Source organism: Oncorhynchus masou, chromosome 12 (assembly GCF_036934945.1).
Source record: "Oncorhynchus masou masou isolate Uvic2021 chromosome 12, UVic_Omas_1.1, whole genome shotgun sequence".
NCBI lineage: Eukaryota > Metazoa > Chordata > Actinopteri > Salmoniformes > Salmonidae > Oncorhynchus > Oncorhynchus masou.
In genome coordinates, this window is record NC_088223.1 from 45,527,441 (window position 1) to 45,815,798 (window position 288,358).

Here is a 288,358-nt window from a genome sequence, read left to right on the forward strand (position 1 = left end):
TGCCGGGCGAATTAGCTTGTTGGGAGATCGATGTTCACCCGCACCTGTATCCCATCAGTAATCTGCACACCTGTCCTGATCATCACCTCTCCCCTTCAAAAGGTCTGACCTGACATCCATTCCCTGCCGGATCGTTAGCCATGAACAGTATGTTGTGCCCACGAACCAGCCTCCAGTTTATAGAGTTTGTTTTGTTTTATTGTTTTGTACGTCTTGCTTGCCTTTAACTTACCGCCGTTTGTTTTGTCTACAGCCATTCACCCGGAACCCATACCCCATCCCTGTCTGCTCGTCGCCAGTGTGTTGTTATCCATTGGATCTGCCTATCCACTCCCATCAACCCACCTCCGCTGCCCGCTCCTCCACCCGGAACTATCTACCTCCACGTTCTCATTGATTAATAAATACTCACCATCTTTATACTCACCTTGTCCTGGTCTGCTTCTGGGTCCAATTCTGGTAAACCCTGACAGAACGATCCGGCCAGTGATGAACCCAGCGGACCTGGACTCCGTTTGCCATACAATTACCCAGCAGGAGAAGATGTTGGGACAACACAACACGGCGCTACACGAGATAGCGGGTTCAATCCGGAACTTACCGGATAGATTAACGAGTATCCAGGATCAGCTCAGGTTGCCGGCGGATCATCCACCACCTGTTTCACCCATATCACCTGCCGATTCGGGAGCGGGTTCCTTCCGTGAGCCCAAGGTTCCGACACCGGAGAAGTACGAGGGAGATCTGGGAGGATGCCGTTCATTTCTTTTACAGTGTGGGTTAGTTTTTGATCTGCAGCACTACTCTTACGCCACAGATAAGGCTAGGATAGCTTTTGTTATTGAGCTGCTGCGTGGTAGCGCTCTGGAATGGGATTCAGCTGTTTGGGAACGACGGGACACATGCATGACGTCATACCAGGGTTTCACGGCAGAGATGAGAAAGATTTTTGACCATCCAGTCCGAGGTAAGGATGCAGCTAAACGTTTGTTCTCTCTTCGCCAAGGAGCTTGCAGTGTGGCAGACTTTGTGATAGAATTCAGGACATTGGCTGTGGAGAGTGGTTGGAATGAGGCATCACTACAAGCGTTTTTTTTACCAGGGGTTGTCGGAGCAACTCAAGGACGAGCTGATCTCCTATCCAGAGCCAAGTGACCTAGATAGTTTGGTCACCTTAGCTTTTCGGGTAGATAATAGAGTCCGAGAGAGAAGGAGGGAGAAGCAGTGGGGTCCATCTAATCAATCTGAGACTCGGTTACCATTCGGGTCAGGAAGTGGACCAGAATGGGTTGATCATTTTCCCTCACACGGGACTAGTGGAGGAGTCCTGCCGCCAGATCCTGAACCTATGCAAGTGGGGCGGCACGGGTTAACTAAGGACGAGCGCCAACGTAGACGTGAGACCAACAGCTGCCTCTACTGTGGTAGCTCGGGACATTACATCTCCGTTTGTCCTCAGCGCCCGTTAAACTGCTCGGCCCGTTATGTTTGGGAGGTTTGTTAGCGAGCCAGTTTCAACCTCTCAAGAGCCCTGTCAGACCTCATTTTCCTGCTACCCTCATAAATAAGAATCAGAGTTTAGCGATTAACGCTTTCATCGATTCAGGTGCCGATGACAGCTTAATTGATGCTTAATTATTTAATTATTTCTTTTCTCATTTTGCCTTCCCCCCATGTTCCTCTGGTTCTTGGATACCCCTGGCTAAGAGAACACAATCCTTTGTTCGATTGGGTGACTGGTTAGGTAACTAGTTGGAGCATTGAGTGCCATGCTAACTGCCTCAGGACTGCCTGTTCTCATGCTGTCCCCAGTCGGGTCAGTGAGTCTGCTCCTCCTGATTTGTCCCTGGTTCCTGAAACATATCACGAGTTGGGTGAGGTGTTCAGTAAGCAGAAAGATCAGTCACTTCCTCCCCACCGACCTTATGATTGTACAATTAAGCTGTTCCCTGGAGCTGCCTTTCCCAAGGGACGGTTATACAGTATTTCTCGACCTGAGCGGGAAGCCCTGGAGACCTACATCAAGGAGTCTCTTGCTGCAGGTCTCATTCGTCCCTCATCATCACCCCAGGGAGCTGGATTTTTTTTTGTGAGTAAGAAGGATGGCTCTCTTCGACCGTGTATTGATTATTATCGGGGGTTGAATGATATTATGGTCAAGAACAAGTAACCCTTGCCCTTGATGAGCTCTGTTTTCGATTCTTTACAGGGTGCTACTGTGTTTACGAAGCTTGATCTACGCAATGCGTATCATCTGGTTTGGATCAAAGAGGGGGACGAGTGGTTGACTGGATTCAATACACCTATGGGACATTTCGAGTACCAGGTGATGCCGTTTGGACTTTCCAATGCTCCAGCAGTGTCCCAAAGTTTGGTGAATGACGTGCTGAGGGATATGATCGGTCTGTTTGTGTTCGTTTACCTGGATGACATCCTGATTTTCTCCAAGGAGCTTTCCAGCCACATCCAGCATGTTAAGCAGGTCCTGCAGCGGTTATTGGAGAACCGTTTGTTTGTGAAGGCAGAGAAGTGTGATTTTCACGTCTCAACTCCCGTCAGGCCAGGTGGGCTTTGTTTTTTGGACGCTTCAATTTTTCCCTGACGTTCCGACCTGGGTCGAAGAACGGCAAGGCGGACGCCTTGTCCCGGATGTTCTCCAAGACGGAAGAGAGTGGGGCCAAGACTGAGATGATTCTTCCCCAGAACCTTGTCGTGGGAGCCGTTACATGGAGGATTGAGGAGGATGTGATGGCGGCCCTTCGGACGCAGCCCGGCCTCGGTAACGGTCCACCCGGTCGGTTGTTCGTGCCTGAGTCGGTCCGTTCTGCTGTTCTTCAGTGGTCCCATGCCAGCAAGATAGCTTGTCACCCTGGCGTTGCTCGGACTATGGCGCTACTGCGCAGACGATTTTGGTGGCCTGCCATGGGAGAAGATACCCGGAGGTTTGTTGCCGCATGTCCTGTTTGTGCTCAGAACAAAAGTACCAATCGGCCCAGCTCTGGGCTTCTTCACCCCCTACCTATTCCTCGGCGACCTTGGTCGCATCTGGCCCTGGATTTTGTCACGGGATTGCCCCCTTCTTTTGGGAACATGGTCATTCTGACCATTGTGGACAGAGTCAGCAAGTTTGCTCATTTTGTCCCTCTCTCCAAGCTTCCATCTGCCACGGAGACGTCCGAGATCCTGGTTAGGGAGGTTTTCAGGGTCCACGGATTGCCCAGTGACATTGTTTCTGACCGTGGTCCTCAGTTTACCTCTGCTGTCTGGAGATCCTTCTGTTTGGCCATTGGAGCTACAGTCAGTCTCACTTCTGGATTTCACCCACAATCTAATGGTCAGGCGGAGAGAGCCAACCAGAAGATGGAGTCCACGCTGCGTTGTCTTGTCTCCTCTGATCCCACCTCTTGGTCATCTCAATTACCCTGGGTAGAGTATGCCCATAATACCCTTCCTTCATCTGCCACTGGGATGTCCCCCTTCCAATGCCTGTACGGATACCAACCTCCCTTGTTTCCTTCTCAGGAGAGGGATCTTTCGGTTCCTTCTGTCCAGGCCCACATTCGTCGTTGCCACCGGACCTGGCATCGGGCCAGGAAGGTCCTCCTTAGAGTTTCTGACCGGTATCAGATCCAGGCGAATCGTCGCCGTATTCCCGCTCCCAATTATACCATCGGAGATAAGGTTTGGTTGGCTACACGGGATCTTCCTCTACGGACTGAGTCGAGGAAACTGTCACCAAAGTTCATTGGTCCGTTTGTGGTGGAGAGAATCATTAACCCTGTTGTGGTCCGACTCAAATTGCCGGCAACGCTTCGAGTACACCCCACCTTTCATGTCTCCTGCCTCAAGCCGGTTCTCCTCAGTCCTTTTACTGAGGAGTGACTTCCGTCTGGCCACTGTACCATAAAGGCCTTATTGGTGGAGTGCTGTAGGGATGGTTCTCCCATTTACACAGAGAAACTCTGGAGCTCTGTCAGAGTGACCATTGGGTTCTTGGTCACCTCCTTGACCAAGGCCCTTCTCCCCCATTGTTCAGTTTGGCTGGGCGGCCAGCTCTAGGAAGAGAGTTAGGGGTTCAAAACTTCTGCCAGTTAAGAATGATGGAGGCCAATGTTTTCTTGGGGACCTTCAATGCTGAAAACATTTTTGTTACCCTTCCCCATATCTGTGCCTCAACACAATCCTGTCTCTGAGGTCTACGGACAATTCCTTTGACCTCATGGCTAGGTTTTTGCTCTGACATGCACTGTCAACTGTGGGACTGTATATAGACAAGTGTGTGCCTTTCCAAATCATGTCTAATCAATTGAATTTACCATAGATGGACTCCAATCAAGTTGTAGAAACATCTCAAAGATGATCAATGGAAACAGGGTGCACCTGATGTAACGGCTTTCTTCCGCTGAAGGAGAGGAGAACCAAAATGCAGCGGAGTTAGAGTGCAACATGTTTAACAAAGACCATACACGAGAACACTACAAGATACAAAACAACAAATGTGAAAACCGAAACAGTCCTATCTGGTGCAATGACACAAAGACAGAAGATACCCAAAATACCCAAAGAACATGGTTGCCTAAATATGGTTCCCAATCAGAGACAACGATAAACACCTGCCTCTAATTGAGAACCAATCTAGGCAACCATAGACTTCCATAAACACCGAGACTAGGAAACACCCCATAAACAAAACCCCTAGACCAGACAAAACACATAAATCCCCCATGTCACACCCTGACCTAACCAAAATAATAAAGAAAACAAAGATAACTAAGGCCAGGGTGTGACACCTGAACTCAATTTCAAGCCATATAGCAAAGGGTCTGAATACTTATGTAAATAAGGTATTTCTGTTTTAAGTTTTTTAGAAATGTTCAGAAATGTATAAAAACATGTTTTCGATTTGTCATTATGGGGTATTGTGTATAGATTGATTTGAATTTTTATTTATGTATTACTTTAGAATAAGGCTGTAATGTACCAACATGTGGAAAAAGTCAAGGGGTCTGAATACTTTCCGAATGCACTGTACGTGCCAGTTATGAATATTAATATGCCCATTTTCATGGAACAGTTTTATTTTAATAAAAACGTGTTAGTTTCACAAAATAATTGTCATTTGGTTAATCATACAAATCTGAAGTAAAATGACAAAAACAAAACATAAATTCACTTTATTCAGCATCCAACTTTCTTTTCTAATCACAAGTGGTTTAAACCATAGATCTGTATGTAATGAATAGACTCTAATGTCTCCACCCTCACAATGGTAGTCCTGTCCCAAAGGCAGGAGGAGGCGGCAAGATTAGATCTGCATATTATTCCCATAGAAACACATTGGGCTTATACTAGACAGATTTGGGCAAGAGCCTTATCGCTTCGGCTCTTCCTCTCCACAGAACTTAATCACCAGAGAAATCATCCAAGTGAGCAAAACAGCGCCCCTCTACATGTATCTCATGCTGTCTGGCCAGAAATAATATGACATGCCATACTTGTTCGGTCCAGACAATATCAGATACATGGTCTACACATACTGAGACAGATAGGCATTGTTTCGCTAGGATGCTTTAACTGAGATTGATGCATCTTTCTGTCAGCACGCGTCTCGGTCAAATCTTTCACGATTCTGACGAGTCCAAGGCGAAGGATATGTACTGCTCCCTCGGGAACAGCCCCAGAGACCCGTGACCTGCGTGAAGAGGAGGCGGAGACAGAGAGGCCGGAGAGCGGGCTGCCTGCTGAGAAGTCGGAGACGATCAAATAACCCACTTCCCTCAATTCTGTAAGGTAACATGTAATCTTTGGACAATAACATTGACAAGTTTTTGGGGAGATTAAACTACCAACGGGACATTAACTTCTTCGATATAGGGGGATGCTTGACTATGCATATAATTGACAGCTTTGGAAAGAAAACACTCTGACGTTTCCAAAACTGCAAAGATATTGTCTGTGAGTGCCACAGAACTAATGCTACAGGCGAAACCAAGATGAAATTTCATACAGGAAATGCCCACATTTTGAATGCACTGTGTTCCAATGTCTCCTTATATGGCTGTGAATGCGCCAGGAATGAGCCTACACTTTCTGTCATTTCACTGGAAGATTGACCATTAGAGACTACATTTACCAGGTGTCCGCTTGGTGTCCTCCGTCGAAATTATTGCGCAATCTCCAGCTGCGTCCACTTTTCCATTTGGTTCAGAGGAGAAAGGCAACTGTCACAAATGATTTATCATCGAATAGATATGTAAAAAACACCTTGAGGATTGATTCTAAACAATGTTTGCCATGTTTCTGTTGATATTAATTTTGAAAAAAGTTTGGCATTGTAATGACTGAATTTTCTGGGTTTTTTCTTAGCCAAACGTGATGAACAAATCGGAGCGATTTCTCCTACACAAATAATCTTTTTGGAAAAACTGAACATTTGCTATTTAACTGAGAGTCTCCTCATTAAAAACATCCGAAGGTCTTCAAAGGTAAATTATTTTATTCGAATGCTTTTCTTGTTTTTGTGAAAATGTTGCCTGCTGAATGCTAGGCTTAATGCTATGCTAGCTATCAATACTCTTACACAAATGCTTGTGTAGCTATGGTTAAAAAGCATATTTTGAAAATCTGAGATGACAGTGTTGTTAACAAAAGGCTAAGCTTGTGAGCCAATATATTGTGGCAAACCTCTTTAAGGTTAGGAGCGTTTGTCACAAACTAAGTGGTAAACTGTCACCAAATCACCCAAGAATGAGAGTTCTTTCGAACAGGACAGTACCTGTGTGTTTGTTTCTCCATCCTGGTCCACCCAGGCCGTAGGCGAGGTCAAGGATAGCAGGATTCGGTACACGAATCGGGTTCTCGGTAGGTCCAGGTCCAAACGCCAACAGGTAAGTCCAAAACAGTCTAACTCATACACGGTAAATCCAGCCAATCTCTATTGTCTCTTTCTCTATTGTTCATAGATCCTTCCAGTACTCTCTTCTTCCCTTCCTGGTTTTTCTTGACCCTTTATCTGTGGGTTGGCTCCACCTTCTGAGGGTTCCCCTTGCTTCTGGGACTTGTAGTTTTGGTGGTTGGCCATTTTGTGATCTGTAGTTCTGACAGGGGTGGCCATTTTAGTGATCGGGCAGAGCCCGTTTATTAGTTCTGCTCTCACATATCTGCCATTTATCACTCGACCCCCTTCTTTGCCACACATCTCGCCCCCTAGATCCGACCCCCTAGGTCGGGCTACCGCATCAAAATATGCGTGCATGCGGGATAACCCATCCACGTTTCCCATTTCCTTCCCTGCTCTGTGTTTCAAGTCAAAATGAAACGGTTGGAGACTCAAAAACCACCGCATCACATGAGCGTTCTTCTCTCTAGCCCTATGCATCCAGGTGAGTGGGGCATGGTCACTGATGAGGGTGAAGTGGCGCCCCAGCAGGTAGTATTTCAGGCTTTCTAGAGCCCACTTTACTACCAGCGCCTCTTTCTCAACGACTGAGTAGTTGGTTTCCCGTGGTTCCAGCTTCCTGCTTAAAAACAGGATGGGGTGTTCCACCCCTTCTACCTCTTGGGATAGCACTGCTCCCAAGCCGACCTCTGAGGCATCCGTCTGAACCATAAACTCTCTCTCAAAGTCTGGTACCACCAGCACTGGATTACAGCAGAGAGCCTCCTGTAATGTCCTAAATGCTTTGGTGGCCCTTTCTGTATGAAGTTTCATCTTGGTTTCGCCTGTAGCATTAGTTCTGTGGCACTCACAGACAATATCTTTGCAGTTTTGGAAACGTCAGAGTGTTTTCTTTCCAAAGCTGTCAATCATATGCATAGTCGAGCATCTTTTCGTGACAAAATATCTTGTTTAAAATGGGAACGTCTTTTTTAATCCAAAAATTAAAAGAGCGCCCCCTATATCGAAGAAGTTAATGCAACCGCTGTGTCAGATTTCAAAAAGGCTTTACGGAGAAAGCACACTTTGCGATTATGTTAGGTCTGCAGCTAGCCACAGAAACCCATACAGCCATTTTCCAGCCAAGGAGAGTGTCACAAAAGTCAGAAATAGCATTAAAATGAATCACTTACCTTTGATGATCTTCATCAGGTGGCACTCCCAGGTCTCCATGTCTGACAATAAATGTTTGTTTTGTTCGATAATGTCTCTCTTTATGACCAAAAACCTCAGTTTTCTTCCCGTGCTTTGGCCAGTAATCTGAATGCGGCGCGTGCACTAATAAATTTAGACGAAAAGATTTTAAAAAGTACAATAAAAGTTAATAGAAACATGCCAAACAATGTTTCAAATAAATCCTCTGGTTGTTTTTGTCATAAATAATAAATAATATTTCAACAAAAGCTTCGTCAATAGGAAAGGAGAAACAAGAAAGGTGCGTTCCTGATCAGACGCATGGCTGATGAATGGAAATTTCCACTGGCCACTGATTGAAAGTGCTGTATCTCCCTCATTTCTCAGAGTAAAAGCCTGAAACAATGCCTAAAGACTGGCCACATGTAGAGGAAGCCAGAGAGACCATGAACTGGGTCCTAAGTCATTGTATGGTGGATGGGCTTTCAATGGAAAAACAGCCTTTCAAAATAATAGTACTTTCCTGGTTGGATTTTCCTCGGGTTTTTGCCTGCCATATCAGTTCTGTTATACTCACAGGCATTATTTAAACAGTTTTTGGAAACTTTAGAGTGTTTTCTATCCAAATCTACTAATCTACAAATCTACTATATGTATATTCTGGGCCTGAGTAGCAGGCAGTTTAATTTTGGCACGCTTTTCATCCAAAATTCCAAAAGTTGCACCCTACCCTAGTGAAGTTAACAACTTTTCATGTTCAAAATTGTGCACTCTCCTCAATCAATAGCATGGTATTCTTTCACTGTAATAGCTACTGTAAATTGGACAGTGCAGTTAGATTAACAAGAATTTAAACTATTTAAACTATCAGACATGTCTATGTCCTGGGAAATTTTCTTGTAACTTACAACCTCATGCTAATTGCACGTTTGTACAACCGTCCCATGGACAGGACACCGATCCCAAAGACGTCAATGACAACATCAATACAATTCAAATGATCACTTAGTTTAGACTTTCGATGACTCCACCAAGGATTTGAACTCACATCCTCTGGATTTGGAGAACACTGATCTTACCTATGATACATCACTGCACTTTCAACAGAGCTGAGAGTCACTTTGAAGTGCAAAGTGTAGGAATATAGGTGAAATCAATCATTAACACAGACATAGCAGGAAGCTCTGAATGCCGCAAACCATGAGGTTGTGAGTTCAAATTCCAAGTGAGGACATGCTGAATAATAATGACTGTATAAACATACACAATGTAATCAAATATGTTAGCTGAAACACTGTATGTTAATCCTTTCATGTGTACGAACACACCGGTGTGATCATTCCACAGTGGTCACTGCAGCATATGCAACCAACAGTGCTTGAGCTCGCCACACTGATTTTTTGCACAAACATATTCTTTACCACGTTATGTCCTCAATGTGTTTTTGGTTGCAATGTTCAGGCATCCACAGAAGTAGCAACACAATTATCATCCAAATCAGAAAGGAAGGCTACATTAGTTCTAGCGCTAATGGAGTAAAGTGAGCTAACACAAGCGGTCATATTTAGCTAACTCTCGGGTGACAGAAAACAGAATATGAATTAGCTAATAGCAAATACTATTTATAATTCATCACATCACGGGTGAGCTCACCGGTGATCAAAATAATTGAGTAAAACACTTTCTAAACGTTGAAAGTAATCCGATAGTGGGTAGTTTGTGGGCACCGCCATGTTTGTTTTTCTGCATCAACCAAAGATAAGAAGAGGTGACAAGATGAGTTGGGTCTGTTTGCAGTGTGCATGTTGAAAGGGGGTGTGTCATCTTCCATTATTCACTTCCGGAAGCTTACTCGAAAGACTAGTGAAACATCCTTCATTCTTGTTTTGTTATAACATCTTTGGTCAGACAAATGTTTACTTGACACCCAGAAAGTGTTGTATGATGTCAACAAATATGGCTTCAAACATAGCTTGCAATTAACTTAGTACTGACTCATCATAATCAGTAAAACCTTCAAAAAAGTATTTTACACACATCATACAGTGCCTCCAGAAACTATTCAAACCCCTTGACTTATTCCACATTTTGTTGTGTTACAGCCAATTCAAAATGTATTCAATATTATGTTTCTTTCACCCATCTACACACAATACCCATAATGACAAAGTAAGAACATGTTTTTAGAAAAGTTTACAAATGCATTGAAAATAAAATTAGGAACTAGGAATCTAAAATTAGGAATCTAATTTACATGAGTATTTCCACCCCTGAGTCAATACATGTTAGAATCACCTTTGGCAGCGATTAGAGCTTTGAGTCTTTCTGTGTAAAAGTCTCGAAGGTTTGCACATCTGGATTGTACAATATTTGCACATTATTATTTTGTGTTGGATTTGCCCCAAACACAACACTTTCTATTCAGGACATAAAGTGAATTTCTTTGCCACATTTATAGCAGTTGTAGTCTGGTGCCTTATTGCAAACAGGATGTGTGTTTTGGCATGTTGTGGAATATTTCCTTCTTTTCACTCTGTCATTTAGGTTACTATTGTGGAGTAACTACAATGTTGCTGTTCCAACCTCAGTTTTCTTCTATCAAAGCCATTTGTCAGGATTTGGCCAGGGTTGTTCCGGGTTTGGTCACTAGATGCCCCCATTGTGCTTTTTGACCTTATGTTTTTTCCCTTGTTCCCCATTATTATTTGCACCTGTGCCTCGTTTTCCCCTGATTGTATTTAAACCCTTAGTTTCCCTCAGTTCTGTGCTCTGTGTTTGTATGTTAGCACCCAGCCCTAGTGTTCTGTGTATTCTTGTCGATTCCGGTGGATGCTCTTGTGGAATTCTGTTTTTGTTTTTGAGTATCTCTTGAGGCTTTTTTGTGCTATTCCTACCACCTTTTGGATTTGCCATTTTTGTATTGAAGGACTTCTCCTTTTTACTTTATTAAATACACTGTCTTAAGTACTGCTGTGTCTGCCTCATCTTCTGGGTTCTGCTGACTATTCGTGGCTCAGTTGGTTAAGTGACTGTTTCTCACTCCGGAGACCCAGGTTCGTAACCGGGTCCTGACAGAAACACAGAGCCAAAAATGAACCCAGAGGCAGCCAGTTTCCAGGACCTTTTTGGCATGCTGTCCCACCACCAGGAGACTGTCCAACGCCACGAAGCCGCCCTGGTTCAGCAAGAGGCCTTAATGGCTAGACATTCTCATCTTCTGTCGGAGATGCTGACTTCCATTAAGCAAATATCTGATCGTCTTACCCCGGCAACAGTTCCCGTCCCAGTACCTCAGATTCACGTACCCATGGCAGTTAACCCCCTGGCTGAACCTCGTCTTCCACCTCCCCAACGGTTCTCAGGTGATCCAAGTGCTTGTAAAGGGTTTCTCACCCAATGTTCTCTCTCCCTTGAGCTACAACCCTCGTCGTTTCCCACCGACCGGTCTAAGATCGCTTATATCATCACCCTGCTGTCGGAAAAAGCCCTGGCCTGGGCTACTGCTGTGTGGGATGCCCATAGTTCCTGCTGTGCCAGCTACTCTGCCTTTGCTGAGGAATTCAAACGAGTGTTTCAAGGCCCAAGCAGTGGTTCTGACTCAGCCAAACAGCTCCTGACTCTCCACCAAGGTTGGCGCAGCGTGACGGACTATGCCATCCAGTTCCGCACGGTGGCAGCAGCAAGTGGCTGGAACAACGAGGCGCTCACGGTGTGCTTTCTGAAAGGCCTTTCCGACACTATCCAAGATGAACTGGCCACTCGGGAACCACTGGACAATCTCGAGTCCCTGATCAAGTTGGTCTCACGCATTGACCAGCGTCTGAGAGAGAGAGAACTCAACCGTAGACCTCTAGCCCCTATCAGTCCCAGCTCCGAGTCCCCACCTTTATCCTCGCTCTGTCCATCGGAACCCATGCAGATTGGACGCATCTCCCAGGCTGAGAGAGACCGCCGGATGAGGGAGCGACGCTGTCTATATTGTTGCAAACCGGGCCATTTCCGTTCCACGTGTCCCGGGCTCCAGGGAAACGCTCTGTCCCGTACAGACCGGGGGGAACTGTAACGGGAAACATAACCTCCTCCCATCCGTCCAACTCCCGTCTGCTCATTCCAGTCACCCTCTCCTGGGACAACCACAAGCTTCACCTTCAAGCCTTGGTAGACTCTGGAGCCGCAGGTAACTTCATGGATGGTGTCTGGGCGAAGGAGAATGGCGTTCCCTCTGAACCTCTAAGTGAACCCATGAGGGTCACTACATTGGATGGAAGCCCTTTGGGATCTGGACTTGTCACTCATGTCACTACCTCCTTGCGACTTTCAGTTTCACAACACCAGGAATTGATGAACTTTCATTTGATCTCCTGTTCCGAGTTCCCTCTCGTCCTTGGATACCCCTGGCTTCACAGCCATAACCCTCACATCGACTGGTCTATGGGCACTATCAAGCAGTGGGGTCCTACGTGCCAAGCTACTTGTATTTTCCAGAATTCCCCGAGTTCTACTCCCGAGTCTTTAGAATCCATCGACCTGACCCGAGTTCCCGAGTGTTACCATGACCTCAAACTGGTGTTTAGCAAACAGAGGGCCACCATGCTACCACCCCATAGACCTTACGATTGCCCCATCGACCTGTTTCCGGGCACTTGCCCCCCCAGGGGTCGGATCTTTTCACTATCTCCACCCGAACGAGCTGCTATGGATACCTACATCAAGGACGCTCTGGAAGCAGGCCTCATGCGTCCATCCACCTCCCCGGCGGGAGCAGGGTTTTTCTTTGTGGCCAAGAAAGACGGTGGATTACGTCCTTGCATCGACTACCGGGGACTTAATGCCATAACCGTCCGTAACCGTTACCCGCTACCCCTTATGGCCACAGCCTTCGAGCTGCTCCAGGAAGCAGTTGTTTTCACTAAGCTTGACCTGCGGAATGCATACCATCTTGTGCGGATCAGACCTGGTGACGAGTGGAAGACCGCTTTCAACACGCCTACTGGTCACTATGAATACTTGGTGATGCCCTTCGGCCTGACCAACGCCCCAGCGGTGTTCCAAGCGCTCATAAACGATGTGCTTAGGGATATGCTTAACATATTTGTGTTCGTTTACTTGGATGACATCCTCATCTTTTCGAGCTCCCTTCAAGAACACACTAAGCATGTCAGACAAGTACTCAAACGCCTCCTAGACAGCCATCTGTACGTTAAGCCGGAAAAATGTGAATTCCATTCATCCCGAGTACAATTCCTGGGATTTGTAGTGGAACCCGGTGGAGTCCAAATGGACCCCAGGAAGGTAGGGGCGGTAGCGGATTGGCCCACCCCCAAATCCGTTAAGGAAGTTCAGCGTTTCCTGGGCTTCACAAACTTTTACCGCAAGTTCATCAAGAACTTCAGCTTGGTGGCAGCCCCTCTCTCAGCTTTAACCAAGGGTGGCAATGCAAGGTTTTTGTGGGGAAGAGAAGCTGAGACGGCCTTCCAAGGACTCAAGCAGCGCGTTCTCTCTGCTCCCATCCTGATACTACCGACTACGGATGAACCATTTGTGGTGGAGGTAGACGCATCAGAGGTTGGTGTTGGAGCTGTCCTGTCTCAGAGGGGTGAAGACAAGAAGCTTCATCCGTGCGCTTTCTTCTCACACCGGCTTACCCCGACTGAGAGGAACTACGATGTGGGGGATCGTGAACTCCTAGCGGTTAAGATGGCATTGAAGGAATGGAGACACTGGCTCGAGGGGGCTTCTCACCCGTTTCAAGTGCTTACGGACCACAAAAATCTGGAGTATATCCAGCAGGCGAAGCGGTTGAACTCTAGACAAGCTAGATGGTCTCTTTTCTTCAATCGATTCCAGTTTATCCTCACCTATCGGCCCGGGTCGAAGAATCTCAAACCGGATGCCCTGTCCCGAGTCTACGCTCCTGCCATTCGAGATGACACGGACATGCCTGTCCTTCCTGCTGTTGAGGATACCGTGAGACGTGCTCAAGCTAGCGAACCGGACCCGAAAGGAGGTCCTGCCAATCGGTTGTTTGTCCCCAAGGCAGTGAGGACTCAGGTCCTTCTGTGGGGGCACTCCTCTCGCCTCACCTGTCATCCGGGCGTAGGTCGCACCTTGGAGTTCATCCAGCGTAAGTTCTGGTGGCCTACCATAAGAGAAGACGTTGCCACTTTCGTCAATGCCTGTCCTGTGTGCTGCCAGGGCAAATCTTCTCACCTCCGCCCTCAAGGACTCCTTCACCCTTTACCTGTTCCCCACAGACCCTGGTCCCATATCTCATTGGACTTTATTACTGGACTTCCTCCATCCCATGGCAATACTACTATCCTAGTCATAATCGACAGGTTTTCAAAGGCGGCCAGGTTCGTCCCTCTGACTAAGTTACCTTCTGCCAAGGAAACGGCTGAGTTGGTAATTAATCATGTGTTCCGAGTCTTCGGCATTCCTCAAGATATGGTTTCTGACAGAGGTCCCCAGTTCGCCTCAAGGTTTTGGAAGGCCTTCTGCCAACTCATGGGGGCTTCTGCCAGTCTATCTTCAGGGTACCATCCGGAGTCCAACGGCCAAACAGAGAGGATGAATCAAGAGCTGGAAACCACCCTCCGATGTATGACTCGTGACAACCCGTCCACATGGTCATCCTTTATTGTTTGGGCCGAATACGCGCACAACACCTTGCGCTCCTCCACTGGTATGTCCCCGCACGAGTGTCAGTTTGGCTATGCTCCTCCATTGTTCCCGGACCAGGAGGCAGAAGTCAGAGTGCCTTCAGCCTTGAAGTTCGTCAGACGCTGTCGGCTTATGTGGAGGAAGACCCGTCTTAATCTTATGCGTTCCTCACAGAGGTACCAACAACAAGCCAACAGACGTCGCCGTCCCGGGCCTACCCTGCGCCCCGGCCAGAGAGTCTGGCTCTCCACAAGAGACTTACCTCTACGGGTGGAGTCTCGCAAGCTGTCCCAAAAATACATCGGTCCCTTCAAGGTTGCCAGGAGAGTTAACCCAGTTTCTTATCGCCTACACTTACCCAGATCCCTTAAGATTAATCCCACATTTCACATTTCATTGTTAAAACCTGTTGTTTTTCTCCCCTTGTCCCGGCAGACAGACCTCCCCTCCGCCTCGTGTCATTGGAGGCCAGCCGGCTTATACCGTCCATCGGATACTGGATTCCCGCCGGGTGCAGCGGTCCTGGCAGTATCTGGTGGACTGGGAAGGCTACGGTCCCAAGGAGCGCTCCTGGGTTCCTGCCAAAGACATCCTGGACCCTGACCTCATTCGTCAGTTCAGGGACCTCCACCCTGAGAGAGCTGGTAGGAACGTCAGGAGCCGTTCCTAGGGGGGGGATTCTGTCAGGATTTGGCCAGGGTTGTTCCGGGTTTTGGTCACTAGATGCCCCCATTGTGCTTTTTGACCTTATGTTTTTTCCCTTGTTCCCCATTATTATTTGCACCTGTGCCTCGTTTTCCCCTGATTGTATTTAAACCCTTAGTTTCCCTCAGTTCTGTGCTCTGTGTTTGTATGTTAGCACCCAGCCCTAGTGTTCTGTGTATTCTTGTCGATTCCGGTGGATGCTCTTGTGGAATTCTGTTTTTGTTTTTGAGTATCTCTTGAGGCTTTTTTGTGCTATTCCTACCACCTTTTGGATTTGCCATTTTTGTATTGAAGGACTTCTCCTTTTTACTTTATTAAATACACCGTCTTAAGTACTGCTGTGTCTGCCTCATCTTCTGGCTTCTGCTGACTATTCGTGGCTCAGTTGGTTAAGTGACTGTTTCTCACTCCGGAGACCCAGGTTCGTAACTGGGTCCTGACACCATTAAACTCATTAAATTAAACTCATTAAATTGTTTTAAACTCACCATTCACCTCATGCTAAAATCCCTGAGTTTCCTTCCTCTCCGACAATCTACCAATAGGTGCCCTTCTTTGCGAGGCATTGGAAAACCTCCCTGGTCTTTGTGGTTAAATCTGTGTTTGAAATTCACTGCTTGACTGAGGGACCTTGCAGATAATTGTATTTGTGGGGTACAGAGATGAGATAATCACTCGAAAACTATGTTAATTAAACACTAGAATTGCACACAGAGTCCATGCATCTTATTATGTAACTTTGTGAAGCCAATTTTTACTCCTGAACTTATTTAGGGTTAATATAACAACGGGGTGGAATACTTATTGACTCAAGACATTTCAGCTTTAAATGTTTTATTAATTTGTAAACATTTCTAAAAACATAATTCCACTTTGACATTATCGGGTATTGAGTGTAGACCAGTGACAAAATCAAAATGCAATCAGGTTTAAATTCAGGCTAACACAACAAAATGTGGAAAAAGTCAAAGGGTGTGAATACTTTCTGAAGGCACTGTGTTTGTCCATTACAATCTATGCAAGATTCAAAATACAGGATTTGTCACCGGTACTTGAAAACATGAATAAAACACTAAATTAATACATTATTACCACACAAACTATAATAAACTGCTCCCTCCCTGTCTTGAACACTATCCTGTACCAAACTCACCAGAAGTGGCAGTAATAAAGCCTCTCTTGAAAATGCCAAATCTGTAAAAACTGTTGGCCTATATTTTTATCTCCAAATCCTCTCAAAAATGGTAGAAAAAGCTGTTGCTCAGCAACTCACTGCCTTTCTGAAGACAAATAATGCATACGAAACACTTCAGTCTGGTTTTAGACCCCGTCATAGTACTGAGACTGCACTTGTGAAGGTGGTAAATTAACCTTTTAATGGGGTCAGACCAAGGTTCTGCATCTGTCCTTGTGCTCTTAGACCTTGGTGCCACTTTTGATACCATCGATCACCACATTCTTTTGGAGAGATTGGAAACGCTAATTGGTTTACACAAACAAGTTATTGCCTGGTTTAGATCTTATCTGTCGGAAAGATCTCAGTTTATCCTCTGACAAATCGATTGTAAGTTTCAGAGTTCCTCAAGGTACCGTTATAGGACAACTATTGTTTTCACTTCATACTCTACCTCTTGGTGAAGTCATATGGAAATTAAATGTAAACTTTCACTAATAGTCATTATAATCCAATATCAAGATATAGCAATAAAACAATATTACAATGAAGTAACATAATAACCCTGCTATAAAAATATTAAGTTGCATTGACAGTATGAGTACAATTGAATATAACACCATAAAGGTTATGAAATTGCTACCTCACATGTCAGTGGTTATAAAGGAATACACACAGAATACATTATGCTCCATAAATAGCTACATACACTGTGCTACATTAGAAACAACATATCACGATATAAAGAAACTATTATGATAGCGACTTCCCTGTGACAAACCATGAACTAGACGAAATCTCCAGGGGACCATGACACAACATCTCAAGAACGTCCTCAAAATGTCGGCGAGGACGGCCCCGGGACAAACCGGGAACTAGACAAAACCTCCAGGGAACCATGACACAATATCCTGACCACTTTAGGCCGACCATTTAGACACATTTTGGTTTACAAGGATAGCCCAGCTATCTCCAACCAATCAGAGTTTTTGAAAACACGCGTATGGACACTACAACCGCCAACTCAGGCCAGTGAATAATCATTTAATGAGTGAAGTCATAACCTTATTGGTGTAAACATTATTATGAATGCTCTGGAATGTCGTGTGTTTCATCTAACTGTAAATTGCAGTGGGTTTATTATTGGGAGGGAATAAAAACCCTGAAAGGAGAAGCATCCACCTTGTTCTTATCGGACATCTTGTAGTGTCAGAACCCAAGTCAAAGTCAGCATAAGTGTACTAGCAGGTGAAGGCATTCACAGCCGACCACTCAGACGAGTGAGGGCATACCAGCCAACCGTTTTTCACACGCATACACACACCCACGCTACCGCCCAGTCACGTATTCCAGCAACAGCCAAGAATCCAGTGGTTGAGGGATCAAGGTAAGTTTTCTGAGTAACCATGGCAACCCTGACCACCAACAGAATGCCAGGTGTCTGAGTTCCATGCTTCAGGCACAGTGGGGTTTCCCACCCATCAATGAAGGGGTTCCCATGCTGCCCCATACCCCTGTAAGCCTCCCCTGCTCTCCCTAGATCAGGGATTAGAGATAGAACAGGGTACGCAGCTCGGCCACATTTTCTCACCACTCTGGGCAGAGGACCATGCAGATGGAGAAATGTCTGCATCTTGAGAAAAAATGTAGTCTGAAGTCTGACCATACGCCATGGTTTATCTGGGGTAAAAGCATTGTCGGGTAGAAGATTGTGCCTTCTCAAGATACTTCCATGAACTTAAACACCTTGTCCTGTGTATATACCAGACTTCGTTTCCCTCCTGCCTTTATGTAAAATTAATGTATTATGGCTTCACCAGTGGAGGGTGTAATCAGTCTGGCATTCACCGGGATTGCTTCCCAAATGGCACCCTATTCCCTTATTAGTGCATTACTTTTGACCATGGCCCCAAAGAGACCCTCCCTGGTGCTGGTTAAGGAGGGCTGTATTTGTTTTGAGGTCTTCTGCGCAACGGTCCGGCCAACCGACCCGGGGCTCTTTTGGCCTGGTTCCACGTAGCACAAAAGGGAAGCCGCATTCCTGATGTCTGCGGCTAATCTGTGGTGTCAGCTTGTGTTAACGCCGCACAGCCAAATCTGAGGGCACGCAGGGCCGTGGAATATTAAAACCCCCAACGGCAGAATTCCTCCAGAGGTTGGAGGAGGGCAGAGCACAGGCAGGGAGGGGAGAGGAAGGTTGAGAGGCTGGGGGACAGCTAAGGTTGAACGGCGGGTGGCGGGTGGCAGGCAGGCCAGGTATACTGCAATGGACAAAAGGCGAGGCAAGGTAAGGAGAGAGGGAGAAGGGGTGAAGAGAGAGGGAGGAGATGTGATGGAGGGAGGAGGGGTAAGGTGAGAGGGAGGAGGGGCGTGGCAAGGTGAAGAGACAGGGAGGGGTGGCTAGGTGAAGTAGGGGAAGGGAAAGCACATCAAAGACAATGCATCTTCTTACTTGTCTTGACTCACTGGCACTAGACTAGGACTAAATTAGCCTTGTGTTTTAATAATTTTGTTCCTTCAGTTGATAACCCAGGTTCACTGGATTCTACTTCCCAAACTATTTCTGCATGCTACCACAAAAGTGTCCCAGTCACAAGATATACATCCTGATTCATTTTAAACCTGTTATCCTGCTAGTTCTATCCTTCGTCTTTCCTTGTTTTCACAGGGCAGGTAGTGTGACAGATGGAGTGAGTGACTCATTGTCTTGGTGGTGTCACCAATGTCAGTGTCCGGATACCCATACACATACTTAAACTGCATACTATTTACTCCTTGTCACATACTATTTAGCACATGTCATTTAGTAAAAAGCATGCAACATGCAACAGCTGCAACGCAGTAGTGGTTCCTGATTGGCTGAGTAGGTGGGGCGGGGCCGAGTACGGGTGAAATAAAAACAATTCAGGCATCGCATTAACCAGACATCGCATTAACCAGCCTCATAGCTAATTTCTAATATGATTCATTTCTCTAAACTCTGAAAATAATAAGAATGGTGTAATAGGCCTACTCAGGCTGTAGACCACATAGCCTATCTATCCTGTTTAAAAAGGACTGAAGACAGAAATATATAATTTGGTTCTATTTCAACATATTTATTAGTGAAACCAAAGTGTTTTAACATCTATACAATTAAATCAAATAGCCAAGTACACATACCAAAACTTTTCAAATGCTCAAATCAAAAGTCTATTGCATAGAAAAATGGTGACAGTACTGGGAATTGCACATTCAAAACTGCTGGACAGCAACCTAATAAACAAACACAAAGATCATTGGGAACGAGATCAGAATGACTGCTAAGAATTGATCCATAAATTAAATACTTAAACTAAAACAATACATATGTTCAAATCAAAAGGCCTGATAAACATGACATCAATAACACAGCCACAGCCAAGTCCCTGGTGCCGACACATTCAAAAATGTTTAATTTAGTTTAAAAGCTCTGATGATTGCCAAGAGAACAATAAACACTTTTCAGTGAGAAAACATATATCACATTTTGGGTAAAAAAACTAAAAGAAAAACAGCTGTTTTCAAAGATGTTATCAAGGCTCTGGAGAAGACCCAGATGCAGACAGTTTCGAAGTAACAAAAGTTTATTACAGAAACAGGGGGGCAGGAAAATGACAGGTCAAGGGCAGGCAGAGGTCAGTAGTCCAGAGCATAGTCCGTAAGGTACAGCATGGCCGGCAGGCAGAGGTCAGTAATCCAGGGTGGTGTGACAAGGTACGGAACGGCAAGCTCAGGGTCAGGGCAAGCAGAATGATCAAAACTAGAAAACAGGAACTAAAGAAAGACAGGAACATGGGAAACCCGCTGGTAGGCTTGACAAAACAAAACAAACTGGCAACAGACAGAGAACACAGGGATAAGTACACTGGAGAAAATGGGGAAGATGGGAAACACCTGGAGGGGGGTTGGAGACAAGCACAAGACAGGTGAAATAGATCAGGGTGTGACAGTACCGCCCCCCCCCCCAAGGGGCGCCACCTGGCATCCTACCTGGGCGCATACCTGGTTGACCGGAGTGACTGCGTTGGACCCAGCACCTCTCCTCCGGGCCAAGCCATTCCTGGTCAACCAGGTACTGGAATCCCCTGCCCCACAGTCGAACCTTCAGGATGCGCCTCACCGTGCACGCCGGTTGGCTCTCGATGACACAGGAAGAGGGGTGGGCCTAGAAACAGGAGACAAAAGGCTGTGAGACAGGTTTAATCCTGGACACATGAAGAGTGGGATATATAAGGAGGGTACGGGGCAACAGAAGACGAACAGCAGAGGGGCTGATAATCTTGGAGATGGGGAAAGGGACGATAAAAAGAGAGGAAAGTATGCGGGACTTCACCCAGAGGGGCAGATCTCAAGAGGACCACTTCACTTCCTCCACACCGACCCTATGACTGCGGGATCGACCTTCTCCCTCTCCTACCGACCGGGATCCAAGAATATCAAGCAGGATGCGCTGTCATTCCGCTATAGCCCCGTGGCTACATGGTCTCCAACCAGGGTCCTCAGTTCTCGTATCGGTTCTGGTAGGCGTTCTGCACACTCATTGGTTCGTCGGCCAGCCTGTCCTCCGGGTTCCACCCTCAGTCCAACGGCCAGTCGGAGCGAGCCAATGAAGACCTGGAGATGACTCATCGCTGCCTTTTCGCCGCCAACCCCACAAGCTGGAGCCAGCAACTCGTGTGGGTTGAATACGCCTGCAACACCCTCCCCTGCCACTGGTCTCTCGCCTTTCGATTGTTCCCTGGGTTTATTGGTACTCCGGGGGAATGTTGGAGAGGTCCGGTGCAACTTCCGAGCCCACTGGAAAATGTCCAGGGGCAGTCTGTGCTGACTTCAGGCAATGGGCATTGCAGAATATGCTCCAGCCCATTATGGCACCAGCAGTCCAGTCAATGAGGGGATTGTGTCACTGAAGCCAAGAGAATCCCAACACCACGGGAACCTGAGGAGACTAATTAGCATGAATTGGATAGCCTCTCTGTGGTTCCCTGACACTCATAGGTTGATGGGAGTGATATTGTGGGTGACCCGGCCTACAGAGCACCCGTCCAGCACTCTAATGTCCATGGAAATGGAGAGGGGCTGAGTGGGGATGCCAGCTTGGAAACCCAGAGAAATTTGACTGGTTCCCCAACAGTAGGATGGCATGAAAAGGGGTGTGAGAAAGGGGAGAGGAAAAGTTATTTATTGCCCACCAGAGTACTTGCCACTACCCGTGAGCCTGGTCTTTAAGTGGACAGGAGGAAACAAAATTACCAGCAGTTCCACAACACAGGCAACTCTTTGTGAGAAGCCGGTGTATAAGTTCGGCTGGGGACAGCCTAGCTCTGCCTAGTTGCATCGGCTCGGGACGATGTGAATCGGCAGACTTCGGAGACAATCGGGGGAACTTGGGTAGAATCCTTGGAATCCTTGGGCGGGCAAGTGGAATCGGACCTCTTTTCCTTCTTACGTTCCCAAAGTTGCTGATCGATCCGGATGGTCATGGCAATGAGCGAGTCGAGATCTGTCTGTAGTTCCGGGAAAGTTAGAAAACAGAAACTAGAGAAAGACAGGAGCACAGGGAAAATGCTGGTAGAATTGACAAAACAAAACGAACGAGAACACAGCTATAAGTACACTGGGGATAATGGGGAAGATGGGCGACACCTGGAGGTCGGTGGAAACAAGCACAAAGACAGGTGAAACAGATGTGACAGATCAATATCTAATCAAACTTTATTTGTCACATGCGCCAAATACAACAAGTGTAGACCTTACCGCTTAGTTACAAGCCCCTTTAACGAACAGTGCAGTTCAAGAAGAGTTAAGAAAATATTTACCAAATAAAAGAAAGTAAAAAATAAAACCTATGCATAGATAATGAGTAGCAAGTAGCAGCAGTGTACAAAACAAATGGAGGGAGGGGGAATCCATGTAAATAGTCCGGTGGCCATTTGATTAATTGTTCAGCAGTCTCTCCTGAGGGGAAAAGGCATTGTCGTGCCCTCTTCACAAATGTCTGGGTGTGTTTGGACCATGATAGTTCATTGGTGATGTGGACACCAAGGAACTTGAAACTCTCAACCCGCTCAACTACAGCCCCAATGATGTTAATGGGGGCCTGTTTGGCCCGACTTTTCCTGTTATCCACGATCAGCTCCTTTGTGTTGCTCACATAGAGGGAGAGGTTGTTGTCCTGTAGCATATGATGAGGCACATAATGCAATACTCGTGATAATTTTAAGGAAAACAGAAATGATTTAGCCTACATTTGAACCAGTGGAGGCTACTGAGGGGAGAATGGCTCATAATAATGTCTGGAATGGAAACCATACGTTTGATGTATTTGATACCATTCCACTGATTCTGCTCCAGCCATTACCATGAGCCCATCCTCCCCAATTATGGTGCCACCAACCGCCTGTGATTTTAACACCATCAAAGAAGCTTTGGGCATCTTCCCAATTAAGACGCCTAATTTTGTTGTTTGGCTACTTGAAGAGAACTAGAGCCTATCCCACCACTTCCAATGCATTGTTGAAAAGTGTGCATCAAATTCTATTGGCTAAAGATCCGAAATGAGTGTAACATCCTGGCATTTAAACCATACTCGATTTTTGAAATGTTGTATACTACTAAACTTTCTATTTTCGCATACTGTCATGGGTGATTGCGTTGTTTTACACTTTTGGTTTATTTCGGAAATGTCATCCCCTTATCTAATTTATCAGCTGTTGTCAAAGCTGAAATGGGTATGACATCCGGGCATTTAAATTATACTTGATTATCGAAATGTCACATACTATAAAAACCTTTTTTTTCATATACTCAAACAGCCTACTATTTAGGATGCTAGTATGGGCATTCAGGCATGTCCACTGATCAGAGAAAGAAAGGGGGAGAAGAAAGAGGGAGAGCAGAGGCGAAAATCACAGACAATAGTGTGTATGGGGGACAGAGGTGAGTTACTGATGTCTAGTGTATGAGGCTTTGTCAGACGTCTATAAGTCTACGGTGTGCTCTTATTCCAGGCCAATAAGACTGGCCCCTCAATGCAGTCTTTGTACCAATAAATTGTAATTGACACTGAGGATCAGAGCTCAGCAAACACCAAGTTCAACTTCTCACTGTATGTAAGTTACACTGTGTCCATTCTCAAAACACAGATAGTGTTATACTACATTTACAGTATAGCAATATACACATATTGTCTACAGTACAGTATACAGAGCCAGATAATACCACATGGTAGTATTGTAGTACAAACAGCAAAGCACCAGCATAGATCTCACCAGCAGAAAAGCTAGCCAGAAAAGCTAGGCTAGTTGTGACTGCATGTAAGGGATAGCTTGTCTCTGGCCTTGTGGGGTGTTGGCAGTTCACAGTACAGTACATTATGAGACTCATGGAATACAACACAGCTTCACACACAGGGGCATGAAAGAGGTGACAAGGACTTGCTGAGTGCTGCCACATTAACAGCTATTGGTGCTAGTTGACTTACCAGCCAAAAGACATGACAGACCCTTGGTACTATAGGCCAAGGCAGGCAGGCAGGGAGAGAGGCAGAGTGGTGGGGCCATAGCCAGCCAGGCAGAGTTGTGGGTCCAGACAGGCAGGTAGGCAGATGTGCAGGTGGACAGATGGACGGACAGACAAACAAACAGAGAGTCTTTCAGAAGAACAGTTACCTTGAAAAATAAGACAACAATTTCTGATTAATGTGAAAGCAGCAAAAAAAAACATCTGTCATAAAATTATAACCAGACTTATTTTCCCTTGCAGTGTAAAACCCTAAATATACCGTGCATTCGCATTCATATGTTTTTTCCTCATCAATCAACACCCCATAATGACAAAGTGGAAACAGGTTTATATATCTTTTGCAAATATATTGAAAATAAGGAACAGAAATACCTTATTTACATAAGTATTCAAACCTTTTGCTATGAGACTCGAAATTGAGCTCAGGTGCATCCTGTTTCCATTGATCATCCTTGTGATGTTTCTAAAACTTGATTGAAGTCCACCTGTGGTGAATTCAATTGACTGGACATAATTTGGAAAGGCATACACCTGTCTATATAAGGTCCCACAGTTAACAGTGCATGTCAGTGTAACAGTATAATTTTAAACCGTCCCCTTGCCCATACCCGGGCGCGAACCAGGGACCTTCTGCACACATCAACAACAGTCACCCTCGAAGCGTCATTACCCATCGCTCCACAAAAGCCCGGCCCTTGCAGAGCAAGGGGAACTACTACTTTAAGGTCTCAGAGCAAGTGACGTCACTGATTGAAACACTATTTAGCGCACACCGCTAACTAAGCTAGCCGTTTCACATCCGTTACACTCACCCCCCTTTTGACCTTCCTATTTCTGCAGCATTGAAGGTCCCCAAGAACACATTGACCTCCACCATTCTTAAAAGGAAGTAGTTTAAAAACACCAAGACTCTCAGACCATGAGAAACCATGAGAAAGATTCTGTGGTCTAATGAAACAAAGATTGAACTCTTTGGACTGAATGCCAAGTGTGACATCGGGCAGAAACCTGGCACCATCCCTATGGTGAAGCATGGTGGTGGCAGCATCATGCTGTGGGGATGTTTCCCAGCAGCAGGGACTGGGAGACTAGTCAGGATTGAGGGAAAGATGAATGGAGGAAAGTACAGAGAGATCTTTGATGAAAACCTGCTCCAGAGCCTTCAGGGCCTCAGACTGGGGCTAAAGTTGACCTTCTAACAAGACAACAACCCTAAAGCCCCCACCAAGACAATGCAGGAGTGGCTTCGTGACAAGTCTCTGAATGTCCTTGAGTGGCACAGCTGGAGCCCGGACTTGAACCCCCGATTTAACAATTTGTTTAATCAGCTGTGTTTTCTTGGGATGGAGAAAAAGTGTGACACCACTCTGGCCCCGAGGACTGGAATTGCCCATCCCTGCTGTAGGGGGTCCATATTTGAGTTGTATCATAAAATGTTAGGTAAAGCCCCCCACTAAGCCATGGCTACAATATAATTTTCCAGTATGCCTTGCCTTTTCAAGTGAATTGTAGTTACCACCATGACTGTATTTGTTAGCAACAGAGACATGGCCTTAACCAAGTGAGTTCCAAGGTGAATGTTTTCATTATAATTAAACTCCTTAAATATATCTCACAAGGCCTTATTTTGAGTAGCCTTAAACTCATGGTTTACAGGCCACATTAGGCCTGTCAGTAGGGTTGAACAATTCCAGTAACTTTAGCAAAATGTTCAGAATGATTTCCAGGAATCTTCCAATTGGGATTTCTGGAAAACCTGGTAATTTGCAAGTGAGTTTTGCAAAGTAATGTGTAATTCCTATTGGAATCCAGCCAGAGATAGGATATTTTTATTCACCCACAACCTGGCATTAATAATGACTGCCAGGGTTTAGAACCGTGGAACAACCATTTCATTAACCTCTAAAAGTCTAAGCCGTTGAATGTGGCCTTTAATACTATAGCCCATAGAAACACATTGAATAACACATTCATAAATGGCAAAAAAAGACAGTCAAAAAATAAATCATAAGAAATAAGGTTTTGAAGTCTCTGTCCTATAACTTGAAGTTCAGGAAATATATATATTTTTTAACCCCTTATTTTTGTTGCCACAAAACTACCTCTGTACTTCCATTTGTTTGTATGGGTTACCTTCAGACAAGTTGTAGAGCAAGATGGAGAACACCATTGTGTTTGCGAGAGTGGTCATAATAGTTTGCAGGCGAAACCGTTCGGGCGATACAGACCTGAGAAGACCTATGTTTGGGATGTCTCACGGTCTGACAAGCACTGCTGTAGGTCGGCCACCTTTCACTGCTGACACAAAAGGCCGATATAAGTCGATGCGGTGGATTGAGACGCAGCCCATGCAAAAATTTTATGTTACTTAGATTGACGCACGGGTGCAAAGAAATCTAAATTAAATGATTGGATTTGTTAACAAATATATATGTTATTTATCTTGTGTAGCATAAGATGAATTAATCAATCACTCAATGTACATGCAAAAATATAAAAAAAATATATTTTTTAATCTACCCCACATGAGACCCCACATTCAACATGAAAAAATACTAAATAATTTCATAGAACTGGTCACAGACAGACAAAATCACCTCCTGCTTAAAGCTGAAGTTGTAATGAGTCTACACACATTTGAATGGTGTTTCTGTGCCGCTCAGTGGACATTGAGGAGAAAATTCCCTGTCGTCAGTTATATGAAATAGTGCCAATATTTTACTGTCACTAAATATGATCATATTTATTTTACAGTAATTAAATTCACTTTTGTAGAATTGGAAAAACACAATTTATGATTAGATTTTTAATATTTTCATGATATTTGTACTACGTTTGAGCTTGTGTCATCAAAAGTGAGTACACCTCAGCAATTGATACCTACTTTTACCAGACAGGTGAGTTCTAGACCTTTCTAAAACTATGCAATTGTACCAGTTATTGTTTATGGCCAATTCATGAACAATTATTATGTTTGAGTATGTCTATTAAGGAAGAAATCAAAATGTTGCACTATCATTCAAGATGACTTTTCATTGACTTTGAGTTCAACTTACTAGAAGTATTTGAGTTAAAAATGCCTTTGGGTTTACAGTGTGTTCATCCACCGGGGCATGCTTTGTGGTCAATATTACAAATCATACAACCCTGCATGAGAAGTGGAATCAGCCTGTAATGTTAACTGTGTATTGAGAGAGTGCCTACTGCCCTCCTCCCTCCTTCCCCAGCAGTGCTGGCTGTCTGGTAGCATTCCCTGCGCCGCATTTCAGCATTCCTCCTTCCACCCTCTTCCATCTTTCCTTCCCTCCTCCTCCCCCTCTTCCCTTCCATCCCCCACCTCCTCCCGAGAGAGGCCCCATGGCGGTGCAGCACCATCGGGTCAACGAGTGCAGACCATTACCCACAAGTTACCCATTACCTCTGGCACAGCCTAAATTTGAATATGCAGTGCTGCTCCTTTAAGACGCTGAAACAGGAGTCAACTGAATGCACTTGGACTGAGACACAGAGGCAGCCAAGATGGAGAGAGAGAGAGGAAGAGGTTGAGAGAGAGACAGAGAGAGTCCAGTGATTGAGGGAGGGAGGAAAAAGGGAAGCTCATTCCTTCCCTGCCCCCCACTACAAAGCTGTTAAGTTGCCATTATTCATGTGGTAATATTATGGGTGTCGGTTTGCTCACTGCACCACTTGCAGAGAAAAGGATTATTGTTGCTAGGAGAGGAGAGGCGCAGCCTTCTCTCATTGGCCACCAGGAAGCGTTCGATGGCCCAATGAGAGCCTTCCCCGGCATCAGTAGGACAGTGGAGCAGAGCAGCCCGCACATGCAGACCTGATTAATATGTCAGACATGTTTTATGTGTTATAGTGAATCAGAGACTAGATGTATTGAAAAGACTGCGGTAGGGAGGGATGGTGTGTGTGTGTGCGTACATGCAAGCGTATGCATGGGATGTTTTAGGAGTGCATGCATGTATGTACAGTGTGCCTTGGCCTAATGATGTACATATGTGTGTGTCTACAGTTTGTAAGTTTAGGTGTGTTTGGATGCATGTCCATGTTCCCGAGTGCTTGTGGAGAACCTGGGTTTATGTACTTCCAAAAGAGCTAACACATATAGGCACACGAAGGCTGATACACACGTACATGACCCGCAGGCACGCACGCCTACACACACACTACTATACTGTGTCATGGCTGGGATCCTCATATGAGCTTAGTCGTGAGTCTCTGCTGTACAAAGAGACACAGATGTCAAATCATGAGCATTAGGTCATGTGCTTTGTGAGTAATTCTATTTTTCGTGTTATCACACTGACAGCGCTGCATGGCCATATCCAGATTCCTTTGCCTAAATGAGAAAGGAGGCACATGGGGTCGAAATACTTCCTTAATTATTCATCAACCTTATTTAGAAATGTTCCATTTATACTCTTAAAGTTCTTTGGGTTTGGCACCTTCATCTCTGAGCCCACATCCACATCACTCTGGGTAGCTCAGCTCTGGTCTATGTCCATGGACAATTCCTTCCAACAGAATACACCTCAGGGCCAACTGGGCTACAAGACAAGTTGGTTGGCTATAGCTCTCAGTGTGATGAAGACCTCACTCTCAAACTTGTATGTCACTAAGGCCTGGATAGTAACAATATATCACAGATTTGTATCCTTTTTTAAACTTGGAGTTGTAAGTGTAATCATTAAGCCCTGTTTTCAGTTTGAAAATACATGGGACTGCCTGTGTGTATATTACAGATCCCTCTACTTACAGCGTCTAAGAAGCATTTTATTGCCATTTTTATATAACTCTCATCAAGCTGGTCCTGTTCTATTTTTCCCAACTTGATTTTTGTAAAGTCACGTAATGATAGTGATATTGACCTTGGAGTGAGTGCTGCTCATTCCCAAAGCTACCCTCTTACAGAGAGACATGAGTCCTTAGAAAAAGGGTTCCTAAAAGGGTTAAACAATAACCTTCTTTGGTTCCATGTTGAACCCTCTACGGAAAGGGTTCTGGAACCTTTTAGGTTCTAGATATACCTTTTTTTCCCACAAGAGTGTAGATGTACTCCGATTACTCCTAACTAGTTTTGTGTGTGGTGTCCACCTAAGCATCACCATGGCAACACCCCTTATGTGAGACAGATACAGCTCTCACTGTCTAAAAGGTCAAGGGTAGAATGTTAGGGATCAGGGTCAAGGCCATGAGGTCACATGTGCCTGTCTCAGAAAGATCACCTGACTATTCCTTCCCCATATACAGAACAGGACTATATGTCCTTCTACAATTACATTACAAATGTTGTACATTATTCAGTCTTGCTAGAAATAATTTTTATGCCAGTATACTGTATGTGTAATAAAATCATATAGTAGCATAACGGCAATATAATCACTCTAAACAAAGAATAAATGTTTATTATTTGTAATAACGTGTGTGTGCTCTGTTCTAAGAAGCTACAGTCTAGGCACATTTCTATAGCACTCCCCAAAGTTTGAATGGCAGATAACAGTGAATGTGCTTATTTGGCAGAAAGGATGCAGCCAGCGTTATTAGCTAGATTTAGAGCTTTGCTTCTTAAGTGGTTGCGTTCCAGAGCTTAAACTAGCGGTGAGGAAAACGAGAGAAATCGTTCAATCCCTTTTCTCTCTTCTTTTGTTCTCTCCTCTGTGGTCATGTGTTTCTGTCCTGTGCGGCGAGACGCGTGCGTGCGTGCGTGCGTGCGTGCGTGTGTGTGTGTGTGTGTGTGAGAGAGAGAGGTGGTGGTAAGACGGTAGGGGTGGCTCCCAGTGCAGGTGTTTGGAGGGGATTTGCAGGGCACAAACACACACACAGAGCTGTGGTTTCCTCTCGCCTCACCTCCTCCATGCTTTACCGCCAGATCCTGACCCTCATTCTGCTTTCTTTTATTATTAATTATTTAATTCTCTCTCTCTCTAGTCAGACTTACAGGCACTGACTGACCTTCTCCACACTACAGACATCAACCCTGCACATCTGCTTACCCACCCTGACCTCTACTGGTTATGCAGTGAATCACAAGACTCCAACAACAGTAATTCATATTTTCTACTGTAGGATCCTGAGCTTAGATTCAAATGGGTTTTTACAGAGAACTTATCCATAGCCCCATTTAAAACTGGTGTCTTGATTTTGTCCATATTCTGATTGTGTCCAAAAATGTGAGCACAATCAGTATGTGGATCAGGACAAAGGACGCATGTTAGCACAGATATAATCAGCTTTCATGAAGTAATGAGTTGGAATGAATGTTTTTCAAATTCAAATCAAATCAAATTGTATTTGTCACATGTGCCGAATAAAACAGGTGAATTGCTTACTTACAAGCCCTAACCAACAATGCAGTTAAAAAAACAACAACTAAATAACAAATTAGAATAAAAAAAATAAAAAATAAAAAACATTAAGATTAAGAAATCAAAGTAACAAATAATTATAGAGCAGCAGTAAATTACAAATAGCGAGGCTATATACAGGGGATACCGGTACAGGGTCAATGTGCTTCGGCACCAATTATTCGAGGTAATTGAGGTAATATGTAAATGTAGATAAAGTTATTAAAGTGACTATGCATAGATAAAAACAGAGAATAGCAACAATGTAAAGGGGGGGGGCAATGCAAATAGTAGCCATTTGATTAGATGTTCAGGAGTCTTATGGCTTGGCGGAGAAGCTGTTTAGAAGCCTCTTGGACCTAGACTTGGCTCTTCGGTATATCTTGCCATGCGGTAGCAGAAACAATCAATGACTAGGGTTGTTGGAGTCTTTGATTGGTATTTATAATGTGTTGATTGAGTATGGAAGTTGTGAATGTAGGGGGGAAAAGATAGGCAACCTTTTTGCCCGATGTCAACAACAGCACCTTTCTGTCTCTGTCTGTCTGTCGCTCTGTCATATCTTTGATGATGTAGATAGATGGCAGTGTGCAACCAAGGCTCAGTTCTGACTCATCCCAACACCCTGTTTCTGTTTGCCTGTCTGTCTGTGTTTGTAGCCTGCATTCTGGTGACAGCGAGAACTCAAAATAACTAGGGAAAAAAATAAGCACTGTGTAGAAATGGATGTACAGAATAGAGGAGACTGACTCTTTAGTCCTGGGCCTTTGATATTTTAAGTAGAAATTGTACACCAATATTGAATTTCAAAAGACTGTTAAAGTAAGACCAGGCACCACACCCTCATTGTTAACCTCCTTAATCAAATCACAATTTCCTTTTACTAGTTGAATGTAAACACAATTATAATATTTTTTAATAAACAAATATGCTGAAATATGTTATTGCCTCATCTGCATATTTGTATAACATATATCAGAAATGTTTACAAAAAAATATTATATTAAATATGCCCATACTTGCAAATTGCACAAATCCATTTTTCGGGACTGGTTGAAGTCAGGCTAAATCTTTTGGTTACATTTTGTTAAGACAACACAACATTTGGTGAATGCAGATGCTTCTAAAGCTGAGATAAATGAGTTGATGTGTAGGAAGAGTCTGACTTTCGGGAAATGGCATTAAAGACAAGTACACTGATTTTAGACTACCAAACCACAAATGCTTATTTAGACCCAACCACCATATTTTAAAATTAAGTTATTAATATAGTTTAGTATGTAACACTATGAAATCAGCTTTTAAATTATGTGCAATTTTATGTAGTGAACTTTGAAATTATGGGTGGATGTCCATTTTCAAGTGGTTCAATTTCTTTAAAATGTTGATGACCGTAGTATGATGGCTAAATTCCCAATCTGGCTCTCAAACCATCACGGTCACCTAATAATCCCCAGTTTACAATTGGCTCATTCATCCCCCTCCTCCTCTCCCCTGTAACTATTCCCCAGGTCGTTGCTGTAAATGAGAACGTGTTCTCATTCAATTTACCTGGTAAAATAACGGATCAATTAAAAAAAAATGTTTTAATGCTAAACTAGAGATATATATTTATTTTTTTATCAAGTTGTTTAATTTTTAATATTTAATGTTTGGAAAGACTAATATTAATAGAACAAAATACCAACAAATCTCAAAATTGATAGGCAGACGCAACATTTTTATTTCAGTGCACTGAACCCCTACATTTCTAGCAGCCATTGCGAGTGTACGTGTAGGAGCAAAGGGATCAACAACATTGCATTCACTCCATATTACTGGCCTGTATGACAAAGTGAAAATAAAGTAGCCTGTATAAAAAAAATCCACTCCAAATCATTCATTATGTTTGCAGCAAGGCTTTTCAGTAATACTGCAAGACAACACAGCTGTACCTTTTGGCCTAAATTAAAAACTACTGGGTTGCGCCAAATCCAATACAACAGAACACAGAGTGAAAACGTCTCTATTTGCAAGTAATGTGGTGATATGTTCACTCTGTGTTCTGTTGTATTGGATTTGGCCCAACCCTTTAGTTTTTAATTTAGGCCAAAAGTACATGTATTTATTGTGTTGTGTTGCAATATTACTTAACAGCCTTGTTGCAAACGGAATGAATGACTTGGAGTGGATTTTTTTAACATGTCATGTTATAGGTATGCATGTCATTGGCAGGGACTGGGGAGTTTGTCAGGATGAAAATAAATATTAAAGATCGAAAGCCCAGGTAAAAATATGAAAATCCACCTCAGTCTTCTGAAAACCTAACCCTGAGATTTTTACACACATTTTAATGTCAAAGACTCACCACAATGGCTTTCCAATGTGGTCTAGTCTCAATCCTGACTTAAATTACTTAAATTTTCTGTCCATCAACGATCCAAAACCATATTTACTGAGCATGAGCAAATTTGACAAAAACAATAGACACGTTTGCCTAAGAGTTGTGCAAAGTTGGAAGAATCTTAATGAGAATGATTCACAGCTGTAATGGCGACAAAAGGTGCATCCACCAAGTATTAACTCTGGGGACTGTAGACTTATCCAATTATTATATTTCATTTTTTAAAATTTGTTCTTAATTTGGAAAATTTCTATAACTTTCATTCACTTTAAAAATGTGGAGTAGCTTGTATAGATCTGTAAGGGAAAAACATGTCATTTAATTTTATATTGAATTTATAGCAGCAAAATGTGAAGGTGTAGACTTTCTACAGGCACTGTATGTGCTAAAATACAGGTACAGGTACAGGTACAGTTGAAGTCGGAAGTTTACATACACTTAGGGTGGAGTTATTAAAACTCTTTTCTCAACCATATACTTCCGGTTCCGGGTTGGAGCGAGCGGTCGCATCTACACCTCGGTCCGCAGGTAGTATAACTTTTCATTACATTTTCATTACATTTCATTATAGTACAACGGTTTGATTTGTCTAATCTTAGCAATTTCTTCTTAGCTAGCTACATAGCCGTCTTTGTATCAAAGATAATTGCGTAATTATCGTATTTCGTCGTCCTAACGTAGTCTACACTGCTATCTGCCCAGCAGCTAGCTAACGTCCACCGTCTACCAGCACTGTAGAAACTATTACACTCAACTGAACGACTCGATTATTGTAGTGTTAGCTAGCTACATAGTTGTCTTTGCTGTCTTCGTATCCAAGATAATTGTGTAGTTTAGAGTGTGTAGACTTAGAGTGATTATCTTAATATACCGAGGTTAGCTAGCCAGCTATTTGTCATCCTTAACGTAGGAGATACTGCTAGCTAGCTAGCCAACAGCTAGCCAACGTCTACCGAATAGAACTTCAACAACCCGGTCAACATTCCGCTTCGCTCCACAGGTAGTATCACATTTTCATTTCACTTCATTACAGTACAACGGTTTGATTTGTTTGATCGTAGCTAGCTAGCTACATAGCCGTCTTTGTATCGGAGACACAAACGACAATAGCTGGCTAGCTAACCTAGAAAATCGCTCTAGACTACACAATTGTCTTAGTCTAGAGCGATTTTCTAGGTTAGCTAGCCAGCTATTGTCGTTCTTTTAACGTAACGTAATCAACACTGCTAGCTAGCCAGCTAGCCCCCGAATAGCAGCACTGTAGAAACTATTACACTCGACGGAACGACTTGATTAGTGTAGTGTCAACAACGCAGCCACTGCCAGCTAGCCTACAAAGTCAACAACGCAGCCACTGCCAGCTAGCCTACTCCAGCAGTACTGTATCATTTCAATCATTTTAGTCAATAAGATTCTTGCTACGTAAGCTTAACTTTCTGAACATTCGAGACGTGTAGTCCACTTGTCATTCCAATCTCCTTCGCATTAGCGTAGCCTCTTCTGTAGCCTGTCAACTATGTGTCTATCTATCCCTGTTCTCTCCTCTCTGCACAGACCATACAAACGCTCCACACCGCGTGGCCGCGGCCACCCTAATCTGGTGGTCCCAGCGCGCACGACCCACGTGGAGTTCCAGGTCTCCGGTAGCCTCTGGAACTGCCGATCTGCGGCCAACAAGGCAGAGTTCATCTCAGCCCATGCCTCCCTCCAGTCCCTCGACTTCTTGGCACTGACAGAAACATGGATCACCACAGATAACACTGCTACTCCTACTGCTCTCTCTTCGTCCGCCCACGTGTTCTCGCACACCCCGAGAGCTTCTGGTCAGCGGGGTGGTGGCACCGGGATCCTCATCTCTCCCAAGTGGTCATTCTCTCTTTCTCCCCTTACCCATCTGTCTATCGCCTCCTTTGAATTCCATGCTGTCACAGTTACCAGCCCTTTCAAGCTTAACATCCTTATCATTTATCGCCCTCCAGGTTCCCTCGGAGAGTTCATCAATGAGCTTGATGCCTTGATAAGCTCCTTTCCTGAGGACGGCTCACCTCTCACAGTCCTGGGCGACTTTAACCTCCCCACGTCTACCTTTGACTCATTCCTCTCTGCCTCCTTCTTTCCACTCCTCTCCTCTTTTGACCTCACCCTCTCACCTTCCCCCCCTACTCACAAGGCAGGCAATACGCTCGACCTCATCTTTACTAGATGCTGTTCTTCCACTAACCTCATTGCAACTCCCCTCCAAGTCTCCGACCACTACCTTGTATCCTTTTCCCTCTCGCTCTCATCCAACACTTCCCACACTGCCCCTACTCGGATGGTATCGCGCCGTCCCAACCTTCGCTCTCTCTCCCCCGCTACTCTCTCCTCTTCCATCCTATCATCTCTTCCCTCTGCTCAAACCTTCTCCAACCTACCTCCTGATTCTGCCTCCTCAACCCTCCTCTCTTCCCTTTCTGCATCCTTTGACTCTCTATGTCCCCTATCCTCCAGGCCGGCTCGGTCCTCCCCTCCCGCTCCGTGGCTCGACGACTCATTGCGAGCTCACAGAACAGGGCTCCGGGCAGCCGAGCGGAAATGGAGGAAAACTCGCCTCCCTGCGGACCTGGCATCCTTTCACTCCCTCCTCTCTACATTTTCCTCCTCTGTCTCTGCTGCTAAAGCCACTTTCTACCACTCTAAATTCCAAGCATCTGCCTCTAACCCTAGGAAGCTCTTTGCCACCTTCTCCTCCCTCCTGAATCCTCCTCCCCCTCCCCCTCCTCCCTCTCTGCAGATGACTTCGTCAACCATTTTGAAAATCAGGTCGACGACATCCGATCCTCGTTTGCTAAGTCAAACGACACCGCTGGTTCTGCTCACACTGCCCTACCCTGTGCTCTGACCTCTTTCTCCCCTCTCTCTCCAGATGAAATCTCGCTTCTTGTGACGGCCGGCCGCCCAACAACCTGCCCGCTTGACCCTATCCCCTCCTCTCTTCTCCAGACCATTTCCGGAGACCTTCTCCCTTACCTCACCTCGCTCATCAACTCATCCCTGACCGCTGGCTACGTCCCTTCCGTCTTCAAGAGAGCGAGAGTTGGACCCCTTCTGAAAAAACCTACACTCGATCCCTCCGATGTCAACAACTACAGACCAGTATCCCTTCTTTCTTTTCTCTCCAAAACTCTTGAACGTGCCGTCCTTGGCCAGCTCTCCCGCTATCTCTCTCAGAATGACCTTCTTAATCCAAATCAGTCAGGTTTCAAGACTAGTCATTCAACTGAGACTGCTCTTCTCTGTATCACGGAGGCGTTCCGCACTGCTAAAGCTAACTCTCTCTCCTCTGCTCTCATCCTTCTAGACCTATCGGCTGCCTTCGATACTGTGAACCATCAGATCCTCCTCTCCACCCTCTCCGAGTTGGGCATCTCCGGCGCGGCCCACGCTTGGATTGCGTCCTATCTGACAGGTCGCTCCTACCAGGTGGCATGGCGAGAATCTGTCTCCTCGCCACGCGCTCTCACCACTGGTGTCCCCCAGGGCTCTGTTCTAGGCCCTCTCCTATTCTCGCTATACACCAAGTCACTTGGCTCTGTCATAACCTCACATGGTCTCTCCTATCATTGCTATGCAGACGACACACAATTAATCTTCTCCTTTCCCCTTCTGATGACCAGGTGGCGAACCGCATCTCTGCATGTCTGGCAGACATATCAGTGTGGATGACGGATCACCACCTCAAGCTGAACCTCGGCAAGACGGAGCTGCTCTTCCTCCCGGGGAAGGACTGCCCGTTCCATGATCTCGCCATCACGGTTGACAACTCCATTGTGTCCTCCTCCCAGAGCGCTAAGAACCTTGGCGTGATCCTGGACAACACCCTGTCGTTCTCAACTAACATCAAGGCGGTGGCCCGTTCCTGTAGGTTCATGCTCTACAACATCCGCAGAGTACGACCCTGCCTCACACAGGAAGCGGCGCAGGTCTTAATCCAGGCACTTGTCATCTCCCGTCTGGATTACTGCAACTCGCTGTTGGCTGGGCTCCCTGCCTGTGCCATTAAACCCCTACAACTCATCCAGAACGCCGCAGCCCGTCTGGTGTTCAACCTTCCCAAGTTCTCTCACGTCACCCCGCTCCTCCGCTCTCTCCACTGGCTTCCAGTTGAAGCTCGCATCCGCTACAAGACCATGGTGCTTGCCTACGGAGCTGTGAGGGGAACGGCACCGCAGTACCTCCAGGCTCTGATCAGGCCCTACACCCAAACAAGGGCACTGCATTCATCCACCTCTGGCCTGCTCGCCTCCCTACCACTGAGGAAGTACAGTTCCCGCTCAGCCCAGTCAAAACTGTTTGCTGCTCTGGCCCCCCAATGGTGGAACAAACTCCCTCACGACGCCAGGACAGCGGAGTCAATCACCACCTTCCGGAGACACCTGAAACCCCACCTCTTTAAGGAATACCTAGGATAGGATAAAGTAATCCTTCTCACCCCCCCTTAAATGATTTAGATGCACTATTGTAAAGTGGCTGTTCCACTGGATGTCATAAGGTGAATTCACCAATTTGTAAGTCGCTCTGGATAAGAGCGTCTGCCAAATGACTTAAATGTAATGTAATGCACTCCACAAATTTCTTGTTAACAAACTGTAGTTTTGGCAAGTCGTTTAGGACATCTACTGATGAGAAATTCTTCCAACAATTGTTTACAGACAGATTATTTCACTTATAACTCACTGTATCACAATTCCAGTGGGTCAGAAGTTTACATACGCTAAGTTGACTGTGCCTTTAAACAGCTTCGAAAATTCCAGAAAATTATGTCATGGCTTCAAAAACTTTTGATAAGCTAATTGACATAATTTCTGTCAATTGGATGTGTACCTGTGGATGTATTTCAAGTCCTACCTTCAAACTCAGTGCCTCATTGCTTGACATCATGGGAAAATCAAAGGAAATAAATCAAGACCTAAGAAAAAGAGTTGTAGACCTCCACAGGTCTGGTTCATCATTGGGAGCAATTTCCAAAACTCCTGAAGGTACCACATTCATCTGCACAAATAATAGTACGCAAGTATAAACACCATTGGACCATGCAGCCATCGTACAGCTCAGGAAGGAGACGCGTTCTGTCTCCTGGAGATGAACATACTTTGGAGATTAATCTACTTTGGTGCGAAATGTGCAAATCAATCCCAGAACAACAGCAAAGGACCTTGTGAAGATGCTGAAGGAAACAGGTACAAAAGTATCTATATCCACAGTAAAACGAGTCCTATTTTGACATAACCTGAAAGGCCGTTCAGCAAGGAAGAAGCTACTGCTCCAAAATCGACATAAAAAAGACAGATTACAGTTTGCAGCTGCACATGGGGACAAAGATTGTACTTTTTGGAAAAAACGTCCTCTGGTTTGATGAAACAAAAATAGAACTGTTTGGTCATAATGACCATCATTATGTTTGGAAGAAAAGGGGGTGGCTTACAAGTTGAAGAACACCATCCCAACCGTGAAGCATGGGGGTGGCAGCATCATGTTGTGGGGGTGCTTTGCTGCATGAGGGACTGGTGCACTTCACAAAATACATGGCATCCTGAGGCAGGAAAATGATGTGGATATATTGAAGCAACATCTCAAGACATCAGTCAGGAAACTAGGGGGCGATATTTTAATTTTTGGATAAAAAACGTTCCCGTTTTAAACAAGATATTTTGTCACGAAAAGATGCTCGACTATGCATATAATTGACAGCTTTGGATAGAAAACACTCTGACGTTTCCAAAACTGCAAAGATATTGTCTGTGAGTGCAACAGAACTGATGTTACAGGCGAAACCCAGATAAAAATCCAATCAGGAAGTGTCGCATTTTTTGAAACCGCCTCATGCCAATTATATGGCTGTGAATGAGCTACGAATGAGCTTCAATTTTCGCCTACAATTTTTTTTCGAAAAAAGGAACATTTGCTATCTAACTGGGCGTTTCCTGAGTGAAAACATCCAAAGTTCTTCAAAGGTAAATGATTTAGTTTGATTGCCCTTCTTATTTTCGTGAAAATGTTGCCTGCTGCCAGCAGAGCCTAGCATAGCCATGATAAACTTACACAAATGCTTGTCTAGTGTTGGCTGTAACGCATATTTTGAAAATCTGAGATGACAGTGTGATTAACAAAACGCTAAGCTGTGTCTCAATATATTTAATTTGTGAATTTCATGAATAGGAAAATTTTCCAGGGGTATTTTATGTCCGCTGTGTTATACTAATTCGTTTGAGGCTGTGATTACGCACCCGGATCCGGGATTGCTAGTCACAAGAAGTTAAGGCTTGGTCGCAAATGCGTCTTCCAAATGGACAATGACCTCAAGCATACTTCCAAAGATGTGGCAAAATGACTTAAGGACAACAAAGTCAAGGTATTTGTGTAGCCATCACAAAGCCAAGGTATTTGAGTAGCCATCACAAAGCCCTGTATTTTGTGAAGTGCATTTTCCTGTAGAAAATGAATGGGCAGAACTGAAGGACACAAATTTTAATTTTCACAAAGTCTGCTGCCTCGGTGTCTTTAGATATTTTTGTCAGATGTTACTATGGACTACTGAAGTATAATTACAAGCATTTCATAAGTGTCAAAAGCTTTTATTGACAATTACATGAAGTTGATGCAGATTCAATATTTGCAGTGTTGACCCTTCTTTTTCAAGACCTCTGCAATCCGCCCTGGCATGCTGTCAATTAACTTCTGGGCCACGTCCTGACTGATGGCAGCCCATTCTTGCATAATTAATGCTTTGTGTTTGTCAGAATTAGCTGTTTTCTTTTGTCCACCCACCTCTTGAGGATTGACCACAAGTTCTCAATGGGATTAAGGTCTGGAGAGTTTCCTGGACATGGACCCAAAATATCAATGTTTTGCCCCCCCGAGCCACTTAGTTATCACTTTTGCCTTATGGCAAGGTGCTCCATCATGCTGGAAAAGGCATTGTTTGTCACCAAACTGTTCCTGGATGGTTGGGAGAAGTTGCTCTTGGAGGATGTGTTGGTACTGAGAAGGAACCCCACACATGAATGGTCTCAGGATGCTTTACTGTTGGCATGACAGGACTGATGGTAGTGCTCACCTTGTCTTCTCCGGACAAGCTTTTTTCCTGATGCCCCAAACAATCAGAAAGGGGATTCATCAGAGAACATTACTTTACCACAGTGATCAGCAGTTCAATCCCTGTACCTTTTGCAGAATATCAGTCTGTCCCTGATGTTTTTCCTGGAGAGAAGTGGCTTCTTTGCTGCCCTTCTTGACACCAGGCCATCCTCCAAAAGTATTTGCCTCAGTGTGCGTGCGGATGCACTCACGCCTGCCTGCTGCCATTCCTGAGCATGCTCTGTACTGGTGGTGCTCCGATCCCGCAGCTGAATCAACTTTAGGAGATGGTCCTGGTGCTTGCTGGACTTTCTTGGGCACCCTGAAGCCTTCTTCACAACAATTGAACTGCTCTCCTTGAAGTTCTTGATGATCCAATAAATGGTTGATTTAGGTGCAATCTTTCTGGCAGCAATATCCTTGCCTGTGAAGCCCTTTTTGAGCAAAGCAATGATGACAGCACGTGTTTCCTTGCAGGTAACCATGGTTGACAAAGGAAGAACAATGATTCCAAGCACCATCCTCCTTTTGAAGCTTCCAGTCTGTTATTCAAACACAATCAGCATGAAAGAGTGATCTCCAGCCTTGTCCTTGTCAACACTCACACCTGTGTTAATGAGAGAATCACTGTCAGCTGGTCCTTTTGTGGCAGGGCTGAAATGCAGTGGCAATGTTTTTGGGGGGATTCCGCTCATTTGCCTGGCAAAGAGTGACTTAGCAATCAATTGCAATTCAACTGACTACTCTTCATAACATTCTGGACTATATGCAAATTGCCATCATACAAACTGAGACAGCAGACTTCGTGAAAATTAATATTTGTGTCATTCTCAAAACTTTTGGCCAAGACTGTATGTGCTGTGATTTGTTGATTAAACTCAACTGACATTACAAAGAATACATTATTTTGCATGAGCCCCATCAGTTAACATAATTTGAAGTAACATTCTACATTACCATGGAAATTATTACATCACATTACCAAGCAGCCCCATAAAACCTGGCGGTCAAACACGGAAATGGTTCCAATTGTTTTTCACCATTCATTTGATCCATTGTGGATTTTACAAAAACTTCAAATAAGGGCTATGTTTTGTGTAGGCTTGCCTTCGTGTGATATTTTGACAACCTTGTAAATCTCATTGGACAAGGTGACTTTATAAATATATTCTGCTCTGTTTACTCTCAGATTTGAAAATGCTAATTCAAGTAGAAATCATGCAATACTACAAATCCCTGTAAGCGCCTGCATGTCATCTCCAGCTGACACCTTTACTGTCAGCTAGCTAGCTACCTTGATCCAAAATGAAAGATATATCGATTTAAATTTTCTGTACAAGGAACTAATATTTGTTGTTTCATTTATGCATTAGGACTTGTGTAACGTATAGAATACTATCCTCGTAGCAGTCAGATATTTATAATGTTCCATGAATACTAAGCTAGTTATTTTCAAAGAAGTTATATAGCTAGCTACCTACCAAACTTTACAGTTGGCACTATGCATTCGGGCAGGTAGTGTTCTCCTGGCTTCCGCCAAACCCAGATTAGTCCATCGGACTGCCAGATGGTGAAGCGTGACTCATCACCCCAGAGAACACTTTTACACTGCTCCAGTCCTATGGCTGCGAGCTTTACACCACTCCAGCTGATGCTTGGCATTACTCATGGTGATCTTAGGCTTGTGTGCGACTGCTCAGCCATGGAAAGCCATTTCATGATGTTCCTGACAAATATTTATTGTGCTGATGTTGCTTCCAGAGGCATTTTTTAACTCTGTGGTGAGTGTTGCAACCAAGGACAGTGCTTCAGCACTCGTCGGTCCCGTTCTGTGGGCTTGTTCATTTTATATATTTTTTATTTAACTAGGCAAGTCAGTTATGAACAAATTCTTATTTACAACGATGGACTACCAAAAGGCAAAAGGCCTCCTACAGGCAGGATCTTTATTTAAACAACATAAAATATAAATATAGGTCACATCACGACAAGAGACAACACTACATAAAGAGTGACCGAACATATCAAGGGAGCAACACATGACAACACAGCATGGTAGCGACACAACATGACAACAACGTGGTAGCAGCGCAAAACATGGTACAAATATTATTTGGCACAGACAACAGCACAGCAGCCAGAACTGTCAGTAAGAGTGTTCACGATTGAGTCTTTGAATGAAGAGAATGAGATAAAACTGTCCAGTTCGATTGTTTGTTGCAGCTCGTTCCAGTCGATAGCTACAGCAAACTGAAAAGAGGAGCGACCCAAGGATGTGTGTGCTTTGGGGACCTTTAACAGAATGTGACTGGCAGAACAGGTGTTGTATGTAGAAGAAGAGGGCTGCAGTAGATATCTCAGAATTGGGGGAGTGAGGCCCAATCTATAAATGATGTCTCTGTAATCTACCATGGGTAGGATGATCATCTGAATCAGGGTTAGTGTCACGCCCTGACCATAGAGAGCCCTTAGAGAGCCCTTGGTTCTCTATGGTGTAGTAGGTCAGGGCGTGACTAGGGGGTGTTCAATATTTCTATGTTGGTGTTTTGTATGGTTCCCAATTAGAGGCAGCTGGTAATCATTGCCTCTAGTTGGGGATCATACTTAGGTAGCCATTTGTCCCACCTGTGTTTTTGGGATATTATTTGTGTTTGTGCTTGTAGCACCACTGAGGTTAGGTTTCGTTGCTTGTTTATTTTTTTAAAAGTTTCACTGCAAATAAAGATGTGGAACTCAACGCACGCTGCACCTTGGTCCCGTCATTATTACGAATGTGACAGTTAATTTGGCAGTTGGTAAAGAGGAGCGATTACTTTAGAGGAAACCAAGTCTAGATGTAACTTTAGCCTGCAGCTTTGATATGTGCTGATAGAAGGAGCGTGTATTGACAAGCCATACTCCCAAGTACTTGTGTGAGGTATTTGAATTTGGCGCTCTGCATTTTCCCTGGCAATTGGCCAAGTTGGACATTTTGCATACCGCCTACATGTGGAATATGTGGGACGGTAGCGTCCCTCTTGGCCAAAAGCCAGAGAAAATGCAGAGTGCCAAATTCAAATACATTTCTATAAAAATCTAACTTTCATGAAGTTTACACGGTTATATGGTAATTACATGGTATTTGTGCCAGCTCTCCATAGCGCAGCTTCTAATTAGTTCACAATTTTCCACAATAACAAGAGAGAGACATTTGATATTTTCTGAGAATAACCTGCATTCTATAAGTGAACCTGAATGCAAACACTTCTACACAAACAAAATGACAGTGTCATTGCGACATTCTAGGTTTACAGAAAGCTAGCTAATAGCTTGCTGAGAGATAGTGGACTTTACTCCACTCCATGGTGAAGGAAGTTCCTGATAAACTTCCCCAACCATGTGGAGCCGAGACCAGGCTTTGTGGAATTTTGCTCCGACTACATCGATTCGCCCAAGGTCAAAACTTAAAAAAATGTGAATTATGAAATGCCCAACTTGTACCTATATCCTCTGTAGTTGCATGCATTTCTTTGTTTGCTTGAAATCCATACATTTTAAATAAACCTTAATCAAATGAAACCACCAACTGTTTACTTTAAGATGGCAACTCTCAAATAGGAAACAGTCGGTGGTTGTATTTGATTAAAGTTTGTTGAAAAAGCCTGGTCTCGGTTCCACGGCGTTGGTGAAGTTCCTCATAAACTTCCTTCACCATTGAGTGGAGTTTAGTCCACTAGCTGACAGAATACATTCATAATGAAAATATACATTCAAATACATGAATGACATACCTAGAAAGACACACATACACAGTGTCTTGGTGAAATGCTTTCAGAAACTGTAGTACTGTACAGGATCTGGATATCACGATATAAAAACACATTTCACTTTTCACGAAGTTCATGGCAGCTTAGCAAAGCTAGCATAACCCATACTAACCAGTGGATGGGAGAGGCTATATAGCTCACCAGCTTGTAGTCCTAAAAAACGGAAGTGAGTTACCTCTGGTTCATTTAGCCATTCCTATGGAGAAAATGAATAGGGAAAGAATAGGGAGGGGAGGTGTCACGGTGGACTGACTACAGCGGTGGGGAATGCCTCAAGATTAAAATGTAATTTTCAATATTTGCAAGTTTGACTAAATATTAGCACTTCACTCCATATACTCGCGGGCAATAGATTTCAATCTGGATAACAACACAAAACAAATTATGAGGCTAGAGAAATGTATCGACCAATATCATCAATACAATTAACACCAAAACATGTCAGAAAGTAAGCATGGAGAACCAATCCCCAAAAGAAAACGTGACTCCTCAACGGACACAGACAATGTCTTCTTTTCACCACCGGGAATGGTATGCGTGGAAACTGACTTGCTAAAGTTGTCAAATTATAAACTGATCATACTTGAACAAGTCAGTAAAGATATAAAGGAGTTGAAGGCGAGCCTCGAGATGATTGACGAAAAAGCTGTGACAACGGAGAAAGAAACAAGCTAAAACGTACACTCAATGCAATTGAAACAGACGTTAAAACCTGTTAAGCCTACCCCCTACTTTTTCGAACATTCTGTTAAAAATCGTGCAACATTTCAGCGTCCTGCTACTCATGCCAGGAATATAGTATATGCATATGATTAGTATGTGTGGATAGAAAACACTCTGACGTTTCTAAAACTGGTTAAATCATGGCTGTGACTATAACAGAGCCTGTGTTTCATCGAAAAGCGCAAGAAAAACTGATCACTGAAAACTGGAAAAAGTATCAATGTGCCACTTGCATGTATTGTTTATGGGAAACCAAATTACATGGGGCTGAGATTGCAAGTCCTACAGCTTCCACACGATGTCGCCAGTCTTGTCAATTGCCTGGGCTTTGTTTCTTGGTCAAACGAGTAAGAGAGAGCCCATTCCTTCCGGTCTCCGACAGGATGTTTTGGAGGAGAAATTTTCGACCATGAGTTCAACTTTTTTAATTAAAAAAAATGACGTTGCGTTTTAAAACACTGTTTTTTCCTGGATCACACACTTTTCATAGATCGATATTTAGTGTATATATGGACCGATTTAATCGAAAAAAAGACCCAATAGTGATGTTTATGGGACATATAGGAGTGCCAACAAAGAATCTCGTCAATGGTAATGAATGTTTTATATTTTATTTCTGCGTTTTGTGTAGCGCCGGCTATGCTAATTCCTTTGTTTGCGTCCCCTTCTGGTATTTCGGCGTGTTTTACCTGCTATCAGATAATAGCTACTCATGCTTTCGCCGAAAAGCATTTTACAAATCTGACCTGTTGGCTAGATTCACAACGAGTGTAGCTTGAATTGAGTACCCTGTATGTGCATTTTAATGAACGTTTGAGTTTTAACGAGTGCTATTAGCATTTGGTGTAGCGCATTTGCATTTATTGTTGGCAAGGTGGGACGCTAGCGCGTCGGGTTGCCCAGAGAGGTTAAAGAACTTAGAAAGGAGAACACGTTTCTGAGAGAAGCCTTACTTGAAACACAGACTACATATATGAGAGAAAATCTAGTACTTACTGGTATCAAATAAAGATTGGGTGAAGATCCAGAACATGTGGTGAAAGAATTCTTTCTTATAGCGCTACAGATCTCAGGTGATACTGTTGACAAAATTAAACTCTAACATTTCAGAAAGAGGACAGATATATGAGCGCCCAATCGTTGCCAAATTTGCATTCATTGAAGACAAACTAATGATTAAAAAGCCTGGGTAAAAGATTCGCTGGCACAAAAATAGGCATGAATGATCAGTTCCCGAAGGAAATTACAGAACGGTACAAAGATCTGAACCACTCTTCAAGGTGAATAGATTAAAGGGAAACGTGTAGCTCTTATAGTCGATAAACTGTATATTGATAACCAATTGTTCCGAGACACCAAGACTACTCCATGGCTATTTTAAATATTACAAGTTCCCATAGAGGATTTGAATAATGGAACACCCAATACTATCCATGGTAGGGATTGTAATAGAAAGAAACTAGGAAAACAATAAAATACAACAATCGATAAAGAAATAAACTACAAATAGACTATACCATTCAAGATAGGGAATGTTGTAAAATAATTAGTATTCAACTTCCTATTTATAGTGTTAATCAACAGATAAGACAGCATTAGGCAAAATATTGATTATTTATATAATACATCTTCAAAATATAAGGAAAACAAAAGTACACAAAAGCCAGATATTAGGTAGGAATCAAACACAGCAAACAGAGGACATAGATGGCACAGTATGTGGGTATGTGCAGGTGTAATGTGATGGAAGGTGGGGTGGTGTGTGTTTTTGTGTTTGGAAAAGTGTGGAGATAAGTGAGTGAAAAAGGAAAATGGTTGTAGATGCCAGAGGCCATATGCATCTGCCAGCTGGAGTTGTGACAGAGAGAGCTTTCAATTTTGTGCAGATATGGGATATACAAAAGATAGTTTATTTATTTATTGTCCAATCATGATAGAACAGTGACCAACCCTTGTAATGTGGACACTGGGAGTCTAGAAGCAGGTGGTAAGTTTAATATAACAAAGAACATGGAACGATAGGAGTAGTGTGTTAACATGAATCAGAGAAACAATACTGCCTGGGGAAAGAACATAAGAGAGTGTAAGATAAAGGGGAGGTAAAGAGAGAGGTAATGGAGTCCAGGTGTGCCTCATGATGAAGCCCAGGTGGGCGTAATGATTGATGCCAGGTGCACGTAATGATGGTTGCCAGGGCCGGTGGCGAGTAAACCTGCGACGTAGAATGTCGGAGGGGAGGAGCGGAAATAGACATGACAGTACCCTCCCCCTGATGCGCGGCTCCAGACGCAGGACGACACCGGCCAGAGGCCGGCCATTCCGGGCGGTTCCACTGTAACCCAACACCGCTCCTCTGGGCCGTACCCCTCCCAGTCCACCAGGTCCTGGAGCCAACCCCCACGACGTAGGTAGTCCAGTAGGGATCTGACGGCATAGGCGGGACCTCCATTGGTGTCCAGGGGGGCCGTGGGGTGTCTTAGGGGACAGCATTAGCCAGGGGATCAGGAACCACCAGCCTGAGAAGACAGACATGAAAAGAAGGTAAGATACGGTAGTCACTGGGAAGCTGTAACCTATAAGTCACCTCGTTGACCCTCCGGAGAACCATGAATGGTCCCACAAACCTGGGGGCTCAGCTTCTTGCAGGGCAGGCGGAGTGGGAGGTTCTTGGTAGAGAGCCAGACACGATCCCCAGGATGGAACATTGGAGTCTCACTGCGGTGGCCGCCTGCCTGCTCCTTCTGAAGGTGGACAGCATGCTGTGAGACTCGCTCAACACTTCTTATGTGCGCCTGAACCACTCAACCACCACAGGAGCTTCGGTCTGTTCCGGGGTCCACGGAGCCAGGGCCGGCTGAAAACCTAGGACACACTGGAAGGGAGTCAGCCCGGTGGAGGAGTAACTTAACAAATTCTTGGTGCACTCCACCCATGGAAGGAATCGGGCCCACTCTCCCTGCCGGGCCTGGCAGTGACTCCTCCCCAGCTCCTGGTTCATCCTCTCCACCTGCCTGTTAGACTGAGGCCTATACCCTGAAGTGAGGCTGACCAAGACCCCAAGCTTCTCCATAAAGGTTCTCCATACCTGTGATGTGGATTTGGGGCCTTGGTCAGAGACAATGTCCTCCGGAAGGCAATAATGCTGGAAGATCTGCTGGAACAGTGACTCAGCGACCTGGAGAGCAGTAGAGATACCAGAGAGAAGGTTGAAACAACAGAATTTTGAAAGTGTATCCACAACCACCTAAATGGTGGTGAAACTGTTGCTGCTACCGTCTCTTATGATCGACAATAACTTCTGGACATCAGAAAAGCGAGTAAACTCCCACTGCCATCTGTTCTTCTTGCTAACGTGCAATCATTGGAAAATAAAATTGATGACCTACTGTTAAGATTATCCTACCAACGGGACATTAAAAAACTGTTACATCTTATGTTTCACTGAGACTTGGCTGAACAAAGATATGGACAATATAGACCTAGCAGCATTTTCCATGCACCGGCAGAACAGAGACACTACCTCTGGTAAGACGAGGGGTGGGGGTGTGTGTCTTTTTGTCAATAACAGCTGGTGCGCAATGTCTAATATTAATATTAATAACAGCTGGTGCGCAATGTCTAGAATAATATTTTAAAAATCCAGAAAAACGCATGTCAAAAATGTTCTAAATTGATTTGCATTTTAATGAGGGAAATAAATATTTGACTACCGCTCAATCAGAAAAATGTCTGGCTCCCAAGTGTCTTTTATACAGGTAACGAGATGAGATTAGGAGCACACTTAAAGGGAGTGCTCCTAATCTCAGTTTGTTACATGTATAAAAGACACCTGTCCACAGAAGCAATCAATCAATCAGATTCCAAACTCTCCACCATGGCCAAGACCAAAGAGCTCTCCAAGGATGTCAGGGACAAGATTGTAGACCTACACAAGGCTGGAATGGGCTACAAGACCATCGCCAAGCAGCTTGGTGAGATGGTGACAACAGTTGGTGCGATTATTCGCAAATGGAAGAAACACAAAAGAACTGTCAATCTGCCTCGGCCTGGGGCTCTATGCAAGATCTCACCTCGTGGAGTTGCAATGATCATGAGAACGGTGAGGAATCAGCCCAGAACTACACGGGAGGATCTTGTCAATGATCTCAAGGCAGCTGGGACCATCGTCACCAAGAGAACAATTGGTAACTCTACGTAGTGAAGGACTGAAATCCTGCAGCACCCGCAAGGTCCCCCGCTCAAGAAAGCACATATACATGCCCGTCTGAAGTTTGCCAATGAACATCTGAATGATTCAGAGGACAACTGGGTGAAAGTGTTGTGGTCAGATGAGAACAAAATGGAGCTCTTTGGCATCAACTCAACTCGCCGTTTTTGGAGGAGGAGGAATGCTGCCTATGACCCCAAGAACACCATTTCCACTGTCAAACATGTAGGTGGAAACATTATGCTTTGGGGGTATTTTTCTGCTAAGGGGACAGGACAACTTCACCGCATCAAGGGGAAGATGTATCATCAAATCTTGGGTGAGAACCTCCTTCCCTCAGCCAGGGCATTGAAAATGGGTCGTGGATGGGTATTCCAGCATGAACATGTCCCAAAACACACGGCCAAGGCAACAAAGGAGTGGCTCAAGAAGAAGCACATTAGGTCCTGGAGTGGCCTAGCCAGTCTCCAGATCTTAATCCCATAGAAAATCTGTGGAGGGAGCTGAAGGTTCGAGTTGCCAAACGTCAGCCTCAAAACCTTAATGACTTGGAGAAGAGAGAAGATCTGCAAAGAGGAGTGGGACGAAGTCCCTCCTGAGATGTGTGCAAACCTGGTGGCCAACTACAAGAAACGTCTGACCTCTGTGATTGCCAACAAGGGTTTTGCCACCAAGTACTACATCATGTTTTGCAGAGGGGTCAAATGCTTATTTCCCTCATTAAAATGCAAATCAATTTAGAACATTTTTGACATGCGTTTATCTGGATTTTGTTGTTATTCTGTCTCTCACTGTTCAAATAAACCTACCATTAAAATTATAGACTGATAATTTCCTTGTCAGTGGGCAAACGTACAAAATCAGCAGGGGATCAAATACTTTTTCCCCCCATAACCTGCTATATAAACATTAAGCTGACCCCTGTGCACCTGGCTATGGCTAGTCTAACCCACTGAGGTATAATAAGAACTGGACACAAGATGTCCAACTTGTTTTCAAGGTCATCTAATCTACTCACGTTCGCATAGGCCGATTCATGAACAGTCAATATCCAAGTTGCATCGGGTTTAATACGGAACATCACATGCGCACTACCTCTCAGTGCGGGTCCAAAATATTGCTGGCCAAAAAAAAAATCATTAATTTAGATTTTTGTGCAAATATATAAATATATTTGAAAATCACATTTACATAAGTATTCAGACACTTCATTCAGTACTTTATTGAAGTGGCTTTAGCAGTGATTACAGCCTCGAGTCTTCTTCGGTATGGCGATACAAGCTTGGCACACCTGTATTTGGGAAGTTTTCCCATTTTTCTCTGCAGATCCTCTCAAGCTTGGTCAGGGTGGATTTTTCCAGGTCTCTCCAGAGATGTTCAATTGGGTTCAAGTCCGGGGTCTGCCTGGGCCACTCAAGGACATTCAGAGACTTGTCCCGAAGCCACTCCTGCATTGTGTTGACTGTGTGCTTAGAGTCCTTGTCCTGTTGGAAGGTGAACCATCGCCCCAGTCTACATTGTAGAATACTAGGGAAGACATCAAAACTATGAAATAACTTATATGGAATCATGTAGCATTCCAGGTGTAGCTGTCTGAGAGAATGACAAGAGTGTGTAAAGCTGTCATCAAAGCAAATGGTGGCTACTTTGAAGAAACTATTTTGATTGAGCACTTTTTTGGTTACTAAATTATTCCATATGTGTTATTTCATAGTTTTGATGTCTTCACTATTATTCTACATTGTTGAAAATATTCAAAATAAAGAAAAAAAATTGATTGAGTAGGTGTGTCCAAACTTTTGACTGGTACTGTAGATTTCACCTTGTTCATATAGTTGGCAGAAATTGTAAGGGATTAAATATAGACGACTGGCGGAAGGAGAAGAGGATTTGGTAAAATAAGGGTATGTTGCTAACATCTCGGTAAGTAGCTATTGTAACTAGCTAGCTAGCTTTTTTGCAACACGCTAGCCTAGTATTCATTGCAAATATCTGACTGCTACTAGGATAGTAATTCTGTACCAGACCAAATGCATAATTAAGACAAAAAAATACTTAAATAAAATATGGAACAAATTAAAATTGCTCAATATCTTTCTTTTTGGATCAAGGTACATAGTAGCTGGTTAGCTGACAGCAAAGATGTGCAGCAGCTTGCAGGGATTTGTAGTTATGCATGATGTCTACTTTGGCACTAATTAGCATTTTCAAATCGGAGAGTTAATACAGTGCCTTGCAAAAGTATTCATCCCCCTTGGCGTTTTTCCTATTTTGCTGCATTACAACCTGTAATTTAAATGTATTTTTATTTGGATTTCATGTAATGGACATACACAAAATAGTCCAAATTGGTGAAATGAAATGAAAAAAAATAACGTGTTTTAAAAATTCTCAAAAATAAAAAATGGAAAAGTGGTGCATGTATTTGTATTCACCCCCTGTGCTATGAAGCCCCTAAATAAGATCTGGTGCAACCAATTACCTTCAGAAGTCACATAATTAGTTAAATAAAGTCCACCTGTGTGCAATCGAAGTGTCACATGATCTGTCACATGATCTCAGTATATATACACCTGTTCTAAAAGGCCCAGAGTCTGTAAGACCACTAAATAAGGCGTACCACCAAGCATGCGGAACCATGAAGACCAAGGAGTTCTCCAAACAGGTCAGGGACAAAGTTGTGGAGAAGGCCAGATCAGGGTTGGGTTATAAAAATATCTACAAAACTTTCAACATACAACGGCGCACCATTAAATCCATTATTCAAAAATGGAAAGAATATGGCACCACAATAAAACCTGCCAAGAGAGGGCTGCCCACCAAAACTCACAGACCAGGCAAGGAGGGCATTAAAATCAGAGCGGGAACAAAGAAAAAAAAGATTACACTGAAGGAGCTGCAAAGCTCCACAGCGGCGATTGGAGTATCTGTCCATAGGACCACTTTAAGCCATGCACTCCACAGAGCTGGGCTTTACGGAAGAGAGGCCAGAAAAAAGCCATTGCTTAAAGAAAAAAATAAGCAAACACGTTTGGTTTTAGCCAAAAGGCATGTGGGAGACTCCCCAAACATATGGAAGAAGGTACTTTGGTCAGATGAGACTAAAATGTAGCTTTTTGGCCATCAAGGAAAACGCTATGTCTATTGCAAACCCAACACCTCCCATCACCCCGAGAGCACCATCCCCACAGTGAAGCATGGTGGTGGCAGCATCATGCTGTGGGGATGTTTTTCATCGGTAGGGACTGGGAAACTGGTCAGAATAGAATGAATGATGGACGGCGCCGAATACAGGGAAATTCTTGAGGGAAACCTGTTTCAGTCTTCCAGAGATTTGAGAGTGGGACGGATGTTCATCTTCCAGCAGGATAATGACCCTGAGCATACTGCAAAAGCAACAATCGAGTGAAACATTTACATTTCTTGGAATGGCCTAGTCAAAGCCCAGACCTCAATCCCATTGAGAATATGTGGTATGACTTGCTGTACACCAGCGGAACCAATCCAACTTGAAGGAGCTGGAGCAATTTTGCCTTGGCAAAAATCCCAGTGGCTCGATGTGTCAAGCTTATATAGACATACCCCAAGAGACATGCAGCTGTAATTGCTGCAAAATGTTGCTCTACAAAGTATTGACTTTGAGGGGGGGTGAATAGTTATGCACTCTCAAGTTTTCTGTTTTTTTGTCTTGTTTTTTTTGTTTGTTTCACAATAAAAAATATTTTGCATCTTAAAAGTGGTAGGCATGTTGGGTAAATCAAATATACAAACCCACCCAAAAATCCATTTTAATTCCAGGTTGTAAGGCAACAAAATATCAATGGCAAGGGGATGAATACTTTCGCAAGCCACTGTAGAGCCGAATATATTGATAAAAGTTTCCTTGTCCGAGAGAGATTAAGTTATCAAAATATAACGCCAAGGAAAGCCTACATGAAATACACACCTTGTTTGAAGTGGTTTTAATATCCCATATGAGAAAAATGTATGATAAATAATTGGGACCATTTACATGTTTGACTGCTAGGTTTTATGTGTATAATCCACTGTGGGGTTCTATGGTATATTAAATTAAAAGCCAATTTATGCTTGATCCAAAAATGTGGTAGGAGGCTTCGTATGAAAGCCCTGATGTCTGCGGAGGCCTTTTTGCAGTAAATTCTGTACAGCCACTTCAGACATTGGATTGGTCATGCAGAGCCTTTTATCTGGAGATGACATACTGGTCTTTGCAACCACCCAACTGCAGTACCACATTACGCTAGTAGAGATCACTCATACCACATGAGTAACATGAAAAACAAATCAAACCACCTTCCGGAGACACCTGAAACCCCACCCCTTCAAGGAATACCTAGGATAGGATAAGTAATCCTTCTCCCCCCCCCCCTTAAATGATTTAGATGCACTATTGTAAAGTGGCTGTTCCACTGGATGTCAGAAGGTGAATTCACCAATTTGTAAGTCGCTCTGGATAAGAGCGTCTGCTAAATGACTTAAATGTAAGAAAAAGTCACAACTTACAGGGACATTTGTAACCCTGTTACACCTGGACCACTAACACTCCCTCAAGGCTTATCATAATACCTGAGAATCCTAGAAGAAACACGATTACTTTTATTTACATAGGCATGCATGTAGGTTGATTGGCAGAAAACTCAGCACTGTACAATAATACACCCACTGGAACTCAAGGTAGGACCATAGGATGACTGAAAACAGAGTTTGTATGTTTATTGGATTGGATAGAGAGAGAGACAGGAGAGGAAAGAAGTGTGTTGAAAGACCCGTGGTCAGATTTCAAATCATGCTCTAAGACTCTCAGTGGTATATAGCGTTCTAGAGGAAGCAGCTTAGACCACTAGAGCGGCTAGACCACCCCAGGCCTCTGGTGGCTTTACTATCAACTACATTTAATTCAATTTATATATCAATAATGTCAATGACTGATAAAGGTCAGAAAACAAATTAGAAACTTTTATAGTATCACTTTTAATTAGAAATGTACCACAGAACATAGTAAAACAATTTCTATAAAATTGACAAAAAATACAAATGATTGTTAGTGGATATATGCGTGCGTAACTTAAGGTAAACTAAGGCATCAGTTTCTGCACTGTATAAAGTAATTAGTTCTGCTAACAATTATTTTATGTGGAAACCAGTTGCCTAGAACCATTTGAGTAACCCAACTCAGAGTATTTCATTTTTCAATACTTAAAGTAATAAAGTGACATCACCACCCATATGGTCTTAAATTGTAAATACTTAACTGTTTAATGTTTTATGAACTTTTTGAAACTAAATTGCATGATGTTTTACTGATCTATAACGATTGAAGTTACTTGAACATGGATATTTGTTGTAGTGAATGGACACACAGTCTCTCTCATTTCAAAAAGGAGTTTGATAAAGTACAATTAGAATTTACATATAAATGCCTAGATTACTTTAATTTTGGTGAATCTCATATACATTGGGTTAAAGTTATGTACAGCAATGGTTACTTAGAAAGTATTGAGCTTTTAAGAGGAGTAAAAAGCTGTCCATTGTCTCCATATATATTATTATGGCCATTAAAATTATTAAAATTTATTAAAATTTGATCCAACAAGAACATCAAGGGGTTAGAAATCCAGGGGTTTTAAACAAAAATGTGTCAATGTATGCCGATGACTCAAGTTCTCTTAGGTCTGCAATCTGGATCCCTGCACAGTCTCATTGAAGATCGTGATCACTTTTCTAGCCTCTCTGGACTAAAACCTAATTATGAAAAGTGTACCAGATTACGTTTTGGATCGTTAAAAGTGAGTTTTTACACTACCTTGTAGTTTGCCAATAAAATGGGCGGAAGATGAAGTAGACATACTTGGTTTTCATATCTCAAAAAATATAAATTAACTTACCACAACCAATTTCAATAGAAAGTTTGCAAAAATAGATAAGATTCTGCAACCATTAATCATATTTATTAACTCTTTGGTTCTATCACAGTTTACTTAATAATGGCATTGCCTACTCCAGGCGACTTGTATTTTTAAAATCATATGAGCAACAAATAGTTCACTTAATTTGGAAAGCTAAACCAGACAAAATAATTAATGTGTTTAGGGGGCTAAAAATATTAAATATTAAAGCATTAAACCTCTCACTAAAAGCTTCACTCATACATAGATTACACTTAAAACCAAATTGGTTTTCCATTAGATTATTAAGAAAGGTTAATCCTTTGTTCAAAAATTGCCTTTATACAGATTACAACTTCTCATTTCCGACGAATTGAAAATGAAACTGTTTAAAGTGTGCCCTTTCATAAACAAGCCATACAAAGCTGGTTACAATTTCAATTTTACCTCCAGAAAAGACAGAACAAATATTATGGTTAAACTCAAATACTGATTAATTTAAAAAAAAACATTCTTTATGGAAAAAATGTTTTAAAATGGTATTATATTTATTATCGATATTATCAATAGAGATAGTGGAGTTAAGTAACATATGCAGCTATCAAAAATATATGGGAATGTCTGCTCAATGCAAAGTTACAGCCAATTGATTGCAGCATTACCAAGGGCAAGGGGAAGAGGGGGAATGTTTGGAACTTGTTTGTCTGCCATATACTATGCCATACAGGTTGCAAAATAAATGGGAAGAGATTTTCGATGTACCGATTCCATGAAACATGGTATATGAACTGATACAAAAAAGTCAATTTGATTCAAGACTGACTTTTTCAAATAAAATTATTATACAAAATTATTGCCACCAATTTCATGCTATATATATAGGGCATACAACTATCTCAGCAATTTAGATTTTTCTGCGAAGAGATAATTTATTATGGTATTGCCCCTGTGTACAGTAGCAACATTGACTCAACATTAACCTTACAAAGAGCAGTGTTGGGCAATTTCAATCAATCAATAATATAAGAATTATCATAGGAAAGGTTTTCATCTTTAGCTTACAATCTGTGGATAATATGCGATGAGAAAGGTTCAAAATTCATGTGTGATTAAAGAGCTTGTGTTTGGTCATTTATTATTATTATTATTATGTGATTGCTCTATATAAAAGTACCATGTGTGTAAAATGTATATGTAAAATGCGTGTATACAGCATATTCAGACCCCTTGACTTGAATGGTAAATAATGTATGGTCATTTTGGAGTCACTTTTATTGGAAATAAGAATAGAATGTTTCTAAACACTTCCATTGTACATTATTGTGGATGCTACCATGAAAATGGAAAATCCTGAATGATTCGTAAATAATGACAAGTGAGAAAGTTACAGACACACAAAAGACACAAAATACTTTCACCATTACAATAACAGAGGAGGTTATAATTTGTGTGGGGGGGTATGCTGTTTGTGCATCTAACTTTCTCACTTATCATTATTCACAATTTTATTCAGGATTATCTGTAATCATGGTAGCATCCACATTTTAACATGTAACGTAGAAGTGATTAGAAACATATTATATTCTTATTTACAATAAAAGTGACTCCATAATGACACACCACATTATTTACCATTAATTTCTATTGGTTACAAAATAATCTGAGGGAGGGAGGGAGGAAGGCATGGGTGATTGTTAGGTCAGTAATGCTGATCTAGGCAGTCGGGTTGAAGGTACCATGGAAACCGTAGGGAATATTGACAGGCACCTCGGCTCTCCCCAGCTCCTCCCATGTCTTGGCATTCAGAACCAGGAGGAATGTACTCTTATCCTGCACAGAGAGATAGAAGCTTCCATATTAATCTACATCAACACTGTAGAACATTCTAGATTAACCTCTATCAACACTCTAAAACATTCCAAACTAATCTCTATTAATACCATATCCGTATGGCATGTTTCTGAAATGCTGTAACTTGTGTCTAAAATAACTGAGGTTGTTACCCAGTGAATATCGCCATTTGACCCTAATGAGTGGATGAGAAAGGTGAACAACCTGAACAGGCTCGTTGTGTGAATATTATTGATGACAATGGTTGTCCAAACCACCCTGTTTAAATGTTTTTCAAATTTTCTGTAGCCCTTTACACTTGTACCTGTATAAGTGTTAAGGGAATTTTTATCTATAATGACTAATTATGTATACATTTCAATCAGGATGTACTAATCAGAATACTATTATGTTACTGTACATGTATGAATTTTCTTTCTTGATCCCAGTACTGAATATAATGTGTGTGAATGTGGTCAATGATTTTAGTGGCATTTTGAGAGATAGGAGAAAAAGGAATTACTGTTTAAATCGGTAAATATATATATATTTAAGAACATATATAAATAGCACAGATACTTCTTAAACTAGATAAGACATTTGACAGAGAATTGATACAGGATTGAGATGAATGGATGCCCAAGGGAGAATTGGACATACATGACAATGTCAGAAAATAAGGATAATTTACTAGTCCTACCAAAGTCATTATTTAGGGTATATAAGGTTGTTACCTGGGCAGAGCCAGGTATCAAAAGGGGGGTGGGTAAGTTAGTGGCCTATTGGATAATAAACTAATAATTAAAATAAATAAAAATTAGCTAACAAATAGGCATAGATATAATCAGATAAAACATATGAGAAACTGTTTGTTAACCAAGCCTGTATGTCCAGGGTTTTATGCATTACAGGTGAACTACAGGTGAAGTCACTCAATCCAGTCCCCGAGGCTTGTTGGGGGACCATACCAAGGACCTGGTGACAGCTAGCTGAAAGAGCTACCCGGATTCATATCGCACGGCGGGAGGGTAAGACAACAATAAACAGTGTTCGAGAGGAGAACTGGAATTAACAGAATTCCGGGGGCCATCTCTCGAATGAAGTAATCCTCCCTGTCTTTGTTCATAGAAGTGAAGGTGTGTCTGGCTCTTGCTAGTGATGTGTTCTCGGGGAGAGGGTGGGGCTTCACATGGAAGCTGTTAGTCTGAGCTGTCTTATCATGGGTGCCATATTCCTGATACAGCACGTCCTATATGAGTATGCGGAGAGTGGTAATTTGACCCATGGTTTAGACGATGAGGATTTTGTTCCAAAACAAGCATAAGAGATCCCTAGATCTGGGTAGACAGGAAGTTAGAGTAGAGGTTGGGAAGGTCTCTCAATTGAGTTTTATGTAGACCAAATGGGGTCTCTAACTACATGGCAGTCTAGGACTCTGAGCCATTATGGCATATATCGGTGCAGGTTCCCATATTGATCGTGGACACAGGTCATAGCTCATTTGGAGAGAGAGGGCTATATGAATCCACTCACCCAGTATGGAAGGAGGTGGAGTATAGTGAAGGTGAGAGTTTTTGATTGTAATCCGGAGAGAGGGATGTATTGCATAAAGATACGCCTAACCCTTTAAACAGTAATGAAGGAGGATCTCGGGTTGTGGTATGATGGATATGACCAGTTCTTGGCCGACACCCTAGTACGGTTCCGGGTAGAGGAGGTTAGGCCAGTATGGTAAAGCTGTTCACGAAAGCAGGAATGCCAGATAATGACTGTTGCATTGACTTGCACGATTTATATCCACAGGTTCCTCCCTTTACTGTGACCGGAGGAATTATTATTACTGTATTGGCGAGGTTTTACCGCAGATTGGACAGGATTATGCTCCCTTGTACATTTGGGGCCTTTCACACTCAAATTATGTTTCAAATGGGTGAAAAGGTTTCGGGTCTCTTGATGACAAAGCATTGATTGGACAGATGAGTTATGCAAAAATCAAATACTAGCTTAGAGTTACATTTGGGAATGCGTGGACTGGATTAATTATATTTATTTTCACACAATTATCATTCAACAGAACAGACGAGACATAGAATTGCATTAAGTTTAGCCGTGATTAAATGGGTGAAAAAGAGCTACTGGCTCCATCGGGTCTCTTGATGACAAAGTATAACATTGATAACATCTGTGGACTGTTTTACTGGGGGTGCCAGATGAGTTCAAAGCAAAAAATGACAATAGATGGTGAGGTACCAGCGGATTCCAGGTTCTGACCCGTGGAGTGCTAAATGCATGTCTACAGAAAAAGTGGACGAATCTGGATCCTTCATTTGCGGGGAATTTATGTTTGAGGAGACCATTTTTGATGTTTAGGGAGGCTAGGTTGTATCCTGTTTCAATATTAGACTGTTTTTTTTTAAATGAAGATTGTAACAAAAATCCTGATAAGAAGAGTTATGATTCTGATGTAGGCCTGAGAAACAGTCATGGCGAATGCAAGTAGTGGGTTATGTTTAGGTGACGTTTTGATGTCAAGAAATATCTCTAATAAAAATAGAAATAGGCTTTTTAATATTACAATATAACTACAATGTGTGATTGGATGTATAATATTTAATCAAAGGGTGGATATGTTAAGGGAATTTTTTTATCTATAATGACTAATTATGTATACATTTCAATCAGGATGTACTAATCAGAATACTATTATGTTACTGTATATGTACTAATCAGAATACTATTATGTTAATGTATATGTACTAAACAGAATACTATTATGTTACTGTACATGTATGAATTTTCTTTCTTGATCCCAGTACTGAATATAATGTGTGTGAATGTGGTCAAGAGTTAGAACAATGACGGTCTGTTCCTTGGTAGGAATGAATGAACTAAATCTTCAGACTGGCTAGAATGCTTATCTACACCGGAAAACCTTGGCTCAGTCGTAAAATTATATTAAATTGGTAGTGAGATGGATGTGGGAAGGCTTGAGATACAGCCTTTGTACTAGAACGGAGATGGCACGGGTTGGTGTTGAAACTAATGACGTCATTTTCAGTTTATAACCTGTGGTAAACTGTATCGTATTCAGTATTCTCGAGAATAAACTCTGTTGTTTGTCTTTAAGACTGGGCTCTGTCTATTATTATAGAATAAGGTTCTTACAAATCCTTATGAATTGACAGTGTTTAATTTTAATTGTGTATTAAAACATAGAGAAATATAATTCCTTTAACAATAAGGATAACAAAAAATGAAAAGCACCTCAATTGAACGCAGCGGCTGTAGAGTAACATGCCTTACATGATGTTAGAGCTCAGAGTCTCCGCTTGAAATATATAGCCAATACATTTTGTATTGAATAACAGTAATTTACATTATGATTTCAGTTAGAAAACATTTTCATAATGAACAGTTAGCATGTGCTTATCGTAACAAGGTGTTGTTGCAAGGTTGCCATAAAGTGTTTCTTTACATGACCTTTGACTGTTGTGAAGCACAGTAGTGGTCTAGTGGTGACATTAGGAACTGCATGTTACTGCATAGTTTGAATTTGGTGCAGTTTCAGATCTACTTTGAGACAAAGTTTAATTCATTCAGCCCTTCCTGTTCATTAGTGTGCTTGTGGTGCTTCAGCATAAACACTTCTGCATTCTTATCCACTGCCAAAAATAGGTACAACTTAAAAATGTGTCTAAGAAGATAAACTGAACAAGTGTTTTGTGTTTTTACATAAAGTTAATTATTTTTACACGTTGTACATTTTCCACACAGCTTCAATTCAAAATCGATTGAATAGATCTCACTAATCTACACACAATACTCCATAATGACAAAGTGAAAACATGTTTTGTTAGACATTTTTGAAAATGTATTAAATAAAGACATCTAATTTATATATTCACAACCTTGAGTCAATTAATGTTAGAATCAGCTTTGCCAGCGATTACAACTGTGAGTCTTTATCGGCAAGTCTCTAAGAGCTTTGCACACCTGGATTGTACAATAATTATATTTTTTATTTTTTAAATCTTCAAGCTATGTTAAGTTGGTTTACAAGATTTACAAGCCAAAATCAGTCAATATTGTAACTAAGCCACTCAGGAACATTCAATGTCATCTTGGTAAGGCACTCCAATGTATGGTTATGGTCCTGCTGAAAGGTGAATTTGTCTCCCAGTGTCTGTTGGAAAGCAGACTGAACCAGGAATATCCTCTAGGATTTTGTCTGTGCGTAGCTCTATTCCTTTTATTTTTATCCTGAAAAACTCCCTAATCCTTGCTGATGATAATCATTCCCGTAACATGATGCAGACACTACCTTGATTGACAATATGGAGAGTGGTACTCAGTGACGTGTTGTGTTGGATTTGCCTCAAACATAACACTTTCTATTCAGGACATGAATTTATTTTCTTTGTCACATTTTTTTTGCGGTTTTACTTTCGTTCCTTATTGCAAATATATTTGTATTCTGTACAGGCTTCCTCCTTTTCACTGTGCCATTTAGGTTGGTATTGTGAAATAACTGCTACAATGTTGTTCATCCATCCTAATTGTTCTCCCTATCACAGCCATTAAACTCTGTTTTTAAGTCAACATTGGTTTCATGGTGAAATCCCTGAGCGGTTTCATTCCTCTCCAGCAACGGAGTTAGGAAGGACACCTGTATCTTTGGAGTGACTGGGTGTATTGATAGACCCTCCAAAGTGTAATTCATCATGCTCAAAGGGATATTCAATGTCCGCTTTTTTAATTTTATCCATCTACTATTAGGTGTCATTCTCTGTGAGGCATTGGCAAATCTCCCTGGTCTTTGTGGGTGAAATCTGTGTTTGCAATTCACTGCTCGACTGACGGACCTTACAGATCATTGTACGTGTGGGACACACAGATGAGGTAGTCATTCAAAAATCATGTTAAACACTATTATTGCACACAGTGTGAGTCTATGCAACCTATTATTTGACTTAAGCACATTTTTTACTCCTGAACTTATTTAGGCTTGCCTTCACAAAGGGGTTGAATACTTACTGGCTCAAGACATTTCAGCTTTTCATTGTTAATTAGTTTGTAAAACATTTCTAAAAACAGAATTGCACTACAAGATTATGGGGTATTGTATGTAGGGGGTATTATGGGGTATTGTACACAACCTCTCCGGCTGTAACACAACAAAATGTGGAAAAGGTCAAGGACCTGAAGGCACTATAGTTGCTTTTTGGTGGTTATCATGGAAACAACAAATAAAATATACTATTCCATTTAAATTAGAATATTTAGTTAATAAATGATAATTTGGAGCACATTGTGTAATAAAGATGGTTTGTGTTTCATTCCATTTCTAAAAAAAAGTAATATAAATTGGTAGATATATTGGTAATATGTGACTTTTGCCTCCCTAAAATCCCATATCGGTTGGCCTGAATTTTGTTGTCTGAGTGAGTAAAATGCTGTAAATTACAAGGACTCTGTGCATTTTGGAAGATAAGATGTTGAGGATTATAATAAACACAGATTTGATGATACAAGCATGGGTCCAAATTCTCTGTATTTCTTTGTTATAATTTCGCTAGTCATGTGTGCGATATAATGACCCATGACCTTTACCTCAGTGGGCGTGACCACCACGGACAGGATGACCCCATCGTCCTCCTCCACGGCGTCCGGCGAGGGAACGAAAACAGGCTCTGAGGGGAACAAACCCTTCTGGTACCACACCTTGAAACAGAGAGAGAGCAGGAGATGCAAACTGGGACCCCAAAAGGTAAAGATGGTCAATCTTTGAAAAGTGAAAGATAATAATTTTTTTCTTCAGAGAACAAGTACATAATATACATTAAATTTGTCTCATTACTCCTAACTTCCCAAAACACAATAGACAGTGAAAATAGTGTCCCGGGGAACGGGGGAGTTGGGCTCTTTGGTCTGCATTTAAGGTTTATCATGACATGCAACGATAATCGCAGTCTTCCCAGAGAGGAATACATAAGGCACAATCACATCTTTCTTTTTTGCCGGTTTTGTTTTTCCAGGTTTGAGATATTTTTCAGAATTTCACTCTCGTAATCACCATTTTTTTATAGGAACAGTCCACAACAATGCTTAAACCTTAGAGATCTAATTAAAATTACAAGAGGGGATTGGTCATAAACCCTCAAAGTTCAATAATGGGGATAAAATGGCAGCAATCTTGGTCAGAGAGAAATCCAAAAATGAATCTAATTGGAATGTATGGCAGTAAGGCATATGTGATGCATTTCCTGCTTTTACTTATGCAGGGAAAAAAAAGTACAAAAAAAGTAAGACATTAGAATTATAATCAACCTAAAAAAAACAGTTTATATGGGTTTTATACACTTTTCCTGTATAAATTGCCTCTAAACAACATGTAAACATACCATAAATGTCTCAGATTTATTTTCTTGAAAAGCTGTGAATGCTATTATATGATACAATATTAGTACTTGTTGCATTTACAACGTGTCTAAGTTCTATCATCAACTGATTTCAGAAAGCAGTACTGCCAACTCTCACACACTAGCCTTGAGACAAGTATTTGACCTTCTTTACACACTCACACGCATTGATTTCTATCCCGTTCTATATACTGCTATATCGGTCCGCTAATACAGAACAAGTAAAGGGCCCATTGTTATTTCATAGTTTTGATGGCTTCACTATTATTCTACAATGTAGAAAATTAAAGAAGAAACATTGAATGAGTGTCCAAACTTTTGACTGGTACTGTGTGTGTATATATATATACACAAGACTGTTCAAAACTTTGGTGTCCTTGTTTTGAAAGAAAAGCACATTTTGTGTCCATTAAAATAACATGAAATTGATCAGAAATACAGTGTAGACATTGTTAGTGTTGTCAATGACTATTGTAGCTACAAGCGGATGATTCTTCATGGAATATCTACATAGGCATACAGAGGCCCATTATCAGCAACCATCACTCCTGTGTTCCAATGGCACGTTGTGTTAGCTAATCCAAGTTTATAATTTTAAAAGGCTAATTGATCATTAGAAAACCCCTTTGCAATTATGTTAGCACAGCTGAAAGCTGTTGTTCTGATTAAAGAGGCAATAAAACAGGTCTTCTTTATACTAGTTGAGTATCTGGAGAATCAGCATGTCACGCCTTGGTGTTAGTATTTTGTGTTTTAGTTTATTAGTTAGTCAGACCAGGGTGTGACATGGGGTTATTATGTATTGTATTTTCGTATTGGGGTTTGTAGTGTTTGAGATTGTAGCTGATTAGGGGTGTGTGTGTGTTAAATAGGTTGGCTGCCTGAGGCGGTTCTCAATCAGAGTCAGGTGATTCTCGTTGTCGCTGATTGGGAACCGTATTTAGGTAGCCTGGTTTTTGCTTTGTATTTCGTGGGTGATTGTTCCTGTCTCTGTGTAGTGTGCACCAGTCAGGCTGTATTAGGTTTCACGTTCTGTTTGTTGTTTTTGTATTTATTAGTTATTCGTGTATAGTTCGTTAGTTTGTCTTCCTAATAAACATGAGTAACTTACACGCTGCATTTCGGTCCGACTCTCTTTCAACAAAAGAAGAACGCCGTTACAGAATCACCCACCACACTCGGACCGAGCAGCGTGTCAACAGGCAGGAGCAGCGAAAAGAGGAGCCGCGTATTAAGGATTTCTGGACATGGGAGGAAATCCTTGACGGAAGAGGACCCTGGGCTAAACCAGAGGAGTGTAGCCGCCCAAAGGTGCAGCAGGCGAAGAGGAAACAGGAGCTGGAAGGAAAAGGACCCTGGGCTCAGCCTGGTGAATATCGCCGCCCTAAGGAGGAATTAGAAGCGGCTGAAGCGGAGAGGCGCTGGTATGAGGAGGCAGCACGGCGACGTGGATGGAAACAGGAGCAGCCCACAATGGAATACCGTATGGATATAACGACGTGGGAAGAAATAGACAGGTGGGCGGCCGACCCAGAGAGAGTGCCGGAGCCCGCCTGGGATTCGCTGGAGCAGTGCGAAGAGGGCTATAGAAGAATGGAGTTGAAAAGAAAGTCACGGCGGCGCAGAGCGAAACCCGAAAAGCAGCCCCAAAATTTTTTGGGGGAGGGCTATCAGGGAGTATGGCTGCGTCAGGTAGGAGACCTGCGCAATCTCCCTGTGCGTACCGGGGGGCTAGAGAGACCGGGCAGGCACCGTGTTATGCAGTGGTGCGCACGGTGTCCCCAGTGCGGGTGCATAGCCCGGTGCGGTATATTTCAGCTCCGCGTATCGGCCGGGCTAGATTGAGCGTCGAGCCAAATGCTATGAAGCCGGCTCTACGCATCCGGTCTCCAGTGCGTCTCCTTGGGCCGGCTTACATGGCACCAGCCTTGCGCTCGGTGTCTCCGGTTCGCCTACATAGCCCAGTGCGGGCTATTTCTCCTCACAGCACTGGCAGGGCAACCGAGAGTATTCAACCAGGTAAGGTTGGGCAGGCTCGGTGCTCAAGAGCTCCAGTGCGCCTGCACGGTCCGGTTTATCCAGAACCACCTCCACACCCCAGCCCTCCAGTAGCAGCTCCCTGCACTAGGCTTTCTGTGCGTATCCTCGGCCAATACCAGCAGTGCCAGCACCACGCATCAGGCCTTCAGTGCGCCTCGCCTGTTCAGCGCAGCCAGCGCTTTCTCCCTCTCCTGCGCTGTCGGAGTCTCCCGTCTGTTCAGCGGTTCTAGAGCCTTCCTCCTCTACAGCGCTGCCGGAGCCTCCTGTCTGTATAGAGCAGCCTGAGCCGCCAGTCTACATTGAGCAGCCAGAGCTGTCAGTTTGCATAGAGCAGCCTGAGCTGCTAGTCTGCATGGAGCAGCTAGTCTGCATGGAGCAGCCAGAGCTGCCAGTCTGCAAAGAGCTGCCAGTCTGCATGGAGTTGCCAGTCTGCATGGAGTTGCCAGTCTGCATGGAGTTGCCAGTCTGCATGGAGTTGCCAGTCTGCATGGAGCTGCCAGTCTGCATGGAGCTGCCAGTCTGCATGAAGCAGCCAGAGCTGCTAGTCTGCATGGAGCAGCTAGAGCTGCCAGTCTGCAAGGAGCTGCCAGTCTCCATGAAGCCGCCAGAGCTGTCAGTCAGTATGGAGCAGCCAGAGCCGCCAGTCAGCATGGAGCAGCCAGAGCCGTCAGTCAGCATGAAGCAGCCAGATCTGCCAGTCAGCCAGACTCTTCCAGATCTGCCAGTCAACCAGACTCTTCCAGATCTGCCAGTCAACCAGACTCTTCCAGATCTGCCAGTCAACCAGACTCTTCCAGATCTGCCAGTCAGCCAGACTCTTCCAGATCTGCCAGTCAGCCAGACTCTTCCAGATCTGCCAGTCAACCAGACTCTTCCAGATCTGCCAGTCAACCAGACTCTTCCAGATCTGCCAGTCAACCAGACTCTTCCAGATCTGCCAGTCAACCAGACTCTTCCAGATCTGCCAGTCAACCAGACTCTTCCAGATCTGCCAGTCAACCAGACTCTTCCAGATCTGCCAGTCAACCAGACTCTTCCAGATCTGCCAGGATCCGCCAGTCGGCCAGGATCTACCAGTCAGCCAGGATCCGCCAGTCAGCCAGGATCTGCCAGATCTGCTAGTCAGCCAGGATCCGCCAGTCGGCCAGGATCCGCCAGTCAGCCAGGATCCGCCAGTCGGCCAGGATCCGCCGGATTCAACTTCCTGGCTGGGCTTCATCTCAGTACTGGGCTTTTTCTCAGTACTGGGCTGCCTCTCAGTGCTGGACTGCCTCTCAGTGCTGAGCTGCCCCTCAGTCCCGAGCTGCCCATCAGTCCCGAGCTGTCCCTCAGTCCCGAGCTGCCCCTCAGTCACGAGCTGCTCCTCTGTTATGTAGGGTTCTGGGTGAGGACTATTCGGCCATGGTCGGCGGTTAGGGTGGATTATCCATGGACGCGAAGGGGAGGAACATTGACATTTATGAAGTGGGGTCCACGTCCGGAGCCGGAACCGCCACCATGGACAGACGCCCACCCGGACCCTCCCTATGGTTTTGAGGTGCGTTCGGGAGTCCGCACCTTAGGGGGGGGTTCTGTCACGCCTTGGTCTTAGTATTTTGTGTTTTAGTTTATTAGTTAGTCAGACCAGGGTGTGACATGGGGTTATTATATATTGTATTTTCGTATTGGGGTTTGTAGTGTTTGGGATTGTAGCTGATTAGGGGTGTGTGTGTGTTAAATAGGTTGGCTGCCTGAGGCGGTTCTCAATCAGAGTCAGGTGATTCTCGTTGTCGCTGATTGGGAACCGTATTTAGGTAGCCTGGTTTTCGCTTTGTATTTCGTGGGTGATTGTTCCTGTCTCTGTGTAGTGTGCACCAGTCAGGCTGTATTAGGTTTCACGTTCTGTTTGTTGTTTTTGTATTTATTAGTTATTCGTGTATAGTTCGTTCGTTTGTCTTCCTAATAAACATGAGTAACTTACACGCTGCATTTCGGTCCGACTCTCTTTCAACAAAAGAAGAACGCCGTTACACAGCATTTGTGGGTTCGATTAAAGGCTCAAAATGTACAGAAAAAAAAACTTCCTTCTGAAACTCGTCAGTCTATTCTTGTTCTGAGAAATGAAGGCTATTCAATGCAAGAAATTGTGTACGCTGTGTACTACTCCCTTCACAGAGCAGCGCAAACTGGCTTTAACCAGAATAGAAAGAGGAGTGGGAGGCCCCGGTGCACAACTGAGCAAGAGGACAAGTACATTAGTGTGTCTAGTTTGAGATACAGACGCCTCAAGTCCTCAACTGGCAGCTTCAGTAAATAGTACCTGCAAAACACCAGTCTCAACGTCAACAGTGAAGAGGCGACTCCGGGTTGCTGGCATTCTTGGTAAAGTTGCAAAGAAAAAGCCATAGCTCAGACTGGCCAATAAAAAGAAAAGATTACGATGGGCAAAAGAACAGAGACACTGGACAGAGGAAGATTGGAAAACAGTGTTATGGACAGACAAATCTAAGTTTGAAGTGTTCAGATCACAAAGAAGATCATTCATGAGTTGCAGATAAAAAAATGAAAATATGCCGTAGGAGTACTTAATGCCCTCTGTCAAGCATGGGGGAGGCAATGTGATGGTCTGGGGGTGCTTTGGTGTTAAAGTAGGAGATTTGTACAGGGTAAACGGGATCTTGAAGAAAGAAGGCTATCATTCCATTTTGCAACGCCATGCCCTTTGGCGCTTAATTGGAGCCAATTTCCTCCTACAAGAGGACAATGACCCAAAGCTTAGCTCCAAACTATGCAATAACTATTTAGGGAAGAAGCAGTCAGCTGGTATTCTGTCTATAATAGAGTGGTCAGCACAGTCACCGGATCTCAACCCTATTGAGCTGTTGTGGGAGCAGCTTGACGTATGGTACGTACGATGTGCCCATCAAGCCAATATAACTTGTGGGAGGTGCTTCAGGAAGCATGGGGTGAAATCTCTTCAGATAACCTCAATAAATTGACAACAAATTGTACTGAAGAGATGAGTAGGCAGGTATGCTACACGTCCACTACGGTCACAAAACACAGGCCTCCTTACTGTCCCTAGAATTTCTAAGCAAACAGCTGGAGGCAGGGCTTTCTCCTATTGTGCTTTGACAAAGTGGTTGGGGTTATATCCTGCCTGTTTGGCCCTGTCCGGGGGTATCGTTGGGAAGGGCCATGGTATCTCCCAACCACTCCCGTCTCAGCCTCCAGTATTTATGCTGCAGTAGTTTATGTGTTGGGGGGCTAGGGTCAGTCTGTTATACTTGGAGTATTTCTCCTGTCTTATCCGGTGTCCTGTGTGAATTTAAGTACGCTCTCTCTAATTATTTCTTTCTTCTCTCTCTCTCTCTCTCTCTCTCTCTCTCTCTCTCTCTCTCTCTCTCTCTCTCTCTCTCTCTCTCTCTCTCTCTCTCTCTCTCTCTCTCTCTCTCTCTCTCTCTCTCTCTCTCTCTCTCTCTCTCTCTCTCTCTCTCTCTCTCTCTCTCTCTCTCTCTCTCTCTCTCTCTCTCTCTCTCTCTCTCTCTCTCTCTCTCTCTCTCTCTCTCTCTCTCTCTCTCTCTCTCTCTCTCTCTCTCTCTCTCTCTCTCTCTCTCTCTCTCTCTCTCTCTCTCTCTCTCTCTCTCTCTCTCTCTCTCTCTCTCTCTCTCTCTCTCTCTCTCTCTCTCTCTCAGAGAACCTGAGCACAAGGACCATGCCTCAGGACTACCTGGCTTAATGACTCCTTGCTGTCCCCAGTCAACCTGGCCGTGCTGCTGCTCCAGTTTCAACCGTTCTGCCTGCGGCTATGGAACCCTGACTTGTTCACCAGACGTGCTACCAGTCCCAGACCTGCAGTTTTCAACTCTCTCGAGAGCAGGCGCAGTTGAGATACTCTGAATAATCGGCTATGAAAAGCCAACTGACATTTATCTCCTGAGGTGCTGACCTGTTGCACCCTCAACACCCATTGTGATTATTATTATTTGACCCTGCTGGTCATCTATGAACATTTGAACATCTTGGCCATGTTCTGTTATAATCTCCACCCGGCACAGCCAGAAGAGGACTGGCTTTATAGCCTGGTTCCTCTTGGTTTCTTCCTAGGTTCTGGCCTTTCTAGGGAGTTTTCCCTAGCCACAATGCTTCTACACCTGCATTGCTTGCTGTTTGGGGTTTTAGGGTGGGTTTCTGTACAGCACTTTGTGACATCAACTGATGTAAGAAGGGCTTCATAAATACATTTGATTTGAAGTAGAATGCCAAAGGTCTGCAAGCTATAATTGCTGCAAATTGAGAATTCTTTGACGAAAGTGAAGTTTGAAGGACACAATTATTATTTCAATTAAAAATAATTAGTTATAACCTTGTCAAAGTCTTGACTATATTTCCTATTCATTCTGCAACTAATTTCATGTATGCTTTCATGGAAAACAAGTGACCCCAAACTTTTTAATGGTAGTGTATGTGTATATTTCCTGAGTTTTTAAAAATATTTCCTTAATTTAGGACAGACACTTCAAATCTTTGTTTCTTATGATCTATTTTTGAATGTCCTTTTTGCCATTCATGAATGTGTTATTCAATGCACTTCTATAGGTTTTAGTAGTAAAGGCCAACATCAATATTCTTTCAAATTATGTATTTTTTGGGGTTACCTTAAGGGGTCTTAAAATTCTAAATCAAAATCATACTGGATCATTTAGCTATCTTAAAACAATTCCATATGTCAGACAATTCCATATGTCAGATATGTCAGCACTCCACCTCCCTTCCCCAATGGCTTAGAATGAATACAAGTTAAGGAATTAGAATTTAGGATAGCCTTAAACATGTGAAATTTAGTTTGGTGCATCTAGGTTGAACTGTTCAAGAATAACTGTTGGTGAGAAATATTATTCCAATTTATGCAAATATATAATCTCCACCAGGCACAGCCAGAAAGGGACTGTCCACCCCTCAGAGCCTCATTCCCCTCTAGGTTTCTTCCTAGGTTCTTGCCTTTGTAGGGTGTTTTTCCTAGCCACATGCTTCTACATCTGCATTGCTTGCTGTTTGGGGTTTTAGGCTGAGTTTCTGTATAAACACTTTGTGACATCTGCTGATGTAAAAAGGGCTTTATAAATACATTTGATTGATATAGTTATACTATAGTTTATCAAAGTTTTAAAGAATTTGAAGTTAGGATAGCATGAAACTGTGAAAGTTTGAAATGATAAATTATTGTTGCTATGATATGCAAATCTTATGCACATTTGAGTAGTTATAATTTATAGCACAGAACAGAGCTAGTGCGAGCCAGAGCTAATGTAGCTATCTACATCCAGTACCTGAGCTGAACCAGAGCTTGGGCAGACCAGAGCAGTAGTTGTTGTAGTGGTTGGGTGGTCAGTAGTTGTGGCGGTCAGTAGTTGTGGTGATTCGATGTGTTGTCAGCAGTTGAGTGGTCAGAAGTTGTGTGGTTGTGGTCACTAGATGTTTTCAGCAGTTTTGTGAATGTCGTCAGAAGTTTTGTGGTTGTGGTCAGTAGTGGTCAGTTGTGGTTCAGTAGTTGAATGGTCAGTAGTTGTGTGGTCAGAAGTTGTGTGGTTGTGGTCAGTAGTTGTGGCCAGGTGGTTGTGGTAAGTAGTTGTGGTGGCCAGTAGTAATGGAGATTTGATCTGTGGTCAGAAGTTGTGTGGTTAGGTCAATAATTGTGATCAGTAGTTTTGTTCAGTAGTTGTGTGGTTGTGGTCAGTAATTGTGGTCCCGCTTCACCCTTGTCATAATGTTTGCTCTCTTTTCGTCTGTGAGTACCCTTAGCAAAGGCTCCGTTTGGGCTGCCCAATGATGACACAGAGCTGTTAGAATACATTATCTAGCCATTTTTTGTCATTCTAAACTCTGACAAACAGCTGTAACTTTTTATTGGTAGAAGCCATTCCTAATCTGCTTTATCCAATCAGTGGGGTACAGCCCACCCTCCTCTTTAGAGACAGGCAAACTAGCCAGTTGAGTTATTTAAAGCACGGAGCGTGATCCTGAGAAGGTGGACAAACCTAGTGAGCATTAGAAATATTCTCTTTATCATTCTAGGTCACCCAGACCGGGGAAGCATTCAAAATCTTGGCGATTGTTGTCATGGGAATTTAGGAAGCTAGGAAGACATTAGCTGTGTTTGAATACTCATACTAACTACAGGCATTGCGCTAGTATGCTCAACTGAAATGATACGTTCGTTTACAGTATACTAAAATGAACTACTAGTATATACTCACTAAGTATGTAGTATACAATATGTTAGTATGGGTATTCAAACACAGCTATTATCTCCTGCGAGTCAAGTGTTGCTAAGCAACAGTAGCCTTGGCAACACTGCTCCCTTATGGCTAAAATCAAGTGTGAAAAACATCCCAGTCAACACGCTGGGTTTGGGCCTATTCCTTTTGAGACTCCGAGGACTCGTAATCGACTCGGGGGGGCTTCATACGGGCCGAGCTCTTCCCAAGTCCGGCAGAATCATATTACTCTGAGTTCTGGCTAATGGTACTCGGGCCGAGTCCTCCTTAACATATCTGACCCGATTAACTTTTTCAGAAGTAGGACCATATGATGTTTTTATTCTGCAGGTGATGAAAGAATAAAACAATTAATGTAATAATTTGTAATTTAAATTCAAACTATTCGAACTATTAGGCTATTAGATGGAGAAGGACCCGAGAGAATCTATGCTAAAAATGAACTAGATTTGACTACTGATTTTTTTGGGAACCCCACTCACACTAATTCTAATAATTTTAGTCCCACGGCAAATCCTGGCTGAAGGAGTATGGCCTACAACCATGAATGTTGAATTAATGCAATAGCCTATTAAACTGTTACAAATTTTGACTGTTGCCTATTAAAATAGCTAAATAAATAACGACCTTGACAGGCAAGGGAAAAAATCATGGTGCTCGAAAGGTGATGATTGAAGGTCATGATTGGGTTCGATTTCCGGGACCACGAACAGAAACTGAATGCATGTATACTGTCGCTTTGGATAAAAGCCTCTGCTTAATGTCACATTTATTATTTTTGCACACCTCATATTTGTGAGACATTGAAAATGTTGACAGTGGCTATGTGCTGCCTGCACGTTCTGAGAAGTCATAAAACAGTGTATCTAAAGCGGATAAAATATGAATTGCATGACCAACAGTGTAACTTTGTCATAGTGTTTCTTTGTCATAACACAAGGATGCATGCCAAATTGTTGCTGAACCTAAACATAGACAAAGTCTATTTCAAGATTGAGACCACACATCAAGTCAAAAATAGGCTACTATGTCCTGTCTGTTTTATAAATCTGTGATTGTAATTTTCAACATTATAAATAGCAGCATACAGTACATGTATCGTCAATTGACAACATCAATGCTTTCTGAAGTATCCTTAATAGGGAACTAGCATTACCTCTGAAGATACCAAAAACACATGATCCAGCAGCAGTGGCCTCTGCTGCTCGAGCCATCAGCTTTGCAGCTCGCGCTGGCCTGATTTTCCAACGGTCATTGTCAGAGTCAGTCAGTTGGTTAATAACAGTCGAGGCCAGCAGGAGGAGATACCAGAAAAAGGTAATTGTAGCTATTGTATTTGTAGTAGTGTATTTCGTCAGTCATGAATTAGTTTGTGATATTCTAGGTAGCTTAATTTCTGGACTGGTCATGGTTGTTGTCAAAGTTTCTCCATTAATGTCAGCTAACGTTAATGGTAGCTAGCTAACTCAGCTAACTGTTAGAGCAGAGGTAGCTAGTTAATATGTTTAGTTTCTATCCTATGTGATATTAGGTAGCTAATCTAGTGTTTTTGTTAGCTAGGCCTAGGCAAGAAAGCACCCAGTTAGCAAAGTTAGCTAGCTAACAGTCACAGTTAGCTATGCTATCTAGCTAACGTTAGCTAGCTATGTCACAAAGGACTCGCACGACCCCAAAAGGTTTCAAGTGGAGATGGCAAAGAGTGCTCCAAGATGCGTTGATGATGGTTTATTTCATTTCATGTGTACTATGGAAGCTTTTTTTAAAGATTATTATTTTTTTTTTTACATACGGTCCCGGTGGTACTGTGTAACGTTAGCTACCTGCATTATTTGGATGTAGTTAGTTTTGCGAAACTATTCATGGTTGACCCTATACAGTCAATGGGTCAATCAGCTCCATTCTTCTTTCATTGAAAAGCAAATCTATAAAAAAAGATACATGTAATGTAAAATAACATTCTATAGGTTGAATGATTAGTTTCCAGCTGATACCATTCCTTACTTGAACCCCATGTAAAGCAATATGCTCTACAATACATATCTTCTTGTTAGTCTTCTTGCCAGCAGACTATCCCCACCCTCAGCCTCTCTGACGGACTGTATCCACCTTCCACCACCGTGTCCTAAATACTTACTGTTCACAGACAGAAACGTATCTGTGACAACAGTTATCACTCATACTAACATATTATTTGTTGAACAACAATCCATTCTGATTTAAAATACATTGTAACTTTCCACTAATAATAACTTAAAACATTCTATAGGTTTTTATTTTACATTTTTTTAACTAGGCAAGTCAGTTTAGAACAAATTCTTATTTTCAATGACAGCCTAGGAATGGTGAGTTGACTGCCTTGTTCAGGGGCAGAACGACAGATTTTCACCTCGTCAGCTCGGGGATTCAATCTTGCAACCTTTTGGTTACAAGTCTAACGCTCTAACCACTAGGCTACCTGCCACCCCCAGGTTGAATGATTAGTTTCCAGTAACCACAGTCTTCACTTAAACCCTATGTAAACTGATGTGCTCTACAATTTACACTACCTGTCAAAGGTTTTAGAACACCTACTCATTCAAGGGTTTTTCTTTATGTTTTCTACATTGTAAAATAATTGTGAAGGTTTCAAAACTGAAATAGCACATATGGAATCATGTAGTAACCCAAAAAGTGTTAAACAAATCAAAATATATTTTAAATTTGAGATTTTTCAAACAGCCATCCTTTGCATTGAGGACAGCTTTGCACACTCTTGGCATTCTCTCAACAAGTTTCACCTGGAATGCTTTTCCAACCGTCTTGAAGGAGTTCCCACATATTCTGAGCACTTGTTGGCTGCTTTTCCTTCACTCTGCGGTCCGACTCATCCCAAACCATCTGAATTTGGTTGAGATCGGGGATTGTAGAGGCCAGGTCATCTGAAGCAACACTCCATGACTCTCCTTCTTGGTAAAAATAGCCCTTACACAGCCTGGAGGGGTGTTGGGTCATTGTCCAGGTGAAAAACAAATTATAGTCCCACGAAGCACAAACCAGATGGGATGGTGTATTGCACACTTTACAGTGGGAAATACGCTTGCAGAGATCATCCGTTCACGCACACTGCATCTCACAAAGGCATGGCGGTTGGAACCAAAAATCTCCAATTTGGACTCCAGAACAACAGACAAATTTCCACCGGTATAATGTCTATTGCTCATGTTTCTTGGCCCAAGCAAGTCTCTTCTTATTATTGTTGTCCTTTGGTAGTGGTTTCTTTGCAGCAATTCGACCATGAAGGCCTGATTCACACAGTCTCGTCTGAACAGCTGAACTATGTGAATCCTTTATTTGGACCGCAATTTCTGAGGCTGGTAACTAATGAACTTATCCTCTGCAGTAGAGGTAACTCTAGGTCTTCCATTCCTGTGGCAGTCCTCATGTGAGCCAGTTTCATCATAGCGCTTGATGGTTTTTGTGACTAAACTTGAAGAAACTTTCATAGTTCTTGAAATGTTCCATATTGACTGACCTTCATGTCTTAAAGTAATGATGGACTTTGTTTTCTCTTTCCTTATTTGAGCTGTTCTTGCAATAATATGGACTTGGTCTTTTACCAAATAGGGCTATCTTCTATATACTCCCCTGACCCTGTCAAAACAACCGATTGGCTCAAACCCATTAAGAAGGAAAGAAATTCCACAAATTAACTTTTAAGAAGGCACACCTGTTAATTGAAATGCATTCCTCATGAAGCTGGTTGAGAGAATGCCAAGAGTGTGCAAAGCTGTCATCAAGTTAAAGGGTGTCTATTTGACAAATCTCAAATATAAATGAATTTATTTTACAATGTAGAAAATAGTAAAAATAAAGAAAAACCCTTGAATGAGTAGCTGTTCTAAAAACTGACCCATATTGTATGTTTTCTTGTTTTCCCCTCTACGAGCAGATTCTGTCTCTCCAACCTCAGCCTCTCTGATGGACTGTCTCCTTCCACCACTGTGCGCCAAATTCTCAAAATGTTAATCTGAAGGCTTGCACCCTGAACCTGAGCTGGTGTGGCCGGACAGTAAAGGAGTCAATCTCAAATGTGAAAACTGTTTCAGGGTGTGTAGACTTTCACTAGGTCATTGATTCTTGAAGAAAATAAGTTATACATTCTTGTCGAGCTTAGTTTAACTGTTCTTCCCAATCAGAACCAAATATAGGCCTGTTTAACTGAAAACACTGTATAGACTCAAAACATGGTTCAAACTATAAGTCCTTGCATCCATAACTCCTATATGTTAATGGTCAGTGCTAACACGGATCCTTGGGACATCCCTACCCTAAACGATAACCCTAACCTTAACCAAATCCCTTACCTAACCTTAACTATTTTAACAATGGGGTAGGGACATCCAAAGGATGCTGAATAGCATGGACCGTATGTTTATTTTCTGAGATCTGTATCCATGAATACTGGGCAGGGGCACGAGATGAGAGTCTGGTGTGAAAGAGACAGTGGCCTGGCCATAGAATTAGGAATAATATTTGTATAACATAGCCTGACAATAGATCACAGAAAATAGTTATATTCCCAGGGAAATTGATCACAGGCCTTTGCGGCCCGTGGCCCAGAGTTGCCCAACCCTGACCTAGAATCTTGAAATTCTGTGCATAGTTCCCTCTTCGCACAAGGAACAAATTTGCCTCAAGGACCCACAAAGAATGCCATGATGGATTTTCTGCCAATTTGAATTCCTGAAAAACACTTAAATGACATCTCCTCCGGAGCCACAGGGCCGATCTGGATTAAACCCTGGTATATGGAATCTATGGATAAATTTCTTTCAATGCAACATTTTCCAGACTAGTATGTCAAACAACTGACCAATAAACATTAATGTGGGCATGGTCTGGCACATAAATACATATAAATCAGACAGACATTTGTGTGGTTAACATGTTCTTAACCCTGTCAAGACTCAACATATGCAAGCAGATTAAGATTGACCACACGGTGGAGCTACAACAGGCACATATTTATCTCTTTTGATCTGTTTGACTCCGTGCTGAAATTGAAAACCTCTGGTTATTGTGACGTGCTGATGTGCTTCCCATTTGAGGTCTGGATTGTGATTCCTATGATTTTTGTGTGGTGTCAAAATCTGAATGATTGTTGCAACAACTTCTTTTGGTCTTTTTTTCTGTTATTCAAAAGGTGCTGCCAGGAGAAACAAATTGATACCATTTCATCCTTCCACTCTTACATGGTTGTTAGTTCTATCAGTTAAGTTGCTAGAGAAGTGGACTTATTGTTCATTTTATTTGTTTGATTGCTATGCAGCCTGGCAATGTTCTTAACCCTTGCTTGCTAGCTAGCCATCTGTGGCTGATATAGTCAAGGCAACTCTACAGATACAGTGCATTCGGAAAGTATTCAGACACCTTGACTTTTTCCACATTTTGTTACATTACAGCCTTATTCTAAAATGTATACAATTTGAATTTTTATCATCAATCAGACAATACCCAATAATGACAAAGCAATAACCGGTTTTTGGGAATTTTTGCAAATGTTTATATTTCAGTTGTTTTATATATCACATTTACGTAACTATTCAGACCCTTTACTCAGTACTTTGTTGCAGTTCATTGGCAGCAATTACAGCCTTGAGTATAACATTACAAGCATGCACACCTGAATTTGGGGAATTTCAACCATTCATGAATGCAGATCCTTTCAAACTCTATCAGGTTGGATGGAGAATATCAGGTCTCTCTGTAGCTGTTTGATCATGTTCAAGTCCGGGCACTAGCTGAGCCACTCAATGGCATTCAGAGACTTGTCCCAAAGCCACTCCTGTCTTGGCTGTGCGCTTAGGGTCGTTGTCCTGTTGGAAGGTGAACTGTTGCCCCGGACTGAGGTCCTGAGCGATCTGGAGCAGGTTTTCGTGTACTTTGCTCCGTTAATCTTTGCCTCGATCCTGACTAGTCTCCCAGTCCCTGCCGCTGAAAAATATTCCCACACCATGATGCTGCCACCACCATGCTTCACCGTAAGGATGGTTCCAGGTTTCCTCCAGACATAACACTTGGTATTCAGGCCAAAGAGTTCAATCAGACCATAGAATCTAGTTTCTGATGGTCTGACAGTCTTTAGGTGCCTTTTGGCAAACTCCAAGCAGGCTGTCATGTGCCATCTCCATAGAGGAACTTTGGAGCTTTGTCAGAGTGACCATCTGATTTTGGTCATCTCCCTGACCGAGGCTTTTCTCCCCCAATTGCGCAGTTTGGCCGGGCGGCCAGCTCTAGGAAGAGTATTGGTGGTTTCAAACTGTGTACTTGGGGAGACGGCTGGGTTCTTGGGGACCTTCAATTCTGCAGACATTTTGTGGTACCCTTTCCAAAAATCTGTGCCTCGACTCAATCCTGTCTCGGAACTCAAAGGACAATTCCTTCGACTTCGTGGCTTGGTTTTGCACTGACCTGCACTGTCAACTGTGGGACCTTATAGAGACAGGTTTGTGACCTTCTAAATCACGTCCAATCATTTGATTTTACCACAGGAAGGCTTCAATCAAGTTTTACAAACATCTCAATGATTATCAATGGAAAAAGGATGCACCGAGCTTAATTTCGAGCCTCATAGCAAAGGGTCTGAATACCTAAGGCATCTGTTTGTTTGTTTTTATCTAAATTTGCAAAATGTGAGTAAAAGAAGAAAACATTTAAAAAAATACATTATAGAATAAGGCTGTAACGTAACAAAATGTGTAAAAAGTCAAGGGGTCTGAATACTTTCCGGATGCGCTGAAGAATATCAAAGTTGCAGCATTTGTATTTGTTTAATCTGTTTTCTAGTGACATTTGTTTGGATACATGGTACAACATAACACAATTTGAAGTCATATGGGGCAGAGTCTCAAAAACATTAGAAAAGGATTGTGTGTGGATACGGTGGGAACATGTGGATCTGAGCAAGTGTGATGTCATTAATGTTGGTAAATGCTAAGTCTATTGTCTATTGTTTTTGTCAAATTATGTTTTGTATTGTTAAATATTTCATTGTTTGTCTGCTTTATTACAGATTGCTCAGGACTTTTACATTTCAAACCCGGACTACTTGGGGAAACTCACTGATAACTGGATCATGGTCTTCAAGGACAAAACTGAGAGAAGCAAGCCCAAGATCTTCTCTTTAAAGTGCAGGTATAGTTGGAAATGACCGTGCTGGAGGCTCAGATGTCAATTAATGTTTTGACTGAAACAATCAAGTCATTCACTTAACATTCTTCTCTCCAGATACACAAGGTGACATCGCTTTAAGACTTCTGCCAGTGGTCCTCCCAACACCAGTCTACAAGATGGGCAGGAAGATATTCCGACCCAGCTTCAATGCAGTGGAGGCTCCTTAGAGGAGGAACGGGAGGACCATCCTCAGTGTATTTCATAAAAAATAAAAATTGTAAAACATTAAAAAAGTTAGCCTATTTTAGATAAAACTATACTAAATATAATCACACGATTTTGCGATGGACTACAGTAGCCACAAAAGCACTGTAGGATAGCACCATGGTGTAGCCGGAGGACAGACAGCTTCTTTCCTCCTCTGGGGACATTCAATACAAAACTTGGGAGGCTCATGGTTCTCACCCCCTTCCATAGACTTACAGTAATTATGACAACTTCCGGAAGACGTCCTCCAACCTATCAGAGCTCTTGCAGCATGAACTGACATGTTGTCCACACAATCAAAGGATCAGAGAATTAATCTAGTACCAAAAGCACAAGCTACAGCTAGCTAGTACTGCAGTGCATCAAATGTGGTGAGTAGTTGACTCAAACTGAGAGAAAGAAACTGTTTAGAAATGAATTTCTTCCTAAATGAAGAAGCAAAGAAAGAGTATTTGTTTTCAGTTTCACTTAGCTAGCAAATGCAGCAAGCTAGTTTTGCTTACTGAAACACCCTGCTCAAACAGAGGGATACTATGTTTGCTAGCTGGCTATGATTATCCAACACAAACTATTCCAAGTCAAAGTAAGCTTTTCCGTTTGACTAATTTATTGTCACCGTGGCCCGGCAGCTTACTTACTGTACTACTCTGACAAAATCCAGCAGCATTGCAGTTCTTGACAGACACAAACCAGTACGCTTGGCACCTGCTACCATACCCTGTTCAAAAGCACAATATTTTGTCTTGCCCATTCACTCTCTGAATGGCACACAAACACAATCCATGTCTCAAGGCTTAAAAATCCTTCTTTAATTTGTCTCCTCCCCTTCATCCACACTGATTGAAGTGGATTTAACAGGTAACATCAATAAGGGATCATAGCATTCACCTGGCCAGCCTGTCATGAAAAGAGCAGGTGTTCCTAATGTTTGGTCACTCAGTGAGTACAGTCACATGCACACAATAATATGATTATTTTGGATAGTCAGATTAGTATAATAGTTTGCTTAAAATGTTTACATGCTTTGCAAGAAGAACGATTTCCATAATAGCCCTGTTTACATGCTCAATTCTGAAAACAGGCCACCTGATGGGACTTAAATGCAGAAAATCACCAATCAAAATAAACTTTCTGTCACAGCGACTATTCTATTTTTGCAAAGCATATTTTATTCTGAGTTCGGACATATAAAGTTTGTGAAAACTACTTCTAATATGCATAAGCGCGCACATAAGTAGGAGGCTTGCGCTACTGGCGCGGGCAGATATGCAGATCAAATACACCACCTGAACGCCAATTAAGCTGTTTACATGTACTAATAATTTGAAAGAAAATTAGCTGTTTTACTGAAACACCCTGCTCAAACAGAGGGATGCTATGTTAGCTAGCTGGCTATGATTATCCAACACAACACAAACTATTCCAAGTTAAGGTAAACTTTTCATTTTACTAATTTATTGTCACCGGGGCCCGGCAGTGTAACTGCTTACTTACTGTACACTAACGTTACAGCATGATTGTAGTGGGTTTACTAACGCGTTAGTTCTATTAGCTATGCTGACTATGACGTTACTTTAGCTAATATGGTAATAACAATGTAGGCTGTGTGTAGGAGTTTGGCTTGGAAAGTTTTTTTGCCTGGTCATTTACAGCTGATGAGTTGTGCATTGAACTCCAAAAGTGAAGGGAAGAGGTGAAAGGAGGAGGGCGCATAATGTATACAAAGTGGCTGCTATGAAACTGAACTGCGTTTACCGGTGATCAGAGGTGTATTCATTCCGCCAATGCTGTTGAAAAACTTTCTTAAACAGAAGTGAACAGAACACAATTGGGGATAAACATACCTGAATTTGTCCAAAAGAAACTCTTGCTGTGACAGAGTAGCATTACATTTGTTACAAAACTCACCTTGACTTTCTTTCCCTCCAGGTCAATCTTGAGGAGTGAGTCTCCCACCAGGTGCCTAAAGCCACAGCCGTAGAAGTAGCGATAGGGCCGCGTGTTGAACTTGCTGTAGTTGATCTGGGGGAACTCCAGGCCTCCGTACTCATAAAGGTCCTCTCCATGGAGATCCTCAAACTGGCACACCACCTGACCAGGACGCAAAGAGACGAAGCTGAACAAAAGCTGATTAAAGGTAAAAGCTGGAAACTTAATCCCCTTCAATGATTTAAAGAATGCTGACAATTTTCAACACAAGCATCTTCATCAGTGATTGAGTGGCTATTTACGGTTCCCACAGACGTGTACATGTACTGTAATGGTAATAAAGGAAGCACTTGAGTAAATGATCAGATCAAAATACATCACTGGAACGCCCATTAAGGTGTTTACATGTCCAAATAATTTGAAAGACTGCTCAGGAAACCAGATGTTTTAATCGGTGTACGCTTACTTTGACTTTGACCTTACGCTGATTAAGATAAGCAGAGTAAGGTTCTTAGATTACTATTGTATTATCTGCCGGCTGCCATAATCAGTTTAATGTAGAATTTTTTGAGTGCATATAAATGCACTCAGTGACTTTGAACAAGGGGTCTTAAAGGAGAAGAGTTGTGTACTACGATCAAGCTAGATCTACTGAGGCTTTTGTAAAGCTAGACCACATCAGTTAGCTTCACATTCCAGGTCAGGCTTCATCCGCATTACCACAGTGGATATTGCTCGCCCGCCTGCCACTAACTCTAGCAGGCTTGTAACTGTGCATGCATGTCACACATGGCTAGTCGAACGTAGGACTCTTCATTGAGACAATTAATTCATGGGTGAGTCAGTGCCGTATTTTTGCAAATTCAGCAAGCTATGGTGTGATAAGGTTTTAGATGTTTCGTCTTTATTTTATTGCTTATTATTAATGCCGTCTTTGATGTGCAATGCTCAACCACCATTTTTTCCGTATTGCTCCTTCTATCTGTGGAACAGCTTGTTGTGTTGTGGCCATAGACATATAATCCATAGAAGGGTTTTGGAAACTCTAACCCTGGCAATTTCACTGTACACTAGCAATGGCTACAAGTCTTGACTTGAAAGGGAACTGCCATCTATGGATTATAAACTGCATTTACAAACATTAGGAACACCTTCCTAATATTGAGTTGGACCCCCTTTTGACCACAACCACCTCAATTCTTTGGGGCGTGGAAAACTTCCCAAATTTGTGGCAAGTTGGCTGGATGTCCTTTGGGTGGTTGACCAATGTTGATACAAATGGGAAACTGTTGAGCTTGAAAAACCAAGCAGCATTGCAGTTCTTGACACACATAAACCAGTACGCTTGGCACCTGCTACCATACCCTATTCAAAAGCACAATATTTTGTCTTGCCCACTCACTCTCTGAATGGCCCACATACACAATCCATGTCTCAAGGCTTTAAAACCCCTTCTTTAATTTGTCTCCTCCCCTTCATCCACACTGATTGAAGTGGATTTAACAGGTGACATCAATAAGGGATCATAGCATTCACCTGGCCAGCCTGTCATGAAAAGAGCAGGTGTTCCTAATGTTTGGTCAGTCAGTGAGTACAGTCACATGCACACAATAATATGATTATTTTGGATAGATTAATATAATAGTTTGTTTAAAATGTTTACATGCTTTGCAAGAAGAACGATTTCCACAATAGCCCTGTTTGCATGCTCACTTCTGAAAACAGGCAACCTGATGGGACTTAAATAAATGCAGAAAATCACCAATCAAAATAAACTGTCACAGCGACTATGCTATTTTTGCAAAGCATATTTTATTCTGAGTTCGGACATATAAAGTTTGTAGTAAGTATGTGAAAACTACTTCTAATATGCATAAGCCCGCACATAAGGACGCTTGCGCTACTGGTGCTGGCAAATATGCAGATCAAATACAGCACTGGAACGGCAATTAAGCTGTTTACATGTACTAATAATTTGAAAGAAAATGAGGTGTTTAAATCGACGTGTGCTATTCCCTCCGTAAGGCAATCAAACAAGCTAAGCGTCAGTATAGAGACAAATTAGAGTCGATTATTGGAGGACTAAAAAAGCCGATACCGATTAATCAGACATTTTTTATTTATTTATTTGTAGTAATGACAATTACAACAATACTGAATTAACATTTATTTTAACTTAATATAATACATCAATAAAATCAATTTAGCCTCAAATAAATAATGAAACATGTTAAATTTGGTGTAAATAATGCAAAAACAAAGTGTTAAAGAAGAAAGTAATATGTGCCAATATGCAATATGTGCCATGTAAAAATGTGTGCCATGTAAAAAAGCTAACGTTTAAGTTCCTTGCTCAGAACATGAGAACATATGAAAGTTGGTGGTTCCTTTTAACATGAGACTTCAATATTCCAAGGTAATAGGTTTTAGGTTGTAGTTAACCTCTTACACCTATGGTGGCGCTATTTCATTTTTGGAAGAAAAACGTTCCCGTTTTAAACAAGATATTTTGTCACAAAAAGATGCTCGACTATGCATATAATTGCTACTGTTCGAAAGAAAACACTGACGTGTCCAGAAATACAAATATCTTCTCTGTGCGTGCCCTTTAACGTGAGCTTCAGGCAAAACCAAGATGACTTGGCATCCAGGAAATGACAAGGATTTTTGAGGCTCTTTCTTTCATGATCTCCTTATATGGCTGTGAACGCAAGAGGAATGAGTCTGCCCTTTCTGTCGTTTCCCCAAGGTGTCTGCAGCATTGTGACGTATTTGTAGGCAGATCATTGGAAGATTGACCATAAGAGACCACATTTACCACGTGTCCGCCCGGTGTCCTGCGCCGAAATTGGTGCGCAAAAGTCACCTGCCAGTATTTTTCCATGGGGCACAGAGAGAGAAGCAAGCTTCCACGAACTGCATGTCAATGAAGAGATATGTGAAAAAACACCTTGAGGATTGATTCCAAACAACGTTTGCCATGTTTCGGTCGATATTATGTAGTTAATCCGGAAAAAGTTTCACGTTGTAGGTGACTGCATTTTCGGTTCGTTTCGGTAGCCAGGCGCAATGTAGAAAACGGAACGATTTCTCCTACACACAGACGCTTTCAGGAAACACTGCGCATCTGGTATGTGGCTGGGAGTCTCCTCATTGAAAACATCAGAAGCTCTTCAAAGGTAAATTATTTTATTTATTTGGTTATCTGGCTTTTGTGAAAATGTTGCGTGCTACATGCTACACAAAATGCTATGCTAGCTTAGCATACTCTTACACAAATTAGTCAATTTCTATGGTTCAAAAGCATATTTTGAAAATCTGAGATGACAGTGTTGTTAAGAAAATGCTAAGCTTGAGAGCAAACGCATTATTTTAATTTTATTTGCGATTTTCAGAAATCGTTAACGTTGCGTTATGCTAATGAGCCTGAGGCTTAGTCACAATCCCGGATCCGGGATGGGGAGTTTCTTAATATAGTATTTATAGGACCATTTCTCTCTATACCTTTTGTATTTCATATACATTTGACTATTGGATGTTCTTATAGGCACTATAGTATTGCCAGTGTAACAGTATAGCTTCCGTCCCCCTCCTCGCCCCTACCAGGAACACATCGACAACAGCCACACTCAAAGCATTGTTACCCATCTCTCCACAAAAGCCGCGGCACTTGCAGCGCAAGGGGATAACTACTCCATATCTAAAAGCGATTGACGTTTGAAACAATATTATCGCACACCCAGCTAACTAGCTAGCCATTTCACATTGTTTACACCAGCCATTAGGCTGATAGGCTTGAAGTTATAAACAGCGCTGTGCTTGCGAAGAGCTGCTGGCAAAACGCACAAAAGTGCTGTTTGAATGAATGATTACGGGCCTGCTGCTGCTCAGTCAGACTGGTCTATCAAATCAGACTTAATTATAACATAATAACATACAGAAATACGAGCCTTTGGTCATTAATATGGTCGAATCCGGAAACGATAATTTCAAAAGCCAAACGTTTATCATTTCAGTGAAATACGGAACCGTTCAGTATTTTATCTAACGGAGGACATCCCTGAATCTAAATATTCTTGTTACATTGCACAATTATGTCATAATTACGTAAAAATCTGGCAAATTAGTTCGCAGTAAGCCAGGCAGCCCAAACTGTTGCATATACCCTGACTCTGCGTGCAATGAACACAAGAGAAATTACACAATTTCACCTGGTTAATATTGCCTGCTGAACTGGATTAGTAGTTATAACTAGTGATTATGATTGTTTTTTAAAAGATAAGTTTAATGCTAGCTAGCAATTTACCTTAGCTTCTCGAGGAGTGCAATGGTGAGAGCGTTGGACTAGTTAACTCTACTGGTGCAAGATTGGATCCCCTGAGCTGACAAGGTGAAAATCTGTCGTTCTGCCCCTGAACAAGGCAGTTAACCCATAAGAATGTGTTCTTAACTGACTTGTCTAGTTAAATAAAGGTAAAAAAAAATTAAAAAAAATGGAAATCGTCGCCCAAAAATACCCTTTTCCGATTGTTATGAAAACTTGAAATCGGCCCTAATTAATCGGCCATTCCGATTAATCGGTCGACCTCTACTTGATACCATATATGGCATCTTGCCTATGCCGTTCTGTACCATCACTCATTCATATATCTTTATGTACATATTCTTCATCCCTTTACACTTGTGTGTATGAGGTAGTTGTGAAATTGTTAGGTTAGATTACTCATTGGCTATTACTGCATTGTCGGAATTAGAAGCACAAGCATTTCACTACACTTGCATTAACATCTGCTAACCATGTGTATGTGACAAATAAAATTAGGTTTGATTCAATTTTGATTTTAATCTGATTAAGATTAAGTATTTACATGACTATTGCCATACTCAGCCTACTGCCATAATTAGTTTATTAGAAAATTATTAGTGTGCATGTAAACATACTCAGTGTATGGCTATGGTTGGTTGCGGTTGTCAGTTTGCCTTTCACAGATTTCTAAATACAACCATTTGAAAAATGTACTGCTTGGAAAGCAAATGCCGCCATTACTAAATGTGTAAAGTGATAGTAATTTTAACATTAATATTATTTTACACACCAAAAAACATGTGATTTAAATATTTTATTAATCAGTCCTCGTCCTCAAATTAAGGGTATGATGACACAATCTTTGCGAGTGGAAGGGTATCTGATATAATTGCTCCTCAACTCAGTCACTTCATTCAGGATACATGGAGTTAGTCTTGATTTATCCTACCCGAAGCAGGACAGTTCAGAAGGTTTCGTTGCCATAGAAATGTACCTGGCTGAAAGATGAGTAACTATTGTGGTAACAGAAACATGCACATTTCTAAAATACCAAACTAGCACTAACAACAACACATACAGAAACATGCACATTTCTAAAATACCAAACTAGCACTAACAACAACACATACAGATAACAGAAACATGCACATTTCTAAAATACCAAACTAGCACTAACATCAACCCATATTAGATAACAGAAACTTGCACATTTTCAGCATACCTTATCTATGGCTGTTTTGAAAGAAGTGGCAGAGCTGGCGGGACGTGTGTTGAGGTTCACACCTGTCGGTGTGTCATTGGTCACATTGAGGGGCAGAACAAAGCGCCGGGGGAACGCTCTGTACATGGTGTTGTAGGCCTGAGGAACAAATACAGCGCATGTGAACATCAAAACATCACAATGTCAATAGGTAACAATTGGTGTGTTTTGAGTTTCTGTGTTTAGGTTTCTGTATGTTGTGTGTGTTTGCATGTGTTCATGCATGCATGCGTTGGTGTGTGTACCCGCTTCGAAAAAAAAGGTGCTATCTATAGAACCTAAAAGGGTTCTTCGGCTGTTCCCATAGGAGAACCATTGTGAACACGGTGCCCCATGGGGGCTGTGGTGTTATGGTATGGGCAGGCATAAGCTACGGATAACAAACACAATTGCATTTTATCGATGGAAATGTGATTGCACAGAGATACCGTGATGAGATACCGAGGCTCATTGTCGTGCCATTCATCCTCCCCCATCACCTCATGTTTCAGCATGATAATACACTGCCCCAAGTCGCAAGGATCAGTACACAATTCCTGGAAGCTGAAAATGTCCCAGCTCTTCCATTGCCTGGATATTCACCAGACATGTCACCCATTGAGCACGTCTGGAATGCTTTGTATTGACATGTATGACAGCGTGTTCCAGTTCCAAACAATATCCAGCAACTTCGCACAGCCATTGAAGAGGAGTGGGACAACATTCCACAGGTCACAATCAACAGCCTGATCAACTCCATGCAAAAGAGATGTATTGCGCTGCATGAGGCAAATGGTGGTCACACCAGACACTGACTGGTTTTCTAATCCGCACCCCTACCCGTTTTTAAGGTGTCTGTGACCAATGGATACATATCTGTATTCCCAGACATGTGAAATCTATAGATTAGGGCCTAATGAATTAATTTCAAATGACTGATGTCCTTTTCTAAACTGTAACTCAGTAAAATCTTAAAAATTGTTGCATGTTGATTTTTATATTTTTCTTCAGTGTACAATAGTTCTTCAACACTTCTTTAAAAATGTGTTATTTAGTATTATTTGTGTTTTTGTTAGCAATGGGGTAATAGTGTAATAATTTGTTTCAACGTTTTATTTGTATTTATAAACTATAATTTGTTTCTATTTGTCTTTGTTACTCATTTTTAATATTTTTGAGTCTTATTTTTGCATATACAGTGCGTTGCGAAAGTATTCGGCCCCCTTGAACTTTGCGACCTTTTGCCACATTTCAGGCTTCAAACATAAAGATATAAAACTGTATTTTTTTGTGAAGAATCAACAAGTGGGACACAATCATGAAGTGGAACGGCATTTATTGGATATTTCAAACTTTTTTAACAAATCAAAAACTGAAAAATTGGGCGTGCAAAATTATTCAGCCCCCTTAAGTTAATACTTTGTAGCGCCACCTTTTGCTGCGATTACAGCTGTAAGTCGCTTGGGGTATGTCTCTATCAGTTTTACACATCGAGAGACTGAAATTTTTTCCCATTCCTCCTTGCAAAACAGCTCGAGCTCAGTGAGGTTGGATGGAGAGCATTTGTGAACAGCAGTTTTCAGTTCTTTCCACAGATTCTCGATTGGATTCAGGTCTGGACTTTGACTTGGCCATTCTAACACCTGGATATGTTTATTTTTGAACCATTCCATTGTAGATTTTGCTTTATGTTTTGGATCATTGTCTTGTTGGAAGACAAATCTCCGTCCCAGTCTCAGGTCTTTTGCAGACTCCATCAGGTTTTCTTCCAGAATGGTCCTGTATTTGGCTCCATCCATCTTCCCATCAATTTTAACCATCTTCCCTGTCCCTGCTGAAGAAAAGCAGGCCCAAACCATGATGCTGCCACCACCATGTTTGACAGTGGGTATGGTGTGTTCAGTGTGATGAGCTGTGTTGCTTTTACGCCAAACATAACGTTTTGCATTGTTGCTAAAAAGTTCAATTTTGGTTTCATCTGACAAGAGCACCTTCTTCCACATGTTTGGTGTGTATCCCAGGTGGCTTGTGGCAAACTTTAAACAACACTTTTTATGGATATCTTTAAGAAATGGCTTTCTTCTTGCCACTCTTCCATAAAGGCCAGATTTGTGCAATATCTATGGACAGAGTCTCCCACCCATCAGCTGTAGATCTCTGCAGTTCATCCAGAGTGATCATGGACCTCTTGGCTGCATCTCTGATCAGTCTTCCTTGTATGAGCTGAAAGTTTAGAGGGACGGCCTGGTCTTGGTAGATTTGCAGTGGTCTGATACTCCTTCCATTTCAATATTATCGCTTGCACAGTGCTCCTTGGGATGTTGAAAGCTTGGGAAATCTTTTTGTATCCAAATCCGGCTTTAAACTTCTTCACAACAGTATCTCGGACCTGCCTGGTGTTTTCCTTGTTCTTCATGATGCTCTCTGCGCTTTTAACGGACCTCTGAGACTATCACAGTGCAGGTGCATTTATACGGAGACTTGATTACACACAGGTGGATTGTATTTATTATCATTAGTCATTTAGGTCAACATTGGATCATTCAGAGATCCTCACTGAACTTCTGGAGAGAGTTTGCTGCACTGAAAGTAAAGGGGCTGAATAATTTTGCACGCCCAATTTTTCAGTTTTTGATTTGTTAAAAAAGTTTGAAATATCCAATAAATGTCGTTCCACTTCATGATTGTGTCCCACTTGTTGATTCTTCACAAAAAAATACAGTTTTATATCTTTATGCTTGAAGCCTGAAATGTGGCAAAAGGTCGCAAAGTTCAAGGGGGCCGAATACTTTCGCAAGGCACTGTATTTGTATATTTATATAGTTTTAAATGTTATGATTATTTATTTGCATTGTTCCAAATGTCTGAATAAAAATTAGTTTTTTTGAGGAGGGGATGGGGCACTGAAGGGGGTTTTGCCCAGGGAGCCATTTAAGCTAAGAACCACCACTGATTACAAGCATATCCATAACATGATGCAGCCACCACTATGCTTGAAAATATTGTTGTCACGTTCTGACCTTAGTTCTTTTTTTATGTCTTTGTTTTAGAATGGTCAGGGCGTGAGTTGGGTGGTTTGTCTATGTTCTTTTTCTATGTGGTGTTTTTGTGTTTGGCCTGGTATGCTCAATCAGAGGCAGGTGTCGTTAGTTGTCTCTGATTGAGAATCATACTTCGGTAGCCTTTTCCCACCTGTGTTTCATGGGTGATTATTTTCCGTTTCAGTGTTTGCACCATTCGGGACTGTTTTGGTTTTCATTTAGTTTCTCTTGTTCTTTTTGTATTCTGTATTCATTTGATTTAAATTGCATTATGGATACATACCACGCTGCATTTTGGTCCTCCAATCCTTCCTACTACTCCTCTTCAGAAGAGGTGGAAGAAAGCCTTGACAAGAGTGGTACTCAGTAATGTGTTTTATTGGATTCCCCCTAACATAACACCTTGTATTCATGACAAAAAGTTTATCGTTTTGCAGTATTACTTGAGGACCTTAAGCAAAAAGGATGGGTTGTTTTGGAGAGAGTCTCAGTCTTAAATCATTTTCCACACACAGTCTGTGCCTATATTTAGTTTTCATGCTAGTGAGGGCAAAGAATCCAGTCTCACATAGGTACGTGGTTGCAAAGGGCATCAGTGTCTAAACAGCTCTGAGCGGAGACCTATCCAGAAATCTGGCAGTGGCTTCTGATTAAATTCAATTTTCACAGAATCGCTTGTTGCAATTTCGATGAGGCTCTCTTGTTCAGATATCGGTAAGTGGACTGGAGGCAGGGCATGAAAGGGATAACAAGTTGTTTGTGTCATCCGTTTCGGGAAAGTACCGGCGCAATTATGCACCCAGCTCATTCAGGTGCTTCGCTATATCACATTTGACATTGTCCGTAAGATTGAGTTCATTTGCACACAAAAATCATACAATGATGGAAAGACCTGTGTGTTGTCCTTGTTAATGCAGACAGAAAAGAGCTCCAACTTCTTAATCATAGCCTCATAGCCTTTTGTCCCGCACATTGAATATAGTTGTGGAGAGTCCCTGTAATCCCAGATTCAGATCATTCAGGTGAGAAAAAAACATCACCCAGCTAGACCAGTCGTGTGATAAACTCGTCATCATGCAAGCAGTCAGACAAGTGAAAATCATGGTCAGAAAACTTTAAGCTTGTCTCTCAATTTAAAAAAATGTTTCAATACTCTGCCCCTTGATAACCAGCACACTTCTGTATGTTGTAATAGCGTTACATGGTCACTGCCAGTATCATTGCATAATGCAGAAAATACACAAGTTCAGGGGCCTTGCTTTACCAAATGTAACCATTTCCACTGTAGTGTCCAAAATGTCTTTCAAGCTGTCAGCATTCCCTTGGCAGCAAGAGCCTCTCGGAAGATGCTGTAGTGTACCCAAGTGGCTTCGGGAGCAACTGCTTGCACGTGCATTACCCCTCCACTATGTCTCCCTGTCATGGCTTTTGCACCATCAGTACAGATACCAACATATCTTGACCACCAAAGTCCATTTTTATGTCACAAAGCTGTCCAGGACTTTAAAAATATCCTCTCATGTTGTCCTGGTTTCCAGTGGTTTGCAGAAGAGGATGTCTTCCTTAATTGACCCCCCATAAACGTAATGGACATATACCAGGATCTGTTGACTCATCCAGCTGTAAAGCATATAATTCACTGGCTTGTATGCGAAGCAGTAATTGATTCAAAACATCTCCTGCCATGTCACTAATGCGTCGTGAAACAGTGTTGTTTCATGAAGGCATTGTCTGTAATTTTTTTGTTGTTGTTGGCGTTCTCCCCCAGCATTGTCCCAGCCATATTTGCAGCAGCAGGAAGAATTAAGTCCTTCACAACAGTATGGGGCTTGCCTGTCCTAGCCACTCGGTAGCTCACCATATAAGACACTTATTAATGGTATCTGTTACACGTGTCTTTCTACTCAAGAATTGTCTTTATTCTCGCTCAAAAAACTCCCGTGGCTTATTTTTCAAACGGTCATGTTTCATTTCTAAATGTCTGCGCAAGAGTGAAGATTTTCTGCGAGAGCGTAATGGTTCATGTGATTGGATGTTAATTATTTGACTAGGCTAAATGTATTTGTGTCACGCCCTGACCTTAGAGAGCCTTTTTATTCTCTATTTTGGTTATGTCAGGGTGTGACTAGGGTGGGTACTCTAGTGTTTTGTATTTCTATGTTGGCCTGGTATGGTTCCCAATCAGAGTCTCTGATTGGGGATTATATTAGGCAGTATTTTTTCCCACCTGTTGTTTGTGGGATCTTGTTTTTGTGTAGTGCCTGTGAGCACTCCAGACGGCACGTTTTGTTTGCTATTTATAGTTTATTTGGTGAGTTTAATTTAAATAAAGATGTGGAACTCTATATACGCTGCGCCTTGGTGCGCTCATTTAGACAATTGTGACAACTTGACATTGTGTTGTTATTTCGCTGGGCACCCAGGGAACGTCTTATATGGTCAGCTACACTAGATGGTTTAATATTATTTTTGACAGTGAAATGAGGCTACTCAGGCGAGAGAAAAAACTTCACCCAAATCTTTCCCTGTTGGAAAATATAAATGTACTGTTGGAAAATGTGTAAAATGTGAATCACATTTTTATTTGGCGTACCCCAGACGGCATTGAGGGTACCCCAGTACCCCAGTTTGGGAATACCTGCTTTACAGGATTCCTTACTTTCACTCTGTCAATTAGGTTAGTATTGTGGAGTAACTACAATGTTGTTGATCTATCCTCAGTTTTCTCCTATCACATCCATTACACTCTGTTTTAAAGTCACCATTGACCTTGTGGTATCCCTGAGCTGTTTCCTTTCATATCCACCTTTCATTTTCCATTTGTTTTGTCTTGTTTTCCCACACACCTGGTTCACATTTCCCTCATTACTTCTTGTGTATTTAACCCTCTGTTCCCCCCGTGTGTGAAATTGTTTGTTGTAAATGCTTGTGCACATTGTGACTGGTGTGCGACGGGTTTTGTACCCATATTTTGTCATTCTGGATGCCGTTGGTTTTGTATATTAAACTGCTCCGGTTATTACCCAGTTCTGCCGTCCTGCGTCTGACTTCCCTGCCACCAGATACACACCCCTTACACAATAGGTGCCCTTCTTGAGTCCATTCATCTTATTTTGTGACTTTACTCCAACTTTTTATGCTTGCCATAACAAAGGGGTTGAATACTTGTTGACTGAAGACATTTCGCCTTTACATTTTTTATTAATTTCTAAAAAATATATATACATAAAATTAAATCCACTTTGACATTATGGGGTATTGTAACAAAGCATCTCAATTTAATACATTTTAAATTCAGGCTGTAAAATGTGGAAAAAGTCAAGGAATGTGAATACTTTCTTAAGGCACTGTATTTCCATGCTGACCTGATCGAGAGCCTCCCCTGACTTGCGTAGGTTCTGGATGAGGTAGTTGTTGATTGCCTCTCCATTATCAGAGCAACACATGTCCAGCATCAGGAAGCCATCCTCCTCATAAGCGTTGATCTGGTGAAACACTGACAGAGCCTTGGTGTGGAACTTTACTGAGCTGGTCTAGATGAGACAGAGGAGAGAGGGACAAACATTAATGAGCTGGTCTGGTGAAGACAGAGGAGAGAAAGCAAGACAAATTACTTCACTGAGTTAGATAATTTACTGGTCATTTAGCAATTTAGTAAGTTAGTTACTATTACTAACTAGTGAACATGACTGCTATACATGCTACTTTCATGATAGATTAGACAAGTTATGATACAGTATCAAAGATTAGCGCTTTTTTACTTCCCATACACTGAAGCAACTATCTTTTCATATGAAAAATACCAAAGCCCATGGCAAAAAATTAAAGAAATGCAGACTCTTGGAATTATCTTGTTTGAACGACTTTGTATCTTGTTTGAACGACTTTGTGTCTCATTCAAATGACTTAGTATCTCATTTGAACTACTTAGTAAAAATACAAAAATGTCATTCAAATGTCGTTCAAGTTGTTCAAACCAGTCAATCAAACTAGATACTAAGTTGTTTGAATGACTTATTATCTTGTTTGAGCGACTTACAGTGCTGTGAAAAAGTGTTTGCCCTCTTTCTGATTTCTCTATTTTTGCATGTGTTTGATACTGAATGTTATCAGATCTTCAACCAAAACCATATATGAGATAATGGGAACCTGAGTTTACAAATAACAACAAAAAAGAATGGATGCTTTTTTTATGCAACACCCAATTGCCCTGTGTGAATAAGTAATTGACCCTTACACTCAATAACTGGTTGTGCCACCTTTAGTTGGAATGTTGTTGTAGGTTTTTATTTTATTTTATTTAACCAGGCAAGTCAGTTAGAAAAATTTCTTATTTACAATGACGGCCTGGGAACAGTGTGTTAACTGCCTTGTTCAGGGACAGAATGACAGCTTTTTACCTTGTCAGCTCAGGGACTCGATCTAGAAGCCTTTTGGTTGCTAGTCCAATGCTCTAACCACGAGGCTACCTGCCACCCCTACAAGAGATCAGTCTCTCACAACGCAGTGGAGAAATTCTGTCCCACTCTTGCATGCGGAACTCCTTTAACTCAGTGCCATGTTTGTGTTTTCAAGCATGAACTGCTCATTTCAAGTCCTGCCACATCCAATTGGTATTAGGTCTGGACTAATGACTGGGCCATTCCAAAATTTCAAATTTGTTGTTTTTTTAAACTATTTTCATGTCGACTTGACTGTGTCTTGATTGCTGCATCATCCAGCTGTGCTTCAGCTTCAGTTCACAGATGCGTGGCCTGCCATTCTCCTGTAGAATGATCTGATACACAGCTGAATCCATGATTCCTTTTATTAAGGCAAGTTGTCCAGGTCTTGAGGCAGCAAAGCATCCCCAAACCATCACAAGATCAGCAACATGCTTGACCGTTGGTATGAGATTCTTGTTTGGTTTTCGCCATACATAATAGGACCGATCTCATCCAAAAAGTTTACCAAAGTTTGCCAGGATGCACCTGGATGATCATCCAGACTCTTGGAATAATATTCTATGGACAGATGAGACAAAAGTATAACTTTTTGGATGTCATGGGTCCCATTATGCCTGGCAAAAACCAAACACTACACTCCACAGTAAGAACCTTACAACAACGGTCAAGCATGGTGGTGGTAGAGTGATTGAGTGTAAGGGGGGAATTATTTGTCATATAGGGGCATTGGGTGTTGCACAACTTTTTTAATGGAATAAATTAAAGAAGTATGTTGTGTTATTTGTTCACTCAGGTTCCCTTCATCTAATATCAGGTTTTGATTGAAGGACTGATGACATTCAGTTTCAAAAATATGCAAAAGAAGAGAAAATTAGAAAGGGAGAAAATACTTTTTCACAGTACTGTAATCGTTCCTTTGTCTAATTAGGCCTAATTTGTTATGCAGCTTGTCACAGGTAGACCGTGTAATTGTTGATGCAGCCATTCATTCACTGATTCCATCCATTGAAATGATTATTCATTGACAGTTCTTTGATAACCTAAAGCAGGGCTGCTTTTGAACACCAGAGCATGCAAGTGGACAAGTGTGTAGAGACGAGCAGAGCATAATTCCAGCAGATTTAAAAATGGTGTCAGCCTTCTCTCCTGCTCCAATTTCACGCCGGTGCTGCTCAGCCACAAGCTCTGGGCATGCTCTGCCAAGCATTTTTTATTTCCTTTATCACTGTTCTTTTAATTAATGTGACCCCACCCACAATTGCCTAGTGTATATCTTGTTGATATTCTACTTTCTAACATTAGGATAGTTTATATTATGAAGGACATCAGATGTATTAACATGTTTTAGATAGGCTACTGTAAAATGTACCTTCACTTTCTCCAATCAAATTGTAAAAAACGCTGTAGGAAATATGATTTTATGTGGAGAAATAGCATCCACACATGGGGGTGCGCAATTCATTTGACCGCTGCAGTTTGAAAATATTTATTCACTTTTATTTATGAAAAGAAGCTAATACTGGCTAATAAAGATTTATTTCTGATATTTTAGCTTAATTACATTTATTTCTATTGTTTTTATTCCAATAATTTAAAAAAGTAGCCTATAAATTGCCGACCTAAAATATCTGTTAATACATTTGAAGTCCTTCAAAATTGAAACTTCATATCCTACTTTTAGAAAGTAGAATATACACTAGATATAGGCTACTGGGGGTGGGGTCACAGTAAGAAAAAGAGTAGTGAGGAACGGAAATGAAAATAGTTAGGCAGAGCACGACCAGAGCTTATAGATGAACTAGAGCTACTAGAGCAAAAGTGGAGCGGGAGAGAAGGCAGACATTTTTTTTAAATGCTTGATTTATGCTCTGCTCCTCACTCACCCACTTACATGCTCTGGCATTCAAAAGCAGCCCTGCTTTAGGCTATCAAAAAACACAATAAATAATCATATCAATGGATGGAATCAGTGAATGAATGGCTGCAGCAACTTTGCACGGTCTGACAAGCTGCGTAACGAATGAGGCCTAATTAGACAAAAGAACAATTAAGTAGTTCAAATGTGATAAGTAGTTGAAACGACTTAGGAATTGTGACTTTATTTGTAGGCTTTTTTTTAACTAAGTCGTTCAAATGAGATACTGAGTTGTTTCGAACGAGATACTAAGATGTTCAAACGAGAGAATTCAAACTACGTTTGTATTTATTTTTTTGCTTTGGGCTTCAGGGCTTCGTAATAGAACCACGTTATTTATTTGCATCATAAAGGCCTTTAAAAGTCTTGTCCTGTCCACCTCTCACCTCCCCCGTGTGTTTGTCTACCAGGTGGAAGACAGTATCTTGTTTGGGGTCCCAGAAGACCCCCTCACTGATTCCCTTTCCCCTCAGTTTAGCTGTGACAATCTTCAGTAGGTCCATCTTGATAGGCTGCTCTATGAACACCACATAGTTCTCTGACATTGCTACAGGAGAAAGGGAAAATATATGTCAAATACATTGTTTTTATCAGGGTTGGGATCCATTTGAATTTAAGGTTCATCCATTTTTCTATTCAAATCACTTCCTGAATTGACTTTCATAGATTTTATTTTTTTTGCTACAGAAAGAGAGTAAGAGATAAAGTACATATACCTGTAAACACATGGCATTTTCACAATGATTGTAATTGCCAAGATACGGTTTTTGTAGTGACATTGTGAGATTGTGTATACATGGTAAAGGGAGAGTTAATCTTTTAATGCTTAAGTTCTAAATATTAATAACGGCCCTTACATCGTGAGTTATTTTTGCACGCATTTCCATAATTCTATGCTGCTGTTCTAGAATTAGATTGTTGCATTTTGACACTATTCTCTACACCACAATGTCAACGGTACTTCATATGAGGCTTAATAAAACTTTCTTCCTATAGTAGTAGCAGCGAGTATCTACTGTATAGTATTATATTAATTGTATAATTAAGCAATAAGGTTCGAGGTGGTGTGGTATATGTCCAATATACCACGGCTAAGGGCTGTTCTTAGGCACGACACATCACGAAGTGCCTGGACACAGCCCTTAGCCATGGTTAATTGGCCAAATACCACAAACCCCAAAGATGTCTTACTTATTACTATAATATTATAAACTGGTTACCAACGTAACTAGAGCAGTACAAATAAATGTTAAGTCATACCCGTGGTATACGGTCTGATATACCATGTGTCACGGCATTCATTGTGGGAAAGAGGAGCGGACCAAAATGCAGCGTAGTTGTGATTCATTTTATTTAAAACGGAAACTATACACGATAAACTAACACAAATACAAACGTACGAAAACCGAAAATAGCCCTATCTGGTGCAAAACACAGAGACAGGAACAATCACCCACAAACACACAGTGAAACCCAGGCTACCTAAATATGGTTCCCAATCAGAGACAATGACTAACACCTGCCCCTGATTGAGAACTATATCAGGCCAAACACAGAAATAGACAAACAAGACATCCAACATAGAATGCCCACTCAGTTCACACCCTGACCAATCAAAACATACATAGAAACATACAAAGTAAACTATGGCCAGGGCGTGACACCATGGCTGTCAGTCAATCAGCAATTTACAGATACCTGCCTTGTCACCAAGCAAGGAATATATTTTTCATCAAATGCGATGAGTATTATGGCTTGGATAGGTTTTAGACTGGTCGAGACAGAGGAGAATGAGGACAGGGTGGTGGACAAAGTCATGTAAACAACAAAGTGAAATAGTTTGTGCGGGTGATCAGATTGAAATGTGCGTGCGTTTAATCAGCTATATTGTATGCAGAGACCATGGCATGAGGGAAGCGATGTTGTAGATATATTAAAACATGGCGCTAAACAGGATTATCTAGGTCAATGCTTTGATGCCATTTTGGGGCTGAATATTACGTGGGTGGACCAGTTATCACTCTCCTTCGAAAACGTGGTTACATTTGTACAAACTTCAAGTATTACTAACTATAAAGTATATTTCTAGGACAACTCGATGTAATGTAACAATTCAAATCATTCTCTTTAGTCTACAGTAGTCTACAGGTTAGGCTAAAGGTTGTTTGCTAGGGAAGATATGATTTGATTGAAATAATCAAATCATATTTTCCCAAGCCAACAACAATTTGGCAAAATGATAAAACATAATTGCGAGAATGCATTACAAATCAAGGAATAACAAAAGTTGGTTACGTACTTTTCCTTTTCTGTTTTATTTCAGAAATGGAGCCCAGGAGTCAAACAAAGTAAACACCCATATGTTACTTTTCTATCTTTTTTTTGTCTTTTTTAAAGAACATTTCTCCAATCCCCCTCACCCACTACACATCAAACGCATAAAGTCATAAGTTTCAACACATTTTACAATTGTTGATTACATTCTTTTGCTGTTCTGTTATATTTCAGAAATAGAACCCAGGAGTCCAACAAAATATTTCAGTTCAGGTAAAAACAAACATATGTAAATGGTTAACAAACATCTACTTTTTGGGGAACATTTCCCCAATCCTCCCTGTCAAACACCTCAAGTCATACATTGCAATACATTTTCCAATGAAACATTTTTAAATATCAGCATAAATCAACAATTGATCAGCCACTATAAGCCTTACTTACCACTTAGTAGTGCTTCAGGGTGTGGTACTTGTCAAAGCAAGGAACTTCTGTGTCACATAGCTCAGACATGTACTTGGTCAACTTCCTTTGTTTCTGTCATCGGGTTGATGTTAGACAGACCTTGCAATGCCTCCTTGTACTTTTTCCTTGCAGGGTGGCCTGAGGGACATCGCTAGGAAAGTGGTGTTCAATGAGGCTTAGAGGATTGTCAGAGGCAGGCCGGCCCCCAGCAGACAGACAACGAGGAGTGTGGTGGTCCTCAAGGAGCTGCCGCATCAGGTTTATCCAGTACAGCTGCTATGAGATCACCTGCTCTGTGACCTGCCAGTGGACAATGTAGCTGTTGAGTAGGGCTATGTCTATTAGGTGGAAAAATAGATTATTGTACTTTTTTAGGTATATTCTGGCACACTCAACAAAACACTTCTGCTTTGTCAACTGCTCCCATCTTCTTTTTGTACTCCAAGACACAGTCTGGCTTAATTTTCCTCTCTCAGGTGACATAGTTCAGTTTTCCTGTGTTCGACATTTTGGAGGTCTGCACAGTGGACAGAACATGGACATCGCGTTTGTCATTCCCTTTCACTGCCATCATGTCCCCGTTCATTGGGAACATCACCTCCCCCTTGCTCATTTTCTTTTTGAATAGTGGAATCCCCTTCCTGTTGGATCTCACTGTGCCACAGGCCCCTGTGTACTCCCTTAAATGGTACTGTAAAAGTGTAGGGCTGCTGTACAAGTTGTCCACAAATACAGTGTGCCCTTTTCTGAGGAAGGCTGCAGCATGGCGATCACCGCTGATCCAGATATGCCAAGACCCTCAAAATGGCTTATCTGTGGTGGTGCAGTTGTAGATTATCAGGTCCTGTTCATATCCCATCAGACGGTCACATAAAACAAAGAACTTGACTCCAAATCTGTGGGGCTTTGATGGGATTTATTGGTATAATGAAAGTACAAACACTCTTCTAAATGCCCTGGTGAACCTGCCCAGGACATTCCTAATTTTGTGATGGGGGTCAGCAAGGTTGGCAGTGGCATTGTTCTCAAAGTGGAGCACTCTCAGCAAGACAATGAAGTGGTCCTGGGAGATAAAGGTTGGAAAAAAATGGGTCTGCAGCATGGGGTCAGAGGTTCAATAGTCCCTCACAGAGCCCTTTTTCATTAGCCCCATCAGCAGCACCGTGACCAGGAAGGTATACATTACTCTGATAGTAGTGTAACCCTTTTACGCTAGGGGCAGTCTTCTCTTTCAGTTCATGAGAATACCTGCAAAGAAATATGCATATTTAATAGGCTAAAGGCATTTTGATTCATTTGAAGAGAGCCTTGGGTTTTCCTGTTAGATGATAATGGGCAAACTGTTGGTTTCCTGCACCACATTCTCCACCAATTCCTCATCAAGGAACAGTTTAAAACACTCTGACTCTGAAGGTGTTGGCAAGGTGCTTTGTACACCAGACAGGGTGTCATTGAAGTCTGTCTCTGATGGTGTGAAGAGACAGGATCTCAAGCAGCAGGGACCATCCTCTTTAACTTCACCCTCTTCTCCCTCACAGCCTATACGATTGGCAGCAGCACCAGCATCTTGGGGAGGTGAGGGATGCTTATTGCATGCAAGGTAGAGGTGGACACCATTTTCCTCAGACATCTCACGCTCATAGTCCAGAAGGTTGGGGGGGCAAATATCCCTCGTCACTATCTGATTGATCCGACTCACTCTCATACATAGATTCGTCATCAGAATGACAAAATATTTATCGTATCTCCTCTTCAGTGAGGCATTTCTTTTTGAAATCGGATATTATCTCTATAATCAATGGCTATCAGTGTCTATCAAGAGTTATATTTTTCGTATCTACGTTTACCATGGGCTGCCAGTTCAGACCCCCGTTCCATACCCCCCATTTATTGATAAATTCCCCATCATAGTAATATTTCCTCCATCATATCCCCCCACGATACCTTCCCCCATTTCCACCCCCATGCACTTGAACCCCTCCTCCCCACAAATGAAATGAACCCCTCCACAAACACCCATAAAATGTTTTCACCCAATTCTGGCAACCCTGGTCGCCCTACAGTTAGGCTAGGCAGTGGGCTTGTATTTGGGCAATGATCTGTGAGGCGATAACAATTTTATTTTATGTTTAAACTGTAAACAACTTGTCAAGTCATGTGCTCCGGTTCTAGTATACACTGTAATATTCGCATGCAGCTGCTGAAAAGTGACCAAAGTAAGTTGATATTTTTGGGCAATGGGCTCAGCCATCTTTGACTTTGTTTATTTGCCTCTTATGCCGCGTTCAACACAACTGGGAATTCTGAAAAATAGATGGTAAAATCATGACATCAGTGATCTTCAGGTCGGAAAGTCGGAGCTCTATAAAGAGGTCTGAGTTCCAGAGTTGGAATTAGGAGTTCTCAGTTGTTTTGAACGCGACATTATAGTAAATGACATTCTGGGATTAGAACGTTTTTCACTTGTCAAACATAAACAAACATGTCTGTGGATGTGTTCCATGTGTTCCGTGTTCACATTTATCACATTTATCTTTTACAATAAAGGGTAAAACGGCGTAATAAAGGTTAAGACCTTTATTTTAAATCAGTACAAAAAAAATGTAAATGCTATTCAGACAACAATGGTGTTAAGTCGCATTTTTTGCATCATAAGTTCTGTTGCTGCTGTTCCAATCACATATTTGTGATGGTACACTGCAGGGACCACACAACAATGATCACAAATATGTGATCATACAGGTTAAAGGGTTAAGGGCCCCCCTAGAGTCGATATGTCAATCTAAATTACATAACAAAAGAAATCCCCATCAAAATCCGTCAGTTAAACTAGAGATACAGTACCAGTCAAAAATTTGAACACACCTAGGTTTTTCTTAATTTTTTACTATTTTCCACATTCTAAGATAATAGTGAAGTCTTCCAATCTATAACATAACACATATGGAATCATGTAGTAACCAAACAAGTGGTTAGTAGATATGAGTAGAAAAATCCAAACTTTTGATTGGTACTGTATTTTTTTTTTGTTGCAGTGGATGCATTCCACCACATCCGCCAAACTCGCACTTCCAGCGAAAGGCTGCTGAGCTACAGCGATGTTTGTCAGACCATGAGACACCCCGAAAATCAGTATTCTGAAAACGTCTGTTACGTCCGATCGGTTTGACCTAGAACCTATTATGACTACTCTATGGAAAGGAGACTCTCATGAACACAAGTGTCAGGGGGCATGTCTGAAGTCGGTACCGTCCATGTGCCAACTTCTGTTTGCAAACGTTTGGACCATTCGGGCTACAAACTAATGGGAACCCACTGTGGAAAGGGGAGATTCTCATGAACATGATGGTTTTCTTCGTCTTGCACTACGACCCCCATAAGTGTCACGGAACTCATCTGAATGTAACCAGTGGAGCATAAAGGTAGTTTTGTGTCTTCCCCAAAAGAGGGGTTAAATAAGTCTCAAAAAAATATATACATATATTTACAAAGTTTTATTTTATATCTCCTAGATGTAGGACAGACACTTCAAAACCTTGTTTCTTATTTTACATTTTTTGACTGTCCTTTTTTCCATTTATGAAGGTATTATTCAAAGCATTTCTATGGCCTTTAAAAAAATATATATTTTATTTTATTTTGAACGGGATCCTAAAATTCTAAATAAAATAGCATCACCCCCCTCACAAGTTAAAATGAGACACTAATGTACATTGATATGTATCATATGGGTACATGGATATGTATCATACGGATATGATAGAGACGTACAGTGACAGTAAGTAATGGTTGCATCCCGAATTGCAACCTATACCTTATATAGTGCACTACTTCTGACCAGTTCTTGTCAACATAAGTGCACTATAAAGGGACAAGGGTGCAATTTGGGACACATGCATGATTTTGTTTTGGCTCTAATTGCATAGGTATTGCAAGTGATTGATAGGTTTACCGAAGCTGTGGTAGTAGGAGGGCCTGGCCTTGTCTGCAGGGACAATAGAACACAGCACTTTGGCCCCCTCCAGGGTTTCCTCAGGGTTGTTCTTCATAGGGGGCACTTTGATTATGTTATACAAGGCACCTAAAATGACAGGGACACAGTTAGTACACAACCTCTCACAGTGTGGTAATACTGTGTCACAACACTGGTGTGTATATAATAAATTATCATCTAAACTCACAGGAACACTTTCTACACAACCTGTCACCCTGTGATATTGTGTCAGAGTCACATAAAACACACACTTGTATTTAAACAAGAAATACTTGTATATAAGTATCTCACAGAGATTACAGTAAATAATATGCTGTCGGAAATTAAGACCCAGTGTGCTCATTTTTCAACATAAAAACCACTGTTGTCTATGGGGTTGACATGACAGCTTGGTATGTTTGAGGAAGATCGTTACCCCCTCACCCATTTGAGATAGGCAAAACGTAAATAAAGCTTGTAAAATATATCTTACCGGTTTAAATCCACACTTAATTCTCTCGTCACACTGAGGTTTAAGGTGCCGTATGTATACTACAATATTTTCATTAAAGGGACACTTCAACATTTTATGTCTCCTTCACCATACCAGTGTCTACATACGTGGAAACAGTAATTTTCTACATTTGGAATAAAAGGTTCTAAGAAAATGACCTCCTATGTTGTCAAATTAAGAAGTGGTGAAGTGCCCCTTACATTGAGCTTGATGAAAAACCAATCACGGCTCTACAGTGCTACCATTTTGGTTGCATATGCTCCTAAATATTTTGCTGTGCTACCTGGAATTTTTATTTGGGAGCACCAGTGCAACTAGAAAAAAATCACAACATTTAGTAGCTCCTTCACAAAAATGTATTTGTTTGCTGGAAACTTCCCACAAGTTTGTGGGAAATTTGCTGCAAACTAAATAGTGTGCCACAAAATAAGTTTGCCAACTTTTGCCACTAGTCGTGAATCTGCGGCAAACCTTTTGCAACTATAATATTTATTCCCTCTAGTTGAAAACAGTTCACCAGTGATCTTTTTCTGGCAGACAATTCTCTCAAGATTCTATTTGTATCCATGGCAAACCTGTGGCAACAACATTTACTGCCACTAGGTTTACCGTGTCCGGTGAACACATCAAGCCGTTTCCGGTGAACACATCAGGCGGTGAAGAGAGTTGGAGGCAATGAAGAGAGTTGAGGTGAAGGAGATTGAGGCTACAGTGCTGAAGAAGATATGGCGGTGGTTGCACCGCAACCAGTTGCAAATGTTATACATCTGGACACATTTATTGTGAAGAAGGTGGATTGTTTTTCATTTATAGCCACAGTTATTAATTGTATTACACAAGTGTCCAAAAAGTCCAAGAAGCTGCACATCATTATATCTGCAGCCAAGAAGTTTTTGTGCCTCAAAAACTACAAGACATGGCAGAAGCACTGCAAGGACAACTGTCGCCAGAAAACGTCCCACCCTCACAGAGTCCTTCTGAGCCTGTGTAGGGATCTGATTAGAATGTTGTTAGAAAAGCAGGCTGATTTAGTTTAATTTAAATGTCATTATTGATAGTTATTATGGATGTGTATGTACAGTTCAAGTCGGAAGTTTACATACACTTAGGTTGGAGTCATTAAAAATATTTTTTCCACTCCACAAATTTCTTGTTAACAAACTATAGTTTTGGCAAGTCGGTTAGGACATCTACTTTGTGCATGACACAAGTATTTTTTCCAACAATTGTTTACAGAGATTATTTCACTTAAAATTCACTGTATCACAATTCTAGTGGATCAGAAGTTTACATACCTTAAGGGAACAGTTTGACATTTGCTGTATGGTTAGTGAGAAAGTCCATATTGCAAATGTACGGTCCCTTACTAGATGTCCGAAAACGTTTGTAAAATTCGCGGACGGCGTCGGGCCGAGCGGCAGGGCCGGACCTACCGGGAAGTCATCAAATGACCTTTGTCGGACATTCGGTTTCCGTTTTATAAAATAATCAAATTTTGGTCATTTTTCCGCTGTACCGGAAAATCCCACAAGAGGGCATAAGCAATCATATTGCATTTGGACAAAACATCACGAATCACGACGGGGCCTTATCTCGAAAACGGAAGATATCTCGAAGCCGAAACTTGGTGAGCGTAGGTTTGGCATAATGGGCAGTTGGCCCCGAACAAGATGGCGTCTAGGCCTCAACGGTTTTTGAGTTATGGCCATTTCTCTGGGATTAAAGGTCCAAAATGAAAATAGAGAAATTATTTTACCACTTCATGTCACGTCAAAGTCAAGGAGCCTCCAGTGTCAATAAAAAAAATCAGCCATTTATCTATCGTCATTTAAGAGAAATCGTACAATGACAGATTGGTGATGTTCAAAGATAGGTGTTTTTTTTTCAACAGTTACAGATCCAGTTGCAGGGTGTTCATACAAATCTTTTTAAAGTGTGCTGCGGAGCTCTGCGAGATTTCTGTGATTTTCTATGATTTTCTGAAATAACACACACTCAGTAAACCCTCCGTAAATAACTCAGTTCTTAACGTAAATACTTAAAAGGATTCTGTAAAGGCATACCCCAATCAGGATATGAGTTTATTTATAGCTTCCTGTGCCAACCGGAAGTGCCTTTAATTGGGTCACACTGTCTGATTTGAAGGGTTAAAAGAGCAACATCTTTCCAAAACTTCATGTGTGACTAGGTAACCCTCCTGAACTGTACATCAGTCATTTCTCCCAACAGATGTCAAAGAAAAGCTCTCACACACACACACAGCAAGGATGGAGTGAGAAAGTGCGGTGCTTAAAGACACAGAGAGCAGGCAATGGCATTACCATTATCCCTAGGCTGTGCCGAGTTCAACGAGATATCCCGCTTGACCGTAGCTCGCTCGGGCTAAGCGCAGCGACCATTAGAAAAGTAGGCCCAAAATGAAGCCTGCCCCACAATGTCATTTGCTTTTGGGGGACAATGAGAGAACCGTTAGGGTGAGAAACACAGTTCGACCTCAGGTACGTTCCTAAGGTCCTCCCGATCCTTGCAAGCCTAACCTTGACCGTGTGGCGTTAACCCTTACCAGTTAAAAGAAGGTGTTTACATCAAACTGTTTTGCATTGACTTCTCTCCCCATAGGAAAACATTGCCTGCACCCCTAAATTCAACCTGAAGCCTATATGGGTTATGAATGCCGTATGAACCTGTCTTCGGTAACAGTCCATCAGGCCAGTATGAGGTCTACTTGTGTTGATTCTAAGCTTCCTGGACCAACCGGAAGTGCTTAAAATCACCCTAAAAGTGTATATCCATACCCTGCCTGCAATTTGATAGACATAGTGCATTGAACCCTGTGTAAATCAGTCAATTCTTAACGTAAAGACTTAAAACTCAGGATTCTGTAAAATCATACCCCAATGAGGATATGAGTTGACTTATAGCTTCCTGTGCCAACCGGAAGTGCCATAATTGGTGTCTCATGGGCTGTTTGGAAGGGTTAAAAAATCAGATCTGTCCAAAACTTCATATGTGTGATTAGGCAACCCCCATGAACTGTAAATCAGTCATTTTTCCCATAAAATTTCAAAGGAAAGCTAAATCACACACACACACAGCTTGGAGGTAGGGACCCATTGGGGTGCGTAGAGACATACACTCCCTGCATTAGTTAACCTTGTTGGAACTTTTAAAGAACCGTCAGACCTAGAGTTCCGAAACTTTAGAATCCTGTTCTAGACCTCAGGTCGATAGTGCGTGGTGAGTTACGTCGCTCTAGAAGGTTCTCGGACCGAGAAACAGCCTCATACATTTGCAATGACTTCAATTAATTTTGACCATTACGAAAATGGCGACATTTAGAAATGTCCCAGAGTCACAAGACTAGGTGCATTGTGACCGTCTCGGCCCATAGAGACAGAACCCAACGTTTCTGTCCGATAGCTCATTCAAGGACCCCGTAGCAAGTAATTGAAAAAAGTGTATTTTCAGCACCAATTAGAGTTTTACTCGGACACCAAATGACCTATCGAGCCGAAACTTGGGATTCGGGGTCGCCTCAGCTAGGCCTACACATAACACAAGAAATGGACCCATAGCTAGAACGTAACTATGTGTTTTATGTTTTTTTTTATGGTTTGACCCGAAGGCGTTGTGAATTTTGGGCCAGCTCTGAAGTATGTGATATTTGGCTACTAAACGAGTTGGGAAAAGTGGGTTTGGTGTCAGTTTGTATCAGTTTGGTGTCAGAATGATATCAAATTGACTGATGGACGGTGACTTGCTGGTGACTCTTGTCCATTTGCAATATGTTTAAACGGTGAGGTACCATCACCAAAAGTGACATTCTGAAATCAACCCTAACGAGCAATGGAGAGGTACCAGAATCACTGCCGAGCCATCCCGTTCATCGGGCCAGTCAATTTGGCACTCCTGCACAATTTTTATAGCATGACAACTTCGTGATGGTGAATGCCCAGTTAACCATATTGCAAATGCACAGTGACTTTGCAAGAGTAAGAAAACATAAACAAATGGACATTCTGAAATCAACCCTAATGAGCGATGGAGAGGTACCAGAATCACTGCCCAGCCATCCCGAGTTCATCGGGCCAGTCAATTTTGCATTCCTGCACAATTTTCAGTGACTTTGCAAAAGTGAGAAAACATTTGCAATATGTTTTAACCTGTTGATGCTCAGGGGGCGCTATTTCATTTTTGGATGAAAAACGTTCCCGTTTTAAACAAGATATTTTGTCACAAAAAGATGCTCGACTATGCATATAATTGATAGCATTCGAAAGAAAACACTCTGACGTGTCCAGAACTACCGAGATATGAGACGGCATCCAGGAAATGAACAGGATTTTTGAGGCTCTGTTTTCCATTGTCTCCTTATATGGCTGTGAATGCGAGAGGAATGAGCCTGCCCTTTCTGTCGTTTCCCCAAGGTGTCTGCAGCATTGTGACGTATTTGTAGGCAGATCATTGGAAGATTGACCATAAGAGACCACATTTACCAGGTGTCCGCCCGGTGTCCTGCGCCGAAATTGGTGCGCAAAAGTCACCTGCCAGTATTTTTCCATGGGATACAGAGAGGAAAGCAAGCTTCCACGAACTGCATATCAATGAAGAGATATGTGAAAAAACACCTTGAGGATTGATTCCAAACAACGTTTGGCATGTTTCGGTCGATATTATGTAGTTAATCCGGAAAAAGTTTTACGTTGTAGGTGACTGAATTTTCGGTTCGTTTCGGTAGCCAGACGCAATGTAGAAAACGGAACGATTTCTCCTACACACAGACGCTTTCAGGAAAAACTGCGCATTTGGTATGTAACTGAGAGTCTCCTCATTGAAAACATCAGAAGCTCTTCAAAGGTAAATGATTTTATTTATTTGGTTATCTGGTTTTTGTGAAAATGTTGCGTGCTAAATGCTACTCAAAATGCTATGCTTGCTTTGCATACTCTTACACAAATTAGTCAATTTCTATGGTTCAAAAGCATACTTTGAAAATCTGAGATGACAGTGTTGTTAAGAAAAGGCTAAGCTTGAGAGCAGACGCATTATTTTCATTTTATTTGCGATTTTCAGAAATCGTTAACGTTGCGTTATGCTAATGAGCCTGAGGCTTTAGTCACAAACCCGGATCCGGATTTGCAGTTAACAGAATGTTGGCCACAGGTTTCCCAGAATTGTTTGCCAGAAGTTGACAAGTTGCCGCAAAAATACCGCCAAAGTTAGCCTCATTTAACTAATTTGCATGTGAAAATATGAGCTTGTGGCAAATTGGCCACAACTGTTTGCTAGAAGCCAGTTTTATCAGTAACAGAGAAAAGAAAGAAAGGAAAAGGGAGAATCTCTCCCTATATATATGATATATATATACAGTATGTATGATATATAGGCCAGATGTAGGCTAAATCAAATCAAATCAAATCAAATTCTATTTGTCACATACACATGGTTAGCAGATGTTAATGCGAGTGTAGCGAAATTCTTGTGCTTCTAGTTCCGACAATGCAGTAATAATCAACAAGTAATCTAACCAACAATTCCTAATCTACTGTCTTATACACAGTGTAAGGGGATAAAGAATATGCCAAATGACTTAAATGTAAATGTACATAAGGATAAGGATATACATGTGAGATGAGTATGTAAACAAAGTGGCATAGTTAAAGTGGCTAGTGATACATGTATTACATAAGGATGCAGTCGATGATATAGAGTACAGTATATACGTATGCATATGAGATGAATAATGTAGGGTAAGTAACATTATATAAGGTAGCATTGTTTAAAGTGGCTAGTGATATATTTACAACATTTCCCATCAATTCCCATTATTAAAGTGGCTGGAGTTTGAGTCAGTGTCAGTGTGTAGGCAGCAGCCACTCAATGTTAGTGGTGGCTGTTTAACAGTCTGATGGCCTTGAGATAGAAGCTGTTTTTCAGTCTCTCGGTCCCAGCTTTGATGCACCTGTACTGACCTCGCCCTCTGGATGATAGCGGGGTGAACAGGCAGTGGCTCGGGTGGTAGATGTCCTTGATGATCTTTATGGCCTTCCTGTAACATCGGGTGGTGTAGGTGTCCTGGAGGGCAGGTAGTTTGCCCCCGATGATGCGTTGTGCAGACCTCACTACCCTCTGGAGAGCCTTACGGTTGAGGGCGGAGCAGTTGCCGTACCAGGCGGTGATACAGCCCGCCAGGATGCTCTCGATTGTGCCTCTGTAGAAGTTTGTGAGTGCTTTTGGTGACAAGCCGAATTTCTTCAGCCTCCTGAGGTTGAAGAGGCGCTGCAGCGCCTTCTTCACGATGCTGTCTGTGTGAGTGGACCAATTCAGTTTGTCTGTGATGTGTATGCCGAGGAACTTAAAACTTGCTACTCTCTCCACTACTGTTTCATCGATGTGGATAGGGGGGTGTTCCCTCTGCTGTTTCCTGAAGTCCACAATCATCTCCTTAGTTTTGTTGACGTTGAGTGTGAGGTTATTTTCCTGACACCACACTCCGAGGGCCCTCACCTCCTCCCTGTAGGCCGTCTCGTCGTTGTTGGTAATCAAGCCTACCACTGTTGTGTCGTCCACAAACTTGATGATTGAGTTGGAGGCGCGCGTGGCCACGCAGTCGTGGGTGAACAGGGAGTACAGGAGAGGGCTCAGAACGCACCCTTGTGGGGCCCCAGTGTTGAGGATCAGCGGGGAGGAGATGTTGTTACCTACCCTCACCACCTGGGGGTGGCCCGTCAGGAAGTCCAGTACCCAGTTGCACAGGGCGGGGTCGAGACCCAGGGTCTCGAGCTTGATGACGAGCTTGGAGGGTATTATGGTGTTGAATGCCGAGCTGTAGTCGATGAACAGCATTCTCACATAGGTATTCCTCTTGTCCAGATGGGTTAGGGCAGTGTGCAGTGTGGTTGAGATTGCATCGTCTGTGGACCTATTTGAGCGGTAAGCAAATTGGAGTGGGTCTAGGGAGTCAGGTAGGGTGGAGGTGATATGGTCCTTGACTAGTCTCTCAAAGCACTTCATGATGACGGAAGTGAGTGCTACGGGGCTACATATCAATCTCAAAAATACCATTTCATGTTGCTCCTTAAACCTATCATTTGTAATTGCTGGTAATTCTTACCATTTAATATGATTAATATTTTTCATTGTGCTCCTACATTTGTTTGTGCTCCTACATTTTTCAACTTAGGAGCATGTGGGCCCAGTGGAGCTTCTATGTAGACCGACCTTTTCTGCCATAAGAGTTGCCCATGTTGTACGTAGTGCCGTCTGGTTCAGTGTGGGGATGCGCAGTGGCCATATTCACAGCAATAAACTTTGTCCAGTCCACCTGTAGTAGAAGAACAGGTCAGATAAAGTACACAGCTGTTACCAATATATGTCAGGTCAGGTGTCTGGGCACTCACTATAATCAATATATATTTCAAACAGGGCATCATTTACGTAAGTCAGTACATTTGTGCAAGGGTATGATTGTAAAATGTGTCTGCTCACTGAGCTCGTTTTTTTCTTTGGCTGTCTCTTATCTCCTATTATTATGTCATCACTGTACCTTATTCTGTGTCTCCAGGCTCTCTGGGTCCACCCTGTACATGTAGTTGGTCTCAGTGCTGACAAAGCAGTCTCCCTTGTACTTTACAAAGCTAACACTGGCGTTGTCCGTTGCCTCTGCAGGGAGAAAACAGAAATAAAATGTAGAAATTGATTATTCTATTTTGATGGGGGCAATTGCATCTTGTTGCTGTAGATACTTCTTCATTTTCTTTTCTGATTTAGACGTGCACAAAAGGAATGAGTGAATAACTTATTCGATTTTTGGGCAAACTCTTTATAAACCTTGGTAAATGACTATAGCCTGTGCATGGCTTGCATGGCCAATTAAATATTAAAGTTGCTTGCAAACAGTCATATTTCTGGCAAAGAGTTAAAGTTCTTGCAAAGTTGTGCTGCTTGCAAAGAGTCCTGTTGCGGCTTGCAAACCCTTGAGAAGAGGAAAAGCCTCCCTTCTTCTTCCCTCCAATCCCCCTGTTTAAATGTTACATAACCTTCGACTGTAGCCAAGCCCCAGAGGCCTCAAACCAGTTTCCCGGGCAGCAGACCAGCTTGAGTTACAGTTTGAAGAGAGGAACATCTCATTGCATTGGGTTTACTTTCTCTGAAATAGTCTTAGAAAAACCAGATCTTGAATAAAGTCCTTTCTTTGTCACATTCCTCACTGTTAAACAGAAAAGATCAGCAGAATCTAGAAACCACGCTGGAACTGACTCCAGCATCTCCACAGGGATAATTTTGAGATTACACGATGAAAGAGCACTGTAACATTGACAATAGGCAGCTTTACATTGCTCCAGGTTTATTCAATGCAATGTCACAGAAAATATAATTGCGACATGTGTAAAGGAAATGGCAGATACAGTGGGGCAAAAAAGTATTTAGTCAGCCACCAATTGTGCAAGTTCTCCCACTTAAAAAGATGAGAGAGGCCTGTAATTTTCATCATAGATACACTTCAACTATGACAGACAAAATGAGAAAAAAAATCCAGAAAATCACATTGTAGGATTTTTAATGAATTTATTTGCAAATGATGGTGTAAAATAAGTATTTGGTCACCTACAAACAAGCAAGATTTCTGGCTCTCACAGACCTGTAACTTCTTCTTTAAGAGGCTCCTCTGTCCTCCACTCGTTACCTGTATTAATGGCACCTGTGTGAACTTGTTATCAATATAAAATACACCTGTCCACAACCTCAAACAGTCACTCTCCAAACTCCACTGTCAAAGGACACCAGAAACAAAATTGTAGACCTGCACCAGATTGGGAAGACTGAATCTGCAATAGGTAAGCAGCTTTGTTTGAAGAAATCAACTCCACGCAAGATCTCACCTCATTAGGTCAAAATGATCACAAGAACGGTGAGCAAAAATCCCAGAACCACATGGGGGGACCTAGTGAACGACCTGCAGAGAGCTGGAACCAAAGTAACAAAGCCTACCATCAGTAACACAGTACTCCGCCAGGGACTCAAATCCTGCAGTGCCAGATGTGTCCCCCTGCTTAAGCCAGTACATGTCCAGGCCCGTCTGAAGTTTGCTAGAGAGCATTTGGATGATCCAGAAGAAGATTGGGAGAATGTCATATGGTCAGATGAAACTAAAATATAACTTTTTGGTAAAAACTCAACTCGTCGTGTTTGGAGGACAAAGAATGCTGAGTTGCATCCAAAGAACACCATACCTACCGTGAAGCATGGGGGTGGAAACATCATGCTTTGGGGCTGTGTTTCTGCAAAGGGACCAGGACGACTGATCCGTGTAAAGGAAAGAATGAATGGGGTCATGTATCTTGAGACCTCCTTCCATCAGCAAGGGCATTGAAGATGAAACATGGCTGGGTCTTTCAGCATGACAATGATCCCAAACACACCGCCCGGGCAACGAAGAAGCATTTCAAGGTCATGGAGTGGCCTAGCCGGTCTCCAGATCTCAACCCCATAGAAAATCTTTGGAGGGAGTTGAAAGTCCATGTTGCCCAGCAACAGCCCCAAAACATCACCGCTCTAGAGGAGATCTACATGGAGGAATGGCCCAAAATACCAGCAACAGTGTGTGAAAACCTTGTGAAGACTTACAGAAAACGTTTGACCTCTGTCATTGCCAAACAAAGGGTATATAACAAAGTATTGAGATGAACTTTTGTTATTGACCAAATACTTATTTTCCACCATAATTTGCAAATATATTTTTTTTAAACCATACAATGTGATTTTCTGGATATTTTTTATAAAAAGAAAATATTACAAGCCTCTCTCGTCTTTTTAAGTGGGAGAACTTGCACAATTGGTGGCTGACTAAATACTTTTTTGCCCCACTGTATATACTGAACAAAAATATAAACGCAACATGTAAAGTCCTGGTCCCATGTTTCATGAGCTGAAATAAAAGATCCCATAAAGGTTCCATATGCACAAATAGCTTATTTCTCTCAAATGTTATGCACAGATTTGTTTACATCCCTGTTAGTGAGCATTGATCCTTTGCCAAGATAATACATTCACCTGACAGGTGTGGCATATTAAGAAGTGATTAAACAGTATGATAATTACACAGGTGCACCTTGTGCTGGGGACAATTAAAGGCCACTTTAAAATGTGCAATTTTGTCACACAACACAATGCCACAGATGTTTCAAGTTTTGAGGGAGAGTGCAATTGGCATGCTCACTGCAGGAATGTCCACCAGAGCTGTTGCCAGATAACTTCTCTACCATAAGTCACCTCCAATGTTGTTTGAGAGAATTTAGGTCCAACTGGCCTCACAATCGCAGACCACGTGTAACCATGCCAGCCCAGGACCTCCATATCCAGCTTTTTCACCTGCGGGATCGTCTGAAACTAGCCACCCGGACAGCTGATGAAAGTGAGGAGTATTTATGTCTGTAATAATGCCCTTTTGTGGGGTAGAATTCATTCTGATAGGCTGGGCCTGGCTCCCAAGTGTGTGGGCTTTTAGCTACACCCCTGCCCAGTCAGGTAAAATCCATAGATTAGGGCCTAATTAATTCATTTTAATTGATTCATGTCCTTATATGAATTGTAACTCAGTAAAATCGTTGAAATGTTGCATGTTGCATTTATATTTTTGTTCAGTATAGAATAAATTATTTAAAGAATATTCTCTAAACAATATTATTATCCGTTCAACATGGGTTGATTTTTCTTTTGTCAATCTTTCTTTATTGCGACAAATGATGGAAACTGTAATTTGACTAAATTATGATTGCCGACTCATTTTGAAGGTACGCAGGGGCATGTGATGTGACCGCATAACAATAATGCCCCACTCCACATTGAAATCGAAATGTCTACTGCTTGCAAAATCAATTTTTTCAACTATAAAAATTATGTTTATTTGCAAGACAAGGATTGTCCTGACTTTCAAGAATGCTTGAATTGCTTCACCTTCCTTTTTCCGGTTGGCTGGCAAGTTTCACAATCAAATTATTTCAGATTTACAGGAGTGTAAGTTTCACCATGGAACGGACCATGGTGATATGTTGGCACATGTTAATTACTAGAATATGGCAAATATTTGTCAATTACAGGATTCTATCTATGCTGGCGTTCCCAGGCTCCTGAGAAACTAAACAGGCTATCGCCAATTTATTAATGCTCAATTTCCCTAAACAGTGTCACGACTTCCGCCGAAGTCGGCCCCTCTCCTTGTTCGGGTGGTGTTTGGCGGTCGATGTCACCGGCTTTCCAGTCACCACCGATCCATGTTTCATTTTCATTTTGTTTTGTCTGTATTACACAGACCTGGTTTCAATTCCCATATCATGTTCCTTATTTAACCCTCTGGCATACATTTCTGTTCTGTCCTTGATTGTAGTGGTTGTTGTAGGTAGTTTGTATGTATTTTCCTAGGAGAGAGGAGGAGAGAATTATTCTCTTCCTGATCGACTCTCCTGCGTTTCCTGTTGTGTTGGGCCTTCCCTGGTTGGCCTCTCATGATCCTATTATTTCATGGCAACAGAGGGATCTCAAGGGATGGTCCTGTCAGTGTTCAGGGAGGTGTGTAGGTGTTTCCTTAGGTGCCACTACGGTGGAGAGTCCAAACCAGGTTTCCACCATGCACATTCCCACGAATATGCCGATTTGGCACTCGCCTTCTGTAAAAAGAGGGCGACTCAATTGCCACCGCATCGACAGGGGGATTGTGCGATAAATCTCCTGGTAGGAGCTGCACTTCCCAGGAGTCAAGTGTATCCTCTGTCACAGGAGGAGACGGCGGCTATGGAAACATATGTCGCCGAATCTCTGGGACCGGGATACATTCGGCCTTCCACTTCACCTGTCTCCTCGAGTTTCTTTTTTGTGAAGAAGAAGGATGGAGGTTTACGCCCGTGTATTGACTATCGAGGTTTAAATCAGATTACGGTGAAATACAGTTACCCGTTACCTCTCATCGCCAGTATGACAGTGTCATTGCACGGGGTGCGCTTCTTCACATAATTGGACCTCAAGAGCGCTTACAACCTGGTGCGTATCCGGGGGAGGGATGAGTGGAAGACGGCATTTAGTACCACTTCTGGGCACTATGAGTACATCGTCACACCCTTTCCTCATTTGGACTGACCACCGCAATCTGGAGTACATCCGGGCGGCGAGGAGAATGAACCCTTGCCAGGCAAGGTGGGCCATGTTTTTCACCCACTTTGTTTTCACCCTATCCTACAAACCAGGTTCCCAGAACGTTATGGCAGACACACTGTTCTGGCTGTATGATACAGAGGAGTGGTCCACGGATCCCACTCCCATAATTCCAGCTTCTCGCCTGGTGGCACCGGTGGTATGGGAGAGCGGGCGTCACGTGCAGAGCCCACTCCCCCTGAGTGTCCAGCTGGGCGTCTGTACGTTCCGTTTGATGTCCGCGATCGTTTGATCTGTTGGGCTCACACGTCACCCTCCTCTGGTCATCCTGGCATCGGTCGGACGGTGTGCTGCCTTGCTGGGAAGTACTGGTGGCCCACTTTAGCTAAGGACGTGAGGGTTTACGTTTCCTCCTGTTCGGTATGCGCACTGTGCAAGGCACCTAGACATCTGCCCAGAGGGAAATTATAACCCCTTCCCCTTCCACAACAACCTTGGTCACACCTATAGGTGGATTTCATGATGGATCGTTGTGGGGTAACACCACGATCCTGGTCGTTTGTGGATCGGTTTTCTAAGTCCTGCCGTCTCCTTCCTTTGCCCATTCTCCCTACGGCTCTACAAACTGTGGATGCGCTGTTCACCCTCGCTTTCCGGCACTATGGGGTGCCTGAGGATATAGTTTCTGATCGGCGTCCCCAATTCACGTCGAGAGTCTGGAGGGTGTTTATGGAACGCCTGGTGGTCTCGGTCAGCCTTTCCTCAGGTTTCCACCCCGAGAGTAACGGGCAGGTGGAAAGAGTCAACCAGGATGTGAGTAGGTTTCTGCAGTCCTATTGCCAGGACCGGCCGGGGGAGTGGGCGGTTTGCATCACCGCCACTCCTCTACCAACCTATCACCGTTTCAGTGTGTGCTGGGTTATCAGTCGGTCCTGGCACCATGGCATCAGAGCCAAATCGAGGCTCCTGCGGTGGATGAATGGTTTCGGCACTCAGAGGAGACATGGAACGCTGCCCATGTGCGGCTACAACGGGCCGTGAGGAGGCAAAAGGCGAGTGCTGACCACCACCGCGGTGAGGTGTATGCACCGGGGGATCGGGTCTGGCTCGCGACCCAAAACCTGCCCCTTCACCTGCCCTGACGGAAGCTGGGTCCGCAGTTTGTGGGGCCATATGATGGCTCGTATACCGTACGAGCCATCCTTGACTCAAGGCGTCGGGCGAGGGGCCTTCAGTACCTCGTGGAGTTGGAGGGGTACAGCCCGGGGAGAGATGCTGGGTACCGGTGGAGGACATCCTAGATCCTTCATTGCTACAGGAGTTTCACCGTCTCCACGCGGATCGCCCTGCGTCCCGTCCTCTGGGTCGTCCCCGAGGCCGGTGTCAGCGCGCAGCTGGAGCCGCGAGTCAAGGGGGGGCTACTGTCAAGACTTCCACCGAAGTCGGCCCCTCTCCTTGTTCGGGTTGTGTTCGGCGGTCTACGTCACCGGCTTTCTAGTCACCACCGATTCATGTTTCATTTTCTTTTTGTTTTGTCTGTATTACACACACCTGGTTTCAACTCCCATATCTTGTTCCTTATTTAATCCTCTGGCATACATTTCTCTTCTGTCTGTGATTTTTGGTGTCTTAGTGGTTGTTGTAGGTGTTAGTTTGTATGTATTTTCCTATTTGGAATATTGCTTGAATTTTTGTGAGTAAACTCAGTTGTGTTGCTCAAGCCTTTTTCCTGCGCCTGATTCCGCTACATCTCTGCACCCAATCGGTGTCAAACAGGTTACGAACATCATCAAAAAAATCACTGGACACATTAATGGAAACATAGCTAGTTTGATAGCTGTTAAAATCAGATCCAACAATAATATCAAGGGGTTAGAAATCCAGGGCTTAAAAACAAAGGTGTCATTGTACACTGATGTAACATTTAAATTGTTCCAAAACCTCATACAGGATCTAGATACTTTTTCTAATCTCTCTGGATTACAACAAAGTTATGATAGATGACATACGTATTGGATCACTAACAAAATACAACTTGTACATTACTGTGTTGTTTACCAATAAAATGGTCTGACCGTGATGTGGACATATTCGGTATACATATCCCAAAATAAATAAATGATCTCACCAATACATGTTTATAGAAAGGAAAATACCTCTCTAATTTTGGAAAAATCCCCCTGATTATTAACTCTTTAGTCATATCTTTAACTCTTTAGTCATATCCCATATCCCTACATCTAGCAACTTGTTTTTTTAAATTACACGAGCAAAAATATTCCATTAGATTTGGAATGGCAAGCTAGACAAAATGACAAGGGCCTATTTATATAATGAATATGAATTTGGATGGAAAGAAATGATTAAATATTAAAGCATTAGACTTCTCACGAAAGGCGTCAGTCATACTTAAATCCTAACTGGTTCTCTAGAAAATGCGTAAGAATGTCTCACCCCATGTTCAGAATGGTCTTTTTCCCTCTATTCAGTTTGCAACATCTCACTGTTGTTTATTTGAAAATGAAATAATCTCCAAAATATCACTATTGTTAAAACAAGTTATAGAAAGTAGTTTGCAATTTCAGTTTAACCCAACAGAAAAAACAGAACAACAAGTATTGTGGATAAAATCAAATATACTAACAGATTTAAAAAAAAGTATAATCTTTGTAAATTATATCATAAATAGGACTGGTGGAGTTATGTCACACATGCAGCTAACAAAAATATATGGAAATGTTTGCTCTACCCAAAATCACAACCAACTAATCGCAACATTACCACAAAAATGAAAGAGGAAAGTGGAAAAAGTAATGTCTTTCGGCCCTGCATCAAAGACCAAAATTGGTTAAAGAAAATTGTGATATATAAAAAAGTATACCAGTTTCATTTAAGGATTAAAATAATGTACAGCTGTGACATACAGATTGCAAAATAGTTGGGAAGATAATTTCGATGTACCAATTTCATGGCACATGTTTTATGAACTGATGCGCAAAACAACGCCGGATTCAAAACTGAGAATTCAATGTATATTATTATACAAAATTCTTGCAAACAATAGAATGTTATATATATGAGGGATACAACCTTCCCATCTATAGCGTCGTTCTTGCTGTAAAGAGACAGAGTCGTTAGATCATTAATTTTAGTACTGTCCAAACCAGCCCTGTTGCGGATCCCAAAGTCTTGCTCCCAGACAAACTAAACAACTTCTTAGCTCGCTTTGAGGACAATACAGTGCCACCGACACGCCCCCCCCTACCAAAACCTACGGACTCTCCTTCACAGCAGCCAACGTGAGTAAAATATTTAAACGTGTTAACCATCGCAAGGATGCTGGCCCAGACGGAATCCCTAGCCGCATCCTCAGAGCATGCGCAGACCAGCTGGCTGGTGTGTTTACGGACATATTCAATCAACACCTATCCCAGTCTGCTGTTCTCACATGCTTCAAGAGGGCCACCATTCCTGTTCCCAAGAAAGCTAAGGTAACTGAGCTAAACGACTATCGCCCCGTAGCACTCACTTCCGTCATTATGAAGTACTTTGAGAGACTAGCCAAGGATAATATCACCTCCACCCAACCTGACACCCTAGACCCACTCCAATTTGCGTACCGCCCCAATAGGTCTACAGATGACGCAATCACAATCACACTGCACACTTCCCTAACCCATCTGGACAAGGAATACCTATGTAAGAATGCTGTTCATCGTCGACAGCTCAGCATTTAACACCATAGTCCCCTCCAAACTTGTCATTAAAACTTGTTGGGGATAGGGGGCAGTATTTTCACTTTGGATGAATTGCGTGCCCAGAGTGAACTGCATTTTACTCTGTCCTAGATTGCTAATATATGCATATTATTATTACTATTGGATAGAAAACACTCTGAAGTTTCTAAAACGGTTTGAATGATGTCTGTGAGTATAACAGAACTCATAGGGCAGGCCATCTTCCAAACAAGAAGTGAAATTGTGAATGTGGGTCAAATTTGACGTCATCGCCCCTTCCCTTCCAAACAAGATATGGATCTGGTAGCACTTCCTAGGCCTTCCACTAGATGTCCTCATTCAGTAGAATGTGGAATGGAGCCTCTGGTGTGAACTTCGACCAAATGGGAGGGGAAATAGTCACTGTCTTAGCAGAATGCCATTTCCCTGTGGCGCATTTGTCTGTGGGTGTCACCGTCGTTCCCTTTGGCTGCAGATGAAAAAGTATAATCGGGTTGGAACGTTATTGGATATATATGAAAATAACATCCTGAAGATTGATTCCCTACTGGAATATATCTTTTTGAAGTTTTCGTCCGAGTTTTCCTGGACCAGCGTCAGCTTTTGGGCACGTGAACTGAAAGTGCTAGCAAATGCAGCTAATTGGACACTAGTATTGGACATTATGGAACAAAACAACAATTTATTGTGGAACTACGACTCCTTGCACTGCATTCTGATGAAAAATCATCAAAGGTAAGAGAATATTTATGATGTAATTTTGTATTTCTGTTGACTCCAACATGGTGGAGAAATGTATATACGTCTTAGCGCTGTCTCAGATTATTGCATGGTAGGCTTTTTTCGTAACGTTTAAAAAAAATCTGACACAGCGGTTGCATTAAGAACCCGTGTATCTTTAATTATATGTAGAACATGTATCTTTAGTCAAAGTTTATGATGAGTATTTCTGTTATCTGGCGTAGCTTTCTATAATTCCTCCGGATATTTTGGAGGCATTTCTGAACATGGCGTCAATGTAAACCAGGATTTGTGGATATAAATATGCATATTATCGAACAAAACACAAATGTGTTGTGTAACATGTCATATGAGTGTCATCTGATGAAGATTTTCAAAAGGTTAGTGATTCATTTTATCCTTAATCCTGCTTTTGTGACTCTATCTTTGGCTGGGAAAAATGGCTGTGTTTTTTATTTTATTTGGTGGTGGTCTAACATAAATATATGTTGTGTTTTCGCTGTAAAATATTTCAAAAATTGGACATGATGGGGAGATGAAAAAGATCTTTCATTTGCTGTATTGGACTTGTTAAAGAATATTTTTGAATTCCCTGCGCCACCTTTTCAGCTGAATGGGGGGGGGGAAGAGTTCCCCTAGGGGATTGTCTTGCCATAACAGGTTTTAAGCCTGGGTCTCGACCCCACCCTGTGCAACTTGGTCCTGGACTTTCTGACAGGCCGCCCCCAGGTGGGAATTGTAGGAAACAACATCTCCACCCCGCTGATCCTCAACACTGGGGCCCCACAAGGGTGCGTTCTCAGCACTCTACTGTACTCCCTGTTCACCCATGACTGCGTGGCCATGCATGCCTCCAACTCAATCATTAAGTTTGCAGACGACACTACAGTGATAGGCTTGATTACCAACAACGCAGAGGGAGCACCCCCTTATCCACATCGATGGGACTGTAGTGGAGAAGGTATACATTTTTAAGTTCCTCAACGTACACATCACGAACAAACTGAAATGGTCCACCCACACAGACAGCATGGTGAAGATGGCGCAACAGCGCCTCTTCAAACTCAGGAGGCCGAAGAAATTTGTCTTGTCACCAAAAACACTCACACACTTTTACAGATGCACAATCGACAGCATCCTGTCGGGCTGTATCACCGCCTGATACAGCAACTGCTCCGCCCACAACCACAAGGCTCTCCAGAGGGTAGTGAGGTCTACTCAACTCATCACTGGGGGTAAACTACCTGCCCTCCAGGACACCTACACCACCCAATGTCACAGGAAGGCCAAAAGGATCATCAAGGACAATAACCACCTGAGCCACTGCCTGTTCACCCCGCCATCATCCAGAACGCGAGGTCAGTATAGGTGCATCAAAGCTGGGACCGAGAGACTGAAAAACAGCTTCTATCTCAAGGCCATCAGACTGTTAAACAGCCATCACTAACATTGAGTGGCTGGTGCCAACATACTGACTCAAATCTCTATCTTCTTTAATAATTAAAAATTGGAGGTAATAAATGTATAACTCGTCACTTTAAGCAATGCCACTTTATATAATGTTTACATAGCCTTCAACTAGAAGCACAAGCATTTCGCTACACTCACATTAACATCTACTAACCATGTGTATGTGACCAAAAACATTTGATTTGATGTGGCTTGTTTTTGGTCACAGGTCCAGGAATGGCTGAAGAATTGCAACATTTACTTGGAGCTAACTCTGCAGATACTGTAGCACTACTATTTGATTTGAAAAGTCATAGTCAATCGATCAATAATAATAATTTTTGCAAAATGTTTATCTTTAAGCTATGAGAATAGAAATGTTCAGATCTTTTGTGAAACATCACAGCACATTTGGAAAATACATGGCAAATAGAAATCCAAAATGGACGGTGTTAAGAGATAGATGGGAGGGGTTTAATGGAGCTGAAGGGTGGTACTAATAACGACAAGAGAACTCATGTATAATATACTGTGTCTGTAAAATGTATATAGGTTCAGAACTTTTGTGAAACAACACCATTTTAAATATATGGCAAATATAAATCAAACTGGATGTACATCAGAAATAGATTAGAGAGGTTGAGGATAGAGGAAGGACAAGACTAAAAACAATGAAAATATAACTATTGTAAAACGATTGTGTCTGTAAAATATATATGGAATGTATAAGATGGAAGTAGAAGCCTAAGTGTTGTTAGTCATTAGTTTAGTCCAATTAGGGGAAGGTGGAAAATAATAAAGGATTTTTTAAAAGATATGTATGTGTATGTATATGCATGTATGTATGTATGTATGTATGTACTGTACGTATATGTATGTGTATATGTGTATATATACAGTTGAATTCGGATGTTTACATACACCTCAGCCGAATACATTTAAACTCAGTTTTCACAGTTCCAGACATCTAATCATAGTAAAAATCCCCTGTCTAAGGTCAGTAAGGATCACCACTTTATTTTAAGAATGTGAAATGTCCGAGTAATAGCAGAGAGAATGATTTATTTCAGATTTGATTTATTTCATCACATTCCCAATGGGTCAGAAGTTTACATACACTCAATTAGTATTTGGCAAAATTGCCTTTAAATTGTTTAACTTGGGTCAAAACTTTTGGGTAGCCTTCCACCAGTTTCACACAATAAGTTGGGTACATTTTGACCCATTCCTCCTGACAGAGGATGTGTAACTGAGTCAGCTTTGTAGGCCTTCTTGCTCACACACTATTTTTCAGTTCTGCTCAAAAATGTTATGTAGGACTGAGGTCAGGGCTTTGTGATGGCCACTCCAATATCTTGGCTTTGTCCATAAGCCATTTTGCCACAACTTGGAAGTATGCTTGGGGTCATGGTCCATTTGGAAGACCCATTTCCGACCAAGCTTTAACTTCCTGACTGATGTCTTGAGATGTTGCTTCAATATATCCACAAAATGTAACTTTCCCATGATGCCATCTATTTTGTGAAGTGCACAAGCCTCTCCTGCAGCAAAGCACCCCCACAACATGATGCTGCCACTCCCGTGCTTCACGGTTGGGATGGTGTTCTTGGGTTTGCAAACCTCCCCTTTTTTCCTCCAAACATAACGATGGTCATGATGTCCAAACAGTTATATTTTTGTTTCATCAGACCAGAGGACAATTCTGCAAAAAGTACAATCTTTGTCCCCGTGTGCAGTTGCAAACCGTAGTCTGGCTTTTTTATGGTGGTTTTGGAGCAGTGGCTTCTTCCTTGCTGAAGGCCTTTCAGGTTAGGTCAATATAGGACTCGTTTTACTGTGCATATAGATACTTCTGTACATGTTTCCTCCAGCATCTTCACAAGGTCCTTTGCTGTTGTTCTGGGATTGACTTGCATTTTTCGCACCACAGTACGGTCATCTCTAGCAGACAGAACGCGTCTCCTTCCTGAGCGATATGACGCTGTCCCATGGTGTTTATACTTGCGTACTGTTGTTTGTACAGATAAACATGGTACCTTCAGGTGTTTGGAAATAGCTCCCAAGAATGACTTGTGGAGGTCTACAACTTTTTTTCTAAAGTCTTGGCTGATTTCTTTTGATTTTCCCATGATGTCAAGCAAAGAGGCACTGAGTTTGAAGGTAGGCCTTGAAATAACCACAGGTTCAAATTTAATTGAAGCTTCTAAAGCCATGACATCATTTTCTGTAATTTTACAAGCTGTTTAAAGGCACGGTCAACTTAGTGTATGTAAACTTCTGACGGACTGGAGTTATGATACCGTGTTAAATATAAGTTCAATAATCTGTCTGTAAACAATTGTTCGAAAAATTACTTGTGTCATACACAAAGTAGATGTCCTAACCGACTTGCCAAAACTATAGTTTGTTAACAAGAAATGTGTGGAGTGGTTGAAAAACGAGTTTTAATGTCTACAACCTAAGTGTATGTAAACTTCTGACTTCAACTGTAAATAAAAAAACGTCTTCTCACTGTCAACTGCATTTATTTTCGGCAACCTTGACAAGATTCAACAACTGAGACATAAACTGAACAAGTTCCACAGACATGTGGCCAACTGAAATTGAATAATGTGTCCCTGAACAAAGGGGGGGTCAAAATCAAAAGTAACAGTCAGTATCTGGTGTGGCCCCCAGATGCAAACCTGATGGGGCTATGGGAAATACTGCCCCCTTTGGATGAATTGTGTGCCCAAAGTAAACTTAAAAAAAACCTGTCAAAAATTGCTAATATATGCATATAATAAGTACCTCCAGGCTCTGATCAGGCCCTACACCCAAGCAAGGGCACTGCGTTCATCCACCTCTGGCCTGCTCGCCTCCCTACCATTGAGGAAGTACAGTTCCCGCTCAGCCCAGTCAAAACTGTTCGCTGCTCTGGCCCCCCAATGGTGGAACAAACTCCCTCACGACGCCAGGACAGCGGAGTCAATCACCACCTTCCGGAGACACCTGAAACCCCACCTCTTCAAGGAATACCTAGGATAGGATAAGTAATCCTTCTCACCACCCCCCTTAATGATTTAGATGCACTATTGTCAAGTGGCTGTTCCACTGGATGTCAGAAGGTGAATTCACCAATTTGTAAGTCGCTCTGGATAAGAGCGTCTGCTAAATGACTTAAATGTAATGTAAATGTAATAATAATTATTGAATAGAAAACACTCTAAAGCTTCTAAAACCGTTCGAATTATGTCTGTATGTAAAGCAGAACTCACAGGGCAGCCATTCTCCCAGACTCTCTCTCCTAAGAAAGTTGCTCCAACTTTGACGTCATCGCCCCCACCCTTCCCAACCAGCTATGGATCTGGGAACAGTGTCTATTTCTTCAGCGCGCTCTCGTATTTCAATGACACGTGGAACGGAGAAAATAGCACAGGCTTTGACTGCTTGGCGGGCAAAATACTGAGGTGTCACGAGTTTTCAGGTGCGCGCTCTGTGAAAAGGGACTTTTTTTTCCAGTCTGGTTGAAGAGAGTTTGTTATGTTTGATTTAATCGCCAATTGTTTTGTACGTTAAAAACATCCTAAAGCTTGATTCTGCACTTAGTTTGACCAGTTTAGTCGACATATAATATGTAAATTTGAAGTTTTGATGCGCAATTTTCGTGATCAGAAGTCCTTTTTGGGGTAATTCACCTGAAGATGTTAGCTTTTGCTAATACAAAGACACACCAACAGCAACCAAACGTTATATTAGGTAAGTATAACTCCTTCCACGGCATTCTTGTCGAAGACCATCAAAGGTAAGGGAATATTTATGTTATAAAATTGTATTTTTGGCGAATCCAACATAGTAGAGAAATAATGCTAATGGCTGAGCGCCGTCTCAGATTATTGAATAGTGAACGAATTCTGTAACGTTAAAAATAAATGTAACACAGCGTTTGCATTAAGAAGAAGTGTATCTTTCTAAATATATGTAGAACATGTATATTTAGTCAAAGTTTATGATGTTTATTGCTGTTATCTGGCGTGATATTGGCGAGATATTTATAATTCCTCCGGTCATTTCTGCTGCATTTTTTGAACATGGCTCAAATGTAAATGGAGATTTATGGATATAAATTGCATATTATTGAAAAAAACATAAATGTACTGTGTAACATGTGCTATTACTGTCATTTGATGAAGATTTTCAAAAGGTTAGTGAATTATTTTTCTTTTAATCCTGCGTTTGTGATTGTGCTATTTTGCATGTTTCCCTAGTGGTGGTTTAACATAAATATGTGCTATGTTTTCGCTGTAAAACATTTTAAAATTCTGACATGCTGGGTAGATGAACAAGGTGTTTATCTTTCATTTAAGCTATTGGACTTGTTAATGTGTGGAGGTTAAATATTTTTAAGAATATTTTTGCTTTCCCTGCGCCACCGTTTGGGCTGAAGGGGGGGGGGTCCTAGTTGGGAACCCGTAGCCCCATATGGTTCCAGTGCATCTCCTACTCATGGACTACACCAGATTTGCCAGTTCTTACTTTGAGATGTTACCCCACCAAGGCACCTGCAAGTTCCTGGATATTTATGGGGGAATGGCCCTAGCCCTCCCCCTCCGATCCTACAGGTCCCAGACATGCTCAATGGGATTGAAATCCGGGCTCTTCGCTGGCAATGGCAGAAGACTGATATTCCTGTCTTGCGAGAAATCATGCACAAAATGAGCAATACGGCTGGTGGCATTGTTATGCTGGAGGGTCATGTCAGGATTAGCCCACAGGAAGGGTACCACATGAGGGAGGAGGATGTCTTCCCTAAAATGCACTGCGTTGATATTGCCTGCAATGTCAATGAGCTCAGTCCGATGAGGCTGTGACTCACCACCCCAGACCATGACGGACCGTTGATCCCGCTCCAGAGTACAGGCCTTGGTGTAATGCTCATTCCTTCGACGATAAACCCGAATCTGACCATCACCACTGGTGAGACAAAACCGCGACTCGTCAGTGAAGAGCACGTTTTGCCAGTCTTGTCTGGTCCAGCGACGGTGGGTTTGTGCCAATAGGCGACGTTATTGTCACTGATGTCTGGTGAGGACCTGCCTTACTACAAGCTTTCAAGCCCTCAGTCCAGGCACTCTCAGCCTATTGTGGACAGTCTAAGCACTTATGGAGGGATTGTGCGTTCCTGGTGTAACTCAGTCATTTGTTGTTGCCATCCTGTACCTGTCCCGCAGGTGTGATGTTCGGATGTACCGATCCTGTGCAGGTGTTGTTACACGTGGTGAGCAGGGACCCTGGTCATCTTTCTTTTGGTGTTTTTCAGAGTCAGTAGTTTTCATAACTGTGACCTTAATTGCCTACTGTATGTAAGCTGTTAGTGTCTTAAAAACCCGAATCTGACCATTACCACTGGTGAGACAAAACCACGACTCGTCAGTGAAGAGCATGTTTTGTCAGTCCTGTCTGGTCCAGCGACGGTGGGTTTGTGCCCATAGGCGACGTTATTGTCGCTGATGTCTGGTGAGGACCTGCCTTACTACAGGCTTTCAAGCCCTCAGTCCAGGCACTCTCAGCCTATTGTGGACAGTCTGAGCACTTATGGAGGGATTGTGCGTTCCTGGTGTAACTCGGTCATTTGTTGTTTCCATCCTGTTCCTGTCCCGCAGGTGTGATGTTCGGATGTACCGATCCTGTGCAGGTGTTGTTACACGTGGTGAGCAGGGACCCTGGTCATCTTTCTTTTGGTGTTTTTCAGAGTCAGTAGTTTTCATAACTGTGACCTTAATTGCCTACTGTATGTAAGCTGTTAGTGTCTTAACGACCGTTCCACAGGTGCATGTTAATTCATTGTTTATGCTTCATTGAACAAGCATGGGAAACAGTGTTTAAACCATTTACAATGAAGATATGTGAAGTTATTTTTTTAAACTAACTATCTTTTAAAGACAGGGTCCTGAAAAAGGGACCTTTCTTTTTTTGCTGAATTTATGTGTGTATATATTTGTGTCTGTCTGTCTGTCTGTCTGTCTGTCTGTCTGTCTGTCTGTCTGTCTGTCTGTCTGTCTGTCTGTCTGTCTGTCTGGATACAGTTGAAGTCGGAAGTTTACATACACTTAGGTTGGAGTCATTAAAACAGGTTTTTCAACCACTCCACAAATTTCTTGTTAACAAACTATAGTTTTGGCAAGTCGTTTAGGACATCTACTTAGTGTATGACACAAGTCATTTTTCCAGCAATTGTTTACAGACAGATTATTTCACTTATAAATCACTGTATCACAATTCCAGTGGGTCAGAAGTTAACATAAAATAAGTTGACTGAGCCTTTAAACAGCTTGGAAAATTTCAGAAAATTATGTAATGGCTTTAGATGCTTCTGATAGGCTAATTGACATCATTTGAGTCAATTGAAGGTGTACCTGTGGATGTATTTCGAGGCCTACTTTCAAACTCACTGCCTCTGCTTGACATCATGGGAAAATCCAAATAAATCAGCCAAGACCTCAGGAAAACATTTGTAGACCTCCACAAGTCTGGTTCATCCTTGGGAGCAATTTCCAAATGCCTGAGGGTACCATGTGTACTATTGTTTGTACAGATGAACAAGTGTAAACACCATGGGACCACACAGCGGTCATACCGCTCAGGAAGGAGACGCGTTCTGTCTCCTAGAGATGAACTTACTTTGGTGCGAAATGTGCTAATCAATCCCAGAACAACAGCAAAGGACCTTGTGAAGATGCTGGAGGAAACTGGTACAAAAGTATCTATATCCACAGTAAAACGAGTCCTATATTGACATAACCTGAAAGGCCGCTCAGCAAGGAAGAAACCTCTGCTCCAAAACCGCCATAAAAAAAGACTACGGTTTGCAACTGCACATGGGGACAAAGATTGTACTTTTTTGAGAAATGTCCTCTGGTCTGATGAAACAAAAATAGAACTGTTTGGCCATAATGACCATTGTTATGTTTGGAGGAAAAAGGGGGTGGCTTGCAAGCCGAAGAACACCATCCCAAACATGAAGCATGTGGATATATTGAAGCAACATCTCAAGACATCAATCAGGAAGTTAAAGCTTGGTCGCGAATGGGTCTTCCAAATGGACAATAACCCCAAGCATACTTCCAAAGTTGTGGCAAAATGGCTTAAGGACAACAAAGTCAAGGTATTGGAGTGGCCACCACAAAGTCCTGACCTCAACCCTATAGAAAGTTTGTGAGCAGAACTGAAAAAGTGTGTGCGAGCAAGGAGCCCTACAAACCTGACTCAGTTACAACAGCTCTGTCAGGAGGATTGGGCCAAAATTCACCAAACTTATTGTGGGAAGTTTGTGGAAAGCTACCCAAAACGTTTGACCCAAGTTAAACAATTTAAAGGCAATGCTACCAAATACTAATACTAACAGGCCCCCATTAACATCGACGGGGCCGTCGTGGAGCAGGTCGAAAGTTTCAAGTTACGTGGTTTCCACATCACCAACAAACTATCATGGTCCAAACATACCAAGACAGTTGTGAAGAGGGCACGACAAAACCTTTCCCCCCTCAGGAGACTGAAAAGATTTGGCATGGGTCCCCAGATCATCAAAAAGTTCTACAGTTGCACCATCGAGAGCGTCCTGAACGGTTACACCTAGTATGGCAACTGCTCGGCATCTGACCGTAAGGCGCTACAGAGGGTAGTGCGTACAGCCCAGTACATCACTGGGGCCAAGCTTCCTGCCATCCAGGACTTGTACAATAGGCGGTGTCAGAGGAAGGATCATAGAATTGTCAGAGACTCCAGTCACCCAAGTTATAGACTGTTTTCTCTGCTACCGCATGGCAAGCGGTGCCGGAGCGCCAGGTTTCATACCAAAAGGCTCCTCAACAGCTTCTACCCCCAACCAATAAGACTGCTGAACAATTTATAAAAAACCCACCGGACAATTTACATTGACCCACCCGCCCCCCCCCCCCCCCCTTTGTATACTGCTGCTACTTGCTGTTTATTATCTATGCATAGTCACTTCACCCCCACCTACATGTAAAAATTACCTCAACTATCTTGTACCCCCTCACACTGACTAGGTACCGGAGCCCCCTGTATATAGCCTTGTTATTCTTATTGGGTTACTTTTTATTATTACTTTTTATTTTAGTCTGTCTGTCTGTCTGTCTGTCTGTCTGTCTGTCTGTCTGTCTGTCTGTCTGTCTGTCTGTCTCTATATATATACAGTACACGTCAAAAGTTTGGACAAACCTACTCATTCAAGGGTTTTTCTTTATTTGTACTATTATCTACATTGTAGAATGATAGTGAAGACATCTGACACGGCTCATGTCAGAAAAATGTACCAAAGCGCAGTGTGGTAAGTGTTTATGATGAATGTATTACTCAAAACACTCAAACAAAATAACAAAGAGGGAAAACTGAAACAGTCCTGTCAGGTGCAGACACTAAACAAACAAAAAACTACCCACAAAACCCAAACGAAAAAGGAACACTTTGGGGCTGTCACTGGCCAATACAGACTTTTAGCTCCCTCCAAAGATTTTCTATTGGGTTCAGGTCTGAGTACCCCCCCCCCAGCAGCCCTGGTGCTTGAATCTTCACTGGAGGAACCGGGCCGCAGATCATCGCCTGACGAACCAGACCACCGATCATAACCGGAGGCTCCAGACTGGGGACCGTCGCTGGAGGCTCTGTGCTAGGGACCGTTGCTGGAGGCTCTGTGCTAGGGACCGTCGCTGGAGGCTTAGTACGTTACGCCGGAACAGGTCTTACCGTACTGAGGAGACGTACTGACAGCCTAGTGAGTGACGCTAACACAACACATCCGGGCTGGATACACACTTTAGCTCGGTGGTGTGGAGAGCTGGCATAGGACGCACTGAGCTATGATGGCGCATTGGAGGCATAGTTCGTAGAGCCAACGCAGGACACACTGGACCGTGGAGTCGCACCAAAGGTCTGGAGCGCAGCGCTGACACAACTCCTCCTGGCTGGATACCCCCTGTAGCCCGGCAAGTGCAGGGAGCCTGAACAGGCCGCACTGGGCTGTGCTGGTGAACCAGGGACACAGTGCGTAGAGCTGGCGCAGGATAACCTGGACCAAAGAGATGCACCGGAGGCCAGGAGCGCTGAGCCGGCACAATCCGTCCTGGCTGAATGCCCTCTCTAGCACGGCCACTGCGGGGAGCTTGCACAGAGCGCACCGGGCTGACACACTGAAGGCATGGTGCGCAGAACCGGATAGCATGGTGCTTGACCGGTCACTCGCTCCCCACGGTTAGCATGAGGAGTTTGCTCAGGTATGAACTCTGACTCTGCCAATTTCCCCGTGTGCCACCCCCCAAAACATTTTGGGGGGCTTCCTCTCGTTCTTGCCTCGCTGCTCCAACTCCTTGTAACATCGCCGTTCCGCCTTTGCTGCTTCAATCTCCTCCTTTTGACGGCGATACTCCCCCACCTGTCTCCAGGATCCTTTTCTGTCCAGGATCTCCTCCTATGTCCACTCGTTCCTTTTTCCACGCATCTTGGTACTTTGGTGGTGGGTAGTTCTGTCACGGCTCTTGTCGGAATGAGTGAACCAAAGCGTAGTGTGGTAAGTGTTCATGATAAATGTATTACTCAAAACACTCAAACAAAATAACAAAGAGGGAAAACTGAAACAGTCTTGTCAGGTGCAGACACTAAACAGAAAACAACTACCCACAAAACCCAAACGAAAAAGGACACCTTATATATGATCCCCAATCAGAGACAATGATAGACAGTTGCCTCTGATTGGGAACCACACCAACATAGAAATAAAGAAACTACAATGCCCACCCTAGTCACACCCTGGCCTAACCAAAATAGAGAATAAAAACATCTCTATGGCCAATATGTGACAACATCAAAACTATTAAATAACACCAAAAAAGTGTTAAACAAATTAAAGTATATTTTATAATTGATATTATTCAAAGTAGCCACCTTTTGCCTTGATGACAGCACACTCTTGGCGTTCTCTCAACCAGCTTCATGAGGTAGTCACCTGCATTGCATTTCAATTAACATGCGTTCCTTGTTTAAAGTTAATTTATGGAATTTCTTTCCTTTTTAGTGCGTTTGTGTCAAACAGGAGTGTTGTGACAAGGTAGGGTTGGTATACAGAAGATAGCCCTATTTGGTAAAATACCAAAACCATATTATGGCAAGAACAGCTCGAATAAGCAAAGATAAATGGCAGTCCATCATTACTTTAAGACATGAAGGTCAGTTAACCCTCCCGTCATCCTTGGATTGTGTCTAGACCCCGAGTCCTCCGGGTCACCCTGTCCCTTATTGGCTAAAGGCACAATGGGCGCAAGTGTGACAGTATGCGTGTGAACAGCCTTTGCAGATGTAGAGGGCCACCATGCTCAAGAGGGCCACCATTGTTCCTGTTCCAAAGAAAGGTAACTGAGCTAAACGACTACCGCCCCGTAGCACTCACTTCCGTCATCATGAAGTGCTTTGAGAGACTAGTCAAGGACCATATCACCTCCACCCTACCTGACACCCTAGACCCACTCCAATTTGCTTACCGCCCAAATAGGTCCACAGACGATGCAATCTCAACCACACTGCACACTGCCCTAACCCATCTGGACAAGAGGAATACCTATGTGAGAATGCTGTTCATCGACTACAGCTCGGCATTTAACACCATAGTACCCTCCAAGCTCGTCATCAAGCTCGAGACCCTGGGTCTCGACCCCTCCCTGTGCAACTGGGTACTAGACTTCCTGACGGGCCGCCCCCAGGTGGTGAGGGTAGGCAACAACATCTCCACCCCGCTGATCCTCAACACTGGGGCCCCACAAGGGTGCGTTCTGAGCCCTCTCCTGTACTCCTTGTTCACCCACAACTGCGTGGCCACGCACGCCTCCAACTCAATCATCAAGTTTGCGGACGACACAACAGTGGTAGGCTTGATTACCAACAACGACGAGACAGCCTACAGAGAGGAGGTGAGGGCCCTCGGAGTGTGGTGTCAGGAAAATAACCTCACACTCAACGTCAACAAAACTAAAGAGATGATTGTGGACTTCAGGAAACAGCAGAGGGAACACCCCCCTATCCACATCGATGGGACAGTAGTGGAGAGGGTAGTAAGTTTTAAGTTCATCGGCATACACATCACAGACAAACTGAATTGGTCCACTCACACAGACAGCATCGTGAAGAAGGCGCAGCAGCGCCTCTTCAACCTCAGGAGGCTGAAGAAATTTGGATTGTCACCAAAAGCATCTAGAAGAAAAAGAAAGAGAAAAGCACACCTATAAAGACGAGGTGCTGGCTAGCGGAGTAGAAACTTGAAAATAAAAATAAAAGAGAGCCGCACACTCTTGGAGCTCAGATGCAAAAATTTAATACCAACGTTTCGACAGCCAAGCTGTCTTCATCAGGGTATAATCACAAACACTGCGGGATGACTAGTCACCAAAAGCACTCACAAACTTCTACAGATGCACAATCGAGAGCATCCTGGCGGGCTGTATCACCGCCTGGTACGGCGACTGCTCCGCCCACAACCGTAAGTCTCTCCAGAGGGTAGTGAGGTCTGCACAACGCATCACCGGGGGCAAACTACCTGCCCTCCAGGACACCTACACCACCCGATGTTACAGGAAGGCCATAAAGATCCTCAAGGACAACAACAACCCGAGCCACTGCCTGTTCACCCCGCTATCATCCAGAAGGCGAGGTCAGTACAGGTACATCAAAGCTGGGACCGAGAGACTGAAAAACAGCTTCTATCTCAAGGCCATCAGACTGTTAAACAGCAACCACTAACATTGAGTGGCTGCTGCCAACACACTGACTCAACTCCAGCCACTTTAATAATGGGAATTGATGGGAAATGATGTCAAATATATCACTAGCCACTTTAAACAATGCTACCTAATATAATGTTTACATACCCTACATTATTCATCTCATATGTATACGTATATACTGTACTCTACTGCATCTTTATGTAATACATGTATCACTAGCCATTTTAACTATGCCACTTTGTTTACATACTCATCTCATATGTATATACTGTACTCGATACCATCTACTGTATCTTGCCTATGCTGCTCTGTACCATCACTCATTCATATATCTTCAGGTACATATTCTTTATCCCCTTACACTGTGTAGAAGACAGTATGTTTTGGAATTGTTAGTTAGATTACTTGTTGGTTATTACTGCATTGTCGGAACTAGAAGCACAAGTATTTTGCTACACTCGCATTAACATCTGCTAACCATGTGTATGTGACAAATACAATTATATTTTATTTGTATTTCTTACACCTGCAGCACACCGTGTGTGTGTCTTGGAGTCCTTCTTCGGTGGGCAGAACTGACACCTCTTCCTCTCACTTGCCCCGGTGGCCAATGCAGCGCGTGGGGCAGTGGCGGGCTCCTCGGGTTGTTGATCACGAGCCGCCGTAGCACCCTGTAGGACTTTGACGAGCACTGACACCGCTTTGGATCAGCGGCTTGACGAGCGCCTTTCCCAGCTTCTCCAGGAACACCCTGCGCTTGTTCTGCTTGCGAGGCATCCAGTCAGCCTTGATCTCGCGCCATATGACAATGGCATTGTAGGAGGACACGTCGAGGTTGATGTGGAAGACGACCAGGGGCCAGTGGTCAGTCATCTGTCTACAGCTGTACGTGATGACCTCCTTGTCCAGGTTGTCCACGCCACCCTTGTTGCAGTTGTAGTCTAGCACGAGGGCCGGCTTCCTGTCGCGGCGATCGCTGACTTGGGCCCCTGTGTGCAGCGTGCTCAGAAGCAGTATGTTCTTGTTTGTCTTTGCCAGGTAGGACACTAGAGTGGCGGTGGGCGTGAATGCAAACCTGGAGGACAGGACCTGTCTGCCCTTTGACTCGAGGAGCGCCGGCGGGAGCTCGGCCTTGTTCTTTTTCACGGTATCCACCACGGTGAGGTACCTCTCGAGAAGCCGCTGTCCCAGTTCGTAGGAGGTAAAGAAATTGTCACACGTGACGTTGCGACCACTCTGTCCCTTTGTCAGATCGAGGACGACGCACATCCTCTGGTTCTTCTCGGGTGCCGTATTTCGCCGGCTTGCTGGGGATGTACTGACGGAAAGGACAGCGGCCTTTGGCAAGGGGAGAAAAGATTGGTGTCATAATTGTTGGGGCCAATGAGTGCTACGTTATACATATACTAGCTCTCTCTGCACGCGCACAAACACACACACACACACACACACACACACACACACACACACACACACACACACACACCGTCACCTCGGGCTGTAAAGGGCCGGCAGCCGCTCCTGCCACAGGTCCCAGACCTCTCGTATGACTGTCAGTTTGTCCGTGGCGAACCTCGTGGGTCTCGACCGGCGGTCTTCGAATCGCAACAGCCTCGAGTACCTGTGACAGACCTTGAGTGGCATGGTGGCTCGGAACATGGTCCTTCCGCTCTCCGCATCCCACAGGCTGGCCGCGGCCTCGCCTCGGGACCTGTAGACGCCCGCTAGGATCAGCAGCCCTACGTGGGCGCGCAGGTCGGAGGCGTCCATGGCTCGCCGGCTGTCGTCGCCATATTTTCTCGCCACGTGCAGATTCGTCATGCCCACAATTATCCTTTCTATCTCCGGTGTGACAAACAGTTCGTCCTCGCGTTCGCCCTCGGAGGCTTCATCGCGTTAGTCCTCACGGCCGTCCTCGCGGTCGCCCTCGCATTCGTCCTCGGGGGCTTCCTCCGGGTCTTCCCCAAAAGAGCACGAAGAGGCCTGGTCAATAATGTTAAAGAATTTTTGTAGTTCAGATAGAGCCTGGTCAACCGTGGGGGCGAAGGCATACACAACAGTATCATCGGCATACAAGTGCAGGTCAAAAAAAAATGGAGAGACATGTCGATATTCTTAATGTAAAGGAAACCTGATTTGAACAGGTTCAGTAGATATACACTGTGTTCTATCTGTCATGTCATTTTTAACTCCAGACATAAAAGAGCACGTATGTATAGCTTGTTTTCATGTAGGTAGGCCTATCTTTCACACTTCAATCCTCCCTTTAGGCCCAACTGGGTTTAAATGCCTTCTACCGTTTGATTTATTTGTATTTATTCATCAGTGTTTATTTATTTTTGCTGCTTGGGGGTAATTGTTATTGCTTGGATAACCTTATCTACTATTATGTATTGATATTTTAATTTCTTAATATGTGGTGCGTACTGCGCAGAAAACTAGATGAATATTTGTAAGAATCATTGTAATGTTTGTTTAACAATGTGTCCATTAATCCTGTAAGGGATGAGTTGCCAACTGTCTATTTGACTAAATAAAAGTATCTGCTTCAGAGGGAAGGCTAGACAGTATCCGTAATATCTGCATGATCCACATGGCCTAGTTTCTGAAGTCTGGTGTGGAGTTAACTCATTTTAGACATAGTATGTGCATCCTGTAATTGTTATTGTACATTGACCCTGACATAACACTGAGCTGCAATGCATGCATAGCCTACTGTCACGCCCTGGTCGAAGTATATTGTGTTTGTCTGCATTTATTTGGTCTGGCCAGGGTGTGACATGGGTTTATTGTGGTGTGTTTTGTCTTGGGGTTTTTGTTAGGTATTGGGTTTGTGGCTTAGTGGGGGTATCTAGCAAAGTCTATGGCTGTCTGGAGTGGTTCTCAATCAGAGGCAGGTGTTTATCGTTGTCTCTGATTGGGAACCATATTTAGGCAGCCATATTCTTTGAGTGTTTTGTGGGTGATTGTTCCTGTCTCTACACCAGAAAGGACTGTTTAGGTTTTCATTATTTTGTTAGTTATTTCATGTCTAGTTCCTTTTTATTAAAGAACATGAATAACCACCACGCTGCATTTTGGTCCGCTTCTCTTCCACCAGACGAAAGCCGTTACACCTACATTTACTTTGGGAGTGAAGACATAGACACTGAATGGTACAACAACACGCTGAGTAAGTTATGTCTGTCTAAAAGCAAGAATTTTTGAGGAAATCAGCAACCGGTCAACTACTATGCAATTGCAAAACTATGATGCAATGTATAATGACAATGCTGTTACTGTATTAATTAAAGTTACTAGGTGTAAGTGCAAGTGTAAAGTGTTGCTCAAAATATAATTTGTATAGCTGACTGGTTTATATCCACTCCCTCTGTGACTGACTCACCTATCGTCTCGAAGCGAGAGAGGAAACGCAGGAAGAAGTTCTTGCAGGGGTCGGGCATGGCCACTGTGCCAAACTCTGACACCATGATGCGGTTCCTCTCGCTGTTCTTCTTGTAAGCATCACTCTGCAGAAAGCGACTCCTGTAGGTCACCTTGCCATCCTCAATCTTAAACTGGTGCAGCATGGCCATCCCATCAAACCAGTGGTTGTAGCTGAAGAAAAAAGGACAGCGGGGATAGGTAAGGGAAAGTGTTAAAACCCGCTAAGATTGATGTCTGTGCCCTTGAGTAAATCTAATTAGCATAATACAAATATCCCCATAAAAATCTGTCAATTTAAGCTAAAGACATTTGTTTTTTTGCATTGGATGCATCTCAATCCACCACATCTGCTTAGATAAATAAAAGTTAAATAAAATAGAAAGGTGACAGCTCCAGATCAGTGTTTGGGTTCCCAAATTGGGTTCTCACAAAATTGTTTGTAGCATCTGAATTGTTTAGCCTACAAACTAGTATGACACCTCTATGGAAAGATGAGAACATTATGGTGTTCTCTGTTTTGATCTACACTTCGTCCGATGTGGGACAAGTCTGAAGTCTGTATAGCTGATCTACCAACGTCTGTCTACAGTGACCGAACTGTTTGGACTACAAACTAATATATGGTGAGACGCTCACGAACATGTTGGTTGTTTTGCTTTAGAATGCACACAGGCTTCAAGACTTGTCTGAAGGTCCCCAATTACCTATCTAAAAATTTATGGAAGGATATATTTAGTCTGTTTGGTGAAAAAAAAGGGGGTTCGGTAAATAAAAAAAACATCTCTCAGATATAGTGCAGACACTTCAGAACAATCTTCCTTTTGATTTTTTTTGGGGGGGATCAATCTGTTCCATGTTGTGAATGTGTTATTCAATGTGTTATTCATGTGGGCTAACAACAGGGGGTCTTCAAGGGATCTTAACATTCAAAATCAAATAGCAAAATGATCCTGGTACGACCGTCATGAAACAATTCAATATAACTTAGTAGCCACCCCCCTAGACATGGCTTAGACTCTTATGGGTTAAAGGTTAGGGATAGGTTCAGGGTTAGTGGATAGATTAGATTAGTCATGAATAGTGGAAGTGTATTCATCATGCATTCGTATAGCGTGGTTCTAGATCTGTTTGTATTGTCTTGCCAACTCCTATGGTTGTTGTCCATAGCACTACAGGAGTTGGCAAGACAGCACAAACAGGTCTGGAAACAGCCTAACGTCCTTATATTTTTTTTGTTAAATGTAAAATAGTTTGGTGAACTGCTAAAAAGGATATGTGTTGATGTATGTCTCTGAACCCCATCCTTGTTATGCCAATGTGTAGCCTACTTGTACATATTTTTGTTTTATTCTAATGGCTGCAAGTTGTTCCAAAAAATGTGGCTGAAGGTGTGACTCACTGTTGGTTTCCGAACTCAAACTTCCCTGGGCCGTTGCGGAGGAGGCTGCCTCGGATCCAGGTTGGGATGGTCCCACACACCTCTGTGGTGATGGGCTCTGGGTTCTCCTCCACGGACCGCACCAGAGGGGCAATAGACTCCAGACCCTTCAGCTTTAGCTGGTTACACTTATTGAGCTCCTTTGGCTTGGCATCACTAGACGGTGTGATGGTCGCATCTGCAAAAAAATGATACTTTTATTTTTGTCTCTTGAATGCTGTGAGTCCCACGACACACAAACCAAACCGTCATGCATAAGAACAGCCCTTAACGGTGGTATATTGGCCATATACCACACTGCCTCGTGCTTTATTGCTTGATTATAAAATGTAATTATGAAGACTGTTTGGACTTGGCAAGAGATTTCTGCTCTGATTAAGCTCAGTAAATACATCTTAGTTCTCCACACAAGGCCTCAGTCACAGTGAACCGTTTATACACCAAGCAGATGCATAGTCTTACCACCAGAGAAATCACCACCACAAAATACTTTCACAAATCTTTTTGGGGCCTTATGCTTGCCTTGCAAAAAACTTAAATGACTGAGATTGATCTCTTATTTGTTCCTCTTGAATACCCCCCCTCCCTCGAGCATCACATTGGTACCTGCATGAATCCCCCCAAGCACCCCATTGGTTCCTGCATGAACACTAGGCTGATACCTATGCATCTTGGGTCCATGAAATTGCGTATCAGTCTACTCAGTGACATCCACATATTGCAATTCTGAAGAGTTTACACAAATATTAGCATTGTAGCTCATAATAGGGAACTTTAACTATGGGAAATCACCTCACTATTGACCTATTGCGTGTATTGACATTCATATTGCAATGTAGAACCTTACCTATGCATCTTGTGTCCATGAAATGGAGTAAGGTTCTACATTGCAATATGAATGTCAATACACGCAATAGGTCAATAGTGAGGTGATTTCCCATAGTTAAAGTTCCCTATTATGAGCTACAATGCTAATATTTGTGTAAACTCTTCAGAATTGCAATATGTGGATGTCACTGAGTAGACTGATACGCAATTTCATGGATCCAAGATCCATACCTAAGGCTGCACATTGCAATATGCATTTTCAGTACATTGTAGACAGACTTATGAGCTGAATGTGACTCATTTCACAACAGTTTCAAAGTCCCACAATAAGTGCTATGAAGCTAATATTTGAGAACTTTTCACAGTTGTGTTATATGGGTATCACTGAGTAGGCTGACACCCCATTTCATTGGTGCACAATCTCTAGCTTAGGCTGTACAGTCAAATATCTATGTTCAATAGGCTGTATAGTGAGCTGATTTTCCCACAGCTAAAGTTCTCTAAGACCTAAGATGCTAATATGTGTAAACTCTACATAGTTGTGTTCTGTTGGTGTCACTGGGTAGGCTGATACCCCATTTCATGGGAGCACAATCTTTAGTTTAGACTGAACAGTCCAATATGTATGTTCAATGGTTATAATAGGCTGAATGCTTAATGCTGCTAACTTCACACTTGTTTTTAGAGTCCCACAATAAGAACTAAGACGCTAATATTTGTGTTAACGAGTGTTTTCCACTAGCGCTTTCTGTCTGCTATACAGCAGGTTACACACTCATTTTCAGCCGGATAGCCTATTTTTTCCCACTTAAATTAATTAGGCTACTTTTCAATTTGCAAGTCAGAAAAAAAGTTAGCCGGGCCTTCTCCCACTCGAACTGGGATTGGCAACTCCAGTCCTTAGGGGCCCGGTTGGTGTCAGCCCCAGCTAACACATCAGAATCCAATAATCAACTAATCATGATCTTCAGTTTAGAATGCAATTAGTTTAATCAGCTGTGTTTGCTAGGGATGAGAAAAAAGTGTGACACCACTCTGGCCCCCAAGGACTGGAGTTGCCCATCCCTGCTAGAATGAACAAAATGCATCTCCGAGTGATCTATTGACAGGACAGGCACCTGTCAGTCACAAAGTTAACGATCACAGGGAAACTCTGTCCCGCCTCCGGTACCTGTGTTTGTTATGTAGGCTGTGGTGGCAGTAGAGAGGAAGATATGTTAGTTTTAACAGTGGCCAAGTAAGCTACTATGGCTATTTGATCATAATGTAGATCTAACAGAGTGGTATACCATCGCAAACAATGGAGAAAATGCATAGCATTTTAATAACGTGGAAATAGAGCAGCTATCATTCAGCCTACAGTAGCAGCCAATGTGTGGAGTTAAATGTAGGCCTACATTCCATTAGACTTTGGGGAAAAAACATGTATGGCTTGACCATTAACCTGTTAATCCACTTGTCCTTCAAACAAGGAGGTTGTCACACCCTGATCTTTCACCTGTCTTTGTGATAGCCGACACCTGGAGGGGGGTGGAGACAATCTTCCCCATTATCAATTGTGTATTTATACCTGTGTTCTCCGTTTGTCTGTTGCCAGTTCGTCTTGTTTGTTAAAGTCAACCAGCATTTTGTGTTTCAGCTCCTTTTTCCAGTCTCTCTTTTCTCGCCCTCCTGGTTTCGACCCTTGCCTGTCCTAACTTCGAGCCCGCCTGCCTGACCACTCTGCCTGTCCCTGACCATGCCGACCTGTATCTTTGCCCCCCTCTGGATTACCGACCTCTGCCTGGTACTGTTGCCCCACCTTTGATCTCAAAACAAGTGCATCTACTCACGATCACAGCTGTAAACAAAGTCCTGTTCAAAGTAAATGGCACAGATCCATAAATATAAATTATCTATTTGCATATAGGGCTCCCGAGTGGCGCAGCGATCGAAAGCACTTCATCTCAGTGCTAGAGGTGTTGCTACAGACCCTGATTTGATTCCAGGCTGTATCACAACCGGCCATGAGCGTCGTTCGTGTTTGGCCTGGGTAGGACATCATTGTAAATAAGAATTTGTTATTTACTGACTTGCCTAGTTAATTAAAATATCAAATGAAATACTGCAGCTCTAACTGGTTATGCCGCACAGGTCTGTAGAGTATGGGCTGATTCATGCGCAATAGAATTCTACTGCGATGCGTTCTGCCTACAGCAAAATCTCTTCCATAGTTTTGTTTCGGTATGTTGCATTACAAGTGGCTAAAAATGTGTTGATTCGATCACAATTGCCATAGTAAAGGGAAACGTTAATAGTGTTAACTAAAAGGGAAAGCTCTAGAATGTTGAGTGAAGTTCAATCTCGTGCTTCCTAGTTTGCTGATATTTCTTCTGTGTACAGCATGGCAGTCCCAGGGAGCTGTGTGGCAGTCTCTGACTACTGCGTGCCCGCACACGGAACAGCTTAGAGGGAACATAGATGTAGGCGCTCGTCAGTATATACAGTTCAAGTAGGAAGTTTACATACACCTTAGTCAAAATACTTTTAATCTCAGTTTTTCACAATTCCAGACATTGAATCCTAGTAAACATTCCCTGTCTTAGGTCAGTTAGGATCCCCACTTTATTTTAAGAATGTGAAATGTCAGAAATAGTAGAGTGATTTATTTCAGGTTTTATTTCTTTCATCACATTCCCAGTGGATCAGAAGTTTACATATACTCAATTAGTATTTGGTAGCATTAGCTTTAAATTGTTTAACTTGAGTCAAACGTTTCGGGTATCCTTCCACAAGCTTCCCACAATAAATTGGGTGAATTTTGGCCCATTCCTCCTGACAGAGCTGGTGTAACTGAGTCAGGTTGGCAGGCCTCCCTCCTTGCTCTCACATGCTTTTTCAGGTTTTGCAAATTTTCTATGGGATTGAGGTCAGGGCTTTGTGATGGCCACTCCGTTATCTTGACTTTGTTGTCTTTAAGCCATTTTGCCACAAAGTATGCTTGGGGTCATTGTCCATTTGGAAGACCAATTTGCGACCAAGATTTAACTTCCTGACTGACGTCTTGACATGTTGCTTCGATATATCCACACAATCTATTTTGTGAAGTTTACCAGTCCCTCCTGCAGCAAAGCAGCCCCACAACATGATACTTCTTGTGGGGTTGCTTCTTCGGCTTGCAAGCCTCCCCCTTTTTCCTACAAACATAACAATGGTCATTATGGCCAAACAGTTCTATTTTGCTTCATCAGACCAGAGGACATGTCTCCAAATAGTATGATCTTTGTCCCCATGTGCAGTTGCAAACAGTCATCTGGCTTTTTATGACATTTTGGAGCAGTGGTTTCTTCCTTGCTGAGCGGCATTTCAGGTTATGTCCATATAGGACTCGCTTTATAGATACTTTTGTACCTGTTTCTTCCAGCATCTTCACAAGTTCCTTTGCTGTTTTTCTGGGATTGATTTGCACTTTTCGCACCAAAGTACGTTCAACTATAGAAGACAGAACACGTCTTTTTCCTGAGCGGTATGATGGCTGCGTAGTCCCAAGGTGTTTATACTTGCGTACTATTGTTTGTACAGATGACCATGGTACCTTCAGGTGTTTGGTAATTGCTCCTAAGGATGAACCAGACTTGTGGAGGTCTACAATTATTTAAAGGCATAGTCAACTTATGTAAACTTCTGACCCACTGTAATTTTGATAAAGTGAATTATAAATGTAATATCTGTCTGTAAACAATTGTTGGAAATATTACTTGTGTCATGCACAAAGTAGATGTCCTAACCGACTTGCCAAAACTATAGTTTGTTATTAACAAGACATTTTTGGAGTGGTTGGAAAACTAGTTTTGAGTCCAACCTAAGTGTATGTGAACTTCCGACTTCAACTATAGGTTGAAGATCGTAAAAGAGTGTTCTATAAAAAGTATTGCAGAGGATAAAGTTGAATATTGAAAACATTGTTCATTTCTATTTGTTTCCATCGTCACCAATTAAATGTCATAGTCAACACATTTTTTACCTTTAAAATAGCTCAAGCAGTGCCAAAAACAAATCTAAATCACAATACAGTAATTGTTGCAGAATTCACCCACAGAAATGACATGCTTAGAATTACTGGGAGTATATAAAGGCCCATTGTTTTATTCGAGTAACGATTTAATAAGAGTGGTGTGATGGGGTAGACCAGTGGTTGCTGGAATAGGCTCAATGCTAGAGCCATTGTCAACCTTCATAGACTATTTTATTAAATCTCATGTGCAAGCATTTTTGTTATGTTCTGTCAATTACTGATGCCCCCTTTAAGAATTGAGCAGTGTTGATCTGTTATTCTGGTACTAACTCGTTTTAGTAACTGTGAAGCTCCAGTTCACTTCCTTGTATTCGGAATCTTTCTTATTATATAAATAAGTAATAAGAGCTAAGACATTATAGTTTTGTTAACAATGAAAACAAAAATCTATTTTTGAATAAAATCCTGAAGTGGTATCGATATATTGGCAAAAAAATGTGCATATGGGGAGGAACGGGAGAAGAGCTGTCAGACTTTAGGGCATTACTCAATGATATTGGGGTTAATCTCAAATTCACTATTGAAAGTGACTCTAAAAGTGTTCATTACCTCGATGAGAAATCAAATGAAACTCTGTTTACAACACTATATAGAAAGGAAATACTCAATTACAGGGGGACAGCTTCCACCTTGAAGCATTAAAAAGAGGACTTCAAGAAGCCAGTTTTTCAGACTGCGCCATATATGACACTCCACAGAGGACAATATAGAAAAAGCAGCAGAGATGCGCAATAGGATACTAAAAATAGCCTACTTTCCACAATGTGTGGATGAAGCTCTTCATTTGGCATTGGAAAAACATGAGCTGAACTTCTACTAAAACGACCCATTAGAGCTAAAGAACACTCTGTAATGTTCACCGCCACATACTTTGAACTCACAAAAGTGGGAGATACTGTCAAGAAACACTGGCATGTTTTATCATCGGACCCAGCTATGACAGATGAATTTAAGAATCCCTCTCACAGCTACACTGCTGCTATAATTAATTTAGTCACTTCCTGTTGTACGGAGAATAAGGAAGAGCTTGGATTTCTTTATTTGGAAAGTTAGTAGTTTAAAATAATATGGTAAAGTTTTTTTGTAGCTACCTAGCTTATGTTGGATCACGTAACAGTTGTCATCAGTTGCAGGGACTGCATGTATCTTTCCAGTTATCCTGCCGACCAAGGAGGAGTCTGAGGAGCTTTTTGGCGGCTAGTCTAGCTGCTAGCTAGCTGGACATCAAGTTAGCGAGGTGTTCTAGAACGCTGCCTGCGATATGGTTAGCCAATGTGGCTGGGACCGCGGATTGTCCCAGGTTTGTGGCTGTCTTGATCCCTGCTGTTTGTTGTTTTTAATTTTCCCCATGATCTGCCCTGTCTGGATCTGCGAGGAGTAACATCCTAAGATACTTTGCTAGCTACCATGACAAAGACCAAAGCCGATGGGAGTGCCGTTGAGGACAGTGCCAGTGGTGTCTTTCTATCACACGTGAAGGATCTTTTAAACAAACAAAAATAAACCTATAAGCAGTTGCTACAACAAGAAAATAGTTTAAAGTGTTTTGTACAAATTCTCATGGATTCTACTAATAAAAGAATGGAATACCTGACAAGAGAGGTCCAGGACCTGAATAACTGTTTGCAGTTCTCCAAGGGTGAGCTCGACGAGTTGAAACAGGAGAACAGCAAGATGACAGCAATCTGTAAGTCATTGAGAGAGGACATCAGTTCTGTGTGTGAATCCATGATAACAATGACAGATAAATTAGACAATCTCGAGGGACAATCAAAGCGAAACAACATGGTTGTGGACGGAATTGCAGAATCTCCACATGAGACCTGGATAGAGTCTGAGGACAAAGTGAGGGAAATGATCTCTGAGAAATTGAAGATGGACCACAGGAAGATTAAGATGGAGCGCGCCCACAGGACTGGAAAACTCACCACCAGCCCAGGTGAAAGGCCCAGGCCGATAGTGGTCAAGTTCCTGAGGTTCAAGGACAAGGTAGCTGTTCTGGAAAGAGCCAAGAACTTGAGAAGAATCTTCCTCAACAAGGACTATCCTAAAGCTGTGCGCCAGAACAGGGAAGAACTGATCCCAGCCATGAAAGCTGCCAGAGCACGTGAGGACATTCCATACATCCTCATTGTCTATGACAGGCTCACCATCCCACCCAAAAGCCTGGAAGGGATGAGAAAGCCAAGCCTTTTGGCATGGAAGGGCGACTCCGACAGCGCCGGAGTGACGGGCTGCTCAGGCAGCTCCTGAATGACGGGCGGCTCTGGCAGCTCAGGACAGACTGGCGGCTCAGGACAGACTGGCGGCCCTGGCAGCGCTGGACAGGAGGGAGCACCTGGAGGAAGGAGACGGAGAGACAGCCTGGTGCGTGGGGCTGCCACCGGAGGTCTGGTGCACGGAGGAGGCACCGGATAGACCGGACCGTGGAGGCGCACTGGAGTTCTTGAGCACTGAGCCTGCACAACCCTACCTAGCTTGATACTCCCCGTCGCCAGGCCAGTGCGGCGAGATGGAACAGACTGCACTGGGCTGTGCTGGCGAACAGGAGACACCATGCGTAGGGCTGGTGCCATGTACCCCGGCCCAAGGAGACACACTGGAGACCAGATGCGCTGAGCCGGCTTCATGGCACCTGGCTCGATGCCCACTCTAGCCCGGCCGATGTGCTGCGATGTAACGCACCAGGGACACCTTGCACCTCACGGTATAACACAGTGCCTGCCCGGTCCACCTCTCTCCACGGTAAGCACAGGGAGTTGGCTCAGGTCTCCTACCTGACTTAGCCACACTCCCCGCGTCCCCCCCAATACATTTTTGGGGCTGCCTCTCGTCCCAGCCGCGCTGCTGTGCTGCTTCCTCATACCATAGCAGTACAATGATATAACATTTATAGAAGAGACAGAAATGCTTATGGGGGAGGAGTTGCTGTATATATTCAGAGCCATATCTCTGTAATGCTTCGAATATCTTATGTCAAGTGTTATTGAAGTGTTGTGGTTGCAGGTTAACTTGGCACATCTAAAGCCTTTTCTTTTGGGGTGTTGCTATAGGCCACCAAGTGCTAACAGTCAGTATCTAAATAATATGTGTGAAATGCTTGATAGTGTATGGGATGTAAACGGGGAGGTCTACTTTCTTGGGGAACTGAATATTGACTGGTTTTCATCAAGCTGTTCACTCAAGAGGAAGCTTCTTACTGTAACCAGTGCCTGTAATCTGGTTCAGGTTATTAAATCAATTTACCGGGGTGTTTACAAACAATACAGGAACAAAATCATCCACATGTATTGATCACATCTTTACTAATGCTGTAGAATGTTCTAAAGCTGTATCCGTACCCATTGGATGCAGTGATCACAATATAGTAGCTATATCTAGGAAAGCGAAAGTTCCAACAGCTGGGCCTAAAATAGTGGATAAGAGATCATACCAAAGATTTTGCTGTGACTCTTAAGTGGATGATGTTAAAAATATTTGTTGGTCTGATGTGATTAATGAGGAGCATCCAGATGGTGCACTTGATGAATTTATAAAATTGTTTCTTCCAATTATTGATAAACATGCAACTGTTAAGAAACTGACTGATAGAAATGTTAAGGCTCCATGGATTGATGAGGAATTGATAAACTGTATGGTTGTCAGTGTAACGATGTTCTTCTGTTGAAGGAGGAGCGGACAAATGCAGCGTGGTGGTTACTCATATTTATTGTTGAAAAATGACTAGACATGAAAATACTGAAATGTAACAAAAAACAGGCTGCATAGTTTTCACGTTTCCGTCTATCTAGTGAACCTAAACACAGAGACAGGAACAATCACCCACAAAACACTCAAAGAATATGGCTGCCTAAATATGGTTCCCAATCAGAGACAACGATAATCACCTGACTCTGATTGAGAACCGCCTCAGGCAGCCATAGACTATGCTATACACCCCACACAACCCCAAGATGAAACACACCACAATAAACCCATGTCACACCCTGGCCTGACCCAATAAATGAAGATAAACATAATAAATTTTGACCAGGGTGTGACAGTAAGAGATGGGGCAAAAGGAGTGGATAATAAGTCATGCTGTACATCTGACTGGCTTACTTACTGCAAATTGAGAAATGATGTGACTAAACTCAACAAAAAGAAGAAACTTTATTTTGAATCCAAGATCAATGATATAACTTTTGAGTACATTAAATGAAATGATGGTTTGAAAGACAAATTCAACTCCATCTTTCATCGACTCAGATGGATTATTCATCAAACACATTTGATGTTGCCAGTTATTTTAATGATTATTTCACTGGCAAAGTGGACAAGCTTAGACAAACAGTGAGCAATTATATTCATGCATAAAAAAACAAATAATGAAAGAAAAGCAGTGCAAGTAAGACTTTTGTGAAGTTAGTGTGGGAGAGGTGGAATAATGACCAACTTCCTGGCTTTGACAACGTAAATGGAAAGCTACTGATGATGGTGGCTGACTTTATATCCACTCCTGTCATATTTTTAATCTGATCCTAGAGGAAAGTCTTTGTCCTCAGGCCTGGATGGAAGCCAAAGTACTTCTGCTACCCAAGAGTGGTAAAGCGGCCTTTACTGGTTCTAACAGTAGACCTCTAAGCTTGCTGCCAGCTCTCAGCAAACTGTTGGGAAAAAAATGTTGTTTGACCAATACAATGCTATTTCTCTGTAAACAAATTAACAACAAACTTTCAGCAAGCTTATAGAGAAGGGCACTCGACATGTACTACACTGACACACATAACTGATGATTGGTTGAAAGAAATTGATACTAAGAAGATTGTGGGAGCTGTACTGTTAGATTTTAGTGCAGCCTTTGATATTATTGACCATAGCACTTAAGTTTTTTCAATAACATGTTATGGGTTTTCAACCTCTGCCATATCGTGGATTCAGAGCTACAGTTGATTCAGAAGTTTACATATACTTAGGTTGGAGTCATTAAAATGTGTTTTTCAACCACACAAATTTCTTGTTAACAAACTATAGTTTTGGCAAGTTAGGTTACATCAACTTTGTGCATGACACAAGTAATTCTTACAACTATTGTTTACAGACAGATTATTTCACTTGTAATTCACTGAATCACAATTCCAGTGGTTCAGAAGTTGACTGTGCCTTTAACCTGTTAACTCTGGGGGCGCTATATCATTTTTGGATAAAAAGACGTGCCAGTTTTAAGCGCAATATTTTGTCACAAAAAGATGCTCGACTATGCATATAATTGGTAGCTTTGGAAAGAAAACACTCTGACGTTTCCAGAACTGCAAAGATATTTTCTGTGCGTGCCCTAGAACGTGAGCTACAGGCAAAACCAAGATGAAACGGCATCCAGGAAATGAGCAGGATTTGAGGCTCAGTTTTCCATTGTCTCCTTATATGGCTGTGAATGCGAGAGGAGTGAGTCAGCCCTTTCTGTCGTTTCCCCAAGGTGTCTGCAGCATTGTGACGTATTTGTAGGCATATCATTGGAAGATTGACCATAAGAGATCACATTTACCAGGTGTCCGCCCGGTGTCCTGCGCCGAAATTGGTGCGCAAAAGTCAGCTGCAAGTATTTTTCCACAGAATTCAGAGAAGAATGCAGGCTTCCACGAACGATATATCAATGAAGAGATATGTGAAAACACCTTGAGGATTGATTCCAAACAACGTTTGCCATGTTTCGGTCGATATTATGGAGTTAATTCGGAAAAAGTTTGACGTTGTAGGTGACTGAATTTTCGGTTCGTTTCGGTAGCCAAATGTGATGTACAAAATGGAGCGATTTCTCCTACACAAAGACGCTTTCAGGAAAAACTGCACATTTGCTATGTAACTGAGTCTCCTCATTGAAAACATCCGAAGCTCTTCAAAGGTAAATTATTTTTATTTATCTTGTTTTTGTGAAAATGTTGCGTGCTAAATGCTACTCAAAATGCTAAGCTAGCTTAGCATACTCTTACACAAATTAGTGAATTGCTATGGTTCAAAAGCATATTTTGAAAATCTGAGATGACAGTGTTGTTAAGAAAAGGCTAAGCTTGAGAGTAGGTGCATTATTTTCATTTTATTTGCGATTTTCAGAAATCGTTAACGTTGCGTTATGCTAATGAGCCTGAGGCTTTAGTCACGATCCGGGATGGGGAGTTTCAAGAAGTTAAACAGCTTGGAAAAGTCCAGAAAATTATGTCATGGCTTTAGAAGCTTCTGATATGCTAATTGACATCATTTCAGTATAGTGGCGGTGTACCTGTGGATGTATTTCAAGGCCTACCTTCAAACTCAATGGCTCTTTGCTTGACATCATGGGAAAATCAAAAGAAATCAGCCAAGACTTCAGAGAAAAAAATGTAGACCTTCACAAGTCTGGTTCATCCTTGGGAGCAATTTCCAAACACCTGAAGGTATGACGTTCATCTGTACAAACAATAGTACGCAAGTGTAAACACCATGGGACCACACAGCCATCACACCGCTCAGGAAGGAAAATCGTCTCCTAAAGATTAACGTACTTTTATGCGAAAAGTGCAAAACAACAGCAAATGAACTTGTGAAGATGCTAGTGGAAACGGGTACAAAAGTATCTATATCCACAGTTAAACGAGTCCTATATCAACATAACCTGAAAGGCTGCTCAGCAAGGAAGAAGCCACTGCTCCAAAACCGCCATAAAAAAAGCCAGACTACGGTTGCAACTGCACATGGGGACAAAGATCATACTTTTTGAGGAAATGCCCTCTTGTCTGATGAAACAAAAATAGAACTGTTTTGCCATAATGACCATTGTTATGTTTGGAGGAAAAAGAGGGAGGTTTGCAAGCCCAAGAACACCATCCCATAGGTGAAGCATGGGGGTGGCAACATCATGCTGTGTGGGTGCTTTGCTGCTGGAGGGATTGGTGCACATCACAAAATAGATGGCATCATAATGATGCAAAAGTATGTCGCTATATTGAAGCAACATCTCAAGACATAGTCAGGAAGTTAAAGCTTGGTCGTAAATGGGTCTTACAAATTGACATTGATCCCAAGCATACTTCCAAAGTTGTGGCAAAACGGCTTAAGGACAACCAAGTCAAGGTATTGGAGTGACCATCACAAAGCCCTGACCTCAATCCTAGAGAAAATGTGTGGGCAGAACTGAAAAAGCGTGTGCGGGCAAGGAGGCCTATACTATAAACCTGACTCAGTTACACCAGCTCGGTCAGGAGGAATTGGCCAAAATTCACCCATCTTTTGGCACCTGTTTGAACTTATCAGTATAAAAGACACCTGTCCACAACCTCAAACAGTCACACTCCAAACTCCACTATGGCCAAGACCAAAGAGCTGTCACAGGATCCTGTGTGGCTCAGTCGGTAGAGCATGGCGCTTGCAACGCCAAGCGTCGTGGGTTCGATTCCCGCTGGGGCCACCCATATGTAAAAGTAGTGGCCCCAGCCGACTTGTAAGTCGCTTTGGACAAAAGCGTCTGCTAAATGGGATATATTATATTATTATATTATAAAGACACCAGAAACAAAATTGTAGACCTGCACCAGGCTGGGAAGATTGCAATAGGTAAGCAGCTTGGTTTGAAGAAATCAACTGTGGGAGCAATTATTAGGAAATGGAAGACTTACAAGAGCAATTGGTGGATGACTAAATACTTTTTTTGCCCCACTGTATTGGAGTGCCAACAAAAGAAGCTCGTCAAAGGTAAAGCATGTTTTATATTTTATTTCTGCGTTTTGTGTAGCGCATGCAGGGTTGAAATATGCTACCCTCTTTGTTTACTGTTCTGCTATCATAAGATAATAGCTTCTTATGCTTTCGCCGAAAAGCTCTTTTAAAATCTGACATGTTGGCTGGATTCACAATGAGTGTAGCTTTTAATTGAGTATCTTACATGTATGGTTTAATGAAAGTTAGATTTTTATATCAATTTATTTGAATTTGCCGCGCTGCATTTTCCCTGGTTTTTGGCCAAGTGGGACTCAAGCGTCCCCTATACCATAAGAAGTTAACTTATGGGCAGGTGGGACGGTAGCGTCCCACCTGGCCAACATCCGGTGAAATTGCGGAGCGCGAAATTCAAACTACAGAATTATCAATATTTAACTTTCATAAAATCAAAAGTGTGTAATACATCGAAATAAAGGTTAACGTCTTGTTAATCAAGCCGCTGTGTCAGATTTCAAAAAGGCTTTACGGCGAAAGCGCACCATGCAATTATCTGAGGACAGTGCCCCGCATACAAAACCATGGAAAACATATTTCAACCAGGCAGGTGCAACATGAATGTCAGAAATAGCAATATAATAAATGCCTTACCTTTGATCTTCTTATGTTGGCACTCCAAAAGGTCCCAGTTACATCACAAATGGTCATTTTGTTGGATAATGTCCTTTATCTCCATAAATACTCAATTTAGCTTGAGTGCTTCAGTCAATAATCCACCCAGTTTCCCTCCATCAAAATGCATACAAAATGAATCCCAAACGTTACTAAAACTTTTCCAAACAATTCAAAAAATATTTTTACAATCAAACCTTAGGTACCCTAATATGTAAATAATCAAATTTAAGATGGAGAATCGTTTGACGGAGAATTGTCTTTACCGGAGAAAAATACCAAAGAACGGACTCTCATGCACGCGCTTGTAAACACTATAGCCAAAATGGGAGCCACCTAGAAAATCTACCATTTCTGGCAAATTTTTCCAAAAACCAGCGTGAACCTCTTTCTAAAGACTGACATCTAGTGGAAGCCCTAGGAACTGCAATCTGGGAGGACTTATAATATACCTTTATAATAAAAGTGACAGCCATTGAAAATAGTGGGAGGCTGAATTTTTGGTTGGTTTAGATGGTTTGTCCTTGGGGTTTTGCCTGCCATATCAGTTCTGTCAGACACTTTAGAGTCTTCTATCCAAATCTACCAATTATATGCATATCGTAGCTTCTGGGCCTGAGTAACAGGCAGTTTACTTTGGGCACACTTTTCATCCGGAAGTGAAAATACTGCCCCCTACAAAGAGAGGTTAAGTGCTAGACCTCAGCTGAATACGGTAATGAATGGTGTGGCGGTTGAACAAGTTGCAGAGACTAAATTACTTACCGTTACCTTAAATTGTAAACTGTCATAAACATATGGATTCAATGGTTGCAAAGATGGGGAGAGGTCTTGGCGTAATAATAAAGAGATGCACTGCTTTTTTTGACACCATACTCCAAAAAGCAAGTTCTGCAGGCTTTAGTTTAGTCAAATCTTGATTATTGTCCAGTTGTGTGGGCCAGTGCTGCAAGGAAAGACCTAGTTAAGCTGCAGCTGGCCCAAACGTTACGGCAAAAGCACACCACAGAGCGGCACGTTTTGCTCTTAATTGTAATCAGAGGGCTGATATGCATGCCAGTCTCTCTTGGCGAAGAGTTGAGGAGAGACTGACTGCATCACTACTTTTTATAAGAAACGTTGTGTTGAAAATCTCATTGTTTGCATCGTCAATTTACACACAGCTCAGACACACACTTTCCCACCAGTGGTCTTTTCATCATCCCCAAATCCAGAACAAATTCAAGAAAACATACAGTATTATATAGAGCCCTTATTGCGTGGAACTTCCATCTCATATTGCTCAAATTAACAGCAACCCTGTTTTTTTTTTTGTTTTTTTTTAACAGACAAAGCAACGCCTCGTGGCACAATGCCTCTCCCCTATTTGACCTAGATAGTTTGTGTGTATACATTGATATGTAGGCTACGCGTGCCTTTTTAAAAACGTATGTAGTTCTGTCCTTGAGCTGTTCTTGTTTTAATGATGTTTTGTATTTCATCATTCTGTATTATGTTTTGTGTGGACCCCAGGAAGAATAACTGCTGCTTTTGCAACAGCAAATGCGGATCCTAATAAAATACCAAATTCCAAATAGAGGTCGCAATTTATGCAATAAATTGGTCCATGCCAATTGTCAGCCACAATAGAAAATCAGCCAGGCTCTCTTACGTCTTCTTCCGAATGGTAGCAATAAAAGCAGAGGTTGCACACAATGCAACTATATGATGAAGTGTGAATATTTCTGCCATCCACATACAGGAAAACGGTTCCAAATAAATGACACTATTACGTGCTCCGCCACCCATGTCATCTACATGATTAAATGTACATGTGGGCTGTGTTATGTAGGTAAAACCTCTCGTTCTCTCAAACAGAGAATTTGTGAACATTAAAGTTCAATCAAGAGAAACGACTGGGATTATCCAGTTGCAGTACATTTTAATGACCTACAACATTACATTTCTACCTTTTTTAGATTTTGTGGTGTAGAGAAAGTTAAGATAACAGACAGGGAAGATGATATAAATAATAGGCCTACTCTGAGTAAAAGACAATAGTTTTGGAATTTCACACTCCAGACATTATTTCCTAGAGGTCTTAATGATGAAATGCCTATCTATGTTATGTTGTAAATGTGAACATGAATTATGCCCTCATTTCAGATTACTCTGACGTTTTTCTTGCGGTGAACCCAATGATTTAAGAACTTGCTTGGTAGGGCGATGTCCTCAATGTGGTTTTACAGATGTGTTTAATACGTTTTATGTACACACATTATTTGAATATTTATGAAATGCACATTGTTGTATTTGGTAGCACTTATTTGTTTTCTCTAAAGTCCAACCCCATTCGAAAATCAAATTTTATTTGTCACATACACATGGTTAGCAGATGTTAATGCGAGTGTAGCGAAATGCTTGTGCTTCTAGTTCTGACAACGCAGTAATAACCAACAAGTAATCTAACTAGCAATTCCAAAACTACTGTCTTACACTTGTGTATAAGGGGATAAAGAATATGTACATAAAGATATATGAATGAGTGATGGTACAGAGCAGCATAGGCAAGATACAGTAGATGGTATCGAGTACAGTATATACATATGAGATGAGTATGTAAACAAAGTGGCATAGTTAAAGTGGCTAGTGATACATGTATTACATAAATATGCAGTAGATGATATAGAGTACAGTATATACGTATACATATGAGATGACTAATGTAGGGTATGTAAACATTATATTAGGTAGCATTGTTTAAAGTGGCTAGTGATATATTTGACATTTCCCATCAATTCGCATTATTAAAGTGGCTGGAGTTGAGTCAGTGTGTTGGCAGCAGCCACTCAATGTTAGTGGTTACTGTTTAACAGTCTGATGGCCTTGAGATAGAAGCTGTCTCTCGGTCCCAGCTTTGATGTACCTGTACTGACCTCGCCTTCTGGATGATAGCGGGGTGAACAGGCAGTGGCTCAGGTGGTTGTTGCTCTTGATGATCTTTATGGCCTTCCTGTAACATCGGGTGGTGTAGGTGTCCTGGAGGGCAGGTAGTTTGCCCCCGGTGATGCGTTGTGCAGACCTCACTACCCTCTGGAGAGCCTTACGTTTGTGGTGATACCAGGCGGTGATACAGCCTGCCAGGATGCTCTCGATTGTGCAGCTGTAGAAGTTTGAGTGCTTTTGGTGACAAGCCAAATTTCTTCAGCCTCCTGAGGTTGAAGAGGCGCTGCTGCGCCTTCTTCACGATGCTGTCTGTGTGAGTGGACCAATTCAGTTTGTCTGTGATGTGTATGCCGAGGAACTTAAAACTTACTACCCTCTCCACTACTGTCCCATCGATGTGGATAGGGGGGTGTTCCCTCTGCTGTTTCCTGAAGTCCACAATCATCTCTTTAGTTTTGTTGACGTTGAGTGTGAGGTTATTTTCCTGACACCACACTCCGAGGGCCCTCACCTCCTCACTGTAGGCTGTCTCGTCGTTGTTGGTAATCAAGCCTACCACTGTTGTGTCGTCCGCAAACTTGATGATTGAGTTGGAGGCGTGCATGGCCACGCAGTCGTGGGTGAACAAGGAGTACAGGAGAGGGCTCAGAACGCACCCTTGTGGGGCCCCAGTGTTGAGGATCAGCGGGGTGGAGATGTTGTTGCCTACCCTCACCACCTGGGGGCGGCCCGTCAGGAAGTCCAGTACCCAGTTGCACAGGGCGGGGTCGAGACCCAGGATCTCGAGCTTGGAGGGTACTATGGTGTTAAATGCCGAGCTGTAGTCGATGAACAGCATTCTCACATAGGTATTCCTCTTGTCCAGATGGGTTAGGGCAGTGTGCAGTGTAGTTGAGATTGCATCGTCTGTGGACCTATTTGGGCGGTAAGCAAATTGGAGTGGGTCTAGGGTGTCAGATAGGGTGGAGGTGATATGGTCCTCTCAAAGCACTTCATGATGACGGAAGTGAGTGCTACGGGGCGGTAGTCGTTTAGCTCAGTTACCTTAGCTTTCTTTGGAACAGGAACAATGGTGGCCCTCTTGAAGCATGTGGGAACAGCAGACTGAGATAGGAATTGATTGAATATGTCCGTAAACACACCAGCCAGCTGGTCTGCGCATGCTCTGAGGGCACGGCTGGGGATGCCGTCTGGGCCTGCAGCCTTGCGAGGGTTAACTCTTGAAACTCCCCATCCCGGATCCGGGATCGTGACTAAAGCCTCAGGCTCATTAGCATAACGCAACGTTAACGATTTCTGAAAATCGCAAATAAAATTAAAATAATGCGTTTGCTCTCAAGCTTAGCCTTTTCTTAACAACACTGTCATCTCAGATTTTCAAAATATGCTTTTGAACCATAGAAATTGACTAATTTGTGTAAGAGTATGCAAAGCTAGCATAGCATTTTGTGTAGCATGTAGCACGCAACATTTTCACAAAAACCAGATAACCAAATAAATAAAATCATTTACCTTTGAAGAGCTTCTGATGTTTTCAATGAGGAGACTCTCAGTCACATACCAAATGCGCAGTGTTTCCTGAAAGCGTCTGTGTGTAGGAGAAATCGTTCCGTTTTCTACATTGCGTCTGGCTACCGAAACGAACCGAAAATGCAGTCACCTACAACGTGAAACTTTTTCCGGATTAACTACATAATATCGACCGAAACATGGCAAACGTTGTTTGGAATCAGTCCTCAAGGTGTTTTTTCACATATCTCTTCATTGACATGCAGTTCGTGGAAGCTTGCTTTACTCTCTGTATCGTTTGGAAAAATACTGGCAGGTGACTTTTGCGCACCAATTTCGGCGCAGGACACCGGGCGGACACGTGGTAAATGTGGTCTGTCATGGTCAATCTTCCAATGATCTGCCTACAAATACGTCACAATGCTGCAGACACCTTGGGGAAACGACAGAAAGGGTTGACTCATTCCTCTTGCGTTCACAGCCATATAAGGAGATCATGAAAAACAGAGCCTCAAAAATCCTTGTCATTTCCTGGATGCCATCTCATCTTGGTTTTGCCTGAAGCTCACGTTATAGGGCACGCACAGAGAAGATCTTTGTATTTCTGGACACGTCAGAGTGTTTTCGAACGGTAGCAATTATATGCATAGTCGCATCTTTTTGTGACAAAATATCTTGTTTAAAACGGGAACGTTTTTCATCCAAAAATGAAATTGCGCCCCCAGAGTTTCAAGAGGTTAACACGTTTAAATGTTTTACTCACCTCGGCTGCAGTGAAGGAGTGGCACTGTATTGTCCTCAAAGCGGGCAAAAAAGTTATTTAGTCTGCCTGGGAGCAAGACATCCTAGTTGGTGACTGGGCTGGTTTTCTTTTTGTAGTCCGTGATTGACTGTAAACCCTGCCACATACCTCTTGTGCCTGAGCCGTTGAATTGAGATTCTACTTTGTCTCTATACTGACGCTTAGCTTGTTTGAGAGCCTTGCGGAGGGAATAGCTGCACTGTTTGTATTCGGTCATGTTTCCAGTCACCTTGCCCTGATTAAAAGCAGTGGTTCGTGCTTTCAGTTTCACACGAATGCTGCCATCAATCAACGGTTTCTGGTTTGGGAATGTATTAATCGTTGCTATGGGAACGACATCTTCAACGCACGTTCTAATGAACTCGCACACCGAATCTGCGTATTCGTCAACCATGTTGTCTGACGCAATACGAAACATATCCCAGTCCACGTGATGGAAGCAGTCTTGGAGTGTGGAATCAGCTTGGTCGGACCAGCATTGGACAGACCTCAGCGTGGGAGCTTCTTGTTTTAGTTTCTGTCTGTAGGCAGGGATCAACAAATTGTAGTCGTGGTCAGCTTTTCCGAAAGGAGGGCGGGGCAGGGCCTTATATGCCTCGTGGAAGTTAGAATAACAATGATCCAAGGTTTTTCCAGCCCTGGTTGCGCAATCGATATGCTGATACAATTTAGGGAGTCTTGTTTTCAGATTAGCCTTGTTAAAATCCCAGCTACAATGAATGCAGCCTCAGGATGTATGGATTCCAGTTTGCAAAGAGTCAAATAAAGTTTTTCAGAGCCATCTGTGTCTGCTTGTGGGGGAATATACATGGCTCTGATTATAATCGAAGAGAATTCTCTTGGTAGATAATGCGGTCGACATTTGATTGAGGAATTCTAAATCAGGTGAACAGAAGGATTTGAGTTCCTGTATGTTTCTGTGATCACATCACATCTCGTTAGCCATAAGGCATATGCCCCGGCCCCTCTTCTTACCAGAAAGATTTTGTTTCTGTCGGCGCGATGCGTGGAGAAACCCGCTGGCTGCACCAACTCCGATAGCGTCTCTCCAGTGAGCCATGTTTCCGTGAAGAAAAGAACGTTAGTCTCTGATGTCCCTCTGGAATGCTACCCTTGCTCGGATTTCATCAACCTTGTTGTCAAGAGACTGGACATTGGCAAGAAGCATGCTAGGGAGTGGTGCACGATGTGCCCCCGAGTCATTTTTTTGGGTCGCCGGCTGGGATCCATTCCATTGTCCTGGGTGAAAGGCAGAACACAGGATCCACTTTGCGAAAGTCATATTCTTAGTTGTACTGATTGTGAGTTGACGCTGCTTTTATATTCAGTAGTTCTTCTCGACTGTATGTAATGAAACCTAAGGTGACCTGGGGTACTGATGTAAGAAATAACACACAAAAAAAACTGCATAGTTTCCTAGGAACGCGAAGCGAGGCGGCTTTCTGTCGGCGCATTCAATGCATGGAACGGATGTGGTGTTGCTATGTCCACCCAATGGTGCTAATTTAAAAAGCTCACAAGCTCTGAAGAAGGCTGTGTGGCCCACATGTAAAGCTTATTAAAGAACAGTGATGCTATCAAGATCGGTGTGTGGGTTTCTTATTTTTTTCTCACTTTATTCTACTGTTACCATGCACCTGCAAAAAAAGATAGCTCAGATGTGCGAGTGCCTTTTGATTTAAAAAAAGAGGATATCAAAATTAGACTACTTGGATAACAACCTTTACATGACAATGTTTTCTAAAGTTATTGTGATCCTCTCTCACACACACACACACACACACACACACACACACATTTACTATCACTAACTAAACAGAAATCATAATGTCAGCTAGCTAGCTGTAACTAACGCCTACAACAGGTAAAAGTTATAATGTACCATGGAGGATTAGCCAGAGAGCTAACATTAGCTAGCTACAGTAACTAGATAGCAAATATTTATTTGATGTCCCTCTCCCCAACAAACCGCTGCTTTAGTTACAAAAGTAAAACAAGAATTCATGAGAACAGGGACTACAACTTAGCAGTCAAATCTTTTCAAAGTATTTTGCATAGATTTTGAGAAACTGTCATTGTTTTTCAGCTGTGTAGTTTTGTAGCTTACCGTGCGTTCTATCCCAACTGCCATATGGAATGTTGCTGGACCTGCTCAAGCAGGCTGCATTCGGGCAGAGATCTATTGCTGCGAGTGAAGCAGTTTCCAATCCAGGTTTTAGCTGGAACTTCTGGTTCTTATTTGTAAAGGTTTTATGGCCTCCTTGCTGCCATGTTGGAAGACCACCACATGAATTATTCTGACAACAGCCAAAGCGGCTACCCCAAACTGCATGATAACAGTGACTAAAACTAGTTGATTCATCACCACGGTCATTTTCTGTGGCATATTTGGCTGCTCTAACAAGGCAGGAAAGAAAACAGAAAAAAATATAAATTTACAGGTGTCCCACAATCATGAAACACTCTATTGGTGACACCAATGAGATAAGACTCAAGAACTGTCAGAAAAGCTAAGACACCGTTTTGCCCATCAAGACCTGAACAAAGACAGCTGTCAATACAGGGTTTACTACGTTTATTTCATCACTGGTAAGTCAAGTCTGATCTATTTCAAGTTTAATTTAACTGTTATGCTAACCAGGAGTTAACGCCTACTGTCACGCCCTGGTCTATATTTATTATGTTATTCATTTATTGAGTCAGGCCAGGGTGTGACATGGGTTTATTTGTAGTGTGTTTCGTCTTGGGGTTGTGTGGGGTGTATAGATTAGTCTATGGCTGCCTGAGGCGGTTCTCAGAGTCAGGTGATTATCGTTGTCTCTGATTGGGAACCATATTTAGGTAGCCTGGGTTTCACTGTGTGTTTGTGGGTGATTGTTCCTGTCTCTGTTTGTTGCACCAGTCAGGGCTGTTTCGATTTTTCGACGTTTGTTGTTTTGTATTGTTCGTGTTTCGTCATAATTAAAGATTTATCGAACGAACCACGTTGCATTTTGGTCCGATCCTTATTCCACCTCTTCGTCAGAGAAGGAGGTAGAAGAAAGCCGTTACACCTACCCTAAATTATCCAAAATGAGCTCACTGGCTCGATAGCTTGTAGTCTAGCTGTTAGCATGTGTCACCTGAGTTTCAAGTTTTGGGGAAGAATGTGGCCTTTGATTAACCTTTCATGCAATTCTTCTACACTTTATGACATTAGCAGAATCTTTTTAAATACAATGTTGATCCAGGCCTACTCTTCTGACACTGACAACAGATAAATAAAAGCGACCTTGTCTTGAAAGCAACCATGTGCTCTAGGCCTGAAAAGGGGTCCTGACTAAAAGGAATCCAGCTTGTCAAATTAATGCAAACAGTTATTTTTTTTTTGCATTTCAGCTAACCTAACTAACCCTTAACTTAATTCTCCTCTCCTGCTGTTTACACTTTCTCAATCTTCTATGAAATGTCAAATATTATGTTCATTTTACAAAAGCTGGATCCCTTCTAGCCATAACCATGAAAAGGGGAAACGCAAATTCATAAGAGGTAAAATGTAAGGACATGACATTTATAGGACAAAGGCCTCAATGAGACAGGACAACTTGATGTGTTGACTATTGGTTGTTCCTGCCCAACAATATATTTAATATGTATATGACAATGAAAACACCTGAATTAATTAAAAGCAACCAAGGACTTCAAAGCCCTGTTGGTATAGGTAACCGGAAGAAGTGATATTCTAACATCAGGTGTGCTTCTCATATCAAGACACCCATGTCAACTGGATTCCCACTGTGAAGATGAGCAATGCTGCATCAGCTTCTACTTCTACTCGGTCCTTTTCCAGATACGAAAGGAGACATCCCTCAGTTATATGAGATGGTTTTCATATGCTGTACTTTGGACAATCCGAATGGTTTGGTTGTGCCATTTAAGTAGAGATTACCTTCACCTTGGTGTCAAGACAAAAGTGCCCCCTTTAAACTGTATGAATATATACAATGTACTTACAATATTTACAACGAACTTGTAAAATACTATTGTTGATATTGTAAACATACTGTAATTTAATAATAAGCTATTTTGTTGTATGGGTGAAATGAAAAGTATGTCATCTCTGCTTTGCCTAGCCCCATTTGAATAAAAAATATTTCTTATAGCCCAACTATTGTCTGTCTTTTACACATTTAGCATAGAGAATGTCATTGTTGTGATAGTCTTGGGAATAGCAGTTGTATGTTTTAAGTTAAGGATCCCATTATCTCTTCTTTCCAGACATTTCACCATCTAAATTACAATGGTTGGATATGTATTTAATGTCAGCACAAGTAATGTACAAAATGTATTATAATGACTAGCTATTGACATTGTCTATTGGTATTGTTTTTAAATTGAACATATAGCTGACCAATGTAAACAAGGTGCGAGTAAAGCTATTCTCTGCTTCAGATGCACAATATCAAGGCGTAGGGCTGTTACGGTGACTATATTACCACCACACCGGCAATCACGAGTCATCAAGGCAGTCAAATTACACATGACCATTTAGTCATGGTAAATTAGGCTTCTCCAAGCTCTGATGCTGCTGATGGTCATTAGTAGACTACCATAATTGCTAACTGTCTGGTACTCAGCACTCTATTGTCCCTCTAATCACCCTGACATCAATGCAAATGTAATTAAAAATCGAATCAAACTCTTAATGAGAGCCGATGAACTCATGTTACACAATATCTCTCTAGGCTTTGCAATTGTGTGAGAAAGCAGAGTGATTGACTATTAAAACTAAGAGGATCCCATCTGCTTTCTATAGGCTAGGCCTCTCCCTAATGTCAATATGCCGTGTCCATTGCTGTTTTGGTTAGGCATTATTGTCTTATTTCACTGTAGAGCCTCCAGCCTCAATATGCCTGTCATGACTTGTCCTGGTCAGGTTACAGGAGACCACAACCATACATATTATCTCTCAACCACAACAGAGGAGGAGAGATCTAGGGGTCTGAAGATGTGGGGGTTTTATGACCCCTCACGCCCCTGGTAAATCTCAGGGCACAGACAAATTCCTTTGTCCTGTTACTATGGAGAACCAGCCTCAGAACATTAAACATGAAATAAAGGGACTTTGGAACAATGGTTTCCATCAGCCAAAATGGTGGTCATGATGGCGATAGATGGAATATGATAGATGGAGTATGTCATTTTTGTTTTGTTATTAAAGGTTAATAGATGACGTTAATACGAAAACTTTGTAACGTGAAGAGTTTTCTAGTATATGTTTGATGTTTATACATTGTACATTGTATGGAAAATACAAAAATACAAAATCAAAGAGAATGTTTTGGGAAAAATGAAATGTGAAGTTAGTTGTCTAAAATTGTATTTGAGTCAAATCTAGACCTTGCCCTCAACTTAGTACACCCAGAGAATTGCCCTAAAGGCAGCTATGCCCACTTCTGACCCAAGGGTATAAAACCTGTGAGTAAAGAATTTACAGGAAGACTACGTGACCCAAGCTGCAGCCAAGGTCTAAAAGGTCAACGAACCCAAAATGCAACGCAAGTTTGACGACAAATATTTTTTTACCCAAGCTACAGATGAGTAGCTGTGTCTAAGCGGGTGAATTCAAGTCGAACCACCTAGCCTCCATCTCCCATCAAATCGTGGTATCTACACGGTTTCATTCCAACGCTGTGAGCTCTGAGCTGAGGACACCTCCTTCTGAGCTGTCCTCAGAAGACCCCTTCCAGAGCAAGGGAACAGACTCCTAAGCCAAAAGGACACTGACATCGGGAGGACGATCAGAGAGGTGCGCCGGAGTAGTGCGTCATCGAGCAGCTGAACGGTCCATTGAACGGTCCACGAGGAGAATCCTCAGAGAACTCCCCCACGTAATTACATCATTATATTCTGACCCATAAGAGCGGCAGTTTGGGGCAAGGCTATGGTTAGAACAGCATAGCTGACAAATTCACCCGAATGTATATTTCTCTCGTGTAACTTCTTTTTTCTCTCTCTCTTTGAAATCCCCATTTTGGGTAACACGCACCATAGTGTGTTGGCCCGTTATACTAAGTTCTAATCAATAGCCTATAATGTGTTTTGTCTATCTTTTATAATTTTAGCTTTTTAGTAAATAAATATCCAACTAATTGGTGTGGTACGAACTCATTGGTGAGACCCGGGGCCGTGCAGATTCACGGACTATACGACGTTCAGAACGAGATTGCAGAGGTAACTGGTTAATTAGCGGCTGTTGTAAAATCGATATTCTTTGAGTTAATTTGGGAAATAGAAACTCAATAAAAACTAGTTTTCCCATGGTGCCCCAGGTTAATGCGTTAATAATTGCTTGATTCAGTTAATCACGCAATTAGAAACTTGTAATCATTCAATGCGCAACAGTCGTCACATTAACTAATACAACGTCACGACATGCCTTAGCATGTCCTTTTGTTCCACCTCTCACACGTGGTGACCTCACCTGGTTTAAATGGTGTCTCTAGAGACAAAATGTTAATGGGATTTATCTGTTAATTGAATGATTAAAATATTCCAACCTGAAACCATATAATTGTATGGAATTGATTAGAATGAGTATAATTATAATCAATTAATGTGTAGTTCTACTCAGAATTAAGGTAAAACAATATAGTTAATGTTTATGTCTTTACAGTGTCTAAAAAACAGACTATCTGAGTAGAATTCGGCGCCGACCTTGGCTGGGGACCACAGAATACTTCCCAGGGTCTCCCTATCTTGAGGTAGGACGGGGAGTGATTCCCACAGACACCCCTAATCTTTGTCGGCTGGGTAGTGGGACAGGATGTGCGTAGGATACCTACTGTTGTGTGTGTATGTATGTGCGTAGGATATCTACTGTTTGTGTGGAAGTATGTGCGCAGCTTTAAAATGGATGTTGTTGTGTTCTTGACTTTAGAACGTTCCCTGAATAAACTGTACTAACATTTACCATAAGCTGAGTCTTTGACTAATTATTACTATACCCATGGTCTTACAAACCTCAGGGATTGGTCAGAGCTATTGATGAGCTAGTTATTATCATTGGGATTGAAAATTCTCGTGACACAAAACCTCTCTCATTGTCATTCAAAACCTAGGTTAACCTCCACTGTATTCACATCCTACCATCCCCTTGTCGGTACGTTATGCCTTGAATCTATTCTTCCGCAACAAGAAACCTGCTCCTTTTACTCTCTGTTCCGAAAGCACTAGATGACCAGTTCTTGTAGACTTTAGCCATACCCTTATCCTACTCCTCCTCTATTCCTCTGGTGATGTAGAGGTTAATCCAGACCCTGCAGTGCCTAGCTCCACTTCCATTCCCCAGGCGCTCTCTTTTGTTGACTTCTGTAACCGTAAAAGCCTTGGTTTCATGCATGTTAACCTCTTAAACCTTTTGTAACTAGGGGGCAGTATTTTCATTTTTGGAGAATTGTTTTTAAACAAGATATTTTGTCACGAAAAGATGCTCGACTATGCATATAATTGAGAGCTTTGGATAGAAAACACACACGTTTCCAAAACTGCAAAGATATCGTCTGTGAGTGCAACAGAACTGATGTTACAGGCGAAACCCAGATAAAAATTCAATCAGGAAGTCTCGCATTTTTTCAAACCGCCTCATGCCAATGACTCCTTATATGGCTGAAGATGAGCTTACGTTTTCTATGTATTCCCCAAGGTGTCTACAGCATTGTGACGTCTTTTTACGCATTTATGTTGAAGAATAGCCGTAAGGGACAACATTTAGCAAGTGGTCACATTATGGCTCCCGCAGAAAATCTTGCGTAAAGTACACCAGTAGCCATTTTTCAAATCGCTTCTTATGAGAAACCAATTGTCCCGACGGATATATTATCGAATTGTTATGTGAAAAACACCTTGAGGATTGATTCTAAACAACGTTTGCCATGTTTCTGTCTATATTCTGGAGCTAATTTGGAAAAAAGTTTGGCGTTGTAGTGACCGCATTTTCCGGTCGATTTCTCAGCCAAACATGACGAACAAACGGGAGCTATTTCGCCTACAAAAATAATATTTTGGGAAAAAAGGTACATTTGCTATCTAACTGGGAGTCTCCTGAGTGAAAACATCTGAAGTTCTTCATAGGTAAATTATTTAATTTGATTGCTTTTCTTATTTTCGTGAAAATGTTGCCTGCTGCCAGCAGAGCCTAGCATAGCATTATGCCATGATAAACTTACACAAATGCTTGTTTAGCGTTGGCTGTAAAGCATATTTTGAAAATCTGAGATGACAGTGTGATTAACAAAAGGCTAAGCTGGGTCTCAATATATTTAATTTGTGATTTTCATGAATGAAAGATTTTTTAGGAAGATTTGTCTGCTGCGTTATGCCAATTCGTTTGAAGCTGTGATTACGCTCCCGGATCTGGGTTTGATAGTCGCAAGAAGTTAAAGCTAGGGGGCAGATTCTTCACTTTTGGATAATTAGCATGCCCAATTTCAACTTCCTGCTACTCATGCCAAAAATATAAGATATGCATATTATTCATAGATTTGGATAGAAAACACTCTGAAGTTTCTAAAACTGTTTGAATCATGTCTGTGAGTATAACAGAACTTATGTTGCAGGCAAAACCCCGAGGACTAACTGTTCAGGTTTTTTTTTCTTCCCTCATCTCTGTTCACTTATTGTCTTTGCCATTGGATATTTAATAGTAACCAATTTTCAGTTCCTACCGCTTCCACACGATGTTGCCAGTCTTGGTTGAGGTTATTCCTTTGTGCATTGAAGAAGTAGGCCAACTCGGAACAGGGGACACTTTTGTGAGTTGCGCAAGACCGTGAAAAGCAGAGCTGGTTTCTTTTCATTCATGTATTGAATACAGATTGCCCCGTCTACAATGAGATCGATTATTAACGTTTAAAAATACCTAACGTTGTATTACAAAAGTAGTTAAAATATTTTGGCAAAGTTTATGGGCAACTTTTGAAATATTTTGTAGTGACGTTGTGTTTTTGTAAGCTGTTTTTTTTTCTGGATCAAACGCGCTTTATAAATGGACATTTCCAATATATATGGACGGAATTAATCGAACAAAAAGAACCAATTGTGATGTTTATGGGACATATTGGAGTGCCAACAAAAGAAGCTCGTCAAAGGTAATGCATATTTTATATTTTATTTCAGCGTTTTGTGTAGCGCCTGCTACACTAGCTCCTTTGTTTACTGCTGGTGCAGATGGGTGCAGATTATCAGATAATAGCTTCTTATGCTTTCGCCAAAGCATTTTACAAATCTGACATGTTGGCTGGATTCACAACGAGTGTAGCTTTAATTGAGTATCTTACATGTGTGATTTAATGAAAATCTGAATTTTATAGCATTTTATTTGAATCTGGTGTTCTGCATTTCCCCTGGCAATTGGCCAGTTGAGATGCTAGCGTCTCCCATATCCATAAGAGGTTTTAACATTAGAAGCCTCCTCCCTAAGTTGTTTTTTTCACTGCCTTAGCACACTGCCAACCCGGATATTGGACTTTACAGCCTAAGCTATGAAATAGGGTATAAAGTATCAGCCTACTTGGCGACACCCACAGAACCACTATTTTTGCACAAAAATGAATTCACACAAGTTTCAAATACCAATGTCCATTCCGATATTCTAATATTCCTATAACGTACCCATCCCTATATTCTATTCTATCAACAATGTTTCTGCATTAAAGCATACCGGAAGACAGTGTTTACAACATATTCTTCAGAAGGTATTCATACCCCTTGACTTATTCCATATTTTTTTGCATTACAGCCTAAATTCAAAATAGATTAAAAATATTAATCACATGTACACATATACCCCATAATGACAAAGTAAAAACAGGTTTTTAGAAATGTTATGCACATTTATTGAAAACGAAATACAGATATATCTCATTTACATAAGTATTCACATCCTTGAGTGTTATGTGAGTTGTGTTACATGTTAGAATCACATTTGTCAGCGTTTACAATTCTGGGTCTTTCTAAGTAAGTCTCGAAAAGATTTAAAAACCTGCATTGTACTCTATTTTTCAAGGTGGTTGTTGATAATTGCTAGACAGCCATTTTAAAGCAGATTGAGGACAAAACAGTAACTCGGCCACTCCGGTATATTCACTGTCTTCATGGTAAGCAACTCCAGTGTATATTTGGACAAGTGTTTTAGGTTATTGACCTGCTGTAAGGTGAATTCATCTCCCAGTGGCTGGTGGACAGCAGACTGAACCAGGTTTTCCTCTAGGATTTTGCTTGTGCTTAGTTCCATTCCTTATATTTTTCATCCAGAAAAACTCCTCAGTCCTAAACGATTACAAGAGTACCCATAACATGATGCAGCAACCACTGTGCTTGAAAATATGGAGAGTGGAATGTGTTGTATTGAATTTGCCCCAAACAAAACACTTTGTATTTAGGACAATTGATTTGCTTTGCCACATTTTATGCAGTATTATTTTAGTGCCTTGTTGCAAACAGGATGCATGTTTTGGAATATATCAGGCTTCCTTCTTTTCACTCTGTCAATTAGGTTAAACCTCTTATGGCTGCGATCCCCATACAGGGATCAACATCAGGGGAAATTTCAGAGTGACAACTAAAAATACAACGTCGCCACATTAAACATTCTTGAAAATGCAAGTGTCTTACATCCTTCAAAAGATTAGTATCTTGGTCATCAAACTACGTTTTTCGATTTAAAATAGCTATTACAGAGAACAAATCCCATTTCTTTTTAAACTTTATTTAACCAGGCAAGTCAGTTAAGAACAAATTCTTATTTTCAATGACGGCCTAGGAACAGCAGGTTAACTGCCTGTTCAGGGGCAGAATGACAGATTTGTACCTTGTCAGCTCGGGGATTTGTACTTGCAACCTTTCGGTTACCAGTCCAACACTCTAACCACTAGGCTACCCTGCCACCTCAAACAAAAGCCCCATGCTTTTGTTTGAGAAGAGCAATTAACAAAATCATTTTCCACCATGACAGTTTTTACACATTCACATCTGAAGGTAAAATTATGACTTAAATTCTGATATCTTGCTCTTACTTCTCTTCCTGAGGGTCCCAGTGATCAAATGAAGTGCGGTTTTCTTTGATAAAATACATTTTTATACCCTAAATCGAAACATTTTGTAACCCGTTTGTGCCGTGAATTCCATCTCTATCAATTTTTTACGGAGCATTCGACGTAATTACACACTGTAAACCATCGTTTATCTAGTCATGGTTGGTTTCAGTGCATTCCTCTGGGTGCTTGCAACACAGCCAAATGTCATTGTTTTTTGCGCGGAGAATTGGCCGAAGTGAACTGATTTGAAGACAACGAGCAATGACCACCTTGCGCACCAATAATTTTAATGAAGCTTCGTTGATTGACTTTCTGCCCAATGACAACTGATCTTATTGAAATCTAGCTGGGTAATGAGCCAATGAGCTGACGTAAACGCCAGTATGTCATGGTTTTGGTTTGGACCACTATTCCTTGTTTGTAAATGCACACGTAAGGAACTCCATTCTCGCCTTGACTATCAGAGGAGTTGCTGTGACGCTTGTTAGGCGCAGCAGTATTTCGGAAAGATGTATTTTCAACGATTTCATTGAAGACATCATGCCGAATAAATCAGGAAAAGCGAAGTCAGTCTAAAGTGAAAGTGAAAGTGAGAGATGTCTTGTTTGAGGAATATTTGAGTGTTATAATTCAAACAGGAACTGAGGAGCTGTTTCTGCAAGGACAGGACAGACTTCTGGACGGGTAAGTGCTAATGCCGCTTTATGAAAAAAATCAATATATATATATTTTGCTATGAAGTGTGTGTGTATGTGTGTGTGTGTGTGTGTGTGTGTATATATGCGTATGTGTGTGTATATATATGTATACGTATGTATGTGTATATACATATATATATATATACATGTATGTATGTATGTATGTATGTATGTATGTATGTATGTGTGTGTGTATACATATATACATGTGTGTATGTATACATACGTATACATATATACGTGTGTGTGTGTGTATGTATGTATATTGTATAAAAAAAATGGAAAATATATATATTTTCCATTTTTTTATTCAAATGGAATGGAGTAGAACAGCAAACACACACATGGCCACTGCACCTGCTACTCCTCTCTATTTCCATATGAAATAGCCATTGGGTGCTGTTCAGGGAAGGGCAGGCCCACAACAATGGCCAGAGTTGAATGGAACAGCACTTCACCTTCGTGACTGTTCTCTCTGCTCTATACAATACATATCTGTTTATTTTATGTGATGATAAAAGGCTCATACATTAAATATTTTTTAAATGTTTTCTTTCACAGTGATAGCGACTCCGACTGGGAGCCCCCGGTGCCAAGCTGCCCGCTCTACCTCTGCCCCCTCTACTCCTGCCTCCAGTGGTGTTCATATACCACAGTTCATTACTGCAGGCATGACTGTGCCTCAGGGCCAAAAGGGCTCAGCATGGAGGCATCGTTGTGTCTGTGTCGCATGAACTGCACCACTTGTTCAGTTTGCCTCTGCTTTACATTAGAAAGAGACTGCTATGGGACATGGCACAGGCAGCAAAATGTTGTGTAGAGGACTTCCAAACGGTGTACTGTTTTTTGTTAATATTTATTTTCTAATGTTTTTTGATGATTTTTTTTGTGTGTGTGTTAGAATTGCTTTTTGATATGTTGTATATAGTTATTTGCACTGTTGTATATAGTTATAGGTCTTTTCACCAATTGGGCCACTTGGGTACATTTGGGCAACTTGTGTGGGACACCTGGGTGACTTCATGCTAAATTTCATGTAGCTCACCCACACCTACAGTTGCCCTCTTGTGTTATCCATCAACATGATCTCCAATATCCTATTCTAGTACATGTGAAAGATGATGCTACAACAATAAAAAACAGAAAACGTATGCTCTTTCTTTCTCTTTGCTTCCACCAGATCTGTGTTATATTCTCCTACATTCAATTAACATTTCCACAAACTTCAGAATGTTTCCATTCAAATGATACCAAGAACATGCATATCCTTGCCTCTGGGGCTGAGCTACAGGCAGTTAGATTAGGGTATGTCTTCAGGCGGAAATTGAGAACAAGGGAATGCAGCCATAAGAGGTTTAATATTGTGGAGTAACTACAATGTTGTTGATCCATTCTCAGTTTTCTCCTATCACAGCCAATAAACTCTGTAACTGTTTTAAAGTCACCATTGGCATCATGGTGAAATCCCTATATGGTTTCCTTCCTTTCCAGCAACTGAGTTAGGAAGGATCCCTGTATCTTTGTAGTGACTGTGTGTTTTTATACACCATCCAAAGTGTATTTAATAACTTCACCATGCTCAAAGGGATATTCAAGGTATATTTTCTTAGTCATACACTTCCACCACCAGGTGCCCTTCTTTGCGAGGCATTGGAACACCTCCCTGGTGTTTGTGGTTGAATCTGTGTTTGAAATGCACTGCTCGACTAAGGGAACATACAATTATCTGTATGTGTGGGGTACAGTGGTGAGGCAGTTATTCAGAAATCATGTTAAAAACAATTATTGCACACAGAATGAGTCCATGCAACTTATGTGACTTGTTAATCACAATTCTTTACTCCTGGAGTTATTAAGGCTTGTCAAAACAAAGTGGTTGAATACTTATTGACTCAAGACATTTCAGCTTTTTGTTGTTAATGAATTTGTAAAAAAATATATATAGAAAAACATAATTCCACTTTGACATTGTGGAGTATTGTGTGTAGGCCAGTGACACACAATTCCAATTTCATCAATTTTAAAATGCAGGTTGTAAATCAACAAAATGTGGAAAAATAAATACTTTCTGAAGGCACTGTGTGCTTCCATTGCAAACAAGAAAGTAAACATACTTTACAGCCAGCATTGTTATAGTCTCTACGACCAACATGTCTTGTCTTTCAGTCAAACAGGCTATTCCAGATTACCATTTGTATTTGCCACCTGTTTTTAGTAAGGACAGGATACACACCCACACAGAGGGAAACAACAGTCACATGCAGCTATAATATGCAGTAAAATGCAGCCTAGGAAACTGCAATCACATGCAGCTATAATATGTAGTAATATGTAGACTATGAAACAACCAATATGCCAACAGCTGTAGCCTGGGGAAAAACAGTCATATTCAGCTGTAGCTTAGGATACAAAAGTCATATGCGGCTGTAGGTTATAGATAAAGAGATTAATATGTAGGATTAACCTTTAAAGAGGAGAATAACCTTACCTGATACCTCAAGCTTTACTGGTGGCATGGCTTGACTTAGAACACTGCTGGTGCTGTGTGAAGAATTCTGTGTGTGGTTAGCTACAGAAGTCTACTGTCCTTTTATAGAGAAAGCTTTTTTTGCTCATTGGGCACTACACTGCTCGCTAGTGAGCTACACACTCCACTGGCAGTCAATATGGAGGCGGTGCATTATATAATCCTGGTATATAACCCATTGCTGAGGAACAAAGGGACAGGGAGGGGAGAGAGAGAGAGTGGAAAGAGAGCCAGCATCATTCAGGAATGAGAATACAGGGACAGTTATAGAACAGTCCCTTTTCTGATCTTCACACCAGGGTCAGGGGTTAATTTCAATGTATAGAGGCAGAGAACCATTGCGATAGGTCCTATTTCACTGTAGTATTTTTTTGTTTGTTTACTTCCTGAATTGAATGAAATAACTGCTTCTCACAGGCAATTCTTGTAGTTTTATTGCATGTTGTTTCCTAGGATGTGCAGTGCTTTTAGGCTTGAACTTGAACCTTTAGGCTAAGTCATCTTGTAGTGGGAAGTGATTATGGGCTATTTGTACATCTTACATCATAGGGGCATGGGTCAAATGAGTTTCATTGCTTTCATCCCACACACACACCTCTACTATTAGTATTCAACTATTCTCTAATGGCACTATCATGAAAAATGCATAGTAGTTCTCTATCTATACATTCACTGGACATTTAAACCAATATATTGTGTATTTTTTTAATCAAATAGAAGGATGCTGGCCTGTTCAAATACTTGTGTAATAAAATAACAAAATGGACATAGAGAATAGACCGGTGGCAGTTAATGTGCACTGGTTTGTCTTCACTTTCCCCGGTTCAGTCAGTGGATCAAACATATATGGCCGGACATATACTGTGTAAACCTGTTACACATTCAGATCATCTCTGATATACTAGCATACAACTCCCCCATGTGGCTATTCAGATGATGGCTAAACAGTGAGGTACAGTAGAACCTTGGACATTTATTACCACTCTTTGAAAACCAATGCACAAATGAATATTTTTTTACTTAGAATTAAATAATGAAAAGAAAAATCCGTTATTAGGCTATACAGTCATTCTACACGGACTTTGAATTCAGTTTTAGAAACACAATTTGTCAGTCTTTCGTTTGAGGAACATGCAGCAAGCTATGCATGCCTAGTTTGTTAATTTACCCTAGCAGATGCTCTTATATTCCCATGCCCTAATCACAGTCACCGCAAATCTATTTTTAACAACAATATCATTAAATAAAATAAACTTGAAAATTATACTTTCCCAAATGAACAAAAATTGCAAGTGCATATAGGCCTAACTGATTATATGCAGTTGCTGTGTTAAAAAAACCAAATGGCTTTTTCTCAAATTCAGTGACGATCAGATACTTTTTTGTTTTTTTTTATTTCACCTTTACGTAACCAGGTAGACCAGTTGAGAACAAGTTCTCATTTACAACTGCGACCTGGCCAAGTTAAAGCAAAGCATTGCGACAAAATCAACAACACAGTTACACATAAACAAACATACAGTCAATCACACAATAGAAAATTATATTTACAGTGTGTGCAAATGTAGATGAGTGGGGAGGTAAGGCAATAAATAGGCCATGGAGGCAAAATAATTATAATTTAGCATTAACACTGGAGTGATAGATGTGCAGATTGTGATACGCAAGTAGAGGTACTGGGGTGCAAAAGAGCAAGATGATAAGTAACAACATGAGGTAGTTGGGTGTGGTATTTACAGATTGGCTGTGTACAGGTACAGTGAACGGTGAGCTGCTCTGACAGCTGATGCTTAAAGTTAGAGAGGGAGATTTAAGACTCCAGCTTCAGTGATTTTTGCAATTCGTTCCAGTCATTGGCAGCAGCGAACTGGAAGGAAAGGCAGCCAAAGCAATTGTTTGCTTTGGGGGTGACCAGTAATATATACCTGCTGGAGCACGTGCTACCGGTGGGTGTTGCTATGGTTACCATTGAGCTGAGATAAGGTGGGGCTTTACCTAGCATAGACTTACAGATGACCTGGAGCAAATGGGTTTGGCAACAAATATGTGGTAAGGGCCAGCCAACGAGATCTGGTGGGTAGTATATGGGGCTTTGGTGACAAAACGGATGACACTGTGATAGACTACATCCAGTTTGCTAAGTATTGTGTTGGAGGCTATTTTGTAAATGACATCGCCGAAGTCAAGGATCGGTAGGATAGTCAGTTTTGCGAGGGTATGTTTGGCAGCATGAGTGAAGGAGGCTTTGTTGTGAAATAGGAAGCAGATTCTAGATTTAATTTTGGATTGGAGATGGTTAATGTGAGTCTGGAAGGAGAGTTCACAATCTAACCAGACACCAAGGTATTTGTAGTTGTCCACAAATTCTAAGTCAGAACTGTCCAGAGTAGTGATGTCAGTCGGGCGGGAGGGTGTGGGCAGCAATCGGTTGAAGAGCATGCATTTAGTCTTACTTGCATTTAAAAGCAGTTGGAGATGGATACAGAATGTTGTCATCTGTGTAGAGGTGGATCAGAGAAACACCAGCAGCAAGTATGACATCATTGATATATACAGAGAAAAGGGTCGGCCTGAGAATTGAACCTGTGGCACTCCCATAGAGACTACCAGAGGTCCAGACATCAGGACCTCCAATTTGACACACTAAACTCTACCTGAGAAGTAGTTGGTGTACCAGGCGAGGAAGACATTTGAGAAACCAAGGCTATTGGGTCTGTCGATAAGAATGCGGTGATTGACAGAGTCGACAGCCTTGGCCAGGTCGATGAAGACTGCTGCACAGTACTGTATTTTATCGATGGCGGTTATGATGTTGTTTAGAAATTTGAGCATGGCTGAGGTGCACCCATGGCCAGCTCGGAAACCAGATTGCATAGTGGAGAAGGTACGGTGGAATTCGAAATGGTCTGTTATCTGTTTTTTAACTTGGCTTTCAAAGATTTTAGAAAGGCAGGGCAGGATGGATATAGGTCTATAACAGTTTTGGTCTAGAGTGTCTCCCCCTTTGAATAGGGGAATGACTGTGGCAGCTTTCCAATCTTCGGGGATCTCAGATGATACGAAAGAGATGTTGAATAGGCTCGTAATAGGGGTTGCAACAATTTCGGTGGATAATATTAGAAAGAGAGGGTCCAGATTGTTGAGCCCAGCTGATTTGTAGGGATCCAGATTTTGCAGCTCTTTTAGAACATCAGCTTCCTGGATTTAGGTGAAGGTGAAGCAAGGGGGGGCTTGGACAAGTTGCTGAAGGGGGTGCAGTTGGCCGGGGTAGGGGTAGCCAGGTGGAAAACATGGCCAGCCATAGAGAAATTGATCATCGAAGATTTATAGGTGGTGACAATGTTTCCTATCCTCAGTGCAGTGGGCAGCTGGGAGGTGCTCTTATTCTCCATGGACTTTACAGTGTCCCAAAACATTTTGGAATTAGTGCTACAGGATGCAAATTTCTGTTTCAAAAAGCTAGCCTTGAGGAAAGCACTTTTAAAGAATATCCAGACATCCTCTACTGACGGAATGAGGTCAATATCCTTCCAGGATACCCGGGCCAGGTCGATTAAAAAGGCCTGCTCGCTGAAGTTTTTTAGGGAGAGTTTGACAGTGATGATGGGTGGTCATTAGACCGCAGACTCATTACGCACACAGGCAATAAGGCACTGAATGCTGAGATCCTGGTTGAAGACAGCAGAGGTGTATTTAGAGGGCAGGTTGGTTAGGATGATATCTAAGAGGGTGCCCATGGTTACGGACTTAGGGTTGTACCTGGTAGGTTCCTTGATAATTTGTGTGAGATTGAGGGCATCTAGCTTAGATTGTAAAACGGCCGGGGTGTTAACCATGTCCCGGTTTAGGTCACCTAACAATACGAGCTCTGAAGATAGATGGGGGGCAATAAATTCACATGTGCTGTCCAGGTCACAGCTGGGGGCTGAAGGGGGTCTATAATAAGTGGCAATGGTGAGAGACTTGTTTCTGGAAAGGTGGCTTTTTAAAAGAGGAAGCTCAAATTGTTTGGCCACAGACCTGGATAGTATGACAGAACTCTGCAGGCTAACTCTGCAGTAGATTGAAACTCCGCCCTCCTTGGTAGTTCAGAAAATAGTTAGGGGGGGGAATTTCAGGATTTTTGGTGACCTTACTTTAGCCATGATTCAGACCCGGCAAGGACATCAGGGTTGGTGGAGTGTCCTAAAGCAGTGAATAAAACATGCATGAAACCAAGGCTTTTGCGGTTACAGAAGTCAACAAATGAGAGCGTCTGGGGAATGGGAGTGGAGCTAGGGGCTGCAGGGCCTGGGTTAACCTCTACATCACCAGAGGAACAGAGGAGGAGTAGGATAAGGGTACTGCTAAAGGCTATAAGAACTGGTCGTCTAGTGCATTCGGAACAGAAAGTAAAAGGAGCAGATTTCTGGGCGCGGAAAAATAGATTCAAGGCATAACGTACAGACAAAGGTATTGTAGGATGTGAATACAGTGGAAGTAAACCTAGGCATTGAATGACGATGAGAGAGTTTTGTCTCGAGAGGCACGATTTAAGCCAGGTGAAGTCATTGCATGTGTGGGGGGTGGAACAAAAGGGCTAACTAAGGCATATTGAGAGGGGCTGGAGGCTCTACAGTGAAATAAGACAATAATCACTAACCAAAACAGCAATAGACAAGAATATTGACATCAGTGAGAGGCATTTGTAGCCGAGTGATCATCGGGGCCAGTGAGTAGCTAGGCGAGCTGGAGAGACAGTGATTCAGACATCTAGCAGGCCAGGGAAAGCAGGCTAGCAAATCAAATCAAATTTTATTTGTCACATACACATGGTTAGCAGATGTTAATGCGAGTGTAGCGAAATGCTTGTGCTTCTAGTTCCGACAATGTAGTAATAACCAACAAGATGGGCCTTCGGGGGACGTCGCAACAGAAGAGCATTTTGAAACCCCCTCGGACAGTTACGTCTGCAGACCAATCGTGATGGATTGGTGGGACACCATGTTGGCAGTAAAAAGGTACAGGCCAATTGGCAAATTAGGTATTGTAGCCAAAGAAATGGCTGATTGACCTCTTCAGCTAGCCGGGAGATGGGCCTAGCTCCAGGCTAGCTCCAGGCTAACTGGTGTTTGATTCGGGACAGAGACATTAGCCAGGAGTAGCCAGTCGGATAACAGCTAGCTATCTACGATGATCCGGTGTAAAGTTTCAGAGCTTGCAGTTGGAATCCGGAAATGTGGTAGAGAAAAAGCAGTCCGATATGCTCTTGGTTGATATTGCGCTGTGCAGACTGGCAGGAATTGACCAGGCTGAGGCTGGCTGACGTCCGAGATAACGGTGCTCGGGGTGCGTCACTTGAGTGGGTTGAGTCACTGACTTGATCTTCCTGTCCGGGTTGGCCCCCCCTTGGGTTGTGCTGTGGCGGAGATCTTTGTGGGCTATACTCGGCCTTGTCTCAGGATGGTAAGTTGGTGGTTGAAGATATCCCTCTCGTGGTGTGGGGGCTGTGCTTTGGCGAAATGGGTGGGGTTATGTCGTGGAGTATTTCTCCTGTCTTATCTGTCTTATCTGGTGTCCTGTGTGAATGTAAGTATGCTCTCTCTAATTCTCTCTTTCTTTCTCTCTCTCGTAGGACCTGAGCCCAAGGACCATGCCTCAGGACTCAGGACTCCTTGCTGTGCCCAGTTCACCTGGCCGTGCTGCTGCTCCAGTTTAAACTGTTCTGCCTGCGGCTATGGAACCCTGACCTGTTCACCGGATGTGCTACCTTTCCCAGACCTGCTGTTTTCAACTCTCTAGAGACAGCAGGAGTGGTAGAGATACTCTGAATGATTGCCCATGAAAAGCCAACTGACATTTACTCCTGAGGTGCTGACCTGTTGTACCCTCAACAACCACTGTGATCATTATTATTTGACCCTGCTGAACATTTGAACATCTTGGCCATGTTCTGTTACAATCTCTACCCAGTACAGCAAGAAGAGGACTGGACACCCCTCATAGCCTGGTTCCTCTCTAGGTTTCTTCCTAGGTTCTGGTCTTTCTAGGGAGCTTTTCCAAGCCACCGTGCTTCTACACCTGCATTGCTTGCTGTTTGGAGCTTTAGGCTGGGTTTCTGTACAGCACGTTGTTACATCAGCTTATGTAAGAGGGGCTTTATAAATACCTTTGATTGATTGATAGCCGTGGCTAACTGACTACCTAGCTAGTAGCTAGTTAGCTGGCTAGCTGCTGATGGGGGTCCGGTTCTAAAGTGTAAAAATAGCAGATCCGTACCATATTAGGTGAGGCGGGTTGCAGGAGAGCATGTTCAGTCCGTAGATGGAAATTGAGATAAAAAATATAAAAAATATACACGAAGGAAAAGATATATACATGGGATGGGACAAGACAAACAGACTGCTATGCCATCTTGGATGTTGTAACTTGGTTCTATTGTGCTCAATTTTTACAGGTGACAGACAACCTTAGCAATGTTCCAGACTTAGATTATCCTCTTTTTTAACAATAGCCTGTATAGAAATCAAAATGTCTCTGGTGCTGCAGCATGCACTCATTCGTTGTCATGCTCTGTTGTGGTATTAAAAAGATTTTGCTTGTCTCCAGTCATCTACAATTACGTAGAATTGCATGAAATGCATTTATAAAAGGCATTTTTTTCTCAGACTGCAAATAAGATGATAGAATTATGCAGTGTTTTTATTATAATGAAGATCTTTTCACCCTTACCCTCTGCTAATCCACAACCTTCTGGCCACTTTGCCATGTAATGCTTACAAAGCATGCATAGCTCCCTAGACAAGCCCCTCCCCACCTAGTACATTTTGATCTGTCACTTGGTATATGGGTAAGGCTATGAAAAAATAGGACACATTTTTTGCAAATATGATTCATGTGGTTTCAACTATACTATACTGAAATATAAACAACATACAACAATTTCCAACAATTTCCAAGAGTTAAAGTTCAGATAAGGAAATCAGTCAATTTAAATAAATTCATTAGGCCCTAATCTATGGATTTCACATGACTGGGCAGGGTTGCAGCCATGGGTTGGCCTTGGAGGGCACTTGGCAGCCAGGCCCAGTCAATCAGAAATAGGTTTTCACCACAAAAGGGCTTTATTACATACATAAATACTCCTCAGAACCCCCCCCCCCCTGGGCTGGGCTGGCGTGGTTACACGTGGTCTGCAGTTGTGAGGCCGGTTGGACATACTGCCAAATTCTCTAAAATTATGTTGGAGGCAACTTAAGGTAGAGAAATGAATGAATGCAGTCGTCATGTTACAAGTTACAGTCCCTCAAAACTTGAGACATCTGTGGCATTGTGTTGTATGTCAAGAGGCCTTTTTTAATCCCCAGCACAAGGTGCACCTTTATAATGATCACGCTGTTTAATCAGCTTCTTGATATGCCACACCTGTCAGGTGGATTAATTATCTTGGCAAGGGAGAAATGCTTACTAACAGGGATGTAAACAAATTTGAACACAACATTTGAGAGAAATATGCCTTTTGTGTATATGGAAAATATCTGGGATTTTTTATTTCAGCTCATGAAACATGGGAACAACACTTTACATGTTGTGTATATATCTTTGGTCAATGTATTTTTTTATAGTTTTGAGGCTGCATAGTCAAAACATTGGGTAAAGTGTCCCATTTGCAAGTGTGGACAAAAACAACAACAATATGTGATACAACATAGATTTAACCATGCAAATCTTGTCCAAGTTATAAACAAAAAGGATCACTATATAATAGTATAATATAAACCCACATTATAAGTTTGTGACAAAAGGGCTTAGGTTAATTGCCCTGACGTAGTTCTTACTAACATAACCTTTCAAACAAGGCTGACTTTGTTAAGTTCCTGAAATCAAAGATGAAATTGTCCAGGCATATGGGGCAAAATGTACACTGAATGATATGGTCCCTGTTCAGTGTCTGTACCTTCAGTATGGTCTATATCCCCCACAGCATAGCAACGGCCTTGCGGATCCTCACATCATGGTAGCTGAAAAGGCAACGGTCCCCATGGACGTGGTGAATAGGCCAGACTTGACCAGTTTGAATCTTCAGGTCACCTTGGACATAGTATGTCAGCATTACCCCTGTGATGCACAGAGCTGGTCTATATGGGTCAATAAAGCCCACTGCATGAACGTTACACAATATTCTTCTGGGATGGGGTCAACTGGTGACATTTCAATTTAGGAAGTCAACTGAAATTCCATTTCTACTTTCAATTTTCTTTGGAATGGAATTTCAGTTTTCAGATTCAAGACTACCTTGAATTGACTGAATTGAAATGTAATTGATCCCAACCCTGATATTCAGCCCAATGTCCCATCCCCTTTGAGGCCATAGTAGAGCCACCTTACCAGTGTCCATGGAGGGTGAGGGCAGCTGCAATAAAGTAGTCCATGCACTGGGTGCATGTAGGTGGCAAGTGAGATGACTAGCAGCAGTGGGCTCACAACACTCACCTGTCAAGTGCAGGGACGCAGCCTTGGAACCAGCAGCAGCAGCTGAAAACACAGCTGAAAGGGAGATATTAGCTAGGCCTACCTTAGAGAAAGTAAAGACTCAGCGGCACCACGGTCACAGGCAATCATAAATCATTTTTCAAACAAGACTCAGCAGTGTGACTTGATCATGAGCACCAGTGTGCCAGAGAATGTGAGGCAAGAGGATGCACTCGTCAGCACCATCACCGATACTCAGAACAAATCTCAAACAAATCTCAGTGCTTCAAAAAACATGGAAAAAAACAACACACGCAAACATATCAAACGCAAACAGAAAGATGTGAGCAGGATAATGAGCGTGAGCAGCAGTGCAGCCAAATATATTGTCGACAGTTTGAAAAGAGAATGCACCCATCAGCACCATCAAGGATACTGTTGTCTGCGCATGAGGTAATGACGAGTCCAGTATTCAGTAAAGCTGGTCTTTTTAGGTGAATATTGATGAGTCTATCTTTAAGTAAAAAAAGGTAATATATATTATATGTTGATCAAGCAGATCTATTTTTTGTTGTAGTTGTATTTTACCCTCTTCTCTCCCCAAATTTGTGATATCCAATTACGATCTTGTCTCATCGCTGCAACTCCCTAATAGGCTCGGGAGGCAATGGTCGAGTCATGCGTCCTCTGAAACATGACCCGCCAAACTGCAGTCCTTAACACCCACCTACTTAACCCGGAAGCCAGCTGCACCAATGTGTCAGAGGAAACATTCAACTGACCCCCGAAAATTAACATGCAGGGGCCCGGTCCGCCACAAGGAGTCGCCAGAGCGCGATGAGCCAAGTAAAACCCTCCCGACCAAACCCTCCCTGACCCGGATGACGCTGGGCCAGTTGTGCTCCACCCTATGGGACTCCCAGTCATGACCAGTTGTGACACAGCCTGGGATCGATACCGGGTTTGTAGTGATGCCTTAGACCTCTGCGCCACTCGGAAGGCCAAGCAGATTTGTTTTACATCAAGTTTTTATTATTTCAATTTATAGGATTCATACAATACACTTATCGAGTTTTAAAGAACCCCCCCACCCCTCACCGGCAGTCTGATAGCATGTAAAATAAATAATGAGATATAATATAATACATGAATTTTACAAAGTAATCTACTGAACAATACATCATATAGCCTCACAAATAGTGACAAATTATTCATAACATTCATGGATGTTTGGCCCGTTGGTTAAGAGCTCAGAAATGTCTGCTCCATGTGTCCAGAGTGGACACCTTGGCCCTGTGGATCCTGGCCATGGAGAGCTTCATAAGTACAATTTCCTTAAATGTGAGCAGCCATTGTTGCAATGGAAAGTGATGAGGTGGAATTGACCTTTGTACATTCATTGGTTCCTGCCAACCACACTATTCGTTGTCGCTCTGACAAGTGCAAATCATAGTCATCACAAAGCTACATCACTATTGGATCTAATTGCATTATTTTATCTGTAAGTACAGAGATTACATCCTTGACTTACCCCTAGAATTCAACCACCCCGGGAAATTCCACAGAACATGCTGAAAAGTACCAAGATCCCTTGTTGTTCAGAACTCACATAATGGCGATGGACTAAATACTCATGTGATGTCTTTTAGGAGGTGTTGGATAGGTTCTGTGGTACATTTTTTATGAATTATTTGGTGATTGTTGTTTCTAGATGATCCAAATATATTTTTCCATACCGTCTCACAATGTATTTGTCTGTTAACAAGTGTAAAATGTTTTTCCCATACAGTGGATAGAGACTATAGATATCAGAAACAAATATTTTTGAGGGGCATCTGCCCGAAGTTTGACCAATGGGTGCACTGCTAATTCTGCTCCCCAGGGGACCCCATAGGCTCGCATGAATAGGCGAACTTGAAGACAACCTTAAGAACACTGGCGGATTTCCTGGAAACTGAGGAGTCTTCACATTGAAAACAACTTTGAAAGTATAAATACCCTCCTTAAAACGAAGAATCTGATATATATGGTCTCTTACACGCTGAGAATTCTTTATTACGCCCTATTGGAGAGTATGAATGCCATTTAAGATTAGATCTCATATGCTTCTCTGTAGTTTAACACATTTACTAAGTATGCTATAACAATAATGCAAATATTTTTGGAGTAAATCAAGGAAATAGTAAATCTAATTTGAGAACGATTGACTCTTCTATAACTTGCAAAATATTTTAGTGGTGAAAGTTGACTTCTCTAGTTACACAGTTGTTGTCATAGCAACATGAGACAAGTTAGCCAGCTACAACCAGGCAAAGTTATCAGACAGATGTTGTAAACGTGACTTTGTTGAAAATTACAATTTTAGGTTATAGAAGCTAGATAACCTTTCAACAACATGTAGGTTATACTGAACACTACTGAATAGATAATCAGTCAGCTAGCTAACAGTTGTGATGATGACTTACTTAGCTAGCTGCTAACGTTAGCTGCTACTGTCACAATCATCCAGCTATCTGGAAAGCTAGTTTACGAGCTAGCTAGTTTGTTGGTGCTCCGCTGTTGAACTTCATAATGATCACAAGTAATTATATCAAGTATTCCTCAAAACTCTTTGTTGTGGATAAATCCTCCTGACCAGTTCACTTATTCCATAGCTTTCCCGGTGCTTGCAATACCCTGTTGTTAAGTCTTCGTCATCACAATAGGACCAGTGGCGTGGTGCTCACTGTGGTGCTCGTGGTTGTCCTCTCCTAGTGATGACACAAACTCCTCTGCGTCTTGTGCTTTGGTGAATGACAGCTGCTGTTCCCTGTGTGTGGCCCTTACCGTTGCTGGATAAACGAGGAATGACTGGATGTTCCTCAATCTGAGTTTGTTCCCGGACCTCGTTGAAGTTGGGAGGTGTGCGTGCTGTAGTCAGGAAAAAAATGCAGTACCCTATGGGCGTGGCGAATGGCTTGGCGGCAGGACCTTGAAGACTGAGTCCTCGGTCTGTCTGTAGCATTAGTAGTCCCAGGTCCTGAGTACTGCGATCGGCTCTTTCTCAAACTTACGAGATATGGATGGTATCCATTAGGGCTCATTCTCTGTAGGACTTTCAGTATGGATCATCAGTATTGTCTCCTTTTAAATACATTCATCTTATATTTGAGCGACATTAACAGTTCTCCATTTTATCCATATTGAGGTGCATTTTCTCCAGTTTTGAAGAACAGTCGTTGATTTTCAGTTTGCTTTCCATATGTTCACCTTGCAGATTGTCCACTTTAGTAGACAGATTGTCAATAACTTTCATCCGTCTCTCAATGTCGTTTGCAATAGCTTCAACAGCTGCTAAAGTCTCTTGATGTTTTTTGTAGAGTGGTTCCACCGGCTCCGCTAACACCTGTTGTAGCATATCCTTGAGCTACTTCTGTTGCTTGGCTAACGCCTCAGAAATCGTGCCAGCTATGAAGGCCTCAGTTTCAGTGCTGAAGGTTGTCTTCTGATGCTTACATATAGGGGATGAAGTCAGAGAAGCACCGTTTGTCTTGCCACCTTAGGTTGCCGGCATTGTTAGTCAGACTTGGGTTATTTTTTTTAAAGTGTTCATTATCAAAATGATGCAAACATATATGAAAAAGAGGTATTGGGTTTTCAGAGCTCTAGTGACTAGCACATTGGTCACGTCAATCAGATCTTTAAAGGGTAATTTACCGGAGTGAAATGGAGCTGAGTGTATCTGGACAGGGGCTCACCTGAAGGGCTCCTCATCCCAACTTTTCCTGCTAAACCTATTCCCCCTCAGGAGACTGAAAAGATTTGGCATGGGTCCTCAGATCCTCAAAAGGTTTTACAGCTGCACCATCGAGAGCATCCTGACATGTTGCATTACCACCTGGTATGTCAACTGCTCGGCCTCCGACCGCAAGGCACTACAGAGGGTAGTCAGAATGGCCCAGTACATCACCGGGGCCAAGTTTCCTGCCATCCAGGACCTCTATACCAGGCAGTGTCAGAGGAAGGCCCTAAAAATTGTCAAAGACTCCAATCACCCTTGTCATAAACTGTTCTCTCTGCTCCCGCACGGTAAGTGGTACCGGAGCGCCACGTCTAGGTCCAAGAGGTTTCTAAACAGCTTCTCCCACCAAGCCATAAGACTCCTGAACATCTAATCAAATGGCTACCCAGACTATTTGCAGTGCCACCCCCTTCCTCACCCCCTCTTTACATCACTGCTACTCTCTGTTGTCATCTATGCATAGTCATGTTAATAACCCTACCTACATGTACATACTACCTCAAATAACCGGTGCCCCCGCACATGTATCGGTACACCCCAGGATATAGTCTCGCTATTGTTATTTCACTGCTGCTATTTAATTACTTTTTACTTTTATCTCTTCTTCATATCTGTAGTTTTTGAAAAGGCATTGTTGGTTAGGGGCTCGTAAGTAAGCATTTCACTGTAAGGTCTACAGCTGTGACTAATACAATTTGATTTGAATTGAAAATGTAGGCAAGCAATAAATATTTCAGAACATCTAGTAGTCAAATAAGACGGGAGAGATGACAAATTTTTGCAAAGAGATTTATTTATAGACTTATAGACTTGAAACAAATAGGCAATCCGAAAACTGCCGACATTAATAGTGCTTCCCCGCTATCAAACTGACAAAAAATAAGGAAACGCAGCTGAATGTGATCAGAAATCTCAACTAGCAAGCAAGTTGCAGCAATGGAGAATTGAGTGGGTGGGGGGGATCTAGGTAGGGGGGAGCTTTCCAGCACAACACCAGGAATGCACATCCATAGATGATAGTGTAGATCTAGCTAGTGGCCACTATTGGCTGCCTAAGGTTTTAGCTGCCAGAGCCAATTCGCCTCAAACAGAATATGTCAGGAGTAACGGAAGACACCTTTAGTCTATTATAAGGCTAGCTTGGCTGGGTGAAATGTCTGTTTTCCTAGTTTTGCCATGATGAGCAATCTAGCGCTACTTATTCATTCATGACAATCGACATTGATAATAAAACAAGGCATATACTGTTTTGAAACTTACGCTAGATTCCTCTTTGACAGAGGCTGCTTATCCTCAACACACAAACCATGGTACATCAAGGTCAGCTGTGCTTTGACAACGGTAGCCCGTGAGTGATGTATTGGGTGCGTTCCAGATACAAGTCAGTGCAGGAATATGCAGAATATTATTTACATTGCCTAAAAAGGTTTCTCAAAAACTTTATAGATAATGATCTTGTAATATTTTCATGTCTTCTATTCTCTCAGTCTATGGTGGTTCGCACCCGATTCAACTTAGGGCTGCCCAGTTATAGACTGTCCAAACACATATGCAGGACGTGTCATGACTTCCTCCGAAGTTGGTCCCTCTCCTTGTTCGGGCGGCGCACGGCGGTCAAGTCACCGATCAATGTTTAATTTTCTTTTGGTTTTGTCTTCATTATACACACCTGATTTCTATTACATTAATTATGTTCCTTATTTAACCCTCTGGCTTCCCTCTCTGTTTTGTGCGTTATTGTTTGTCATGTGGGTTCGTGTTCTTGTGCTTTGGATTTTTGTGTTTTCCGTGTTGGAATATTATTCTTAATTTTTGAGTAAACTGTCGGACTATACTCATCCCTGTGTCCTGCGCCTGACTCTACCTTTCCACATTCACCAACACCCTCACAGAATAACGCATCATCAAATGGAGTCAGCAGGTACAGCCAGCCCTCCTCTCCCAATGGAGGAGCGTGGACAGCAGCACGCGACCATGTTACAGAGTCTGGGTACAGCCATGGATCGCGTGCTGCAAACCATGGAACGATGGAACCATGGTTTTCCGGTCAACCCATATCAGCACCTCTCCAGGTCCCACAACAACCGACCCAGATGTCCAAACCTCCATCAGGATCCAGTGGGATTCGTCTCTCTCTCCCGGGAGCGTATGACGGAACGGCTGCCGGGTGCCAGGGGTCCCTATTCCAGCTGGAACTCTACCTGGCAGCTATTCACCCGGCCCTCTTGGGACGCGAGAGAGTGAGTGCCCTCATCTCTTGTCTGACTGGAAATGCACTGGTCTGGGCCAACGCCATCTGGGGAAGAGAAGGCACGACGTTGGACAACTACGAAGATTTCACGGTTTTCGATCATCCACCTGAAGGGAGAGTGGCGGGGGAACGCTTGCTCCATGTAAGACAGGGGATGAGGAGCACCAAAGAGTTCGCTCGGGACTTTAGAACTCTGGCCGCCGGCACAGGATGGAATGAACGGGCCCTGATCGACCACTACAGGTGTAGTTTACGCGATGACGTTCGTAGGGAGCTAGCCTGCAGGGCCACCACCCTTAACCTAAACCAGCTGGTGGACCTATACATCCGGCTGGATAACCTGTTGTCCTCCCGCGAACGTCCGGATCGGGGTCCATCAGTTCCATCCCCCAGCACCTCTGATCCTACTCCGATGGAGCTGGGAGGTGCTGCTATGAGGGGGACCGGAGGAGGGACCATTCCCTGCACCACCTGTGGCCGCAGAGGACACACTGCTGGTCGGTGCTGGGGAGGTTCTCCAGGGAGTAGAGGTGGCAGGTGGAGCACTGGTGGATCATCTCAGGTGAGTAGGCACACACCTCACCCAGAGCTCCCTGTTGCACACATGTGGATGTATATAGCATTTCCTTTATTTTTTGCACTTAGTTTAAGGGATACCTATTGTTCCTGTTGATGTTCCCTTCCCTGTACATGCCTTAGATAGTCGTCCTTTGGGGACAGGGCTAATCAGGGAGGTCACAGCTCCACTCCGTTTGATAACGCAGGAGAGTCATGAGGAGAGAATTAGTCTCTTTCCGATCGACTCTCCTGCATATCCTGTTGTGTTGGGCCTTCCCTGGTTGGCCTCTCATGATCCCACTATTTCATGGCAATAGAGGGCTCTCAAGGGATGGTCCCGTCAGTGCTCAGGGAGGAGTAGGTGTTTCCTTAGGTGCCACTACGGTGGAGAGTCCAAACCAGGTATCAACCATGCACATTCCTCCCGAATATGCCGATTCGGCACTCGCCTTCTGTAAATAGAAGGCGACTCAATTACCACTCCATCGACAGGGGGATTGTGCGTTAAATCTCCTGGTAGACGCTGCACTTCCCAAGAGTTACATGTATCCTCTGTCACAGGAGGAGACGGCGGGCTATGGAAACATATGTCACCGAATCTCAGGGACAGGGATACATTCGGCCTTCCATTTCAAGTTTATTTTTTGTGAAGTAGAGGGATGGAGGTTTGCGCCCGTGTATAAACTATCGAGGTTTGAATTAAATCACAGTAAAATACAGTACCCACTACCTCTCATAGCCAATATGACAGTGTCATTGCACGGGGGGGGCGGCATTTAGCACCACATCCGGGCAGATGACATTCTAATCTACTCCGCTACACGAGCCGAGCATGTGTCTCTGGTGCGCAAGGTGCTTGGTCGAGTGTTGGAGCATGACCTGTATGTCAAGGCTGAGAAATGTCTGTTCTACCAACAGTCCATCTCTTTCCTAGGGTACCGCTTTTCCCTGTCAGGGGTAGAGATGGGGAATGACCGCATGACTCCAACCATGGTAAAGGAGGTGCAGTGGTTCTTAGGGTTTTCCAACAACTACCTGAGGTTTATTAAGGGTTTCGGTCAGGTAGCGGCTCCCAGTACCTCCTTACTGAAGGGGGGACTAGTGCGGCTGCAGTTGTCAGCTGAGGCGGACAGGGCATTTAGTCAACTGAAGGCTCTGTTTACCTCGGCTCCCGTGCTGGCTTATCCTTATCCCTCCTTAGCGTTCATAGTTGAGGTGGATGCGTTCGAGGCTGGGATTGCTGCTATCTCAGCGCTCAGGTACACCACTAAAGCTCCTCCCCTGCGCTTTCTTTTCGAAGAGTCTCAGCCCGCAAAACTATGATGTGGGGGACCGGGAGCTGTTGGCTGTTGTCAGGGCTCTGAAGGCGTGGATACATTGGCTTGAGGGGGCTAGACACCCTTTTCTCATTTGGACTGACCACCGCAATCTGGAGTACATTCGGGCAGGACTGAATCCTCGCCAGGCGAGGTGGACCATGTTTTTCGCCCGCTTTGTTTTCACTCTATCCTACAGACCAGGTTCCCAGAACGTTAAGGCAGATGCACTCTCCCGGATGTTTGACAAGGAGGAGAGGTCGCACTTCCATAATTCCAGCTTCTTGCCTGGTGGCACCGGTGGTATGGGAGGTGGACGCGGACATCGAGTGGGCGTCACGTATGGATCCCACTCCTCCACAGTGTCCAGTTGGGCATCTGTACTTTCCGTTTGATGTCCGCGATCGTTTGATCTGTTGGGCCCATACGTCACCCCGGTTGGACAGTGCTCTGTCTGGTTGGGAAGTACTGGTGGCCCACTTTAGCTAAGGACATGAGGGTTTATGTTTCCTCCTGCTCAGTGTGCGCACAGTGCAAGGCACCTAGACACTTGCCCAAAGGGAAATTACAGCCTCTTCCGTTTCCACAACGATAATGGTCACACCAATCGGTGGACTTCGTGAGGATCTTCCCCCGTCACGGGGTAATACCACAATTCTGGTCGTTGTGGATCGTTTTTTTAAGTCCTGCCATCTTCTTCCTTTGCCCGGTCTCCATACGGCTCTACAGACTGTGGAGGCCTGGTTCACCCACGTATTCCGGCACTACGGGGTGTCTGAGGATATGGTTTCTGATCGTGGGGTCCCCAATTCACTTCTAAAGCAAGGAGGGCATTTATAGAATGCCTGGGGGCCTCGGTCAGCCTCACATCAGGTTTTCACCCCGAGAGTAACGGGCAGGTTGAGAGAGTCAACCAGGATGTGAGTAGGTTTCTGTGGTCCAATTGCCAGGACCGGCCGGGGGAGTGGTCGGTTTTCATCCCCTGGCCGGATATGGCCCAAAACTCCCTTCGCCACTCTTCCACTAACCTATCCCCTTTCCAGTGTGTGGTAGGTTATCAGCCGGTCCTGGCACCGTAGCATCAGAGACAGATCGAGGCTCCTGCGGTGGATGAATGGTTTCGGCACTCGGAGGCGACATGGGACGCTGCTCATGTGCGTCTACAACGGGCCATCAGGCGGCAGAAGGCGAGTGCCGACCACCACCGCAGTGAGGCCCCGGTACATACCAGGTCTGGCTCTCGACACGAAATCTGCCCCTTCGCCTGGCCTGTCGGAAGCTGGGTCCACGGTTTGTGGGGCCATTGAAAGTCCTGAGGAGATTGAACAAGGTTTATTATAGATTAGTTCCTTATTTAACCCTCTGGCTTCCCTCTCCATATTGTGCATTATTGTTTGTCATATGGGTTCGTGTTCATGTTCATGTTCCTATTCTTTTTGTTTTTTCCATGTTGGAATATTGTTCTTCATTTTTGAGGAAACTGTCGGACTATACTCATCTCTGTGTCCTGCGCCTGACTCTACCTTTCTCCATTCACCAACACCCTCACAGGAGGAAATATATTTGTTTCCTTCATAGACCGGTTCATACCTAAGGGTGTTTTCACACTTGGTCCCTTTCAGCCAACATTTGTGAACTATGTGCAGTTTGCTTAATTTTTGTGTGGTGTGAACACTTCAAAGGAACTCAGACCCCTCAAAAGAAGCAACATGATGATGTGCAGGTTCGCCAGGATGTACAGAAATGGGGGAGTTTTTAGTTTAGTTTGTTTGTTTGCAATATGTGATCTATAGGCTAAGAGAGCTTCATAAGCTGTTTATTGATTGTGGAGTTTGAATAGTGTGAGAAGACAACCTATTTGGTGAGAATCACAACATTTATTCTGCAGTTCTATTGCAATGTATTCTGTTAGTAATAAGATGTAGATGTTAATGGTATCTTCTGATTACAATTATTGTCTCATATTTTAATTACATGCAATATATTAGCTTCCAAAATGTAAGTAGGTATATCTAGCTGTCCGATAACACATTGTGATGGAATGGCTTGTCCTGCACTTTGTAAAAATTTACAGTACATTATGTTGGAAAAATATCATGGTTCCTTTATACAGAATAACATAGCAATGTGAATGCAAAGGGGACTCGTTCCACAAAATAAGTGAATTGAACTGGCAAAAGAGTACTCATTCACAGGCAATGTTAATACAAAGAGAACTGAGTTTTTTTGCTTCACTTGAAGTTCACTTGAAAGAACTGAGATTGGTTCTTTTAAAGAGGACAATATGTGAAAAAAACCTAAAACATTCTCCATTCAGGCTGCAGAGGCTACGATTTCCTCCTTAACTTTATTTAATGACAAAAAGGTGGAAATAAACGGGGAAAGTATGCATACTTTCCTTATGAAACACAATTTTCCACCACCATGCTCAAGTAGCTAAATGCTAATCCCAGATATTGTGTATCGCGTTCAGCCAATCAGGTTGCAGCAGTCTGTTCTCAGGGCATGTCTGCCAGTGTTAGAGCCGATTTGGACATATTTGTATAAAAGACAGAACATACATAGCTCCATGTACGTTTGTGTAATATATAAATATGAATGTAAATTATGAAATATTAGGTACGTACCTTTTTGATTTATATTTACCTGATTTGATATTACCCTGTTATTAGTTTTACTTAGTTTTAGTAAAAGTGACTTTTTTGGATGCCTAGGAGAATATACAGAGCAGGTTAGGATAATTAACATGGCAGGTTAGGAGAATTAGGTTAAGGTTAGAGAAAAGGTTATGGTTAGCTAAAATGCTAAACATTTTCCCCAGTGTGACTCGAACATATCTAGCTACAATCACATCTGCCCTAAGAACAGGCTTGGTTTCCATTAATGCGATGCTGCTGAAGCAGTAGGTGTTTCTCTTAACTTCTTATGGCTGCAGGGGCAATATTGAGTAGCTTGGATGAAAGGTGCACATAGGTGCCCATATTCAACGGCCTGCTCCTCAGTCATAGTTTCTAATATTTGCATAGTATTATTAGTATTCGATAGAAAACACTCTGAAGTTTCTAAAACTGTTTGAATTATGAATGATGAAAATTACAGGCCTCATCTTTTTAAGTGGGAGAACTTGCACAATTGGTGGCTGACTAAATACTTTTTTGCTCCACCGTATATCTATAATTTCATGTGTATATTTCACGTGTATCATCTGCATTTATGATGAGTTTTTCTGTTGAAACGATGTGGCTATGCAACATCACTTGATGTTTTTGGAACTAGTCAATCTAATACGCCAATGTAAACTCAGATTTTTTTATATAAATATGAACTTTATCAAACAAAACATGCATGTATTTTGTAACATGAAGTCCTATGACTGTCATCTGATAATTCAAGGTTAGTGATTAATTTTATCTTTATTTCTGCTTTTTGTGAATGCTATATTTCGCTGGAAAATGGCTGTGCTTATTGTGGTTTGGTGGAGACCTAACATAATCTTTTGTAGTGCTTTCGCTGAAAAGCCTATTTGAAATCGGACACTTTGGTGGGATTGACAACGAGGATAGCTTTAAAATGGTATGAGACACGTATGTTTTAGGAATTGTAATTATGAGATTTCTGTGGTTTGAATTTGGCGCCCTCTATTTTCACTGGTAGTTGTCATATCGATCCCGTTAGCGGGATTACAGCCATAACAAGTTTTAATAGTCTGATAGTTTCAACCTGATCGGCTGAACTTGATACACAATACCCAGAATTTAGCCACTCTAGCATGATGGTGGAAAGGGTGTTTCATAAGAAAAGTATTTCCCTAATTTTGTTCTCGCCTTGTCGCCATTAAATAAAGTTGTGTTTTGTCTAGGTTTTTTTTGTAGGTATGGGATTGTGGTTTAGTGAAGTAGTCTAGGTAAATCTATGATTGCCCAGAGTGGTTCTCAATCAGAGGCAGGTGTTTATCGTTGTCTCTGATTGGGAACCATATTTAGGCAGCCATATTCTTTGAGTGTTTCATGGGTGATTGTTCCTATCTCTGTGTTTGTTGCACCAGACAGGGCTGTTTCGGTTGTTCACGTTTCTTGTTTGGCGTATTGTTCATTTTTTTATCTTTATTAAAGATGTATGAAGATAACCACGCTGCGTTTTGGTCCGCCTCTCCTTCGACTGAAGAAAACCGTAACACAGGACGATAAAACTACATAAATTATAAGGTCTGTGTTTCGTATAGGCATACCCTGGCGTGACGTTTTGATAACCATGCAAATCTCTCTCGGACAAAGTCATTATTTGCCTGTAATTACCCCCCAAAAACAAAATGCTAATTAGTCTCTAATGTGACTATCATACAGAACTACACATCTTGTTGCAAACTTTCATGTCATCCCTCAAGGCATTTCTCCATGCAAACTCATTGACAAATAGCAAGCAGGGTTGCCATGTTCACGGTTTTCCTGTATTTGGCAACTTTGAAAACGCTGTTGCGGGTGAAAATGTATTGGTTGTAGGTTTTTGGGCCACTTCTAAGTTGCACGGTAGCCATCATGGCATTTCTCTTAAAATATATGTATGTATATATATTTCACTGTGACCTGCTCCTGCTGACTATCAGACAGTGAAGCAGGCTGTTGTTGAGTGAGTGAGTGGTGGGGAGGGCCAGAGGGGTGTGTTTGTCACACCTGCTCCCTCTCTTCCCCCCCTGGCACTTGAAAGTGCCAGGCTCTCCAGCATTACACTCCTGCCACCATCATTACAAACACCTGCCTTTCCTCGTCACGCGTATCAGTGTATTATTGTACTCACCTGGACTCAGTCATGTTTATTACGTCCCCTATATGTCAGTTTCCCAGCTGCTGCATTAGTTGTCTTACGTCTGTGCATTACCTGGTTCTGACGCTGTTCCTGTCCTATTTTCATGTCTGTTCTGATTAAATGTTGACTCCCCGAACCTGCTTCTCTTCTCCATCGGCCCTTACATAATGCAGCAGCCATCAAATTAAGCATCGGGGAGTGCTGGCGGTTCGGTTGCTGGTGACGTCGGGTCCGGGGGCTGCTACCGATGGAACCGGGGGTGCCTTAGCTGGATCGTCGGGTTTCCATGCCTTAGCCGGCACGAGAGGTTTCCTTGCCCCAATTGGCTCGGGAGACAACCATCCTACTTCAGGCCTAAGCCAGATTGTCAGGTTTTTACACCCAGCCGGCTCGTCAGGCTGCTACGCCTCAGCCGGATCATCGGGCTCCCACACCCAGCAGGATCGACAGGCTGCTATGCATCAGCCGGCTCGCCAGGATCCTACAGCTCTACCAGTTCGTTGGGATTTTACAGGGGGCACCCCTACGGGCGTTTGAAGGCGCCAGGCTCCCCAGCATTACGCACTCCTGATTGGTTAAAAGCGCATTCCAGCCTGTGTCTATTCCACAAGTTACCACCTGCTAAATCTTATTTACCACTGTGTAAATCTATGACGTTAAAATGCCTATTTACTCTGTTCCCCCTGACTATTCCACTGTATCATTAGCCCAGGTAGGGAAGTCATGACCTTGATCTCCAATATAAAAAGCATCTAGACATTGTCATATTTCTTTTAGACAAAAGTTTTCAACAATGTAGATTTGTATAAGCCTTGCTGTCTGTCTCTCCTACATTTGCAATGTTGTTTCAATATTCAAATTCAATCTCCAAATGTCCCATAGTAATGAATGTGTCGAGGTCGGGAGTTAGGAGGAGAGAGAGAGGCAGGCAGCGTTTTGCAGCCAGTTGAGATTATGAATCAGCTGGCATCATTTTTATGGATATATGCAAAGAAATGTCAATTGAAAAAAAGCTAAATGAAGTGCAGCTGGTTTGCAGTCTTTCCAGCTGCAGTTTGAAGTTATGTGTTGTTGGTTAGGACACTGTTGTTCAGAGGAGCAAACGAGAGTGCACATTTTCTGTGCCAGGCGAAATCACGCCTCATTAGATCATTGTTATGAATGTATCGCAATAATTGTAGCTAGAAAATATTTTAAACAAATGCAGCTACTGTTGATATTGTCTGTACTGTTTGACTTAACTGTAAGTTAGCCGTAGTTGGCTAGCTAGTAAGCAAGGAATAAGAACGTTGCCAGCCAGTATGGCAATGGAACGTTTAGAGTGAATGACTGGGTCACGTCCATAGATACAAAAACAAAAGACTGAACGACTGGGTCGCATCTCTGGCAACCAAACCAATAGAATAAGCGATCAGCCGGCTTGGATGCAACCCTAGAGTTTTGACGGGACTATATCTTGTGGAAGGATGAAATAGTATCAATATATTAATTAAAATATGTCAATCAATATTTGAATATGTTGGTAACCCATTGTATTGTAGTATTAACACTTGTGCTAATATATTCTCCAAACACCAGCTTCCCGGGCATTATCACTTAAATGTAGGCGTATCAGGGGCTATAGGCTACCTGCGTCTATCTAAGCAAAACATTGCAAAGTTGAATTACAATCATAAAAACAGATTTTAATATGTAGCTTATGCCGATTGAAATGATATGTCAGTCTCACAAATGGGCCGTTAATAACTGTTTGTAGTCTTAACATCTGGCACATAATAAAGGCACAATTGCCAGACAGTAGCTAACAATCGTTTCTTTAAGTTTGTCCAAGTGTTTCTTGCTCAAGAGTTTGAGATCCTCTGTCCAACTTTCATCACTCAAACTATCCTGTGAATTTATCTATACTTATGCACACACGCAAAATGGATTTATTTACAATTATAAACTGGGTTCGAACCCTGAATGCTGATTAGCTGAAAGCAGTGGTATATCAGACCATATACCATGGGTATGACAAAGAAATTGTTACATTGGTGACCAGTTTATAATAGCAATAAGGCACCCTGGGGGTTTGTGGTATATGGCCTATCTCATGCGTATCATGCATAAGAACAGCCCTTAGCCATGGTATATATTGGCACTACACCATAACCCCTCAAGCCTTATTGCCTAAAATCAATGGTCTCAGTGGAGGAGTTCCTAAATCTTCTGGCAGGCTGTTTGGCAGAGACTTGGTTCTTACGGCCAGCAAAGACACACATAGCCAGACAGCATTGGCTATAAATTATCGTTCAGCTTTGGTCTCCTAAACTATGTTCTTATCTCGCTCTTGGTACCACTCAGGACCAAAAACAAAACCTCATCCACTAGCATATATCAAATACACCCCCTCCTGGACAAGATCACAGAGAGACAGTGACTGGCACACAGACATTGTGGAGCCACCTATCTGGTTCCCCATTTATCACACCATCCCTTCACATGGTTTAGGAATAGTTTACACATTCACAGATAAGACTAACCTTTCCCCTCTCTGGGGCCCAATGTAACTTAGCCCTAGCAGGAAAGGGATAACTGCAAACGGCCAACACTATAGCCCAACAAAATACATTCTAAATGGCAAGTATCTCACAAGCATATTATGAAAATAAAACATCTTATCTATGTTACCCAACTAATTCTGATTCTGCTACGACACTCACCTCAGTCCAGTGACGCCCTCTATGATCATCTTCAGTCCACTGCGAGGGTACGTTCTGCACACGAGCTGCCGCCGTGAGAAAAGCCCAACCGGACCCTCCCCTTTAGATTAGGTTTTGAGGTCGGAGTCCGCACCTTTGTGGTTTACAGAGGCGTGTAGAGTGCAGTGATGTGTCCTATAAAGGAGAATTGGTGACAAATCTGATGGCCAAATGATAAATAACATCTAACCGTTTGAGAGCACCCTTACATGCCGATCTATAAATTACGTCTCCGTAATCTAGCATGGGTAAAATTGTCATCTGAATCAGTGTAAGTTTGGCAGCTGGGGTGAAAGGAGTGATTGCGATAGAGGAAACCAAGTCTAGATTTAACCTTAGCCTGCAGCTTTGATATGTGCTGAGAGAAGGACAGTGTACTGTCTAGCCATACTCCCAAGCACTTGTATGAGGTGACTACCTCAAGCTCTAAACCCTCAGAGGAGTAATCACACCAGTGGGAAAAGGGGCATTCTTCTGACCAAACCACATGCCCTTTGTTTTGGAAGTGTACAGAACAAGGTTAACCTTTTCACATGTACCAAAGAATGGGAGTGATCATTCTACAGTGGAACCTTCAGCATATGCTCAAACCAGTATAATATAATATAATATTATAATATAATATTATAATGCTAATTTAGAACATCCGGTTTCGATTAAAGCAACATTCAGCATTTGAGCTGGCCACACTGTTTTTTCACAGATACATTTTGCACAAACACAGTCCTTAAAGTTATTTCCAGAATGTGACCAGTTTATTTTTGGATGCAATGTTCAGACATTCACAGAAGTAGCTAGAGCGTAACACAATCATCCAAATCTGAAAATTTAGGCTACATTTGTCCTAGCGCTAAGTGAGGAAAGAGTGACATAACACAAGCGGTCATATTTTTATAACTCTCGGCTGACAGAAACTCCAATATGAATTAGCTAATAGCAATTACTATTTATAATTAATAAATTCACGGGAGAGCTCACCATTGATCAAAATAATTGAGTAAAACTTTATAGAAAACTAAAGTAATCCAACTATGGGTAGTGTGTGCTTGCCTGCCATGTTTGTTTTTTCACATCAACCAAAGATAATAAGAGGAGACAAGATTTGTTTGGTCTGTTAATACATATTACATATTGAAAGGGGTGTGTCGTCTACCATCGTTCACATCCCATCATTCACAAATGATTGAACCCTCCCTCACCTCATTTTGTTATATCTTTGGTCGTTTCCGTGAAACCCAGAATGCATTGTATGTCAACAAACATGGCTCCATACATAGTTGGAATGGGCTTAGCTCATCATAATCAGTGCAATTGTCAAAAAGTATTTTACACACATAATGTGTCCATTACAATCTACACAAGAATCGGAATGCATGATTTGTCACCAGGACTTGAAAACATGTGAATAAAAACAGTAAATAAATAAATAAATAATTACCACATTAAACATTTTCTGATAGTGATTTATTGATACATGTGGCGCGTGCCGGCAGTCAATCACGTAACCTCTCACTCCCACTCTGAGCCATTCAGTGTTGCTGTTTATGTTGTAGCTAGTGAGCTAAACTGCAGCATCAACAGCTAGTAAAACAAGCTGTTCAACCATCACCAAAACTTCAATAACATAGACAACTTATCTATTGGCCTATGTGTTCTTTCTGTGTTTTCATCCAGTTTACACTTGCATACGAAGGTTGGCCTCAATCTTCAGCTCAAAAGATGTCCAATTCCAGTTATGATATTGGCAAATATTGTTTGTGTGCATGGTTTCTGAAAGCATGGAATAAAAGAGGAATTATTAGTAATTAGAATACAATATCATAGCAATAACATATTACAAAGAGGTAACATAATAACACTGCTATGAAAATAAAAAAGAAGCTACAAGATGGCGCCGAAGAACATGGCTGACGTTTTTACATTCTCCCAACCAATTATGCTATTTTGATAGTTTTTTGGGGTTTGTGTAACTTGTTTGTTTAATTATTGTGTACATAATGTTGCTGCTACCGTCTCTAATGACGGAAAATAACTTCAGGACATCAGAACCTCTGTTACTCACCATGGACTGGAAGAAACTTTTTCCTTTAACGAGTCCGACGAGAAGGATATCCTGCTTTCAATGGAACTGGCCCAGATCCACGCCTTTTGCGAGAGGAAAATATGCAGGAAAAGGGGCCGTAGATCGGGCAGCCTTCTGAGATTCCCTAGGCGTGTGAATGAACTCCCACTGTCATCCGTTCTTCCTGCTAATGTGCAATCATTGGATACATTTTTTGATGACCTACGATTAAGATTATCCTACCAACGGGACATCAAAAATTTTAACATTTTATGTTTCACTTATGTTTCCCTTTTTCTCTCTCTCAGAGGACCTGAGCCCTAGGACCATGCCTCAAGACTACCTGGCCTGATGACTCCTCGTTGTCCCCAGTCCACCTGGCCGTGCTGCTGTTCCTGCGGCTATGGAACCCTGACCTGTTCACCGGACATGCTACGTGTCCCAGACCTGCTGTTTTCAACTCTCTAGAGACAGCAGTTGCTGTAGAGATACTCTGAATGATCAACTATGAAAAGTCAACTGACGTTTACTCCTGAGGTGCTGACCTGTTTCAACCTCGACAACCACTGTGATTATTCATTTTTCACCATGCTGGTCATCTATGAACATTTGAACATCTTGGCCATGTTTGCTATAATCTCCACCCGGCACCACCAGAAGAGGCCTGCTTCCGAGCCGGCCTGTCAGAGTAGAGACTGGGCGTGGTTAAACTCACTCAGCCTATCGTTGATTGTTGGCGCACGAACTGGTCCCAGCCCCTAGGCGCTTCAGCGGTCGCGTTGTAGCTGTGTAGAATATCTATGGGTTCATACTCTCGATACAGTTATCACACACCTGGCTCCTGTTATCTAACAAAAGACCGTTTGTTCTCTACTCTACGTTCTGTATGTGTCCCCAACAACTTATGATAACTGCCTACACCCAAGGCCAGAAACAGCCTTTCCGCTAGTCACACCATATGTTGCAAAATGTTACTTCTAACACACACAGACACCCTCATGATAGGCCAAGCATATTTTCAACCTTCACAATTCTCCTTTTCACACCCACTAGGGTGTGAATAAAAATTCAGCAATGAATCATATACAGTAAAAGCTACAAAGTTTAAAATACCTTCATGTCCTCCATTCGATCCCACTATGTCCTAGATTGGCTACCAGCCAGCTAGGAACTTAACCTCTCTGTGCACCGAACCTGTTAGCGGGATGAAATTCGACAATATACGGTGATCGCTACATAAATAGTCATATTAAACATTCATGAAAATACAAGTATCTCACATGTTTCAAAAGCCTAGAGTCTTGCTAATCCAACTGCGTTGTCAGATTTAAAAAAAGATATACTGCGAAAGAACACGATGCGATTATCTGAGGATAGAGCCCCATAAAAAAACTATTTCAACTAACACAGGCGTAACAAAATCACAAACTGCAATAAAATAAATAGTTTACCTTTGACGATTTTCCTCTGTTTGCAATCCCAATGCTCATTGTTACACAATGAATGGTCTTGTTTGATAAAATCCATTTTTATAGCCTAACACGAAACATTTTGTGAACCGCTTGTGTCGTGAATTCCGTCTCATTCCATTTTCAACGACACATTTGAGGTAAATATACATACATTGCAATCAACTGGTTTGTTTGTAACACAACCAAACCTGATGGATCATTTCGAGGGACGTATTGACTGAAAGAAACCGATTTGAAGACTACAAGTAATGACATCATTATGCACCAATGATTTGCCCGCTGTTTCGTTGATTGACTGTATTTTAACCCAATGACCACTGATCGTTTTGAAATCTAGCTGGGTCGATAGCCAATGAGCTAAGGTAAACTGCAATATGTAAATGTTTGTGTTGGAAGACCAACCAATCTAGTAAAGAGGTTAATTCGCCATTGACGATTCATACCGGAAGGAGCCACGCATGTTGCGCACAGCATTGTTTTGGTAAAGCGCATATTCAGCTGTTTATACACTGCTCATAAAAATAAAGGGAACACTTAACCAGTTATGCATTAGGGGAGCTTTTAAAATGTTTGGATAAAAAACGTTCCCGTTTTAAACAAGATATTTTGTCACGAAAAGATGCGACTATACATATAATTGACAGCTTTGGAAAGAAAACACTGACGTTTCCAAAACTGCAAAGATTGTGTCTGTGAGTGCCACAGAACTGATGTTACAGGCGAAACCCAGATAAAAATCCAACCAGGAAGTGCCACATTTTTTGAAACCGCCTCAAGCCTATGACTCCTTGGCTGTGAATGAGCTATGAATAAGCTTACGTTTTCCACGTATTCCCCAAGGTGTCCAGCATTGTGACGTCTTTTTAGGCATTTCCATTGAAGAATGGCAGTAAGGGACCATATATAGCATGTGGTCACATGGTGTCTCCCGCAGAAAATCTTGCGTAAAATACTGAGGTAGCCTTTTTTCCAATCGCTTCTTATGAGAAACCAATTGCCTCGACGAATATATTATCGAATATATATATATGTTAAAAACACCTTGAGGATAGATCCTAAACAACGTTTGCCGTGTTTGTCAATATTATGGAGCAAAATTTGAAAAAAGTTTGGCGTTATAGTTGCAGCATTTTCTGGTCGATTTCTCAGCCAAGCATGATGAAGAAACGGGATCTATTTCGCCTACAAAAATAATATTTTTGGAAAAAAGCAAATGTTCCTATCTAACTGGGAGTCTGAGTGAAAGCATCCGAAGTTCTTCAAAGGTAAATGATTTAATTTGGTTGCTTTTCTTATTTTCGTGAAAATGTTGCCTGCTGATAAACTTACACAAATGCTTGTCTAGCGTTGGCTGTAAAGCAAATTTTGAAAATCTGAGATGAGTGTTGTTAAAAAGGATAGGGGGCAGCATTTCTACTTTTTGATAAATAGCGTGCACAATTTCAACTTCCTGCTACTCATGCCAGGAATATATTATATGCATATGATTAGTAGGTGTGGATAGAAAACACTGAAGTTTCTAAAACTGGTTCAATCATGTCTGTGACTATAACTGAACCTATGTATCAGGCAAAACCCCCAAGGAAAAACTGTTCAGAATAAACAAACAAAAAAATCCCTCTGACTGTTCCCTGAATTGTCTTTGTCAAGGGAAATTAGATAGTGCCCATTTTACAGTTCCTACAACTTCCAAAGGATGTCACCAGTCTTTGGAATTGGGTTGAAGTTAATTATTGGTGAAACGAAAAAAGAGGCACTTCCTGGAAGAACGTTCCACTGTTGACAGTTACGCAAGAGGGAAAATGGTGAGTGTATTGTTTACTTGCTGTTATTGAATACAGATCACTCCGTCAACAATTTGATTGATTATTAACGTTTAAAAATACCTAAAGTTGTATTACAAAAGTAGTTTGAAATATTTTGGCAAAGTTCATAGGAAACTTTTGAAATGTTTTGTGTCAGGATTTGGCCAGGGTTGTTCCGGGTTTTGGTCACTAGATGCCCCCATTGTGCTTTTTGACCTTATGTTTTTTCCCTTGTTCCCCATTATTATTTGCACCTGTGCCTCGTTTCCCCTGATTGTATTTAAACCCTTAGTTTCCCTCAGTTCTGTGCTCTGTGTTTGTATGTTAGCACCCAGCCCTAGTGTTCTGTGTATTCTTGTCGATTCCGGTGGATGCTCTTGTGGAGTTCTGTTTTTGTTTTTGAGGATCTCTTAAGGCTTTTTTGTGCTATTCCTACCATCTTTTGGATTTACTATTTTTGTATTGAAGGACTTCTCCTTTTTACTTTATTAAATACACCGTCTTAAGTACTGCTGTGTCTGCCTCATCTTCTGCTGACTATTCGTGGCTCAGTTGGTTAAGTGACTGTTTCTCACTCCGGAGACCCAGGTTCGTAACCGGGTCTTGACAGAAACACAGAGCCAAAAATGAACCCAGAGGCAGCCAGTTCCCAGGACCTTTTTGCCATGCTGTCCCACCACCAGGAGACTGTCCAACGCCACGAAGCCGCCCTGGTTCAGCAAGAGGCCTTAATGGCTAGACATTCTCATCTTCTGTCGGAGATGCTGACTTCCATTAAGCAAATATCTGATCGTCTTACCCCGGCAACAGTTCCCGTCCCAGTACCTCAGATTCACGTACCCATGGCAGTTAACCCCCTGGCTGAACCTCGTCTTCCACCTCCCCAACGGTTCTCAGGTGATCCAAGTGCTTGTAAAGGGTTTCTCACCCAATGTTCTCTCTCCTTTGAGCTACAACCCTCGTCGTTTCCCACCGACCGGTCTAAGATCGCTTATATCATCACCCTGCTGTCGGAAAAAGCCCTGGCCTGGGCTACTGCTGTGTGGGATGCCCATAGTTCCTGCTGTGCCAGCTACTCTGCCTTTGCTGAGGAATTCAAACGAGTGTTTCAAGGCCCAAGCAGTGGTTCTGACTCAGCCAAACAGCTCCTGACTCTCCACCAAGGTTGGCGCAGCGTGACGGACTATGCCATCCAGTTCCGCACGGTGGCAGCAGCAAGTGGCTGGAACAACGAGGCGCTCACGGTGTGCTTTCTGAAAGGCCTTTCCGACACTATCCAAGATGAACTGGCCACTCGGGAACCACCGGACAATCTCGAGTCCCTGATCAAGTTGGTCTCACGCATTGACCAGCGTCTGAGAGAGAGAGAACTCAACCGTAGACCTCTAGCCCCTATCAGTCCCAGCTCCGAGTCCCCACCTTTATCCTCGCTGGCTCCATCGGAACCCATGCAGATTGGACGCATCTCCCAGGCTGAGAGAGACCGCCAGATGAGGGAGCGACGCTGTCTATATTGCGGAAAACCGGGCCATTTCTGTCCCACGTGTCCCGGGCTCCAGGGAAACGCTCTGTCCCGTACAGACCGGGGGGAACTGTAACGGGAAACATAACCTCCTCCCATCCGTCCAACTCCCGTCTGCTCATTCCAGTCACCCTCTCCTGGGACAACCACAAGCTTCACCTTCAAGCCTTGGTAGACTCTGGAGCCGCAGGTAACTTCATGGATGGTGTCTGGGCGAAGGAGAATGGCGTTCCCTCTGAACCTCTAAGTGAACCCATGAGGGTCACTACATTGGATGGAAGCCCTTTGGGATCTGGACTTGTCACTCATGTCACTACCTCCTTGCGACTTTCAGTTTCACAACACCAGGAATTGATGAACTTTCATTTGATCTCCTGTTCCGAGTTCCCTCTCGTCCTTGGATACCCCTGGCTTCACAGCCATAACCCTCACATCGACTGGTCTGTGGGCACTATCAAGCAGTGGGGTCCTACGTGCCAAGCTACTTGTATTTTCCAGAATTCCCCGAGTTCTACTCCCGAGTCTTTAGAATCCATCGACCTGACCCGAGTTCCCGAGTGTTACCATGACCTCAAACTGGTGTTTAGCAAACAGAGGGCCACCCCATAGACCTTACGATTGCCCCATCGACCTGTTTCCGGGCACTTGCCCCCCCCAGGGGTCGGATCTTTTCCCTATATTCACCCGAACGAGCTGCTATGGATACCTACATCAAGGACGCTCTGGAAGCAGGCCTCATGCGTCCATCCACCTCCCCGGCGGGAGCAGGGTTTTTCTTTGTGGCCAAGAAAGACGGTGGATTACGGGGACTCAATGCCATAACCGTCCGTAACCGTTACCCGCTACCCCTTATGGCCACAGCCTTCGAGCTGCTCCAGGAAGCAGTTGTTTTCACTAAGCTTGACCTGCGGAACGCATACCATCTTGTGCGGATCAGACCTGGTGACGAGTGGAAGACCGCTTTCAACACGCCTACTGGTCACTATGAATACTTGGTGATGCCCTTCGGCCTGACCAACGCCCCAGCGGTGTTCCAAGCGCTCATAAACGATGTGCTTAGGGATATGCTTAACATATTTGTGTTCGTTTACTTGGATGACATCCTCATCTTTTCGAGCTCCCTTCAAGAACACACTAAGCATGTCAGACAAGTACTCAAACGCCTCCTGGACAGCCATCTGTACGTTAAGCCGGAAAAATGTGAATTCCATTCATCCCGAGTACAATTCCTGGGATTTGTAGTGGAACCCGGTCGAGTCCAAATGGACCCCAGGAAGGTAGAGGCGGTAGCGGATTGGCCCACCCCCAAATCCGTTAAGGAAGTTCAGCGTTTCCTGGGCTTCACAAACTTTTACCGCAAGTTCATCAAGAACTTCAGCTTGGTGGCAGCCCCTCTCTCAGCTTTAACCAAGGGTGGCAATGCAAGGTTTTTGTGGGGAAGAGAAGCTGAGACGGCCTTCCAAGGACTCAAGCAGTGTGTTCTCTCTGCTCCCATCCTGATACTACCGACTACGGATGAACCATTTGTGGTGGAGGTAGACGCATCAGAGGTTGGTGTTGGAGCTGTCCTGTCTCAGAGGGGTGAAGACAAGAAGCTTCATCCGTGCGCTTTCTTCTCACACCGGCTTACCCCGACTGAGAGGAACTACGATGTGGGGGATCGTGAACTCCTAGCGGTTAAGATGGCATTGAAGGAATGGAGACACTGGCTCGAGGGGGTTTCCCACCCGTTTCAAGTGCTTACGGACCACAAAAATCTGGAGTATATCCAGCAGGCAAAGCGGTTGAACTCTAGACAAGCTAGATGGTCTCTTTTCTTCAATCGATTCCAGTTTATCCTCACCTATCGGCCCGGGTCGAAGAATCTCAAACCGGATGCCCTGTCCCGAGTCTACGCTCCTGCCATTCGAGATGACACGGACATGCCTGTCCTTCCTGCTGCTAAGATTGTGGCTCCGATCTCGTGGCAAGTTGAGGATACCGTGAGACGTGCTCAAGCTAGCGAACCGGACCCGAAAGGAGGTCCTGCCAATCGGTTGTTTGTCCCCAAGGCAGTGAGGACTCAGGTCCTTCTGTGGGGGCACTCCTCTCGCCTCACCTGTCATCCGGGCGTAGGTGCACCTTGGAGTTCATCCAGCGTAAGTTCTGGTGGCCTACCATAAGAGAAGACGTTGCCACTTTCGTCAATGCCTGTCCTGTGTGCTGCCAGGGCAAATCTTCTCACCTCCGCCCTCAAGGACTCCTTCACCCTTTACCTGTTCCCCACAGACCCTGGTCCCATATCTCATTGGACTTTATTACTGGACTTCCTCCATCCCATGGCAATACTACTATCCTAGTCATAATCGACAGGTTTTCAAAGGCGGCCAGGTTCGTCCCTCTGACTAAGTTACCTTCTGCCAAGGAAACGGCTGAGTTGGTAATTAATCATGTGTTCCGAGTCTTCGGCATTCCTCAAGATATGGTTTCTGACAGAGGTCCCCAGTTCGCCTCAAGGTTTTGGAAGGCCTTCTGCCAACTCATGGGGGCTTCTGCCAGTCTATCTTCAGGGTACCATCCGGAGTCCAACGGCCAAACAGAGAGGATGAATCAAGAGCTGGAAACCACCCTCCGATGTATGACTCGTGACAACCCGTCCACATGGTCATCCTTTATTGTTTGGGCCGAATACGCGCACAATACCTTGCGCTCCTCCTCCACTGGTATGTCCCCGCACGAATATCAGTTTGGCTATGCTCCTCCATTGTTCCCGGACCAGGAAGCAGAAGTCAGAGTGCCTTCAGCCTTGAAGTTCGTCAGACGCTGTCGGCTTATGTGGAGGAAGACCCGTCTTAATCTTATGCCGTCTGGGCCTGCAGCCTTGCGAGGGTTAACACGTTTAAATGTTTTACTCACCTCGGCTGCAGTGAAGGAGAGTCCGCATGTTTTTGTTGTATTGCCTTCAAAGCGGGCAAAAAAGTTATTTAGTCTGCCTGGGAGCAAGACATCCTGGTCCGTGACTGGGCTGGTTTTCTTTTTGTAGTCCGTGATTGACTGTAGACCCTGCCACATACCTCTTGTCTATGAGCCGTTGAATTGAGATTCTACTTTGTCTCTATACTGACGCTTAGCTTGTTTGATAGCCTTGCGGAGGGAATAGCTGCACTGTTTGTATTCGGTCATGTTACCATTCACCTTGCCCTGATTAAAAGCAGTGGTTCGCGCTTTCAGTTTCACGCGAATGCTGCCATCAATCCACGGTTTCTGGTTTGGGAATGTTTTAATCATTGCTATGGGAATGACATCTTCAACGCACGTTCTAATGAACTCGCACACCGAATCAGCGTATTCGTCAAGGTTGTTGTCTGACGCAATACGAAACATATCCCAGTCCACGTGATGGAAGCAGTCTTGGAGTGTGGAATCAGCTTGGTCGGACCAGCGTTGGACAGACCTCAGCGTGGGAGCTTCTTGATTTAGTTTCTGTCTGTAGGCAGGGATCAGGAAAATGGAGTCGTGGTCAGCTTTTCCGAAAGGAGGGTGGGGCAGGGCCTTATATGCGTCGCGGAAGTCAGAATAACAATGATCCAAGGTTTTGCCAGCCCTGGTTGCGCAATTGATATGCTGATACAATTTAGGGAGTCTTGTTTTCAGATTAGCCTTGTTAAAACCCCAGCTACAATGAATGAAGCCTCAGGATATATGGATTCCAGTTTGCAAAGAGTCAAATAAAGTTCGTTCAGAGCCATCGATGTTTCTGCTTGGGGGGGAATAAATACGGCTGTGATTATAATCGAAGAGAATTCTCTTGGTAGATAATGCGGTCGACATTTGATTGTGAGGAATTCTAAATCAGGTGAACAGAAGGATTTGAGTTCCTGTATGTTTCTGTGAACAGACTCCATGAGGGTGGTATGAGGGTCCGACGTCCACAGGTGGGGGTTGTGCTTACAGCCCAACACCGTGCAGGACGTTTGGCATTTGCCAGAGAACACCAAGATTACTCTTCACAGATGAAAGCAGGTTCACACTGAGCACGTGACAGACGTGACAGTCTGGAGACGCCGTGGAGAAAGTTCTGCTGCCTGCCACATCCTCCAGCATGACCGGTTTGGTGGTGGGTCAGTCATGGTGTGGGGTGGCATTTCTTTGTGGGGCTGCACAGCCCTCCATGTGCTCGCCAGAGGTAGCCTGACTACCATTAGGTACCGAGGTGAGATCCTCAGACCCCTTGTGAGACCATATGCTGGTGCGGTTGGCCCATGCTAGACCTCATGTGGCTGGAGTGTTAGCAGTTCCTGCAAGAGGAAGGCATTGATGCTATGGACTGACGCCCGTTCTCCAGACCTGAATCCAATTGAGCACATCTGGGACATCATGTCTCACTCCATCCACCAACGCCACTTTGCACCACAGACTGCCCAGGAGTTGGCGGATGCTTTAGTCCAGCTCTGGGAGGAGATCCCCCAGGAGACCATCTGCCACCTCATCAGGAGCATGCCCAGGGGTTGTAGGGAGGTCATACAGGCACGTGGAGGCCACACACACACTACTGAGCCTCATGTTGACTTGTTTTAAGGACATTACATCAAAGTTGGATCTGCCTGTAGTGTGGTTTTCCACTTTAATTTTGAGTGTGACTCCAAATGCAGACCTCCATGGTTTGATAAATTTGATTTCCATTGATAATTGTGTGATTTGGTTGTCAGCACATTCAACTATGTAAAGAAAAAGGTATTTAAGAACATTTCATTCAGATCTAGGATGTGTTATTTTAGTGTTCCCTTTATTTTTTTGAGCAGTGTATATCAATCAGTATGGCGACTAAGTCAGGGAAAGCTAAATCTAAGTCTAGATATACAGATGTACACAATTTTCAAAGAAATTGATCGGGAAAATGAGAGAGATTGTTGGAGGACGATTCATTTAGCGATTCCCAAATGGAGGAATATTTTTTGAACGGAGAGGACATCGTTTTGGACTGGTAAGTTTCTCATGCCAATGCCATTGTTTGAAATTAATAATATAAAATATTATTTGTGAAATGAAATAGCCTATTTGAGGCTGTTGAGGGGAGGGCAGGCCCACGACAATGGCCAAAGTGAAATGGAGACAGTAGATCTAGCTGGTCTGTCATAATATAAATTAGTAGATCTAGCAGGTCTATAATAATATATTCAACATTATGTTCCCTGTACTATATATATATATATATATATATATATATATATATATATATATATATATATATATATATATAGTACAGGGAACATAATGTTGAATATATTATATATATATCTGTTTATTATACCTGTTGATACAGGGCTCATATGTCAAACTATTCTAACTGAACATCTTCTTTCACAGTGACACTCACTCCGAATGGGAGCCCCCAGGGCCAAGGTGTCCATCCCCCACTGAAGCTGGTTCATCCAGCTCCTGCCACAAGTGGTGTTCATCTGCCCAAATGTATTTCTGCAAGCATGGATGTGCCACAGGGCCAAAAGGGCACAGCATGGAGGCGTCGCTGTGTTCTTTGCAAAATGAAGTCCCCCATCTCCTGCACCACATGCTTGGTGACCCTCTGCTTTACAGCAGATAGAGACTGCTATGGCACCGGAAATCAGCAGCACAATATTGTGTAGAGGACTGAGGGTCTTCCAAATATTGAAAGTGTTATTTTGTAAATGTATAGTTTTTTCCATGTTTTTTCTCCATATTTTTTTGAGGGGGGGGGTGTTAGAATACCATTTTGGTATTTTGTATATAGTTATTCCATTCAAAATGTATAAACTTTGGCCACTTGGATACATTTCGGCTACTTGTGTGGGACACCTGGGTGACTTCCTGATAAATGTCATGTAGCACACTCATTTTGGAAGTTATCATTCTGAAACTTTGCACAAGTACTGCTGCCATCTTATGTTTTTCACTAAAATTGTCCCCATCATCCTATCTAAATGTTTGTTTTGTTAGACAGGCAGTTAGATTTGGGTATGTCTTCAGGCGGAAATTGAAAAAAGTAGGGAGGTTAAAGGCCATAACAGTTTTTGGGCACATGTTTGTCACCGTTAGAGTACAATTAATGTATTCTTTATTGTTGTGTTGTGTAGTGGCTTTGATGGCATGCATTCCAATTTTCAACTAGAATTGCCACTGACCTAAATGCACTAATACCTTCAACTTGGCTCAATTTACATTTCCAGTTTCCCAACCTGACATAGCCTATCCCAAAAAGGGCTCTGCGTCTCAACCAATAGCCAATACAGGCTATATCTCAAGCAGGGCTACAGAAACTTCCAGAGAGGGTCAGGCTCTTGGGCTTTCTGGTGGCCACATATCGTTCTGGTATTTTGGGGTGATTTAATATCAATCATTTAGAACTGATCAGAATAAATGTTCTGTATATTCTCAAATTGAAAAAACAGACACATCCAGCTTACTTGTGAAGCAAAGCCAGCTACATTGCGCTATATTTGTCACGCGGCCCCCAGACGATTTCCAATTTGTCCTTGATCTTTCACTCCCAACTAGGAGAGAAGTAGGCTACTGAACTTCAAGCATTGCATTCTGTGTGTAAATAATGTGGGAAAAAGTTGTTTTTAATACAATAGGTAGGCTATCTCATACAAAGCAAAAAGACAACCATTACCAAATTATCTGCAGGACACAAAACCTTTTTCATCCCATAGGTGTCTGTCTGACTGCCCACTTACGCCCTCAGCATGAATAAAATGCCAACTGTGCTGCAATGATCTCTGCCACGACACGCAGGTCCTGCATGCATCGCACTAGAAGGCAGCCCTCTTGCTTGGTCCTTTTTCTGGGGGTTTAAGTGGGTTTGACCATGAGGGTTTCATGACAGTGGGAAGTAAGGAATGGAAGGAGAACGGGGGGAGGGACTTGCGGGCAGTTGGTTCAGAAGAACCACAATAACTGTGTATACAAATAATTTCATTATACCACCACCCAAAAGGGCACTTGGCGAGTGGGAGAGGAGCATGTGCATGAGCTCAGCACAGGTAGACTCCTTTCTGGGCATGTACCTGCATGGACAGAAAAGGGAATGGGAGGGAGGGAGGGGTAGTTGGTAGGTCAGTATCGCTGATCTAGGCGGTGGGGTTGAAGGCCCCATGGAAACCGTAAGGAACGTTGACAGGCACCTCAGCTCTCCCCAGCTCCTCCCATGTCCTGGCATTCAGAACCAGGAGGAATGTCTTCTTATCCTGGATAGAGAGATAAAACCTTCCAGATTCTTTTACATCAACACTCAAGAACATTAAAGATGAACCTCTCAACACTCAAACATTCTAAATGAATCTTTAACAATGCTGTATAAGTATGGCAAGGTTGCTGCTCAGGAAATGTTCCCAAATGAACCTAATGAATGGTTGAGTAAACTGAACAGCCTAAACAGGCTTGTAGTAGGAAATACGATTGATGACACATTCAATTTTTCATTGAAAATGAAAACCAACATGTTAAAATAAATAAATCACATTTTCTGTAGCCCATTACACTTACCTGTATATGGGTTAGAAATGGCAGATATGGACACTGACAAGCTGCTAAATTGGAATGCAGTGGCTGTACAGTAACATGCATTACATGATGCTAGAGCTCAGAGTCTCTGCTTCAAATCGCTGTAGGGGATTTGACTGACTGCCGCTCTGAACTTGACCACCGTGGCGACAAGAAGTTGCCCTCGTCCCTCCCGTTAATTGGGCCACTTTTGCAAATGTTGTGCTTAGAGCCCTACCGATAGAGCCCTACCGATAACATTATTCCACGGATAAAGTGCAGATATTAGTAGTTGGAAATGTGCAATGGGGCTGGCAGGTAGCCTAGTGGTTAGAGTGTTGGACCAGTAACCAAAAGTTTGCTAGATCAAATCCATGAGCTGACAAGGTGAAATCTGTTGTTCTGTCCCTGAACAAGGCAGTTAACCTATTGTTCCTAGGCCGTCATTGTAAATAAGAATTTGTTCTTAACTGGCTTGCGTAATTAAACAAAGGTTACATAGAAAATTTGCAAAAAGCAAGACAGTTGGCACAGATCTATCATTCAGGCCATGTGCTTACATTCATGATGAAATACAATTGTTAGCTAGCCAGCTAAATTAGAAGATGAGTGGCAAACATTTTTCTGCATTAACTTTTTCAGTCATAAGTGCACGACATTTGCAGTTGAAATATATAGCCAATACATTTTGTATTGAATAACAGTGTACATTTGACGTTTACATACACCTTAGCAAAATACATTTCAACTCAGTTCCACAATTCCTGACATTTAATCCTAGTAAGAATTCCCTGTCTTAGGTCAGTCAGAATCATCCCTTTATTTTAAGAATGTGTAATGTCAGAATAATAGTGACTTATTTTAGCTTTCATTTCTTTCACCACATTCCCAGTGGGTCAGAATTTAACATACACTCAATTAGTATTTGGTAGCATTGCCTTTAAATTGTTTAACTTCGGTCAAACGTTTCGGATAGCCTTCCTCAAGCTTTCCACAATAACTTGGGTGAATTTTGGCCCATTCCTCCTGACAGAGCTGGTGTAACTGAGTCAGGTTTTTTAGGCCTACTTGCTCACAACACGCTTTTTCAGTTCTGCCACAAATGTTCTATAGGATTGAGGACAGGGCTTTGTGATGGTCACTCCAATACCTTAACTTTGTTATCCTTAAGCCATTTTTCCACAACTTTGGAAGTATTCTTGGGGTCATGGTCCATTTGGAAGACCCATTTGTGACCAAGCTTTAACTTCCTGAATGTCTCTCCCTTTTTCCTCCAAACATAACGATGGCCAAACAGTTTTATTTTTGTTTCATCAGATCAGAGGACATTTGTCCAAAAAGTATGATCTTTGTCCCCATGTGCATTTGCAAACCGTAGTCTGTCTTTTTTATGGCAGTTTTGGAGCAGTGGCTTCTTCCTTGCTGAGCGGCCTTTCAGGTTATGTCGATATAGTACATGTTTTACTGTGAATATAGGTACTTTTGCACCCATTTCCCCCAGCATCTTCACAGGTCCTTTGTCGTTGTTCTGGGATTGATTTGCACTTTTAGCACCAAAGTACTTTCATCGATAGGAGATAGAATGCGTCTCCTTCCTGAGCGGTGTGATGGGTGCGCTGTCGCATGGTGTTTATACTTGCGTACTATTGTTTGTATAGGTAAACATGGTACCTTCAGGCGTTTGGAAATTGCTCCCACGGATGAACCAGTCTTGTGGAGGTCTACAATTTCTCTTCTGAGGTCTTTACTGATTTCTTTAGATTTTCCCATGATGTCAAGCAAGTAGGCACTGAGTTTGAAGGTAGGCCTTGAAATACATCCACAGGTTCGCCCCCAATTGACTCAAATTATGTCAATGAGTCTATCAGAAGCTTCTAAAGCCATGACGTAATTTTCTGGAATTTTCCAAGCTGTTTAAAAAAGGCACAGTCAACTTCTGACCCACTGGAATTGTGATACAGTGAATTATAAGTGAAATAATCTGTCTTTAACCTCTTGAAACTCTGGGGGCGCTATTTCATTTTTGGATGAAAAACGTTCCCGTTTTAAACAAGATACTTTGTCACAAAAAGATGCTCGACTATGCATATAATTGATAGCTTTGGAAAGAAAACACTCTGAATTTTCCAGAACTGCAAAGATATTGTCTGTGGGTGCCCCAGAACGGCAGCTACAGGCAAAACCAAGATGAAACGGCAACCAGGAAACCAGCAGGATTTTTGAGGCTCCGTTTTCCATTGTCTCCTTATATGGCTGTGAATGCGAGAGGAATGAGCCTGCCCTTTCTGTCGTTTCCCCAAGGTGTCTGCAGCATTGTGACGTATTTGTAGGCATATCATTGGAAGATTGACCATAAGAGACTACATTTTCCAGGTGTCCGCCCGGTGTCCTCCGTCGAAATTGGTGCGTCTTTTTCAGCTGCTGGTATTTTTCCATGCGATTCTGAGGGGAAAGCAGGCTTCCACGAACTGCATATCAATGAAGAGATATGTGAAAAAACACCTTGAGGATTGATTCTAAACAACGTTTGCCATGTTTCGGTCGATATTATGGAGTTAATTCGGAAAAAGTTTGACGTTTTGGTGACTGAATTTTCGGTTAGTTTCGGTAGCCAAATGTGATGTACAAAACGGAGCGATTTCTCCTACACAAAGAAAATGTTGCGTGCTAAATGCTACTCAAAATGCTAAGCTAGCTTAGCATACTCTTACACAAATTAGTGATTTGCTATGGTTCAAAAGCATATTTTGAAAATCTGAGATGACAGTGTTGTTAAGAAAAGGCTAAGCTTGAGAGCAGGCACATTATTTTCATTTTATTTGCGATTTTCAGAAATCGTTAACGTTGCGTTATGCTAATGAGCCTGAGGCTTTATTCACGATCCCGGATCCGGGATGGGGAGTATCAAGAGGTTTAAACAATTGTTGGAAAAATAACTTGTCATGCACAAAGTAGATGTCCTAACCGACTTAAAACCAGGGGGCATTTTATTTTTGGAAAAATAACGTTCCCAAAGTAAACAGCCTTTTTCTCAGGCCTAGAATATGCAGATAATTGGTAGGTTAGGATAGAAAACTCTAAAGTTTCCAAAACGGTCAAAATATTGTCTGAGTACAACAGAACTGATATTGCAGGTGAAAACCTGAGGAAAATCCAACCAGGAAGTGCTGTTATTCTGAAACCTCTCTTTTCCATTGCATGCCTATCCTCCATTTAAAGGGATATCAACCAGATTCCTTTCCCTATGGCTTCCACATGGTGTGAACAGTCTTTAGACATAGTTTCAGGCTTTTATTCTGAAAAAGGAGCGAGAATGATCACATCGCGTCAGTGGATAGCTAGGTGTCCTCAGGTTTGTGCCTGTGAGCGCCTGGAGCAAGACCTTTTCTCTCACTCTCCTATTGAAAAGGCTACCGTCCGGTTGAAATATTATTGATTATTTATTGTAAAAACAACCTGATGATTGATTATAAAAAACGTTTGACATGTTTCTACGAACTTTACGGATACTATTTGGAATTTGTCTGCCTGTCGTGACCTGCACAAGCCTGTGGATTACGAAACAAAACGCGCCAACCAAATGGAGGTTTTTGGATAAAATAATCTTTATCGAACAAAACGAACATTTGTGTAACTGGGAGTCTCGTGAGTGCAAACATACTGTACGAAGATCAAAGGTAAGGGATTCATTTTATTGCTTTTCTGACTACTTTGCTGCTAGCTGTTTGTATTGTTTTTTTCTGCTGAGAGAGCCATCATCACATAATCGCATGGTTTGCTTTCACGGTAAATCCTTTTTGAAATGTGACACGCCGAGTGAATTAACGACAAGTTAAGCTGTGTTTTGGTGTATTGCACTTGTGATTTCATGAAAACGAAATATTTTTTGTAATTTAATTTGGCGCTCTGCAATTCACCGGATGGCGACGAAAATGATCCCGCTGAAGGGAACCAAGAGGTTATTAATGACGCCAACCTACCTAAGTGTTTGTAAACTTCCGACTTCAACTGTAATTTACCTTATGATTTAGTAAGAAAATATGGTAACACTTTACTTGACACCCAGCGTCATAAAAAAGGTCATAATAATGTCATAATATGTCATAAAAGCTGACATAACCTTACATAACATGGTCATAACACTGTCATGACCAATATATTTACACCCTTTGTGACATATATTTCATTATTTTATGGTTGATATGACACCTACATAAATGTGGATTGACAATCTTATTCAAATGTGATTTTTCCCTGCCAAGAAGTTATTCTTTAGTTTTTTTCCAACATATTTTTTAAATAACACTGTCATAAAGCATTATGACCATCCTGTGTCACTTTACTTGGACTCAGAAAATGCACTTATGACACTGTCAACAAGCATTATGACCATCGTAATCATGTAAGCCAGATAGGCCTATCACATACATGCCCTTATGTCAGTCATCAGTCAAAAGGAGTGTTTCCTGTCATGATCCTGAAATCTGCTCTTGCTTTCATCACAGTCATCCGCAACAGAGCATTGGGGGAGGTGTATGTCTGACATCAATTTGTACGCAATTACACTGGTAATTAAATATGGTACATTTAAGAAAATGTTATATAGGCTATGGTGTAGTGGAATGTTTTGCCTTGTGTGGTAGGTTGTGTGGGTTTTAACACTTGTGTGTGTCATAACCAGCCATAAGATAATGCAATATATGTCACAAAAGGTCTAAATATGTGTCATGACAGTGTTATGACCATATTATGATAAGTTGTCAGGTGTTATGACATATTATACAACGGGTGGTTCTAATCCTGAATGTTGATTGTTTAAAACCTCATTCAAGCTGGTGTCTATTCCACAAGTTACCACCTGCTAAATCTATGATGTTAAAATTCCTATTTTCTCAGTTCTTATTGTGCAATCCTCTGACTCATCAGCCCAGTCAGGCAATGTATAAACTTGATCTCCACTATAAAAACTATCTAGACATTAACTTAAATTTATTTTAGACTAACATGTAGTTTTCAACAGTGGATATTTGTATAAACCTTGCTGTCTGTCTCTGACATTTGAAACATTGCTTCAATTTTCACATTCAATCTCCAGCTGTCCTGTGTGTATCGTGTCAGGACAAGACAGACAGACAGACAGGTAGCGTTTCTCAGTCAGTCGAAATCATGATTTGGTGTTATAATTTTCATGGATATATACAAAGAAACGTAAATTGAAAAAAGGTCAAACAAAACGAAGTACAGCTAGTTTGCAGTCTTTCGAGATTCCGTTTGAAGTGATTGTGCTAGCTGTGTTTTTGGTTAGTTCCTCTGAACAACAGTGTCCTGACGAGATTGAAATTTCCCTTCATGGTTAAATCATGCCTCATTAGATCATTGTTATAGATGTATCCAAATAAATGCGACTAAAAAACAGCTTAAACAAATGCAGCTACTGTTATTATTCTGGCTGCACTGTTTGACGTGACTATAAGTTAACCTGCTGAAAGGTGAATGTGTCTCCAAGTGTCTTTTTTTAACCTTTATTTAACCAGGCAAGTCGGTTAAGAACAAATTCTTATTTTCAATGACGGCCTGGGAACAGTGGGTTAACTGCCTGTTCAGGGGCAGAACGACAGATTTGTACCTTGTCAGCTCGGGGGTTTGAACTCGCAACCTTCCGGTTACTAGTCCAACGCTCTAACCAATAGGCTACCCTGCCGTCTGTTGGAGAGTAGACTGAAGCAGGTTTTCCTCTATGATTGTGTCTTAGCTTGGCTCTTCTATGCTCCGCCCTAATTTATGTGCTCTCTGACACCTGGAGTTGGAAGACAGCGGACAAAGCCGCATGACTAGTCAGCCCGTCAAAGGTCAAATATATATACACACACGTCAAATATATTACTGCCCACTACCATCTATTCCATTTCTTTTTATCCTGAAAAACTACCTAGTCCTTGCCGATGACAAGCATACCCATAAGATGATGCAGCCACCACCATGATTGAAAATATGAAGAGTGGTACTCAGTAATGTGTTGTGTTGGATTTGCCCCAAACGTAGCACTTTGTATTCAGGACAGAGTTAATTTCTTTGCCACATGTTTTGCAGTTATAGTTTAGTTTCTTATTGCAAACAGGATGAATGTTTTGAAATAACTGTACTCTGTACAGGCTTCCTTTTCACTGTGTCGTTTTGGTTTGTATTCTGGAGTAACAATGTTGATTCATCCTCAGTTTCTTCCAATCACAGCCATTAAACTCGAACTGTTTTAAAGTCACCATTCCTTGAGTGGTTTCCTTCCTCTCTGGCAACTGTGCACTCATGACTCCCTTCTCTATTTATGTGCACCAAAATTACAATCTGCTTCTCTGAATTGCCTTGTGAAAGCCTAACACTAAGATCATGTTTGATAATTTAGCTAGTCATGTTGGCAATATAATGACCAATGACCTTTACCTCAGTGGGCGTGACCACCACGGAGAGGATGACCCCGTCCTCCTCCATGGCGTCTGGCGAGGGGACGAACACAGGCTCTGAGGGGAACAAACCCTTCTGGTTCCACACCTTGAGACAGAGAGAGCAGAGAGCAGGGATGCAGACTGGTGAGGACTTAAATTAAAAAGGAAAATATGGAAAAACACCAAAAATCTTTGTAAAGTGCACGAAAAAAAGTTGCCTATTTTCAGAGAATAACAAGTACATGACACGCATTTGATTAATCTCAATAGTCCTAACTTTCCGAACCACAATCAGAGAAAATAGTATCCTGGGGTAGGTGGGAATTGGGCTCTTTGGTCTGTGTTCAAAGTTTATCATGACATGTAACAATCACAGTCTCTTGCAGTGCAGACATTTGAAGGTCTGACTTGTTGGAAAGGTGGAATCCTATGACGGTGCCACGTTGAAAGTCACTGAGCTCTTCAGTAAGGCCATTCCACTTCCAATGTTTGTCTACGGAGATTGCATGGATGTGTGCTCGATTTCACACACCTGTCAGGAACGGGTGTGGCTGCAATAGCCAAATCCACTTATTTGAAGGGGTGTCCACGTTTGTATATATAGTGTACTAATACCATCACATATCCTGCAGTACATATGGATACCTATGAGGAATTCAAAGCAATCATGAAGGTAGGAGAGTGTAGTTTGAAATGTGAGGTCCAGGACCAAGGCAGGTGAGTTAAGTGAGTTATATAATGACACTAGTAAAATAAATGTTGTTCTTTGTACAAGTCTATTCATTTTCCGAGAGGCTAAACACTGTCCTGAGGTTGAATTAATGTTGGTGTTGGCCACTCTTAAATGTTATGCACACATGGTCCTCTGATCTCAATAAGCCAGAAAGCATAGGGGTCCCATATAATCTTATCCATTATGATATGAAAGGCAAAACTTATTCTAGATCTACACTCCTACTCGCAGACATTTCTGAATACAGGCCATGGAATTACCTGGTCTAAACCGCACAGCCTTTAGACATACAGTTGAAGTCGGAAGTTTACATACACTTAGGTTGGAGTCATTAAAACTAGTTTTTTGTTAACAAACTATAGTTTTGGCAAGCCGGTTAGGACATCTACTTTGTGCATGACACAAGTCATTTTCTAACAACTGTTTAGATTATTTCACTCACTGAATTACAATTCCAGTGGGCCAGAAGTTGACTGTGCCTTTAAACAGCTTGGAAAATTCCAGAAAATTATGTCATGGCTTTAGAAACTTTTGATAGGCTAATTGACATAATTTTAGTCAATTGGAGGTTTACCTGTGGATGTAATTCAAGGCCAACCTTCAAACTCACTGCCTCTTTGCTTGACATCATTGGAAATTCTAAATAAATCAGGGGTGGTTATCCCAACCATTTTTGAAGGTGTCAATGTCTGTTTGGAGGCATGGAAGGAACATGAACACAGAACCGATGAAGGCTGTTACAAGGTCCAGCAAGCCGTCCTTCTCAAGGCTGTGTAGAAGCTTGTAAAATATGTTGGAAATAGACATCCAACATCATGCCACAAGCGTCCGATCCTGCAAGTGTACCAATTTCTTTTTTATAAATAAGTGTTGAATTGCAAATTTGACCTTTGCCCCAGAGAGCAACATGGCAATTGGAAAGCAACATAGCTATAAAGCAAATCTTGCTTCTGAAAAGCCAATAAGATGTTTCGTATACATCTATCCAATAATTTCTGGTCTGGAGTTGCTTTGTCCCCGAGTGTCAATTTGATAATCAGTTTGTAAGATTATCAATATGCTGAACAAATAATATTTCTGTACCTTTGATTAAGGACACTCTTGCCAGATATAAAGCTTCCCCTGCCACAACCACAACCACAGTCTGAAAACATACATCAAGCCATGTCAATGTTTGACCCTTTGTTCTCCCCAGACCCTAAATGTGATTGAGGAGCAAGTTAGTACGATCCAGTATGTAGAATCTAATAACTTGATCAGAGAACATGAGATAAGTTAAATATCAGCCATCACTAATTTATTTCTCTCATTAATGTACTGTGAAACTAATGAATCATAGAAGCCATTCTTGACGGTATACCTGCCGAATCTACACAATGCATGAGGCTGAAACTCTTGTCCACTGGGCGCTATGGCCTAAAGGTTGTAGGCATCCCTTCATAATTCGATGACCAATATGAGGAGTACTAGCGTTCACAGATGTTACTAGGTTGTCCAACTCTTCGTTAGTAAGGTTACAATAGGTTCCTTTGATAAACGGTACATGCCACATTTTTGCATCCGCCAGATAACTGTACTTCTTGAAATGCACATATGTTTCTCCCAATCTCTTGCATTGCTAAACCTATCTACAATGTTTTTCAGGTACTTTCCTGACAGCATGAGCATCCCGAGATCTGGTAGCCCTGGGTCGTGAGTCCACCATCAGTCCACCAAGACAGGAAGAATCCTCAGTGTGTTTGTTTACCCCACTAACTTTCAACCTGGCATTTCTGCATTACACAACCCGAGTCGTGTTGATAACTTTATTCACTATCAAAGTATCCTTTGACACATCACATTCTTTAGCACAAGATTTCTGAACAGGTCTCAAAACCATGCCAAGACCAACAGAAGCACCATCCCCGACATTAAGTCTACCTAGTACAGGAGCAGCCATGGAAGCTCCATCATTCCTTACTGTAGTTCCACTAATCTGTTTTACAGCCCCTGCTTACGATACAGCATGACTGATTCTATATCTCCTAGCCTCTCTATGCACCTGGCATCCACCAAATGCTCCACTGTTCCCCCCACAATTACAAATCTTACCCTTCACATTGCTCCCACATTCACCGTAATCATGTTCCCCTCCACAATTGGTAATATTTTCATTTCTTTACACTGAACAACTACATGTCCCATTCTTCGGCATTTTATAACACTGCAATGGGGATGGGAAAAATTCTCTGACATTGAAACTAAGGAATCCTGTCTGTACTATTCCAGGCAAAACCTTCTCAATCCTCAGCAGCACTGATAAGCGTTCACTTTTGGCCCTCTTTCATACTGATCAACATTTTGGCCTCAATCACTCTGCCTCCCTATACATTTTCTATAATATTGTCTATGGACATAGATATTGGGATCCCAGTGATGACTCCCCTCAACCTAGCATAAGCACCAGGGAAATGGCTTTTAATCTTCTTCCCATTTGCAGAATCTTCCCTTGCAGAGCCTGGCTAACTCAAAATATGAATAATCTACCATTTCCAATGAACCAGGCAAATTTGACTTCACCTCTCTTTCTCGACGGAGTTGGTTAGTCAGATAGGGTGTAAATGAGGCCCTGTGGTCTCAAATACCATCACCACCTTCCACTCCGACACACCATTACTCTTGCTTCCCATCATTGTTATGCACTTGAGTGAAGACCCAAAAGCGGTTTAACAAAAACAGAGTTCTTTAATGAGAACACAGGAAAGACATAGATCCTCTTCAGACGTTGATAATGGCAAAATAGACTACCCGCAGAGAGGGTGACAAATGAAACATAAAGTCCCTCTGATGAATAGCAAGAGAGTCCCCTTCTTAGCAGCAGAGGAGAATAGCTGGGTAGCGGCGACAGGCTGCAGGTCGCTCTGGGTAGGCGCGGGTCATAGAGGAATAGTGGTACCTGATCACACGTAGCATCAGATGAACTGGACACAGTGCAAACGAAAGACAGTTAGTAGTGTACAGGATGCACCTGCCAGGCAGACTCCGACAGGATAGGACAAGGAGGAAGCAAACGAGACGATAGCTTGCTTCTGGCATGAGAAACACAAACGAGAATCTGACACCGAAAGTAGCAGGAACAGAGAGAGAAATAGAGACCTAATCAGAGGGAAAAAAGGGAACAGGTGGGGAAAGGGTGAACGAGGTAGTTAGGGGAGATGAGGAACAGCTGGAGAAGGAGAGAAAGAGAAGGTAACCTAATAAGACCAGCAGAGAGAGACAGAGTGAAGAGAAAGGACAGGAACAGACATAATAAGACATGACAATCATGGCCCTCTTTACGCTCTTTACTATTTTTAAAATGTATATTTAACTAGGCGAGTCAGTTAACCTGTTATGGCTGCAATCCCGATACCGGGATTGATATGACAACTGCCAGTGAAAATAGAGGGCGCCAAATTCAAACCACAGAAATCTCATAATTACAATTCCTAAAACATACGTGTTTTATAAAATTTTAAAGCTATTCTCGTTGTTAATCCCACCAAAGTGTCCGATTTCAAATAGGCTTTTCAGCGAAAGCACTACAAAAGATTGTTAGGTCTCCACCAAACCACAATAAGCACAGCCATTTTCCAGCAAAATGTAGCATTCACAAAAACCAGAAATAAAGATAAAATTAATCACTAACCTTTAATTATCTTCATCAGATGACACTCATAGGACTTCATGTTACACAATACATGCAAGTTGTTTGATAAAGTTCATATCTATATACCTTTCCTTTTCAGCTCACAGAATGGGGCCGTCGAGTGCTGAAACGCGTAGCACGTAATAATCGTCTGGTGTCGGTTGCAACACTCACTACTGCCTCTGGAAGCAACGTCAGCACAATAACTTTTCAAGTGTCAGCTGGAGTATTGTAAAGCTCAGCGCCAATGGACTCTGTAGCAGTGGAAACGCATTCTCTAGAGTGATGAATCTTGCTTCACCATCTGACAGTCAGCTGGAAATATCAGGGTTTGGAAGATGCCAGGAGAACGCTACCGGCCTCAATGCATAGTGCCAACTTAAACGTTTGGAGGAGGAAGATATGGTCTGTGGCCGTTTTTGGGCTAGGCCCCTTAGTTTCAGTGAAGGGAAATCTTAATGCTACAGCATACAATGACATTCTAGACGATTTTTTTCATCCAAATTTGTTGCAACAGTTTTGGGAAGGCCCTTTCCTGTTTCAGCATAACAATGCCCCCGTGCACAAAGCGAAGTCCATACAGAAATGGTTTGTCGAGATCGGTGTGGAACTTCTTGAATGGTATGCACAGATCCCTGATCTCAACGTCGAACACCGGTGCGTCAATCGGCTCTAGGTTTATTTAATGCAATATTCGCTAGTAAATTGTGAGACGGGGCTTGATTCGTTCTCTCAAATGTTTTTTCTTCCCCTTGGGGTTGAGACCTCATTGCTTTGATTTGAAAATCCAACCATTGTACAAGGAGGTGGAGCTCAGGGGCTGTGTGTGGCTCTGTGTGTTTGAGTGAGAAAGACACAGAAGAGATCCAACCAGGAAAATCACAGCCCCCTTCATTATCAACGCTTTGTGCTGACAACATCAAAGAGCCATTCTCGTCTCTGAATTCAGGAGCACTTCAAGAGTTACAGTGCCTTGCGAAAGTATTCGGCCCCCTTGAACTTTGCGACCTTTTGCCACAGGCTTCAAACATAAAGATATAAAACTGTATTTTTTTGTGAAGAATCAACAACAAGTGGGACACAATCATGAAGTGGAACGACATTTATTGGATATTTCAAACTTTTTTAACAAATCAAAAACTGAAAAATTGGGCGTGCAAAATTATTCAGCCCCCTTAACTTCTTGAAACTCCCCATCCCGGATCCGGGTTTGTGACTAAAGCCTCAGGCTCATTAGCATAACGCAACGTTAACGATTTCTGAAAATCGCAAATAAAATGAAAATAATGCGTCTGCTCTCAAGCTTAGCCTTTTCTTAACAACACTGTCATCTCAGATTTTCAAAATATGCTTTTGAACCATAGAAATTGACTAATTTGTGTAAGAGTATGCAAAGCTAGCATAGCATTTTGAGTAGCATTTAGCACGCAACATTTTCACAAAAACCAGATAACCAAATAAATAAAATCATTTACCTTTGAAGAGCTTCTGATGTTTTCAATGAGGAGACTCTCAGTTACATACCAAATGCGCAGTTTTTCCTGAAAGCGTCTGTGTGTAGGAGAAATCGTTCCGTTTTCTACATTGCGTCTGGCTACCGAAACGAACCGAAAATTCAGTCACCTACAACGTAAAACTTTTTCCGGATTAACTACATAATATCGACCGAAACATGGCAAACGTTGTTTGGAATCAATCCTCAAGGTGTTTTTTCACATATCTCTTCATTGATATGCAGTTCGTGGAAGCTTGCTTTCCTCTCTGTATCGCATGGAAAAATACTGGCAGGTGACTTTTGCGCACCAATTTCGGCGCAGGACACCGGGCAGACACCTGGTAAATGTGGTCTCTTATGGTCAATCTTCCAATGATCTGCCCACAAATACGTCACAATGCTGCAGACACCTTGGGGAAACGACAGAAAGGGTTGACTCACTCCTCTCGCATTCACAGCCAGATAAGGAGACAATGGAAAACAGAGCCTCAAAAATCCTTGTCATTTCCTGGATGCCATCTCATCTTGGTTTTGCCTGAAGCTCACGTTCTAGGGCACGCACAGAGAATATCTTGGTATTTCTGGACACGTCAGAGTGTTTTCTTTCGAATGGTATCAATTATATGCATAGTCGAGCATCTTTTTGTGGCAAAATATCTTGTTTAAAACGGGAACGTTTTTCATCCAAAAATGAAATAGCGCCCCCATAGATGTAAGATTAAGTTAATACTTTGTAGTGCCACCTTTTGCTGCGATTACAGCTGTAAGTCGCTTGGGGTATGTCTCTATCAGTTTTGCACATCGAGAGACTAAATTTTTTTCCCATTCCTCCTTGCAAAACAGCTCGAGCTCAGTGAGGTTGGATGGAGAGAGCATTTGTGAAGAGCAGTATTCAGTTCATTCCACAGATTCTCCATTGGATTCAGGTCTGGACTTTGACTTGGCCATTCTAACACCTGGATATGTTTATTTTTGAACCATTCCATTGTAGATTTTGCTTTATGTTTTAGATCATTGTCTTGTTGGAAGACAAATCTCCGTCCCAGTCTCAGGTCTTTTGCAGACTCTCATTCTTCCACAATGGTCCTGTATTTGGCTCCATCCATCTTCCCATCAATTTTAACCATCTTCCCTGTCCCTGCTGAAGAAAAGCAGGCCCAAACCATGATGCTGCCACCACCATGTTTGACAGTGGGGATGGTGTGGTCAGGGTGATGAGCTGTGTTGCTTTTACGCCAAACATAACGTTTTGCATTGTTGCCAAAAAGTTCAATTTTGGTTTCATCTGACCAGAGCACCTTCTTCCACATGTTTGGTGTGTCTCCCAGGTGGCTTGTGGCAAACTTTAAATGACACTTTTTATGGATATCTTTAAGAAATGGCTTTCTTCTTGCCACTCTTCCATAAAGGCCAGATTTGTGCAATTTACGACTGATTGTTGTCCTATGGACAGAGTCTCCCACCTCAGCTGTAGATCTCTGCAGTTCATCCAGAGTGATCATGGGCCTCTTGGCTGCATCTCTAATCAGTCTTCTCCTTGTATGAGCTGAAAGTTTAGAGGGACGGCCAGGTCTTGGTAGATTTGCAGTGGTCTGATACTCCTTCCATTTCAATATTATCACTTGCACATTGCTCCTTGGGATGTTTAAAGCTTGGGAAATCTTTTTGTATCCAAATCCGGCTTTAAACTTCTTCACAACAGTATCTCGGACCTGCCTGGTGTGTTCCTTGTTCTTCATGATGCTCTCTGCGCTTTTAACGGACCTCTGAGACTATCACAGTGCAGGTGCATTTATACGAAGACTTGATTACACACAGGTGGATTGTATTTATCATCATTAGTCATTTAGGTCAACATTGGATCATTCAGAGATCCTCACTGAACTTCTGGAGAGAGTTTGCTGCACTGAAAGTAAAGGGGCTGAATAATTTTGCACGCCCAATTTTTCAGTTTTTGATTTGTTAAAAAAGTTTGAAATATCCAATAAATGTCGTTCCACTTCATGATTGTGTCCCACTTGTTGATTCTTCACAAAAAAATACAGTTTTATATCTTTATGTTTGAAGCCTGAAATGTGGCAAAAGGTCGCAAAGTTCAAGGGGGCCGAATACTTTCGCAAGGCACTGTAGGTGTTAGCCAGGCTAGTGATTATCTTCTTATGGCCGAGATCCCGTTACCTGGAGCAATTTAACAACCAGTGATTGTACAGGGCGCCAAACTCAAAAGAACAGAAATCTCAATTAAAATTCCTCAAACATAGATTTATCTTATATTGTTTTCAAGGTAGTCTTGTTGTTCATCCCACCAGTGTCCGATTTCAAATAGAATTTACGGGGAAAGCACCACAAATGATTGTTAGCTCACCAACAACTCACTAAAATACACAGCCAATTTTACCAGCCAAAGAGAGAGGGAGAAAAAGCAGAGATAAAATGAATCACTAACCTTTGATAATCAGAGCATGCGCAGACCAGCTGGCTGGTGTGTTTACGGACATATTCAATCAATCCCTATACCAGTCTGCTGTTCCCACATGCTTCAAGAGGGCCACCATTGTTCCTGTTCCCAATAAAGCTAAGGTAACTGAGCTAAACGACTTCCGGCCCGTAGCACTCACTTCCGTCATCATGAAGTGCTTTGAGAGACTAGTCAAGGACCATATCACCTCCACCCTACCTGACACCCTAGACCCACTCCAATTTGCTTACCGCCCAAATAGGTCCACAGACGATGCAATCTCAACCACACTGCACACTGCCCTAACCCATCTGGACAAGAGGAATACCTATGTGAGAATGCTGTTCATCGACTACAGCTCGGCATTCAACACCATAGTACCCTCCAAGCTCGTCATCAAGCTTGAGACCCTGGGTCTCAACCCCACTCTGTGCAACTGGGTACTGGACTTCCTGACGGGCCGCCCCAAGGTGGTGAGGGTAGATAACAACATCTCCTCCCCGCTGATCCTCAACACTGGGGCCCCACAAGGGTGCGTTCTGAGCCCTCTCCTGTACTCCCTGTTCACCCACGACTGCGTGGCCACGCACGCCTCCAACTCAATCATCAAGTTTGCGGACGACACAACAGTGGTAGGCTTGATTACCAACAACGACGAGACGGCCTACAGGGAGGAGGTGAGGGCCCTCGGAGTGTGGTGTCAGGAAAATAACCTCACACTCAACGTCAACAAAACTAAGGAGATGATTGTGGACTTCAGGAAACAGCAGAGGGAACACCCTCCTATCCACATCGATGGAACAGTAGTGGAGAGAGTAGCAAGTTTTAAGTTCCTCGGCATACACATCACAGACAAACTGAATTGGTCCACTCACACAGACAGCATCGTGAAGAAGGCGCAGCAGAGCCTCTTCAACCTCAGGAGGCTGAAGAAATTTGGCTTGTCACCAAAAGCACTCACAAACTTCTACAGATGCACAATCGAGAGCATCCTGGCGGGCTGTATCACCGCCTGGTACGGCAACTGCTCCGCCCTCAACCGTAAGGCTCTCCAGAGGGTAGTGAGGTCTGCACAACGCATCACCGGGGGCAAACTACCTGCCCTCCAGGACACCTACACCACCCAATGTTACAGGAAGGCCATAAAGTTCATCAAGGACATCAACCACCCGAGCCACTGCCTGTTCACACCGCTATCATCCAGAAGGCGAGGTCAGTACAGGTGCATCAAAGCTGGGACCGAGAGACTGAAAAACAGCTTCTATCTCAAGGCCATCAGACTGTTAAACAGCCACCACTAACATTGAGTGGCTGCTGCCAACACACTGACACTGACTCAACTTCAGCCACTTTAATAATGGGACTTGATGGGAAATGATGTAAATATATCACTAGCCACTTTAAACAATGCTACCTTATATAATGTTACTTACCCTACATTATTCTTCTCATATGCATACGTATATACTGTACTCTATATCATCGACTGCATCCTTATGTAATACATGTATCACTAGCCACTTTAACTATGCCACTTTGTTTACATACTCATCTCATATGTATATACTGTACTCGATACCATCTACTGTATCTTGCCTATGCTGCTCTGTACCATCACTCATTCATACATCCTTATGTACATATTCTTTATCCCCTTACACTGTGTATAAGACAGTAGTTTAGGAATTGTTAGTTAGATTACTTGTTGGTTATTACTGCATTGTCGGAACTAGAAGCACAAGCATTTCGCTACACTCGCATTAACATCTGCTAACCATGTGTATGTGACAAATAAAATTTGATTTGATTTGATTTGATCAGATGACACTCATAGGAATTCATGTTACACAATACATGCATGTTTTGTTTGATAAAGTTCATATTTATATCAGAAAATCTGAGTTTACATTGGAGCATTCCATTCACTAGTTCCAAAAACATCCAGTGATTTTGCATAGCCACATCATTCAACAGAAATACTCAATGTAGATGATAACACAAGTTATACACATGGAATGACAGATATACCTCTCCTTAATGCAACCGCTATGTCAGATTTAAAAAAAACTTTACGGAAAAAGAAACTCATGCAATAATCTGAGACGGTGCTCAGAACAAGAGAAGAATTAACCTCCATAACCTCCATGTTGGAGTCAACAGAAACCATAAAGTACATAAAGGTTTCCTTACCTTTGATGAACTACATCAGAATGCAGTCCTAGGAATCCCAGGTCCACAATAAATACTTTATTTGTTCAATAATGTCCTTTATTTATGTCCAATTAGCTACTTTGGTTAGCGCATTTGGTACACAATTGCAAAGTCACAAAGCGCGCCCACTATAACGTGACGAAATGTCCAAAAGTTCCGTAACAGTCAGTAGAAACATGTCAAACGATGTACTGAATCAATCTTTAGAATGTTGTTTACATACATCTTGAATAACATTCCAACCGTAGAATTAGAATGACTTCAAATGAGCGGTGGAACGCAGGTCCTTCCCTTGTGAACGCGCATAGTGAAAGCATGGTCAACTCATGGCAGTGGTGACTATTTCCTGTCTCTTTTGACCCCCCTAAACATTAGTTCTATTGACATCTAGTGCCAGGCGTAGGAAGTGAACTCATCCATTTCTCGCTGTAATTTCAATGAACGCTAGGTTAAAAATCTGGCACCCCCAGAAAAAAATCAAAATAGGAAGTGGACTTTCTCAGGGTTTTGCCTGCAATATGTGTTCTGTTATACTCACAGACATAATTCAAACAGTTTTAGAAACGTCAGTGTTTTCTATCCAATACTAATATGCACATATTAGCAACTGAGACTGAGGAGCTGGCCGTTTACAATGGGCACCTTTTCATCCAAGCTACTCAATACTGCCACTGCAGCCATAAAAAGTTAACTGCAATGGAAAAGTAATTGTTTGTCTGGCAAAAACATTACACATTTTGATGTCACAGGCATTAGAAATATGGTGGATTTGAGCAAGTTTGATGTTATTAATATTTGTGGATATGTAAGTAAATGTTAAATTGTCTATTGTTTTTGTCAAAGAATATTTCTGTTTGTAAAAAAAATATAAAATGACAAAAAAGTAATTCTGCTTTACAGAGTAATCAGGACTTTGTTAATGGCTTGGCTTTGCTCATTTTTGTATTTATAACACAAGCAATTGCACAGTGATTACTTACAGAATATCCCAGTCGATGTGTATTTGTGAGGTGAACTCGTTAGAAGAATGTCCAATAGCATAGACTTTTTAGGTGCTCTGGGATTCGGTCTTGGAGGCGCATTCATTAATTTTGTAAGATTCAGAGAGTCAGCAGTTCTTTAGAAGAGTCTGATACAGATGTACATCTTCTAAAATAATGAATTCAGAGTCATTTAGCTTATGCATGACATCAGAAAGATAATGAAGTGCGTCTCCCGAAGTCAAGGGCGATCTGTACCAGCTGACTTGTGTGATGTGGGAGTCCTTATATACGTTAATTTTAACTGCAAGCAATTAAAAATGTTTGGCTTTGGTAAGCGAGTGAATTTCAGAGATATTAAACTCGGATTCCACATAAATTGCACCCCCTCCTCCTTTACTCATCCGATCCGTTCTAAAAACTGTGTACCCGTCAATATAGTTATTTGACAGAGATTTCTTTAGCCAAGTTTATGATGAAACCATTATGTCTGCATTTGTCATATTGTCCCGTTTTCTAATCATGTCTATTTTTGGAAATAGACTGACATTAACGTTTAAGAGGCCAAAACCTGCTCTATTTTTTTTTATCAAAGGGAGTTGGTAGCGATTGCATGGTATCTACCGTCTCAGGGTTTGGTCACATTACCAGAGATCAACAATAAAAGCATAACAATACATCAGTTGCCCAATGCGCGAGGACTTGGCGGAGCCAGTACCGCTGTCAATAAAACGAGCCGAGTCTTTCAGGAAAGAAAAAATGTAATTCAAGAGTTTGAGATTTGGGAAGTATGCCATCAAGTGTAGTCCCACTTGCGTTTCAGAGTGTAACAAATGCAATTGCATGGTCTTTTTGGACTGTTTGCAAATTGTAGGGCATAAGACAAAGATAATTCACTAACCTGTTGATCATTCAGCCTATTTAATCCAAATGTTTTTATCTTTATTTCACTAGGCAAGTCAGTTTAAGAACAAATTCTTATTTTCAATGACAGTAGGTCAACTGCCTTGTTCAGAAGTAGAACGCCAATTTTAACCTTGTCAGCTCGGGGATTCAATCTTGCAACCTTTTGGTTACTAGTCCAAAGTTCTAGCCACTAGGCTACCTGCACCTCAATATGGTTGGCAGTGACCAGACACCAGGTGGCAGTGACCAGACCCCAACCCATTTGTGTTGGCTGTTGGGGACTGCTCACAGGTTTCTAATTCTAGCAGGGGAATCGCCGTGTCTCCAGCTCGCCTAGCATAGCAGCAACTACGGAATTGGCTCCTTGACTCATCTAGTGCTACTCATTGGACTCTATGATCACTTGGCCACACATGCCTCTCCCTAAAGTCAATATGCCTTGTCTATTGCTGTTTAGGTTAGTTATTGTCATATTTCACTGTTGAGCCCCGAGTCCTGCCCAATATGCCTTAGATAGCGTTTTTGTTCCACCCCCCACACATGCGGTGAACTCACCTGGCATAAATGGTGCCTCTAGAGACAATCTCTCTCATCGTCACTCAATGCCTAGGTTTACCTCCACTGTACTCACATCCTACAAATACCCTTGTCTGTATATTATGCCTTGAATCTATTATTCTGCTCCCAGAAATCTGCTCCTTTTATTCTGTACCGAATGTACTAGATCACCAATTCTTATAACCTTTAGCCGTACCCTTATCCTACTCCTCCTCTGGTGATGTAGAGGTTAACCCAGGCCTTGCAGCCACCAGCACCACTCCCATTCCCCAGGTGCTATCATTTGTTGACTTCTGTAACCGTAAAAGCCTTGGTTTCATGCATGTTAACATTAGAAGCCTCCTCCCTGTTTGTTTTATTCACTGCTTTAGCACACTCTACCAACCCTGATGTCCTAGCCATGTCCGAATCATGGCTTAGGATGCTCACCAAAAATCCTGTAATTTCCATCCCTTACTATAACATCTTCCGACAAGATAGAACTGCGAAAGGGGGCGGAGTTGCAATTCTGTCACACTATCCAGGTTTGTTCCCAAACAAACCCGTTGCCGCTTGTTATAGACCCCCTTCAGCCCCCAGCTGTGCCCTGGACACCATATGTGAATTGATTGCCCCAGATGTATCTTCAGTGTTCGTACTGTTAGGTGACCTAAAACGGGATATGCTTAACATCCCGGCTGTCCTACAATCTAAGCTAGATGTCCTCAATCTCACACAAATTAAGAAACCTACCTGGTACAATCCTAAATCTGTAACCATGGGCATTCTCTTAGATATCATCCTGACCAACTTGCACTCTAAATACACCTCTGTCTACAACCAGGATCTCAGAGTTCATTGCCTCATTGCCTACATGTATAATGTGTCCACAGTCAAACGACCACCTCTCATCATTGTCAAACGCTCCCTAAAACACTTCAGCCAGCAGGCCTTTCTAATCAACCTGGCCCGGGTACCCTGAAAGGAAATTGACCTCATCCCGTCAGTAAAGGATGCCTGGTTGCTCTTTAAAAGTGCGTTCCTCTCCATCTTAAATAAGCATGCCCCATTCAAAAAATGTAGAACAAAGACCAGATATTTCCCTTGGTTCACCCAGACTTGACTGCCCTTGACCAGCACAAAAACATCCTGTGGCATTCTGCATGAGCATCGAATAGGCCCCGTGATATGCAGCTTTTCAGGGAAGTCAAGAACCAATATAGTCAGTCAGTTAGGAAAGCTAAGGCTTGCTTTTTCAAATTGAAAATTTCAATCTGTAGCACTAATTCCAAAAAGTTTGGATAAAAACAGCACCTCACAGCTGTCCACTGCACTAAGGCTAGGAAACACTGGGCTAGGAAACACTGTCACCAAAGATAAATCTATGATAATTTCATTTTTATACAGCTGGCCATGCTTTCCAATTGGCTACCCGCACCCCCTGTAACAACTTGCCCAAGCCCCCCACCCCTCCACCCAAATCCAGACAGCTGATGTTCTGAAGGAGCTGCAAAATCAGCTGGGCTAGACAATCTGTACCCTCTTTCTAAACTTACCCGCCAAAATTGTTGCAACCCTTATTACTAGCCTGTTCAACCTCGCTTTCGTATCGGAGATCACCAAATATTGGAAAGCTGCCAGTCATCCCCCTCCTCAAACTGTTACAGACCGATACCCATCCTACACTGCCTTTCTAAATTCTTTGAAAGCCAAGCTAACAAACAGATCACCGACCATGTCAAATCCCACCGTACCTTCTCCACTATGCAATCTGGTTTCATTGGTGTACCTCAGCCACGCTCAAGGTCCTAAACAATATCATAACCATCATTGATTGAAGAAAGTACTGTGCAGCAGTCGTCATCGGCCTGACCAAGGCTTTCAACTCTGTCAATCAGTGCAATCTCATCAGCAGACTCAATAGCCTTGGCTTCTCAAATGAGTGCCTTGCCTGGTTAACCAACTACTTCTAAAGATAGAGTTCAGTGTGTCAAATCGGAGGGCATGTTGTCCGGACATCTGGCAGTCTCCATGGAGGTGCCTCAGGGTTCAATTCTCTGGAAAACGTTTCTGTACATATCAATTGTGTTTCTCTTGCTGCTGGTGATTCTCTGATCCACCTCTACACAGACAACACCATTCTGTATACATCTGGCCCTTGTTTGGACACTTAACAAATCTACAAACGAGCTTCAATGACGTACAAACACTCCTTACGTGGCCTCCAGCTGCTTTTATACAACTAACTAGGTGTCTGGTTAGACTGTAAACTCTCCTTACAGACTCCCATTAAGCATCTCCATTCCAAAATTAAATCTAGAATCGGCTTCCTATTTCATAATAAAGCATCCTTCAGTCATGCTTCCAACCATAGCCTCCTAAATCTGACGATCCTACTGATCATTGGCGATGTCATTTACAAAATAGCCTCCAACACTCTACTTAGCAAACTGGATGTGATCTATCACAGTGCCATCCGTTTTGTCACCAAAGTCCCATATACTACCCACCACTGCGACCTGTATGGCTGACCCTCACTACATACAGTGGAGCAAAAAAGTATTTAGTCAGCCACCAGTTGTGCAAGTTCTCCCACTTAAAAAGATGAGGCCTGTAATTTTCATAGGTACACATCAACTATGATGGACAAAATGAGAAGAAAAAAAATCCAGGAAATCACATTGTAGGATTTTGAATGAATTGATTTGCAAATTATGGTGGAGAATAAGTATTTGGTCAATAACAAAAGTTTCTCAATACTTTGTTATGTACACTTTGTTGGCAATGACAGAGGTCAAAAGTTTTCTGTAAGTCTTCACAAGGTTTTCACACACATTTTGGCCCATTCCTCCCATGCAGATCTCCTCTAGAGCTGTGATGTTTTGGGGCTGTTGCTGGGCAACACGGACTTTCAACTCCCTCCAAAGATTTTCTATGGGGTTGAGATCTGGAGACGGGCTAGGCCACTTTAGGACCTTGAAATGCTTCTTACGAAGCCACTCCTTCGTTGCCCGGGCGGTGTGTTTGGAATCATTGTCATGCTGAAAGACCCAGCCACGTTTCATCTTCAATGCCCTTGATGATGGAAGGAGGTTTTCACTCAAAATCTCATGATACATGGCCCCATTCATTCTTTACTTTACACGGATCAGTCGTCCTGGTCCCTTTGCAGAAAAACAGCCCCAAAGCATGATGTTTCCACCCCCATGCTTCACATTAGGTATGGTGTTCTTTGGATGCAACTCAGCATTCTTTGTACTCCAAACACAACGAGTTGAGTTTTTACCAAAAAGTTATATTTTGGTTTCATCTGACCATATGACATTCTCCCAATCTTCTTCTGGATCATCCAAATGCTCTCTAGCAAACTTCAGACGGGCCTGGACATGTACTGGCTTAAGCAGGGGGACACGTCTGGCACTGCAGGATTTGAGTCCCTGGCGGCGTAGTGTGTTACAGATGGTAGGCTTTGTTACTTTGGTCCCAGCTCTCTGCAGGTCAATCACTAGGTCCCCCCGTGTGGTTCTGGGATTTTTGCTCACCGTTCTTGTGATCATTTTGACCCCACGGGGTGATATCTTGCGTGGAGCCCCAGATCGAGGGAGATTATCAGTGGTCTTGTTTGTCTTCCATTTCCTAATAATTGCTCCCACAGTTGATTTCTTCAAACCAAGCTGCTTACCTATTGCAGATTCCGTCTTCCCAGCCTGGTGTAGGTGTACAATTTTGCTTCTGGTGTCCTTTGACAGCTCTTTGGTCTTGGCCATAGTGGAGTTTGGAGTGTGACTGTTTGAGGTTGTGGACAGGTGTCTTTTATACTCATAACAAGTGGAGGACAGAGGAGCCTCTTAAAGAAGAAGTTACAGGTCTGTGAGAGCCAGAAATCTAGCTTGTTTGTAGGTGACCAAATACTTATTTTCCACCATAATTTGCAAATAAATTCATTAAAAATCCTACAATGTGATTTTCTGGATTTGTTTCCTAATTTTGTCTAAATTTTGTCTGTCTAAATACTTTTTTTGCCCCACTGTATTCGTCGCCAAACCCACTGGCTCCAGGTCCTCTATAAGTCTTTGCTCAGTAAAGCCCCTCCTTCTCAGCTTACTGGTCACCATAGCAACACCCACACATAGAACACGCTCCAGCAGATATATTTCACTGGTCATCCCTAAAGCCAACACTTCCTTTGGCCGCCTTCCCTTCCAGTTCTCTGCTGCCAATGACTGGAACGAATTGTAAAACTCATTGAAGCTGGAGTCTCCCTCTTGAACTTTAAGCATCAGCTGTCAGAGCAGCTTACCGATTACAGACACAGCCAATCTGTAAATAGCATACCCAACTACCTCATCCCCATATTGTTATTTATCGTCTTGCTCTTTTGCACCCCAGTATCTCTACTTGCACATCATCATATGCATTATCTATCACTTCAGTGTTAACGCTCAATTGTAATTTAATGCCTTACCTCCCTACAATTCTACATTTGCAAACACTGTACATAGATTTTTCCATTGTACATTTGTTTGTGTTGTAGCGGTATTTATTTGAGAGGGGTAAAGAAAGATTTTGTTCGGGCGCCAGGCAAGTATTAACCATGCCGAAAGGAAAAGAGTAGAATAGAGAGAGTACCACTACCAGACCCACACACATCAGCAAAAGAGACTGCCTAGAGTGTAGCCTGTTTACCAGATAGCCAGTGGAGAGAAAAGAGAATACACACCATATAAAACCCACGTCACAGCACAGGGGTAACCCCAACAAGAATACCTTATACAATAATACTAAAAATGGCAGAGCAATTCAACAGCAACTTCATACAAGAACGAACCCAGTCAGAGGATTTGCAATAATCTGTATTATTTTCCAGTGGATGAGTGCAGAGGGTATGAATGTGGGGGGTGTTCATCGACACAACAAAGGCCTTAAAAATGTCCACAGTCTTCTCGGACACATGTCATTAGTACACCTCACCTCAATACAGTTCACATAACAATACACAACTTGCAAGCAACCTCCCTTTTAACTAAAATGTCCATCCAAATACCTCTGGCAGGGCAAAGCTCTAATTAACTTCAATGGGAAGTGCATTGGAAAAATAGGGTAAAAAATGCTTTCAGGGTAAAGCACTGAAACAATAGAGGGAAGATAAAAAGAGAACAAGAGAGATCTTAGCTGTGGTCTTCAGGCGTGCCGGTGTACTGTCTGACTGTCCGATGGTTTGTATGTTAACTTCTTGCGTCGAGCAATCCCGGATCCGGGATCCTATTTATAGCCTCAAGCTCATTAGCATAATGCAACGTTAACTATTCATGAAAATCGCAAATTAAATGAAATAAATATATTTGCTCTCAAGCTTAGACTTTTCTTAACAACACTGTCATCTCAGATTTTCAAAATATGCTTTTCAACCATAGAAAAACAAGCATTTGTGTAAGAGTATTGATAGCTAGCGCAGCATTTAGCATAGCATTTAGCGGGCAACATTTTCACAAAAACCAGAAAAGCATTCAAATAAAATCATTTACCTTTGAAGAACTTCAGATGTTTTCAATGAGGAGACTCTCAAGTTACATAGCAAATTTTCAGTTTTTCCTGAAAGATTCTTTGTGTAGGAGAAATCGCTCCGTTTTGTACATCACGTTTGGGTACCAAAAAAAACACGAAAATTCAGTCATCAAAACGGCAAACTTTTTTCCAAATTAACTCCATAATATCGACTGAAATATGTCAAACGCTGTTTAGAATCAATCCTCAAGGTGTTTTTCACATATCTCTTCATTGATATATCGTTTGTGGAAGCCCGCTTTCTTCTCTGAATCCCATGGAAAAATACTTGCAGCTGAGGTTTGCACACCAATTTCGGCGCAGGACACCGGGCGGACACCTGGTAAATGTGGTCTCTTATGGTCAATCTTCCAATGATATGCCTACAAATACGTCACAATGCTGCAGACACCTTGGGGAAACGATAGAACGGGCAGGCTCATTCCTTGCGCATTCACAGCCATAGAAGGAGTCATTGCCATGAGGCGGTTTCAAAAATATGCGGCACTTCCTGATTGGATTTTTATCTGGGTTTTGCCTGTAGCATCAGGTCTGGGGCACTCACAGATAATATCTTTGCAGTTTTGGAAACGTCAGAGTGTTTTCTTTCCAAAGCTGTCAATTATATGCATAGTCGAGCATCTTTTTGTGACAAAATATTGCGCTTAAAACGGGCACATGTTTTTATCCAATAATGAAATAGCGCCCCTATAGATTCAAGAGGTTAAAGCTTCGCAACAATGTTGCTACTAATCCATGCGATCCATAACGGGCGCGGTCCCAAATGAAAACAACCACGACCTAGAGCGATCACACCGATGATTTGAGTTAAATACTTTATAATCTACACACGCTGAAAACAAAAAACTTCTGCAGCACAGCACACACAATCAAACTGTCGCGCCACCAAAGAGCTCCTCCCCAAAGAGCTGAACGAGCTCTTTATTTCCTCCTTCCTTACTGCTCATGCGCTCTTAAAGTGGCAGCGCACGGTGAAGGCTCCGAGCAGATTTCGCCACAGTGTAACTTGTTTTTGTCGCAATGCTTTGCTTTATCTTGGCCAGGTCGCAGTCATAAATGAGAACTTGTTCTCAACTGGCCTACCTGGTTAAATAAATCAAATAAATCATTCATTAGTTGACTGGTTTTGGAGCAAGGTACACTACTTGAGGCACTGGATGTGTGCTTCAAGTCCAATTGTGTGTTTGATATCAACATTTCCACTGTGCCCCAACATGGGAATCCCTAGAAACCAGTGTTTCACTGCCAGGAACAGAATCTCTTCTCCACGGAGCAATAGTGGACAAGTATCTGCTCTTATATGTAGTTTGAGAAGTGACAGGAGGAAGCACAGCCCTCCAGCTGACGTGTTCCATGAGTGTCTCCTTCCAATGCCAAAATGCTCTTCGGAAACTATTTATAGCTCTGTTAAATTGACTTATCTTTTGTTTTTTATTGCATTTTTGACTGTTTTTGCTTATAGTACTGTATGCTGCTCCTTTGCCTTTAGTTCAACTGCTGAAGCACATTCTGGTACGCTTTCATTCCATCAATGTATTTTAATTACAAAATGTAAAATGTGGGGGATTGTGAAGTGCTTTTTGAAATAAATAGTTAAGTAATGAGTCATTAGTTCATGTCCTTAGTAGAGTAATATTTTACACTTGTTCTGTGTAACAATGTTTTAACTAAGATGTGTCAGTGGTGGAAAAAGTACCCAATTGTCATGCTTGAGTAAAAGATGCCTTAATAGAAATTTACTCAAGTAAAAAGTGAAAGTCACCCAGTAAAATTGTAAAAGTATTTGGTTTTAAATATTCTTAAGTATAAAAAGTAAATGCTAAAATATACTTAAGTATCAAAAGTATAAATAATTTCAAATTCCTTATTCAGCAAACCAGATAGCACTATTTATTTTATTTACGGATAGCCAGGGGCACTCTCCAACACTCAGACATCATTTACAAATGAAGCATGTGTTTAGTGAGTCCGCTAGATGAGGCAGTAGGGATGACCAGGGATGTTCTCTTGATAAGTATGTGACTTAGACCATTTTCATGCCCTGCTAAGCATCCAAAAGTACTTTGGGGTGTCACGGATAATTATGCAGTAAAAGGTACATACATTTCTTTAGGAATGTAGTGAAGTAAAAGATAGTTGTCAAAAATATAAATAGTAATGCACAGATACCCAAATAAACTACTCAAGCAGTACTTTCAAGTATTTTTACTTAAGTACTTTATACCACTAGTCAGTGAATGTGAATATCTATTAATTAGCTCTGGCACTGTCTGATAGACAAGTCATGACGGCAGTCAAATTCCACGTGACCATTTAGTCAGAGTAATTAGTCTTCTCCATGCTCTGATGCTGCTAATGTTCATTAGTATCCTAACAAACTGCTTGGTACTCAGCACTCTTGTCCCTCTAACCACTCTGATATCAATGCAAATGTAATCATGTTGCACAACACTTCTATAGGCATTGCAATTGCGTGAGAAAACAGAGTGATGGCCTCTTAAAAAGAGGATCCCAACAGCTTTCTATAGGCTATGACTACTATATTTATTTCTCAACTCTCCTAATATTAAGCACATTGCTTCTCTCTACAACAGGAGTATCGCCTACCTGGCTGGCATGAAAATGAACCACGGAGAAAGCATCCTCCATTCACTATTTAAGTGCATAGATGACATGTATTTGTTTCCCTTGTGAATGAAACTGCATATTATCACTTGTGAATGATGCCCAGCTTGTGTGCAGTATAAATATGCAGCGCGAGCGTTCCCAGTTGGGGGAAGATCATTTTCCCCATTAAAAATCCCACAACTGTCTCAGATTATGTTTGGAATACGCATTTCTCACACAGAATAGGTAAACTTTTGTACTATGGGGGATAGTAGATTGACATAAAGTAGTTCTTTTGCTGTTTGTTAGGCCTACTCATCTTGTTGGCTGACGTAAAAGTAAAATGTAGACTGTTCTTCCAATATCTTCATTATGCGCCTCGGAATTGGATAAAGACGCACACAGTTGCGGCCCTGATGTGTGTCTACACTTGTAGTCAATGACTGGCATTGGCTAATGAGAATTGAGATATCTAGGAGAGCCATGTGAGTGAAAGGTGCTTCGGAGCAAGCAGCCCGGATAAGGGAATTATAATGATTATATTCATCCCAAGGGCACAATGGCCACTGGCGGCATGGTTTTTTTTTTGGGGGGGGGGGGGTCCCACACTAATGGGATTCCCACCAGGAAATTGGAGGCATTTTCAAGTGCTTGTCAAATTGTGTGTGAGAGTCTGATGAAGTGTGTATAGCCTGAGAAAAAATAGCAAAGCTCATACCTTTCATTCAACTTAAAAAAAAAAATCATTAGTCGCATCATGCAGCCTTAGAAAATTCTAAACATAAAGCTCAACATTTTTTATCAGAACTGAAGTTGCATAAAAACTCTAAATTAAGCATAATATGAGGACCTGTCATGTCTTGTTATGTCTGTTCCTGTCCTTTCTCTTCACTCTGTCTCTCTCTGCTGGTCTTTTTAGGTTACCTTCTCTGTCTCTCATTCTTCAGCTGTTCTACATCTCCCCTAACTAGCTCATTCACTCTTTCCCACCTGTTCTCTCTTCCCCCTCTGATTAGGTCTCTATTTCTCTCTCTGTTCCTGCTACTTTCTGTGTCTGATTCTTGTTTGTGTTTTTGATGCCAGAAGCAAGCTGTCGTCCCGTTTGCTTCCACCTTGTCCTATCCTGTCGGAGTCTGCCTGGCAGGTGCATCCTGCATTATACTAACGTTCTTTTTGTTCCATTGACTACGTTGGAAGAGGATTTATGCCATTCCTGTTTTTCATTAAAGAACTCTGTTTTCTGTTAAAACCGCTTTTGGGTCTTCACTCAAGTACATAACAGAAGAATCAGACCAAGAATGGACCCAGCGGCTCCGGACCCTTTTCACTCCGCCGTCGAGATCCAGGGAGCGATGCTAGGCAGACACGAGGAGGAATTGTCTGCTGCTCGACATGCCGTTGAGACCCTGGCCGTCCAAGTCTCCGACCTCACAAGACAGGTTCACCAACTCCACCTCGTTCCACCGCCCACTTCCAGGGTTTCCGAGTCTCCGGAGCCCAGGATCAACAACCCGCCGTGTTACTCTGGGGAGCCCACTGAGTGCCGCTCATTCCTCACTCAGTGTGATGTGGTGTTCTCTCTCCAGCCCAACACTTACTCCAGGAGCGCAGCCCGCATCGCCTACGTCATTTCTCTCCTTACCGGACGGGCGCGTGAGTGGGGCACGGCAATCTGGGAGGCGAGGGCTGAGTGTATTAACCAGTATCAGGACTTTAAGGAGGAGATGATACGGGTTTTTGACCGTTCTGTTTTTGGGGAGGAGGCTTCCAGGGCCCTGTCTTCCCTATGTCAGGGGAATCGATCCATAACGGATTATTCTATTGAGTTTCGCACTCTCGCTGCCTCTAGTGACTGGAACGAGCCGGCTTTGCTCGCTCGTTTTCTGGAGGGTCTCCTCGTCGAGGTTAAGGATGAGATCCTCTCCCGGGAGGTTCCTTCCAGTCTGGACTCCTTAATAGCTCTCGCTATTCGCATAGAGCGACGGTTTGATCTTCGTCGCCGAGCTCGTGGAAAGGAGCTCGCGTTCTCCGTTGCTCCCCTCTCCACATCACTGCCACCTGCCGCATCACTGCCACCCTCCTCCGCCGGCTCGGATGCTGAGCCTATGCAGCTGGGGGTATCCGCATCTCGGCCAAGGAGAAGGAACGGAGAATCACCAATCGCCTCTGTCTCTACTGCGGCTCCGCTGGTCATTTTGTCACCTCATGTCCAGTAAAAGCCAGAGCTCATCAGTAAGAGGAGGGCTACTGGTGAGCGCAACTACTCAGGCCTCTCCTTCTGGATCACGCACTACCTTTCCGGTCCATCTCCGCTGGCCCGGTTCATCTGCTTCCTGCAGTGCCTTGATAGACTCTGGGGCGGAGGGCTGTTTTATGGACGAGACCTGGGCTCGGGAACATGACATTCCTCTCAGACAGTTAGGGGAGCCCACGGCCTTGTTCGCTTTAGATGGTAGTTCTCTCCCCAAGATTCAGCGTGAGACGCTGCCTTTAACCCTCACTGTCTCTGGTAATCATAGCGAAACCATTTCTTTTCTAATTTTTCGTTCACCTTTTACACCTGTTGTTTTGGGTCATCCCTGGCTAGTGCGCCATAACCCTTCTATTAATTGGTCTAGTAATACTATCCTATCCTGGAATGTTTCTTGTCATGTGACCTGTTTAATGTCTGCTATCCCTCCTGTTTCCTCTGTCTCTTCTTCACAGGAGGAGCCTGGCGATTTGACAGGGGTGCCGGAGGAGTATCACGATCTGCGCACGGTGTTCAGTCGTTCCAAGGCCACTTCTCTCCCTCCACACCGGTCGTATGACTGTAGTATTGATCTCCTTCCGGGAACTACTCCCCCGGGGTAGATTATACTCTCTGTCGGCTCCCGAACGTAAGGCTCTCGAGGATTATTTGTCGGTTTCGCTCGACGCCGGTACCATAGTCTCCTCCTCCTCTCCCGCCGGAGCGGGGTTTTTTTTTGTTCAGAAGAAGGACGGGTCCCTGCGCCCATGCGTGGATTATCGAGGGCTGAATGACATAACAGTTAAGAATCGTTATCCGCTTCCTCTTATGTCTTCAGCCTTCGAGATCCTGCAGGGAGCCAGGTTTTTCACCAAATTGGACCTTCGTAACGCCTACCATCTCGTGCGCATCAGGGAGGGGGACGAGTGGAAGACGGCGTTTAACACTCCGTTAGGGCACTTTGAATACCGGGTTCTTCCTTTCGGCCTCGTTAACGCTCCAGCTGTCTTTCAGGCACTAGTTAACGACGTCCTGAGAGACATGCTGAACATTTTTGTTTTCGTTTACATGGACGATATCCTGATTTTTTCACCGTCTCTCTCGATTCATGTTCAGCACGTGCGACGCGTCCTCCAGCGCCTTTTGGAGAACTGTCTTTATGTGAAGGCTGAGAAGTGCACTTTTCATGCCGCCTCTGTCCCTTTTCTCGGTTCCGTTATTTCCGCTGAGGGCATTAAGATGGATCCCGCTAAGGTCCAGGCTGTCATTGATTGGCCCGTTCCTAAGTCACGCGTCGAGCTGCAGCGCTTTCTGGGCTTCGCGAATTTCTATCGTCGTTTCATCCGTAATTTCGGTCAGGTGGCAGCTCCCCTCACAGCCCTTACTTCTGTTAAGACGTGCTTTAAGTGGTCCGTTTCCGCCCAGGGAGCTTTTGATCTTCTTAAGAATCGTTTTACATCCGCACCTATTCTTGTTACACCTGACATCTCTAGTCAGTTTGTTGTTGAGGTTGACGCGTCAGAGGTGGGCGTGGGAGCCATTCTTTCTCAGCGCTCTCTCTCTGACGGCAAGGTCCATCCTTGCGCGTTTTTCTCTCATCGCTTATCGCCGTCAGAACGTAACTATGATGTTGGTAATCGCGAACTGCTCGCCATCCGCTTAGCCCTAGGCGAATGGCGACAGTGGTTGGAGGGGCGACCGTTCCTTTTGTCGTTTGGACTGACCATAGGAACCTTGAGTACATCCGTTCAGCCAAACGACTTAATGCGCGTCAGGCTCGTTGGGCTCTGTTTTTCGCTCGTTTCGAGTTTGTTATTTCTTATCGTCCGGGCTCAAAAGACACCAAGCCTGATGCTTTATCTCGTCTCTTCAGTTCTTCTGAGGTCTCCACCGACCCCGAGGGATTCTCCCTGAGGGGCGTGTTGTCGGGTTGACTGTCTGGGGAATTGAGAGGCAGGTAAAGCAAGCACTCGCTCACACTCCGTCGCCGCGAGCTTGTCCTAGGAACCTTCTGTTCGTTCCCGTTCCTACTCGTCCGGCCGTTCTTCAGTGGGCCCACTCTGCCAAGTTAGCCGGCCACCCCGGCGTTCGGGGTACGCTCGCTTCCATTCGCCAGCGTTTCTGGTGGCCCACTCGGGAACGTGACGCGCGTCGATTTGTCGCCGCTTGTTCGGTCTGCGCGCAGACTAAATCTGGGAACTCTCCTCCTGCCGGCCGTCTCAGACCGCTTCCCATTCCCTCTCGACCGTGGTCTCACATCGCCTTAGATTTTATCACCGGACTGCCTTCATCAGCGGGGAAGACAGTTATTCTTACGGTTGTCGATAGATTCTCTAAGGCGGCTCATTTCATTCCTCTCGATAAGCTCCCTTCTGCTAAGGAGACGGCTCAGATCATTATCGAGAATGTTTTCCGAATTCATGGCCTTCCGTCTGACGTCGTTTCCGACAGAGGCCCGCAGTTCATGTCTCAATTTTGGAGGGAGTTTTGCCGTTTGATTGGGGCTTCCGTCAGTCTCTCGTCCGGCTTTCATCCCCAGTCTAACGGTCAAGCCGAACGGGCCAATCAGACTGTTGGTCGCATTTTACGCAGTCTTTCTTTTCGTAACCCTGCGTCTTGGTCAGAACAGCTCCCCTGGGCAGAGTACGCCCACAACTCGCTTCCCTCGTCTGCTACCGGTCTATCCCCTTTTCAGAGTAGCCTCGGGTACCAGCCTCCGCTGTTCTCATCTCAGCTCGCCGAGTCCTGCGTCCCCTCCGCTCAGGCTTTTGTCCAGCGTTGCGAGCGCACCTGGAAGGGGGTCAGGTCGGCACTTTGCCGTAATAGGGCGCAGACTGTGAGGGCCGCTAATAAGCGTAGGACCAAGAGTCCTAGATATTGTTGCGGTCAGAGAGTATGGCTCTCCACTCAGAACCTTCCCCTTAAGACAGCTTCTCGCAAGTTGGCCCCGCGGTTCATTGGTCCGTTCCGTATTTCTCAGGTCATTAATCCTGTCGCAGTGCGACTTCTTCTCCCGCTATCTTCGTCGCGTTCACCCGGTCTTCCATGTCTCCTGTGTTAAGCCCGTTCTTCGCGCCCCCGCTCGTCCCCCCCCCCATCCTTGTCGAGGGCGCACCCATCTACAGGGTTCGTAAGATTTTGGACATGCGCCCTCGGGGCCGTGGTCATCAGTACCTAGTGGATTGGGAGGGGTACGGTCCTGAGGAGAGGAGTTGGGTTCCCTCTCGGGACGTGCTGGACCGTTCGCTGATCGATGATTTCCTCCGTTGCCGCCAGGTTTCCTCCTCGAGTGCGCCAGGAGGCGCTCGGTGAGTGGGGGGGGGGGGTACTGTCATGTCTTGCTATGTCTGTTCCTGTCCTTTCTCTTCACTCTGTCTCTCTCTGCTGGTCTTTTTAGGTTACCTTCTCTGTCTCTCATTCTTCAGCTGTTCTACATCTCCCCTAACTAGCTCATTCACTCTTTCCCACCTGTTCTCTCTTCCCCCTCTGATTAGGTCTCTATTTCTCTCTCTGTTCCTGCTACTTTCTGTGTCTGATTCTTGTTTGTGTTTTTGATGCCAGAAGCAAGCTGTCGTCCCGTTTGCTTCCACCTTGTCCTATCCTGTCGGAGTCTGCCTGGCAGGTGCATCCTGCATTATACTAACGTTCTTTTTGTTCCATTGACTACGTTGGAAGAGGATTTATGCCATTCCTGTTTTTCATTAAAGAACTCTGTTTTCTGTTAAAACCGCTTTTGGGTCTTCACTCAAGTACATAACAGGACCTGTTTCTTTGTTAACTGCTCAACACAGAATAGTCGTATGTGCGCACTAACTCAAATTGTTTGGGGAAATTATACTTTCTATTTGATTATGTTCAAATGTATTCTATACAATAATGCCACGGAATTCTACGCAAATATTGTCTGCTAAATGAACTAGTGTAGCCCACAGCAATATGGCATAGCTAGATCAGGGTCTAAATAATGACACCTTAGAGAATGTTAGTCTCTTCTTCTGATGTCGACTATTTTTTCTTCATTTAATGTTTATTTAGACCAGTCTAAAATAAATCATGGATTTATTGTGATGGTGTAAGCTATTTTACAAGGATTTAGACTTTTTAAAATGTAGATGTTCTGAAGGTCTGCGTCAGTGACTTGTATGCTATGCGTGGAAGCCAGGAGATGCTAAATGTGTTCATGTTAATTAACGGTCAATTATGGTGAGATTTGCATTTATTTGCTTGACAATCATCGGCTGACAAAATGTCATGACCGCCACAGCCCTAGTTAACCTGTTGAAACTCCCCATCCCGGATCCGGGATCGTGACTAAAGCCTCAGGCTCATTAGCATAACGCAACGTTAACGATTTCTGAAAATCGCAAATAAAATGAAAATAATGCGCCTGCTCTCAAGCTTAGCCTTTTCTTAACAACACTGTCATCTCAGATTTTCAAAATATGCTTTTGAACCATAGAAATTGACTAATTTGTGTAAGAGTATGCTAAGCTAGCTTAGCATTTTGAGTAGCATTTAGCACGCAACATTTTCACAAACACCAGATAACTAAATAAATAAAATCATTTACCTTTGAAGAGCTTCGGATGTTTTCAATGAGGAGACTCTCAGTTACATAGCAAATGCGCAGTTTTTCCTGAAAGCGTCTGTGTGTAGGAGAAATCGTTCCGTTTTGTACATCGCACTTGGCTACCGAAACGAACCGAAAATTCAGTCACCTACAACGTCAAACCTTTTCCGAATTAACTCCATAATATCGACCGAAACATGGCAAACGTTGTTTGGAATCAATCCTCAAGGTGTTTTTTCACATATCTCTTCATTGATATATCGTTCGTGGAAGCCTGCATTCTCCTCTGAATTCTGTGGAAAAATACTTGCGCACCAATTTCGGCGCAGGACACCAGGCGGACACCTGGTAAATGTGGTCTCTTATGGTCAATCTTCCAATGATATGCCTACAAATACGTCACAATGCTGCAGACACCTTGGGGAAACGACAGAAAGGGCAGACTTACTCCTCTCGCATTCACAGCCATATAAGGAGACAATGGAAAACAGAGCCTCAAAAATCCTGCTCATTTCCTGGATGCCGTCTCATCTTGGTTTTGCCTGAAGCTCACATTCTAGGGCACGCACAGAGAATATCTTTGCAGTTCTGGACACGTCAGAGTGTTTTCTTTCGAAAGCTATCAATTATATGCATAGTCGAGCATCTTTTTGTGACAAAATATCTTGTTTAAAACGGGAACGTTTTTCATCCAAAAATGATATAGCGCCCCTAGAGTTTCAAGAGGTTAATACCTCAGATAATGTTAAGCATGCATGCTTTGTTTCACAGATTGCAATCTGAGTGTGCATATCAAGCGCAACTGAGGCTTTAATCTGATGTTTGGTTCATTAAATAAATACATTCTAATAATCAATCCCATTTTATGAAATATTATATATTTAGACAATATGGCTTTGTTTCAACATGCTATTTAAAAATATACATATTGTAAATTCTGACGTGGTGTACAGTATTTGATATTCATAATTTTATCTTGATTGTGTATGTGTAGGGAAGGGTGGGGTGGGATGGTAGTGAAGGAAAAAAATACAACCAAAATTAAAAGTAGGATGGCACTGAAAATAACCCAAGGATTACATAAATGACCCTGCTGCTGGGTCAATCCCCCAACCGAATGTGCTGGGTTTGTCACAACCCAACATACTGGGTTTTAACCCAGCCGTACAGTGTACTTTACCCAGCAGGGTTAGATGCAAAACTCAAAACCGCTTGGTTGAATTATTAACCCAATGCTGTGTTTGTCCAATATTAACCCAGCACTGGGTTGTTTAAATGACCCAAATTGGGTTATTTTTAACCCAGCATTTTTATAAGAAACAATCATTCATTTTGGGGAAAGTAATATGACTTGCAATATTAGGTGTAACTCAATGTCTACCTTTTAAGATGATTGTTTTTATTACACTAATTTTGTTATGTTTTCTGATTGTTTCAGTGCACCGGGAGACTCCGGTGGCAGCTCAACAAGCTTGGGGGGGGTCACCAATCTTCAAAGTTCACTCAAAAAGGCAATACTTCTCAACTGCGTTTGATTTCGTTTTAATTATTATGTTGTTAACCAGTTGGATATAGGGGGCGCTATTTTAATTTTCGGATGAAAAAAGTTCCCGTTTTAAACAAGATATTTTGTCACGAAAAGATACTCGACAATGCATATAATTGACAGCTTTGGATAGAAAACACTCTTGACATTTCCAAAACTGCAAAGATATTGTCTGTGAGTGCCACAGAACTGATGTTACAGAAAAAACCCAGATAAAAATCCAATCAGGAAGTGCCACATTTTTTTGAAACCGCCTCATGGCAATGACTCCTTCTATGGCTGTGGAGGAGCGAGGAGTCAGTTGACCTTTTCCACGTTTTCCCCAAGGTGTCTGCAGCATTGTGACGTATTTGTAGGCATATCATTGGAAGATTGACCATAAGAGACTACATTTACCAGGTGCCCGCTTGGTGTCCTCCGTCAAAATTATTGCGTAATCTCCAGCTGCGTGCATTTTACCATTTGCTTCAGAGAAGAAAGCCAACTGCCACGAATGATTTATCATCGAATAGATTTGTGAAAAACAGCTTGAGGATTGATTCTAAACAACGTTTGACATGTTTCTGTCGATATTATAGAGTTAATTTGGATAAAAGTTTGGCGATGTAATGACTGAATTTTCGGGGGGTTTTTCTTAGCCAAACGTGATGAACCAAACGGAGCGATTTCTCCTACACAAATAATATTTTTGGAAAAACTGAACATTTGCTATCTAACTGAGAGTCTCCTCATTGAAAACATCAGAAGTTCTTCAATGGTATATGATTTTATTTAAATGCTTTTCTTGTTTTTGTGAAAATGTTGCCTGCTGAATGCTAGGCTAATGCTATGCTAGCTATCAATACTCTTACACAAATGCTTGTGTAGCTATGGTTGAAAAGCATATTTTGAAAATCTGAGATGACAGTGTTGTTAACAAAAGCTAAGCTTGTGAGTGAATATATTTCTTTCATTTTATTTGCGATTTTCATGAATACCATAACGCAACGTTAACTAATGCGCTTGAGGCTTTGATTATGCTCCCGGATACTGGATTGCTTGTCACTAGAGGTTAAAGCTTCTTATGGGCAAGTAGCGTTCCACCTGGCCAACATCCAGTGAGATTGCAGAGCGCTAAAACTACAGAATTATAAATATTTAACTTTCATAAAATCACAAGTGTAATACATCTGTAACGGCGTTCCTCCTCCTCTTCTGAGGAGGAGAAGCGAAAAGGATCGGAGGACCAATGCACAGCGTGGTAAGTGTCCATAACGTTTATTTGAAGACAAACGTGAAACAAACGAAACAGTACCATGTGGCAACAAACACACACACGGAAAACAAACATCCACAACTCAAAAGTGAAACCCAGGCTACCTAAGTATGATTCTAAGAGACAACTAACAACACCTGCCTCTGATTGAGAACCATACTAGGCTGAACTCAGAACCCCAACATAGAAAAACACAGACTGCCCACCCCAACCCACGCCCTGACCATACTAAATAAAGACTAATCAAAGGAAATAAAGGTCAGAACGTAACATGAAAATAAAGATTAACTTCTTGTACTTCTCGTACAAAAGCATGAAAAACATTTCAACCACGAAAGTCAGGAATAGCTATATAATAAATGCCTTACCTTTGATCTTCTTCTGTTGGCACTCCAAAAGGTCCCAGATACATCACAAATGGTTGATTGTTCGATAATGTCCTTTATATCCATGAACTCAGTTTAGCTAGTGCGCTTTAGTCAATAATCCACCCAGTTTCCCTCCATCAAAATGCATACTAACTTAATCCTAAACGGTACTAATAAACTTTTCCAAACAAGTCAAACAACATTTATAGTCAAACCTTAGGTACCCTAATACATAAATGATAAAACTTTAAGACGGAGAATCGTTAGTCTTTACGAGAGAAAAATACCAAAGAACACCAAAGCACTCTTCCACTACAGCCAAAATGGGAGCCACCTAGAAAAACTTCAATTTCTGGCTATTTGTTCCAATAACCAGCATGAAACTCTTTCTAAACACTTGACATCTAGTGGAAGCCCTACGAACTGCAATCTGGGAGGATTTCGCTTTATAATAAAAGTGACAGCCTCGGGGTTTCGCCTGCCATATCAATTCTGTTATACTCAGATATAATTTTAACAGTTTTTGAAACTTCAGTGATTTTTATCCAAAACGACCAATTATATACATATCCTAGCTTCTGGGCCTGAGTAACAGGCAGTTTACTTTGGGCACACTTTTCATCCGGACGTGAAAAATACTGCCACCTACCCAAGAGAGGTTAAATATTGAACTTTCATTGGTTAAATGTATTGATTGCTCGGTTATCATTTGGCTCATGTAAATAATTCACATCCCCATAGTGTTTACATGCTGTCATGTAAATGTTGTAGCTACAAAAGATTACACAATTGATTTGGTAAAAATAGTCTTTCTATTTTCTAGATTACCATGCTGATGACTTCAAGTTGTATTGGATTAATTTGTATCTGTTGAAGACACTGAATATTTGTTTAGTATATTTACAACATTTAGTTTGCGTTTCTTTTTGTTCTGCGAAGTAAGTTAATTTAAAGTTGTGATTTGGTTCATGTAGATACATTTCGATGTTGTTTCACACACGAAAAACGTGATCTAATTTGCATATCCATACTGAGTTTGCCACAACTTCTTGCCAGAAGCCATTTTTTTCAGTAACGGAGAACAGAAAAAAAGGAAAAATGAAAGCTTATTTAGGGGGTGTTCTTTTAAAGTAGCTAGAATTTATATGGGCCCAATGTAGGGAACATCTCAATCAAAAAAGAAAAATGCTGGTGCTCAACCCTGTTGTGTAATTGCTGTAAATTCTTACAAATATGTTGAATATTTTTCATTGTGCTCCAACATTTCTTTGTGCTCCTATATTTTTCAACTTCGGAGCACATGCTCTCCTTGTACAAAATGTCAGCGAAGAGCTCTGCAGATGTGGGCCTTGTGGAGAGTCTATCTAGACTGACCTTTTCTGCCATAAGAATTGCCCATGTTGTACATAGTGCCGTCTGGTTCAGTGTGAGGATGAGCAGTGGCCGTATTCACAGCAATAAACTTTGTCCAGTCCACCTATAGTAGGAAGAACAGGTCAGATAAACGACACAGCTGTTACGACTGTATGTCAGGTCAGGTGTATGAGGGTCCAAGTCCACCATCAATGTGTCAGCAGATAGTAAGGAGTAGAGGGAGTTTGACCAGAAAGTCAAACACAGATCACATTATGTTCTCAATTTCCTACTGTTCCTCCAATGACAAAAAAATATGTATTATATAAATCAGGGTTGGAATGACAGGGGTCATCCCCATAACAAATCAGGTGCACTCCATGAGAATTAAAATACCAATGTGAACCCCCACAAAGATAGACTTCGGACACCCCAAAGAGACTTTGGCAATTACAAGAATCATTAAGAAAGTATTCAGACAACTTGACTTTTTCAACATTTTGTTACGTTACAGCCTTATTCTAAATTTGAATTTAATTATTAATTTTTTTTTAATCAAGCTACACACAATACCCTATTATGGTAAAGGGAAAACATGTTGAAATTGAACTCAGGTGTATCCTGCTTCCATTGATCATCCTTGAGATGTTTCTACAACTTGATTGGAGTCCACCTGTGGTATATTCAATTGATTGGACATGATTTGGAAAAGACACACCTGTCTATATAAGGTCCCACAGTTGACACTGTATGCCAGAACAAAAACCAAGCCATGAGGTCATAGGAATTGTCCATTGAGCTCCGAGATAGGATTGTGTCGAGGCACAGATCCGGGGAATGGTACCAAAACATTTCTGCAGCATTGAAAGTCCCCAAGAACACAGTGGCCTACATTTTTAAATGGAAGATGTTTGGATTCACCAAGACTGTCTAGAGCTGGCTGCCTGGCCAAACTGAGCAGGGCCATGGTCAGGGAGGTCTCTACGGTGAAGCATGGTGGTGGCAGCATCATGCTGTGAGGATGTTTTCCAGCGGCATTGGCTGGGAGACTATTCAGGATCGAGGGAAAGATGAACGGTGATGAAGATGAAGATTAAGATCCTTGATGGAAACCTGCCCCGGACCTCAGACTGGGGATAAAGGTTCACTTTCCAACAGGACAATGACCTTAAGCACACAGCCAAGACAAGGCAGGAGTGGCTTCAAGACAATTCTCTGAATGTCCTTGAGTGGCCCACCCAGAGCCCAGACTTGAATCCGATCGAACATTTCTTGAGAGACCTGAAAAAAGCTGTGCAGCAACATTCCCATCCAACCCGTCAGAGCTTGAGAGGATCTGCAGTGAAGAATGGGAGAAACTCCAAGTACGAGGCTGTAATTGCTTCCAAAGGTGCTTCAACCAAGTACTGAGTAAAGGTTCTGAATACTTATGTAAATGTAATATAAAATAAAAAAAGTAATACATTTGGGGTACTGTTTGTAGATTGATGAGGGGAAGAAAACTATTTAATCGATTTTAGAATAAGGCTGTAAAATAACAAAACATGGAAAAAGTGAAGGAGGCTGAATACAATCACACTGTATATTTCAAACACTGCATAAGTGTTGTGCATAAGTGTTATGCATGGGTATGATTGTGAAATGTCTGGTCACTGAGCTCATTGTTCTCTCAGGCTTTCTCTTATGGCCTATTTCTTGTGTCATTACTATACCTTATCCCGTGTCTCCAGGCTCTCTGAGTCCACCCTGTACATGTAGTTGGCCTCAGTGCTGACAAAGCAGTCCTTGTACTTTACAAAGCTTACACTGTCATTGTCTGTTGCCTCTGCAGGGAAAAAATAGAATGTAGAAATTAATCATTCTAAAAGCATAATGTTGCTGCTGATATTTCTTCATTTTCCTTTCTGGTGTAGGCCTACACAAAATAAATGAGTGAGTGACATTACATCTTTGGAAACCTACATTATTTTATAAACCTTGGAAATGACTCGTCTGTGCATGGCTTGCATTGAAAATTAAAGATTAATGTTGCTTGCAAACAGTAATATTACTTGCAAAGACTCCTTTTGCTGTATGCAAACTCTGGAGAGGAAATTGTTTTCTCATGACTGTTTCAGAACAAGTAAACTCAATTCAAATAATAACTCCTACTTGAGATGTGCCTCTGTTCATACTGTAACTCAAGCTGGTATGTGCCCCGGGAGACCTGATGGAGGCCTCAGTGGCTTGGGTACAATCCAAGGTTGTCAAATTGAAATGCGGGGACTGGGGTGGAAGGAGGGACACCACGGGCCACAGACCAGCTTGAGTTACAGATGGAAGAGAGGCACATCTCATTTAGGAATTCTTCATCGAATTCATTTTACTTGCTCTGAATTAGTCTTGAATACACACACACATACATATACATAAATAAATATATATATATCCACACACATATACATATATATAAATACACACATATATATATATTTTTTACCTTTATTTTACTAGGCAAGTCAGTTAAGAACAAATTCTTATTTTATATATATATATATATAAATATACATACATACATAAACACATATACAACACAATGTAACTCCAAGTCAATCACACTTCTGTGAAATCAAACTGTCCACTTAGGAAGCAACACTGATTGACAATACATTTCACATGCTGTTGTGCAAATGGAATAGACAACAGGTGGAAATTATAGGCAATTGGTAAGACACCCCCAATAAAGGAGTGGTTCTGCAGGTGGTGACCACAGACCACTTCTCAGTTCCTATGCTTCCTCGCTGATGTTTGGGTCACTTTTGAATGCTGGCGGTGCTTTCACTATAGTGGTAGCATGAGACGGAGTCTACAACCCACACAAGTGGCTCAGGTAGTGCTTCTCATCCAGGATGGCACATCAATGCGAGCTGTGGCAAGAAGGTTTGCTGTGTCTGTCAGCGTAGTGTCCAGAGCATAGAGACGCTACCAGGAGACAGGCCAGTACATCAGGAGACGTGGAGGAGGCCGTAGGAGGGCAACGACCCAGCAGCAGGACCGCTACCTCCGCCTTTGTGCAAGGAGGAGCGGGAGGAGCACTGCCAGAGCCCTGCAAAATGACCTCCAGCCGGCCACAAATGTGCATGTGTCTGCTCAAATGGTCAGAAACAGACTCCATGAGGGTGGTATGAGGGCCCGACGTCCACAGGTGGGGGTTGTGCTTACAGCCCAACACCGTGCAGGACGTTTGGCATTTGCCAGAGAACACCAAGATTGGCAAATTCGCCACTGGCGCCCTGTGCTCTTCACAGATGAAAGCAGGTTCACACTGAGCACATGTGACAGATGTGACAGTCTGGAGACGCCGTGGAGAACGTTCTGCTGCCTGCAACATCCTCCAGCATGACCGGTTTGGCGGTGGGTCAGTCATGGTGTGGAGTGGCATTTCTTTTGGGGGCCGCACAGCCCTCTATGTGCTTGTCAGAGGTAGCCTGACTGCCATTAGGTACCGAGTTGAGATCCTAAGACCCCTTGTGAGACCATATGCTGGTGCGGTTGGCCCTGGGTTCCTCCTAATGCAAGACAATGCTAGACCTCATGTGGCTGGAGTGTGTCAGCAGTTCCTGCAAGAGGAAGGCATTGATGCTATGGACTGGCCCGCCCGTTCCCCAGACCTGAATCCAATTGTGCACATCTGGGACATCATGTCTCACTCCATCCACCAACGCCACTTTGCACCACAGACTGTCCAGGAGTTGGCGGATGCTTTAGTCCAGGTCTGGAAGGAGATCCCTCAGGAGACCATCCGCCACCTCATCAGGAGCATGCCCAGGCATTGTAGGGAGGTCATACAGGCACGTGGAGGCCACACACACTACTGAGCCTCATTTTGACTTGTTTTAAGGACAATGAAAACAGTATTGAATGAATTGGATGGATTGGATGTACTGCCAAATTCTCTAAAACGACGTGGAATGAACATTCAATTCTCTGGCAACAGCTCTGTTGGACATTTCTGAAGTCAGCATGCGAATTGCACCCTCCCTCAACCTGAGACATCTCTGGCATTATGTTGTGACAAAACTGCACACTTCAGAGTGGCCTTTCATTGTCCCCAGCACAAGGTGCATCTGTAATGATCATGCTATTTTTTTTGCTTCTTGATATGTCACACCTGTCATTTGGATGGATTATCTTGGCCAAGGAGAAATGTCACTAACAGCAATGTAAAAATTGGGGTGAAAATAGAACAGTTCTGGGATCTTTATGTCAGCTCATGAAAAAATGAGATCAGTGTTTTATAGAATAAATTTTGGCCTACTTTTAATCAAAGTCCATCTGTCTATCCTTCTGGGTAAAGACATCTATGACTAAAATGTAAAATTCTTTGGGTTGGTCCTCAGTTTCAAAAGTATCTCGATCCAGATCAGAGATTGGCAACTTTGATGGGGGTGGGGGCCACAACAAAATCTGAGCTCATCATGAGAGGATGCAGTTTCTCATGGGTCTGCGTACACACATCCAAACCCCACACACATTGCAAGCAAAACACTTCTGGGGCCCCCCTCTTGACAGAAGATATCATTTTTTTTAAGTTTTAGAAATATTTTTGTCCAATTCTATACATTTTGCCATGGGGTGGAGAGAAGATTTTGCAATTTTATAACTAATTTCATGCAATTCTACTCATTATGCCATGGGGCAGAGAGGAAAATTAATTGATTTACAGCAAATTATCACATTTTGCCATACATTTTTGTCTTTTAACAGACACTCTGATCCAGAGTAGTATGTGCATACATTCTCATCCTTTTTGGCCATACTGTTCTCTAATGGGAATTGAACCCACAACCCTGGTGTTGCTTGCAATGGTCTACCAACTTAGCCACAGGGTGGAAAGAAATGTTTAAAATGATATCTGAGTGAGACTGACTAACTAAATCTAATGGGGTAGTTCGACCATGATAACAACTTAAGATAGCTGGCCACTAAACAAACTTGGCAATCAATTTTTTGCTGAGATGGGCTATTTGATTGACAATCAGTGACTGACATAACAGAAAAACTGCTGATGCACAACCACATTTAGAAACTGCACCTTGTGTATTCTACTATTCTAATTCGCAACAGAGTTTGTGAGTTGTGACCCCGACTGAGTTTGGAGAAGGGTAGGGGGAATTGATCTGAGGGCTTTCAAAAAAGGGGGGGGGGGGTGCAGTTGCCCATCCCTGGTCTACATGGAGATGATGGCAAGGGATGAGTGTTGTCCTTGAACGGTATCCATTTCAGTGTAGAAAATGTCCTTTCAATGGATGCTGTTGACTTCTACACAGAGACAGTCTGTCGATTGATACCACTCCAATTGAAATAATTGTGTTATTGTCTGTCCATTCTTGTTGTAGGTCCCTAAACTCAGATGTTGATCTTCCATACCTTATCACCCCATCTCAGATATAATATGTTACATTAATGTTACTGCTAGTTAAAAGTAAGCTAACTGCCAAAAGGCAGCAGATGAAGTGTGGCGTCCATAGGTAGGAGAGAGTTTTGCTTTTCCTATTACATGTAATGGGATGTGGACTTGAATGTTGGATTATGTATCTGATTTAGAGGAAGAGAATTGTGAGGAAAAGCACGAAAAAGATGAATGGGAAGAAAAACAGAAGACAAGAAAAAAGAGTCCTTGTGCATTGTGTCTTTTACCCCCTTGTTAGTGTATGTACTAATACCATCACATTTCCTGCAGAACATATGGATACCTATGATATATTCAAAGCGGTCATAAAGGTAGCAATAAAGATGGTTGGGGGTTTCCACAGAGTGTAGTTTGAAATGTGAGGTCCAGAACCTCAGTAGGAGTTAAGTTTGCTGCCAGCTCTTAGCAAACTGTTTTTGTGTTTGACTAAATAAAATGCACTTTTTTTATTGTATTTATCAATAACTCAATCAAATTTATTTATAAAGCCCTTACATCAGCTGATGTCACAATGGTCTATACAGAAACCCAGCCTAAAACCAAACAGCAAGCAATGCAGGTGTAGAAGCCCGGTAGCTAGGAAAACTCCCTAGAAAGGCCAGAACCTAGGAAGAAACCTAGAGAGGAACCAGCACCTCAGAAGTAAATGTCAGTTGGCTTTTCATAGCCGACCATTCAGAGTATCTCTACGGCTCCTGCTGTCTCTAGAGAGTTGAAAACAGCAGGTCTGGGACAGGTAGCGTGTCCGGTGAACAGGTCAGAGTTCCATAGCCGCAGGCAGAACAGTTGAAACTGGAGCAGCAGCACAGCCAGGTGGACTGGGGACAGCAAGGAGTCATCAAGGCCAGGTAGTCGAGAGAGAGAGAGAGAGAGAGAGAGAGAGAGAGAGAGAGAGAGAGAGAGAGAGATGACCCTAGCCCCCCGACACAGACTACTGCAGCATGAATTATGGAGGCTGAGGAGGGGTCGGGAGACACTGTGGCCCCGTTCGATGATACCCCTGAACAGGGCCAAACAGGCATTATATACAGGGGTTATATACCCCACCCACTTTGCCAATGTATCCTTTATTTATCCATGTATTTCTCTGTAAACAAATTAACAACATACTTTCAGCATGCTTATGTACTGACACAAATGACTGATGATCGGTTGAAATAAATTGATATTAAGAAGATTGTGGGAGCTATACAGTTAGATTTCAGTGCAGCCTTTGAAATTATTGACCATAACCTGTTGTTGAAAAAGGTATGTGTTATGGCGTTTCAACCTCTGCCATATCATGGATTCAAGAGCTATCAATCTAATAGAACTCAAAGGGTTTTCTTTATTGGAAGCAGCTCTAATGTCAAACATGTAAAGTGTGGTGTACCGCAGGGTAGCTCTCTAGGCCATCTACTTTTTTCTCTTTTACCAATGACCTGCCACTGGCATTAACAAAGCATGTGTGTCCATGTATGCTGATGGTTCAACCATAAAAGCATAGGCAACTGGTCCTATAAACTTGTCCTGAACATCTCTAAAACTAAGAGCTTTGTATTTGGTACAAATCATTCCCTAAATTCTAGACCTCAGCTGAATATTGTAATGAATGGTGTAGCTGTTGAACAATTTGAAGAAGTTAAGGAATTACTTGACGTTACCTTAGTTTGTAAACTGTCATGTTCAAAACATATAGATTCAATGGTTGTAAAGATGGGGATAGGTATGTCCGTAATAAAGAGATCCTCTACTTTTTTGACACCACATTCCAAAATGCAAGTCCTGCAGGCTCAAGTTTAGTCTTATCTTGATTATAGTTCAGTCGTGTGCTGCAAGGAAAGACCTAGTTAAATTAAGTTCAATCACAAAGGCTGGTCTGAGTGCATCTCCTCATTTCCATTCAGTCGTACAACACAATTCCCTTTCATTTTATCATGGGCACAGCGGGAATTTTTATCTTTGACATTTAAATTATGTCTTACCCCCAGACAGAGAGTAAATCACTTCCAGCTGATCTCCTTGCGGTGGCTTTGATCATGCACTGCGTCTCGTGGGGTGAGCCTGATGTTTCGCATGTCACCCATGGGGAAAAGGGGACATAAGTCAAAATGTTGATGCATCTACAAACTGATGTCAAGTGATATCATGAAATTCAAGTTTATGGAAAACTGAACTTGTCCTCATGTGAAAATCTGTTTATTAAATATTCTACAGCTGTAATGTTAATAAAATCAAACTTGATATAGAATATTTCCTTTGACAAATGGATTTCAAGTTGTTCAAAGCCATGCATTGAAAGGCATATGGCACTGAACATCCTTCCAATTGGCAGGTATATGTAGGTGACCAGGGGATTCTCTCTACCACATGTGAATGCCCCTGTGGAGCTCATATGCTATACGGCTGCATTGGCTATTTTTGCGGATCACAATATCGGCTGTACAGATGTGGAATGCGAGTGGATGAAGCCAGCCGTGCCCAACCAGGAGCAGTCAAGGGAGAGCCTGTACCCGGCCGAAGGCTACAACCCTTTGTCCCGAGAGCCCCCAGAGAAGGATCTTCAGTGTCTAAGGAACTGTGTCCGGGGCAGGTTCAGTGGAATGGCATGTCTCCTCGAACCTGAGCCAGAAACTGCTACCCTCCATATCATCCCTGTCTGTACCGGACATTGTAAAAAAAAAATAATAATAATAAAGGTTCCCTCGGTATGCATATTTCGGGGGAGGAGAGGAGGTATTTCCCCCGCCTTCTCACCATTAAATAAAGTTGAGGAAATCGAACCCTATTGAGTACCACAGTAAGAGTCATAATACCCATAAAACCTAGCGGTAAACCCCAGAAATGGTTCCAATCACCTCCCCCCAAATTCACTTTTCTGTCAGGGATTTTAGAACTGTTTCGTGTAGGTTTACCCTGACTTGAAGTTTTGATAACTGCGCAAATCTCTCTTGGACATGAACATATCAATATTTGCCTGTAATTATCCCTCAAATGACATGCTAATTAGCCAATAATGTGGCTATTATACAAGAATACACATCCCGCCATTCTTCTGGCTTTTGTAGCGAACTACTAAACTTAGGTCTCTCAGTTGATATTAAGCATGGATGGTTATGTGATATGTACCAGATTGTAACCACTAGTCCAATAAGGACTCGTGCATTTTAACGTTTTCCGACCTCTGCAATCGACAGGCGTCACTGGAGCCTTGTGATATGCTAGCCCTGTTTACAAGCTATTTTGGTTAGGTCAAGGAAATGTGGTTATCTAGGTGCTTGTGAAAATTAGCTGGCTAGATGACCACTGACTGTAGTTAAGTTTACAACGCACTTTACCATCCTTACAAGTAAAACATTTTTTTTAAATAAACACCTAGATGGTGGACTGAACCCAGCTATGTAGACCATCCTCAAGATAAAAATGTAATTTTCAATATCGGTAAGTTAGACTAAATATTAGCACTACACAATCTGGTGGGTAATATTTTCAATCTGGATGATGAAACAAATCATGAGACTAAAGAAATGTATCAACAAATATTACAAAAACAAGCAACACCCACACATGATGGATAGTAAGACAGGGGATCCTATTTCAAAGCAAAAAAGAGACTTCTACAGACATATTTTCACCACCGGGAATGGTAAAGGTCAAAACCGATCTGTTAAAATCAATAAATGACAAACTGGGTACACTTGCACTAGTCAGTAAGTATATAAAAGAGTTGAAGGCAAGCCTTGAGATGAGTGACGAAAAAGCTGTGAAATTGGAGAGACAAGAACAAGCTAAAAGGGACAGTCAATAAGATTGAAACCGAAGTTTATGAACTTAAAAAGGAGAACGTCGTTCTGAGAGAAGCCTTATTTGAAATACAGACGAGATTCATGAGAGACAATCTGGTACTTACAGGTATCCAAGAGAAATAAGTGCCTGAAACTGTAGTTAGAGTTCCTCCTTACAGCTCTTCAGATTCCACGAGAAGCTATCGACAAAATCCAACTCGAACGTGTACATCGCTTCGGACAGAGAGCAGAGGTATGAATCGTTGCCAAATGTACTTTCTTTAAAGATAAAATAATTAAAAGACTTGCTGGCACGAAAATTGGAATGAATGATCAGTTCCCGAAAGAAATTGCAGAACGGCGTAAAGTTCTGTATCCAAGTTTCAAGGAAAATAGATTGAAAAGGGAACGCATAGCTCTCGTCGTCGATAAACTGTATGTTCATAACCAGATCAGAGAACCAAAGACTACTGGCTATTTTAAAAATTACAACGTTTTCATAGAGGAGACAAATAAGGAAACACACAATTCTAGCCTGGTTATGGATTGTAATAATACAACAACAAAAAAACATGTTTTTATCTTCAAATATAACTCATTGGAACACAAAAGCACTAATTCAACATGGTGGAGAACTCAGTAAACGGAAGGCACAGTATGTGTGAATGGATGGGGTGTTTTATGGTGTTTGGGAAAGTGTGGCGTTGAGTGAGAAAGGAAATGGTTGCATAGCCCAGAACCAATATATTGCTGTGAGCAGGAGTTGAGAGCTTTCAATGTTCATATGAGGGATATACATCTTATCTATTTATTGTCCTATCATGGTGGAACAGCAATACAAGATTCTGAGCCTGCTTGGCAGGTTTGGTCCTCCCCTGAAGGGAGGACATAATATACAAGGAAATTCTCAAAGCTGCTAATGAGAACCTTGACAATGATCTTGTACCTAAACGGTGGGGATTCCGGTGGGTACCCACACCCAGGCAGTGGCAGTGCTGGCACCACTAGTTGCAGTAACCTATGGGGAGTGGGTCACACTCGGACATTCAGAGAGGGGGCATATTATTTTGGCCCTGATGGCACAAAATCAAAGGTCTGACTCCACGGGGATGCTTGAGAATATGGTCAATACAGGGGACCATGTTGTGGGTATTTCAAGGGGAAACTGACCTCCATCTAGGATGTGACAATGGTTACGAAAATCTCCCCATTTCTGCCCATTTTTTTGACACTGTTTTGCAGGCCTCATACAGCTGCAACTGTATATACATTCGTAAATCAAACCTTAAGTTGGGCTCTGGGATGGTGCAACTGTTGAGAATGTGAGTCTATGGTTGATGTGGGGTGAAAGGAGTTGAGTGTGTGGCTGTGTGTATCCCACAACTGTTGCGAGGTAGTAAAAGATGTTAGGGACGATATAGGCTGATTCACAATAATTGCTTGCCATAATGTAATTTGGAAATGGTGAGATTAGTGAGAGGTAAAAATCCTTTGCATAAATTGCCTACATTACTACAAATTATTAATAGCTAATTATGGAAAATAAGAAACAGGATTTAAAATGTATATTTTAAATGCTGTTCATTTTATTTTTACCCCCTTTTCTCCCCAATTACGTGGTATCCAATTGTTAGTAGTCTCATCACTACAACTCCCGTTCGGGCGAGAGGAAGGTCGAAAGCCATGCGTCCTCCGAAACACAACCCAACCAAGCCGCACTGCTTCTTAACACAGCGCGCATCTAACCGGGAAGCCAGCTGCACCAATGTGTCAGAGGAAACACCGTTTGATATTGTTGCACTTATATTTTTGTTCAGTATAATTTGGCTGCTATAACTTCTTTTGACCAGCAGGTGCCACTAGTGTACACTGCGTTAATCAAAGCGTTGAGCAATGAACCTTTTTTTGGACACAATTTGCTAGAAAACCTCAAATCTTCACGAAGATTAGTTTCCCCACCACTACTGTAAACCAGGAGATTCCTAACACAAATGTGTTATGGCAGGTATTTCCAAACTGGGGTACATGTGCAATGCCGTCTGTTTTTTTTCTCCACATTTTCCAACGGGGCTATACATTTGGGTGAGATTTTTTTCTCGCCTGAGTAGCCTCGTTTCATTGCCAAAAAGATTATTAAACCATCTAGTGTTCAGCAAAATAACAACACAATGTCAAATACAGGTACCCTAGTCAAATAATTAACATCACATTAACCGTTACTCTCTTGTGAGAATTCCACTAACAGTCCGTATGTTGCCAAACGTAGTTGCTGCTCATTCCGTTTGCTCGAAAATAGATGAATGGTTAAAAAAAGTAAGGCCATAGAGACACATACCAACTCTATTGGTAGTACTGCTACTTCCAGCAGTACTACACCCACACCTGTCAACGACACAAGTTGTTCTGCTTCAATGAGCACATCCAATGCTAGCATCAGTAATTCTACATTTGTTGTTAGCCCAGCTAGCATGGACACTGACAGTTGTGAATCTGATGCAGCCAAAGAGCTACTGCCCTCTTACCTGGGACAGCACCAAACAGCAGACACTTACCAATATCTGAACAAGAGAGCCTCATCGAAATTACAAGAAGCGGTTCTGTGAGAATTTAATTTAATCAGAAGTCCTTGCCAGATTTCTGGAATGGGCTGTGCTCAGAATATCCTGCCTTGGCAAATCGTGCTGTTTGTCCTTTGCAACCACATACCTATGTGAGAGTGGATTCAGGCACAGACTGTGTGTGGGAAATGATTTCTCTCCAATACAACCCAACATTGCAGAGTTATGTATATCCTTTCAAGCACAGCCTTTTCATTAACCTGTGTAGAGTAATTCACAATTTTCGATGAACAAATAAAGTTTTATATGTAAGATGGCTAAATAAATAGCAAAATTATTGATTATTATATTATTAGTAGTGCCCTGATCCTAAGATAAGATCTGCCATTTCCCACAAGCAGGGTTGTGACAAAAAGTTACACTCATTCTTATGTTTAATAAATGTACCGTATAGTGTGTGTATGTATGTGGCAGGCTTACAATAATGGAAAACTACGTTTGAGTGTGTGCTGACACTGGTGCTAGAGGGGTATGCAGCTGGAGGTTGAATGTTGGAAGGGGTACGGGCTATAAAATGTTTGCGAACCACTGTGTTAGGGTATAACTAGGCCCTCAATGGTATATGTAAAATATTGTCATACATAATAACAATTGAAGGCTAATAAGTTCATAGAGGGTTCTGGGAAGAACCTTCAGCTGATAAAATGGTTCTTGGTAGAACCCTTTTATAGAGGGTTCAAGGCAGAACCATTCATAGAGGGTTCTAGATAGTACCAAAAAGAAGTGGTTCTTTAAAGAACCTTCCATAGAAAGCATCCTCTGCAAAGGTTTCTACCCAGCACCAAAAATAGCTACCTTATGGGGACAAACCGAAGAACCCTGTATGGTTCTACTTGAGTGTACGTGATAGACTGTTAGACAGTTGACTGTATCTATGAGGACTATCTCTGCAAAAACAGATGTCAATATTAACTTTCTAAATGAGATAATCTAAAATATGCCACTCAGTTATGTCCAGAAGGTGGTGTAACCTTTCCCAGCCTCTGGAGGGCAGCATCATACCACTGTTTTGAGGTAGCAGTGTTTATCTATTTAAGGCTATCTAGCCATTTGCTTTTATTCTTGTTTCAGAACCATGGCCCAGTATTTGTATCATCTAGCACGTTATATCTGTTTTGTATCAGTTGCTTGCATGCGTGACTGTATGTGTGAATCTGAATCTGACTGTTGCGTGCATTCATGTATGTACGAATCTGACTCTGACTCTGCGTGACGATGCTGCAGACACGGCCGTGGCAGACGTACCTCTGAACATCTTGTGTCTGCTGATGAAGGACCAACGGATCTGGCTGTGCACTGAGAACATCCAGAAGACCTTCAGACTGTGGTTTGGCACCTTCGTTGAGAGGTAGCACACCATATCATACCGTCATCTTCATGGAATAAAACAGAAAAGCAGACCATATCCTTCCCTCACCATGGACTTCAACAGTAAAGAACAGTTTATCATCTGTTATATTTCTGCAGATGCATCTGTGGCCCTTTGCTCCATAGTACCAGTTAAAAGTTTGGATCCATCTACTTATTCAAGGGTTTTTCTTTATTTTTTTACTATTTTCTACATTGTAGAATAATAGTGAAGACATCAAAACTATGAAATAACACATATGGAATCATGTAACCAAAAAAGTGTTAAACAAATCAAAATATGTTTTACATTTGAGATTCTTCAAAGTAGTCACCCATTGCCTTGATGACAGCTTTGCACCCTCTTGAAATTCTCTCAACCAGCTTCACCTGGAATGCTTTTCCAACAATCTTGAAGAAGTTCCCACATACGCTGAGCACTTGTTGGCTGCTTTTCCTTCACTCTGCAGTCCAACTCATCACAAACCATCTCAACTGGGTTGAGGTCGGGTGATTGTGGAGGCCAGGTCATCTGATGCAGCACTTCATCACTCTCCTTATTGGTCAAATGGCCCTTACACAGCCTGGAGGTGTGTTGGGCCATTGTCCTGTTGAAAAACGAATGATAGGCCCACTAAACGCAAACCAAATGGGATGGCGTATCGCTGTAGAATGCTATCGTAGCCATGCTGGTTAAGTGTGCCTTGAATTCTAAATAAATCACAGACAGTGTAAATCACAGACAGTGTGACTCCTCCACGCTTCCCGGGGGAACCACGCATGCGGCGATCATCCCTTCACCTACTCTGCATCTCACAAAAACACTGCAGTTGTCACCAAAAATCTAAACAGGTCTAATGTCCATTGTTCGTGTTTCTTGGCCCAAGCAAGTCTCTTCTTCTTATTTGTGTCCTTTAGTAGTGGTTTCTTTGCAGCAAATCAACCATGAAGGCCTGATTCACGCAGTCTCCTCTGAACAGTTGATTTTGAGATGTCTGTTACTTGAACTCTTTAAAGCATTAATTTGGTCTGCAATCTGAGGTGCAGTTAACTCTGATGAAGTTATCTTCCGCAGCAGCAGAGGTAACTTTGGGTCTTCCTTTCCTGTGGCTGTCCTCATGAGAGCCAATTGCATCATAATGCTTGATGGGCTTTGCATCTGCACTTGAAGAAACTTTCAAAGTTCTTGACATTTTACAGATTGACTGACCTTCAGGTCTTGGACTGTTTCTCTTTGCTTATTTGAGCTGTTATGTTTTATTTCATAATGTTGATGTCTTCACTATTATACTACAATGTAGAAAAGAGTAAATATAATGAAAACCCCTTGAAGGAGTAGGCGTTGTAACGGTTGTCGTATGAAGGAGAAGAGGAGGACCAAGGTGCAGCGTCGTATGTGTGAACACGGAAATAACAAAAATAAAGAGAAACAACCAAAAACAGTTCTGGCTGGTGCAGACACACAACAGAAAACAATCACCCACCAAACACAATAGAAAACAGGCTACCTAAATATGGTTCTCAATCAGGGACAACGATTGACAGCTGCCTCTGCTTGAGAACCATACCAGGCCAAACACAGAAATAGCAAATCATAGAAAAACTAACGTCGACAACCCACCCAACTCACACCCTGACCATACTAAAACAAAGATATAACAAAAGAACTAAGGTCAGAACGTGACAGGTGTGTCCAAACTTTTGACTGGTACTGTATGTTATTCACATAATATGTGTAGTTATTACAAGGGCCATATAAAATATGAAGGACCACATCTGTCTAGGGAAGTCTTGATCCTGAGAGTGTAAAGTTGCTTCTATGGGGTTGCCAGTCACTTATCTTGGTATTTCAGTGCACTTTCCTCTTATGGTTCTCCTGTCATATAATCAAGTTTACGCTGTCAGGAGCAATTCTTCCCTAAAGAGATGTGGAACTTCATATGACCCTTGTAATAACTAAACATTTTGGTTAGTGTGGCAAGAAAATGTAACACTATTTGACCCATACAGCAATGTAGATTAGCTAATTGGCTAGGAGATGAAGTTGTGGTAAGGTTTCCTACAGCTCTATGGATCTTGACAGGTCCTCAGTTTATTTGACTTTAAGCAGTAGAACATCCAGACATTGGCTTTTTCTCTCTCTGTATTTCCAGGAATGGTTTCCTAAGGGATTAAGTGGGTTTATCAGCGGTTGAATAATGCTGTGTTTAAATTTCACTACAAAAACAACAGTTCTCTCCATGTAATATGGATGTGATTTAAATGTTTGGTTGAATAGTTTTTAACAAAGTAGCTTGGCTTGGACGCAAGCCTCTGTCTGTTCATTCAGAAGGGATCATTTTTTAAGACATGGAAAGTCACTTTGTTAAAAGGCTGTCTTCGGTCTTTTGTACAGGAACGGGGTAAGTCCTTATCAAACTCGCCGCCTCCTGCTCCTCTGAATCAATTTCCGTCCTGTCTTTTGGGGCCCAGAGGAGATCCCTCCCCTAGGCGCTGCAGCGCTATCAGGCCGTGGCCGCGGTACCTTGGGTGTTGTGGTGGACCCTTCACCTGGGGTCGAGGCCCCCTTTCTTCTGTACCATCCCAGGGGCTTCCGTGGCTACCATGGCCGCTGCCTGGGGAGGGGTTGGTCTCTACTCGTTTCGCTACCAGCAGGTTGCAGGAGGACCACAGTGCATCGTTTAGACACGTGACACCATAAAGCACAAGCTGGGGCGTTAGGTCCTCCCCTGCCGGCAGACACAGGGAGATCAGGGGGCCTGCTTCCTTCCACAGGTCCCTGGCAGCTCTGCACTCCGAGAGCAAGTGCCTTACCGGCTCCTCTTGGCCACAACCAGGTCAGGGGCATGCAGATATCCTCACCATGCCCCGGGACTGGGAGGATCTCGTGGGCGACCATCCAGGGAAGGTCCCAGTGCCAATTCAGAAGAGCAGGATGGGCCATGTTACACCAAACCGTTATTGGATACACTGGTTCCCGCTCCTGCACAAGAGAGAGAAGAGAGCGGTGTTTAGTTAAAACCTTGGTAAAAAGTTTTACAATCCAAATTTAAAAGGGTAATCGGTCTCCAGTTCTTCAGGTCAGTCCTGTAATTGTTTGGGGTGTAAGAGTCACGATCCCTACTCTAAAACTGTCAGGTAGTCTGTGAAGGTGTTCAAAGTCAGTAAAAACAGTCAGAAGTTCATCGGCTAGAACATCCAAAAAAGGTCAGATAAAACCCCAAGGGGAGGCCATCCTCCCCCGGTGACTTGCTCCTCTTAAAATGTTTCAGTCCTTGGTCGATTTCTGTCCTCGTCAGGTCTTTTGTTAGGTCGTCTGTGTTGGGTCCTCGTCCTGTGTTGGGTCCTCGTCTTGTCGATATATGTTAAAGCGTCCCCCCATGTTTTACTCACACACATCCTTTACTCCAAACAATTCCCCATAAAAATCCTTGACTACTTCCTTTATTCCTTCTGTATATGTTTTTAAACCCCCATCTTTGTTTTTTAAACCTATCATTGTTCTACCTTAGCTATTTTCTTTAAAAAGTATCTTGTGCACTTCTGCCCTTCTAATTCAATTTCCTTACTTCTTAAAATAACCCCCTTACTTTTCTGTTCTGCTAAAAATGTAATTTCCTTTCTTACTTCTTTAATTTCATGGTTAAAATACCTTTCCAGTCGCCTCTGCAGTCCCACCATGCGTCTATCTTTATCTTTACTTTTCTTCTTTCCTATCTCTCTAATGAAGGTCCTCGTCCTACCCTTCAGCATTTCCCACCACTGCGCTCGTATGTCAAAGAAGTCTTGTAGCGTCTGCCACTGGATGAACAACTCCCTATACTGACGAACTACTCTATCATCTTCTAAAAGGGAGCAGTTCAGTTTCCAGAGCCCTCTATCCACAGTAACACCCGAAGATACTGAAAGGGTGCACATCAGCATTATGTGATCTGAGAAGAAAGCAGGGGTTATTCTAGCATCAGTTGGGGGACAGTCACGGGTAAACAGATAGTCAATGCGAGAGGCTCTGGTGCCGTCACCACTGGTCCAGGTTAAGCCCTCCTCTCTTGGATGCAGGGCTTTAAAACAGTCGGTCAGTTTAAAATCCCTGCACAACCCTTGCAATAAAACACTTGACCTATCTACCTTAAAATCCTCTCCCGCCCCTCTCCTGTCTGCTCTACTTAAAACACAGTTGAAATCCCACCCACCACTAGAGGATCCCTCCCTAGCATGTGGGCCTGCAGGTCTTTTAAAATTGCGCACCGGTCATGTTTATCGTTAAAACCATACACATTTAGCACATTAAAATCCCTCCCCATAAAAGTGCAATTGGCTAAAAGAGCACGCTCGCCTATCACCACTGTGCTCCCCATCATCACCACCTGTGGGGTCTTGATTAAAATGGCAACACCGTCATTCTTATTAAAATTGGAACCACTCCAAATGGAGGGCCCGTGCTGCCACTTATCCTCCCATTTTCTGTAAAAGATAAAAAGGGTAGACCACACTCCTGTAATAAAAACACATCTGGGTTAAACCTTTCTAAAAAGGATAAAACCGACTGTGCTCTTATTTCTGTTTTTTTGCTCCTGACATTTATAGTGGTGATTTTAAAAGCCTTAAAAGGGTGAACAGTTAAAAAAGGGTTACTTTTCAGGTACTTGCTCTCTCTCCCTCCAGGGTAAAGAGGGAGTGGCAGGGAGAGGAGGTTAAAACGGGACTTAAAAAGGAGATTTGGTTGGGGGAGTTGACGGGGAAGGTTCTAGGTTCTACCTCTCCCTGGGAGCTCTCCCATTCCACTTTGCCCTTTTTCTCCTCACACTGTTCGGGGTTGGAGAGCCCCTCAGCATTTATTTTTCATGGGGGGGAGGTGTCCATCCAGAATCTACTTCCCTTCTCCCCATATCTCCTGCCACCATCTCCATGGTTCTTTCCAACACAGTCTCCATACTGTCTGACCCACTTGGGGAGCTCTCACTCGAGCCGCCTCCAGAGCCGTCTTTCTTTGCTCTTTCTCCTTCAGGGGTCACCTCAGTCTGGGGCAGGGGGGTTGGGGTGGGGAGGGTTTTGTCCTCTCCTCCCACTTCTTTCACTACCACCTCCTGTACCACTGCCGCCCTTGCCCCCTCCACCACAACCACCACCACCTCCTCTACCACCATGGCAACTGCCGCTCCTTCTCCCTGGTGCTCGGAAGCCCGGTCTGCCACCGCCGCCTCCTTCCTGCCAGCCCTGACCTTATTGGCCCAGGAAGGGCAGCCGCGGATAAGGTGGGACCACTCGCCACAGAGGTTGCACGACCTTCTGATTGTGCACTCCTCGTAGAGGTGGCCCACCTCTCGGCACTTCATGCAGACCACTTTTTCACAGACGTCTGCCAGGTAGCCATGTTCACCACACTTACGGTACCGCTTGAGCTGGTCCTGGTAGTGAACATGGCCCCTATTTTCTCCGAGGACTATGGTGGATGGGATGGCTTTCAACCCACCATAGCCCCCAGGGTCCTCCCTCTGCTGGACAATGACCCTCCAGGCCCCTGTCCAAATCCCATCGGGATCCTTCACCTGGACCAGAGGCCACTTTAAGCTGCAGTACCTGCCCAGCCATACTGCAACGTCCTCCGGCTGTACGGTTTCATTATACATATGGATAATAAGGGTTTTAATGCTATTATCAGTCAGCTTGGTCACCTCAAACATAGCTGTCAGGGGCTCCCTGGTGTTCAGGGCATTCAGGAGTTTCCCCCAGAACTCCCTCAGGAAGCTGGCACGGGCAAAACTGCCATCAAAGCCTTTCCCATAGGGGAGGGTTAGGATGCAGTTTACCTATGCGGGTTTGAAACCGAGCTCTTTCTGGAGGAATCCAATCAGGATAACTCCATTATTTTTCTAAAGACTGTAGACACCTTAGGGAAGCCATAGAAAAAGGAATCTGGTTGATATCCTTTTAAATGGAGGATAGGCATGCATAGCAACAGAGAGGTTTCAAAATAAGAGGCACTTCCTGATTGGAATTTCCTCAGGCTTTTGCCTGCAATATCAGTTATGTTATACTCACAGACAATATTTTTACAGTTTTGGAAACTTTAGAGTGTTTTTTATCCTAATCCGACAAGTATATGCATATTCTAGTTTCTGGGGCTGAGAAATAGGCAGTTTGAAATGGGTACGTTTTTTGCCAAAAATGAAAATACTGCCCCCTACACGCAAAAGGTTAAGAAGAGGCGCACTACATGGTGCCTCCTCATTCCAGCCTGTGCTACTGACCAGATGGAGGCCCACTCCCTTTAAAACCCAACACCAGTGAAAAGGGGGGAAGAGAAAAAGGGGTGGGGGAAGGGAAGGAGGAGGGGAGGAGTGTAGGCTTCTGAGGATGTTAGCAGGCTCAGCTAAGCTACTTTATTACCATATGTAATCAGCAATGTAATATTCACGGAAAGGGCAATTTGCAGTGAACAAACTTAACATGATGATCAGGAATTACATTTACTCTCACTGGTGGCCAAAAATAACTGTCTGAAAGCCACACCTCCAATCTTATGATAGGCTTCCGCTGCTATAATATGTTAGTAAAAAGGTTAAAAATGTAACCCTTCCCATCCCAAAAAAGTTCCTGTTTGAACCTGTTCCGCGAGGAACCTTTTAGAACTGAAAAAGTTCCCTCACAGTGGCAATCTTTTGAACCCAATGTTATTCAAGGCACCTTTACTTCGCTGACCACACCGCTCGCGTCGCGTGCACGAGGGTTGCAAAATAAATGTAGAATTCCATGTTATTCAATTATTGCACCATCACTTCTCGCACGCGCGAACAAGCTTCTGCGTTGCCAAGGGCTAAAATTCTAGTTCTATTTCTGACGCAGATAGCGCTGCAAGTCCTGTCTCTCCCATCTCCTCATTGGTTTGTAGAAGCAGGTACCCACGTGTCATCTCCTCATTGGTTATACCCACGTGGGTGACTGAAGACGGATGAGGTCAGTGGCGATAATGCACCTAATTTATGAAAGTTGCCAATCTCAATATAAAGTCAAGAGAAGAAAAAGCCTGGAACGAAGAGAGATGACTAGAAACGATTCTGTTTACCGTTTCATGTGTGGACTAATTGTCGGAGTAGAGGACCTTGGGCATTTCAGGCAAAATAACAACTCAATGTTTATATCCCAGGACAAATTATCTAGCAACAGCAAGCTACCTAATAGGACAAGTTAGCTAGCAAGTGCAAGCTAGCTAGCTAAATTGCCATACATGTTTAATGTTTTTCAACCTGTCCCCTAATTAATGTAATTGGTTCAGAGTTTGGTTTGATATTTTAACCTGCGTGTCGTGATCGCGTTTGGTGTGGGGGGACAAAATACATCTATACACGATGGCGTTTGCCCGCAGCCGGTTTGGGTTCAGTGTAGAGTGTAGCCACTTTGCAAGAATCACAGTGATTCTTGGCAATTTCTTTTCTGTGAATTTACTATTGGGAGGCCGCGTCTGGGCAGTATCTCAGTATCCAGCTACGGATTGACGTCAAGGTCTGGGGAACACTGGCCATTTTCAGTAAAATGGAAAGAGGTTGAAGTATGCACCATGCATGAACTAAACCCCAGCCGTCTCACAAGGAGTCTTTTTTTACAAGCCAAGACTGTATCTGGCCAGACATACTGAATCAACAGCATGACACGTTAAAAGATTTAGAAATGCAGTAATCTCCAGTTCACATGTGAAGACATTTACATGGATATTTGACCTAAAATGACTTGTGCAGCCCTTATATTGGAGAGGGATGACATGGACGTTGATAATATCTGTCAACGAAGGTAGTCAGTCAGACTCCATTAGAATGTGGTGTTGCTTTGCTATTTGATGAAAATTAAGATGATTATGAAGATGATAAAGATGAAGATTATAATGATTGCGTTTAAGGATGAAGGATGCCTAAAACCATTTCAGTATGACCTTTAAACTCAAGTCTAATTTAAACCTGTGATGTAAAATGCAGCCCATAGTTCTTGTTCACTCTTATGTAATATCTGCACTCAGAACCAACTGTGTGCACGCTGGTCTGGCCAGCTACATCTGTCATGAGAGATGAACCATTAGGAAATGACTGTGAACACAAGACTATACTCCATCTAATGTAGTTGGGAAATGTTGCATGTTGTTCCAACTTTACGGGCTATCCCTCTCCTTCCGCCCCTTGAATTAGAAGTCCCTAAACTGCGATTCATGGTTCTGGTCTGAGAACAGTGTTGGGCTCAGTGTGGAGACTGTCTTTCCATGGATGTCGCAGTCAGGAGACTGTTCTCCACAGGATACAGTGTGTGTGTCTGCGTGTGCATGTGTGTCTGTGTGTCTCAGCAAGTGCTTGGTCCAAGTCCTCCAGCACCTTTCACAATTTGACATGTATCTATTTTTATTGTTTATTTGGCATGGTGGCCATGGAATGTTTTTAAAACAGCAGAGCTATTACTCAATGGTGCTGGTCCATTTTATTACTGTGGAGCTTTTCAGCAATGAGTACACACTGTACTCTGCCTAAATGGAACAAGAACAAGACCGAACAAGGCCAGTGCACGCTCCCTAGTCCTCCTCCTCTTCCTTCTCCTCCCCCAACTATTTTAATTGGCGAGGGAATACGTTCTTGAACCAGAGCAATGTTTGTGAAGTCAGTCAGAAAGAATGATATGTTTTGGCGAAGATGCAGTTTGATGAAGATTTAATTAGTATGGAATATGACCTCTCCCGCCTTCACTCTCTCATACTTCCCCACCACCACCCATGATAGTAAACACTCAACAGATGAAGTCAGGCTCCCTGTAAACATTGCGGTTCTGTGTAAATAGCATTATGTTCTTGAAACAGTGCCTGGGCAAGAAACCTAACCCCTAGATGGGTTAATATTAGAGGTAATTCTGTGGACAGGTTAATATTAGCAGTGATTGCGGTATGCACTCTCACCCGTAAACTGTCAACGACATGAAGTCACCAGTTAATGTGGATGGTATTAAAATGTACACGTATCATCTCTCCATCCAAAATGTGAGGCAGTGGAGGGAGACTACAGTGACCTCTCTCTAATTCTCTATATGAGTCTCTTTCTCTCTACATCAGCACTTACTTGGCTGAATGATGGTATTGGTGCCTTGGCCCAGTTCAAACAGAGGGCATGGTGGTGAGGTTTTCTGACCTAAAATAGTAGCAGTCTGTCCACTTATTTGTGTCCCTCTGTGGCTTGGCATGTCTGTCTGTGTGTGTGTAACAGAGCAGTGTGGTCCTGTCCTAATGAGTACTTTTGGGCTAATCTCCAGTGTTAGTAACGCCCAGCCCGTTTCTCAGTAAGTCAGAGATTCCTGAATGTTTTAATCAGTTTGTGGAGGGTTCCTGTGACCCAGGCTGCCCAGGCTTGGAGTGTCAGTATGCTGATGGGAGAGCTGAGGCCTGTTAGCTGGGCTAGAAGCTAGACTATGGCTATGTGTAAAATAACACCCTTTTCCCCATTTGACAAAAGTAGTGAACTATTTACACTGAAAAAAAGAAAGGTTCTGAAATGTTCCTTCCTCAACTCTCAAGGTTCATTGGAGAACTCTTGCCTGATAAAGAACATTTGAGTTAAGTGTGTGTTTTTTTTACTTGGCATCTACTGTTCTTCAGAATTCTACAAAGTTGTATGGAAGCATGCAGATATTTCCCTTTCATAGCACACACCAAATTGGCCAATGTATATTTTTTTGTTTAACATTTTCTAGTGTTGACTCGAGCCAAATTAAAACTGTAAAGCGTTAAATGAACACTCAGTGGTGGTAATAACCAGAGTTGAACCAAAACCACAGCCATCATATTTCCCAGCATGCTATTGCAGGTTGGTTTATAGAATTGTGAGTTTCAATATCTACACAACTGGTCAAACATTTAGAACACCGACTCATTCAAGGGTTTTTCTTTATTTTATTTTTTTAAAACTTTTTTCTACATTGTAGAATAGTAGTGAAGACATCACAACAATCTGACAATCATGTAGTAACCAAACAAGTGTTAAACAAATCAAAATATATTTGAGATTCTTCAAATAGCCACCCTTTGCCTTGATGACATCTTTGCACACCCTTGGCATTCTCTCGACCAGCTTCGTGAGGTAGTCACCTGGAATACATTTCAATTAGAAAGTAATATGTGGGGGGGGGGGTGAATAGTTACGCACGCTGAAGTTCTTTTGTTTTGTCTTATTTCTTGTTTGTTTCACAAAAACTATTTTACATCTTCAAAGTAGGCATGTTGTGTAAATCTAACTCCCAAAAACTGAATTTTAATTCCAGGTTGTAAGGCGACAATATAGGAAAAATTCCAAGGGGGTGAATACTTTTGCATGCCACTGTAATTCATTTCAAATTCCTTAAATTAAGCAAACCAGATGACTATTTTATTTATGGATAGCCAGAGGCACACTCCAATACTCAGACATCATTTAGAAACAAAGCATTTGTGTTTAGTGAGTACACTAGTTCATTATGTTATTTAGGAATGCAGTTCAGTAAAAGTTGCCAAAGATGGATATACATAGTAAAGTCAAGTACAGATTTACTGCTTATTGCACAGTTACTTAAATTGTTGTTTGTCACGGTCGTTTGTATAGACGGACCAAGGCACAGCATATGTTGGGTTCCACATAATATTTAATAGTGATGCTTAGCAAAACAAACAATAAACAAACAAGCACAACAACAAACCGTGACAGAGGTGCTCTACACACTTACTCAAACAATATCCCATAACACACAGGTGGAAAAATTCTACTTAAGTATGATCCCCAATTAGAGACAACGATAGCCAGCTGCCTCTAATTGGGACTCATACCAAAACACAGACATAGAAAAAACCAACTAGAACCCCACATAGAAAATATAAACTAGACTAAATCCCGCCCTGACCTACTCTACCATAGAAAATAAAAGCTTCCCATGGTCAGGACGTGAGATTGTTCCAATTCAGATGTTTAAGGTAGTCTCATAGCTTGGTCTTCCCAACCCTAGCAGTCATTCTGAATTGGGGGTGTATAAAAATTACATATCTGGCTGGAATCTAATAGGAATTACACATCACTTTGCAAGCCAGCATAATGTGATTTGCAGGCTTGATGTGTTGTATTGAATAATTTAATTTGAATGACAACTTGATCTCACTTGAAGGCCACGCGGACTGAAAATGGATGAATGCAAAAAAAACATGTCTTCTTCACTAGAAAACCCAGTCATGGTTGGTACTGGTAACTCTAAAATTCACTCGGAAGGCACCCTGAGAAATATACAATTAATGCTGAAAACCCAACAGAAGGGTTATTCAAAGCCTGTCCTGGAGGTCCGAAACATTTCTGGTTTGGGATTTTTGTATGGTTCTTCAAAGAACCTTACCATTGTTTTGTTCTTCAGAGACTCTAAAATGGTTATCCTATGGCATCACTCTCAGGAACCTTATTTGGTTCCAACTTTAAAAGTGTAGGCTGTAGTGAATAGGGGGGCATTTTTGGATATAGCCCACAGTATGTCTGCCTTGCCTGGAAGCAGGAAGCCAGTGTTTGTTGATTACACACTGACGTGCTGAGCAGGTGCTTTATTGTATTGTCTTGCAGTAACAACTGTGCTGGAGTCTCAATAAAGCAAAGAGGAGAAAGAAGAGCTCTACATTGGTTTCGCCCATGATAGAATAGCTCTGTTATTCTACTCTTGATGGCATAATCTGAATACACTGGTACCTGCACAAGGAATGAAAGGCCTGATGGTGGAATGTGTCTAAAATAGAACTTTTTTTCATAAATTAAATGATTGGAGACTTCAGAGAAAGACAGTCTAACCTCAAATGTCCCGGCAAGGAACTGCATCTCTGCCAGCAGTAGTAATATGGATGGATCAGGCCGTAAAGCTGTTTGGAGATCATCTCTGGAAAATCTTTATGACGCAATCCCACGTGAATTATGTGTAAAACCTGAAAACAGTTGTTTGAAGTTGTGCGTCCCGTATGAGTGTTTTATTAGATACGTTTTGGATGGGAAGGGGGAGCTGTTTTTGTAACAGCTGTATGGTAAAGACCAAGGTTATTATAATTAAACTAAAACTAATCATGAAAAAATGATTCCGTAAACTGAAAGAAATTTTTTTTTTACCTTTATTTAACCAGGCAAGTCAGTTAAGAACAAATTCTTATTTTCAATGACGGCCTGGGAACAGTGGGTTAACTGCCTGTTCAGGGGCAGAACGACAGATTTTGTACCTTGTCAGCTCGGGGGTTTGAACTCTCAACCTTGCGGTTACTAGTCCAGCGCTCTAACCACTAGGCTACACTGCCGCCCCAAAAAATTAACACACCCATTTGAAAAACTAAAACTATAACTATTATCTTTTTTTTAACAAAAAACTAATAGAAATAAAAAGAATATGAAATCCCAAAACTATAATAACTAGCACTGGGATCCATAACGTTCCCGTTGCAACTTTCTACCGCTAGCAGGAAACATACCTATAAAAGCATGGTCAAAGAACATTGTGAGGAGGATTCAGAGTTGCTGAGTTTCTTGCAATTTTAATTGCTTTTATGTCAACATTTCCATCATAAGCCGTGTCTGAGGCCTAGTCCAAGCCATGAAAAAATAGATACATATTTGTGGCACCATTGCACTGGCTTCTGTGACTGGATATGAAATGAGAGACCAGGCCATTGTATCTGGGCGTGAGATGAGCAGGTGGTTTGGGTCTGCTTGGGGTTGGGTTGGGTTCATAATTCTAACACACAGGCCAGGGCTCCATTTGATTCGTTCTTACATCTGGCCCCTGCGTCATCACCGGGGCAACTTTGTGGAGCCAAAGGGCATTGCACACAATGGGCTGGCCCACAGGTGGCTTGGACTTTTCAAGGTACTTTCCACAGACAGGGTGCCTGGGCTGTGTCTCTCTATCTGCCAACACCATTCCCCAGTGTGAGCAGTCTGTCCAGTTCTTACATGCCAAAAACCCGAAAATTGGGCCAGGGGCCAGGTTTCATCTTCAGACTAAGCCAGACCACAGTGCTCCTGGGAAAAGTCCTGACTGTCCTGTGATTTGGAACAGTGAGCTGCAGAGCTGTGTCTATTCACACAACCAGTGGGAGGGAGGCAGGGGAGAGGAGACAGGTGGCACAGAGACAATAACATAGACTGCAGGATGACTACTACTACCAGTATATCTCACCCACAGTCTGTACAGTATTGTCAGACAGAGAAAATGACAAAACACCTTTACCAGTGCAAATGGATGGGTGGAAAGACATGAAAAGTTCCTCTTGTTTACAATCGAGACATTAACACCTGGTATCTGGTATCTTCTGGTACTCATCCTGGCTGCAGACCGCCTTAGGCTGGAGTTACATGAAGGAACTTTCACGCAATTTTAGTGGCAGTTGCAGGTTGCAAGTGACATCATTTCTAGCAACTGATACATGAAGAAACTCAAACGCAATTGAAATTGTATGCAACAGCCAATCAAATTGATCTGCTTTTGTTTTGTCATATCATTCCGTATGGTTTGAGAATTCTAAACTCACATGTCATCTTGCATTACATTGTGATTTCACAAACGATTTGTTTATCCAACTGTTTGGTTTTTGTATAAGGTTCAATTTAAACAAAATGCTGGCTGTACATTTTAGCTAGATATCCAAAATTAAATTGCTAGCACCGTTTTTTTCAAGCTATGTAGATAGCAACGAGCCAACAAAAAACTAACTAACTAAGCAAGCTAGCTAGCTAGTGCCGTTCCTGTTGAACAATATCAGTTGAAACTGGTCAAAGAGGGTCAAAGAGGGTTCACTTAAGTGTTCAATTAAAAATTAAATGTATTGACTGCCTTGAATCACGTTTTATTATATTAATGTATCTTCTGTCTACCTTGAACACGGTTCCATCAGCACTGACAGCTGTGTTGACATAACAACTGGGTCAGAGTTCTGAACCTTCGAATGGATCGTGTGATAAAAGCATTTGTTTTGATTGGATGTTGCTTGCAACTGGATGCAACCAAGTTGCAGATGAGTTGCTTATCAGTTGCATGGAAGTGTTTCAAGAAGCAACTCAGTTGCAAGTTGCTTTGTGTAACTGCAGCCTTACACCAACAGCAACTTGAATCACATAGCTGTGTTATCAGAGAGATACACACTGACTTTATTGTGAACACCTTTACCTGTATGACCAAATGGATGTGCACTGTAAGGAGTTGGTGGCAGCTCAGCTGCTACTAGTTTTAGGGTTACAAATAAGTTAATTTTAACAGTGTAATGAAAAGTACTTGTGTTGACAAATTGTAAGTGTGGTGTAAAGAACAGTATCTGAAAGATGTTATGTGTTGCTAGGCAGCATATCCTAACATTATGAAGCATAATGGAAAATCCAATATTGAGAGAGCATTTTAAGGAATATTTTCTTATCTGAAAGTGAATAGACTTTACATGACATTTAATTATTGTCTTGTATTCAGTTGGCTGATATACAGTATGAGGTTTGAGTCAAAATGTGTGATGGGGATATTTATTCTCAGACCGCTATTTGTAAAGACTACTTAAAAACATACTTACAGTGCCTTCAGAAAGTATTCATACTTGATTTATTACACTTTTTTGCGTTACAGCCTGAATAAAGAAATTATAAAATATTATTTTCTCACCCACCTACACACAATACCCCATACATTTTTTTGCAAATTTATCAGAAATGAAATGCATCAATATCTAATTTACTTAACTATTCACACACCTGAGTCAATACTTTGTAGAAACACCTTTGGCGGCGATTACAGCTTTGAGTCATCTTGGGTATGTCTGTATAAGCTTTCAACATCTGGATTTGGGATTTTCTTCCATTCTTCCTTGCAGGTTTTCTCAAGCTCTGTTAAATTCGATGGGGAGCAGCGGTGAACAGCAATCTTGAAGTCTTTCCACAGATTTTCTTTGGGATTCAAGTCTGGGATTTGGCTGGTCCACTCAAGGACTTTCTTGTTCTGAAGCCATTCCAGCATTGCCTTGGCTGTGTGCATAGGGCCATTGCCATAGCGGGTTTACTAACACATTAGTTCTATTAGCTATGCTGACTATGACGTTACCTTAGCTCACATGGTGACAACGATGTAGGCTGTTTGTAGAGGTTTGGCTTGGACAGGTTTTTTCACCTGATCACATACAGCTGATTTGTTGTGCATTGAAGTCCACAAACGAAGGGAAGAGAAGGAAAAGAATGTGGCTGTTATGAGAGTGAACTCTGTTTACATATGATTAAGTATTTATTAATTCCGTCGATTCTGTTCTGAAAAACGTCTCTTAAACGGAAGCAAACAAAACAAAACGGGATAAACATACGTGAATTTTTCCGATAGAAACTCTCGTTTGCAGTTGTTGGACTAATGACTACACCCTATATCAGCTAGATGCAGGCATTAGTGTGCAAGGCGGTATTGAATGTCACTCTCTATCACCTCAAATTTGTCTCTTGACCTGTGTGCACCTACTTTGTAAACTTTTATTCATAGGCTAGGTTTTAGCAACCTCATGATAGGTATAGGGAAAAATGTTGTATCATGAAGTAGCCTAAAACTTTCAACACTCTAGAAATTGTTTCATACCCTTCCCCAGGTATTTGCCTCATCACAATTCTTGGCAATCTATGGACTTTATGGCATAGTTTCTGCTCTGACATGCACTGTCAACTGTGGGACATTATATAGACAGGTGTGTTTTTTTTCTAAATCATTGAATTGTCCAGGTGGATTCTAATCAAGGAAGGTCGAAAGAAAGTTGGATGCACCTGTGCTCAATTTGGATTGTCATAGCAACGTGGTGTGAATACTTCTCTAAATGAGATACACTATTTCTGTATTTCATTTTCAATAAATTAGTAAAAATGTTCTCAAACAAGTTTTCCCATTGTCATTATGGAGTGTTGTGTGTTTGTGTGAATGGGAACATTTTGAATTCCGGCTGCAACACAACCAAATGTGGAATAAGTCAAGGAGTATGAATCATTTCTGAAGGGACTGAATTTAGATTGTGTGTCTGGGAACCCACAATATTATTTTGTTATGGGATTGGCAAAATGTTTTCTACTATGTGTCCGAACGCATTGACAACCAATACAATATATTGTCAGTTTTAGGCAACGGCACAACAGGCACAATTTCACAGTTCACACCATTCTGCCCACCTCACGTGCACGTGTAGCCTATCTATTGACAACCAATAGCAGTTTGTAGCACTCTCACAGCAGCTAATCATAGATACTCATATCCTCGCCTTATGAAATGTCAAACAGAAAACTACACAATATCCTAAGATGTCCTCTTCTTTAGGAAATAAACAGAATGTCCAATTAATTCCACAGGAAACTTTTATAAACAATGGAAAAGTCCATCAATCCGGTGGGAGCTTCCTCAGTTGAACTCAAGGCAATCCCAAAAGGTGAAATGACAGTCAGTAAGTGGTATGGAACAATCCTCTTCCAGGGCTAGCACGTCCTCTTTCTCCAACAAAACCCTAAAGTACGCTACATTTTGTTTTTCTCCTCTTTACTTGGCCTCTCACTCTTTCCTCCTCTAAGTCCGTTGAGGATCATCCAACAGTCTCTGTACGTCTTCCGTCTTTCCCATCCAAGTCTAGCATGTCCTAGGATAGTAGAGTCCCTGTCAATCTTCCGAAAACAAATTAAACCCTCCCCTTGCTTCATTTATTTATTTGTATTTAACTAGGCAAATTCCTATTTACATTGATGTCCTACCCCGCCCAAACTCTAACCCAGACAGTGCTTGGCCAATTGAGCGCCGCCCTATGGGATTCCCAATTATGGCCGGTGGTGATACAGCCTGGAATGGAACCAGGGTCTGTAGTGACACCTCTATTCATGAAATGCTGTCCCTTTGCCCGCTATGCCACTCGGAAGTCAACCAACACTCACACTTTAGTGCTTGATGGTTTTTGTGACTGTACTTGAAGAAACTTTCTTCAAGTTCTTGAAATTTTACACATTGACTGACCTTTCTATCTTAAATAAATGATGGACTGTCGTTTCTCTTTTCTTATTTGAGCTGTTCTTGCCATAATATGGACTTGGTATTTTTCCAAATAGGGCTATCTTCTGTATACCCCCTACCTTGTCACAACACAACTGATTGGCTCAAACACATTAAGAAGGAAAGAAATTCCACAAATTAACTTTTAAGAAGGCATACCTGTTAACTGAAATGCATTCCAGGTGACTACCTCATGAAGCTTGTTGAGAGAATTCCACCTCCTTGCTGTGTATGGGCTATTTGACCAATAAGGAGAGTGATGATGTGCTGCATCAGATGACCTGGCCTCTACAATCACCCGACCTCAACCCAATTGAGATGGTTTGTGGTCAGTTGGACCATAGAGTGAAGAAAAAACAGCCAACAAGTACTCAACATATGTGGGAATTCCTTCAAGACTGTTTGAAAAGCATTCCAGGTGAAGATGGTTGAGAGAATGCCAAGAGTGTGCAAAGCTCTCAAGGCAAAGTGTGGCTACTATGAAACATTTGAAATATAAAATATATTTTGATTTGTTTAACATTTTTGGGGGGGTTACTACATGATTGGTTCCCAAATGCTATTTCATAGTTTTGATGTCACTATTATTCTATTATATAAAAACAAAGAAAAACCATTGAATGAGTAGGTGTGTCCAAACATTTGACTGGTGCTAATATATATATATACAGTGGGGCAAAAAAGTATTTAGTCAGCCACCAATTGTGCAAGTTCTCCCAATTAAAAAGATGAGAGAGGCCTGTAATTTTCATCATAGGTATACTTCAACTATGACAGACAAAATGAGAAAAAAAATCCAGAAAATCACATTGTAGGATTTTTTATGAATTTAATTGCAAATTATGGTGGAAAATAAGTATTTGGTCACCTACAAACAAGCAAGATTTCTGGCTCTCACAGACCTGTAACTTCTTCTTTTAGAGGCTCCTATTATCGAATAGATATGTGAAAAACACCTTGAGGATTAATTATAGACAACATTTGCCATGTTTCTGTCGATATTATGGAGCTAATTTTGAATATTTTTCTGTGTTTTCTGACTGCAATTTCCGGGCGATTTCTCAGCCAAACGTGAAGAACAAACGGAGCTATTTCGCCTACAAAAATAATATTTTGGGAAAAAAGGAACATTGACTATCTGAGAGTCTCATGAGTGAAAACATCCGAAGCTCATCAAAGGTAAACAATTTTAGTTGATTGCTTTTCTGATTTCCGTGACCAAGTTAACTGCTGCTAGCTGGACAAACTGCTATGCTAGGCTATTGATAAACTTACACAAATGCTTGTCTAGCTTTGGCTGTAAAGCATATTGTCACACCCTGACCATAGTTTGCTTTGTATGTTTCTATGTTTTGGTTGGTCATGGTGTGATCTGAGTGGGCATTCTATGTTGGATGTCTTCTTTGTCTATTTCTATGTCTGGCCTGATATGGTTCTCAATCAGAGGCAGGTGTTAGTCATTGTCTCTGATTGGGAACCATATTTAGGTAGCCTGGGTTTCACTGTGTGTTGGTGGGTGATTGTTCCTGTCTCTGTGTTTTCACCAGATAGGACTGTTTAGGTTTTCACACATTTATTGTTTTGTTAGTTATTTCATGTCGAGCTCCTTTTATTAAAGAACATGAACAACCACCATGCCGCTTCTCTTTCACCAGAGGAAAACCCTTACACATATTTTGAAAATCTGAAATGACAGGGTGATTAACAAAAGGCTAAGCTGTGTCTCAATACATTTCACTTGTGATTTTCATGAAGAGGAATATTTTCTAGGAATATTTATGTCCGTTGCGTTATGCTAATTAGTGTCAGTCGATGATTACGCTCCCGGACCTGGGATGGGGAGTTACTAGAGGTTAACGTAATTCTAACACTATTTCTAACCCTAAACCCCCTAGAAATCGCATTTGACCTCTTGGGGACTAACAAAATGTCCCCAGTTGGTAAAATGTTTGATTGTTTACTATACTGGTGGGGACTTCTGGTCCCCAGAAGTCAGTTGCTTAACCTCTTGAAACTCCCCATCCCGGATCCGGGATTGTGACTAAGCCTCAGGCTCATTAGCATAACGCAACGTTAACGATTTCTGAAAATCGCAAATAAAATTAAAATAATGCGTTTGCTCTCAAGCTTAGCCTTTTCTTAACAACACTGTCATCTCAGATTTTCAAAATATGCTTTTGAACCATAGAAATTGACTAATTTGTGTAAGAGTATGCAAAGCTAGCATAGAATTTTGTGTAGCATGTAGCACGCAACATTTTCACAAAAGCCAGATAACCAAATAAATAAAATCATTTACCTTTGAAGAGCTTCTGATGTTTTCAATGAGGAGACTCCCAGCCACATACCAAATGCGCAGTGTTTCCTGAAAGCGTCTGTGTGTAGGAGAAATCGTTCCGTTTTCTACATTGCGCCTGGCTACCGAAACGAACCGAAAATGCAGTCACCTACAACGTGAAACTTTTTCCGGATTAACTACATAATATCGACCGAAACATGGCAAACGTTGTTTGGAATCAATCCTCAAGGTGTTTTTTCACATATCTCTTCATTGACATGCAGTTCGTGGAAGCTTGCTTCTCTCTCTGTGCCCCATGGAAAAATACTGGCAGGTGACTTTTGCGCACCAATTTCGGCGCAGGACACCGGGCGGACACGTGGTAAATGTGGTCTCTTATGGTCAATCTTCCAACGATCTGCCTACAAATACGTCACAATGCTGCAGACACCTTGGGGAAACGACAGAAAGGGCAGACTCATTCCTCTTGCGTTCACAGCCATATAAGGAGATCATGAAAGACAGAGCCTCAAAAATCCTTGTCATTTCCTGGATGCCAAGTCATCTTGGTTTTGCCTGAAGCTCACGTTAAAGGGCACGCACAGAGAAGATATTTGTATTTCTGGACACGTCAGAGTGTTTTCTTTCGAACAGTAGCAATTATATGCATAGTCGAGCATCTTTTTGTGACAAAATATCTTGTTTAAAACGGGAACGTTTTTCTTCCAAAAATGAAATAGCGCCACCATAAGTGTAAGAGGTTAATAGCTTCATTTACATACGGGTGCATGCATGTGCGCACAACAGTGACGTGCAATTAGAATAGGCAGTGCTTATCCTGTGATAATATAATACAAAAAGCTGTTATGAAAATTATATAAAGAATTGTCATTATCTTTTATGTTTTTTCCCATGATCTGGTGGTTTTTAATTCTCAAAATCAAAATATTTGATAAAACTGCATTAAAACCTCAGGAAAGGTTCATACATTCAAATTGTTGACATGCAAGGCCTGACTTCAGTCACAGTTAATGCTTTGCCTACAGCTTTAAGTAGCTTCATTTGTTGCATTGAGCCGCTTTCATATTTTGCACATGGCTATTGCTTTAGCATGTTGTGTGGGTAAGCCTGCACATTTGGGAGTACCTACATAATTTGGCGCTCGCATACCTCGAACTGAAGGAAGCTAGCTAGCTAGCTAGCAAAAACAACTTGACAAATGGACACTAAACTGGACTCTAAACTATTTTCCAAATGGGAATAAGGTAACATGCTGTTTGGAGGGTTCGAAGAGAGGAATGTGAACTATAATGAAAGTTAAGACCAGACATGCAGCATACAGCATACAAGAAGTGACTTCATTGACAGGAACCAACTATCTCCCTCACTGCTAGCGGTCGGGAAGGCGAACAATGAGTACTGGACTGTCCACTTGTCTGAAAGCTCATTACCAATTCTTTTTTTTACCCAGACCTTTACACAGGCATTGGCTTCTACAAGATGGATGTGACTAACTACAGCGATTCTACATGCATGGCTGCATGGAGGCGATTTTGCTCTCCTTCCGGCTGGATTCCATATGGATTGAGCTGCCCATCTGTGTGCTGGGGGAGAACTGGTAGCAATTTGTGTGTGTGTGATTTTTGTGTCGGTGTGAAAATGAAACCGAATGAGGCCTTGGAGATGGTCTCCCACACGACCGTAGCGCTGCTGTGTGGATGCAGATTCAATTAGGGAACATGGGTTTCTCTTTTCAGGTAGAGTGGATTCAGATTATAGAACTGATGATGAAACTTGAAACTTTTCTGTAGACTTTTTCTGAAACATTGTCCCTGCTACAACAACAGTTTATCTACGACAAGATACTGTGGCTTGCTGGCTACGTCTGCTGTATTTATTTTTGGCAGCTGTAGAAAGTTACTTCCCACTTCCTCTCTCTCTAGCAATGTCCTTTAAGTGGGCTGGATTTAGTGCAAAGAGATTAGGGCCAACCCCCTTGTTTTTGCTGAAAGTGAAATCTCAACACAAGCAGTGGTGCAGCTTGTGCAGCTGGTGTGCCTGCGAGTAGCGGATTACCACTTTACGTTTTATTGGCCATTAGGATCTATTTAGATATATTTTTTAAACAGACCAGCTTGATTTCTTACATCCCTTTCATCATTCCACTCAAATATTTTATAAATGTTTCCAGTTATAAGTCAACGTTTGAGATTGGATGAAAGGAATAGCAATGTGATTGGATGAAAGGAGAATTGTGGTGCTGCGATCTTGGTAAGATATAAGTACATAACAGGAAGGAGGTGTTATGTACTAAGCCTCTGATCAGGCCAGGTTTGATTTGGATAACATGTTGGCCTCAACTCTCTCTCTTTCACTCTCTCTTGCTCTCTCACTCTCTTAGAGAGACCGCGTTAGGAGATACTAGCATGTTAATGACTTTATCTGTCACGTTTCTTTCTGCTGTAATGCATGTATTAGCTAGGGGAAAATACATTGAGTGTGTATTTGTGTTAGATATGATATGAAGTCATTTTTGGCCTTGGGCTCTGAGTCGTTGGTAGCCCTATGTAGGCTTTCCATCTGTATTATTTTATCACGTTTAGTTAGCGAAGAGAAGGCCTTGTGAACACAGTTTGAATGAGATTCCTATGCTGGCTATCCCTATGCTTCCAATGAGACTTGTCTTGAGGAAGGCCTTGTGCTGAAATGTTTTCATTGTTTTTAAGTTGTATCAATCAATTGAAAAGAAAGGATATATGATATAACATACAGTAACATAAGGATATAACATACAGTAGAAGCTTTCAGACTCCAAAACAATCTCTACACAATGTTCTCAGCTCAGAAACCTAATGAAGAAAACGTACAGTAATGCATTTCTATTTTTTGGAAAATGGATTATCGATTAAAAAATATATTTATTTTTTTTCTCTATCTGGGTACTTAGACCGGGCTGTAACATAAATATATTTTTTTTATATTTTAATCTCACTTTCGACCTACGATCTAAATATACTTTCCTACTTTCCCCACCCAATGTGGTACGGATCTGCTATTTTTATACATTATAACTGGAACCTCCATCAGAAGCTAGCCAGCTAACGAGCTACTAGCTAATAGTCACTGTTAGCTACGGCTAGCGGTCTTTACCTTTAGCTCGGTCACCAGACAGCTTTAGCTCGGTCAATACCTGCCAGTCTGCACAGTGCGATATCAGACTGCTTATCTCCACCACATCACCGGATTCCTGCAGCAAGCTCTGGGCCATTATACCGGATCATCGCAGCTAGCTGCAATCGAGTGGCTACCGCTGGCTAACGACTCTGTCCCGAAGCAAGCACCAGTTAGCCTCGAGCTAGCCCATCTCCCAGCTAGCTGAAGAGGTAAACCCGCTAGTTCGTGGTCTACAATAACTCTTTTTGCCAATTGGCCTGGACCCTTTATTGCCGACACAGAGCCCCGCCGATCCATTACGACTGGTCTGCCAATGTAATCATCCGATGTGGTTTCAACAGGCTTTTCCGTTGCGTTGTCACCGAAGACCCATCTGCTAGCCACGGCCTGCTAGCTTTCCGCTCACCGAGCAGAGTATCAACTACCGAACGGCTCCTGGACTCACCAATTGCTGCTCATTGGACCCTATGATAACTCGGCTACACATGCCTCTCTCTAATGTCAATATGCCTTGTCTTCTGCTGTTTCGGTTACTGTTTTAATTCACTGTAGAGCCATAAAGTCCAGCTCAACATGACTTAGATAGCTTTTTTTGTCATACACCCAACACATGGGGAGACATCACCTGTCTTAGCTGGTGTCCCCAGAGATGCAAGCTCTCTCATCGTCACTCAATGCCTAGGTTTACCCCCACTGTACTCACATCCTACCATACCCTAGTCTGTACACTATGCCCTGAATCTATTCTACAACACCCAGAAATCTGCCCCTTTTATTCTCTGTTCCCAACGCACTATATGACAAGTTCTTAGCCGTACCCTTACCCTTATCCTACCCCTCCTCTGTTCCTCTGGTGATGTAAAGGGTAACCCTGGCCATGTATCCCCCAGCATCACACCTATTCCCCAGGCGCTCTAATTTGTTGACTTCTGTAACCATAAAAGCCTTGGTTTCATGCATGTTAACATGAGAAGCCTGCTCCCTAAATTTGTTTTATTCACTGCTTTAGCACACTCTGCCAACCCTGATATCTTAGCCATGTCTGAATCCTGGCTTAGGAAGGCCACCAAAAATTATGAAATTTCCATCCCCAACAACAACATTTTTAGATAGAACTGCCAAAGGGGGCAGAGTTGCAACCTACTGCAGAGAGAGCCTGCAGAGTTCTGTCATACTATCCAGGTCAGTTCCCAAACAGTTTGAGCTTCTACTTTAAAAAACCCATCTTTCCAGAAATAAGTCGCTCACTGTTGCTGCTTGTTATAGACCCCCCCCCACCAGCTGTGCCCTGGACACCATATGTGAATTGATTGCCCCCCATCTATCTTCAGAGTTCGTACTGTTAAGTGACCTAAACTGGGATATGTTTAGCACCACGGGCGTCCTACAATCTAAGCTAGATGCCCTCAATCTCACACATATGATCAAGTAACCTACCAGGTACAACGCTAAATCAGTAAACATGGACACCCTCATAAACATTATCCTGACCAACTTGCCCTCTAAATACACCTCTGCTGTCTTCAACCAGGATCTCAGCGATCACTGCCTCATTGCCTGCGTCTGTAAGGGGCCCGTGGTCAAACTACCACCCCTCATCACTGTCAAACGCTCTCTAAAACACTTCAGCGAGCATGCCTTTCTAATCGACCTGGCCTGGGTATCCTGGAAGGATATTGACCTCATCTCGTCAGTAGAGGATGTTTGTTCTTTAAAAGTGCTTTCCTCACCATATTAAATAAGCATGCCCCATTCAAAAAATGTAGATCTAAGAACAGATATAGCCGTTGGTTCACTCCAGACTGACCTTGACCAGCACAAAAACATCCTGTGGCGTACTGCATTAGCATCGAATAGCCCCCACGATATGCAACTTTTCAGGGAAGTCAGGAACAAAGGAACCAATATACAAAGTCAGTTAGGAAAGCTAAGGCTAGTTTTTTCAAACAGAAATTTGCATCCAGGAGCACTAATTCCAAAAGGTTTTGGGACATCGTAAAGTCCATGGAGAATAAGAGCACCTCCTCCCAGCTGCTCACTGACACTGTCACCACCGATACACAATAATTGAGAAATTCAATAAGCATTTTTCTACAGCTGGCCATGCTTTCCACCTGGCTACCCCTACCCCAGCCAATAGCTCTGCTCTCCCCGCAGCAACTTGCCCAAGCCCCCCACCCCCGCATCTCCTTCACCCAAATCCAGATAGCTGATGTTCTGAAAGAGCTGCAAAATCAGGATCCCTACAAATCACAAATCAACTGGGCTAGATAATTTCTAAAATTATCCGCCGAAATTGTTGCAACCCCTTTTACTAACCTGTTTAACCTCTATTTCATATCGGCTGAGATTCCCAAAGATTGGAAAGCTGCCGCGGTCATCCCCTTCTTCAAAGGGGGAGACACTCTAGACCCAAAATGTTAGACCTATATCCATCCTGCCCTGGCTTTCTAAAGTCTTCGAAAGCCAAGTTAACAAACAGAACCCCAGTTTACGATTGGCTCATACATCCTCTCCCCTGTAACTATTCGCCAGGTCGTTGCTGTAAATGAGAACGTGTTCTCAGTCAACTTACCTGGTAAAATAACGGATACATTTTTTATTTTTTTAAAGATCACCGAACATTTCGAACCCCACTGTACCTTCTTCACTATACAATCTGGTTTCCGAGCTTGTCATGGGTGAACCTCAGCCACACTCAAGGTCCAAAATGATATCATAACCACCAACGATAAAAGACAGTACTGTGCAGCTGTATTCATCGACCTGACCAAGGCTTGTCAATCACTGCATTCTTATCGGCAGACTCAACAGCCTTGGTTCTCAAATGACTGCCTCGCCTGGGTCACCAACTACTTCTCAGATAGAGTTCAGTGTGTCCAAACATAGGGCCTGTTGTCCGGACCTCTGGCAGTCTCTATGGGAGTGCCACAGGGTTAAATTCTTGGCCCTACTCTATTCTCTGTATATATCAATGATATCGCTCTTGCTAATGGTGATTCTCTGATCCACCTCTACGTAGACGACACCATTCTGTATACAAACCTCCAAACGAGCTTCAATGCAATACAACACTCCTTCCGTGGCCTCCAACTGCTCTTAAATGCTAGTAAAACTAAATGCATGCTATTCAACCGATTGCTGCCCGCTCGACTAGCATCACTACTCTGGACGGTTCTGACTTAGCTTGGACAACTACAAATACCTAGGTGTCTGGTTCGACTGTAAACTCTCCTTCCAGACTCACATTAAGCATCTCCATCCAAAATTAAATCTAGAATCGGCTTCCTCTTTAGCAACAAAACCTGCTTCACTCATGCTGCCAAACATACCCTTGTAAAACTGACTATCCTACCAATCCTTGACTTTGGCGATGTCATTTACAAAATAGCCTCTAACACTCTACTCAGCAAATTGGATGGAGTCTATAACAGTGCCATCCGTTTTGTCACCATAGCCCCATATACTACCCACTACTGCAACCTGTATGCTCTGGTTAGTCCTCGCTACATATTTGTTGCCAAACCCACTGGCTCCAGGTCTTCTATAAGTCTACCAGGTAAAGCTCCGCCTAATCTCAGCTAACTGGTCACCATAGCAACACCCACCCGTAGCATGTGCTCCAGCAGGAATATTTCATTGGTCACCCCCAAAGCCAACACCTCCTTTGGCCGCCTTTCCTTCCAGTTCTCTGCTGCCAATGACTGGAACGAATTTCAAAAATCACTGAACTTGGAGACTTATATCTCCCTCACTAACTTCAAGCATCAGCTGTCAGAGCAGTTTACCAGTCACTGTACCTGTACACAGCCCATCCAACTACCTCATCCCCCATATTGTTTTTTTTGTTGCTCTTTTGCACCCCAGTATCTCTACTTGCACATCATCATATGCACATCCATCACTCCAGTGTTAATGCTAAATGGTAATTATTTTGCCACTATGGCCTTACCTCCCTAAACTTACTACATTTGCACACACTGTACATAGATTTGTCTATTGTGTTTTTGACTGTACGTTTGTTTATCCCATGTGTAACTCTGTGTTGCTGTTTTTGTTGCACTGCTTGGCTTTATCTTGGCCAGGTCGCAGTTGTAAATGAGAACTTGTTATCAACTGTCCTACCTGGTTAAATAAAGGTTTAAATAAAGGTGAAATATATATTTTTTTAAATACACACTTCCTAAGGCAATGTATTAATCAATCAAAAGAGAATATAGCTGCCATTATTTGTCTGACCATCATCTGTGATTGTTGATGTATTCTCCAATGTTGCAAAAGGCCTGAGGCTCTGCTCTGTCTATGCTGGCTTTGTGTCATCACTTTCTCTCTCTCTCTCTGACCATCATCTCAATTATCTCAGATTTTTTTCCCTAATGCTGCTGTGGCCCAGAGGCCTTATGTCAATGTGAGATCAATGTGGTGAACCCACGTGGTTGGAGTACGTTGGCCACTTTCTAACTGGCTAATCAGAGGCGGGACGATATTTGAGCAATCGTGAATTCTCATACATCCCTGACTGCCGACACAAAGACTTCCTGGATTCCACAAACAGCACTAGAAACATTCAGGGAGGATTGCTTTTTTTGAACAATTATGTTTTTAATCAAGAGCACGAGCAAGTGATGACTTTACCGTATCCACAATGTTAATGCTGATGATGGTGAGGAGTGCTGCAGTGTGATTGTCCTCAGCTGTGGTGCGTTATGCGTATCATAGTGAAACGTATGGTAAACTTACTACTACTGTAAGCAATGAGCATGCAGTAGATAATTGAAGGAAAGACTACAGAAATCGGTCTAGGTTGTCAATAGGTGATCAAACCCCAATATAATGCTTTGTTTTTAGAGTAGGCCTGAAAGTCTGCCTGTGATTCATCCAATTGATCTCCATCCTATAGGGCTCTTCGAGCTACAGCATGGCCAGCATCAACAGAAACATGGATGGGTTATAAGAGAGCTACAAAGAGATGTTGAACAAGTCAGATCAGCTCCAAATTCAAGGCCTGTCCATCAGCACGGGGATGACGGAGCGTTGAGCTCTGGCCCGTCGACTGTTTGTGTTAGTGTAAAGGATAACGTGTTAAAGATAACGAGGAGAGCACACCCAGCCTTGTTGGAGAGGTAATAACCCCCGTGTCCGTCCACGCTCACCACAGCTTGGTTATTATGTAAAACAACATGCCCAATGACTCTGGACCAACGACTTTCTAGTATTTTCTTTGCCTATCCCTCTCTGTTTGGACTGGAACAGAGGCTAGTTATTTTAATGTTGTAATTCAGTTGCGTAACACAAATATGAAGGCATGCTCATTCA

The 288,358-nt window shown here is 42.5% G+C and overlaps 1 protein-coding gene and 1 long non-coding RNA gene across 2 annotated transcripts; both read right to left on the bottom strand.

The window, feature by feature from the left end:
* Positions 1–41,942: 41,942 nt before the first annotated feature.
* LOC135550176 (uncharacterized) lies at positions 41,943–48,120 on the bottom strand. Its single transcript, XR_010457086.1, has 2 exons — positions 47,164–48,120; positions 41,943–47,055 (listed from the first exon to the last, which is right to left on the bottom strand). It is a non-coding gene; the product is annotated as an uncharacterized LOC135550176 (long non-coding RNA).
* Positions 48,121–53,719: 5,599 nt separating this feature from the next.
* Positions 53,720–170,307, bottom strand: bco2a (beta-carotene oxygenase 2a). The gene is made up of 12 exons (XM_064980745.1): positions 170,145–170,307; positions 137,387–137,603; positions 135,947–136,158; positions 110,266–110,381; positions 109,941–110,043; positions 102,185–102,313; positions 95,880–96,040; positions 92,499–92,666; positions 86,075–86,212; positions 80,526–80,708; positions 62,093–62,203; positions 53,720–56,482 (listed from the first exon to the last, which is right to left on the bottom strand). The coding sequence occupies exons 1-12, from the start codon at positions 170,170–170,172 to the stop codon at positions 56,366–56,368; spliced, it is 1,683 nt and encodes a 560-aa protein (XP_064836817.1). The 5' UTR covers positions 170,173–170,307; the 3' UTR covers positions 53,720–56,365.
* Positions 170,308–288,358: the final 118,051 nt, after the last annotated feature.

Excerpts from the sequence above, each read along its gene's own strand:
- bco2a (XM_064980745.1), bottom strand. The coding sequence starts at position 170,172 with ATGCCACCAGTAAAGCTTGAGGTATCAG. Across the intron at positions 86,213-92,498 it reads CAGGGGAGGCTCTCGATCAG|GCCTACAACACCATGTACAG; the intron begins GTCAGCATGGAA and ends TTTGTTCCTCAG. Across the intron at positions 62,204-80,525 it reads TGGAGGGAAAGAAAGTCAAG|GTGTGGTACCAGAAGGGTTT; the intron begins GTGAGTTTTGTA and ends CTCTGTTTCAAG.